Raw genomic sequence first — 288,358 nt, forward strand, 5'->3', positions numbered from 1 at the left:
TCCTTTCAAATACGTGTTAACAAAATTAAAGGGAAAAGCAGAAGTTTTCAGTTTTGATGAGGCCAGTTTCTCTTTTTTTTAGTAGTTAGTGCTATCTATATCCTGCCTTTCTAGAAGTTTCAGAGTTTCAGCTTTTCGGTTTGAGTCTATGATCCATTTGAAGTTAATTTTTCAGGGCACCTGAGTTAGGGGTTGAGGCTTACTTCCCTCCCTTTATAAATACTCACTTCCAAACCATTTGTTGAAAAGACTTTCTTTTCCCTGCTCAACTACCTTACCCCTCTAGGGAATGTATGTGACCCATCCTCCACCCCCAGCTCTTTCAGGTTTCTGGGCCTGGGTTTGAGGCCCCCTGGCACTCCTGATGTGGTCCTGTCCCCAGCGTAATATCCCAGCCTCCCACCCTGCCACCCTCCTGCCACAGCCACCCATCTCTTCCTGCTGTCAGTCCAGCCCGGTGGTTACCAGGTGGGTTCTGGGCACTGGTTCCTGGTCTAGGCACCTGCTTTATAGGTGACGGTGGACAAATGTATTCCTCCTTAAGCCTCTGTCCCCTCATCTTTATAATTTAAAGCATAATCATATATACCCCTTCCAGCACAAATGTTTCATGCCTCTGTGAGTCCACAAAGAGCATCTGAGAAAGTTCCACAGACTAATGGTGGTGAGATGGGGTCAGTGCTGTCTTTCCTGAGCTTAGTCAGGGACAGCCACCTCCCTCTGTCTCAGGCTGCTGCAGGACCTCAGGTGAGCTCTCTGGGACTTGACCTGCTTGTGCACGTCTGAACGTGCATCTCCGAGTGTGTGGTACACCGGCCAGGTATCCTGCAGGCACATGTAGGGACATGCATGTGCTTGGGGGGAGGAGTGCATGGGCAGGCAGGAGGGGATTATGGCTCACACTTATTTAGTGCCTACTCTTTACCAGGCGTTCTCCTGAGCACCTTCCATGTATTAACTCAACTTGACTTGAGATAAGTCCTCATGTTTGAAGACTCTAAGGCTCAGAATGGTTAATCCAAGGGCCCAAAGCACATGGTTCAGAAGTGGTGGAGCTGAGACTTGGACCCAGGCCGTCTTGGCTTAAAATCAGTGATCTGGCCCCGATGCGTGAGGGTGCACATGTACAGGGGGGCATCTATTCAGGAGGTGCAGCTGTGAGTGAGACGGTGGGGAAATGCTCTATGTGTGTGCGTGTGTGTGTGCACATACATGGTGGAGGGTAGTATGTGCAGGCACACGTGTGTGCTGTAGACCATGGCTTTGCACTTACATGGGTATGTGCTCACGTGTGCATCTACCAGTGTCCGCGTGGGTGTGTGCTTGGGCACGCATACAGGCACTTTTAGGGAGGAGTGTGAATTTGCACTCGGGCATGGCGGAGGGGAATCTCAGGGTGCTCCTGGCAGCCTCCCTCTCCCATCCTGCACCCACCCCCATGTCGCAGCAGAAAGGAGGAGCAGCCTGATCAATGATTACATTGGTCACTGCACGTCTATTTTCCAACCCACGGGATGGGGCAGTAACGGAGGTGTCAGTGACCCTGGGACAATGTGGGGTGTGAATAGAAAGGCATCTTGGTGGTTGCTCTTTATTGCACAGCTGGCTTCTTGGGGATACATATGAGGCTTGCCCTGTTGTAACAACAGGTACAAAGGACTCCACCCCTTAGGGTGTTGGGTGGGTGGAAAGTGGAGAACCCCCTGCCCTGGGAGCTGTATGTGAAGCCCTGAGCTGTAAACCCTTCCTTGGTAAGTTCACCCTCCATGACCTTGGCTGAGGAGCCTCCCACCTCTCAGACTCCAGTTTCCTGCTCTTGGGAAAAAGAGCCACAGTAGACTGCCATGATTTCTGTCTGTGTGTGTCCATCCCCATCCACCTTTGATTTTCCCTGGGGGGCTTAGTCCTCTTTCAAACTGGCCACTGTGTGTGGACTGGGCGGGGCTGGTCCCAGCTCCTAACCCTGGGGTGGGAGGGATGTGACCCAGGTGTGACTCAGCACAACAGTCCATGCCCTTGGACATTCTGATTGGCTGTGGAATGGACATGTGGCCCAAATAGGCCAATGAGAGCCTGCCTTGGGGCTTTTGCTGGGTCTGTTGGGAAGGAGACTCCCTCTGTGCACTGGGGCTGCCGAGCTTGGGGGTAGAAGCCAGGAGCTGCTAGCAGTCATCATGATAACCCCCTGGGCACAACCTACAGAGAGTGAAACCCATACAGATCTCAGAGATGGAGACAGACTACATCATGATTAGATTGTTGGCATCTCCGGATCCAGCTGGCTCAGAAGCCTTGATACAGCTGACTTTTAGCTACTTGGGCTAGCAAAATTTTTTTCATTTAAGTCTGTTTGAATTGAGTTGCTGTCATTTAACAACCTGAAGAATGCTGACTAAGAGAGCCCAGAATTTTCCCTCGGGTCATCAAGGGACCAGGCAGACCCACGAAAGGGAAGACTGCTCTACAAAGGCTGTGTCCTCTGTATCTGGGGAACAGGGGCAGCCGAGCAGCTTTGCAAGGGGAGGGGCAGGACCATGCTGAGTACCTCTTCAAATCTAAGTCAAACCCTGTCCCTCCTCAGCTCAAGCCCTACAGTGGCTCCCCACCCCCCAGAAGAAAAGCCACAGTCCTCACAGTGGCTCACTAGGTCCCAGTCCCCTTGTCCTGCCACACTGCCCAGGACATCTTTCACCCCTGTGCCTCTGCACCTCCTTTTTCTTCTTCTGGGAATTTTCTACCCAGAGACAGTCATGCAACTCACTTCCTTCCATTTTTACTCAAATTTCACTGTGTCAGTGAGGCCTTCCCCAGCCAGCCGATTCCCACCACACACCCCTGTCCTCCCATCCTGCTTCCTGTTTCTCCAAAGCACTGTCATCACAGTTATCATATAAGTAATAAATACATTGATTTTATTTCTATATCCCCAAACTAGGTTCTAAGTTCCACGAGGACAGGGATCTCGGTCCACTTTTTCCTCTGCACAGAATAAGCATTTTTAACAGGGGACGAATGAATGAATTCCATCTTCTGAGCACAGCAGCCTGATCATCCTGGGAGGAGCCTTCATCCTCCATTCTCAGTTTTGTGCTGTGGGAGGGGAGGACCCCACACCCAGCTAGCTCCCTGGGAGGTGCATGATCCAGGCCTGGCAGTGAGCATATCCAGAGCCACCATGTACACCTGGGCAGCTGTGTCCCACACAAGGGGATGAAACCCCTATCCATCATGCCTTGTGTCCTGGCACAAGGAAGCTTCTCCTGAAAGAAGGGAGAACCCTTTCCTAACCTACACCAATGCACCTCAGGAAGGAGCCATGACCATGAGAAAATTCCACCACCTGGACCCCAGTATTTGGGTCAGGCATGGGCACATAGCCAGGTTGGTCCAATCAGATGAATCCTGAGAGGGCCTCAGGTAACACCAAAAAGAGGAGTTCTTCCCTCTGGCATATTGCACAGGCAAGTGCCTTCTTACCAGTAGTGAGAGAAGAAGAGGGAGCTGCAAGGCTGGGAGAAACTGACTTGGGTCCCTGGATCCAGCCCTACCTGAGGCTGGAACCCCCATAGGACTTCTCAGTTCTATGAACCCACACATTTGCTTTTTAAGTCTGTTGGGGTTGGGTTTCCTGTCATTGATAACAATGGGACACTTGTCTGATCCATGAGGTGAGGTAATGACACCCTGCAGGACAGCCGTGTGGCTAAATCAGACCCCATCCCTGAAAAACACTGTCATTTTTCAAGCACCCTATATACATGAAGGGCTACTGGAGGTGCTGGGCGTGTGGCCTCACCACCATCCTTCCTGGGCCCAGGGCTGCTGTCCCCAGCAGTCCTGCCTCCTCCCCAAAGGCAGTTTCAGCATTCACTCCTGTCTTTCAGCTGAGTGATTTTCTCCTTTCCCATTTTGTCATGTTGAAAGATGGCAAATTGAAGCACTTCATTTTCCTCCTCCAGCCCCATTAATGGGAAAGTATGCAGCACTGATGTGCAGGAGTGAAAAGCAAGTCATTTATATCAATTAGCAAAAATGAGCTTTGTGCAAATTCCCAATGAAGGATGATCTCAGAGACATGAAGCCCAGCCAGGGAGCCTGGGGATTAAGACCCCCTGGCATTTCCTGGAGGAAGAAAGGGATTGGGAGTCTATAATAATAGCAGCTTGTCCCCACTCTCTTCCATGATGTCCAGGGGTCAAGAGACTTACCAGGCAAAGCCACACCTCACTATCCCCCAATTTCCCTACAACAAGCTCCAATGCCAAGTCTATGTCCAAAACGTGTCCTGAGTCCACCCATGTTTCTCCACAGCCACTGCTTCGTGTAGGCTGAGCACCACCATCCTTCACAGCATCCCTGGATAATTATACCAGCTCCTCTCTGAGCTCCAGGCTTCCACTCTGGCCCCCTTCAGTCCACACCACATTCATTCAATGCACGTTGCAATCAGATTGAGTTTTAAAATACAAATCAAATCATGTCACCTTCCTGTTCTGAAACCTCCAATGGCTTCCCATTGCTCTTAGAATAATATCCAAACTCCCTATCATGACCGCCAATATCTTGCATAGTCTGGCCCCTGCTGACCTCTCAGACTTTCCCCCTGGCTCACTCCACTGCAGCCACACTGACCTCCTCACTATCCCTTCAACTTCCCTTGTTCATCCCGGCCACAGGCCCTTTGCACTTGCTGTTTTCCACATGTTTTGCTGTTGGCTGTTTTTTATCTTTCATGTCTCAATTCAGGCTAATGTCACTCACCTTGACTGCCATTTATCACCTTCACATCTGTTCAACAACTTTTGGGTCCCAGCCACATTCTAGAACCTGGGCATACACAATGAACAAGACAGACAAAAACTCTGCCATATGGAGCTGTGTTCTAGTCCAGGAACTTGAGGGAAGTGTACAGAAACAGCAAACAGGGTAAAGAAGACAGAAAAGATGCCAAATGATGACGAGTGCTGTGAGGAAAATTAAGTTGGGGAGGCAGGTAGGGCTATAATCAGAAGCCAGGTAGTCGGGGTGGGCTTCACAGAGAAGGTGACACATGAGCAAAGATCCATGGGTGGAAATATAGTGCAGGTGGACATTCCAGAGGACTCCACAGAATGCCCCAGCCTCAGCTTCCTACTGCTCAACACACCTACAGTAGCAAGGGGAGTGAGAATATTCACCAGAATAGACAGAAAACTAATTTGGGGATATCTGATAAAATTCAGCAGGTTAGCAAAGATAGGACATCAGCGGAGTTAGAAGGGGATTGAAAATTACCCTCGAGCCAAGACAATCTAGCCTGAAGGCTATAACCAGAACAGTTCCTCTCCCATCCCCTAACTTTGTTACCTGCTTACCTCTGCCCTTGAGAATTGTTCTGTCATTTAGTGCCTCCATCCTGATGACCTTTTCATAATCAAAAGACCACTCACATGATTGAGTCATAAAACTATTAACTCTTCTTCATTCTGTAAACACACACCCTAAAATCTTTAATAAAAACCTCCTGAGATTTCGAATCAGGGCAGCACCTATCTGCTTCACCACAGGCTGCTCATCTCTCCAGGTCTCAGCAGACTTTTTTGCAGAACCTCTGTGTGTTGATTTCTCTGTGCCATTTCTCCCTCCATCTCTGACCCTGGGTGGTCAAGAAAGTCCCCTCGTGGGGAATTCTCAGTCCTGCAACAGAATGGCCCATGCAGTTATCTGGGAGAGAGTGCTCCAGGTCAGAGGGGTGCACAGCAGGTGCAAAGGCCCTGGCACTGGCCATGCCTGCTGTGTTTGAAGATTGCAAGGATACTACTGTGACTGAGGGAAAGTAAGTAAGGGACAATGAGGAGAGCAGCCAGGGGACCATACGACACTGCTTTGCTCTGAGTGAAGTGGGAGCTAAGGGAGGGTTTGGAGCAGAAGAGGTTCAAACAGAATCCCTCTGTGACAACATTTCCCATCATAGCCCAGGCAAGCACTGGATCGGGGCAGTGACTGTCTGTGGAGTGGAGTCTCTGAAGAAGAGTCATGTTTCTTACCTTTGATTCTGAATAACTCCTGAGAAGTCTAGAAGGAGAGGAGAGAGCCTTTGACTCTCCCTGAGGCTAAAAGGTCTCTCTTTGAGTCCCCATTTGCATTCACTTATTCATTCACTTCGGACCTAGAAAAAGTTTTGGATGTAGACAGACCTGGGTTCAATTCCTGGCTTCACTTGCAGCCTGGTGACTTTGGCCAAAGACCTTAACTTCTCTGGGCCTAGATTTTCTCACCTGAACAATGAGATCAAACAGAAGAAAGTAATACTTCCTTCTGGATCCTTCCTTCCTCCATCCATCTTCTTCCTTTCTTCCTACCTCTCCCCCCAAATCTTTCTTTCTTTCTTCCTTCCTCCTCATTAGGCTGCAGGCTCTATGAGGACAGTGACTTTCATCCCTTCTGCTCACTGTTCTGTCCCCAATGACCAGGACCTCGCTTGGCACAGAGTGGGGGCTCCATAAACATTTATCAAATGGAGGAATCCCCTTGAGTTCTCAGCAGATGGAAAACACCTTGTCATGGTCAGGGTTGGTTGGAGACTGGGGTAAATGCCAAATTCTAGAAACACAGATCAAAGTGGGGACAACAGACATGTCTGCAGGGAACGAAATCACCCAAGCAGAAAGTGACAGAGCTGGTTCTAAATTCCAAGAGGACAAACCAACGAGCATTAAAGAAATGTTTAATGTGTGCTCTAGCTCAAGTGCAAGTTGTAGGTCAAATTTATGGGCCAGAGAGAGTTGTATTTTAAAGTGCTGTGTGTACATGTTTTATCACATCTGGGGCTTGTTGTGTAATCAATATGTTTTATTAAGTCTCAGTGCGTATGTTTATCGTCTTAACTATCGAGGACAGAGTTTTTAGCTCAGGAATTCATCAGACCCTGGGGCCTTGGGGGCACTCCCAGCGGGGAAGGTGGCAGCTGTGCAGCAGAGCGACAACAAAGGCTTCTGGTTTAATGAACAATCCCCTGGTACTATATCAGCCGTTCCTGAGTATAATTTCATGGAATCCTCAGACAACCTTTGAGGGAAGATCCTATGTTCTTTCCATTTTGCAGATGTGAGAACTGAAAATCAGAGGAATCTACTGTTTTTCCCAGGGTCACCCAGCTCTTGAACAGCAGACTCAGGACTTAAGCTCTGACTGATCTAAAGCAAAGAAGACCCACTTGTCCCAGTTTGCTCAAGACTCACCCAGTTTGAAAGTCCCATGACCCAGAAACTCCTGGAGTCCCAAGCAAATCAGAGCCATTGGTTGCCCCGTGCAAGGTGCATGCTTTGAACCACACCATTAACACATCCTCCTTGGGAAAGCGTGGAAGGAGGTGGTGAGGGTTTCCTTGGCAGTGTAAACTCACGAGGAGGGACAAGAGTCTAGGAAAAGGAAGGGTGTGCCTGAAGAAGGGGAAGTGGCCATATTTCTTTTTTTTTTTTTTTTTTTTTTTTTTTGTGGTTTTTGGCCGGGGCTGGGTTTGAACCCGCCACCTCTGGCATATGGGACCAGCGCCCTACTCCTTGAGCCACAGGCTCTGCCCAAGGAAGTGGCCATATTTCAATGGAATTTTTTAACTTTTAATTTTAAAATAATTATAGACTCACAGGAAGCTACAAAAACTATGACATAGAATTCCGTGTGGAATCCTCTTCTCTCAGCTTTCTCCAGTGGTGACATCTGTATAATAATATCAAATCAGAAAATTGTCATTTGTACAATATTGTTAACTAGACTCCAGAAATCACTCGGTTTCATAATTATTTCTATGTACTCATTTGTATGTGTATGTGTGTACATGTGAATTTGTGCATGCGCACACATGCATATAGTCGTAGGCAACGTACAGGTTCAAGTCACCACCACAGCCGTCAAGATATGGGGCTGTCCCATCTCCACAAAGGACCTCCCTCAGGCTGACACTCCACTCCCTACCCCGGCTCTGACCTATGGCCTGCAAATCACCAATCTATTCTTCATCGTTATAATTTTGTCATTTTGAGAATGATATATAATGGAATCTCATAGTATACAACTTTTTGAGATTGACTTTTGTCACCTGGCATAATAACCTTGAGATCCATGTAGGTATGTATCAATAATTTCCTCTTTTTATTGCTGAGGAATATTCCATGGTATGGAGGTAATTTCTTTGAAAATCTGAAGAAAAAAATGAATATTCTTTAGCCTAGATAATATTCATCCTTATACCAACACAATTAAAAAGCACAACTTTTATTTTTTCTTTATTTTATTATTTTCTCTTTTTTTTTTAGGAAAAAGGGGTCCATAAAGACAGACATAATATGATTAGGTATTTGCTTAGATGTGGTGGACAAAGGGAAGCAATTAGGATGTTTCCTAAATTTTAATCCTGACATCTAAAAGAATGATTTAGTCACCTTAAGGAGGATGGATGAAGAATTAAGTCTCAGCCAATTTAGTTGGAGGTGCTAATGCAGGACAAGAATTATAGGCTTCAGGGTTTGAATCCTAGATCTGTGACCACCAGGCGGAATGACCTTAGGCAAGGCCCTTTACCTCTCCAAACCTTGCATTCCCATCTGTAAAATGGGCACAATTGGCTTCTGTTCTGAATTGTCATATGGAGTAGATGAGACATTACATGTGCTTAGCAAAGGGTTCAGCACACAGTAGGTGCCTAAAAAATGGGATCTGGGCCTTAGACTTGGGAAATCTCAGAATAGAATTTGAGAGAGAATTTGGGGCCAGAAATTAAATAACACTGGAAGCTACGAACAAAGGCGAACTTCCCAAGAAAGCAGGTGAGAAGAGTGGGAGGCAGAATCCTGGGACATGAGACAAACAGGGTGCAGCAGAGGGAGACAGCAAAGGAGGTAAGAAAAGGAGGAGAATCCGGGCATCTTGGAAGCCAAGAGAGTGATGATGGACATCAAGAAGTTAGAAGCCATTACCAGGGTCAGAGCAGTGGAGAAAGGATTTGGGGGAGATATGATAAATATCTATGCTTTTGTCTAGACCAGGCGTCCTCAAACTTTTTAAACAGGGGGCCAATTCACTGTCCCTCAGACCGTTGGAGGGCCAGACTATAGTTTAAAAAAAAAAAAACTATGAACAAATTCTTATGCACACTGCACATATCTTATTTTGAAGTTAAAAACAAAATGGGAACAAATACAATTCACACGGCTTCATGTGGCCCACAGGCCGCAGTTTGAGGACGCCTGCTCTAGACAGTTTCTGAACCCCCTCCTTCTCACTCATTCATTTTTCATTCATTCAAACAACAAATATATATGGGCTCATTTCACTGTGTGTTGGTCTCAAGGTCAACCACTTACATCTCTGCTGCAAGGTCATGTGATGCTGTCCTGGTTCTCACCTTCCCCAAGTCAGTTTCTCAGCCTCTGATGATCATTTTGAGCATCCTTTTGTATCCAGTAAATCCCAATTTTGCCTCAGTTAGCCGGACTTAGTGTCTGTTGCTAGAAACCAAAGAAACAAATGGATAGCTCATCCCTCACACTCAGCCCATATGGTCTGTGTAGGAATGACTCACACACCCTAGTCCAGGGCGGATGTGCAACCTGAGCCAGGCCAATCAGAGCAGCCAACAGAGCGGTTCTCACTTGAGTCCTGGGAGAGTCATCTGGGACATTGCTGCAATTTTCACAAAAGGGAACATATCTTTCCACTGGGTTTTCTGAGCTGGTGGAATAGCAGGCTATCACAGTGAGGGAAAAGCTCCCCAGGGAATGAAACCAACATCAAGAATCAGAGATGAAGGGGAGGGAAGGGTATTTGTGGGAGACCTCACCTAATGTGCATGATGTAATGGTACATTTCAAAACTATTAAGAAAACAGTATAATTGTGATGGATGTGTTACTTAGTTCAATGTAAGCGTTTTACATTGTGTATCAAAGCAGTACCATGAATCCCATAAATGCACCAATGCAAAGTTATGATTTAGTAAAAAATAATAATAATAATAATAAAAGAATCAGAGATGAAATACAGAGACAGATACTTCATGGTAATATTGGAGCTCCTGGATCTAGCCTTCCCTGAAACTCCTCAGACCTTCCCACTGCCTTATCAATAACTTCTCATTTTGACTTCATTCATTTGAATTGGGCTTACATCAGTGGCAATAAAAAAAGAAAGAAAACTTCTGTTTAATATAAACACTAAACTTAATTTAATATAAAGCACTTGGAAATAAATGGCCATCTCCATGTTTCTTCATGGACAAAAGTTATAAGTAAGTGTGAGAACACAGCACAGGGCAGGTGCTCCACATTTGCTTCTCATCTCCCGGCCCGAGGTGGACAGAAAGAAGGAAAGGAAAGGAGCTGCAGGCTATTTTCCAAGTTAACACTCCAAGGTCATCAATAGGAGCTCTACATCCCCTGCTTGTTACTCACAGGCCTTTGCACATCAGCTTTTTATCAGTCTTGGGTCACCCAAATTACTCCAAAATAGACATGCTAAATTCCAAGAAGACAAGCAAAGCTGGTGTTAATGAAATGTTTAATGGCTGTTACAGCTCATGTGTTAGTTTTACATCAAGTTTATGGGCCTGCAGCTGTACATTGATAATGTATGATGTGCACATTTTTATTACATTGGAGGACCTACATATAATCAACGTGGACTATAGATTTATGGTCTTATAAGACTTGGAGTATAATTTCATTACTTTTAAATATTTACAGAGGTTTAAAGTTGGTGCCTTTGCTTTTATGGAGTATTGTGAAATAATACGGTCGGATCTGTGATATGTTGGGTATGCAGTCCTCTGTTAGGAAATTCGCTAGGCCTCTGGGACACAGGAGCAGCGTCCTGAGGACCCAGGAGGAGGCCCTGGGCAGGGGGATGGACTCTGAGAGAGGAAACAATCCCCAGTGGGTGGGCAAGCAAGGCTACCTCTGAGGTCAGAGAAGACCTTCCCTGTGACCCAAGAGCCCAAAGGAACGCCCTGGAAGAGACTGGAATGGGCTCCGAACGGGTTGAACCCAGGAGGGGCAGGGCTGGGGGCGGGGGTGGGGGCGGGGCTTTCCCAGGGAACCACGTGACCTTATCCACTTAGGCAGGTGCCATCATGGAGAAGTTTCCTTCTCTCCAAAGATGCTATGATTGATGTCCCTAAACTTGGAGTAACTCAGGTTTCATCCTGTTGTTTCTCTCATAAATCTTTCCCAGTCTTGGAGTACAGAAATGAGGACACAGCACAAATCCACAGAGGTCTGCCGATCTTCTGTGCCCAGCGCAGGGGGAGTCTAGATATCTGGCTTCTTCTGCTTGCGTGCTTGTCAGCAGGGATTGTGGGTGGCCACTGACGACGTGGTGCTATCAATATGCAGCTCCCTCCAAGGGATCTGAGTGATGCCATTGAGATCCTCCCTCCTCTCAATTGTTTCCACAGTGAGGGAGGAGCTTAAAGTGTGTGTGTGTCAGTTAGCGGTAGATTCAGCTGCAAGTGACAGTAAAATCATTTTAAAAGTGTCTTAAGCTCTGGTGTAGTGGCTCACGCCTATAATCCTGGCACTCTGGGAGGCTAAGGCGTGTGGATCACCTGAGCTCAGGAGTTCAAGACCAGCCTGAGCAGGAGTGAGACCCTGACTCTACTAAAAATAGACAAATTAGCCAGGCATTGCAGAGCACCTGTAGTTCCAGCTACTCTGGAGGCTGAGCCCAGGGTTTTGAGGTTGTTGTGAGCTATGATTACTACAGCTTTCTACCCAGGATGACAGAGTAAGACTCTGTCTCCAAAAAGAAAAGTACCTTAAGCAATACACAAAATTATTTCCCTCTTTGGTAAACAAAGCTCAGAAGTAAGCAGCCAGGGCTGATGGGACAACTTCACTGTAATCAAGGACTTAAGTTCTTTCTAATTTACTATTCTATCAACTACAACATATGGCATCTGCCTCAAAAACCAAAATGGCTGCCTGAGCTCCAGGCATCAAACTCACATTCCAGTTAGCAGTGAAGGGGAAAGTGCAAAAATATGTGTTCCTCCTCCTTGAAGACACTGGAAATTATATGGGGCACTTTGTTCTTATTGCATTGATAATAACTTAATTACAGGCCGGGCACAGTGGCTCACGCCTGTAATCCCAGCACTCTGGGAGGCCCAGGCAGGGTGGACTGCCTGAGCTCAGGAGTTTGAGACCAGCCTGAGCAAGTCCAAGACTCTGTCTCTAAAAACAGCAAAGCGTTCTATGTTTAACTGTAATTATTTTGGGCAACCGTGTGCCAGCTGAATTCTTTCTTTCCAAAGGAGGAAAGGAAGAACAACATTAGGTCTGCTTGAGGAGGTGACATTAGAGAAATCACCTTCGTCCATACACTATTAGATGTCTGCGTCTAGCTCAGACTCCTCAAAGCCATAGGTGCTAGGCTCCAGATGCCACTGAGGTCCATTCTGCACCAGGTCCACATGAACCAAAGAGAGACTGACATTTCTCGTACACAAACCTACCCATCCCTGTATCTCTCTCCCTCCAGCTTCCCCAGCTCAGTCCCTGGTGCCCTGTTCACTGAACGATGCAGGGAGTCAGGGTAGGAGCAGCCCAGGCAGAGGCAGCAGCCAGTGCAAAGGCCCTGGGGCAGGATACATCTTTCTGTAGTAGAGGCCAGAAAGGAGGCCAGGGCACAATCAGCCAAAGTGACCCAAAAAGGAAGGAGCCCAGTTCCTGCAGATGAGCCTTCACCCCAACCCTACTCCCTCTAGCTGACCACCTGCTAGGACTCCCCCTTGGGTGGACAAGCTCAAAGCCAGAGACAAAGGAGGCCTGGGTATGGGTCAATTGGAGTTCCAGGTGACAGAGTGGAGTGGGGGTGAGGAGAGTGGACATGGAGGACATAGGGAAGACGTGTGGCACAGGTCTGTGGCCAAGGCGAGGGCTTTGACACTTAGCCTGAGTTAGGTGGGTGCCATGGGGGACAATGAGCAGACAGGTGTCCAGATTCAACTGACATTAAAAGTGTCCTCTTGGGTCAGGCTGCAGCGCCAGAGCACAGGCTTGCGTATAACTGGGGCCGCCTGCCCTCACCACGGGCTGCCCTTTTAACCGCGAGCGACACAGCAAAAAAAAAAAAAGAAAGAAAGAAAAGAAAAGTGTCCTCTCACTGCACTGGGACAGGGAACTGAAGCCGCCCCATGGTGAAGGTGTCTGCCGTGATTCAGGGAGAGGGGCCAGTGGCTCTGCCTGGGTGTGGGCAGGGCAGGTGTGTGGAGGTGGCCGTGCCTTGGGGTCAGACCAGAAAAGCCACACTGAGGGATTCCAGTGGCTCTCAGGTTTGCCTTGAACAACAGCAGGTGACAGCTCTGTCCCTGTGAGGAAATGCCTGGACACCTGAGCAAATGGGATTTCAGACATTGCCAGAGAAGAGAGTGAGAGCTGGACCATGACCAAGAGCCTCTCTCACCCTGGGACACCCCACAAAACTCCATTTCAGGCCTCAGATGATATAGACACCAGGGGTGAGGGCGGTGCCCAAGGGTGGCCCCGCCCCAGGCAGCACCATTCTGGGTCCATTAGGAGGAAATTCGTGGGGGGTGGGCAAGAGCAGCTTCCTGCTGAGAAATCAATGGCTCATTAGAGTTCACTTTTGCATCCCAACCCTGCTCTGAATCTATTAAAATTGGCCGAAGCACAGCAAGACTCCACCCACCTATGGAGGGACCTCAGGTGGGACCCTGGCTTGTCCCTGTAGGGCCACCTCAGTCAGGGGCACCAGACCAGTCCCAGAGCCCTGGCCCTGCCAAGGCATGGACAGGCAGGTGCTGCCTTCCTGAACTCCTTTCTCCATCACTCACCCGCTATGTGACCCTGGGAGTGGTCTCCCTTGCTGGTGCTCAAGCCTCTTCATGTGTACCATGAGGCTGTGCCATAAAGCGTCAGAGCTCTCCTCACAGACCCGAGACTGCACTCCAGCTGGCAGCAGAGACAGGAAAGGATGAAAGGTAATTAGGGGATCAGGAACCTCTGGGAGGAGCAGGGAGGCAGGTGTGGAGGCTGCACAGGCAATAGTGACAAAGCATCCCTGGGGACCCTGGGGACCCAACGCTGCTGTCATGGGCACAGACACTGCAGCTTGCACCCTGATACCAGCCCTGGGGTCCCAGTGGCAACCCCTCCACACTCTCAGTGCATGTAGTATACGACCCCCTCCTCTGCACAGGGCTGTCAGGGACCTGGGCCTGCCAGTAACAGCCATGTGTCCCAATCACAGCTGATGAGCATTACCTCTGTGGCTTTGCCAGACCCACAGGGGGAAGAGCCCAGTTCCTGCTGAGACTGCTGAGTTGGTGGATGTCAGACTGGCTGCTGGAGACCCACCTTGCCACACCCAAAGAGCCTATTGAAGAGCACTGACATGAGGGGAGCAGGGCTGAGAGGTGGAGAGACAGCACCACAATGAGCCCCTGGATAGAGCTGTGCCTGAAGCCACTCGTCAATGTGTAAAAACAAACAAGGTGACTTTTGTTTTTTGGTTCTTGGGAGTTTTTTTAAGTTTTGATGTGGGTTTTGACACTGACAAATGAAAGGCCAAGGAATCGTGCCTATCCCGATGTCCTTTCCCATCTCTGCTACTTCAGGGCAGGCACTCTCTGCCATCTCCAACTCTGACAGCCAGGGCAGCAGTTACAAATGCAGATGACTGAAGAGGTTGGCAGTGACCCAATTGGGTGAACGGGCTGGTCAAACAGCGGGAGAGTATGTACCCCAGGTGTGTGGCGGCCACTCCTCAGCTCTGCCAAGTTGTTTCGTGAGGGAGACCCTGTGTAGCTTTTCTAATTTTAAAGCCAGTTTTGTTTTATGTAAAATAACCTGTTGGGTTTTTCAAAAATACCAGCAAAAACTATAATTTTAGAAAATACCATGTAAAGGCAAACAGATTGGAAAAGAAGAAATAAAACTGTCCTTATGTGCATACAACATGATTGTCTATATTGATAATCCCAAGGAATCTAATGAAAACAAAAACAAAACCTTCTAGAACTAACAGTGAGATTAACAAGGCCAACACACAAAAATCAATCATATGTCTGTATAATAGTAATGTACAATTAGAAAATAAAATTTAATACCACTTACAAAACTCCCCCAATGAAATACTTAAATATATATTAATATATAACAAACACGTGCAGGATTTGAATGCTTTAAACTATAAAATATTGATGAAATAGATAAAAAAGCCAGGTGCACTGGCTTAAATCTATAATCCTAGCATTTTGGGAGACTTAGAGGTGTGAATCATGATCATGCCACTGCCTGGGCAACATCAACTTCTTGCCTCAACTCCAAGATTGGAGTCCTGTCCCCCACCCTCGGCGGGGAGGGGCAGGGCTGGAACTGGAATGTGGCTGCAGACACACCTGGGGGTGGGAGGCAGGTGCAGGGGGCAGATGGTGGGCAGTGAATCTGCCCTGAGTGGCCAGGGCCTCGCAGTGGGAGGTCCAGGACATGGGATGACCTGTGTCTGAGCATCCTTAAAACCACGACGGTCCCTCAGGGAAGTGTTGGGAAGGTGAAGTGGGCACTGAAAACAGAGAGCTCAGTGCAGGTGGGACACAGCTTGGCCATCAGCAGGGAGGCCACTGGGGGGCCAGAACAGGAGGGGGCTGGAGGAGCTGAGGCCAGAGCTAGGACAGGGCCAGCTCCTGTGGGGCCTCCAGGCCTTTGGAAGTAACAGGGAGTAAACTATAGTCATCACCCATAACAAAGGTGGAAAAGTGCGGTGCCAGCTGGTGGGGGCATCCTCTCTCAGGAAAAAAGAAAAAAGAAAGAAATCAATGAAAACCTAAATAAACGGAAATACATACTATGTTCATGGATTGGAAGACTAAACTAGTAAACAGATCAATTTCTCCCTAAGATCTACACAGATTTAACACAATATTAACAAGAATGCGGTTGGGATTTTACATACATATGGATAAGCTAATCCTAGAAAGAACAGGCAAAGACAAAGGAATTAGAACAGCTGAAATGGTTTTGAAAAAGAACAATAAGATCAGAAGAATTACTACCTCATTTTAAGACTAACGGTAAAGCTATAGTAATAAAGGCAGTGTGGTATTCATGAAGGAATTCACACATTGATCAATTAAATACATCAAAGAAGCCAGAAACAGACCTACACAAATATAGCCAATTGGTTAACAAAGATATAAAAAAAGTAAACCAATGGAATGAATAGACACTCAACGCATAGTGTTGGAACAATCGGTCATCTAGGCACCAAAAAAAAAAAAAATGGACCTCAACCTAAATCACCTTATGCAAAATTTAACTCAAAATGTATCATTTTGCGATCTAAGTGTAAAACCCAAAACTATAAAACTCCCTCACCTCCAGCGGAATGGTGGCTTGAAATAAGAAATTCAAATTGGGGAGGGCATGGTATATTTCCTGCTCACCATAGGGTGAGGACCATGAGCCCAGTCTGACTTATGCTCATAGTTGTAAAACTGGGATGTTCCTTCACTAACAGAACCTGTTTCCTCCAATGTCTTCAGCAGCCAGCACAGCCCCTGCCCAGAGGTGAACTGATACTTTGGGGCCTAGGGAAGGTGAGAGTTCTGAAGACTCCATCCTCCCCCACCCCTGAGGCTGAGAGCTGGAGCAACCTCATACCACAACCAACTCCCACACCCTTCACCCTCCACCAGCCTAGGGCCCAGCAGCTGCTGGGTAATTCCTCAGCCCCTGGCATGTGTCTGCCCAGACACCATAATCCCCAGACCTCCAGGGACTCCACTATCAGTTGTGTCTGATCAGAGAAAGAGGGAGGAGGAGGGGCAGGATGAGAAAGGAGAAGACAGGGAATGGAAAATACCTGGAGGCCCCGGGAAATCCACCCCTCCAGCAGCTGTCAGGGCCCTGATGCACCGTGACAGGCCTCCCAGGCTCAGCGTCTGCTATCGACTCCACAGAAATTGATGGAGGGCCCACTGCAGGGACCACAGCTGGGCGTCCCAGACTCAGATCCAGCCCACAAGGGCCAGGGCATGTTCTGCACTTCCAATAACTCTAAGTCAGGACAGACACGGTCCTGCCTCATGGGCGCCCACTGTGTCCTGCCCTCTGGCCTGCCCTCATTTGCCTGCAGAGCCTGGCACCCACCTGCTGTGACTGAAGAGGCTCTTGCCAGAACCAGTTGAGGCCCTGTCCACCCACCAGCCAGGACATCCAGGAAGTCAGTTCCCCAGTAGCCCTGCCAATCAAATCCCTAGTCCTAAAAGCCCCTTTCTGGGAACCAGTCCCCTGCCGGGAAGCTTCAGCTGACAAGGTATTGATTAGCCCATTGGTCGATCAGGGCTGTGAACTGCCCGGACTTCCTGCAAGACCTAGGTGACCCCGGCTCCCGGAGCCTGTCCTCCCCAGGCCAGATACAGGAAGAAGACAACCAAGGCAAACAGGATCCAGGCTCTGCTCTGACACCATCTTGGCCCCACCAGCTAGCACCCTCGCTTTTCCACTTTTATTATAGGTGACAACTATAGTTTACTCCCTGTGACTTTCAAAGGCCTGGAGGCCCCACAGAAGCTGGCCCCATTCTGGCCCTGGCCTCGGCTCCTCCAGCCCACTGCCTCTCGGGACCCCCAGAGGCCTCCCTGCTGATGGCCAACCTGTGTGCCACCTGCACTAGCTCTCTGCTCTCAGCACTCACTTCATCTTCCCAATGACTCCCAGGGGGCACCACTGCAGTTTTAAGGATGCTCAGGTGCAGGCCATCCAGTGTCCTGGACCTCCCACTGTTGAGGCCCTGGCCACTCAGGGCAAACTCACTGTCCACCACCTGCCCCTCCACCTGCTCCCTTTACCTGCCTCCCACTCCGAGGTGTATCTGTAGCCACAGTTCAGTGCCAGGCTCACCCCTGGGGATGCTCCTAGGACTCCAACCCTGGCCCGTGATTGGCAGGTGGTGGTCCACATTTGACCAGTGGGTATAAGGTTGTATTCTGGGAGACATTAGGGGATCAGGTTGGGGCTTCATAGGAGAAAACAAACCAAACAGGAGGCCTGCATACACGCACTTTCTGCCCTACTCCAGCCCCTTCCTTCCTGCTCGGGTCCTGTGTCCCAGCTCTGTGGCTTCTGCCCAAGTCGGGCCCATCATCCCTGATCGTGAGGGGTCTCTTCTGGGCTTGCTGCCCCCTCAACCCCACAGTTTGTCTCCACAGGTGGCCCCAGGGAGACTTAGCACATCCTCAGGTCCCATCCTTCCTCCACAGGACAGCTAGGCTCCCATCTTGCTCATGGTGAAAGCCAGACCCTCACCTGGACCTTCCTCTACCCACCTGCTATCCAACATGAGTCTCCCACGGTTCCCCCACCCACGCTGTGCCCCTGCTGCAGCCCCTGTCCCCAGCCCACCCTGCCCCAGCCTCATACCTGCCCTGCCCCCTTCTCCAGGTCTCTGCACAGGCCCCTTCCCCAGAGGTCCCCTGGGACTTTTCTGTTATTCTCAGTCCCCTCCCTGCCACATGTTTGATCTTCCTAAGATTTATCACAATATGATTTTATATTTTGTGTTTAACCACTCATTTCTTCAATGTCTGTCTTGGCTCTTGACATATAAACTCCAGGAGGGGGGGAATTCATGCCATGTTTTTTTCACCGCTGTGTTCACACAGGGCCCAGGCAGCCACTGGCACTCAGTGGGAGCTCGGTGGACAGTGCCAAGTACAGGATGGAGGGAAAAGGCCCAGAGAGGGAGGGAGGCAGGAGCCTGAGGGGCAGCCTTGGGGGGGTGGAACCCTTTTGTGAGCTTCACATCCTGTGTGTTCATTCACTCACCATCCATTCCTTCATTAGTTTACCCAAACACAGCTTTCCTGAACACCTGTCATGTGCCAGCAACGATTGTAAGTCCTAGGAGTAAAGCAATGGGCAAAACAGACAAAAATGGCAGCATTGGCTGGGCATGGTGGCTCACACCTGTAATCTCAGCATTTTGGGAAACTGAGGCAGGGATCTCACTAGAGCCCAGGAGATCAGGGCTGCAGTGAACTATGATCATGCCACTGCACTCAACCTGAGAGACAGAGCAAACACCTGTCTCTAAAAGCAAATACAGAAATAAAGAAAATAAATCCCAGGATTCAGGGACTTTACATTTCGTGTAAGTTGCCAGAGTACGATCAAGAAGGAAAATGCCTTATTTGTTTGATGGTGACAGGAGCCAGGAATAGAATAGAGTGAGGGTGGGAGGAGGTGGCGTGGCCAGGTTGAGACTTGAGTTGAGGAAGGCCTCTCTCAGGATTAACATGAATCAGGGCCCAAAGGGGGCTGTTGAATCCTCCCAGCAACCATATGAGGGGGCACCATTATCATCCTTATTTTCCACACCAAGCTCAGAGAGGTTCAGTAACTTGCCTGAGGACACACAGCTCCTATGAGGATAACCAGGGTTCCCATCCCTGCAGTTGGGCCCTTGACGCTTTGTAACTCTACTCCCCATCTCACCAGGGCTCTGGGTCACTCTGGTCTGGGGGTGTCCTGGACTGTGTTTTCCACCACAGCTGTGAGGGCCTGTGACAGCAGCACAGGAGGAATCCCCAGCCGCCTCTTGGGTTTTCTCTCCTCCACCCTCCTGACTTTCTAACGAGCAGGGAGAAAAGACATTGTCTAACACAGCTAGAATTCATTTCAATATTAATTCTGAAACCCCATTTTCAGTGGATAATTAAATTACTTTTTAATTACAAACAGAATATCTGCGCATTCCCTCTGAGTGAGCACAGACGGGCGGATGTGGGGGAGAGAAATCGACACGGCTCCTGAGGAAGGGAACATCTGGGTCTGCGTTCCCCCTCGGTCCCCAGGAGGTCAGACTCCATACGCCCCCCCAGTTCCGAGACTCAGTGAGGAGAGGCCAGAAAGCAGAAGCCTGGATCCCTGTCCCTCAGGAGCTTCAGTTTTCTCATCTGCTAAATAGGATCAAGGGCAAGGCACCTGCCGACTCGCTTCAGCTACACCCCTTCCTCAAACACCCAGGCTTGCTGGTGGGCAGGACCTTCCCTCCATATTCAGAGACTGCTCACGTCCTCCTCACCTCCAGGTCACCATCTCGGGCCTGCCCTGACCACTCTGCCTAAAACTCCTGGCCTTCCCCACCTCCTGACCTTTCCTTCCTTTGCACGACCTTGCACCTTTGGCTTCCTTTTCTCCACAGCACCCAGCATCGCCTGACACGCTCAGAACTTCTGCATGGTCTTTCTTACCTTCCACTCCCCACTGGAACATCAGCTCCAAGAGGGCAGGGATTTTTCATCCGTTGTACTGACTGTTCCATCCCTTACTCCAAGAACACTGAGTGCCTGGCACAAAGTAGAAGGTAAATATTTACTGAAGCAAAGAGTTTGTTAGAGACCAGACAGGGGAGCTGGGGGAGGTGGGCAGGGGTAAGCAGAGAGAAAGTGGGAGCGAGTTCATACTAAGGGGATACAAGAGGACCCTGGTGGGAGAATAACGGATTCAAAACCCAGGGTCTAGAGAAGGGATACCACAGGTATGGCCTTGACTTCCCCCACCTCCATGCTTAACTGTCTGAGTTAGCTCAGGAGCCTCGTCCTCTTCCTCTGAGATTCTTTCTTCTCCACGGTTTATTCCAGTTTGGGGACTTTCTACCACATCTTTATGTTCCCGGAATGACTCCTTCAATTCCTTAAGCTCCGATATATCCTTTCTAATTTCATCACGTCTTTCATTCATTTCTTGGGTCAATTTTTGGATTTCATTTTGGTTGTTATCCATTTTCCCTTCAAGTCCCTTCATTGGTTTTGCCATCCATCCTCTAAATTCCCTTTCTGTCACTTCCATACTTTCTTTACAGGTGGGATCCTCTGTGCTAGCTGCCCATGACCCCTTGGGGTGGGGGCCGCGTGCTCTGTTCTGGTTTTTCACGTGTGTTTTCTCCTTGTTCACTTTTTCCCCTTCTTTCTCCTCTCTCTTCCTCCTTTTCCGTAATTTTCCTTGTCTCTGTGCTTGGGTGTTGAGAGGGGCCTCCTAGGCTCCAGGAGTCCCTCACTGTCTCACTGTGCCCTTGTGACAATGTTTCTTGGGCAGGACAATCCAGTAATCCCCCCCCCCCCAATCTTCCTGAGCTTGGCTGGTGAGACGGTGTCTCTAGTCCGCCGTCTGGGAGCTGATCATGGACTTCCCTCCCCATGCCTGGATCTTATGCCACTTGACAGCAGGTCTTTAGAAATTAATTCAATGTTTTATTCATCTTTAAATTCTTTAAAGCTGCAAATCAAACCGTCACTGGGGCTTTGTCAACCACGTTCCAGCTCTTGTGTCACCAATAACGGTGCTCTTTTGCATACCAAGTTGACCTTTCTCTGTCCCAGGAAAGTGAATTTCTCCTGGTGTTCATTGCTCTAATTGCATCCACAGTGAGGCAGAGCAAACATCTTCTGATTTGCATTATGCAAAACCTTAATCTCCCCAAGTGTCCTAAAGCACTGGGAATGATTCACAGCCTCTTGATGCCAGGAAATGCTCTGCTCTATCTGCCAGTCCATAGAAATTAGATTTATTGGGGGGAGGGGAGGGAGGGAAGGAAAAGATAAAGCAGCTTGATACTACTATGTATAAAATATTGGGTAACAATGACCCTCCCAAATGTAGACATCCCATCCATTTGCTTCTTTTTTTTTTTTTTTTTTTTGTAGAGACAGAGTCTCACTTTATGGCCCTCGGTAGAGTGCCGTGGCCTCACACAGCTTACAGCAACCTCCAACTCCTGGGCTTAGGCGATTCTTTTGCCTCAGCCTCCCGAGTAGCTGGGACCACAGGCGCCCGCCACAAGGCCCGGCTATTTTTTTGTTGCAGTTCAGCCGGGGCCGGGTTTGAACCCGCCACCCTCGGTATATGGGGCCGGTGCCTTACCAACTGAGCCACAGGTACCACCCCCACATTTGCTTCTTCTTTTTTTTTTTTTTTTGTAGAGACAGAGTCTCACTTTACCACTCTCGGTAGAGTACCATGACATCACAAGACTCACAGCAACCTCCAGCTCTTGGGCTTCCGTGATTCTCCTGCCTCAGCCTCCCGAGCAGCTGGGACTACAGGCACCCGCCACAACGCCTGGCTATTTTCTTTTGTTGTTGCAGTTCGGCCGGGGCTGGGTTTGAACCCACCACCCTCAATATATGGAGCCGGTGCCCCACTCACTGAGCCACAGGCTCACCCCCATCCATTTGCTTCTTAAAGAAAAATAAAAGAGGCTGATGATCACATTTATATCACTGGATTTATACCCTTTGTGCAATTACCAAAATGAAGAGGATAGTGGACTTCTGTCTTGAGCAAACTCTTGTGCTGGTGAGACTGATCCTTCTTTGGTTTTTTTTTTTTGTTTGTTTGTTTGTTTGTTTGGGGTTTTTTTTTTTTTTGAGACACAGCCTCAAGCTGGAGCCCTGGGTAGAGTGCCATGGCATCACAGTTCACAGCAACCTCCAACTCCTGGGCTCAAGTGATTCTCCTGCCTCCGCCTCCCAAGTAGCTGGGACTACAGGCGCCCGCCACAATGCCTGGCTATTTTTTGGTTGTAGCCGTCATTGTTGTTTCGCAGGCCCAGGCTGGATTTGAACCTGCCAGCTCAGGTGTATGTGGTGGCCACTTGAGCCACCGGTGCTGAGCTGAGCCTGATCCTTCTTGAACTGGGAGTAAACTGGCCTAAAGCAAGAGCCCTAGAAGGCAAGGTCAGTGAGCAGAGTGCTGTCAAATACATTAATAGTAGAGTATAAATGTTTAAACACAACAATTAAATAAGTGAGGTGAATGCTATGTTAACCAGTTTGATGTAAATATTCCAAATTGTATATAAAATCAGCACATGGTACCCCATAAATTCAGTAATATACACAGTTATGATCTAATAAAAAAAAAAGAAAGAAAGAAAGAAAGCAGAGTGCTTAGGGTTGTAGCAAGAACACAGGAAGAAACAGCCTTGAAGCCTGGCTGTGCACATTTATTGCTTTATGATATTGGGCAGATGACTTAACCCTTCTGGGTGTCAGTTTCCTCACTTGTCATTAGGGATATTTTTTTAAATCCAACCTACCAAACCAGGTGGTTGAGGGTTAAATATAGTCCTGGGTGGAATTTTGTTGGGCACTTACTGTATGTGCCAGGCCCTTCTCTGTGCTCTGGGAAAATGATGGAGACTGTGATGGCCTGTGACCTCAGGTACCTTGAGAGAACAGGCCAGGGAAGGAAGCCATCGTCCAGTAAGCTCAGACTGGCCATGGGCATGCTGGGATTTGAAATTGGATACTGAGGCTGAATACAGCCAAATATGTTCATTAACAAATGTATTATTATTGTTGTTGTTATTATTACCATTTTACAGATGTGGAAACTGAGTCCTACCATGAAAACCGCAATCAGGAAGACAATCCTATTCGATATGCATCTTGTCTTCCATCTCTAAACGCCTTTGCTTGGAGATGACTAGGAAGGAAATGCCTTTCTCCTCTTGCCAGGTCTTAGGCTTTTGTCTCTTGCCTGAAAACCAACCCTCCTCCCAGCTACTTAGTGGTAATGGGGCAGAAAGTCTGCAAACCACATTTTGGCTTTCCAAGCAGCTCCCTGTTCGGCTTTGCCAATAGGGGGCGCTAGACAAAGACACTAGGCTAGAAGAAGAGGAAGGGGCTTGCTCTTTCCTGTCTGTTTCCTACCCTGTTCCTTCTTCCTGTTTGATTTTTGTTTCCCTGTCAATGTCACTGTAGTGTCTACCCTCAGACATACCAGCACCATGTCCCAGCCAGTGCTAGGTCATTTTCAGCCCTACCATTTCATTCTGCACCAGTTCCCACCTCTGTGATATCGTAGTGCAGGGGTCTGCAAATTTCTTGCTAAAGAGACACATAGTAAATAGTTTAGTCTTGCAAGCTATGAGTGATAGAGTCAAATTGAGGGACCCACCCAAATAGAGCAGACCTGCCCAAATAGAGTGTCCCACCCAGGAAAAAGGGAATGTGTCAACCCCTGCCCTCTAACCCTTTAAATTTCCACCTTAACCCTGTGCTGACTTCTTTCTCCAGCTCAGCTCACCCACACCTGGGTGGAATAAAGGCTGATGTTGCCCACACAGAACCTGGACTCCATTTCCTTTTGTTCATGTTTCAGAATACTCTTTTATTTTCTGTCTTTGACCTCTCAATGAGATCTCTGTTGCAACTACTCACCTCCACCCTATAGTATGATTGTGGTCATAAACAATGTATAGACAAATGGGCATTGCTATATACCAATAAAACTTTATTTACAAAACCATCACCCACCTGTGGACAATGGTTTTTCAACCCCTGCCTTAGTGTTCTGTCTTGGAATTTCAATTCTTCAATAGTTAGCATTTATGCACACACAGATACATATTTTTGTTGTTAAAATAACTGGTACAGTTTCTGTCTCCTGACTGAATCTTTACTTGTACAAAAATTGGAACCGTGCTTATGGTTCACTATGGTCTTGCTAAATAAGGCATTTAATGTCCTTGCTACATTTTGCTGCTCTGGTCCAAAAAGCAAAGTATCATCCATGTAGTGGACCCGTGCGATGTTTGGTACAATGAAGACTTAATCAAGAATCTTCGAAAACTATACTATGGACAAAAGCAGAGGAGCTAGCATATCCCTGAGGCAAGAGTCTGAATGTGTAATATTGGCCTTGACAGGTAAAAGCAAACTGCTTCTTATACTCCTTAAAAATTCATCTAGAAAAAAATAAAACACTCACAGGTCAATAGCTACATCTGAGGTATCAAAGGGATTGTTGGTTTGCTTAAACAAAGGTATCGTGTCTAGAATAGGTGCTGCAATTGACCCCACCACCCGATTAAGTTTATAGGAATCCAGAGGCATTCTCCAAGAACCAAAATGTTGGGCAAGTTAACAATGGGGGTGTAATTGGATTAATCACATCTACATCTCTCTGTCTTTGAAGATGGCACTAATCACTGCCATTCACACATAAATACTTTCTTGATTAGGAGGAAAATGCAGGGGTTCCATTTGGGTCTGACTACTGTAATTGATTCTACTGTGCGTGTCCTTCTCATTGACAAAAAAGTGGGGAATCCATGGAGTGTATACGCAGGCCTTCCAGGTCTACTGTGGTATGAACTTGGGTCAAAATTTATTACCTCAATTCTGTAAAGAAATCAGGAAAGAGGTTACGACTGTCCATTAAAGTGGTTTCTGGCCATCAGATCTGGAGTTTTTCTATCATATATATCAAATCATATTTTGGTGCCCTGCCCATCTACTTCATGTCTAAAGATACCACGATGAATAGGACCTTGCAAAAGATTCCCTGAGGGTCAGAACATTCCAATTACCACTTCTTCTGGAAAGTATGGTGAATATGCCCATCTTGTATTTAGAGGATGAATGCTATCACGTGTCATCATCCTCAGTGACATCTTGGCATCTCCACCATCCTATCTGGCCTAGTCAGAACTGCCATCACATTCAGTGATGAAGGTGCTCCCTCACTAATGTACTTCTCAATGCCACAGGGGACCCCGCCCTTTGGGGGAAAGTACTGAGTGAGAGGAATTGCGCATGTCATTCCTGATAACGTCACTCCAACTTTCTCCCAAAGCCTCTTGGGTTTCTCCCTTTACACTGATGCAAGGAACTTGCTATTACCCTGGCCTCATTAAATGAGGGCCACCATAGAGACCAAGTAAACAGAGCCACCTCCAGCTTCATGAGCTAACCATTAAATTCAGAAGCCCTGGTATGTGCACCCATATCAAAAAGTCACCTTGATACAATGTTAAATGTCATCCTCTAACACTGTTATGCTCTATCCCTACACGTAATGTCCAGGTTTCTACCAATGTAAATGAGCCAAATCTTGTGATTGTTTGGGCGTGTATGCTACTTCTTTCTAGGCTTGATTTTGTGCTTGTAACCCTGGAAATGCTGGCATCCGACCCTAGTTTAGTAGTGATGAGAGTGGAGACCAGGTAGCTTCGCGCAAGGAAACTTTGTAATAGTCTTGTAAGGAGCCATGGGAGGGAGCCCACTTCTACTTGGTGCCTGCTCCTTTGCTTAGTTTATGGCAGTGGTTCTCAACTTTCCTAATGCTGCGACCCTTTAATACAGTTCCTCAAGTTGTGGTGACCCCCAACCATAAAGTTTTTTTGTTTTTTTTTTTTTTGTAGAAACAGAGTCTCACTTTACCGCCTTCAGTAGAGTGCCATGATGTCACAGGACTCGCAGCAACCTCCAGCTCCTGGGCTTTCGCGATTCTCCTGCTTCAGCCTCCCAAGTAGCTGGGACTACAGGCGCCCGCCACAACGCCCGGCTATTTTTTGGTTGCAGTTCAGCCGGGGCTGGGTTTGAACCTGCCACCCTTGGTATATGGGGCCAGCGCCCTACTCACTGAGCCACAGGCGTCACCCCTAAAGTTATTTTCATTGCTACTTCATAACTGTAATTTTGCTGTTGTTATGAATCGTAATGTGACTATCTGATATGCAGGATGTATTTTCATTGTTACGAAGGGGTTTCGACCCACAGGTTGAGAACCGCTGGTATATGTGATCCCCAATGCTCACTACCAGGGCAGGCACTAAGCAGGGTCATAACGAATATTTTTTGGATGAATACATAAAAACATGTGAAGGATAAAAGCCAAGCATGTGAAATTCTATTTTAGTTCTTAATTTACAATAAAGTAACTGTCAGAATTTAGCCTTTTACCCAGTTAAACCTCGTTAAAACAGAATCCCCAATTGTCCAGCTCCTCAAAAGCTGTACCTCTGGATCAAGAGGAAACACCTGGAGGGCAAGGAGGGGTCTGATGCTTCTCAATCCTCCATGTCTGGGAACACGGTCCCTTGTACCTAATAGATGCTCAGAATGTTGGGTGAATGAATGCAAGTGGGGGATTGCCTCTAGAGGGCTCTTCCAGAACCATCCATCTCAGCTGGACATTGGTCATACCTCACCCTCTTTCTCTGAGCTGGACTCAAAGAAATAAACTGATCTTTCCTTCCCACCAGCAAATTCTCTCGCATGTGGAAACTGACGTAGTTCTACTACTCAGGCAGGCCATGAGTGTGATGCGTCCTCTCTGTCAGATCCCTCAGGCCTCTCCGTGGAGGTAGCGCCTTCCAGAAATCCCTGTGCCTCGGGGGACGTGTAGATAACTGGCTGAGGGCTAAGCATGGGTGATATGATGGACATCATTGGTGTAACCCAACAGCCACTCCCAGCCTTCGTTCCCAACTCAACCCCATTGTGCTCCAGGGACCAGGGAGCCACGACTTTCAGACTACAGGCTCTTCTTCAGCCCCAGGACATGAATCTTGGTGACGTCAAGCCAGCAGTTCTCAACCTCATCACACCCATGACCTCTCCAGAGAAGAAATGTGCTTAACGCCCTCTCGACTGCCCTGAAATGAAAGTCATAAATAATTAACCTGTAACATCACACACCTACTTGAAAACTCATTACGATGCCCTAAGTGGATTCTAAAAGGAAATAAAAGGACAATAATTTGTAATGAAATAATTTATAATAAAATAAATCATATTTCAATATGCAAATGAACAGGCACAAATACCGGAGGATAATGAATGGTTAGAGGGGAGGATGAGCTGGACGTGAGAGGAGGAGATTCAGACTTGCCCCTCAACCAAAGGGCAGAAAAATGTTAAGAGATGCTTGAATATGAGTATTATATTCGTTATACAGAAATATTTTGTTTCGATATAAAGTTGATGTAGGTTCTAGGCTGAGATGATTAAATAGCTCTTCACGTGAGAAATACCAGAGGGGCATTGAAATTTGACTGGGAAACTGGACAGACTGTGGGTGGACTATCATGTAGCTTGGAAGACATCCAGAAGTCCTGACCCCACCCAGGTAAACACCAGCAGTGTCCCTGGTCACTGAGACAAGCCAGCCACCCCCCTTCCAACTTGACCTCGGGGTGGCACCTCTCCAGTGGAAAACCGCTGGCCGATCATGTGATTCCGTGTCCTCTGCCAGCCACAGGTGTAGGAAGGAGCTGGGGATGCAATTTTGGTTGAGGCGATGAGACACAAAATCTGCTGGTGGTGGCGGTGGGGTTCTGGGAGAGGTTTCAGGCTCTTATAAAGAGGCAATGGGAAGGGCAGCACCTCTGGCTCCAAGGAGTAGGGCGCCGGCCCCATATGCCAGAGGTGGCGGGTTCAAACCCAGCCCCAGCCAAAAACTGCAAAAAAAAAAGGAAGAGGCAATGGGAAGAGACACATCAGTTCTTCTCTTCCTGCAGGAGGCGGGGATGCCTAGCATGTGGACTAGTCCTTTGAGCTTCGGGGTGAAAACCAGACTGATGGGGAAGGTAGCAAGGCAGGAAGTTTGAAAGAAGCTGGGTCCCTGCTGAGTCCTGGCCACTGAGCTAGAACTAGAACCAGCGGGAACATCACTGGATTCTCTGGCTTACTAAGTCACAGATTGTCTATAAAATGCTACTTATTTGTAGTTTTCTGTTTCTTGGAGCCAAAAATAGCCCACCTGTGATAGATAGAGCCGTTTTGCTCCCTACCATAATGCTTTCCATTCGGTGAACAAAGACTTTGTAATTTACGAAGCACCAGAATGACCATCATCTCATCTGGACCCTGCGCCCTCTAAGGGGTAGACTATGATCCCCATTTACAGATGGGAGCATTGGGGTCAAGGACGAGGGGTAGCAGAGCAGGGACTTGGCCCTGGTCCCCCTGACTCCCAGGGCAGTGCTTTTCCTCCCCCCACTGCCCCCAGGAGGCAATTCTCAAACCTGCTGCCTCTTCAGGACCTCCAGCTCCCTAAATATCCACACCCTCTGCATCACCATCATTTTACACTCTTGTTATTAGGGTGACGTCCCTGGATTAAAAACTGTGTCTCTAGCTATGTCTGAATAAAATACGCACATCTCCTCTTGAAAGAACTAATACATATTCATTAGCACAAATGAATTCTTCATTAGTTCTCACATGTGGCAGGGATAGAAAAGAATGGGACATGGAACAGGTGAGTTTGAGCTGAATCGCTAATGGGTGCCAGGGTGAGGATCATCCATTCATTCACTCCCTGAGTATTTACGAGGAGCATCGTATGTGCTGGACACTGGGCTATGTCCTTAGAGCCACAGCGTTCAACTAGCTACAGCTCCTGCCCTCAAGCGGCTGACCTTCCAGGGAGAGGACTTAGCCAAAATCACAAGTGAAACCATCAGAGCTTTGATAAACTCAAAGAGCAATTAGTACAGAATAGAAAGAGACTTCACAGGAGAGGGGCTACCTGAGTCAGTGAAGACTCCCAGGGGGAGGAGCCATGCAAGCCAAGACTCAGGATGAGAAGCAGCCTGGGAGGAGAAGGTCTGGAGAGGCCTGACAAGTGCAAAGGCCTTGAGGCGGGACAGTGCTCGGTGCAGAGTGTGCAGTGAGGGCAGGGCCTGGATCATACAGGGTCAAGTGAACCACATGGGGTTTGGATTTTATCCCAAGAGTGATGGGGAGTCATGGGAGGTTTCAGAAAGAGATGTGATCTCAGCTGCATTTATCATGCCCTGGAGGTTGGAAGGAGGCTGGATCCTGGGAGCAGGGCGGGAAGGTCTGTCCCAATCTCAGGGCCAGAGCCGATGGTGGCTTGGACAAGGGAGAAATTGGGTCAGGTACTGAGCAGTAAATGGTGCTTGGAGAGCATGCTGCCCCTGGGTCAAGGGCCAGGGTACAAGGGACAAGCACACTGGACCAGATCATCTCGTGGATGTGGCCATCAGAGCCTGGAAGCCCTGCTAAGGGGACAGGCCTCCCACTGCAGTGTGAGCCTCTGAGAGCAGCCTCTGTGCCCTGGGGATCTGGCATAGGGGAATGGGGATGGCATACGGAGGACAGCAAGATCCAAGGCAGGGGGCAGAGGCCAGAGACAAAGCCTGAACTGCACTCCTCTGGGGGCAACAGCAGGGAGCCCTGCCAGACCAGGAAGAGCACCACTGAAGAGTATAATTCAGAGCCAGGCCAGGCTGCCTGTGCTGGAATTCTCTGTGCCTGAGCTGCCGTTTCCCAGTACGGAAGGGACACTCAAGAGTTCCCTGTCAAAAAGCAACAAGAATAAGGAGTAAGGAGCATTTCCACCCCCGGCTCCGCCAGCACTTCTGTTCTGGGGCAGATCCTGGGCCTGGATTCTGTGTTCAGGTTTTGGGAGCTTTGAAGGCTTGTGGGAGTCACACACACATGCACTGCACACATGTATGCACATGCACACACACAAACACACACGCACACATACATATACGTGCACAGATATAAACGCACACCCACACAGACACACACAGGCACACACACACCCATCCTTGAGTGGGACTGTCGTGTATGCGTGGCTGTAATTAAGCCCAGGGCCCTTCCTGCCCCAAACATTTCTCTCTGGGCCTTGGAATGTAGATGAAGCACGATTCCTGCAGAATCAGATGCCCCAGTCCCTCCCATCCCCACAAAGGTTAGCGCTGGGGTATTAAGGCTTCATCCAGGAAAGGAGAGCTGAGAGGGAGGTATTTCTGGTGTAACCTGGTTCATGAGTGAGAATGGAGTGGAGCCTACACAGCCTCCTTTTCGCCCTGCGTGTTGGTGGACAGGAGCACGTCGCCTGCAGAGGGGGAGGGGTTCTGCCGACCACACAGAGCCTCTGCCCAGGGACATCTCCTCCTCTCCACCCTCAGGAACTGCAGCATTTGTCTGTACCAGGTCCTGAAGTGGCACCCCCTGGGCAAGGTCCTCGGGGTGGATGGGGCAGAGGGCACAGAACATACAGCCACTGAGCATCTTGCACCCCACGCACCCGCCCCAGCCCTCGGTGTCACCACCAGTGCCCCATGGTGACTTCAGCATGAACCCAGGATGACGGGTCAGAAGGGCCTTGGTTCAAATTCCTTCTCCTTCCAGCAGACCGTATTGTCCTTCCATCTCCATGCCCATGGTCCCCTCTTCTCAGTAAAGCCCATGGATTCCGCCTAATTTGCTCCTCAAGTGAAATTCCTGGTTGCTCTGGGAGCAGCCTCCTCACCAGCGTTTCCCTGGAGGGTGAGGGCGGAAGACGCAGCTGAGCACACCTCTCTGTCAAATAAATGGATGCAATTGGTCCCCAGGACCTGAGCCTAATCCGGCAGGGCTTGGCTTCCGCAAAGGGCCTGGACTCTAGACTTTTGGAGTCACCTCCAAGTGAGGTTGTAGCTAGGGCTGCAGAGAAACCTTGGGCTGTGCACCGCCTGTGACCCTCCCTGGACAGTCAGTGGACCCAGCGCTGATCAGAGGTTTCCCCTACCTTCAGCCTCCACCCCCCTCACCAGCTTGATGAGGAATACACTGCTACCAGTCCATGCTACGTATGGGGAAACTGAGGAACAGAAAAGTTAAGTGACTTGTGCAGGAATCAAAACCCAGGAATTCTGGCCACAAAGCTCATTTGCTTAATCATGAGGTCCAATTCTAAACATAAGCACGTCCCTCCATCCCCATCCTCAAGCATGAGTGCACCTGGATTAACACATTAAAAAAAAATCAATGTATCTTCTGAACAGCACCCCAATGAAGTGTTCGTTTGTTCCTTGAAACACTTCAGCCAGCCCATGGCTTTCACAGCCCTGCGGGGGCCTCTCTTCCTTGTTATACCAGGAGCCCCGGGGGGGGAAGCTGCCTGGGCCTTTCCTCAGTGGCTCCAATTCTGCAGTGGCCAGGAGGCTCAAGGTTTGGGAGTGAGGACCTGGGACAGGACGTCTGGGCTCAGTCCTGCTCTGATGCCCTTGACGTCATGATGCTGGGGAGCCCCTTCAGCCCCACAGTGACCCCCTACAGAGCTGCTGGGGGTTTTAATGAGGTGATGAGAAGGATGTTAATTCCACACACGACATAGTCTCTTCCGTCCCTGCTGGACACTGGGATCCATCCATGCTACTGGGGAGGAGGGGCCAGATTCCCCGTGATTTCCTTTCTGGCTCAGACATTCTCACCTCCACCACCAGGCAGGGTCAGACATTCTCACCTCCACCACCAGGCAGAGTCAGACATTCTCACGTCCACCACCAGGCAGGGTCAGACGTTCTCACCTCCACCACCAGGCAGGGTCAGACGTTCTCACCTCCACCACCAGGCAGGGTCAGACGTTCTCACCTCCACCACCAGGCAGGGTCAGACGTTCTCACCTCCACCACCAGTCAGGGTCAGACGTTCTCACCTCCACCACCAGGCAGGGTCAGACGTTCTCACCTCCACCACCAGGCACAGTCAGTCTGAGCCTCCATCACTGCACAGGATGAGACATCCTGAGTCTCCACCATCACTACAGATGGAACAGAGGAGCTTGCGTGGGTGACAGCATCAGGGTGTTCCCTGTCTGAGTCTCTGCATATAGGGCACAGGCCTGGCTCAGCCCCTGTCAGGACCCAGACATGGCAGCCCCTCACAGCCGTTCCAGGCCTCAGCACCCCAGGACACCCTGCCAGCTTCCTGCCAGCAGGTGGTTGAGGGACAGAGGGCAGCCCTGCCCCCACACCCAAGCCTCCTTCCCTGATAGGCTGTTCCCAGCAGCCTGGACCTCCAAGGTCCTCCAATGTCAGCCACGCACCATAGAAACAGGTCCCACCTGCCAGGACCATTCCCGTGATCTTTCGCAAAGAGGTGTTTGAGCCAAAAGCCAGGAAAGAGAGCAGCAAGTCTGTGTGGCCCCCAGACTGAGGCTGGCCCTCCTCCAGCCGATTACCCCTGCTATGTTCCTGTCCCTGGAACAGCTCATCCTGGCCCCACCGTGGTGTCTGAAAAGCCCTCACTTGTCACCCTACAGCTCCAGGAAGGCTCTGCAGAAGCACAGATAGGTTCCTGGCGGCATCTCCCTGTTACCCCTGGCCTCCATGGCAGTGATGAAGCATGACCCTCAGGGATGTGCACATCTCTCAGCAGGAACCAAGGCCACCGGGAGGGGACGTAGCATGGGCTGGCTCTGATTAGAGAGTGTGGACACAGCAGGAAGGATCTGGAATCTAAACCCAGGGTAGCAGGGCCAGGCCACACACAGTGGGGACATGCACACATCCCTGTACTGGGAATATGGGCCCAGAAAGTGTTTAGAAGAGAAACATCACAGGAATGATGGCAGCACCCTCTCCACATACTGGGCAGAGGCTGGCTGGGGACCCATTCTGGGAGTGGACAGTCTTGGGGACTGGGCCCCGCTGCTGAGATCCCTCCAGACTGTTGGGCAGGAAGGCAGAATGGCCCAGTGCTGCCACAGTGCCTGGGAAGAGGAGCCAGGGGACAGACCACCCCACCTCATATACCCAAGGAACTGACCCTGGATCACACCCCAGACAGAACCCTGGGCACAAGGTCCAGAGCCAGATGTCCTGGGCCCGAATCCCAGCCCCTGTCCCCGTGAAAGAATTTCAGTTGCAACAACAGGAGATGCAGCCGATGAAGACACTGACCACCGAGGCATCTCTATCCCCACTTCAGGGCGTTCTGCAGGTGGGAGGGCCAGGGCTGGGCTGCACGGACTCATCAAGGCCACTGCCCCAGCTGCTGCAGCTCTGCTGGCCTATGTGGCCCCCAATGCCTCCCTCATGGTCACACCTTGTCACAGCCCACACATCCATTCATTCACTTATTCGGCCACTATTTATTTGGAGACCGTCATGTGCACAGCACTGCCCCAGACCCTGGAGGGGAGCCATGACGGAGACAAATCTTCCTGACTTAATGCTCTGGTTGGGCAAGAGAAACAGTAAAACTAAGAAGTCCGTATGTCAGGTGGTGTATCACAGAAGCTAAACTGGGAAGAGTGGCGCACAGGGCATGTGAGGCTGCATCTTAGATGAGGCCGGCAGGGAAGGCCTCCCTGAGATGGCCACATGTGACCAGAGGGGGGAAGGGGAGCTGTGGGGATTCCAGGGGAAGAACATTCCCCATGCAGAGAACAGCTCATGCAGAGGTCTTGAGACAGAGCCATCTGGTGAATTCAAGCACCAGTGAGGAGGCTGGAGGGGCTGGGAGAGCAAGTGAAGGGGAGAGACAGAGGGAGCAGGGTTATGCAGTGTCTTGTGGGTGGTGGTGGGGTCTTGAGCTCTGACTCAGCTGAGATGAGAAGTTTCTGGAGGGTTCCGAGAAGAGGAGAGACACAGCCTGATTTGGATGCTAACAGTATCTGTCTGGCTGCATGCCATGGGTAAGTGTGGGAATAGGGAGACCAGAACGTTCTAGGCAAATGGCAGTGGTCTAGATTGGAAGAGTGCAGTAGAGGAGAGAAGGAGTGGTCAGAAGAGAAGGTCCAGAGCAGGCAGGATGGGGCAAGTGGAGAACATAATGTTCTCATGAGCCCACTACACCCACCAATCACAGCAAGGGGGCAGGACCCTGTGACTGGCTTCCATCATGGTGGGAAATCATCTCCCTAATCTGTGCCCCCCCTGCATTCGCATACACAGAATTTAAATGTTGGGCCTCTTGTTCAAAAATGGTTAAGAATTTCAAGACAGCAATAGCAGAACTTTAAACCACACACTGTGAATCCTATGAGTACAGGTCCCTGTGTGCACGTTCAAGGTCAAGCCTGTGGCCACTGGGACAGAACAGTGGGGAGGGTGTTGGGCAGTAGGAGGCCACATGGGTAAAGGGGCAGACTAGACTTAAAATTATATTTGGGTTTCTGAAAACCTCTTGCTGCTCAGAATTCTGAGTGAGAACACATTCTGGACGGGGTGGTTCTCCTTAGCCTATGTTGGCTTTGTGACATCAGGTAACCCCACCTGCGTGGGCCTCAGCAGCAGGAGATCCGAGGACTGGCTCTGCCCATCCCTTCCATGGTGATGGTGCCCTGGGGCATTGTTGGGAAGGTGCCAACATCAAGTGTTCTCACACAGCCACCTGTTACTGCTCTCCTTGCCCTAGGGGTGAGGTCCATCTCCTTCCCAGCCTACTGGTGTCACACAGTTATAATTATAGGGCTCCAGTAGAATTTCTCTTCCCCTCCCACCACCACCCTCCACCCACCAGTCTGAGTGCCTAAAACTCCCCCATTTAGCCACTTGCCTTGTCTCCAGAAACTCCCTGAAGCCCCTGCTTTGGAGTTCATCTGGGGAGAACAGACAGAAATATAATTATATGTCATCATAATGCTACACATTGCATAAAATTCAATAGGAAAAGCACAACACATTATAGAAATAAAATGCTATAATACCACTTTTCCTCTGGAGAGTGCTTCCTGCTTATTTTTAAAAAGCACTCAGACAGTAAGCCTGGCAGGCAAGGAGTGACAGTTGTTCTGTTTTACAGATGAGAAAACTGATTATCCTTTGCTCAGAACCACTGATGGCTTCCGGACATAAACCCAAAGTGCCCCAGTCACCTGTGTTCCCCCAATGTCATACCCTCCTTGACCCTTCACTCTTTCTTTTTTTTTTTGGCCGGGGCTAGGTTTGAACCCGCCACCTCCGGCATATGGGACCAGCGCCCTACTCCTTGAGCCACAGGTGCCGCCCGACCCTTCACTCTTTCTCCAACTCACCAGGCAAGTTCCCGCCTCGGGGCCTTTGCACCTGCTGCTTTATCTGATTGGAACCAGATTCTCCATGATCTCCCCTCCTTACATCTCCATTCAAAGGTCTGTCCCAGAAAGGCCTCTGTGACCATTTATTAAAATCGCTTGTACACCTCCCCTGTCCTCTCCCCTGCTGAATTACTTGATTGGTGTTTACACTATCTGACATACTGTTTATTGGCTTTTTTCTCTCTCTCTCTCTTTCCAGCCAAATGTAAGCTCTACAAGGACTTCACATGTGACTTTGAGCCTAGAACAGGGCCTGGCACATAGTAGACCCTCAATAAATATGTATTAAATAATGTCAGCGGGCCCAAATGGGCTGCCAGACTAGACTTAAAATTATATGTGGGTTTCTGCAAACCTCTTGCTGCTCAGAATTCTGAGTGAGAACACATTCTGGACAGGGTGGGTCTCCTTAGCCTATGGTGGCTTTGTAACATCAGATACACCCTCCCCCCAAGTCAGACCCAGTTCCAGGTGACTCAGACCCAGCCTATTGTAAGAACATTCTGGAGGAGACATTCAGCTCCATCTTGGCTTTCTGGAAGGGATCCGAGGCCCTGGCGAGGGTGGCAGCTCCATGTAGAGTTGCTGGTGAAGGAAATGAGTAGAACGGAAAGTCTCCCTGGGAAGCTGTGTCTAGGGTAGACCTGCCACACTCAGGGAAGGCAGAGAGACGTGGTCGTGGACGTTCCAAACCCTGAAGGTTAAATTAACATAAACACCTCACATGAAGGGGAACTGTGTTCAGTGATTAGAATCCTTCTGCCATGCCGCTCATTTGCTGATTCATTCCATTAAAATCACCAAAGTCAGCAGAGATTGAATGAGCACCTACCCTGCTCAGCCGCTATGCTAGGAGCGAGGATATAGCTGTGAACAAGGCAGGCCCGCATGGAAACTGCATTCTGGCTGGAGTACACCTACATACAATACATGAGTTAAGAAAGACAAAAGCAAACTAGACACAGATTGGGATCTGTGCCAGGGCAGAGTGTGCTGTGTCAGACTGTCAATAAGGGATGCTGTCTGTACTCAATCCGGAAGGCCTCCTGGAAGAGGTGGCACTCCAACTGGGTGAACAGAATGACAAGAAGGGGCCAACTACGGGAACAGCCAGGTGGGAAGAGGGTTCCAGATAGAGAAAATAGCAAGTGCGGAGATGGCGCGGTAGGATAAGGAAGCAGCTCAGAGAGGTGAGAAACAGAAGGAAGGCCCAGGAGTCTAAAGCAGCAAGTGAACAAGGCGGGGCACGGAGGCAACATTGACAGGGTTGGGGTGCTGTCCCACCTGGACCCCTAGACTCACCCAGCAGACTATGGTGGTGCTGAAACAACTGGGGTCCTGGGGACAGATGTGCTCTGTTCAAACCCCAAGTCTATGTGATTTTGAGTAGGTCACATAACTCTCTCAGCCTCTTTTCTTGTCTGTAAAGTGGAAGTCCTCAGAGCCACGGTAAGGACTGGTGAAGATGAGGTACCAGAATCGTCATCGGCAAGGATAAGCTGCCCTGCCTGCCATGACTGCTCACTCACTCAGGGATTCATCCCGTCCAAGTCAACAAGCATTGATTAAACACCTACAACAAATGTTAAGAATTCCAAGACAACGGCAAGGTTCTAACTCTGCAAGTGAGCACCCACGACAAATACTGTTTGAAACCCACACTACCACACCTGTTCCCCTGGGCTCTTCCCCCTCCACACGGTCACCTTCCTTCCTACGCATCTGGGGCCAACAGGCCTCAAGTGGGTTTCCTCTCCCACCACCTTGGCAACAAGCATGGCGTTCTGGACCCATGATGCTCAGAACCAGGGTGGTTCTTGCACTGAGGTCACCAGTCCCCCAGCCTCTGGCCTTTTAGCATCCATGTCCAGAGGAGACCAGGAGCCTAGGAGGCTGCTCTATCATTACAAGGCCCTTCCCACCAAGTTCTGATGATCAGGAGGTCACGAAAATGAGATGTACAAAATGCTCTGCCCCGTGGAGCTTAACTAGCAGTGAAGGAGAACAAGGCTGAATAAATAAGTCAACGCTAGGCCCTGCCAGGCCGTGGGAGATGCTATGTGTATGTAAAGAAAAGCAAAAAAGGAGCCAACAATCCCTTATATCGATGGGCAAGAGATATGAAGAGAACTTTCTCTAAAGATGACAGACGAATGGCTAACAAACATATGAAAAAATGTTCATCATCTCTATATATTAGAGAAATGCAAATCAAAACAACCCTGAGATATCATCTAACCCCGGTGAGAATGGCCCACATCACAAAATCTCAAAACTGCAGATGCTGGCGTGGATGTGGAGAGAAGGGAACACTTTTACACTGCTGGTGGGACTGCAAACTAGTACAACCTTTCTGGAAGGAAGTATGGAGAAACCTCAAAGCACTCAACCTAGACCTCCCATTCGATCCTGCAATCCCATTACTGGGCATCTACCCAGAAGGAAAAAAATCCTTTTATCATAAGGACACTTGTACTAGACTGTTTATGGCAGCTCAATTTACCATTGCCAAAATGTGGAAACAGCCTAACTGCCCACCAACCCAGGAATGGATTAACAAGCTGTGGTATATGTATACCATGGAATACTATTCAGCTATTAAAAAAAATGGAGACTTTACATCCTTCATATTAACCTGGATGGAAGTGGAAGACATTATTCTTAGTAAAGCATCACAAAAATGGAGAAGCATGAATCCTATGTACTCAATCTTGATATGAGGCCAATTAATGACAATTAAGTTTATGGGGGGGGGAAGCAGAAAGAGGGATGGAGGGAGGAGGGTGGGGCCTTGGTGTGTGTCACACTTTATGGGGGCAAGACATGATTGCAAGAGGGACTTTACCTAACAATTGCAATCAGTGTAACTGGTTTATTGTACCCTCAATGAATCCCCAACAATAAAAAAAAAAAAAAAAAAAAGAAAAGCAAAAAAGGATGAGAGGAGAGAGGGCAACAGGAATGGACGGTGACAGGATGACAGCAAGCAGACCTGACTAAAATGAGGGAGCAAAACAAGAAGCCCTCCGGGGAAGAGTGTTCCAGGCCTCGGGAACGTGCAAGGGCCTTGGGGAAGCACCCACCGCAAGAAGGCTGCAAAGCACCATTGGTGGTCTCTGCTCCTTTCTTCCACCCTCCCCTCTCCCATCCCCTTTCTTCCTGGGTTCTAGCACCAGAGCCAGATTCTCCCATGATGCACCTGGACAGAGGGGCCACATTACCCTGTGGCCACTGTGTGTCCCACTTGCCAAATGTCACATTATCACAGACCTGGAACCGCATCAGGAGTTGGTATTTCTGAGCTGCTTGACTTGCCAGCTGTGTGACCTTGGTAAGTCACGTAAACTATCGAGCCCATTTCCTCCTCTGAAAAGAGGGGCCTTTGTCCCCTACCTTGAAAGGTTAGTAAGAGGAGGATGTAAGATGGCACCTCAGAGCCACCCAGCAAAGTGCTCAATAGATACAAGGTGCTCAGAGCATAGGAGGACCAGGCTGGCCAGAGGAAGGGAACTCTGGAGGATTGGGTTGTACCCTCTCATTAAGGGTGCAGAGAGTGGCAAGGAACATACTCAAGGTGCTGCCACCTGTCGGGAGACTCTAACTTAGGCTCTGTGTCCCTCTCCTGATCCCCTACCGCTACCCTAGCCCGACCCTCCAGGGTTTGTTAGTAGGTGTTCTGACCTTCCCCTGCCCGCAGCGCCCCAGCCCCTCACTGATAGCCCGAGAGCGGGGCTTGCGGCCTGGGGCTCGGCACGGACAGCTTGGTCCACAGCGCCACCTGGTGGTCATGGCTTCTGCGTGGGTACTGGGTCCTAGGCAAGGTGGGGGGCGCCCCAGTAATTGCGAGTTCTGATTACTTTACAGTTTGTAAGACTTCCTTCTTTTCAGGAAGACACAGAAGAAGGAAAGGAGAGGAGAAGAAAACGCCCAAAAGAAAAAAGGAAAGAACTGAAAAACAGAATCGAGTTTACAGAGATATGTTGTGGAACAAAGAATAAGATAGAAAAGCTAAGAAAGAAAGAGGCGAGAAAGAGACAAAAATAAGACATAGAGAAAGAAAAAAAAAAAACAGAGATAAAGAGAAAATATTCACACTGAGCCCAGCCCAGTCCAGAACTGGAGTAGGGGGCGGTGTCCACTGTCTAAACAGTCCCAGCCCCCGCCTCCAGGCTGGCTCTGTTCCAAACGTGGACACCCGGGACCCAGCCTTGAAGTAGGCAGGACCTGGCCGGATTAGAGCCCAAGGAACCTCCAACTCCGCGCACTGCACGGTCCCTGGCGCCGCCTGCTGGACAGACAGGACCCCACACTTATCCCTTGGAAGTTAAACTTTGTGTCGGGGAGAAAACCCCCCATGCCCAGGCAATGCAGCCAGGAGAGGGTGAAGTCTCTATTTCTCAAAGAAGGAAACTAAAGGCCTGAGAAAGATGGTGACCTCCTGAGAGACGATCTCTCAGCAAAACAGAAGGCTGCCAGATCCCGGGGACAGGCGAGGGTGTCTGACTTTAAAAGATCTTGGTCCAGCCAGCCTCAAATAAACACAGGCAGCAGACACAGCAGTTAGAGGCGCCAGCTTTGGCCACGATAGATGTGGCCTGTGTTCCTGGCTCTGATAGTTCTGATCCTTCTTTTATTTAGCTGTGATTCACTAATGCCTGGCACTAGGCTGGATGCTGGGCACACAGCACAAGGATGGACGTGGTCCCTGCTCTCTGGGTGCTCTTCCTGGTAGGGAAGGAGGATAGTAAATACATGAAACAGTTAGATGTAGATAAAATCATAAAGTGACCAACACACTCCATCCCACCGCTGGCTTCCTGAGTAGCCCCTGATAATCCACACCACGGGACCACATCTGTGTCCACTTGACAGCTGGAGAAACTGAGGCTCAGAGGAATTCAGGAGCCTGGGTTCTGCTCTCATCCCACAGGAGCAGAGGCTCTGAGAGACTCACAAGCTGCAGGACCACACCTGTCCCTTGATTCTCCACTGGCCAGCACGGCAACTCCTGGTCACCACATCCTCCCTTAGCTGACATCGCCATGGCAACTCCAGAGCTGAGGACATGCATGGTCAAGAGTGAGCAGATCGGAGCCATGTGGACTGTGGGGGACTGGAGAACAGGTGTTCTGCCTAAAGGTGGCAGCTGTTCCTCAGCTCCAGCTGATGCATGACCAGGTAGGAATACGGACAAGTGTGACCAGAGCTTCTGATTTTCAAAACAAACTAAAAATCAGAATTCAGAGGTGAAATGTGCTGGTTTCTAAATTCAAAAAATTTTTTTAAAAAGCCACTATATTAGGAGGGGAGAGGGAAGCCACATTTATGAGGTCTGACAAGTTTATAAACTCATCCTAGAAAAAGTGCTTCTTCCCTCATTGCTGAACATCACTGTGGTCGGCCTTCTAAGTACCCCCCCTTTGGAAGCTGTGCACTGATGCAGCACCTAGGCCACCCTTCAAGCAATTTTGGAACTCTTTCTGAAATGGCCATCAGAGCTGTCATCATATTACTTCCTGAATGTCACCAAAAGGTCCTCCTTTCAATATTTCCTTTATTTGGGGGGTAAAGAAAAAAGTCTTTGGGGTCAGAACAGATGAGTAAGGAGGGCGTTCTATTTTTTTTTTTTAGACAGAGTCTCACTATGTTGCCCTTGGTAGAGTGCTGTGGCGTCACAGTTCACAGCAACCTCAAACTCTTGGGCTCAAGCCATTCTGTTGCCCCATCCTCCCAAGTAGCTGGGTCTATAAGTGCCCGCCACAATGCCTGGCTATTTATTTGTTGCAGTTGTCATTGTTGTTTAGCTGGCCCAGGCCAGATTCGAACCTGCCACCCTCGGTGCATGTGGCCGGTGCCTTAACCACTGTGCTATGGGTGTCAAGCCAAGGAGAGCATTCTAATAGTTATTTTTTTACTTGATAAAAATTCCCTCATAGACAGAGCTGCATGAACTGGAGCAGGTAGTGATGCAAGAGCCATGAGTTGTTGGCAGGAAGTTTAGGTCATTTTTGTCTAACATGTTTATCCAGCCTTTTCAGCACTTCCAAATAGTAAACTTAGTTGTTCACCTAGTTAGTACGAATTCATAATGGATAATCCCTCTGATATCAAAAAAGGTTAGCAACATCATTTTGACTCTTTAATTTGGATTAACAGAACTTTTGACATAGAGAATGAGCTGGCTTCCTTTTGCACTTTGATGCTTGCTTTCAGGGTTGTACTGGTACACCCCCATTTCATCACCATAACATAGCCCGAAACATCGTCTTGCCTCTCTTCAAGGTCTTGCCAAACTTCAACCCTCCTTTGCTGTTGGTCCATCGGTGAGCTCCCTCGGGATCATTTTTATACACCCCTTTCTCCTGCCCAGATTTCCAGTTAAGATTTTCCTGTTTCTTTCTCCACATTTACTTGGTCTGCTCTGCTTCTCACAGTCACCCAACAATTTTGATGCACAAGTTGATGAATTTTTGCAATTTTTTCACCAGTTCTGTTCGTTACTGGCCGCCCTGACCTCTCTTCATGAATGATGCTTTCTCTCCCCTCAGAAAGACGCTTCATACATTTAATATGCTGTTTTCTTCATGGCATTATCCCCATAAACTTGGACTAACATGTCCTTGATTTCACTTCCACTATTGCCAAGTTTAACAAGAAATTTAATGTTTGCTCATTGCTCTAATTCAAGCTCCAACATTCTTGCAGCAGCACACAAAAAACAATAATGAACATTACTCAGCAAGACACTGGCACACGTTGATATGAACACAGCTGTCTGTGAGACACAGCTACAGCAAGGCTGTAAAACCTTACTGTGCTGTATGTACATACAAGTTCACGAACTTAATTGTCAGAACTCACTGATATATTTCGCAGTATCACTCAGGGCCATCAAGTTGAGATGTCTTGTCTCCTGTAAAAGTGTCCCCCTTCCTCTGAGGAGTCCTTTATGCTTGGTCTTGTACTGTAAGAGACATATCACCCAAAGAAGTGGCCTGGTGATCCACTTGGCAGGTCCCACTGAGTCTGAGTAGGATGTGACTTGCTCTGAGAGCCGGCAGCTCAGCTGTAAACCACCAGCTGCCCCTGACTGCCCAACAGAACTCACTTTCTCTTTGCTGGCTTCCTACATGAAGAACAGGCTGAAACTGATGCTTCTAGAAAACTGTCTGCCTGAAGGAAGATATCAAATCCTCTCTGTTGACCCCAAATCTAGATGGAGGTAACAGCTCTTAGAGTAATTTTCCCTAGATCCAAACACCGGCCTCAATCCATCACTGTGCCTGAAATCCCAGCAGGATTCACTCTTGTCTGTTACAGTATTGAGTCTTTTGAAACCTGTAATTGAAACACACAAAAATACCTCCCTGGGAGGGATCTAATCAGAGCCTTCAGAGACTGGGATCTGGGGCAGGTCACACCGGAAAGACAGAAAGTAAAGGAGAAGGGGTTTGGGGTGGAAGGGCAAGGCTAGGTGGGGTGTCATGGCTTAGGGAGGCCCTGAGAGTGGCCATGACCAAGAGGAGGCAGCCACCCCAAAGGAAACTTGCGAAGATTTCAATGTTTTCCATGTATGAGAAATGAAGGTAAAGGTGAAGAGAGGAAAAGAAAAGAGGGAGGCACAGGGCAGGTTCATCAACACAGGTCTGCAGCCAGGGAATCAGATTTCTCAGGTTGGGCAAACAGACCCAGGCAGCCTCATTCATAAAGATCACCCCAGCCCTGGCAGCTGGACAGCCCAGGACCCAGACAACAGGTGTGAACAAAGACTTGTCTGTTCTGATAGGTCTGTTTAGCATTTGTTCTGATTGGTCCACTTACAGCCAGCGTGAATTCTGATTGGCCAGTTACCAAGACCTGCCTGAAGGAAGCTTGGGTTGGATATTTTGAACTTCACTCCTGCACTGATCCCATTGGCCTGTTGCTGGTGGGAGCCAAGGATGATTAGGTGGGAGCGGAAGAGGACTGGATAGCATCTCTTGGATTTACACAGACCTTTTGGCACAGGTTAAGACACCAAGGAGGGGGCAGGGAATTCCTGAAAAAATAGCAATCACATTTCCCCAACATCGTGATGAAATGGGAGATCACCATCCAAAATAAAGTTGAACTGCAACACAAAGCCCCATATCTTCCTGGTAGACCTGAGTTGCAAACCTACTGTGCAGCCTTGGTAGTTCTTGCCCATCCCTGCACGAGGAGCTATGTTGTCCCCACTATCAAGAAGAAACACGAGGCAGAGCGGTAACGTCAGTGGCTTTAGGTGTCGCTGGTTGAAGGACAGCAGAGACCAGAACTGTGGCTCCCGGAGGCTCCCAAACCACGAGCTCATTCCACCAGGCACCCCTGGCAGTAACCTACCCACGCCACGCCCCCTCCACACACACACAGATCAAGCAGACTGCAGCCTCACTCTTTGTATTATAAACTGACTTTTAATAATAATAAAAAAATCTATCATGAATTTAACAAGAAGAATCTGTACATTTTAAAGTAAACCAGTGCACAATGCCCTGGCCCTAGGGGCCCTCCTCCGTTTCCCACAACAGGGCTAAAGTAGGTCATTTGTATCTGCCACAAGATACAGTGTCAAGGCACCGCTGTCCTGTGTGCAAGAGAGAGAAGGTGGCGTCTGGGGGCTGAGCGAGCTAAGATGCTAGTGGGCTTCAGGCCCCTTTGCCTCAGGGGCAGCAGGAACCCCCCACACCCAATCTCACCCACCAGACAAAACATCTGTCCCCTCCCTTCTTCCTCTGCAATGACATTTCCCTGCAGGCCTACAGAACCTGAGGGGGTCTCTATGTCCATCCTTCCACCCACAGGGTGGGGGCACTGTGGCTTCCTGTACTCTGGCTGACCAAGAAGTCCCAAATGCCCTGCTCTGAGAAGTTAACATCAAGAAAATTCATTACAGAAGCCACACTGGTGTTTCCCAGTGGTCCTTCTACCTGTGTGAGATGGCACCTCTGGTGTGGCTCAATCCCCCCAGCCCCTACCCCAGCCAGTCACCTCTCAGACCTCTGCAGCCAGTCATCCCAAGAACAAAGTTCTGACACTGGCCATCTGCTAGACTAGAACTCAGGGTGGGTGGGAAAAGGAACTATAGTTGATGCCTGTGACACCTACAACCCTAATATTAAACAAGAAGAAACAGTGACATTTAAAAATTTTTCAATAATTTAGTTTTTCTGTTTTTCTTTTTTTTTTTTTTTTTAGTAGACTGGGAAAATTGTCAATGCTACCTTATATTGGTCCCCTGTTAGACAATATGCCTTTCTTTGAAATTTAAAATGTCAAATATAGAATCACGCAACTTCAGGAAAGAAAAAATCTCAGCAATACCAACAACAAAAACTCCCAAAATAAACCAATGATTTCACGTCATATAAATAAAGTTGGAGCAAATCTCGCAGCCAGGGCTGACAGCCCAAGTTCCAGTGGCCATGATGTCAGAAACTGGTGTGGCTTTCCAGGGACCTCTTGGTAACAGGTACGATGTCCTGGCTCTGTCTGTCCTGGCAGGTCCACCAAGCAGGTTAGTATAGGGTTAGGGGTGAATCTGGAAGCTAAGGGCAGGTGGAGATGGAGACACATGTGGTCTCCTGGAATGTGGATTAGAAGGAAACCAGGGGTTTCAAAAGTGCAAGTTGAGCCATCTCGAGGGAGCCGGTCTGCAAGCTTCCAGCTCAGCACCCCATGACTTTCCTATGTCTTGGGGACTTGGAGGCAGGAGCCCAGGCCCTGGCTTTCCCCTCAGCTCTGTGGGTCTCCAGCACCCCTCTGGCTTCTGGCAGAAGGTAGTGAATGTGCCGGCCCAGGGCACACCAGCCAGTTTGTCGAAGAGTGGAGGCCCAGACTTGTCCTTGAAGGATGCCGTGGAGGAATCTGGGCAGATCTCGGAGCAGGTGGCAGCAGACGCCTCGGGCCGTCTCTGGGAAGGCCAACACTGCCCCCGGTGTCCTACCAAATCCCAACTCCAGAGGACACAACCCAGCATAGGTCATCTGGGTGTTCAGAGGTCTCCATCCACTGGCGGCTGGCAGAGGCGGTAGAGGCTGGAGGACAGAGACAGAGAGAGGGAGCCAGTGGCACAAGTGTTACTATTTCCATCTTCATTTGAGGATGTAATCTATGCCCAGTGCAAAACTCAATAGGTATAAAAAGATGCAGAGTGAAAACTATGTATGCTGCCCAAGCCCCTCTCCATAGGCAGAGACCACGGAGGCATTTACAAATGGAGACATGTTTGCACATGTGTGTGTCCTAATATTGGTGGGGGGGGGGCATTTTTCTGCACTAGCAGTGGCCAATAGACCCAGCACTCTGCCCCCTACATTTTTCCACTTAATCTATTGTGGGGACCTCTGCATGTAGCACATGGAAGGTTTCAAGCAGGAGAGGCAGATTGGCTGCAGGGAGATGGATAGTTCGGAGGCAGGGGGACCAGACGGGAAGCTGCCATGGTGACAGGGGCAAGCAGTGGTGCCATGTGGTACTGTAGCTGGAGCTCAGCCTCCAGGCCCAGACTGGCTGGGTTCCGAATCCCAGCTCTGCCACTTACTAGCTGTGTGAGCTTGGACAAGAATCCCCTGAGCCCCAGGGTCCACACCTGATCACAGGGTGGTTATTTAGATTGAATGAGTCCACAGAGGGGAAGAGACTGGAACATTGCGGGGAGCAGCCTAAGTACCCTGAGGGTATGTCAGAGAGCTGCGTGTCACACTGGTGAACCCCACTCGAGGTCTGCACAAGGGCAATGCCCTGATCTTGATGACGTGCTGTGGTCACGCATGGCATTATCACTGGGGTACATGGGGTCTCCCTGTAGCCTTTTCACAATTTGTTAGTCAAATTATTTTAAAATAAAAGTTATTTTAACCTTATCGCTTCTCGGCCTTTTGGCTAAGATCAAGTGTAAAGTTATTTTAACCTTGTGGGCAGATGTTGATGGCAAACTCAGGCAGTGGGGATGGAGACAGGAGACAGACTAAAACGAGTTACCATTCCTGGAGGGCCCTGCACGTAGCATTCAGAGATCCACGAATGGATTAATAAACTGTGGTATATGTACACCATGGAATATTACGCAGCCTTAAAGAAAGATGGAGACTTTACCTCTTTCATGTTTACATGGATGGAGCTGGAACATATTCTTCTTAGTAAAGTATCTCAAGAATGGAAGAAAAAGTACCCAATGTACTCAGCCCTACTATGAAACTAATTTAGGGTTTTCACATGAAAGCTATAACCCAGTTACAACCTAAGAATAGGAGGAAGGGGGAAAGGGAGGAGAGGGAGGGGGGAGGTGGGTACAGGGAAGGGGATTGGTGGGATTACACCAGCGGTGCATCTTACAAGGGTATATGTGAAACTTGGTAAATGTGGAATGTAAGTGTCTTGGCACAGTAACTGAGAGAATGCCAGGAAGGCTATGTTAACCAGTGTGATGAAAGTGTGTCAAACGGTCTGTGAAACTAGTGAATGATGCCCCATGATCATATCAATGTACACAGCTATGATTTAATAAAAAAAATAAAAATAAAAAATAAAGGGAGCTGGTGGGGCAGCAGGACTGGGGGAGCCAGCTCCTCATACCAGACTGTGAGAATAAAGAGTGTTACGGCAAAGCCCTCACTGCAGCCGGGGCCAGCTTTTTCTTTGGCATTTTTAAAGTTGGGTAAAGTTAAAATCAGAGCATTCTTCATTTTGCCTAAGGTTAAAGGTCACTGCTGAGGAGGCTCAGGGCTGGGGCAACACAGGGTGGAGGAGCCAACTGAGCCACCCCCCATGGTGCACTTGGGGACTTCGCCTCATCTTTCTGGCTCCCCTGGGAGGTGACAGATGGAGGTATTATTTCTCCCCATCCATGAGGGGAAGCCCCACCTGAGCACCAGGGGGTCTCCAGGGAGTTTGATACCAAACCCTCCCCGGTCCGGCCTCCTGGGAGGGGAGGGGATGATGGTAGGACGGAAGGGACAGGGCAGCCACTCACCGCGATGCACCTTGGGGCATCTGATCCTTAACTCGCAGGTTTTTGGCCAGAATCTCCACCCTGGGTCCCTAGAAAGATGGAACCATCAGCCCTGGGACCCCTGGAGGGGTCCAGGGCACAGGAGGAAGCATACGGTGGGGGCGGGGCACATAAATGGGAAGGCCCAGAAGCTGAACTCCACGGTCCCCACCAGGCAGGCAGAAGGTCAGATCTGGAGCTGAAAGCGACCGTCCCCTCAGCCACCTCACCTGCTTGCGCATGATATCCGTGGCCTGCATGATGCACTTGGGCAGCAGCCCGTGGCTCCGTGCCAAGATGGCCGCCTGCTCCAGGGAGACGCTCAGGGTGCTCCTGCAGTGAGCCCAGAGGACGGTGGATGAGACAGACTTGTGGGGGGTCTTCCTGCCCCTCCATAGCCTCCCAGACCCCACCATCATCCAAAATGCCTCGTTTCCTCCTGCTGTCCCCCAGGGCCATGGACGAAAGGCCCCTGCTCTCCCCAGATGGCCACTGCACCAGCTCCCTCAGCCCCTACCCCTCCTCTTTCCCCATTCCTCCTCCCTTGCCCCGTGCCCTGGTGCCCTGACTCGGCAGGCAGCCAGCTTACCTCTGCATGCCGGTGCCGCACATGGTGATCTGGCACGCCCCCAGGCGGTAGCAGAGCTCTGAGGAGATGGGGATGAGGCCAGTGCTCAAGCTCCCCACAGTGCCAGGTTTGGGGTGGACAAAGGACTTCATGAGGCGGCAGAGCTCGTCCAGGGCATTGATGGGACGTATCAGCTGCAAGGTTACGACACACACCAAAGGTCACGGCCCTTCCTCCCCCATTGCCTCCTTCTAATCCTGCTTTTACTGCAGCTGAATCCCAGCTCATCTCCCTGGGGTTTGTAATCCAAGCCAGCCTTCTCCAAACCCTGCTCAAGAACCATCTGTGGCTCCTCACTGCCCAGCAAAGCTGGCTTTCAGTATTGACCATGTTGTATTCCAGGACTAACCTTCCAATCCAATTCTCTTCACCTGCCTACATGTGTTCCCAGCTAAGCCTGAACGAAGTACCCTCCCCTGTCCTCTCAAATCCACTGTGTCCAGATCAAGTGGCCCCTCCCCAAGAAGAGCCTCCCCTTTACCCGTAGTTTTCCTCACCCACCATGTGGAGGTACAGATGGTGGTTCATTAACTTTCTGTGCCATGGTGATATCCTGCCAGCCACTCTGAAAATTCCCAACGGCTGTGCCCACTGTTATCTCCCAGAGGCCCCAGCCTCATAGTCCCCAGGCCAGCACCCCAAAACCATCAGCAGATCCAAGGTGAGCAAGGGAAATCAGAAGCCAAGAAAGACAATCTGGGTGAGAAGCAGGGAGCTCCAGCAGATAGGCAAGCCGGGGGTTGGGGGGAGGGTCTGGGGGCAGATCAAAGGCCCCGACAGCCAGAGCTCTCCATTCCTCAAGAATAATTAGAAGCCTCCGTTTTTATGAGAAATCTTTTGATTCTCACTGTCTGCAAAAGAACACTGCATGGGCCCCATCTAGCGCCTGGTCTGCTCACTACTTTGACCTGTCTGGACTCCAGCCTCAAAGAAATGCTCCAATCAGTAAGGGGCATGCAAGCAGTGCAGGTAAGGGGGTGCCAGTGAAAAGAAATCATTCTGGATTCCGAGAAGTGGAGGAACCTATCCTGAGAGACTTCCTGGAGGAGGAACTGCAGAGGCCTCGCGGCCTCTGGGCCAGGATTCTGGCTGGGCCTGTCGGCTGAGTCCTGACCCCTAAGAGTCCCCCCTTCCCCCCATCCAAGCTTCCTGGGGTGCAGAGAGGGCAGGGTGGGCACACCTGGTCTATCTTCACCACCGTGGTGCTGGCATTCGTGGGCAGGTTGGACCGTTCCAGGTAAAATGCCCTGTGAGAGAAAGATGGGGCTAAGGGTGGTCCCTGCACCCCCTGCCGTCCCTGCCCCTGCCTGGGTAACCCCTCCTGTACCACGGCCAGTCTGCCTACTCTGCCCTCAGACTCAGAGAAATCTCTGAGAGCACCCTGCAGGCTGCCCATGCTCAGGTGTTCCTTGAAGGCCTCCCAGGCACGCAAGATGCCACTTATCCCTAACTGCCGTCCAGAACAGCCCCACGCTCTCCCTCCCCAGCCCCCTGTCCTGCCTCAGTTCTCTTCTGAGCACTTCTCAGCCCTGGACCCTTTACACGCTCTATGTGTACCGGTTGGTTGCCTGCCTCGCCCTCTAGAGCAGGGATCAGCAAGCTTTTTCTGTAAATATTTTAGGCTTTGTGAACTAGAGTGTCCCTACAGCAACACTATTCAACTCTGCTGTTATAACACAAAAGCAGCCATAGACGGCACATGAACATGGCTGTGTGCTAATAAAATTTTATTCACAAAGTAGGAGTGGGCCTGATTTTCACAAGCTGCAGAATCCACGCCCCATGAGGAACGGGACCTTGCTCTGCTCTCTGCTGCTTCCCAAGCAAGCATTAAGAATGGGGGCCTGGTCCACAGGTCTCGGTTAACATGTGCTAGATGAATGAGGGTGAAGGAGTGATCACAGAGGGGATATTCAAAACACTCCACATATGGCCCAGAAGACATCCATAGCATTGATCACTCCAAACAGATGGCAATTTTTAAGTAACTGGGCTGGATGTTTTCTCTGACCTAATAAATGAAAGCATCATTCTCCCATTTCCAAATGGCAGAATCAGGCCCCAGGAGGATGAAGGCCTCGCCCACAGCTTGACTCCCGGGGTTCCTAATTCTTAGCCTGCCTTTGTCACGGCGGGAGGTGGTGAGGCAGACAGCAGGAAGGCCATGGCAAGGGTGGCCACGGCTGGAGCTGCAGAGCCACAGCTCTCTCCCTACCCCTGTGATGTCTCCTGGTGAGACCTGGCCCTGCACTCTCTGCTTCTCCCGGTGGGAGGGGGCCGAGAACTGTTCCCCAGAGCAGAGCCAAGGCCCACACCCCTCACTCACAGGCCAGCTCCCACCCCTATGCAGAGTAAAACAGGCAGATCCTCTCTGCAGGGAGGACTCCAGTTCCAAGCTCAGCCACTTCCAAGTGCAGCCTTGGACAAGCTGTGTATGCTCTCTGAGCCCCAGTGTCCTCACCTGTAAAGTGAGTAGAATGGCCTACCATGTGGATTCCTATGAGAATCTAACAAAGGCAAAAGGCCTGCCACACAGCAGGTCCCCCCATGCCAACACCCATCTGGAACCCTACATGCTGATGGCCACGCCCTGTGGAAGTTTCCTGACTCCCAGCCCCAAGGCGGACCCCAGCAAGATACCTGAGTTTGCGGTAATACTGCTGCACTTTCTCCAGGGACTGCGCGTTGACCTCCTGCTGCAAATCTTCTGCAGCCTGGCTGCCTGGAGAAGGGGGTCCCTCTGCGTTCTCCAGGGCTGTGAGGGAGACACGGAGGGGCAGGTGGTTGGGCCTCGGGGTGTTTGGTAGCCTTGGCCCATCCCCCAGGCCTCACCCTGATGCCTAAAGCTCACCTTTTGTGAAGAGCACCGTATGCAGCCTCAGGCTGGCCCCCCCCTCCAGGCGGGTGGGCAACTTGGAGAAGTGGTAGCTGTCGAGGTAGAAGATGACCTTCAGCGCCTGCCGGCTGCCCTCAATGTGGTAGAAGATGTTGGTGTCTGTGGGAAGGCGAGAGGGAGTCCCGGCACACCTCACTGCAACAGCCTGAACCCCTTGGCCCCCCGCTCCAGAGTGACATCCTAGGACCTCCCTGCTCTCCCCATCCCTGAGAGTTAGCCTCAGACCTCCCTGCTACCCACCCTCTGGGGGTAGCCTCTGACAAGCCCATCCTCCCACACTCTGACGCCTCCTCTTCCTCCTGCTATTAGCTCCTCGTTCCGCTTACTCCCTGGACCTGACACCACCCTGCTCAGCTGGGGAGTCCACAGCGTTCGTTTCCAGAGCCTCCCCCGACCCGGTAGCCCAGGGCCCCTCCCTGGCAAAAGCTGCCTTCCAACAAAGCCTGCATCTTATACCCACAAGGAAGAGCTTAGGGCAGGGGTGACCAGAATGGCACTTAAACCCTGTCCCAACTCAGCCTAGAGACAGGCAGCCCTGCCAATCGATTCAAATTGGTACCCCAAAAACGCTGTCATCCTTCTACAGCTGTGTTTTTCAACCTTTTTTATCTCACAGCACACTTGAACCCACAGTTCAACCTCCACAACACACTTAAATTATGTTGATTAAAAAAAAACATAAAAAAGAATATATTTACTGTGCTTAAAGTTCTTTCAAAAATAATTTAATTAAAGGTCTTTAAAATTTTTCATGGGACACATTGAAAATCACTGCTCTAGACTCTAGACCATGCATTTTTGGCAGAGGTGATACTGACCCCAAGGAGATGAAGACTGGCTCTTAGGAGGGAAGGCAAAAAATACCTTATTCTTTTAACGGATAAACACGGACACACAGATGAACAGACATATAGTACATCACTGGTACCAGAATTTCACAGGGCTGCGGCAATTAAGAAAAATTTGACTACAAGGGCATTTTATAACATGAAAAACATTAAGAAGCACTAATCCAGCCCAGAGGTTTTAAACCACTGTGCTTCAGAGTCACAGAGGCACATCAGCAGCCAGATCTCAGGGCTCTGATGCCACAGGCCTGGGGCAGGGCCTGAGCATTCTCCTTTCCAGTAAGTCCCCAGGTGCTGCTGGCACAGGGGCCACCTGGGCAGAACCAGTGCTCTGGAACAAAACCCACTGGCTCTCAGCCCCGGCTGCACATCCATATCACCTGGAAAGCTCTCCACAGACCCTAGTGCCCAGCCTGCCCCACAAACTGGCCAGAATCACTAGGAATGGGGACACCAGTAGCTCTGAAAAGCTCCCTAAATGATTCCAATGTTCAACCCAGCAGCTGAGACCCACCGGGCCAGACTGTGAGCTCCGGGAGGGCAGGAGTCAAGGCCGCATTTCTCTCCACTGAGGCCCCAGAATCTAAAACTCTGCCAGACAGAGACGACACACTCATAATTACGGGTGTGCAGACAGAAGGAAGAGTGGGTGGGTGGGTGGATGAAAGGGTGGGCAGGTTGAAGGATGGGCAGAAGGAAGAAAGAATCTTAGTTAATTATGGCAGAAGCCCTTAAAAAATCTTAAGAAGTCTTCACACCAAAGAAGAATGTCTCTGAAATGGAATTTTAGTAAGATTAGGGTACTGGCTATCCTCAGTGAAGAGCTATTAGAGACAGCTGGGCTCTTTTTCCAGGCGTGCCCAAAGTTCAGCCTTGAGACTCACCACACTGGGTACTGGGCCAAACTTGGGCAGCTGGCCTAGAGGCCAGCAATGGACAAGCTGACCCCAGAGCAGTCCCTGCTACCCCCAAGACCCAACTGCCACGGTGGGAGTAGGAAGAATCACTCACTGGCCACGTAGTTTTCATCCAGCTGCCTAAAAGAGAAAGTGACATTGTCTAGCTCCGACAGGGTCACCCAGATGTCCTCCAGCATGGTCCGTTCCTCCTTCTGTAGGAAGAAGATGGGGTGCAGGAGTCTCAAGGGCTGCCTTTACCCTAAGATTTCATTTTGAGATGCTGGGCTTCAAGTCTAGTTGACACACCAGACAGGAACCTGCTGGGTGTTAGGCCCTCAAGGGACCCCCCAGTGCTGGCCATGAAATCCTGGTTTGCTCTACGGCTTGTCCTGTGCCTCCCTAAGGGTCATAACCCATCTCTGCCTGGACCTGCTGAGTGGCCCTAGGGAAGTAACTTCCTCTCTTACCTGTTCTACGCTACATTAAGCTTCTAACTTAACCATTTCAAACCTAACCACTCAAATTAAAGTTACCATTTCCTTCCTCAACCTTGTCTTGTGGGTCCCACTTCAGCCAACTGCACCAGCACTCACCCAGTTGTCCAGGCCCCAAGCCCCTGACAGCCAGTCAATTCTTCTCCCCCTTTCCCCATCCACAGTCCAATACCCAGTCCTGATGGGCCGACCACCAATGCCTAGTCCAGACTCAGTCACCTCCCTCCAACTTCCCAGTCACCTCCCAAGTTCAAGGAGCCACCTTCCCTGACCAGGAGAACCACACTATATTTCCTAGCTGCCACCCTTTCTCTCCAGATAGTCTACCTTCCCCTACGACTATACATTATCTTTGGAAACATTACCCAAATTAAATTACTCACCTGCCTCAAAGCCTCTGAACCCTGCTCTGCTCCCAGAATAATGACCCTGGCCCTACAGATCTCCCCCCTGCCAAGCTCATGTCCTCCTCTGCCCCCAGGCCACTCTGGCCGCACTGGCCTCTGCTTGCAGCCTTTGTACATGCTGTTACCTCTGTCCAGTACGCTATTCCTAAGACCATTTATCTGGCTCGCTGTAGTCTCAGCTCAAATGCCACTTTCTCAGAAAGGCTGTCTCTGGCCTCCTAATCCAAAGGAGGCCATGCTTTCTACATGGCTCTGTCCTTCCATCCTCCCTCCACTCCCCTTTCTTCTTAATCTGCTCCCCAACAAGAAAATCAGCTTCACCCTCAGCACCTAGCTCAGAGCCTGACACATCACTCTGTTTGGAGAATGAACAAGTGAGGCCCGGCAACCCATCTAGGAAGAGGAAAGTCAGTCCTGCCTTCCAGGAACCAGCAGATCTCCCGCCAGGCAGGCACCATGTGCAGCTTGCACCAGCAGAGGGTGCTCCAGGTCCACACTTCCCCTCAGGTGGGGATTCCAGAGACGCCCAGCAGGGGATACCATGGGCACAGCAGGATGCTGGGCAGCACCCCTGGCCTCTACCCCCAACACCTGAGTTATCAAAGCCAAAAATATTTGCATTGCCAAGTGTCCAAGGGTAAAATTAACCTTGGTTAAAAACCACTAGTCTACACCACTTATGTTAACTGGTTTGTTGGTGCTGTCTTCCTCCAACTAGGATCCCGACCGCTGAGCGGGCACTCTGGTTTGCTCATTGCTGCATCCCAGCCGCACACAGTAGGTGCTCAACAAACAGCTGCTGCATGACCAACAGGCCAGCAGGAGCTTCCCTAGCCCCGGCCTGGGATGTGCAGCGGCAGGAGCCTCCAGCCCTCCCACCCCCCCTCACTCACCACAGTGGCCGGCGAGAGCAGGGACTGCCAGTGCAGCAGGACGCCCGTGGCGGCCACCTGCTCCAGCCACTTGCGGCTGGCATCACGGCTGCTCTCCTCATACTCGCCGTTGTTGTTGTAGCGGTAGCTGAGGGCGGCCAGCAGCTGCTCAGAGAAGGTGCACACAGCGGCCACCAGAGCCTGGCAGAAGATGGCATCCCTGCGTAGCTGCAGCTCTGTGTCTGGGGTAGAGGGGGTCCTCATTGGCAGGGAAGCTCATGGGCCATCAGCTGGCCCATGCCCCAAACTCTGGGCCAAACCCCAGGCCCAAGGTGCCCTATAGCCCCCCCACCCCAAGGGGCTAACTTCAGGCCAAAAATTAATCCTAGCCACCAAAAGCCAATTCCACAAAAATCAAGTCTCCTACAGCAAGGCCATTTGCCAAAAAAAACTCACTTCTCTCAATGACCCATCTGTCTGCTTAAAAACAACTTGTGATTTTCCCCAAGGCTTTCCCCAAACCCTGTATCCTCAGCTGTCTCTCCACGTGTTACAGGATTTCTTGGCCTCGGCCAGCTGAATGCCAGTGATGATGCCAAGCCCTTCTGCCAAGCTCCACGTTTTAAGAAATGCAGTTTGCCATTCTCTCTGTTTTTGGGAACTATGTTTTCTTCCTGCCCCTGCCTCTTCCCTTGCCCCTGGTCCTTGACCTTGACAAGGTTTAAAGAAATAGCCAATTTCAGGCAATGGGTTTTTAGTGACAAATTTTGACCTAATTCCTATTATAGATCCCCCTTGGTTGAGAATTTCTGGAAAGAAACAGGAAGACAGAGAAGATCTCTGAGATGCCCCCAGCCCACCATCAGCCCTTTCCTCTTCCCCATTTGCCTGGAAGGGGGAAGTCTGCAGGCCAGGGCTGGGAGCTCTAATGGCAAAGAGCCTCTCTATTCATTGGTCCTCTATCCCATGTGCTTGTCAGCATCCTCCCAAGCCTAGACAGTGGCACAAGACAGAGCTCCGGGCTCCAGGGCCCTGAGACCTGCCCCTGGGCACAGAGAAGAAGCAAGTTTCTTGGAGGGGCTCCAGGACAAAGTGCTGACCCCCAGCCCAGACACCCACGGACCAGAGAAAGCCAACCTTGCCCAGCACAAGAGGCCTCCCTGGGGCTGTGGCCGGGGCACCCACTGCCGGGATAGCCTCCTGGAGACACAGCTATGAGTGCCACCCAGGCCTTCAAAGCCCTCACCTGTGCACTTCAGCAAGGCCAGGAGTAGCTGGTTCTTCCCGTCTGAAGGAGAAGGGACAGAGAGAGGTAAATGGGCTGAGAAGAATCAGCAGGTGAGAGTGCAGTTGCCCCCTTCCAGGTCCTCTGACACTTCACAGCAGAGGCTCTGGGCAGGGAAGGTTGTGCTCAAGAAGCTTCTACTAAATGCTGATGAACTCCGGAGCCCCTGTACATTCAGAGGATGGGACCTCAGCTGTTAGCCTTATCTGCTCACACACAGACACTAAGCCAGCCCTTTGAAGGCCTGGGCCACAGTCCCCGCCCAGTACCTTGTACATGCATGTGGGCAGACACTCACACGCATATACACAGGTACACACACATGCACACAGATACACACACACACAACAGACATGCACAAATGCAGGTGTATCACAGACACACAGACACTCACACACAGCCTCACATACATATAAACTTCTACACCGTCACAGCCCACACATGCAGAAAAAGCTCATTTCTTCCAGATAAAGGGCTGACATCCTGTTCGCTTTCCTTCAAAAAGATGCTCTTAGGTCCAGAAAGGGCTTAAAAGCAAAATCCGAAACGCCCTTGAATTTAGCCTCATGTAAGACTCAACGCTGGGTACGGTGCTAATGATGAAATCGGGTGCTGAGCCTGCATCACGGAGGACCAACTGTGTGCCAGGCTGACGACTCTGAGCTGGGTTGAGGACCAACTATGCACCAGGCTGAGGACCTACTGTGCACCACTAGGCTGAAGACTGTGCACTGGGCTTAGGTCCTACTATGCAACAGGCTGAGGACCCACTGTGCCCAGTCAGCAAGTGCTTGATTTGTACTGGTTCATTTAATCTTCACAACAACACGTAAGGCAGGTAACTCTATAAGCCCATTTTATACTGAAGCATTTAAGGCCCAAGGAAGTTAAGAAACTTGCCGAGGTCACACAGCCAATAAGTGAGTGGGCTGGGAGTCAAGCGCTGGTGGTCTGGCTCCAGGGTCTACACTCTCAACCAATTACAGGAAAACAGGCCAGCTCGGGGTCAGCACGGACTTGTAACTCAGAGGCTGCTATTATCTTGGGAAATGGCCCTGAGTACCTTCACTTGCCATCCCGGTCAAAGATCTCCCTAACTTGGATCCTCACAACCCAGAAGTTTCAGACTCAAATGCCAACAAGAGCCAGGCAGGTGAAGTCAGATACATGGAGCAGACACCAGACCATGAGGCCTCTGCAGGGAGCAGCTGCCATTCACCCCCAGCAGAGTGGGGATATGGGACTGTGGGCCTGACGTCACTACATCTTCTGGTTGCCCCAGAGGAGCCAGAAATCCAGATTTTTATGTGAGATCTCTCACTGCAAACGCTTGCGGCAGATTCACACGTTTTATGCTTCAGCATCAAAACCTGAGGGCCCAAACCTGGTCAGCAGACTGGCCAGCTTATGACTCTGACATAAAGAAACTGATCTAAACCTGCAGTTTGGGAAGCTGAGAACAGGTTCCACGGTGTCAGCCTTCTGACTGCAAGGAAGCCTTAGCAAGGATGGTACCCACGGCCAGCGACTCCTTGATCACCTGTGTGCAGCCCTAGACCCCTGCACGGGACAGGTGCTCCACTGAGAAGACCTCTCGTCCCTTCCCTGGGCATAGAGAGACACAGGGCACAGAGCGAGACCCATTCCTGATCCCTCACACTGCACATTCAGAACCCAACACCACAAAACCCCCACACACATGTCCTCCCCCACTGACCTTCCACATATCGCTGGATGTTGTCTACCAAGGTCTTGATGGAGTTGGGGAGGTTCCAAGGGTCCTCCTGGATACTGATCTGGATCAGGCTCCGGCCACGGACTGTACACTCTTCTTTCTGTTTGAACTCTGTGGCAGGAGAGTGGCATGAGGGCCAGGGAAGGGACAGAGCAGCTTTGGAGAAACATGGCACCAAGGCCTGTGTCCCATCACAAATTCCAAAGCTCATAATCCCAGGTCAAGGGAGCTGGTAGGACTCCTGGGCGTTATCTGGTCTGTAGAGGACAAACACTTGGCAAGTGTGTGGCTACTTCCTGGCACCACACCCACAGCAGACACTACTCATCTGTCTCAGGCCCCTTCCTGCCACTCTGTGGCCAGCGCTCTCCACAGCTGCAAGCCGGCACAGACCCCACAGTCCCGGCACTCTTTTCTCCTGTGCCTGGGTCTTACAGCCACGGAAGGATGCTCAGGCACTGCCTCCTTTTAGCCACAACCAAACATGCCGGCACAAGAGTTGTAACCCGGTTGTAACCCTTTCCCCACACGGAGGAGGAAGCCCAGAGTGGGCAGTGACTTGCCCTAAATTACACGGCTGGATAGTGACAGAGCTCAGATGTGACTTTCCCTGCTACGATGTCCCAGTTTCTGAGATTTTTATTCCTCTGGGTTTGCTACTTCCGCTTTCTGAGGTCCATCTCTAGGAGAGATGACCCTATGACAGCAGGACAGGCAGCTGTGCCAGGCGTATCCCAATTCTTTACTACTTCCTACCCTTACTAAGGGGGGACTACCCATCTGTATTCCTCTTTCCTACACCTGAGAGCTCCTTGAGGTCAGGGCAGTGTCAGAGTCATCTCAGGGTCCCCAGTGCCCAGCACAAGGCCTGCCAAAAGCTGATTCTGGAGAATTATTTACTAGATGTTTAGATGCATGGATGAGAAGATGGGTGGATGGATGGATGGGTGGGTGAGTGGGTGGGTGGGTGGATGGATGAATGGATAAATGGATGGGTGAGTGGGTGGGTGGAAGGGTGGATGGATGGATGAATGGGTGGGTGGGTGGATGGGTGGATGGGTGAGTGGGTGGATGGATGGATGGATGGATGGATGGATGGATGGATGGATGGATGGATGGATGGATGGATGGATGGGTGGGTGGGTGGGTGGGTGGATGGGTGGGTGGGTGGATGGGTGGGTGGGTGGGTGGGTGGGTGGGTGGATGGATGGATGGATGGGTGGGTGGGTGGGTGGGTGGGTGGATGGGTGAGTGGGTAGATGGATGGATGGACAAATGATAGGTGGGTAGATAGGCACATGGGTAAATGAGAGAAAAGGCAGGTAAGAAGGCATAAGAAATTCCAATTCTTTTTCTCTCAATTATTTTACGAAGACAGTCTCAATTTGGTGCCAGAAAGCCCTTAACGCTTCTTTAACTCACTAATCTCTCTCTTAAAAAAGAACAAACAGCCTTCGGCAGGCAACAGTATCTAACTGTAGTTTAATGGCATTCTTTTGTAGTTGTTTCCATTGAATTTATTGTTCTGGTTTACCATCAATTTACAGTATGTTATTCTGGCTTTCCATATATAGGGAGTTTAATTAGGTCCTTTCAAAAAAGATTTTAAAGGAAGAAGTTTTTCTAAAAAGAAAAAAGGGTATGTCAATAATAAAATAGCAAGTGAATATGATTAAAAATCTGTGGAGTAAGAAGATTCTGTAAACATGGCTAAAATAATAAAGGGTTCAATGCCTGAGGTCTGGAGCTCAGGCCTTCCCCACATGTCACAGATGTGTGGCAGGCCCAGAGGGGCCAGAGACTAGCCCAGAGAGCCACCAACTTTTTCTGTCAAGAGCCAGACAGTAACTAATCTCAGTCTGTGCAGGGCCTATGATCTCTGTCGTCTAGTCTTCATTTTGTTTTCTGCTTGTTCTGTTTGGACAGTTCTTTATAAACAACAACAAAACCATCCTTAGCTCAGCATCTGTATAGCTCTGCTGCATCTGGCCCATGGGGATGAGCCCATAGCCATTCAGCAAGGGTGAGACAGAGCTGCATGGGTCCTGGGTGTCCTACCCTGGTCCAGCACTGGTTCCCTGCCACAAGCTGTCTCCTGTCCCCATGTCGGGCCTGGGGGTCACCTCACCTTGTAAGCTGTGGTCCATGGGGAAGTGCTTGGTCTCTTCAAAAGCTCTGCCCATGACTGGCCCCTTGAGGAGTGCGTTGATGGAGTCCACCTGGGTAGCAAGAGGCGCTGGCTCAGTCTGGGCCTCACGGCCCTCCAGACTGCAGGGCCCTGTAACGCATGGCCCTGCTCCAGCCCCTGGGTCATAGGATCTCACTAGGGGTGACAGAAGGAACCAAAGGCCATACCAGGGATGGGGCGAAGATTCCCACCTGGTTAAAGAGATGTTCCAGGCAGCCGTGAAGCTTGTCCTGCTTGTCTGATGGGATCCGCATGTCACATGGCAGTTCATCTCCTAGTGGGACGGAGAAGCACGGCCGTCAACCATTCCTGTACCCCGTCATACCTCCTGACCTTTTCAGGAAGGCAGTGCAGCTCCACAGCTCTAAACCCACAGAGGATCTGGAGTCTGAAGACCTAGGTCCTGGCTGGGAGCCATGAGGCAAATCACCTGACCTCTCTGGGCCTCTTTGGGCTTGTGCAAAATGGGCAACAAGCACTCAGGCCTTACAAGACTATAAGGCACCATTACTATTGAAGATGAGACTCAGATTTACTTTTAAGTACTGCATTTGAACTGTTTATATTCTTTAGGTTTCTGGCTTGAGGATGTGTCTTTTTTTTTTTTTTTTTTTTTTTTTTTGAGATAGTCTCACTATGTCACTCCCGGCAGTGTGCCATGGCATCAGAGGCTTACAGCAACCTCAAACTCTTGGGTTTAAGCGATTCTCTTGCCTCAGCCTCCCGAGTAGCTGGAACTACAGGTGCCTGCCACAACACCCGGCTATTTTTTGGTTGCACTTGTCATTGTTGTTTGGCAGCCCTGGGCCGGGTTCGAACCCTCCAGCTTCAGTGTATGTGGCTGGCGCCCTATTCACTGAGCTACAGGTGCCAAGCCAAGGATGTGTCCTTTTTTACAGAAACGATCAGGTCGCCGTATTCTCAGTGATGTCAAGGCACACCACATGTGATCATACACAATCATACAGAATGGAATGATGTCTGGTTCTCTTTGTTCCATCCCCCTGACATTCAGAGAGACCGTCAGCTCCCTGAGGGGTGGGGACCTTTGTTTCATCCTCTGCTGTGTGCCCAGCACATATAGGTGCTCAATAAATATTTGCTGAATGAGTGGATGGAGGGAAATAAAGTATAATACTATGCAATATAGTACAAGACAATGTAATGTAGAGTCAAACATAATAAAATAAAACAGAATTGTCACCCGGGAACCACTCTCCCAGAGCACAAGCCACTCTACTCACCAGACCCCATCTCGTCACTGCCCAGGTAGGAGCTGTTACTTCTCACGCTGGTGTAGGACAAGACCGAGTCCCGATTGCTGTTACACTCACTGCAAAGGGGCCCAAAGAGAGAGATCAAGTCACCTCAGCTCATGCCCTCAGGACACTGCACAGGGAACCCACATTCTGGAGCACAGACAAAACTGCTGGGTCCTCAGGCGGACATGACATTCAGCCCCCCGAGAGGGTACTGAGGGCTGGTCACAATGCCAAAGCCAAGGTCTGATGGGTGGGAACACATTCCCAGGATCTAGCACAGAAGCCCAGGCACAGAGAGGACAGTGAATCATTTTCATTCAGGTGTCACCCTGTGCTTCATGTGGGACACACCTGCGCCTACCACATTTGACCACTCAGCTCCATTTTCTGTGTCCCCAGCCTGGAAACCTCATGAAGACAGAGGCTACACACCTGATTTGCTCTGTCTCAAAAGGTCCAGGGAATCAAAAGGTCCAGGACTCAAAAGGTCCAGGGAATCAAAAACCACAATCCTAAAATCCCTGCCTTCACCTTTTTCACAATTAAAGGAAAATCTAAAAATGTAAGACTGAAAACCCAGATAGAGGGAGAAATCACAGACACAGACACAGCCCTCGTGCCAGAATGTCTTGTTATAAAGACACAAAGAAACCTGGGAATGATGGACCAGTTAAATAGGGGTCCTCAAACTACGGCCCACGGGCCACATGCGGCCCACCAAGGACATTTATCCGGCCTGCTGGGTGTTTTTGCCACAGCTGCCTGTCCTGCTTAGTAGCTGACTTGTCCTGCCCAGGCTGCAGTGCACATGTGTGGAATGTGTGCCAACTCTCCGACTCCATTCCTTCCCTCTGTCTCTTCCGGCCGGGTGTTATTTCTGTCCTGCTTAGCAACCCACTGTCCCGGCTGCAGTGCGCATGTGTGGAATGTGCCCCACACTCTCCAATTCACCTCCTACTCTCCGACTCCGCCCCTTCTCTCTGTCTCTCGACTCCTCATCTCAGTCTCTGGAGTAATTGGAGGAGTCACCAGGTTGCCTGTGCAGAGCCTGCTGCTGCCTGAGGACCAAGGTAAGAAAAGTTAGGATTTTTTTTTTTTTTTGAAGTTAGGAGGTCTTTTTTTGTTTTTTGTTTTGCAGTTAGTAGGGCCTTTTTTTTTTTTTGCAGTTAATGGGGGCCTTTTTTTCTGAAGTTAGGAGGTCTTTTTTTTTGCAGATGGGGGCACCTTTTTTGAAGTTAGAACCGCCTTTTTTTGAAGTTAGGAAAGCCTTTTATTTTAAGTTGGTTAATTGGTTGGGGGTAGTTTCTAGGGGAGTTGCATCACAGTGATAACGCAAATAGTCAGTGCTCAGTGCTAATACAAATTGTCAGAGCTCAGAGGTAATGCAAATAGTCAGTGCTCAGTGGTTATGATAATTGTAAGTGCTCAGTGTTAATGCAAATTGTTAGTGCTCAGTATTAATGCAAATTGTCAGCAGTCAGTGTTATCGCAAATGGTCAGTGGTCAGTGTTAATGCAAATGGTCAGTGCTCAGTGTTATCGCCTGGGGGCCCCAAACTGGTAATCTGCCTAGGCCCCATGGGAACTTAATCCAGCTCTGCAGACAGCCAACGAGTAGGAAACCCAATTTAATTGCCAGTAAGTGCATTTATATTCTGATAGCTATTCAGTTGCGTATGATGTTGTATGTTGTGTGCTGTGTAAGCCCCAGTTCACACTGTTGCGATCTCTGAGCAGTGCGAGTTCAGCCATATGCCTGTACGGCTGAACTTGCATTAGATTTGGAAGAAAAAAGGCATACATGCCTTCTTTTTTCCTGCAGTGGACTCTGATCTCATGGGTCTTCTCACCCATGAGATCAGATTCCTGTGTGAGTTCACAGATCGCAGTGTGGTTCGCACAGGGTAGTGTGAGCTGGAAAGGTGGTGGAGGAACCGGCTCTGTCATTGTGCCTGTTCCCGCACCACACCAGTGTGAGCCTGAGGTAAAAGCAGAGTTCCACCATATGGACACGGGCGAGGCTGAAATGATGTGGACTGGCAAGGCTGCATTGATGGACACTGATCGGACTACATTGATGGGCACTGATCAGACTGCATTGATGGGCACTGATCAGACTGCATTGATGGGCAGTGCAGTCTATATGTCTCTGTGTGGGCAAAGTTATTGCTGGTATTGTTTTTGGAGCGCTGTATATATATATTGGTATTTTACTAATAGCAATTTGGAATCCCTAGGAAACAATATCAAGAAAGAGAAAAATTGACTCGGAGTGTAGGATATTCAAAGAACAGTGGACTTATGATTACTTTTTCATGCAATAAGGAAAGAGTCGTGTGTTTGATATGCCAGAATATAGCATCTGTGTTCAAAGAATACAATTTGTGTCGACGTTATCAAACTCAACATAAAGATAAATATGATAGTTTGGTCGGAGAAGTGAGAAAAGATAAAATATTAAAACTGAAATATACATTGACAACTCAGCAAAATATTTTTGTGAAGCAGAAACAGCTAAATACTTCATCACTGTGAGCAAGTTTTCAAGTTGCCAAGATAATAGTGTGCACTGGCAGACCATTCATGGAGGGAGAATTTGTAAAAGAATGCCTTCTTTCTGTTGCCAAAGAGAAGTGTCCAGTGAAGGCCTATTTATTTAGTACAGTGAGTCTTTCAGGACCCTCAATTACATGAAGGATTGAAGAAATGGGAGACAATTTGCATCAGCATTTGCAAAACTCCGCAAAAAACCTTTCCTATTTTTCCTTGGCACTTGACGAAAGTAATGATGTTCATGATTCTGCACAACTTCTAATTTTTATTCGTGGTACAAATGACTATTTCAAAGTCACAGAAGAGCTTGCTGCACTGCAAAGCAACAAAGGAACAACTACAGGAGAGGATATTTATGAAATGGTTTGCCAAACTGTGAATAGTTTGGAGCTGGACTGGGCAAAACTAGCCAGTGTGACAAATGATGGTGCTCCTAGCATGGTGGGGTCTAAGAAAGGAGTAATTGCTCACATTAACCAAGAGATGGACAAACATAACCATTCTCATCCAATAGCCATACACTGCTTCATCCACCAACAAGCGCTGTGTAGTAAATCACTGAAGTGGGACTCTGTTATGAAAACTGTGGTATCTTGTGTTAACTTCATTAGAGGTAATACACTAAACCACAGACAATTTCAGGAATTTCTGTCTGAGCTAAATGTTGCCTGTGAAGATGTTCCGTACCACACAGAAGTCCATTGGCTGAGTCGAGGGAGAATTTTGAAACATTTCTATGACCAACTTCCACAGATTACAGCTTTTCTGCTTTCAAAAAACAAGTACCAGAGCTCAATGATGCAGAATGGAAATGGCACCTTGCCTTTCTGACAGATGTAACAGAGCTACTCAACAGTTTCAACGTGCAACATCAAGGAAAGGAGAAGCTCATCTGTGATATGCAATCACATGTGAAAGCATTTGAAGTAAAATTAGGCCTCCTCATCAAACAAGTGAAAGAGGAAAATTTCTGCCATCTCCCCACAACTCAAAATCTGTTAGCAGAAAATCCATTGGTTGCATTCCCAAACATGTGTAGATTCACTGGAAAAGTTGCAAAAGGTGTTCCAATTTAGATTTAAAGAGCTTCATCTCCATGAACAGGACATACAGCTTTTCCGTAACCATTTTCTATTGACATTGAAAATATGGATACGATTCACCAAATGGAACTGGCTAAACTGCAGAATTGTGACTCTCTGAAAGACGCATTCAAGTCAAGCAGCCTTCCTAATTTCTATGCATCTCTCCCCTCTGAGACATACTCTGATCCCAGGAAACATGCACTCAAAATGGCAACCATCTTTGGTAGCACTTATGTCTGTGAATAGACTTTTTCCAGAATGAAACATCTGAAATCTCCAACCAGATCTAGACTAACGGACGCACACTTGCATCACTTGTTACGACTAGCAGTGACAAATATGGAACTGGACATTGACCATCTCATTAGCCAAAAGCAGGCCCATAGTTCCCATTGAAATACTGATAAGTTTGTTGATTTAACTTTACTTGTTCTTCATTTTAAATATTGTATTTGTTCCCATTTTGTTTTTTTTACTTCAAAATAAGATATGTGCAGTGTGCATAGGAATCTGTTCATAGTATTTTTTTTAACTATAGTCTAGCCCTCCAACGGTCTGAGAGACAGTGAACTGGCCCCCTGTTTAAAAAGTTTGAGAACCCCTGAGTTATATCCTTCAAAAAATGAAAGAGTACCAGCTCTGGGAGGACCGGGGTAAGGGTCTGTCTTGTGAAATTGCACCAGTTCTGTTTTTCGCTCACAAACGAGTGAAGCGCCCCACTAAGATTCTACTGGAACTACAATAGTCACATTTATATGTAACATATATTGACTTACTACATGGTTTACTACAGGAAATTGAGTTTTAGTCTACTTATCTCACTAATTAGGATCTCAGTGATCTTGCTATAATTAACCGGTAAAAATACAATTCAGATCCTATCAGAGTTAGGAGGGGAAAATAATGCTCTTCCTCCTTAGATCAAATATAAACAAGTGTTTGCTGCAGAAAACACATCTTATGTTGAGTTTTAAATACACCACGGAATCTTGGCCTCTTCTTCAACAGCATCCCATCAGTATGTGCAGAGTGATACCAACGCTTAATGAGGATGTCCACGTGGGGTAGCCCCGAAACATCAGCTTTGGGGCAAGGGAGCCCACGGGGTTCTGGGATGTGCTTGGGGCCTCACATAACCACCTAGAACCACATGGTTAGCAACAGCACTGCAATCCCACTGCATCCTGGGAAATGTCCCAATGACTCTGACTTTCCCACAGTCAGTGGCCTCAACCATCCTGCTGGCCATGGGCACCAACTCCAGGCTACCCACGGCTCTGCCCACCTGTAGGAGTCGCGGTAGCTCATGGTGTCATGGCCCGAGTCCTCCTGATCCTCCTCGGACACCTTGAAGCACACTTTCTTGCTGCCCCCATGGTCAGTCCTGTCCATCTCATTCTCTTCACTGACCAGTGGGGAGGAAGAGGCCTCTTCAGCCAAAGGTGGGTCGCAGGACCCCCCTGAGGTTGGCTCCGTGATGGTGGACAGCAGCCTGCAGGGAGCAAACACCTTGAAGTCAAAGATACGGGCTGGCCCCACCATGTCCCTTCCTTGAAAATCTTGCCAGCAGCTCTCAATCAGGGATTTTGTCCCTGGGGGGCAGATGGCAATATCTGAAGACATTTTTGGTTACTACAATTGGAGGTTGAGGTGCAAATGGTACCTAGTGGGGAGAGGATATGATATTGCTAAGTACCCTACTATGCACTGGACAGTGCCCACTACAAAGAAGTATGCCACCTAAATGTCAACAGAGCAGAGAAAGCCTGCCCCCGCCTCTGGGGCCAGGGCTCACCTATTGATCTGGGTGACATATTGCTTCATCTCCTTCAGGGCCACATCCAACTTGGTGAAGAGCTGCAGGTAGGCATCCTGGATCTCACGGTCCTCCTGCTTGAGCAGGAAGCTCAAGCCCCGGTCCTCCTGGCCCAGGGCCCCATTGGCTTGTCCAAAGACACTGTCATTGAGACCCTGGCCTTGGGGGTCTCCATCTGCAGCAGGCAAACCCTTCCAGGATGGTGCCGCCATGGTGGTGATGCAGTGCTGGGTGTAGGACATGGGGTTCAGGTGGCCTATGGTGGAGGAAGGGACAGTTCACTCAGAAACCACCCCAGAAACCCACCTGCCCTTTGGGCAGAGAAATGCAAACCCATTTCAAGGATCCCAATGAATGAGGATCTTTTGCATTTTAAATCTTCTTAACCCATTAGGCTACTTGGAGAAGGATGTTTCAGTCTGGTGCTAATACGCTTTAAAGTACTGGGGTCATTTTCCTTCCTGGAGTGCAGATGTGATGCTGGAACTCCAGCAGATACATTGTACCGTGGCCTCCCGAAGGCTCAGAGCAACCTCTAAAGATGATGGCACAGAAAGACAAAAGGAACCCGGATCCCTGATGACTGCAGAGCTGTCACTGCAGCCTGGACTGCTGACCTTCCGACATCTTCTGTTTTAGTATCTGGGGTACAAGATCGGAACATGATTTCTAACAGATGCAGGCAGGTACCTTGGTCTGGGTCAAGGCCGATGAGGGAGGGTTTGCGGCCGAAGCGGATGCTGAAGGACCTGCCAACTGAGAGGGTGGTTTTGGGGTAGGACACTTCCATGAGGTTGATGTGGCAATTGGTAGGGCAGAAGTCCAGGCCACACAGTGGATGGGGCTCCAGGGGGGCTTGTTTAAAGGGTGGGCTGACCCTGCTCTTCAGCTGGGCTGCAAACTGGGAAAGGCAGAAGACAGAGTCAGAGGTCAAGGACTGGACATTTGGGCCCACCCTCAGAACCCACTTTACCCTGGCCTAGGCCAGACACTCCCACAATTGGACAAAAGGCCAATAGCTGCACGTGGACAAGTGCCTTGCCTTGCACTGTCTTTCACTGGGTCCAAATTTCAGAGGTCAACTAGAGGAAGCTGAGGCCTCTGACATGCAGCCCTCATTCATTTCTCTATTTTGGCTGCAACGGAGCTACCCTTAGAAACTGTCTCTCCTACCCCTTCAATCATGAAGTTCAGGTGGGGCTGCCTCCCCACCCCCACAGTGACTGGGACAAGGTAAGCCAGTAAGAAACCCCTTCAATGATTGCAAGAGGGACTTTACCTAACAATTGCAATCAGTGTAACTGGCTTATTGTACCCTCAATGAATCCCCAACAATAAAAAAAAAGAAACCCCTTCAAATTAATTTTTTACTGGGGTTGCTAAGGCTAGAGCTAATGATGGCTGTCCTGTCACCATATGAGAAGGGCTTGCCTGAGAGTGAAGCCAACACAAAGGGAAACCAAAGTCAGGAGACGAAGAGAGGCCACATTCTTATGATATGTGACACCTCTTTAAGCACCTGGATACAACCACGCCTGAAGTTCACCTCTCACTTTTCAGTAATATAAACCAATAAATTGTTTAAGCTACATGGGGGACTTGAGGTTTGACGATAACAAACAAAACATCCCAGACTGAGACCCTATGTCTGGGAGCCCACGGCAGAGACCCTGCAGGGAACAGGTACCTCCTGGTAGCAGGCAATCCTCTGGCCAATGCTCTCCAGCTTGGTGTCACAGATGTTGCGGAACTCGTAGTGGGGCATGGTGACAATGGCACTGCTCAGGGCCATGAGCCGCCCACAGTTCTGCACGAAGACACTGTCGTCGGCAGCAAAGGCCTCAAGGATCTATAGAAACATTATCAGCTCCTGAGCTCTCCCGGTGTGCCAGGGAGGGTTTTGGTAGTTTTCCTGTAGTGACTCCTATATGCCTGGCAATACTCCTGTGAGGTCAGGTCTATTACTGGCCCATTTTTCAGATAAATGAGCTGAAGCTAAAGGAATAAGTTACTCTCCTCAGTCCCATGGCTGCCATGGTGAAAAAAGAACTAGAATTTAGGGTTCTAAGCTATCCTGAGGAAACTGGAATCAGGCTTCCCCAACTCTAGTTCTCTTCCCAACCTCTGGTCAGAAACTGCTCCCCACACCCCAAGGCTGGGCAGGACAGAGCGGTCCCCAGCAAGACCTTGGCAGTGAGGCTGAAACAGCCACGGGGTTCCACGATCTTCTCCAGCGCGTGGCACTTGACACCCGCCGTGCTCACGTACTCATACACCACACCATGCTCCAGGTGCACGTTGTCCACCGTCAGGCTGACCACGGGGCCGTCCTCACGCAGGCTCAGCTGGGGACCCAGGGACAGCAGAGGGAAGGCTGGAAGCCAAAGCAGCAGATGACACTGAGAGGCGGAGCACCACTCTACAGCCAGCCAGGCCCTGCCACCAGCACAGCTGACCACTCATGCTTGACAGATGGGAAACCGAAGCACATCCTGTATTCTGTTTCTGCCAGCTCAGTCACTCACCCTTACCCTGGAAGATTTTCCTTCTAGGAATCAACTCCTGTGCCCCATTCTCAGCCTCCCCTCTGCCCTGATGCTTGGTTTCAGGTAGGAGACCCAGATGGACAGGAGACCCAGGCCTGTCTAATCAGCATATTCTAGTCCCCTTTTTCACAGTGACTAGTTCAGGATCAAGTATGTGACCTGAACTGGGCCAGTGAGAGTGAGGTCTAGGGTTTCTGTTGGATCTAGAAAGAGGAGACATCCTCTTTTTCAACTGGATTCCAAGCTGCCAGAGTAGGACTTGAAGGAGGGGCAGGGGAGAGAGAGACTTCTACCAACACGAGGCATTGGATCAAGCTGGACCTGAAGTTCACTTAACCCCAGTCTGACTTTTCAGTTTGCTGAACCAATAATTTTTATGTAACCCCAGTTAACATGGGCCCAGGGACACTAAGTGACTCCTCAAAGGCCACACAGCCAGGCAGTGACATGCCTAGGAAATAAAACAGACACTTTATCAGAGTGAACTACTTCCTGCCCCACCTGCTCCAAAGAGCCCCTGCCCGCACACCCTCCCTCTCCCCTCACCCTCATGTTACGCCACCATCTATCAGTATTCTGGTTCCTTTGTTCATTGTCTGTCTCCACACCCGTCGGCTCCATGAGGGCAAGCACCTGTCTGCCTGGTTCACTTTGTATCCCCAGCTCCCAGCATAGGGCCTGGCGCACAGTAGGTACATCCACTGGTTGAACAGAGAAGCAGGGACTGCCAGCTCCTCCCCGTGTGGCTTACTGTCATTATTATGAGTTGCCTGTGTGCCCAGGGAAAGAGCCCACAGCTCTTTCCTCTCAGAAGGGCATAAACTGGACTCAGAGTTGCCAGCTGGCTTCTCCCTCCCACCACCAACTGTCCCCTTGCGGATCCTGCTGCTGGGCCACATGTGTTTCAGTGGTGTGAGGATAGCTCCCCAGACAACTTCAACTTCCCCTTGAAGTTACCAGCAAGGAGCCCAGAGCTGCTGGGCACAGAGGCATCCAGAGCCTCTACAACTCAGGAAGTAAACTTCTGTTCTTTAGCAATTAGCTGGTCTGGTGTTCTGTTACAGTAGTACAAGTGGGTTATGACACATGAAAATTCAGGCTGCAGATGACATGAAGTGTGAGAATCAGCTGATTTTAAAAGGAGGCTAACCTGGATTTCTTATCTCAGAGACAGCAGTGCAAGGAGGTCTCAGGCAGGTAGCTCTGAGGCCCCTGGTCAGCAAAGGAGCCACAAGCCAAGGGATGCAGGGAAATGAATTCTCCCCAAGAGCCCTGGAAAGCAATGCAGCCCTGCAGACACCCTGATTCTGACACTCACTCCAGACTTGGGACTTCCAGAAATGTAAAGTAATAACTATGTGTTGTTTTAAGCCTCTAGGTTGGTGGTACTTTGTTACAGCAGCCACAGAACTGGTGTCAAGATGTCCTGGCCACAGGGGAGCAAGTGGGCAAAGGAGAGGACGCAGCCCGCTGACCGCTCCTTCATCTATTACCTGCATCAGGCTGGTCTTCCACCCCGGCACCCTCACCCTCCTCGCCAGGGGCCTCCTGGCTGGCTCGAGCCTCCTGGGCGTCCTCGTGGGTACAGTAGATCCATTGACACAGGCCCTGTGGGGGGCAGAGTATGAGGAGCGGCCACAACATGGCCACATCGCCCACAGCCAGGAGGGAGGGGATAAGCGCAAACTGCTCCTGGAAACTGTGGGCTCTAGTCACACTGAGCCCTCGCCACGCACAGTCCCTGCTCTACAAGGTTGGGGAGGGGGGGTCTCTGAACATGTCAGAGCCATGGGAGCAGTTACCTTGTCTACCCTATGACCCGAGGGCCCACAAACATGCCTGGCACATAGCAAGTGCCCACTGAACACTTACTGAGTGAACCAGTGAATGAATCAATGAGTGAATACCACCCTCCACCAGGCCCCTGGCCCCTGACTATTTGTCCAACACACCTATGTGGCAAAAAGAGGGGGACTTATCATACCCATTTCACAACTGTGAAAACCAAGGCCATAAGGTACCACAGCCCAGCTCCTCCAGCCCAGGCCCAGGTAGGCAGCCCTGCCCTACCATAGTCCATGGGTACCTGCAAACTTTTCCCTATAGAACAGAGGGCTGCCCTAGGTACCCAGCCCCTCCCAACAGGGCTTCCCTGATCCCCAAGGCTCACCAAGGCCTCTTCTCCTCGACTCCGGAATGCCTGGAAGTGCTCCAGAACCTCAGGGGCACCATCATTCAGCACGTTGTTGCCGTTGACCTTCAGGATACACTGACCAGCACAGAGCCCTGCAGCCACAGCCTCTGAGCCTAGGAGGGACAAGAGTGATGAAGGCTAGAGGCCAGGCCAAGAGGGTGTGGAGCAGCAGTGGGCAAGGGCAGGCAGGCAGCTGAACATTGTCCCCACCTGCACTACCCCAACCCCCACAGACACACACCCTAAGACCCCACCTCCAACCCTTCCACCCTGCAGCTGGCCTCTGACCCACTCCAGTAGGCAGAACAGAGATTGATATTTTGCAGAAGAAGAAACTGAGGCTCAGGGAAGCAGCAGCTAGCCCAAGGTCATGCAGCAAGGCCAGGTCCACTTCACTCCAGAGTTCTGTCTCCTTTAAAGTCCTGCAAGAACCTTGTGATACCGGACCAGGATCCACCCCATTTGGCAGAGGGGCAACAGGGACACAGAGACAAAGCAATTCTCTCAGGGTCACAGAGCTGGGAGAAACCAGCCTTCAGACCAGGTCAACCAGATTCTAAGTGCTCGTTTTCTCAGCAGTTCCACAGTTCCCAAACTATAGGTCTTAGACCCCCGGGGGGTTGGGGGGTGGTTAATGCAAAACGTCTGGGAATGCAAACAAATGCCAAGCTTTGCCTGCATATAGGAGACAATCAGGCCTGTATGGTGTGATGGTGACAAGTACAGGCCCTGGACCCCGGGGACTTGGCTTCAAAGCTGAGCTGTGCCACAGACCAACCCTGCAACCTTCAGCAAGTTCGTTAACCCCTTCAGGCCTCAGTTTTTCATCTGTAAAATGGAGACACTAGTAATACCGATTCAAAGGGTCCTGAGAGATCCAGTCAGTTAACACATATAAAGCACTTAGCACCATGGCTGGCACTTAGTACATACTCAAGAAATATCAGCTGTTTTATTATTTTTGCCTGGTTCACCTACGAATACCTGTGACTCCCTATAAACATCTCCTTGGGTGCTCCAAGGCAGGATTTCTCACCAAGGCACTCCTCACATCTTGGGCCAAATGAGTCTTTGTTATTTTGGGGGGCTGCACATTGTAGGACATTTAGCAGCCTCTCTGTTCTACCCAAAATGTTTCCAGACAGTGATAGATGTCCTTTGTGTGTGTGGCAGGGGGTAGAGGGGTGCGGGGGGTATACAAAATGGTCCCCAGTTGAGAGCTACTACTTTAAGAATAAATAAAATTAAAATCCACTTTGATGCCGGGCATGGTGGCTCACACTCTGGGAGAACAAGGTGGGTGGTGGGTGGACTGCTTGAGCTAATAGGTTTGAGACCAGCCTGAGCAAGAGCGAGACCCCCGTCTCTAAAAAATAGGCAGGTGTGTGGCGGGCGCCTGTATTCCCAGCTGAGGCAAGAGAATTGCTTGAGCCCAAGAGTTTGAGGTTCCTGTGAGTTATGACACCATGGCACTCTCTCAAGGGCAACGGTGAGACTCTGTCTCAAATAAATAAATAAAATCCACTTTGAAAAATTATCAACTTCTTAGTACATTTCTGTCATAATACACATTTTCATAGTCAACAGATATTAAATATACAACTATGACTGTAAAAGTAGATGATCAATGTCTAAACTTTAGCAGCAGAAATGTTTGGTGGGCCCAGCATCGCAGACCTACTTGGCTATATCTTTTTTTTTTTTTTTTTTTTGTAGAGACAGAGTCTCACTTTATGGCCCTCGGTAGAGTGCTGTGGCCTCACACAGCTCACAGCAACCTCCAACTCCTGGGCTTAAGCGATTCTCCTGCCTCAGCCTCCCGAGTAGCTGGGACTACAGGTGCCCGCCACAACACCCGGCTATTTTTTGGTTGCAGTTTGGCCGGGGCCGGGTTTGAACCCGCCACCCTCGGTATATGGGGCCAGCGCCTTACCGACTGAGCCACAGGCGCTGCCCTACTTGGCTATATCTTTAAGACAGAGGGACACATAAATGTCGTGCAAGGAAAAGGCAATGCAGAAAACAGAGGTCTCAAACTGGTGGGCTGTGGGCTAGATCAGGACACAAAAGTGTTTTTACAGGGGCCCCAAATTCACGTTACTGTCTTCTCTTAGAAAATCAAGTCCGGCAAGAGTGTATCGACATTACTATGCGTCAATAATGAACCTGAGATGAAGAGCAAATGTACCTTGCAGAGTAAACGCATATTTTTTTCTCCTTGGCATAGTCCTCACCACTCCCTACTGTCTTCCACTCAGATCACTACACCCATTTGTAACCTGCCTGACTCTGACAGCCATTCGTATTTGGAAGTCTTGGCATCAGGCAAAGAAAATAAGTGTTAATAGTGCACCATCAGGCAGAGGCCAATAGTGATAATGGCTCGTAACTCCTACCGCACAGACAGACCTGCCTCCCAAAGCTCCCCTCTCTTGTGTGCTAGGCTCCCACTCACCTCTCCCCACGGCATAGACATATGGCGGGGCAGCTCCACGGATCTGGAAGCACAGTGCCTCTGGATGGTCGGGGACTCTGACAATCCTGTACCAAGCAGAAGTAGCAGGGAAAGGCCATAAGGAAAAGCAGCATTGCTCCTATTCACCCAGGGGGCCAACTCAGGGAGCCCCCTTCCCCAAGATTTTGGCGAAATCCGGTCTATATTAGTAACAGCACCAGGCATTCCAGCTCCCAAATATATAGAGACATGTCAGGTAAGCACAGCCCACCGCACCAGGATCTCTGATTAATCACAACCAGCCAGTCACCTTTAGAGCTTCAGTCCATGCACAGAAATTCCAGACCACCCTCCTCCACCTTCTCCATGGTTCTCCCGTCCTAAGGGCTTTTTGGTGGCCAGACCAGCACTGCCGCCAGTCAATAATTCATTCAACAATCACAGAGGAGAGGTGAGAATGGTGCTGACCCTATAGACACACCCACGCAGAAGCCCTGGAGCACACACGGTGACAGCCCAGGTGCCCGCCATCTGTGGGTAGCCCCAGGCAGGGAGGCAGCACCTGTTGGGGTGGTGCAGCTGGAGTCATGTCCAGGCCTGTCCCCATGCTGTGTAGCCAGTCCGCTGTCTCTCCCATTCCCACCTGCCAGATAAAGCCACCCTGGGAGCCTATTCTCAAACCCCAGGTGTTTCTGGGACTTTAAGCACATACGTTCCACCTTGGTGACTTCTGACATTTCCATATACCAATCAAACTATCAATCCTGTTTTCCCTCAATCAGCTTGCCGTTTTACTGAAATAATCTTATTTAAAATCTTCCATCACTCCCACCAATAGAACATTTGCCTTAAGTAAAAGGGAGTATTGCAAAACCGAATGCATAATTTTTAAAATAGAAAATGCCTCCCCTGGACCCATCAATCCACTTCTCTCCACGCTGGGCCTCACCACCAGCCTCCTCACCTCTCCCTACCTCCACCACGGCCCCGGAAAATCGGTCTCCACTGGCCCCCACCAGGGGCATGAGGTCCCACAGGGCCTGCCCCACTGCCCAATTACCCTCAGTGCCACCCTACCCTCGTGAGTGTGGCTCCAGCCCCTTCAGCCCCTGGCTGTTCCTCTAACACACTAAACACTACCAACCTCAGGGCCCTTTGCATTGGCTGTTTCTGCCTAGAAACTTCTTCCTTTAAAAGTCCCCTTGACTTCCTCTCACCTCCTGCAGGTTTTGACCTCAATTTGCAGTGATGACTCCCTGACCACCCCTCCGCACACCCTGGCCCCCTCCCCGGCTTTGTGCATATTTACCTGCACCAGATCACACCACTGTCCAATGTGTGTCTTGCTTCTCTGTCTGAGCACTATCTGCTTCTTGCCCCCTCCTCTAACCAGACCTGAGATCTACAAAGGGTGGGAACTGCACACACCCCTCACCCCGAGCTGAATCCCCAAAGCCTCAAACACTCCCCCAGCACAGGGTGGGCACCCAAAAAGCACCTGCCAAATGACTGGAAGTGCCAGCTTTGTCATGTACCTACAGCAACAGGCCCCACCCACAGGGCCCCGGACAATTCATCCCAACCCTAGCAATTATTTGGCACAAGAGGGACACCTGCAAGACCTGGGAACACTCACTCTTTGGCCTTGGTGGCCACCAGGAGGCGCAGCGGGCGGCGGGCACAGAAGGACTGGTTGAGGATGGACTCCACCTCCGAGAAGGGCCGCAGGAACACCAGGTCCTCATTGATGGAGTAGATCTTCCTCCCCACCTGCAGGCCGGCCGTCTGGGCAGGGGAGGGATGTGCACACCCATTACGGACTGCCTTCCCTTCTCAGGTGTGTCCCAGAGGCACAGTGTGGCCTCAGGGACCAAGCAGGACCAGGGTCAGCCCACTGTGGCAACCAGTTCCCTCCATGCTGAGTGCCTAGGGCCACAGACACCTGGTTCTGGTTCTGGTTCTGGTTCTGGCCAGGGCACCACTGGGGGAACCTACTGGAGGGTGGACAAGAGAAATGTTTCTCCCTGAGGAGAAACTCTGCTGTAGCTTAATGCTGTCCCATGAGGACATGAGGCGGCACACCGGGGCCATCACCTTGTCACTCTGAAGACTTGCCTGAAAATTAGACACACTGTCTGAACCAAGACTCACAACCGCCTCCTTCTGACCACCCAGGTCACCTGGGAAACTAAGCCCACGGCTCCCTCCATGTGAGGTAAATACGTGGCTACTTGCAGCCCAAAGCATTCCTAACCACCACAGGAGGCAAGCTGGGCATCTGGCCAACATGGGGCTGTATCTTCTCAGTTCCCCAGGAGAAACTAAAAAGCCTGGGACTGAATCCTGGGCCTACCACAGACTCCCTCCCCTCACCTGCCCTCCTCCAGACTGTGTGTCCATGAGATAGCAAAAAACCTCTCTGGCTCAAACCACTCTGGGTTTTTTCCATTCTTACAGCTGATCCCCAAAACCAAAGGATGGAGAAACTTTCTGCTTTCTTCTTTATTTATTTATTTATTTATTTTTGAGACACAGTCTCACTCTGTTCCCTGGGTAGAGTGCCATGGAGTCATAGCTCACAGCAACCTCAAACTCTTGGGCTTGAGCAATCCTCTTGCCTCAGCTGTCTGAGTAGCTGGGACTATAGGCACTCACCATAATGCCCCACTAATTTTTTTCTATTTTTAGTAGAGAGTGGGTCTTGCTCTTGCTCAGGCTGGTCTCAAACTCCTAAGCTTAAGCAATCCACCTGCCTCAGCTTCCCAGAGTGCTGGGATTACAGGCATGAGCCACTGTGACCAGCCCTCTGCTTTCTTCTTGTACCTCCCCACAAGGTCCAGGAGAGGGCACCAGTGTAAAACATTGGGAGGACAGCCCTGCGCACCTGCACCCACTCCCAGCTCCCCAGTCACTGCAGATGGGGGGTCCTGATTCAGTTTCTCCACACAGGCAATAGGGCAATGAGAGAGAGGAACCAGCTGTCACTCCAGGATCTGCCAGGCTAGCCCTGCCTCAAGGAATGTAGAGACACCCCACCCTCCTGCCCATACACAACCCAGGCCAGGGAGTCTTCCCCTGAGGCCTCACCTCGGCCAGCGAGCCCCTCTGGACCGACTTCACCACCACAGCCTTATTCTTCTCCTCGATGTCAAAGCCATAGTCTTCCTCCTGGGGCAGGATCTAAGGGCCCAGGGCAGAAGAGATCCAGTAAGGAGGCACGGTGGGCCTCGAGCCAGCCCCACCTTGGCCCCCATGAGAACAGCATCCTGCTGACTCCTCATGTCTCAGTCTAGCAGGAGAAGGAGTGTGGACAGAGGACTGCTGGGAGATATGAACCCGGGCTGGCAAGATTCAAATAAAACACCAATAGCACCTGGCATTTAGTAGGTGTTCAATTCATGTTTGTCAATGACTTAGTGGATAAAATGGATGCAAAGGTGTCCAGCCACCAAGGAATTAGAAATAGGAAGAGAGTTCAGGGGAATAGCTCCTTCCCAGAGTGGGATGGCAGGCCTGTTGGAAGGTTTGGGAGTCAGTAAGAGGGGATTCAGGGAAATAAATGTATTCAGTCAACAATTTTTTCAATTTTTTTTTTAAATACAGAATCTCACTCTGTCACACTGGGATTGAGTGCCATGGCATCATCATAGCTTACAGCAACCTCAAATTCTGGGGTTCAAGTGATCCTCTTGCCTCAGCCTCCCAAGTGGCTAGGACTACAGGTGCCAGGCTAATTTTTCTAATTTTATTAGAGATGGGGTCTCACTCTTGTTCAGGCTGGTCTCGAACTGCTGAGCTCAGGCAATTCACCTGCCTAGGCCTCCCGGAGTCCTAGGATTACAGGTATGAGCCACCATGCCTGGCCAGTCAACAAATATTTGACAACAAGGTGGTAGTATATGAGCCTCTTATACTGAATGAAGTGAGAAACAGAACTTCACAAAGAGCAAAAGAAAATGCTCCAGGCAGCAGGCACACCATGTGCAAAGGCCCTGAGGTCATTCCCAAGGCACTGGAGGACCAAGAAAGAGATCCCCAGAGTGGCTGGGGTGGAGTGAGGGAGGGAGAGCACAGGAGATGAAGGAAGAGTCCTGACGAGAGGCTAAGAGTTTGAACTTTATCCAGCACATGATAGGGAGCACTGGAGGGCCTTAAAGTGACAGAAATGGCACTGGATGGAAGAGCAGTCCAAGTTCTCTTGGAGAGAGGGAGAGAAGGCAATGGAGCCATCTTTAGATCAGTCAGACTTCAGCTCCAATCCTGGTGGTGGCAAGAGATGTACATTCTGAGCCTGTGCCTCAGTTGTCTACTGTGGACCACGTGCTCAGAGAAGCAAGGATGTGGGAGGCCAGGCTATAAGTATCTGAACGGACTAGTAAATGCCCCCCCAAGTATCTACGGGGGCTAGACACAGACAGGATGGCTACCTGTAAGACCTGAGGCTATGGGGCAGACAGAATGCACAGCGCCAGGCTGGTCAGAGAAGATGGAACGGGAAAGGAAGGGCGTCTACACATCCAGTCTCTTTCGTGAAGAAGGCAGTCTTCAACCACCACCTAGAATCCCCTATACTGCTTGGTACTCAAAGTTAAGCACCTTTCTCTAGCCTAATTGGAAGGTTGCCCAGCTCCCTGGCCCACAGGTGTGTCTGGGAACGACAGTGCAGCAGCTCAGCTTTGCTCCTACCAGCAGGCGCTTAGCCAGAATGTTCTCCACCAGCTTGAAGTCATTGCGAAGCTGTTTGTTCTTGCTGCTAGTCCCCTCCATCTCCTCGTCAGCATGGAAGCGGAAGTATTGGGACTCGTCCTTGAATTCACTCTTCTCCAGCACTGCAAACCCAAAGAGGTACAAGCACGTGGTCAGACTCATGTGGGAGAGTATTGGCAGCATCTGCCAACTGGCGGTCACAGGCTGGAACCAGCCTCTAGACAAGTTTGGTTTGGCCACCACAGTATTTTATTAAAATGGGATCACATGCCAACACTAACATATTAGGATATTTCACATAAAGATATGACTTTCTGACTGCTCTTGAAAACTCTAAACTTGGGTGGCGCCTATGGTTTAGTGAGTAGGGCGCCGGCCCCATATCAAGGGTGGAGGGTTCAAACCCAGCCCCGGCCAAACTGCAACAAAAAAAATAGCCAGGCGTTGTGGTGGGTGCCTGTAGTCCCAGCTACTTGGGAGACTGAGGCAAGAGAATCGCCTAAGCCCAAGAGCTGGAGGTTGCTGTGAGCTGGTGACGCCACGGCACTCTACCAAGGGCAACAGAGTGAGACACTGTCTCAAAAAAAAGAAAAATCTCCAATGAGACTAGCCTATATCACAAAATCTCTAGACCAGAGATGTTGGCGTGGATGCGGAGAAAAGGGAACACTTCTGCACTGCTGGTGGGAATGCAAATTAATACATTCCTTTTGGAAAGATATATGGAGAACACTCAGAGATCTAAAAATAGATCTGCCATTCAATCCTGTAATTCCTCTGCTGGGCATATACCCAGAAGACCAAAAATCACGTTGTAACAAAGATATTTGTACCAGAATGTTTATTGCAGCCCAATTCATAATAGCTAAGTCATGGAAAAAGCCGAAGTGCCCATCGATCCACGAATGGATTAATAAATTGTGGTATATGTATACCATGGAATACTATGCAGCCTTAAAGAAAGATGGAGACTTTACCTCTTTCATGTTTACATGGATGGAGCTGGAACATATTCTTCTTAGTAAAGTATCCCAAGAATGGAAGAAAAAATACCCAATGTACACAGCCCTACTATGAAACTAATTTGGGACTCTCACATGAAAGCTATAACCCAGCTACAACTTAACAACAGGGGGAAGTGGGAAAGGGGGGGGTGGGTAGAGGGAGGGGAATCGGTGGGATCACACCTGTGGTGCATATTACAGGGGTATTTGCGAAACTTGGTAAATGTAGAATATAAATGTTTTGGCACAGTAACTGAGATAACGCCGGAAAGGCTATGTTAACCACTGTGATGAAAGTGTGTCAAATGGTTTATGAAGTGAGTGTATGATGCCCCATAATCATATCATTGTATACAGTTATGATTTAATAAAAAAATTAAAAAAAAAAAAAAAAAGAAAAATCTAAACTTGTCCCACCTGCTATAAAGCTATGATACAAAGCCATAGTAATAAAAACAGTGTGGAACTGGAGCAGAAACAGATAAACAACCAGTGGAAGAGAAGAGAAATCACACAACAGGACCAGGCACTTATGGGAACTTAGTATACAATGGATGATGAATGATCACAAAGAGCAGTCCACAGATGGTCCAGGGAAACTTGACTCACTTAGAGGGAAGGGAAAAAAAAAAAAATCAGATCCCTACCTCACACCATATACAACAATAAATCCCTGATGGATTAAAGACCTAAATATGACACTAAAACTAAAGCTATCCAAACAAAATGTAGAAGAATATCTTCACCCTAGGATAGAAAAGGAGTCCATGCTCCCTCGTACTATACTAAAATTAAGAATTTCCATTCAATAGCAACTCCATAGGCAGATGGAAGATTCACAGACAACTTGTCGTGTCTAAAACAAACAAGGAGTAAATATCTAGAATATGAAAACTCTCTAATGAAATCAACCAGAAAAAGCTGGGAAACTTACAGATAAATGGGCAAAGGATGTGCATGGGCAGTGTATAGGCAGGCAAACCCCAGTGGGCAGCAGTATGTGAACAGGAACTCAACCTCGCTGGTCATCAGAAACAGACCACAGTGAGATACTTTAGACCAAGCAAACAAAGGCCCCATGGGCCTTATCTGGCCCACTACCTGCTCTTATAAAGAAAGTTTTATTGTCGGGGCGGCACCTGTGGCTCAGTCGGTAAGGCGCCGGCCCCATATACCAAGGGTGACGGGTTCAAACCCGGCCCCGGCCAAACTGCAACCAAAAAATAGCCGGGCGTTGTGGTGGGCGCCTGTAGTCCCAGCTACTCAGGAGGCTGAGGCAGGAGAATCGCTTAAGCCCAGGAGTTGGAGGTTGCTGTGAGTTGTGTGAGGCCACAGCACTCTACCAAGGGCCATAAAGTGAGACTCTGTCTCTACAAAAAAAAAAAAAAAAGTTTTATTGTCACCGCCATCTTTTATGCATTGTCTGTGTCTGCTCTCACGCAACGACAAAGCTGAATAATTGTGACAGGGGCTGTATGGCTCACAAAGCCTACGTTTTTACTATCTGGCACTTTATAGAAAAAGTGTGCTGACCCCTTTCTAAGATAAGCCAGGAAAATGAACTAAAGTAGCCAGTAACAACCAATATGTGACCTGACCCCTGTGGCTTACAATTTAACTAAGCACCTACTAGGTCTGACTACTAGTGCCAAGCACACTGGGGATGAGGATGCATGCTTAAGTTCTTATCTACTCCTTGGCTAGGAAGGATTTGCTGTACCCTTTTCACAGATGGGGAAACTGAGGCCCAAAGAAGTAAACTGCCCAAGATCATAGAGCCAGCAGGCAGCAGGGTCCTCCTTTCCCCACGGTGCCCCGCCAGGCCTGGCAGATGAGGTAGGATGAATACAGACAGTGCACAAGGGGGAAACTGAGGCTTGGAGGGGTAAAGGCAGTGAACTGTCAGGTCAGTGAAACCCTGAAACAAAGAAAACCCACTGCCTTAGCTGCAAGACATTTCTGTCAGCGCAGAAACAGGGACTTTCTCTCAACTTGGTGACTCAAGGGACAGCAGCAAGAAGAGTCTCTTCCTTTGTCCTTGGTCTCCTAGGACAGTTCACAGGGACTCTACCTGTGAGTAAGCATCATCCTCAGGCTGCCCTCGCTACCACTTCGGAGAAACACACACACAAAATGCTGCCCTGCCCAGAGCTGGGGAGCCAGCCCACGGGGGCCGGCCAGCTTCACCTCCACTATAAACATTAAGTTAGAAGATTCCAGGAGTGGGAGGAAGAATCACTATGTTGTGTCTTGCCTGAAATGTTTGGGGAAAACAGGATGGACTTCCCCAAGTCCACATGCTCAGCCAAGTAAAGTACCAACTTCGACATCTTTCAGTAAAGGCTGCTGGGGTCCCTCCCTGTAGACACCGCAAGGCCCTGTAGGCTCAGATGCCAAAGGAGGTGCCAAGGGAGGTGCCAGGAAAGGTGCCACGGAGGCCTTGCCCCACCCTCCACTCTGCTTCCTACCCTGTACTTTGCTGCAGCCACAACCCTACGATTAGGCCCATTCCTATTTTAGCCTATTTTTGAGTTCGTGGCAGGGAACAGGGAAGCAGGGCCACGTCCTGCAATTTCTCTCCCTGAGGGGCCCTGACAGCTCAGGGATTGCTGGGAGTCACCCCTCACCCCACCCCGCACAATGTCCTCAGCCAGCAGCCTTCCGGGAATAGCAGCCAGGGAGGACCCCTAATTATCCTCACCCACAATGAGAGGTTCTGCCCAGTGACTGGCAGGAGGGCTGGAGCTGTCAGGGTCCCCTGAGGGGACAGAGTGGCCTCTGGGAATGAGGGACTTCAGTGAGATGGGGTGGATGGGTGAAGATGCCTGAGGCCACCCACACTGGCCTGACCAACCCATGTCAGCAGGATAAATGGGAACCCAGGGAGTGAGTCCTAGTCCCATAGAACCTCATGCATGCTGAGCTCAGAGAAGAAGGGGACAGCAAGGGCTCCAGTGGAAAATGGGGGAAACTGAGGCCCAAAGAAGAACATGGGCCTACTGGGAGTCAGCCAAGATGGGCCTAGAACTAGGCCCGCTGGCCACAAGGCAGGGGGTGGGCCTAATGGCCTCCCAGCTCACCAGCATACAGCTCAGCCTGCAAGAGGATGGCAAACCCAAGACTCAAAAAACTACAGCCTTCCACCTGCTTTTCTAAATAAAGTTTTATCGGCCCACAGCCACAACCACTATAGCTGCTTTCATGTCACAACAGCAGACTTAAGCAGCTGTGACAGGGACTGGGCAGCCTATAAAGCCTACAATATTTGCCATCTGGCTCTTTACAGTAAAGAAAGTTTGCCAACCTCTTGAATTAGAAAAAAGCAGAGGCCAGGAAGGAGAAATGGCCAAAAGACCTTCCTATGGCTCAGGGTCTCCTGAATCCCACCGCTTCTCTCTCCACAGCCACCTGGGTCCCAGCCACATCGTCCTTCCCCTGGACCATCATGCCCACCTCCCCGCTGGCTTCTCTGCCTCCTCCAACCCGCAGCCCCAGACTGTCCTCCAGAGGCAGCCAGAGGGAACCTGTAAACTCCTCTGCTCAGAACCTTGCCAGGACTCCCACCTGACTCAATGTAAAAGCCAAAGTCCTCACATGCCCACGCCCCCTGAAAGGCCAGAAAATGTACAATTTGGTTTTTGTTTGGTACAGACACACACCCAAAAACACATGCACGAGGCTGTAAGCTCCCCAGAGCAAGAGAGTTCTCTGTCTTGGCCACCACTCTGTCCCCGGAACCTAGCACAGTGCCTGGCACACAAAAGACACCCTCTGGATAATACCAGAATGAACAAAGGCAAAAAGGAGAAGTGGGACTGGTCTGCCAGAGACAGAACAGCGCCTCTAAAACAAGTGAACCTGAGCTAGAAACACTTAGCTGTGGCTACAAGGAGGGGTCGGGAGGTATGGAATGAGCAGAATCTGAGTCACACACAGGAGTGAGGTAGGAGAGCACCCCAGGAAAGAATGAATGCAAGTGCAAAGGCCCTGAGGAATGTTCTAGAAACAGGAAAAAGGATCCTTGGCAGAAGTCAAAAGTTTATTTTATTTTTTTAGGGAGGCGGTCTTCCTCTGATGCCCAGGCTAGAGTATAGTGATCACAGCTTTGAGGAGTTTGCAAACTCAAACTCCTGGGTTCAAGCAATCCTCCGGCCTCAGCTTCCTGAGCAGCTGGGACTACAGGTGCATGGCTACCACACTCAGCTAATTTTATACAATTTTTTTGGCAGAAACAGGGTCTCCCTATATTGTTCATGCTGGTCTTGAACTCCTAGGCTCAAGCAATCCTCCCACCTCAGCCTCACAAAGTGCTGGGATTAGGAGCATGAGCCACTATGCCTGGCCAGCAGAGGTTACAAGTTTACCTGTCCCATTTAAAGGACAGGAGACTCAGGGATCCCCAGTGGTGGCCAGCAAAGGGATAGGTCAAAGAGCACAGCAGTTGCTTGTGGGGCCAGTGAAGCCAGGCTGCCTGCATCCTAATCCTGGCTCCAGGCTGCCTGCGTTCTAATCCTACTCCAGGCTATCTAGGTTCTAATCCTGCTCCAGGCTATCTAGGTTCTAATCCTGCTCCAGGCTATCTGGGTTCTAATTCCAGCTCCTACTTGCCATGTGACCTGGAAAACATTTCCTGACTGAGTTTATAATCACTCATTTATAAAATAGGGGTGATATCAATACTAACGTCAAAGGGTCGCTATAAGGCTTCAACTAATAAACACATGAGAAATACTCAGAAAGAGACCAGGCACGCTGAGTGTTAATTTTTGTTTTAATTTAAGCAAGTGTTAATGGAACAATTTTCTCCTCCTTCTCCCAGCTTCCTGCCTGGGGAATATCTCAGGAACCTTTCCCTCTAATCCCCTCAAACTTGCCTCTCTCTCCGTGGGACAAAAAGCAATTTATTTGAGGGGTGAGGCTGGGAAAAGAGGCGCAAACACTCCCAGAAGGGTTTCCTGCCTCACACTCACAGCTAGCCTGTCTATAGTTCCCTCAGGCCAGGATGGCATCACCCGACCTTGCAGTTCACCGTGGGAGGCCACCTCCCCTGCAGAAAGAAGGACACAGGAAGCCACTGGACTGGACTTCAAATCCAGGCCATGTTTTCCCAGTCAAGCTATCCCAGCCATTTTGGTTCCCACTGGATACAGAAGTGATGTCTCAACTAGTACAGATCAGGAGAAAGAGGCAGATGGGTTTCAGGAGCCACCCCCAGCCCCCAAGGTCACAGAGCCACAGATCTGGCTTCAGTCCCTCCCCCCTCCCTGCTTTGTAAACCACCAGCTCTTCTGCGCCTGGACTGACAGCATAGAGAGTGAAGCCCTGGGGGGCCAGGCTGAGGGTGAGAGGGGATTACCGTGGTGCATAAAGCCGTTGTTGCACAGGCCCACGCCGAGCGCCACAGCCTCCTCCCGCGTCTGGCAGTCTCCCTGAAATGGAACAGGAGGAGAAGACATTAGGCAGGTCAGTGTCAGAGAAGCTGAGCGTGGCTGGCGAGAACAAATCCCCGAGAACAGGGGCTCCACAAGGGCTGTAATCCTCTGTCTTATTTACTGTAGTACCCCCAAAACATATTTGTGATAATTACTAATAAACGCCAAACAAGATGAGTATTTTATTGCACCTGTGATCAATACCACAAAGGAGGCCAGGTGTGGCGGCTCACGCCTATAGTCCTAGTACTCTGGTAGGCCGAGGCCGGTGGATTACTTGAGCTCACCAGTTTGAGACCAGCCTGAGCAAGAGTGAGACCCTGTCTCTTAATTAAAAAAAAAAAAAAAATAGAAAAACTAGCCAGGCATTGTGAGGGGGGCGCCTGTAGTCCCAGCTACTCAAGAGGCTGAGGCAAGAGGATCACTTGAGTCCAGGAGTTTGAAGTTGCTGTGAACTATGACGCCACAGCATTCTCAAAAAAAAAAAGCAAAGGATAAATGGAGACTTTAAGTGGCATACAATGTTCATTACCTAGAAACAACCCTTTCCCAATCTCTCCCTAATAACGGAACCCTCATCCATTTCCAGCCTCCCTTATAGCTAGAAGTAGCCAAAAGGATACAAGCAGAAATCACTGGCAGGACACTCTGACAGACCCCCCGTTTGTCCCTGGCCTTTTCCTTCTCTTCCTCCTGTCTGGAACAAAGATGTGATGGCTGGAACTCCTGCAATCGTCCTAGACCACAATGTGCCCCTGAGGTTGGAAACATGCTAAGGTAGACAGAACAGAAAGATACAGGCAGTGTGGTCTCCAAAGATATGATAAGACTACCCTAGCAGCTCTGGATCACCAACCTCTGGGCTCCTTCCATGTAAGAAAACATAAGCCCTAATTTGTTTCAGCCTCTCTAGTTGAGTCTTTAATACTAGAGATCAAGTCCAATTGCTAACTGACCACGCTCTGAGCAATGCAACAGCTGGGAAAGACCACGGGGGGCTTCTGAAAAACACCTTACAGCACCACCCCTCCCAACCTGGGATAAAGTCATGTGAGGAAATGATGCTGGGGGCTATGGTGGCCACGCTGTCATTGACATGGCAGACACTACTGAGGTGCTAAGGATGGCAGAGTGAAGAACGGGAGGTTCGGGGTTCTTGCTGACACTACTCAGTCCCTAAACCAGACTGGAACCACCTAGCTCCCCACTTCTTGGTAGGTGTCATCTGTGAAAGCCACTGTTCAGGTGATGTTTTAATCTTCACAACCAAAAACATTCCAAACTGCTACAATTTGAACCAAGAGGATCTGGCTCATCTCAGGGCTTCCCTGAGGAAGCGACATCCAACCCCAAACCTGAAGAATCAACAGGTGTGGCCTGTGTGCTGGGCATCTGCTGGTCCCAAGGTCCCACTTTTGAGGCCGACTCTTCCCAGGTGGGGCTGTCCATCAAAGTTTGTGGCCCTCCTGGATGAGGATGAGGACACAATTTCCCTGCTAAGGTAAGGGATGCTGCTGTCCCCAGACACAACACTTGAGGGAAAGAACCCAAGGTCATGCTGATTCTCCCCAATGGTGAATAGCAGTCTTCTGAAGATGGTGCACCTGGGCCCCAGCTGCTTGGAGTTTCCTGCCACCAGTTCTCTCCTAGGCCTTCTTCCCAGGTGTCCCCAACTCTGGAGCACCCCACTTCCTTCCAATCTGTTGTCCTCTTTTCCCCCTAAAATTAGCCAGGCTGCTTCTATTGCTTACAACCCAACTGATCTAAACTCGTCCAGGCCCAGTGTGTGAGCTATGGTATTCACACGGTGACAGGGGTGTCAAGCAGAGGGAACAGCATGGATAAAGCTTCTTTTGGAGATGGGAAGAAGCTCGGAGGTCAGGAGGAAGCAGAAGGCAGCAGGCTGGCACGAGAGGACAGGTTGGGTCATGGCTGGGTGCTGCTGCGATCGTGCTCATCCTAAATGCTAGGAAAAAGTTCTGGCCTGAAGCCTCGGCTTGGTAAGTATATGCCAATTAAACAAAGGAGCTGTCAGCAGGGGCAAGATAGCATAGGAGCTTGAAGCTGGGTCAGTGAACTTCAACTCCCTTGACACCCGGCACAACCCCCTCTCACTGACTCCCCAAGTGAGAAATTCTGAGAGGCCCTGCCTGTCCCCTCTGTATCATCAGCCACAGAGGCTGCAGCCAAAGGGGACACGAGCACTATTCAGGGCTGCAGGACTGAGCCCTGGGCAGAGGATTGGGGGAGAGCCTCCGGCCTCAGTTATTTCACCACACTGCCTGTCCCAGGCTGACTCGAAAAAGATAAATTTCTCCCCCAGGAGCCCAAGCCAGTGGCTGGAGGGCCAGCATGCTGGGAGCTCTGCCAGCTCAGGCGGCTATGAGAGGCCACATCCGGAGCAGCCGCCTCCCAGCTGTGAGGAGCCAGCAGGGGAGAGACGCTGGGGCCCAGGTGGTGGGCAGGCCCAGCCCTGTAGCCGGCGGGGCCGAGCTGGCATCTGGAGCCCACCTGGCTTTGTGAGGTACAAAGGGGTACATGTCCCCCTTCTACCCAAAAGGCCCTGGAGGGACCATCCCAGAGGCTCCTTTTAGACCAGGGGGGCATATTTTGGGTTAACAGTGAAGCGGGAAGATCCTGGATGCATCACTGAAGAGGGAGCCCTGCCACCTCCCTCCAGCCCGGAAGGTGGCATTTTCTCCCACCAGGAGGAAAATGTGGACAGGCAAACTGAAGCTCAGAGGAGAAGTTAGCTACCCAGGGGTGTAGCCAAGGTTCCTGTCCCTCTTTTCCTGTGTCTTTTCCTAGTACCTCCAGCTACCAGTAGACTCTCTGCCTCTCCCACCCTGACCCCCACCCCACCCTGTAGACAGCCCTGCTGCCCTCGCTGCCTGCCGTCTACCTGCACACAGAGGACATCGTGGAGGGCACCCGGGCAAGATTCTGCACAGCCAGCATAAGAGTGGGCAGTGCTGTGCCCTCCCACACCAGGCTCCCTGGCCTGTCCTCTGCCCTCTCCTGATCTAGGCCACTGACCCCTGCCTGAAATTTGACAGCTGCAGTCTGGGCAGTCCAGGCAGCAAAGACCCAAAAGCCACCAAGAACAGCTGGGTCCCCAGGTTCAAACCCCTGCCCTGCCCTTGACCTTGAACAATCCTTTAACTTCTCTGTGCTTCACTTCCTCATCTGTATTTTCATTTCATTCTCAGATCTTCCCTTGACTCTGCAAGGCCTCTGACACCCTGAGTGGTGCTCCCGGCTCAGATTCTACACGATCAGCTATCATTAGGAGATTATTGACTGGCAAGGCAATTGACTGGCAAGACCCCTCCCCCCAGACAGAGTATCTCAGAGCATCCTGAAGTCTGTGTGCTCTGAGGCAAGTTACACAGCCTCAGTTTCCTCATCAGTAAAGTGGGGATAATAACTGTACTTTCATCAAGTTGTTCTGAGGATTAAATGAGATAATGCACCGAGCAGATCAAAGCCAATATAGAACATAAGTTGTCTAGCTAAGGCAGTGATTTCCAACCCGTGTGCCATGCCACACTGGTGTGCTGTGACAGGATCTTACGTGTGCTGTGAAAAGATCATTAAAGATCATTAATTATTTTCGAGAAAAGTTCAAAGCATAGTGTTTTTTATACTCTTATTTTCATCAACATAATTTAAGTGTGCCATGGAAGTTTAACTATGGGTTCAAGTGTACCGTGAGATAAAAAGATTGAAGAACACTGATCTAAAGTCTAATGCTCACCTTATCTTCAAAGTTAAAAGAACTCTGTGGAAGGGTGCAGGGGAGACTAAGGGACACTTCCTTCCCTAGTATCAGAATGAAAAGTGCTCTCCAGCTATCCCTGCTGCCTCTTTGATTCCGGTCCTGCACAGATGTGATGCCTGGAGCTACGGCAGCCATTATGTGCCTGTGAGGCAGCTGTAAGAAGACTCAAGGATGGCAGGAGAGAGAGGTAGAGATGCCTTGGTGCAGACAGCATTGTTGAGCTCTAGGACCATGAACTCCCAGCATTTAATTATGTTAGAGAAAAACATCTTTACCACGTAAGTCAGGGTTCCTATTGTGCATAGCACATCTGACTGATCCAGTAGGTATGCTTTAAGGGGTAGAAGGACACAGAAGTTAGAAAAGAAGATGTGTCTAAAGCAAAAAACAAATCAAACAAAAAACCCTTCTAAACTATACACAATTAGGTGTTTTTCTCACTTTCCTGCTAAGGTAAAAAGTAGGGATGCCTTTTGAGACTCACTATAACCAGTCTTCAAGGACGCATCCTGGTCACTGATCCCTCCCCCAGACAGAGACCCACACAGGCACGTTCACTCTCCTCCGCTCCTCCCTGACCCAGCACCAAATGCTAGCTGCCGTCACAGCAACCTCAGGGAAGCCATCCTCCTGCCTCAGCTCCAATCTGCTACCCTGTGTCCTCATTCCAGGCCTGACCTCCCCAAACCTGCCTCTGCCACAACCTCCCGGCTTAGTAAATAGCAGCTCGAGCCAAAGGCTTAGGAGTTGTCTCAACTCCTCTTTGTCCCTCACCTCCCACCATCCATCAGCAACCCCTGCCAGGTCCGTCTTCAAAACATTCAGAATCCAACCCCTTCTTTCTCCCACTTTCCCCACCACCCTGTTCTCAGTCACCACCCTCCCCTTCCTGGAATGCTGATGCTGGCTCTTCCCTGCTGCCAGCCCTGTCCCTGCAGCCCATCCTCCATACTCAGCCAGAAGGGTCCCATCGGAGCACATCACCCACCCTCAGAGCCCTGCAGGGGCCCACATGGCCCTGTGTCATCCTTGCACACGGCTTCCCCGTCACCCTCTCCTCACAGCCCCCCTAGCCACATGGGCCCCTCCCTGTACCCCATATATAGCAGACTCACCACCTCAGAGCCTCTGAGCTGCTCCCCAGAGTCCCCCGGACTCACTCCTGCCTCCCTAACCACCCCACACCCCTCCTGCCCCCACACACCATACCCTCCACCTCACTGCCACCTAGAACTAGCTGATACATTATGCATTTTACTTATTTTTCTATTTATTATGTGTTTCTCCTACCCCTCCCCAGAATTTGCAACCTGTAACAATAGGAACATTTGGTGTCCCTAAAACCTAAAACAGTGCCCACTACCTAGTAGGTACATAAAAAAAAAATTTTTTTTTAAAGAAGTATGAGTTAATGAGCCCTCTTGTCTAATGTCTCTGCAATCTCTTTTCACCTCCTGTTTTAAATGCACCCAAGGCTGACAAGGAACAGACCACCTGCAGTAGAGAGTCACCTCAGGACCAGGTGCGGAAAGCCTGCCCTCTCCCCCACCCACCTGCTGAGAAGTCCAGTGGCACCTCCTGTGTCCAAAGAGAAGACTCCATTGTCCCTGAACCCCCTCATCCATCTTCCCATCACCCTTAAATCCCAGGACTCCGTCTTGATTTCCAGCCCATTCCCAAGCAGTGCGTACCATCACTCCAGTGCCAAATGCTTCTAAGCCCCACTGACTTCCTGCCATGTCTGCGACCAGCCCCACCCCCAGCTCAAGCATGGAGTTCACCCAGGAGCAATGTCCACACTGCACTTTGAAACAGCAGGCAGTCTTGGGCATCAAATAAGATCAGCAGGAAACATGAGGCCACAGAAGTCCACGGCAGTGGAAAGTGGCCGTCTCAGAGAGCCCTGGGACCCTGGCTTGTCTGGGCCCTGAGTTTAGCAGTTGGGCCCAAACTGCTAAACACATATCCCTGGGACACTCTGTCACCTGTTCAGCACATTTGGAAGGCAACAAGACTGTGCAGACTGCCAGTCTCTGTCTTTTAGTCTTACTATTCCTTGTGTCCCCAGATCTCCCCACAGTTTCTTTAGTCTTCAACACTACAGTAACCCGGAGCTTCCTTGTAGCCCTTGTGAAGGAAATGAGAAGTAACAGTAATAGTTCCTGAGCAATTACTCTGCCAGGCACCACTCTAAGCACTTTGTATGGCTTCAGTGAATCCAGCCAGCAAATTGTTTTCAAATGAAACAAAGTTTTTATAAATGCTAAATTTAACGATTAATGGGGCTGATTCGACATTTATCCATTTTGATTCCACAGGTATCTCCTGTTCCTTTTTCAGACCACAGACCTGCTGTGGGCTCCCTGAAAAATTCAGAGAATTGAAACACAAGTGGATCAGAAAGGCGTATCCAAGTCTCTTTGCCCCTGTGAGGCTATGCACCCTTGGGCCAGCTAATTGGCCTCTCTGGGTCCTGGTTCTCCCACATGTAAATGGGATAATCAGATAATGCACAAAGCCTGCCAGGATCCAGCCCAGAGTAAATGTCCCACAATCAGGAGCCATAAAGGAGAAGAGATGGACAGACAGGTGTAAAACCCACACACAGATTTTCCAGGCCTCTGGCCAGCCCCTACCCACTAGGAACTTCTCTGAAAGGAATAACTTGGCAAGCTCCAAACATAAGCCCTAATTTGGTAGGCCAAGCAAGGTGGCTCACACCTGTAACCCTAGCACCCTGGGAGGCCAAGGCATTGGCCTGGGCATTGGATTGCTTGTGCTCAGGAGCTCAAGACCAGCCTGAGTAAGAGTCAGACCCCATCTCTAAAAAAAAGTAGCCAGGTGTTATGGTGGGTGCCTGTAGGGCCAACTACTCAGGAGGCTAAGGCAAGAAGTTGATCACTTGAGCCCTAGAGTTTGAGGTTGCTGTGAGCTAGGACACCAGGGTACTCTACCCAAGGTAACAAGTGAGACGCTGTCTCAAAAAAAAAAAAAAAAAAAAGGCAGCTCCAATTTAGTGCCAGGATGAGATCAGCCTGTCCCAGTTTGCCTAGGACCACACACAAAAAAAAATTTTTTTTTTTTTGGTAGAGACAGAGTCTTACTTTATTGCCCTCAGTAGAGTGTCGTGGCGTCACACAGCTCACAGCAACCTCCAACTCCTGGGTTTAGGCGATTCTCTTGACTCAGCCTCCCGAGTAGCTGGGACTACAGGTGCCCGCCACAACGTCCGGCTATTGTTTTGTTGCAGTTTGGCCAGGGCTGGGTTTGAACCTGCCACCCTTGGTATACGGGGCTGGCGTCCTACCCACTGAGCCACAGGCGCCACCCAGGGACCACGCAAATTTTAAAACTGATGGATGGATGAACAAAACGCAATTTACCTACTGCTACAGTTTCAATGCTTTTGTCCCCTCCAAAGTTCATGATGAAACTTGATCTCCACTGTGACAACATTCAGAGGTGTGTCCTTTAGCAGGTGACTGAGTCACTGGGCAGAGCATTAGGCAGCCTTATACCTGGGCTTGATGAAGGGAGCCCGTCCCTTCCATCCCTTCTGCCATGAGGACACAGCACTCCTCCCCATCAGAGAACGCAGCAGCAAGATGCCATCTTGGAAGCAGAGATCAGGTCCCCACCAGACACCAAACCTGTCAGCACATGCATCTTGGACTCACAGCCTCCAAAACGGGGAGAAATGTCTGTTCTTTATAGATTACCCAGTGGCTATTTTTTGTTACAGCAGCACAAGTGCACTAAGACACAGACAATGGAAAATCATTCAACTTCAAAAAGGAAGGAAATTCTTGACACGTGCTATAAAATGGATAAACCTTACCGACACTACACTAAGTGGAATAAACCAGTCTGAAAGGACAAATACTGTGTGATTCCACCCGCATTAGTCAAGCTCACACAGACAGAAAGGAGAATGGTGGCTGCCAGGGGCTGGGGCTGGGGGGAGAGGGAATGGGGAGTTGTTTAACAAACGGGGCCAGAGATTTGGTTTGGGAAAATAAAAAGAGGTCTCGGGGCAGACAGTGGTGATGGTTGTACAACACTGTAAATGTATTTAATGCCACTAAACTGTCCATTTAAAAATGACCAAGATGGTGTTTATATCACGTATATTTTGTCACAGTGGAAATTTTTTAAGTGAAAAGCCCCACATCCAAGGACAAAGTAAGATGCTGGCCACACACCTGAAGTGAGTTCTCACCTGAGCCAGCAGCCAGTCCACCAGCTTGCTCCCTGGAAGCACCGACTTGTAGGTCTTCAGGTGGTAATCGCGGTCTCTGTGGGGACAGGCAAGTGTGGGGTGAGCCGAGGGGAGGAGGGATATGGGTGCAGCCCTGACTGCCCTGCTGGGTGTATCCAGGTGTCAAAGATTTCCAGGCCATCAGCTATCTAGGCACTGGGCCAGGGTCCAAGTCTCAGCCCACAGTCCACACCTAACTTGTAGCCCCTGCAGGGACCAGGCCTATCCTAGACCTCCAACCACTAAGGAGTAGGGGGGCAGGAGGAGACCGCCTGGAAACTCTCTCTCTAGCCTAGGGGATCTCAGCTGGGGGAGATTTGGCCTTGCAAGTCTGAGACATTTCTGGCTGTCATGATGAGGGAGGAGGTGTTATAAAGTGCTAAGGGCACCTGGTGGGCAAGGCCAGGGAGCTGCTAAACACCCTGCATGCCCAGGACAGCCCCACGACCAAGGCTTATCCAGGCAAAAATGTCACTCGTGCCAAGGCTGAAGAGCCATGGTTTACCCTAACACAGCAGTAGGGAAAACTCTCAGTTCTCTCCTTTATCTCTTTGTTTGGTTGTTGACATTCGTGAGTTTAAAGGGCTGGTGTGGTTTCTGGCACTGAGCAGGGAGCAGAGCCCCTGAGTTCACAGTTCTTGCAGTCCCATCCCGAGGTAAGCAAGCGCTCTGACCTCGTACGGCAGCTACGTTTCTGCCAAGCCTTGCTACAATTACTGACCTTGCAGCAAAATTGCAACAATTCCTCAGCCTTTGAAGTCAACAAAAATGAGCTTATGTGGCCAGCCTGTGCCACGGCTGATAAAGAAAGTCTGGCTGGAGAGCCTGTCTCAGGCTTTAGGAACCGAGGGGACCAGCAGGCCACATGCACGGAAAGCAGAGGCCTACAGCTGCCCCCACCACTCCCTTCTCCGAGGCTGATGGGGCTTGCACAAGAGTAGGGGCACAGGGCCCAAGAGGGAGGAGGGAGGTCTGCAGATGAAAGTGGTTCCCAGGGCCTGACCTCTCCCAGGGCCAGCAGATGCCGGGAAGAGGTCCCTCATCTCCACTCCTCTGAGAGGTGATAAAAGCTATCAGGACAGGGGGGCAGAGGAATGTGCAGCTGGGGTAAAATAGGTCACCCTCTCTGTCCCTGAAGAGTTATGCATCCATAACTCCTAAGTTTCACAGTAACGAAAACAACTAATAGTAGGCATTTATAGTGCCAGGAGCCATTCAGAGCATCTTCTGTCGGCCGGGCACAGTGGCTCATGCTTGTAATCCTGGCACTCTGGGAGGCTGAGATGGGCAGATTCCTTGAACTCAGGAGTTCAAGACCAGCCTGAGCAAGAGTGAGACTCCATCTCTACTAAAAAGCGAGCCAGGCATTGTGGCAGACACCTGTAGTCTCAGCTAGTTAGGAGGCTGAGGCAAGAGGATCACTTAAACCCAAGAGTGTGAAGCTGCTGTAAGCTATGACACACATCACTCTACCCAGGGTGACAGAGGAGAGTCTGTCTTAAAAAAAAAAAAAAAAAAAAAGCACCTCTGTAAATGTATTATAATCCTCATGAAAACCCAAGAGATGTGATATTTTTATGCCCATTTCACAGATGCAGAAACAGAAACAAAAGAAGTAAATGACCTTTCAACTTTCACTCAACAATCACCAATCATGCTACTTTGTCCTAGGCCTGAGGCTCTCCAATAGGCAGCTATTTTAATTTAAATTTCAATCAATTTATATTAAGTCAAATTAAAAATCACATTCCTCCATCTCAAGGGTTCGAAAGGTACATGGGACTGGTGGCTGCTGTACCTGATGACGCAGCCACAGAGCATTTCTCTGAGAGCAGAAAGTCCGGCTGGGCAGCCCTACTGTAGGCTCTAGGGATGGGGCAGTGAAGATTTTCCTCACCCTCAGTGAGCTTATAGATCGGGAGGGGAGGAAGATAGTACACAGATTAACAAATATATGTCAAGCAGCGGTAAGTTTTAAGAAGAAAACCAAAGTGAAGTAAGGGAGACAGAGAGTACAGGTGATGCTATTCTCTAAAGGTCAGGGTCAGGGAAGACCCCTCCCTACAGGAAGTGAGGGGAAGACATGAAGGTATGCAGGGGTGAAGCCTGAGGCGGCTGCTATGATTAGCCCCAGTCCCCAGAGGAAATAGCTGAGGCAGGGGAGGGTAAGTGACTCCACCCAGGGTCCCAGCACTGGTCTCCAGCAGGCAGATCAAAGCTCGGCCGGTCTGGCTCCAGAACTGACACCCTTCCCACACCACTGCAGCACTTCCCACAAACCCACTCACTTAATCCTAATGACAACCTTCTGGGGAAAGTGATTACCAGCCCCTTCTGATGGAGACGGGCACAGGGGATCAGAGAGGTTAAGTTCTGGGCCCAAGGCCGCACAGCTGAGAAGAAACTGTAGAAAGAGTAACTTACTTGATCACGGGGGTATAAAGGCTGTGAAGACGGCAGTAAAGCCTCACACCCTAAAAAAAAAAAAAAAAAGAAAGAGAGGATTCTGCAATAAGGCAAGATCCTTCAGAAGCTCCTAAATCCAGTCTGCTGGGAGAAATAGCTCCTGGGACAGACCAAGGTGATGGGGAAGGCAGGGAAGGTGGGGGAGGCAGAGAACAGGCCACCGCAGCACAGGTGACCACAGGAGGTGACCTCAGGGGAGTCCAGGTGGGTGTCCCTACCTTGGACATGATATCCTCCAGCTCACTCCGGGCCTTGAAGGTGCCATCGTCATAGCGGAAGCGATACATCACCTGCTCATTCTTGAACTGGTGCTTGTCAGAAACTGGGGAAACAGGGAGGGCCCATGAGGCTGGGCACACCCCCTCAGCCCCTGCCAGCCACAACCCCCATCAACCCACTAGGCCGGCCTCCAGGCCAGGCATGACTTCACTGAACCCCCTGCCCACGCCCCACGAGGTTGGTGCTATAGCTCCTTGTTCGATACTTGAGGAATCTCCTGCTGCGTGAGGAGCCCTGCTAAGACCTACAACCCGAAATGCATCTGGGTCAGCCTGCACTAGAACCCTTCTGCCCCAACATGTCCTCAGACCTAGATCCCCCAGGGTCGTGTGGGGACCCAGTGTGCTAGGCTATGAGACCACACAGCTGAGATTTACAGGACGATCTCTGGACAACAGCCTTGAAGTCGTCCTTGATGCTTTGAATCCATTAGCGAAGCTGGAAGGCCTGACCTTAAAAATATCAATAATCTGACTTCTATGTCCCTACCCTAGTCCGAACCACCTTTAGCTCCTGCCTGGACTAGCACCCCTGCAGCCTCCTCCTCGCTGGGCTCCCTGCTGCCACCCTTGGTCCTAAAAGGCCACTCTCCACAGGAGGGCCAGAGGGATGCTGTTAACATGCAAGTGTGAGTAAGTCTTCCCTCCACTCAGAGTAAAAGCCCAAGACACTCTAATCCCCCATAGGGTCCTGGGCCTCCCCTGCCCCGCTCTCCCTGTCAGCCCTGTGCCTTAGACCTCATCTGCTAACAGACTCCTGCTGGTTCTTGCTGTTCCCTGAACTAATCACCCTTCACTGGCTGTTCCCTCTGCTGGAATCAGGAAGCCCAGCTGGCTCCATCCTCACTGCTCAGGTGCCGGTCCCAACATCACCTTCTCAGAGAGGCCCTCCCTGACTCTGCCCACACTCTTTATCCTCCCTCCCTGCCCTCCCTCTCTCCCCAGCACCCGTCCCCTCCTGACATGCATCGTGTGCCGCTGTCATCGTTCCTGTCCCACTCGCTGTTGTGTGAGCAGGGCCTGCCACAGACTAGGCACTCAGTAACCGTTTTGTTGAATGATTAAAACTTAAATAATTCTTACTCATTTTTGAAGAGACAGAGAAAATTCTACTCCCCTGCTCCCAACTTTTTGAGGTGTCCCTGCTTTGTCCCTATGTGAACACTGGGTTTTCCAACCATGGAACAATTTTATGAGGACTCCTGGCCACACTGTGCCCAGGGATGAGCAGGCTGCACAGAAGTAAGAAATAGCCTCTGGGGTAGCAGCAGCATGGCACTGCCGGGGTCTAACCTGTCCTAGCCCCTTGGCCCAGCAGGGCCCAGCCCCCGCTTACCATGGTGGATGATACCGTTCTCCAGCAGGGCTTGCCCCAAGTTGACTCCTTCTTCTGTCTTGCTGATTTCACCAATTTCCAGGAGCCAGGCAACGAACTCACTGCCAGGAATGTAAAATGCCAGTTAGAGGACTTCCCCAGTCTTGGCACCAAGGGACCAGCACTAAGCTGGCCTGGCCACACCCACCCCAAGAAAAACAGCTAGAACTTCTGCAGGGTAGCAACGCTCAGGACCCCACAGCTTGGGCTTGAACTGAGCCGTGTGTTTTTCCTAGTTATCAGTGGCAGAGAGGTGGGTGTGACCAGAGCCCAAGCCGGCCTCAGTCTCGATGGATGAATGGATGTATGGATGGAGAGATAGATGTGTGGATAGATGGATGGACAGGTGGATGTATGAATGAATAGTGGATATGTGAGCGAGTGGATGAATAGATGGATGGAAAGGTGAATGGATGGATGGAGAGGTAAATGGATGAAGAGGTGGATGGACAGACAGACGGATGGATGGATGGAAGGAAAAGTGAATGGATGAATGGGCAGATGGAGAGGTAAATGGGTGAACGGATGGATGGAGAGGTGAATATGTGGATGGACAGATGGAGAGGAGAATGGGGGAATGGATGGATGGAGAGGTGGGTGAGTGAGGGGACTGCTGGATGGGTGACATGGGTAGGTAGACAGATGGCTGGGTAGATGAGTGAGTGGTGTACAGAGGAGGAACGCACGGATGGGTAAGTGGATGGATGACTGCATGGAAGCTTGGTGGATGATACTAGATCGATGAATGAACGGATGTGCAGACAGGTAAATGGGTGAGTAAGCGAAGGGACAGATGGACGACTTGAATGATAAATGAGTAGAAGGAAAGATGGTAGATGTGGATGGTAAGTAGATAGATGACTGGGTAGACAGATAGGCAGCAAATAGTATGGGGTGGACAGAGGAACAGAAGGAATGAAAAAATAAGCAGGAAGAAATAATAGGAAACCTTCCTATAGGCTTCCCCATTACTCAAAACAAACAAACTCTGCCCACATGTCCACAAACCAAGGCCCTGTCTGATGCAGCCCAGCCTCACTCCCCTCTCCCTTATGCATCAGCCACACCCACCATCCTTCCTTCCTACACAGCACCCGACTGCCTCCTACTTCAAGGCCTTTACACTCGCTGTTCCCTCTGCCTGGAAATAGCCTTCCTCAACCATTCATCTGACTGTTCCTTTCCATCCTTCAGATCTCAGAGCAAATGTCACCTCCTCGGAGAAGCCTTCTCTGACTGTATCATCAAAAATAGACCCCCACACAGACGCAATCCATCACATCTCTGCTTTACTTCCTTTTTTGCACTTGTCACCGTCTGAAGCTATCTTGCTTACAGATTTATTTATGTTGTTTATCAGCCATTGCCCAAAACAAGGACACAGTCCCCATGCAAGCAGGGTTTCTGTCTCATTCATGCACACTGTTCCCAGCACCTAGAAGAGGGTCTGACGCTCAGCAAGTATCAATAATCATTTACTGAACAAATGAACCATCCCACAAGAAGGGATGTTCTGGGGTCAGGAGGAAGACAGAAGTGCTCACAAGCCAGAGGGAGACAGGCAGCTTTTCCCATTCCAGCACGAATGCCTAGGGCACAGAGGCTCAGTCAGGCCCCCAGGGCCTGGATTTGGGGGGCGCTTCTCAGGCTCAGCACAGGACTCAACCCACTCAAAGCCAGCAGGAAAAGGGAGAGCCCAGGGTGGGGCTGTTTCCGCCAAGGCAATCTGTGTTCAATGAAAGCAGGTGGCAGGTGGCCAGAGCACAAGCTCCCCTGCTTATCAAAACCAGCTGTCCCGCCTCCAAATACAGGGCCAGAGCGGGGCAGAGCTATGTTTAGCTCCCTAGTGTTGGCTGAGCAAAGACCTGCCTTGTGTGTAGGTAGGGGTGTATGCCGAGGCATTCAGAAAGCCCCGGTTGGAGGCAGAGGGAAGCAGAGAAGAAATGGATCTATTTTGTGGCGTGCGAGCCCCAGGTGGGGAAGAGATTGTTTTGGGTCCTATCCACCCCCAGTTCCGTTCTCAAAGTCCCAAAATTCAGAGTCAGGGAGAAAGTTGCCAGCAGCTGAAGGAGGTGAGCAGATGTTTGTGTGCTCATTCTCGGAAGCTGGAGACCCAGTATCCGGTGGCCCACCAGCTGTCCAAATGCGAGAGGCCTCTGACACTGACCAGCAATGCTATGGCCAGGGTGAGGGGACATGAAGTGTCCCCCAGCAGCTGCCAGAGGAAAAGAACACAGCCACTTTAACCCATGTCTCTGCCCAATCTGGGATCAAGGAGGGTTTCACAGCCTGCTGGGCAAACGTGGGCCAGTCACCGTCCCTCTCTGGGCCTCAAGAGAGTCCATCTGGCAAGCCGTCCACTTGGGAGGTCTCTCGATTTAACAGGTAAACTTTTTAATCATGTGAAACCTTAAAATGAGATTCAGTATGCAAAACTAGGTAAAATTCATATCCACGGCAGTGACCCCAAACTCTCGTAAATAGGCGAAACAGACCAGGTAGAGACTGGGCTGAGCCAGCTGGCGCCAGCTGCATCTGAGGGCAGCAGCCACTCAGTGGAGCAGACTCTTGGCCACATGGGAAGACGGACACCTCTCACAACCTTTCAAGAGAAGGCGGAAATCCAGCATTTCCTGTGAAATCTCCCAATTGTTAAATGTTGATATCTAATCCAACATTTGCTGAAAACACCATGTGGGCCAAGGAAAACACATCTGCAAACTGTACTGGGTCAGTGGGGCGCCGTCTGCCACCACAGGGGTACAGGGAAGAGTGTGCCGGGCCGTGAGGTTAGTATACACCACGAGCCAAGGCCCTGAGAAGTGAGGCTGGGAGACCAGGCTCTGCCAGGGGACGTGGGTGCTGGGTGCAACGCACAGAAAGGTCCAGGTTTCCAGAAAGATTTCATTCAGAACTTCATGCAGTGAGGTGAAGACATAGAGGGGAGGACACCCAGCTTAATGGGGAGCTTGAGATGCAGGGATGGGGATGACCAGAGCGCTAACACTTATTAGCTTTCACCCCTCCTTCCCTCCTGGCCCCTAGAATTACTCCCCCAGTAAATATTTAATTAGCCTATCCCAGGTCAAGGGAACAGCCAGATACAGGAAATACATGGGTGTGTCCTTATGATTTTGCTGAGCACCTGAGCTGAGGCCCCACATACCACTTAATACCCAGCACAAGACCCCCGCCAACCCATTTCCTTGCCCGACTCCCTCAGTGGGCCATGGGATGAGAGGCTAAGGACAGAAGGTTTGACATTCATCCCTGGAATTCTGCTGCCCAACGATGCTTCCTGAAGATGGCCATCGCTGATCTGGTCCACACTAATACCCTGCACCTGTGCACACAGGTGGCCCCTGACAGCAAAGCCTCTTCAACTTCAGGGCTTTCATTCTGGCAGACATCAGAAACTGAATGATGTCTAATCTCTGTCAAGGCTGAAACCAAAGGCCTTCTCCTTCCAGGAAGCTTCCTCTGACTGCCCCTGCCAGGTGCCCCTTGTCACACTGGTCCCCTGAGGTCTGACAGCTCCAATGGTATCCTCATTCTGACCCTTATCTCACTCCCCTTACTGAGACTCTTCCAGCAGCTTCCCAGGGTGCCTATAATAAAATCTGCTCCCCTTCCCCAGGCCCTGGCAGATATGGCCCCTGCTGACTTCCATGGCCTCAGCTCCCTCCCTCCAGCCACCAGGGCCTCCTGGCTGCTCCTCCATTACTCACAGCTCATTCCAGCCTCAGGGCTTGTGTACCTGCTGTTCCCTCCCCAGGAATGCCATTCCACACCCCTCACGGCTACCTCTCACTTGTCATTCAGCTCTTGGTTAAAATGTCACCTCCCCTGAGAAGCCCTCCCTGCCCAGCCTGGAAGAACCAGCCCACCAGCTCCTCTCCTCCTGATGCCACCCTACTTATTCCCTGACAGCATTCAACAACTCACTGAAATTTCTTTATTTATATTTGTCTGCTTTTCTGTTGTCTGATTCCCTCACTGGACAGTTATCTCCAGGAGGGCAGGAATTTTGTGTGCCCTATTCCCTGCTGGCACATAGTAGGGGCTCAGTAAAGACTGGGTGAACGAATAAATGCATTTGTCTCAACTAATCTGAGGATTTTAGAGGACAAAGGCCATTTTCTTCCCATGATATCCTCCATAATAATAAACATATGTTTTCCTTGTTTTTTTCTTAATGTGGCATCTATTTGTTTTTTTCTCTAAGTAGGGTAGAAACAGGCCCCTCCTTAATGTACATTTCTCCATAAGACATCACACATGGCCCCATACACATTCCATCACTCTTGTCGGTACTGAGCTTGTCACAACCTCACTGTACCCTCCAACAGTCCTGTGAGGTACATTTTATCTCTCTTTAATTGATCATTTACAAAGACCCAGAGAGGTTAAGAAACTTCCCTAAAATCACACAGGTAGAAAGGACCAAGGCTTAAGACCAATTCTGACCCAAAGCCCAACCCTTGAAGGTTATAGACACCTTTTGTATTCACAGAATTCCTCGCCTGGTGGCAGAGACAGATGTGGACAAAGTAACTACCAAGGAAAAATAAAATGCACTTTATAGAGCTAAGAATGAATAAATGTAGCAGACTACAGGAGGACAGAGCACAGGTCTGGAGTCAGCCAGTCTGGGGGTCAAACTGCAGACCCCCATGTGGTTTTGTGACCTTTCCTCTCTCTATAGTTCAGTCTCCTTACCCTTAATATGGGAATATGGTGGTGACCTGCCTCACAGAGTTGTGTGAGGATGGAAAGACGCAGCCAAATACCAGCGTGCAGACCACGGGGCTTGATTAACATGGCTCTGCAGCTACAAATCCTTCTGCTCAAGGGGACTAGGGTCACATCTTGAAGAAGACTCAGCAGCTGGGCCCTGGTAAGAGGAAGGATCACCAGCCTCATGGCTGGGTGCAGAGCAAGTGGACCAGAGAGAAGAGTTTTACTAGAACAGTCTCCTGTGGAAAGTCTGGTCCTTACTGACCCGCTGTTGTAAGACAAGCTCTATCTTGGCCCTGTTTCAAATGGGCAGTAAAAGAAATCTCCCCTAATCCTTCCTGAGGGGGCAGAAAACTCCTCTGAAGCTCTAATCACAGACAGGTTATCCCATCCGGCTGGACAAGGCAGGAGGCAGGAAGGTTCTCAACTCCAGGGGGCCCGGAAGCCAGCCCCTCCCTACCGGAAAGCCTCCTTTCCGCCTAGGATTAGGGATAAGCTGGCAGAGACTAGCTAGGCCACCCCCAGCCTACAGGATTCGTAGGGCCCAAACTCTTCCCTCCAGACCCTCCCAGGGAGCTCAACTGGAGTTCCTGACCCTGAGGGCAACAGGATCCCCAAGTCCAAGGCACCCTACCACCCCTGACACTTCCCACCTGTTCCCTCTTGACTGGGAGCCTTAAGCCGCAACCAGCAGATCTCCCCCAACTCTACCCTCAGCCTTCAACAGCTGATCAACAGCGATATTAGACACTGCATGTCCTACAGCATTTAAACCTGAACATGACCAAAACTAGGCCCCTGCCCCTTTCCTGGAGACCTGCTCGCTCCCCATGGCCCCTTCTTGCCCTGGCTCCCGGCACCTTATCTGGTTCTTCCTCACTCAATGTTATTGTTGGGCCCAGAACCCAGGCCTGCCTGTTCCTCTCTTCACATTCATTTGCCCCTTTAGTCCAGCCTCTAGCTTTGAAGACCATTCAAAGGTTATCTCCCACACCTAGGGCTCCAATCCAGACTTATCTCCCCAAGTCAAGCCTTTATAGCTAACCAACAAACCAGCACCTCCATTTGGGCACCCAATAGTCTGGAACATGATCTGTCCACAGCAGTGCTCCTGAAACCTCCTGATACCTTCCTCCCCTTCTCAAAGTACAAGACCACCTTCCAGAGGCTCACAGTCCACATCTTTTCACCCATCAGCAAATGCTGCCTTCAAAATTATCCATGACATAGCCACGTCTCCTCAACGCCACTGTGACTGTCCTCAGTGAAGCCCAGTCTGAGCAACCTCTCACCTGGTCTACAGCACCATGACAATATGGCAGCGTTCACCTGAGGCCTCTGCAGAAGTCTCTTGGAAGTGGGTGGGGTGTTAAGCCAATAAATTCTAAATAAAATCCCTACCTGGCAAGCAAACTCTTTACCCAGCTGCACCACAGGCTTTGTGAGTTCAGGAGCCCGTGGGCTTCTTCCTCTCCAGAGTATCTAGCACACAGTAGGGCCTCAAAATAGCCTGGCCATCTTATGAGGACTGGATTTCTTCTACCCCTCCCATTCACCAGCCCCCTCCCCCAGGGATGGAGCCTAGATTTGAGTTGAAGACTGTCACACCTGCCTTTGGACCCCTTTGGTCCTGGGTTTATAAAATGGGGGCTGTTTTTCCTAAACAGAGAAAGCAGAGGCTGAAGAGCTTACAAGAGCTTCCCTCCTCAAGTGTAACTCAGGCAGACAGGCCTCCTTAGAGGCCCATGTGGCCAACATCTTCATCTCGGATTTTCAGCCTTCAGAACCGTAAGACAGATTTCTGCTGTTTAAGCCACTGGGCCTGAGCACACAGGACTCTACCTTTGTTTTTCCAGCCCTTCCAACACCTTTGTAATCAATTCCTTGTGTTAAATACCTCTCTGCTTGACACATCTATACAGGCATCTCTCTTCACAAGTACAACAGCGTTTTTCAAACCATTCTGGGCAACCCATTAGCGTTTTGTGAAAATAATGCCATAGGTCTAGCCAGTGTTCTTTTTTAAAACGACTGAAGAAGCAAACGGAATAGAACAGAATGATGAATAGAATAAAATAGAAACAGTTATTTTCAGAGGGTATCAAACAGTAAGTTTTGTGAAATCTTAGCTTCAATTACATATTACCTGAATGTGTGTTACAGGTCATACTATAATGCTTGGCAGTGGGGTGAAGGACCTGATTTGGGAACCCCACTAGCCTTCTTGACCTCTGAGGGTTACTGGGCAAAAATTTGAGTTCTTTTGTGGCCCTGCCCAGGAAGCTTCTCGGGGGCTAGGCCAGGCTGCATGGGAGCGGATGGTCTGCCCCACCTCCAGCCCACAGCCCAGGGAGGCCAGTGTGGGGGCCACTTACTTGCCAAGGAAGCACTTGGGGACAGTGCTCAGCTTTCTCCGGCGGTCCTTGATCAGGTTCACTTTCTTGTTCATCATCATGTGGTAGAGCTTCTCTCCCTTCTCCGCAATCATGACATAGGCGTCACGCTCCATGCCCAGCTTCAGACCTATACAGGGGCACAGTCACCTTGTTCTCAAGGGAAACACAGGGAGACCTACCACCTGCCACCTGCCCCCCACCCACCTGACCCCCCATCTGCTCCTCCACTTGCCCCCCACCTGCCCTCTACCTGTCCCCCACCTATCCCTTCATCTGCCCCTCTACCTGCCCCCCACCTGTCCCCTACTGGCTGCCCCTCCACCTACCCAACTAGAAATGGTGAAAGGATTTAGACCCAGGGAGTTTGGTTCTATATCTGTGCACCATCCCTGTGAACCCAGCTCTGAGATCAGGATTTAGACAACACCCAATTTTGACACCAAGACTCACTCAGGTCAAGCCCTACCTGTAATGCCACAAGCCCAGAGGGACGACCACCCTCCATTTTGACCACAAAGACACAGATCAGCCCCACCTAGGCCAGGCCACACCCAGAGACCTGCCCTAGTCCTGACCACACACTCAGTCCTGATCAGTTTCAGAGGTCACAACTTTACCCAACCATGACCCAGTTGAGTAGTTTACTTGGTCTAATGACATTTAATAAACATTGATGCAATATTGAACAGCAGGAAATACCACCTAGAAAATCCAGATGTCTAGCTTCTCTAGGAAAATGATCAAGGATCTGGGCTTGCTGGACCCTTGAGAGACGATGGTAATTTGTACTTGGGCAGGACAGACAGAGGTGAGAAGTAGGTGGACTCAGCATGTATGTGAAAGGTGGAATTCAAGGTCTTATTCTACTGAATCTGGGGGGCAGGAGCTGAGGGAAGCAGAAATGACCCCAAACATCTGCCTCTGACCTCTGGAGCAGAGGGAAGAGCCATTTACAGGTACATATAAGTCAGAGCAGAAGACAGGGTCAGACACGGCAAGTCTGAGGTGTCTGGGACACATCCTGGGGGCAAGTTCAAGTAGGCAGGACAGACATTTGGGGGAAACTCAGTTTCCTCCTCTGTAAAACTGGGAGATGAGGAGGGATTTTAGGATCATGCATCAAATGTTCAAATATGGTCAAACGCAAGGCCGCGTTTAGCAGCATTACAACCTTCTGCTGCAGGGACTCTGCTGCCCATTTATCAGACGAGATCACTGAAGTCAGGGAAGCTGAGGTATTTGCCCCAAACACTCCTAAGCCTCCCTGTTCCCACTCAGCCCCCACCCCAAGCCCCCCCACCCACCTACCACCCCCAGCTCCCTGCAGCTTGCTTGCTTGCTTTTTTCTTTTTCTTTTTTTTTTGAAACAGAGGCTCACTATGTCACCCTCAGTAGAGGGCTGTGGTGTCATGGCTCACAGCAACCTCAAACTCTTGGGCTTAAGCGATTGTCTTGCCTCAGCCTCCCAAGTAGCTGGGACCCACCACAACACCCACCACAACACCTGGCTATTTTTTTGTTGCTATTTAGCTGGCCTTGGCTGGGTTCGAACCCACCAGACTCGGTATATATGGCCAGCACCCTACCCACTGAGCTACGGGCGCCGCTGCTCCCGGCAGCTTTCTTGGGGGAACCGCCTGGAGGTACCTGTGCCCAGAAGGACTCCTGCCTGAGGTTAGTGGCCAGCCCCAAAGGGTCCTCCTCCCAGACCCAGTGAATGTCAAACAAAAGAAAACCTCCAGCAGAGGGTGGCGGGCCATGTGGGGACAGAGGGCATCTTGGGTCCCAGTCCTCAAGGGTAAAGACCTCTGGCAAGTCCCTTCCATCAGGCCTCAGTTTCGCTGTCTCTGGGCGACCTCTGAGATGCCACCCAAGTTAGAACAGTGCCCGTGCGTGCTGCCCTTTCCACAGGTGCATCCCCCTCTGCCGAATCCACCCACACTCGCCCGGGGAGCCAGGGAAAACCCCGAAGCCCCCACTCACTCTCACGCTGCTCCCGCTCGCGGATGATGGCGTCCAGCCACTTCTGCTTCTCCTCCGCCGTCTTTGCCATGCAGACGAACCACTTGTTCTTGGCTGTGTTGTGGATCTTCCAGCCGTTGGTGACGGTGTAACCGTTGCTGTGGTAATCCGCTGGCGGGCAGAGACACAGTGTGGATTCAGCGCCACAACCCTCAGCATTCCCCACCACATGCCACTCGGGGAATAAGGTCACAGGCCAGCCCCCTCCCACTCCAGCCGCCGTCACCAGGCAGAGGATTTAGGATTAGGAGGACCTTAATACTCACTCCCCCTCATGACCACTGTCCAGTGGGCAAGGCAGACCTTCTGCAAAGAAAGCCCCCTCCTAAGCCCTCAGTTATAGGGGCTTCAAGGCCCCATGTCTGGGCACAAACACAGGAGTGACTCTCAAGAAGACACTTGAGCAGACACCTGGGAACACTTCTTAGCCTCCTCCCCATTCACTTGGGCACTGGGGTTACTCAACACCTGAGTGCCAGCCAGACAACCCAAGGCAAGTGCAGGGCCCCACTCCACTGCTGGTGAGGATGGGAGCTGGCAGACCTCTTTGGAAAACGGGTTGGTACTGTCTAGGGAATTAGAACCCACTGTACCCTGAATCTGAGGGGTCCACAGGCTTCAGGAGATTGTCAAAGGGGTCTGCAGCTCCAAACCAAGTAAGAACCCCTGCTGTCCCGGACAGGCTCAAAGGTTCACACACTCGGAGACGCACAAGACTGCCCACAGCCTCACTGTTCATGACAGTGAATGATGGAAACAACCCAGACGTCCATCACCCACAGAATGGGTAAAGGGAGGCCTACTCATGCAATGGAATACTCCATAGCAATGGAAACCAGCAAACTGCAAAGAGCTACATGCAAAAACGTGGATGGAACACGGTGTTGAGTGGAAGAAGCAAGATGGAAAAGAATATAGACACATATTATATGTAACCATATTTATACCTGAAGTTATTTATACATATAGAATCATATAGCCACTGATGTAAGGTTCAAAAACAGAGACGCTTTAATTAAAATATTTGATAATAAATACTTGGGAAACAAAAATATATATTTTTTATAGCACAGTCTCACTCTGTTGGCTAGAGTGCCATGGCCTCGTACCTTACAGCAACGTCAGACTCCTGGGCTCAACGATTCTCCCACCTCAGCCTTCCCAGTATCTGGTACTATAGGTGCCCACCACCCCACCCAGCTAATTTTTTTTTTTTTTTTTTCAGTAGAGACAGGGTCTCGCTCTTATTCAGGTTGGTCTTGGACTCCTGAGAATCAATCCACCCGCCTTGACCTCCCAGAGTGCTAGGATTATAAGTGCGAGCTACCGCACCTGGCCCCAAAACACTTTTAAAGCATGAAAATGATCATCACAAAATTTAGACAGTGGTTACATCTGGGAAGTGAAGAAGGCATTGTGAAGGGGAATATTTGGGGTTCAGGGTTCCATTTCTTGAGTGCCAACTACCTAGGGCTTCACTTCATGTAACCATATTGTAGGTACTTTTCTGTAGGGAGGTTACATTTCCCCTTAAGAGAAAAAATATCTGGAAATGAAACAGAGCACACGCAGGGAGCAGAGCAGACCGGGAGCAGGGGGGTCAGGGGGCCGGGCCTACCTGTCCCATCTTCTACGTTCTCCACCTCCATGACTTCAGTGTTGATCCGGCCCCGGAAGATGTAGAGGGAGCCATTGATGGATTTGGTCCTCTTGGTGGACTTCTTGCTCCCAGTGACCCTGAAAGACAGTGGGAACTCAGCATCCCCTGCATTTCACCTCCCTGGACGCAAATGTTTTCAACAGCGCAAAGGAGAGCACAGCACAGAGGGGTACCCGGGACAGAGAGAACGCTGGACTGAGGCCAGGAGCCTGGGAGCAACTCGAGCAAGTCTCTGCTCCTCTCCCGGCCAGTTTCCTCATCAGGAAAATGGGCTAATCACTTTGCCGACCTCACAAAGCTACTTTCAGCTAACAAGAGACATGGATGAAAGAAAGACCAAGAAGCAACAGGAACCCATTTTTCTTGGCTGGAATATGGGAAGAGGCCCGCTGAGTTTTGACGAAACAAATACGTCCTGAAATGAGACCAGGATGGGAGGAGAACCTGGAGTAGGCAGCCTATCCAGCCATCCAAGACAGACCCCTCCGACCATCATAGGGAGAGAGGATGGGAGTCCGTGTGTGCACACACATACACACAGATACATGCACACACATATTTGTGCAAATGTTACATTAAAGTACAAAATCCATATAGGAAAAAAAATGCCTAAAGAAGTACCTGGCTCAATTAACTTACATAAAGTGAGCACACCTATATCAACATTTTTAGCACCCCAATCCTCCTGCCTTGTGTCCCCCGGCAGTCGCTAACCATCCCCACTTATACACACAGAAATGTAATCTCTCTCCTTATGTCTGACCCTATAGATTTGCTTTGCCTGTTTTTGAACTTCACATAAATGGAATGTCCATGTGATTTTCATAGCTGGCTTCCTTCACTCAACCCCATGACTCGCAGAGTCATCCACATTGTTGGGTGTGGTGACAGTGACACGCGTTTGGCTTATTTCCAGCTTGGCTGGTGTGAGTATAAAGAACAGATTTCTTTGGGTTAGATACCTGAAAGTTGAATTACTGAGCAATAATGAATGCACGAGTAGACACTACCAAGCTGTCTTCCAAAATAGTTGTTTCAATCTCCCCACGGCCAGCAGCATGGAAACCCTGCAGTTGCCCCACATCCTCTGCAATTAGTATTTTATTTTCCTTTCTCACTTGGGCCGTTCTGGTGGGAACATAGCAGTATCTCATTAAACGTGTAATTTTCATTTCCCTGATGAGTAAATAAGGTCAAACACCTTTATATGTTTATTGGCCATCTGTCTTCTTTTGTGAAATGCCTGTCCCTTGTCCATTTTTTGTTGCATTGAACATCGTGGTTTGTTTTTTGTTTTTGTTGTTTTTGTTTCTTTCTAGAAAGAGTCTCACTCTGTCACCCAGACTAGAGTACAGTGGTATCATCTTAGCTCACTGAAACTTCAAAATCCTGAGCTCAAGCAATCTTCCTGCCTCAACCTCCCAAGTAGCTGGAACTACAGGTACGTGCCACCAAGCCTGGCTAATTTCTCTATTTTTTATAGAGATGGCCCTTGCTTTTATTCAGGCTTGTCCCAAACTCCTGGCCTCAATCGACCCTTCTCAGTTTCCCAAAGTGCTAGGACTGCAGGCATAAGGCTACATGTCTCCTTTTTCCGTAGGCATAAGGCTCCTTCTTCTTAATTATTTATAGCAGAAGTTGGTAAATTATTTCTGAAAAGGTCCAAATAGACATTTTTGGTTTTGCTGGCCAGATGGTCTCTGTCTCAAGTACTCAACTCTGCTCTTACGGCACCAAAGCAGCTACAGACTACATAAACAGATAGGCACGGATGGCTGCGTTCCAATAAAACTTTATTTACAAAAATAGGCAGAAGGAGGGTGGCACCTGTGGCTCAAAGGAGTAGGGCGCCAGCCCCATATGCTGGAGGTGGTGGGTTCAAACTCAGCCCCAGCCAAAAATTGCAAAAAAAAAAAACAAAACTCAAAAATAGGCAGAAGGCTGAATTTGGTTATAGGGCTTCTTTATATATTCTGGCTATGAGCACTCTGGCAGTTATATGGACTGTGAACGTCTTCCCCCAGTCTGTGGTATGCCTTTTCACTCTCTTCACAGTATCTTCCGATGAAGTTCTTACTTTGGTGTAGTCTAATGAGTCTATGCTTCCTTTATAATTCTATTCTTTGTCCTATTTAAGAAATTTTTGTTTACCCCTAAATCATGAAGATCCCTCTATGCTTTCTTCTAGAAGCTTTACCGTTGTACCTTTAATATTTACAAGTATGATTCATCTAACGTTGATTTTTACAAAATGGTGTGAGGTAGGGGTCAAGAATTTCCCCCCTCCATTGCAAATCAAACTGACCAGGTACCATTTATTGAACTTCATTGGCGTTTTTGTTGAAATTCAAACAGGCCTACTTCTGAACTCACTAATCCATTAATCTATTTATCTGTTGTTACACCAATACCACACTATCTTAATCACTATAGCCTTATTGCCAAGCCTGAGAATCTGATAACAAAGGTTCTCCAGCTTTAACCTCCTTCATAACTGTCTTTATTATTTCTGTCTCTGCATTTCCACATAATCAGCTGATCACTTACACACACACATACATTCATACACAAACACCACTGTTGAATTTTTATTGGTATTGCATGAAGTTTCTGGACGAAGCTTGAAGACAGAATGAAAAAGGATTTGCTGATGAAAAGGGGTAGGGGGATGAGGATAGCACAGAACTGGGAACAATTAAGATCTGACTTGAGCTCCCAGTAAATTTTTTTCTCCTGCCTCCAGACTCAAACTGAAGTATCAGTTCTTCCCAGAACCCGAGCCTATCAATTTTATGAATGAGACTACACCGCTGGCCCTCCCAGGTCCCCAGCCTGCTGATGGCACATCTTGGAACTTGTAAGCCTCCATAACCACACGAGTCTGCTGTGTTATAATAAATCTCTTTACCACACACACATACACACATATCCCTATTGGGTCTATTTCTCTAGAGCAAGGATTTTCAACCTGTGTACAATGGCATCTCTGCACAGAGGATCTTAAGGGTACCTCAACATTTTTTAAAGATCATTAATTAAATTATTTTCAAAAGAAGTTCAAAGCATATTCTTCTTTTTGACCAACATACTTTAAGTGTGCTGCTTAAATTTAACTATAGCTTCCAGTGTACCATGAGACAAAAAAGGTTGAAAATCGCTGCTCTAGACTATCTTGACTAATACAGATTTTAATACCATTTACTAGGAATAAGGAAGCACCAAGGAGATAAAGGTATGGTACAAAAGTTAACAGGAAATAGAAGAATCCTACTTTAAACACAATTTAAGTGTGAGCTACTGCTGAGATACCCAAATGAAGATATATATTTGTATTTCTTTTACTTCACTACGTACCAAGTTATGATTCTTTTTTTTTTTTTTTTTTTTTGTAGAGACAGAGTTTCACTTTATCGCCCTCGGTAGAGTGCCGTGGCCTCACACAGCTCACAGCAACCTCCAACTCCTGGGCTTAAGCGATTCTCCTGCCTCAGCCTCCCGAGTAGCTGGGACTACAGGTGCCCGCCACAACGCCCGGCTATTTTTTGATTGCAGTTTAGCCGGGGCCGGGTTTGAACCCGCCACCCTCGGTATATGGGGCCGGCGCCCTACTCACTGAGCCACAGGCGCCACCCCTTTTTTTTTTTTTTGAGACAGAGTCTCACTCTGTCACCTGGGGTAGAGTGCCGTGGCATCACAGCTCACAGCAACCTCAAACTGTTGGGCTTGAGCAATCCTCTTGCCTCAGCCTCTCAAGTAGCTCCAACAATCTACCCGCCTCGGCCTCCCAGAGTGCAGGATTATAGGCAGAGCCACCACACCTGGCTCTTACCAGGCCATTATTCTAACCACTTTAACTTGTGTACCCTTCACATGTATTACTTGACATGCATTACTTTAAAAAAAAGACAACTCCATGAAACGAAGGCTACTTTTATCCCCATTTAACAGACAGGAAAACAAAGGCACAAACAGCTGACATAACTTGCCCAAGGTCACAAGCTCGGAAGCAAGGCGGCCTCTGAGTTCCTAACTGCTACATGCTACCACTGCTGCCACTAAGATGCCAAAGAAGCAGCTGAGATACAAGAGACAGCTCTTCTGGGCCTCGGTTTCCCCTTCTGTAGAATGGAGCCAGACTTCTAAAACACTCCCTTCCACTTTTCACTCTGACATGGAAGGTCTGTATTAGCCCCGAGGCTCTCTGAGTCAGAGACCTCCCCTGACCCATGTCTCAGACGGGTGGTGCCCCGTGTGGCCCACGCAAAGACAAAAACAGTCAGCAGACACCTAGCTGCTTCATAGTCAGACTGGGAGTTCTACCCACCATTGCCCAATCCCTGGACCTCTCAGAGCTCAGCCCTCTGGCTCTCCATCCAGAGGCAAGAATGCTGGCTGCCTGCCAGGTTCTCTCAGGAGACAGATGTGCCCTTTCCCTCCAGCCAGCCCAGCTCGCTTGCAGAACTGAGTCAGAGAATGGCCTTAAAAGAGTTCACGATAGCCACAGGGAAGATCCTAGAAGGCATATTTGGAATCCAATACTATCAGTATCGGCTGCTGTCCCCCCACAGGTGACATCGCTCCGGAAGAGAAGGCCCCTGCAGCAGGGAAATCAAGGGCGGGGAGCAGGTCACAGAGGCCTGAACCGACACTCTGTTTCCTAAACCCCAGTATTCGGGAAAAAGTGCCTGATTCAGACAGCCCAGGGCGGGGTGGCAGGGAAGGCTAGTGGTGGACGTTGGTAGTAGCCTTGGAATTGCCAAAGGAGGATGCTCAGGATGGCCCCGGTGAGGACAGAGAGGGAGCAGGGAGAGAGGAGGAAGGCAGGTATGGAAGGAGAAGAGGACAGCACACAGCAGCAGACAGGCCTCCAGGAGTGGGCGGGAAGGAGAGAGCAAGGGAGGGCGGGACGGGCTGAGCCAGCACCCAGAGACGACAAGAGAGGGAGACCCAGGCCTCCAACAAGAGGGGCCAGAGGGAAGGCGCTTGGGACCCCATTGAGTAAGAACCCCAAAACGTGTGGAGGTAAGTTAACCCCTGGTTTGCGCATTCACTGTGTGCCAGGCACGCTTAACATAGTTAAGGTGCACAATGGCTCCGATGGGGGTTGATCATCCCCATTTTGCAGAAGAGAAAACTGAGGCTCGGAGAGGCCCAGAGAGGAGGAAGACATTGAGAAGCCCACACATGCACAGGGAACACCTACTTTTCTTCCTACAGTAAGTTCCTCACCACAATCTCGGAGGAGAGGACAGCAGAAACAGATAAGGAAAACTGGGGCTCAGAGACAGTAAGTGATGTGGCCGGGACCACAGAGCGTTATAGGCAGTGCTGAGAGTAGAGCCTGGGGTGTGGACCTCAACCCTCAGCAATAGCTTTTGCTAGATAAAGGAGTAAAGAAGCCTCCAGAAAGTCACTGTTTCATCACTGAGACAAAGCAACAGGAGAGAGAATTGGAAAACTGCTGCACTGGCCAACTGAGACCAACCTCTACCCGCCAGGAAGGAAAAGACTAAAAGGCAAGAATCCCTCTGTCCACCAGTCCACCCACCTGCTACCTTCCCCTTTCTCTGAATCCGCCAGCCAGCCACCTCCTCAGTCATCCAATTATGTCACCTTCCAGACCAGCGTCTAACCATCTCACCAACTATCAATGAACACCTACCCGCCCATCAACGTGCCCATCCAACTGGCCCTCTATCCACTAATCTCCAAACTGCCACCCACCCTTCCCAATTACGTAAACCCCCAACCGTCCCTCCATCTACCCATTCACTCAACAAACCACCATGTTAAGGCCCCAACCCACCGTTCATCTAAACACACACCTGCCTGTCTTCACCTCCATTTCTCCAGCTGCCCCAACAGCCATATGTCCCCTACCTTTCCATCTATCCCTCCATCCAGCCATCTCCGACACCTCCAACCCTTCAGCCACTCACCCATCCATCTGCACATCAGTTCATACATCCACCCGCGTTCTTTCCCTCCCTGCCTCCTTTCACCTACCATTCAGTCATCTCCCAACTGCTGGCCATCTGTCTGTCCTTCCTCCCTTACGCCCACACCCCATCATTCACACTGGCCATCACATGCACACAACCCTCCTCCTGCTGGACCTTAGAACTAGAGGATGCTGGTGTCACAAAGAACCTCTCAACTCCACTCCCATCTAGACCGACGGTACCTGATCCAGTAGTCACAGGAAGCTACTGGGCACACAAAATGAGGCTGGGGAAAAATAAGATCTGCTGTAAGTGTAACATACATATCAGATTTTTAAGACTTAGTATAAAAAAAGAACATAAACTGTCTCTTTCATAATTCTAAGAGCTAATTATAATTAGGCATGTAATTATAAGTTAGTAGTATAATAAACATCTGGGAATATATTAGGTTAAATAAAATATACTGTTTAAATTCATTTTACCTGTTTCTTTTTGCCTTTTTTTTAAACTAGAACATTTAAATAACGTATGTGGCTTACATTGTACTTCTACTAGAGAGCACTGATTAGAACTAACCCTTCAACTCACAAAAATGAAAAGGGAGGCCCAGAGAGGGCAGTGACAAGCCCAAGGTGTCACCTCAAGAAGGTGGCTGGTGAGACCCCATCCCAGCCTTTCCGGCCACCTGTGCAGCCCCGTCCACAGCTTCCTGGCAACTCACCTGGATTTCCGCTTGCAGTAGACCAGGAGGTTGTCGAAGAGGAAGAAGGCCCTCTCCTGGATGTTGCCTGCGGAGATTTTTAACAAAGTCCCTTGCAGGAGGAGCTGCGTGCAGATGTCGGTGAGGTTGGAGCCCTGGAAGGGTGATGAGGACACAGGGATGAGCCGACCTGGAGGGCACCGGCAATAGCTGCGTCCTTTCTCAGAGGCAAAACCTACCACCACCTCCCTCCACACCCCGAAAACTCCAAATGCACCTCTACAGACAAATCTGTCAGCAGACAGAACGTCAACGCCACTTGCTGAGCGTGCCAGAAGGATCCTAGGAGAGCACATCCATGTGACCATACGTCCCTTTTACAGGCGAGGGACTTGGGATCAGGCACACACAGCTGACAGCGGGTCCTGCTCAGCGTCTGGTTGACTTTTTGTTTCGGCTTTTGTTTGGGGGCTTTATTTTCTACCTGCCCCTCCCCCTTATCTATGTCTTGACCTGTTACTGTATCTCCCCTGCAAGAAGACCGCTTCCATTAAGGACAGAGCTGATAGCAGACATACACCCTGAGTATTCTGAGCACCTACAACACTCTTTGGCAAACCAAGTGGGTTTGCCTGCACAGACCCTGGGAGCCTGCACAGACCCTGGGAGCACTCCATCTAGCTGAGGATGTGCATGTCGATGAGGACAGCTCCCAACTCCACTACGTCTATGCTGATGGGCAGCAGGTGGCCGAGCTACTTTTTTTTTTTTTTTTTTTGTGGTTTTTGGCTGGGGCTGGGTTTGAACCTGCCACCTCCGGCATATAGGACTGGCGCCTTACTCCTTGAGCCACAGGCACCACCCGGTGGCCGAGCTACTAAGTGGGCATGACACTCACTGAACTTCAGTGGGGAAAGGCATCAGGAGGTGCCAGCCTGGCCATGGTAGACAGTGAAGATAAAAAGGCTGAGAGTGGGGTTGGGGACAGCCTGGCTGAGAAGAGTCCACAGAGCGGGGGACCACAGAGGTCTTTCCAGGGCTGAGAGGACCCAGGCAAGGGCAGTGAGATACTAAAGTCCAAAAAGAAGAAGCTGGAAAGAGATGCAGGCAGACACAGATGCCAACTGAGGCGGCCCCTCCACTGTCCCCTGAATCCATGCCATGTTCTGATATTTTGGGGTGCTGTTGCTGACACCTGGCTACCCAGTCACAGACTGCACACTCCAACCTGCCTTATACCGGGTGTGGTCATGTGACTGGATTATCCCCAATGGGCCCCAGTGCCATTGCACTTCCTTGAAATAAAATTACTTCCCTCCACTTCCTCTCTCTTCCTCTTTCTACAGGCTGGTGGAAAACGCTGTAGCAGAGGGGGGAGCCAGGAGTTGGAAGGAAGCTGGGTCACCACCGGAGCAGAGCCGTCCCACCCCATCTGAGTGCCCACCCCTCACCACTCATGAGAAGCACATGTCCCCTCCTCCTCTGCCTCCTCCCCCCCTCACAGCAGGCAGCCACAGACTTCACCTAACACCGTGAAGGGAGGACAACAGGCTGCCTCTGACATTCCAGCCAGAGGAACGAACATTAAGCAAAAGCAGTGTTCTAAGGGGCATTCACGGGACAGACCTGCAGACACAGTGAAGGGAGAAACAAAGAGAAGTGACACTGTCCCCACCTGGAAATGAATGTGGCGAGAAGGGAGGGAGAATTCTCAGAATCGCCTTCCCCAAAAGCTTCAGACCCAGAACCACCATGGAGTTCCTACCCCAGGTCACTTGCTGACTCAGTTGTTTCTGAGATACAGTGAGGGGAACTGAGAGATCAGGCTGTCGGCCACCTGCCCTGCCCTCTCTCTCTGCTGTCAGAGCTGGTCTGCTCTGTGCCCGTGGTCCAGATGGATGCAACAAACTTATTCACTCAAAAGGGCCAGAAATTCCTCTGGGGCCCACGATGATGCCCAGGCAACTGCCCTCCTTATGGGTCAAGAGCTGTGAAGCTAGGACAGGGACTTGGACCCTCTGACACTGCACTATGGGCCCACGTGGTCATGGATGCTGGCACAGTGTTGACTCCCCTAGGACAGACCCATGGATGCCATGATGAAGAGCCCACAGGGGCCGCCAGTGTCCTTGCAAACAGGCCTGGGGGAGGGGCTTCACCAGCTCTGGCAGGGCACCAGTTCAGCAGCTCCTCCGCCCACATGCCACCCCCTCCCCTAGCCTTGCCTTACTCATGCCCTCCCACCAGCCCTCCCAGGCTCCACATGAAGATTTTAGCTGGTACCCAACCCAGCTACAGAATCTGGGGGTGACACAGCCCTACACCTGAACCCTGCCACCAAGGCTGTGATGGGGACCTGTGAGAAGTACACTCAGCACAGAAGCTGCCTTGCAAACTTGCCCAAGACCACCCAGCAAACTGCCTCTGAGATGCCAGGCACACTACAGTGGGATGCCCAACTCTCCCTGAAACTCAAGACCCCTGGGCAAAGGTGGTGCTAGGGACAAGACACACAGGGAAGAGGCTGAGCACCAAGGTCCTTCCAGACCTTGCAAACTCAACCAAACCAAAAGCAGTAACATTCAGGATGACAAGGGCTTGCACATTAAAGCTTGCACATTACTCTCCCAGTGCTGGGTACTAGATTATACAAACTCAGCTAATCCTTACAATAGGTCTCATTCTACAGAGGAGGAAACTGAGGCACAGAGTAGTGGAGGGACTTGTTTGAGGTCACACAGGTGGTAAGGGATACAGCTGGGATTTGAAGCCAGGCTGTCCACACTGTCCTACTCACTCACCTCTGCCTTCAGCTGCCCCTTCCAAGGTAACCTGAAGATCTTTCCATACAATCATTAGTCTAGAGCAGAGGCCTCCAAGGGGGAGAGACATATCCCATGGGGAGCCCAGAGCATCCCAGGAAAGTTGGAAAGAAAATTTGAAAACTCGTATTTAGATTTTTTTCTTTTTTAGCTGATTTTATGTTTCCTCTCTCCTGTTTCCTTCTCTGCCATGAGTTAGCAGTTGGTCAGCTCTTAAACCCAGGCTTCCAGAGCCTGCAAGAGGCTTATTAAGAACATGCTTTTCCTTTTTATTACTATGAGCTTCACACGAGAGCCTATGGAGTCGGCTTGTATCTAGAGTGTCCCTCTGCAGGAGGGTCAGCCCACACTGGGCACAAGTTCTAGTCAAGGCTACAGGACACATTTTCCATCTAAAAAAGATAAAAGATCATGCTTTGCTGCCACAGCTGCTGCTGATATTATTAAGCATTTCCCCTGAGCCATGCCCTATTCTGAGTGTTGTGCAGCCATCAACCACCACCCCCCAGTCCTCAAGTGACCCATGAGAAGGGTACTACCATTACCCAGACTTTCCAGATAAGGAAACTGAGGCAAAGGATCCCTCCACACAGAGGGAATGGCTCCCTCGCTGACTGCCAAGGTATTGCGACATGCTGGCATTTCTTTGTGGATTAATTTATCTGGTTTTAACTAAGCCAGTCTCATGCCAAAAAGAAAGGGGTGAGTGACTTACAAGTGTCATGATACACACACACACACACACACACACAGATGGGAGATGAAACTAATGAGTGATGCAAGTCCAAATAAACAGCAAGAAAGTAGCCAAGAGAAGACTCCCCTGACCTGAGAACAAGCCCCTCAACAGCCATATTCCAAAAAGAAATGACAACCTTTTAATCGGATCAGCAAGAGGTCACAGAAAAAGATATAAATTATCAAGACGAGTATCTGAAATAAGGATCTGCAACCACTATCGCTCACTGTGAACTAGCCCCTAAGCCATACTGTCTCCAGAGGTTGTAGCTGTTGATAGCATAAAGCCGTTGCAACCAGCTTTACTCTAAAACATTGTTTTTCTAGAAAGAGCACATGATTTTCACAATAAGGATCAAACTGTATTTAAAAACCTTTCCACTTGGCTCGGCACCTGTAGCTCAGAGGCTAGGGTGCCAGCCACATACACAGGAGCTGGCAGGTTCAAATCCAGCCCGGGCCTGCCAAACAACAATGACAACTACAACCAAAACATAGCCGGACATTGTGGCGGGTGCCTGTAGTCCCAGCTACTTGGAAGGCTGAGGCAAGAGAATCACTTAAGCCCAAGAGTTTGAGGTTGCTGTGAGCTGTGATGCCACAGCACTTTACCGAGGGCAACAAAGTGAGACTCTATCTCAAAAATGATTTCCACTTCATGGAAAATCATTTATGTTTTCCAGAGGACGATAACTTCAGAGATATTATTACTACAATTAAACAAAGGGAGGGAAATGAGGCCCACAGAGAAGGACAAACTTACACCACAGCAGGGAAGTCTGTAACTTATAGGGCTGGGCCTCAAAAACCAGTCACTGAGCCTCAGTTTCCTCATCTGTAAAGTGGGGATATTAATAGCATCTCTCTGATAGCACTGGAAGCACATAACAGGTGCTCAATGGTTGCCGACAATTCTGATTCTAGGTCACTTTATTTCCTACCGACCCTAGAAATGGTGATCAAAATAAGGGCCATTGACTTCTCAAACTGCAGATTTTCAGGGTCAGAAAGGGTTCTCAAGACCCTTAGTTCCTATTTCCCTGGGCCCTTACCATAAGAATGCATCTGGAAATCACTTCTGTTCTGGCTGCCAAAAAGCTTGCTCAATATCCTCTCCACAGGGGCCCATGTGAGAAATTTCTTTTCCAACTGACAGCCAGGAAACTCTCTGTCTCCCAGAACTGTTCCACTGTTTCCTTTTTTGGCACTGAGCATTAGGCAACTTATGTGTGCTGCTCTTTTCACGTTGGCTGCCAGGAAGCTCAAAGCCCAGACAGATGTTTAAATGAATCAATGTTATTTGTTCTTGAGGGTGAAAATGGCCATGTGACCTGCTTCTGGCCAATGAGATGAAAGGGAAGTCTCCCTAAGGCTTCTGGAAAAGGTCTTCGTCCACTGGGGAAAAAGAGCTCATTTACTGCCCTGGCCATGCCCACCTCTGGTTTTGAACACATAATGCTGGGCACTGCTGCCTTTATAGAAGCACAAGGGAAAGAAGAGGATCAAAAGAGACCAAATCAGAGCCCTGACATCATGAGCCTGTGGCGGGAGTTCCTAGAGGGTGTGCCCTAATGCACACACTTGAGCATCAGGCAACTTTCAGTTGGAGGAAACAGAAACCAAGCTATGTATTTTAATCAGAAAGGAATAAGGGTCTTACTCAATTGCTGAAGAAGGCTAAAGAAGCCATGAATCCAGGCTGAGCCTTCCAGAAAACTGACAACTCTGTAGAACTGGCCCACTGGGGGAGCCAAGAGTCTTTCATCTTTGCTCTTAATCTTCCATTACAGCTGTATTTACTCTGATACTGATTTCTTCATTTATTCGCATGTTCCCATTTCCTTCCACAGATTTGTAGGGAACCTCTAATAATCTAAGTAAGGCGTAGGGGCTTAAACAAATAAATCACATACAATCCAAGGATTTCAAGAATCCCATCCCCTAATAATCATGATAGTAATATCAACTAATCTATCATTTATTGAGTACTACATGCCAGGTATGATGAGGATACTGAAGTTCAGAGAAGTTAAGGCATTTGCCTAAAGTCTCCCAGCAAGGGAGTGCCAAAACCAGAATTCTGTCCTTGGAGCATGCACTTAAACGCTACCCTTAACCTTGAAGCCTACAGGCCAAAGGACTATAATACCAGGCAGGTAAGGAAATTCATGGAAGAGAATGAGTAGAGGGCAACAGGGAAGGATGGGGTCTGAGAACTAGAGGCTCCAGTGGTTGTGGCCATGGGACACAGGTACCCAGAGTTACCAATGTTTCAAGGGAAATCTGATTTTTATGTGGATTTAATTGAAAAACAATTGAGCACTGTTTTACAAACACTGTTTAAGCCAAACAAAATATACTGCAGACCAACCCTGGTGCCCAGGCTGCCATCTGTGCCTGCAGCTGGGGGCCCCCCGGCCCCTCTCCAGCACAGGAGGCCCCTCCTGCCCTGTACGCACCTCCCAGCCTTCAATGTGGGACTGCAGCTGCTCCAGAGCCTCCAGCTTCTCCATCTGCCTCTTGGTCTCATTGATGTTGGAGCAAACGGTCTTCATAGCCTGCAGGGCATTCTGGACTGCAGGATGGTCCGGGTGCTTGCCGGGGGTCCTCTTGGCCAGCTCCTAGGGTACAGGTGGGAGCAGAGAGGAGAGATATCAATCCAGAGGGGACTCGGCCTGGAGCTGAAGCCCAGATTTGCTCCATACAAGCTGTGTGACCTGGGCTGGTGAACATCACTCATCCATTCACTGTGTGACCCAGGGCTGGTGACCATCACTCTTCCATTCATTCACTCATTCTATAACTGCCACCTGAGCACCTCCCCCTAGGTGGGCAGTGTTCTAGGGTCTGGGGATAAATTTATTAACAAAACTGACAAAAATGCCTCATCTGGTGGATGTTTCATTCTAGTAAAGAGGATGGGCCAAAATTTACAGAAAATCAAATATATAATAAAATGTCAAGAAGTGAAAATACTAAGGCTTGGGAGGCTGAGGCAAGAGAATCGCGTAGGCCCAGGAGTTAGAGGTTGCTGTGAGCCGTGTGAAGTCATGGCACTCTACCCAAGGGCGGTACAGTGAGACTCTGTCTCTACAAAAATAAATAAATAAATAAATAAAACACTAAGGCAAATCATAATGAGGGGACAGGGAAATGTTTCAGATAGGGAGATCAAGGGAGGCTCCTCTGAGGAGGTGACAAGACAGTGGCCTGAGGATAAAGCAGGCCAGATAGAGGGAACAGCAAGGGCAAAGGGTCTGGGGTAGGCGTGTACATGGTACGTAACTAGAACAGCAGAGAGGCGATATGTGTGCAGTGGCACCCACGACAGAAACCGAGACATCAGTGGGTCACGGAGGTGGCCTCAGACACTGTTCCTCCGCAGCCCATTTTCTTATCTGTGTAATACCTCACCCTCACAGGGAGGTGGGACAGGGCGTGTAAAGTGGCCAGTGTAAAGCCTGCTCCTAATCCACAAGCCTCCACCACCATCATTTCTCACTCTCTGCTCACCCCTCACCTCAGCCACATGTGGGGACATTCTAGAGGCCAGGCCAGTATTAATCAGAAGACTTCAACCACGTACTGCACGTGACGAGAGAGGAAGCAAGGAGGAACAGATTAGCTACAACTCGAGATACCAGGGAAGATTCTCAGGCCGAATCACCCAACCACCAGCCCACCAGCATTTCACCCCAGACCGTGCAACGGAGACAAATTTCTTGCACCATCTGACACATAGAGCATGCCCAATGGTTCCTATCTTTCCCCACAGCGCCATCTCTCAGCTCCCTCAAAAGTCACAGATAACGTCCCCACAGACATGATGCTTTCATGTGGTGGTGACGCACACTGGCTCTGCTCCGCTAAGTGGGTGGCCTTGGGCCAGTCTCCCCTCCACCCTGAGCCTCAGTTTCATCACCTGTAAACCAGTGATGATGAGGATGGCGATGATGACAATGACGACAGCAGTTAACACCTTCTGAGCCTTCGCTCTGCGCTTGTGAGGTAGGCTCTGTTATTACCCATCAATAGATGAGGAGACTGAGGCACAGCAAGATAGCGCAAGGCCTGAAAGAAGTTCAGGAGGAACAGATATTGAAGCCAGGCCATCTGGTTGTGCTCATGGTTGTGGTGAGGGAAAAATCAGATACTGCAGGAAAAGTACTAGCGCCTTCATGGTAGCTGTCAGCATCCCCGCCACGGTATAACAATACACGCTGGCTGTTATCGGGAGCAGTGGTGTACCACGATGCATGTGATCTGAGCACTCCCTGCAGAAAACCAACTCTAAAAACATCCTTTCTCTGTTCATTTCACATTTTCCCTGCCTGAAAATGTGCATCCCCCTTTCCAAAGACTAGGTCTTAACAGTCCTGAGGCTGGAATGTTCTGCACCATCAGCCCTGCTGTGTGCTAGGCACATGCCAGAGGGCTTCGTGGGAGGGGAAGACAAAGCCCTGCTCTTTCTTTGGAGGCAGCAGCAATGCCAGGAAGGAGCTTCCACAGGAGTGGGGGGCTTCGGGGTGTTGTGGGGAGGACAGATAACAGTTCATATCAAGCCCATGTGATCCTCATTATCTACTCTATAGGCAGGCACTACCCTCGTTTGACAGACATAAGAACTAAGGCACAGAGAGGTCAGGTCAGCTGACAAGGTCCCATAGGAGATCTGAGCCCAACCAACTGGGCTCCACCGTTTGTGCTCTAAATCTCTGTACTAAGCCGGGCACAGTGGCTCACATCTGTAATCCTAACACTCTGGGAGGCTGAGGCAGGTGGGTTGCTTGAGCTCAGGAGTTTGACACCAGCCTAAGCAAGAGCAAGACCCTGTCTCATAAAAATAGAAAAACTAGGACGGCACCTGTGGCTCAAGGGGTGGGGTGCTGGCCCCATATGCCAGTGGTGGTGGGTTCAAACCCAGCCCCGGCCAAAAACTGAAAAAGAAAAAAAAAACAAAACTAAAAATAGAAAAACTAGCTGGGTGTTGTAGTGGGTGCCTGTAGTCTCAGTTATTCAGGAGGCTGAGGCACGAGGATCACTTGAGCCCAGAAGTTCAAAGTTGCTGTGAGCTATGACGCCACGGCACGCTACCCAGGGCAACAGAGTGAAACTCTGTCTCAAAAAATACATAAATGAATAAATAACTGTACTATTTATAAACTTTCAGACTGTGAAATAGGAATGCTTTCCTCTTATATAAATACATAATTTACATTAATTCAAGGGACATAGAGTGAGAGAGACATGGTGGTCTGAGAAAGTCCCACTGAGGAAAAGGGCTTCCAAGTGGAGCCTGAGAGAAGTGAGGGCATGGGCCATTCAAACACGTGTGGGAAAAGCCCTCGAGGATGGACAGGAGCACAGGGAAGGCCCCAAGGCAGCGAGAAACAGCAAGGAGGCTGGTGAGGCTGCAGCAGAGTGAACGAGAGTGGGAGGGACAGGGAATTCGGATCAGCGTGCTGAAGCCAGATCACGTAAGGCCATGGTGGGGTCTCCGGGTTTCCTCCCCAAAGTATGGGGAGGTGATGGACCTATGCACTGAGCGACTTGCCCTTTAAAGGATCCCTGTGGCTGATGAGAAGAGGATGCACAGAAGGGAACGTAACGTGAACGCAGAAGCAAGAAGGCCAGTTATGGCTACTGCGAGGTTCCAGGCAAGAAAGGATGGTGGCAGTGGTGTGGACCAGGAAGCAATGCGCCTCATTCATTCATTCGTGCATGCATTCATTCACATAGCAAGGCCTCCTGTAAACCTGGCCCCACGCTAAGCCCTCTGTCAGGGACAGATGATGACGACATTGCCCCAAGACCTCCCAGAGCTGACAGCCTGCTTGTAGGCCATGTCTACAGACCAAATTACAATAGAAAACCTTGAACTTATGATTATAATCAGTAATTAAGTTCAGTTCACCAAAGCTACCCCAGTCTCATGTTCTCTGAACAAGTGGTTTTGAGCATCTGGACCTATGTCAGACCTGTCAAGGGCAGAGTGGTGAGTGTGGCCCACCAGCTCCCAGTGGATGGGGACAGAGGCTGCTAGTTAATAAGATGCCCCACCAACCCACACTCATCAACCCCTTCTTCTAAAACAAGGAACAAACAACAATCTAATGGAGTGGCGCCTGTGGCTCAGTGAGTAGGGCACCGGCCCCAAATACCGAGGGTGGCAGGTTCAAACCCGGCCCCGGCCAAACTGCAACAAAAAATAGCTGGGTGTTGTGGCGGGTGCCTGTAGTCCCAGCTACTTGGGAGGCTGAGGCAAAAGAATCGCCTAAGTCCAAGAGCTGGAGTTTGCTGTGAGCTGTGATGTCACCGCACTCTACCGAGGGTGACAAAGTGAGACTCTGTCTCTAAAAAAAGAAGAAGAAGAAAAAAAAAATAACAATCTAATGACCTAAGTCCAGCCCACACCCTGATTTTGTAAATATGGATGTATGGAACCATACCATACTCATTAATTTACATCCTGTCAGTGGCTGCTTTGCACAAAAACAGCAAAATGGAATAGCTATGGTATTCCAACCTATGACCCCCAAGGCTTAAGGGATTTACCATCTGGTCCTTTAAAGGAAAAGTCTGCTGACCCCTGGTCAGGAACAGAACTGACTCTCAGCTGACCCTGAAGCCATCCAGAACAAAGACCATATTCTCAGCCTACCTTGGTCATAGGTTCTAGGCCACAAGCTGTGACCAGAAGTGGTATGTGTGGCTTCCCTTTCCCTCTGTCTCTTCCCCAACTAAAACATGGATATGGTGGGAACATTTGAGGCCCTGGTGCTAAGGGCCCACCCCAGGCCGGCAGAACCTGACAGCAAGGAGCTACCATGTCACACTGGACTGCCCTGAACAGAAATAAGCTTAGGCATTGTTTAAACTGCTATTCAGACTGTGCACAGTGGCGCACACCTGTAATCCTAGCACTTTGGAAGGCCGAAGCCGGTGGATTGCTTGAGCTCAGGAGTTCGAGACCAGCCCAAATAAGAGCGAGTCCCCATCTCTACTAAAAATAGAAAAATTAGGCTCAGCGCTTCTAGCTCAGCAGCTAGGGCACCGGCCACATATACCAAGGCTGGCAAGTTTAAAGCCAGCCTGGGCCTGCCAAACAACAATGATGACAACTCCAACAAAAAAATAGCCGGGCGTTGTGGTGGGCACCTATAGTCCCAGCCACTTGGGAGGCTGAGGCAAGAGAATCGATTAACCCAAGAGTTTGAGGTTGTTGTGAGCTGTGATGCCACAGCATTCTACAGTGGGTGACACAGTGAGACTCTGTCTCCAAAAAAAAAGAAAAGAAAAGAAAAATTAGCCACGAATCATGGCAGGAGCCTGTAGTCCCTTGAGAGGCTGAGGCAGCAGGATCCCTCAAGCCCAGGAGTTTGAGTTTGCTGTGAGCTAGGCTGACACCATGACACTCTAATCTGGGCAACAGGGTGAGACTCTATCTCAAAACAACAACAAAAATACCCTGTTGTTTAGGGGCGCTGTCACTAATCACTATCCTATGCTAGGATAAATACATCCTAGTATAAAAAGATCCTACCTTGGAGTGTCACTTGGGATAAATTCCCCATAAAATTGTCTTTCCTCCTGTCGGCTCTATTTAGCTCGGCATCTTGAAGTGCAGGGAGGAATTAACTCGCCTCCCATGATCCCAGCAGGCAGGTGCTTTATCATCCCCACCCAAGGGAGGAGGAAGCAGAGGCTCACACAGAAGTGAGGCCACTGCCCCAGGCTGCAGATGACCCAGTGGCCACACAGCCTAGCTCTGGTGCTCACATTTTGTAATCAAAACGCCATGATTCTCTAGTCGGGCGGGCTGGGCCTCTCCCCACCTTCCCCCACAAGTAGGAAGCCTCCCACCACTTTTATTCCTGAAACTAAACCTGTCACACCCCTCTGATGGGCACGGCCACCACATCTGCTCCTTCCAAACCCCTGGAAGTTGGAATTTCAGCAACCCTCCTTCAGAGAGTTCCTTGTGGGGCTGTCAACATCCAGAGTAAAGAGGAAAAAAAGATGATTTCCCTTTTCAGTGTGGCTGCCTCCACCTCTATGCTTGCCCTAGACCAGCTCTGGAGCCGGGGAATTGAAATCAAACAAGACCTGGCCAGACCCTTGGTTCTGGACCCAAACTGCAGGGACATGTTGGCTTTGGAGTCTTGGTTTTCAGGGGCTATGGCTTCGCTCTGCTGAGCTCCAAAGGCTGAGGGCCCATGCCTGCCTCCAGGCTGGACACTTGCTGTCTCCTCTCCTGGAATATTCTTCCTCAAGATCTTAAGAAGGCAACACAATAGGACTCCGTAAGGATACCCACTGAGATCAGTGGGAAAGAACTGAGCATCAAGAAATCAGTCCTTACAATTATGGCCAATTAATTTTCAACAAGGATGCCAAAGCAATTAAATGGGAGAAAGTAGAGTCTTTTGAACAAATGATGCTGGAACAGCTGAATATTCGTGTGTAACAGAATGATGCTGGACCCCTTCCTCACGCTGCACACAAAATTATCTCAAAATGGATTGTAGACTGAAATTTAAGAGTTCAAACTATAAAACTGTTAAAAGGAAATATAGGAATAAATCTCTGTGCCCTTAGCTTAGGCAAAGTGTTCTTAGATATGAGAACAAATGTATAAGCAAGTGAAAAAAAACAAACTGGACGTCATCAAAATTAAAACCTTTTCTGCTTTAAAGGACAGTCTCAGGAAAGTAAAAAGACAAGCCGTAGAATATAAGAAAATGGTGTAAATTATATACCTGATGAGGGACGTATACCTAGAATATACAAAGAACTCTTAAAACTTAACACGATGAGGGCGGCGCCTGTGGCTCAGTGAGTAGGGCGCCGGCCCCATATACCGAAGGTGGCAGGTTCAAACCCAGCCCTGGCCAAAAAGTGCAAAAAACAAACAAAACAAAACTTAACACGATGAATAATCCAATTTAAAAAATAGGCATAGGATTTAAACAGGCATTTCTCCAAAGAGGATATACAAATGGCCAATAAGCTGTCAATAAGCAGATGAAAAGATGTTAAACATCATTTGTGGAAATACAAAACTAAACCAAAATGAGATGCCATGTCACATCTACTAGCATAGCTAGAATCAAAAAGATGAACAATGAGAAACGTTGGGAAGGATCTGGAGAAACCAGAACCATCGGAAACTCCTGGTAAGAATAAAAAATGGTACGGCAGCTTAGGAAAATAGTTTAGCAAGTCCCTTGTGACATCTTGATCCATTCATATCTGAGGCCATCTACCCATATACTTTTTAGTTATGTGAGCCTATGAGGTCTGACGAGTAAGGTCACGACCTCATCCTGGGAAAAAGTGCTACATACCTACCTCATTACGGAATATCACTCCGCTCACCTTCGAGGTAGTCCCCTTGGGAAGCTATGCACTTAGCTCACCCTTCAAAGAAATTTTGAAACTCTTTTTCTGGAATGGCCATCAGAGTTGTTATCATACTAGGTCTGACAATAGAGTTCACAAACTCATCCCAGGAATAGTGTGCTACATACCTCATTGCTGACTATCTCTCTGGCCACCTTTTAAGTACTCCTTTGGGCCACCTTGTGACCATTCAAATAATGAGGTATCTAGCACTTTTTCTAGGATGAGTTCACGAACTTAACTGTCCAGCCTCATACATATACATTTTGCATATACATATGTTGCTTCACCCTAGCTACTTGAGCTGGTTTTTCCACACCTTTTCTTTGAAAGAGTTCTCGCTGCTTTACAATCTCAGAAAGAACTCAAGGATTTGGAATCCAAGAGGTGGCTCAGTCCCCCTCACACAAGCATAAAATACGGGTATCTTTTAAAGCTAAGGGGAGTTTGAACTACACTCACAAAAGTCTAACACACAAAGCAAGGGCAGGAAGGAGACTCCTGCTCAATTCGGAACTGATCAGACTATCTTAGTAAATAGAACAGAGTCAGGTTCAAAGGAGACAAACTATGGTATAGAGAACTCTAGAATCATATCCAAAGAGGAACAGCTTCATGAACTTACATGGCCTTGCCCAAAGAAGATTTTTGGAAGGAACCCAAGAGCTGCTTGCTAAACATATTAGGAGGATTACACAACTAAGAAGCCCACTGGATCCCTGAGACCTCAGAGTCCAGTGGGACTGATGCAGCAGACTGCCATCCGATTGAGTTAATCCACTTCTACACCAACTGGAGCCCTGACAAGAGAGGGGAATGCCTTATAAGGTAGTGAGCGCCCCATCACTAGAGATACCAATAATCCACTCAGGTCCACTTATGCCTTATTCTAGCTCAAACAGCACATCAGATCAAGAAATCGGACAGCCTTTGGTTAAAACAAAGGTTTCTGGGCAAAGGGGGCTGTGGTTCAAAGCCACCCTGCACCACTTCTGAGCTATTCAACCTTGTACAAATGACCTCACCTCCCTGAATGGAATAACAGTCGCTTCCTAAGGTTACTATAAGGATCAAATGGAATGATGAGGGTAAAAGTCTCAGTGCACAGGAAGGACATGATATTTATTAGCATCATCATCACCCTAATTTTTGTAGTATTAACAGCTTATATTTATTATTTCTACAGAGTAGGAACAGTGAAAGCAGTCACAGCAGTAATCATAACAGCTCGCATCTACTGAGAACTGCCTGCGTGCCAAGCGCTGTTCTAAACATTTTTTGTTCTAAATTTAAATGTATTAAGTTATTTCATCCTCCAATCACCCCCAGTGAGGTGGGTGCTAATATTGTATCCACTCTATGTATGAAGAAACTGAGCCACAGAAAGGTAAAGCCTCTTGCCCAAGGCCAAGTAGGAGCTGGTGGAAACTAACCAAAAGCTGGAAATGAATAATACCTCCAAATTAGAGTCTCAGAACACGGAATGTCTGAGCAGGGTAGACCCTGGAAAGCCTTTGAAAAACTGAGAGCAAGGAAGGAAAGGGGTGTGCCCAGGGCCCCCCGTGAGTCAGCAGCAGAAGCTCCTCCAAGAGCCACTAGCAGACCTTCCCCGGCATCCAGCCCTCAAGCCCCATGTGGTTTCACCTGAGGTGAGGGCTTCCTAGAAGAAAGGATGTCAGAGCAGAGGGGCCGGGTGCTTCTGCGAGATGACACAGCTCCTGGCACCCTTCCAGCCACATTTACCAAAAGGGTACCTACAGGTGCCCGCTCTGAGAAGCCCACTCATGTCCCCTGAGTGTGGTCCCTGCCCACAGCAAGGCCATGAGAGACAGCTGGGGACACAAGGCCTCACACTCCAGACGATACCTGGCAGCAAACCAGCGTGGCTGGTCCAAGGTCTACTTTGGTCAGCCTTGCTCAAGGCACAGGAAAGGACTGGAGGAAGAACAAAGGGCCCAGAGAAAGAGACACAGAAGTGGGATAGAGGGAGGATGTGTCGCAGAGGCCTACAGCTTCCACCTCTGTCCTCTCAGGCCATGGAGTCCCAGAGAGGCCTCTTCAGCTGCTCCCCACGTGGACTCATGATCATGACCTGAGCCTCCCACTCTCCCAGCCACTAGGAGAGCACAGGACCCACACAGAGCCAGCGGGCTTCAGGCTGGGACTTTGGTGAGCATGGTGGGAAAGGCGGCTCTCCTTTCCCGAGGTGGCCACACTGGGCACACACAGGCCTGAGGAACAGTGTCACCCCCATGAGAAAGCAGCCTCTGAGCATAATGCTGGCACAGAAGGAAAGGAGCCAGGGCAAGGAGAGGCTGGGTCTAAGGGCATCACCTGAGCCCAGATGCGGCAAGGCTTGAAGTCATACCTACCCTGAGTCTTGTCTGTTTTCTCTTCTTTTTTTAATAAACAAATTTAAATTAGGCTTTCAAAGCTAAAAAATACAGTTATAAAGTCAGTGATGGGCCGAAATATAAGATGGACCCATAAAACACCATGCAGACAAAGCTGGCTTTGTCACTGGCAGACATGACAATACCTGTCACTCCCTGTGATTGGGGTTAGAAGAGGGCTCAATGGAAACATGGAGGTTAGAAAGGAATAATGTCCCCTCCACAGGGAGAAAAGGGCTGACCATGGGTGGGGAGTACAAGAAATAATGTCACAAGTGGAGTCTGGAACCTAACAGAATAACACCCACTTTCTAGGGACACCTGAGCCCACTCCAGGAAGAAGCTGACCCTGCCATTGGCCACCTACCTCGACTCACACTATCCAAGGGTCTACCACCTCAGCTCGGCGAGGCTGGCATGCTCCTGCCCTCACAGTCCCGGGGTCCCCTCCTGCCATATCTAGGGTGACAGCAGGATACAAACGAACATGTATTCGAGAAACCCACCACCAGCTTTTAAAAAAGGAAAAAAAAAAACAGAAGTGAAAAACATCTGAAGTCCAAGAAAATCCAGAACTGAAATGTTGCCCAGCATAGCAAAGAAACCCCCCATGCATGCAAATCTTATGCAGATTTCATGCAAATATGTCTCCAATTTTAACAACTTCAGGCCCTGGTGCCTGCCTAGGAAAACTATAGCCTCATCTATTAAGAATTAACAGGAGAAAGTAAACAATACTCATGGGTCTTAAAAACTTCCTTCTACTTGAGAGGTAAGAGAAAGGCAGTGGGAAGAGGGCTCAGAGCAGGGAATTCATGTTCCGGCTTTGATGAGGCTATGCTGTGTGACCTTGGACAAGTTGCTATTCCTTTCTGAGCGGGGGCCTCCTGGCTATGCGGGGTAGTGAATGTACCAGGCCAAATGCTCCGACCAACTCTCTCAGCAAAGCAGAAGTTCTGGCTACCTGGGCTTGTATTTCCTCCTGACAATAACTGGTCGGGCTGAATGGTAGCTGCCCCCTCACATGGGACAAGCACTCTCTAGTCTCCCATAGTCCCCACCCACCTTGCTAAGTTACAACCAACCTACTCACTCACTTCCTGCACTGCCCTGCAGGTACCAGTGTTTGTGACCTGGGCTGGCAGGTCTCCAATGACCCTTCCAGCTCCAACATTCAGGGGCTCCCTATCCAACCTTCCAAAACAGGCTCCAGCATGGCTCACAGTACAGTTCTACGCCCCTCACTCCCAAGCCCAAGCTCTACTGAGACACTGACTTAGAGAAGAGGGTAAAATTGTAACCAATGATGATGATGGTGGTGGTGGTGGTGGTGGTGACAGCCACAAATTCCAATTTAGTGGAAGAACAACAAAAAAGGAATAACAAAAAAAAAAAAAAGTAAACCCCCCCCCCAAAAAAACACTATCCAAAATAAAGCAAAATAGGGGAAAAAAGAACATCCAAAAAAGAGGATAAATCAAAAAGAAAGATGGCAAAACCAAGTTCAAATGAGTCAACAGGCACAATAAATATCAGTAGGCTAAAACTCACCTATTAGAAGATATTGTCAGGTAAGATTTTAAAATTAAACTTTATGGGGTTTACAAAAGACATGCCTCAAGTCTAAGGAAAGAGAGAGGTCAATAGTAAAAGAATGAAGCAAGATATCTCAGGAAAATACTCATCAAAAGAAACCTGATGCTATTATTTTAATATGGGGGGATCGAATTGAGACAATTGAAATAGCTAACACAAAACACTTCTAAGCATTTTACAGGTACGTTTACCTTAATCTTCATAATAACCAATGACTAAAGCACTATTTAATAGAGAATGAAACTGGGACACAGAGGGTTCAAGTCACATCTCAAAGAGTCAATGCCAGTAAATTCAGGAGCTAGAATTGATAAAAACAAAAATCATTATAATATTGGAGTTACCAACATTTACCAGCATGACCATCTACCAAGTCAGATGCAAAGTGTTTTCATAAATTTTCTCATTCACTGTCTCATCCAATCTTCACAGCAAGCCTGAGCACCAACTACCATGATCATTTTACAGATGGAGAAATGAAGGCACAGAGAGGTTCAGCAACTTGCCGTTGGTCACACAGCTAAGAAGTAGTAGAGCTAAATTTTAGAATTCAGACTCTCAACCACACGCAGCGTGGCAGAAAACAGTATGCAGGCAGGACCGTGGGGAAAGGTGACCTGGGAAGGCTCCTTGGAAGATGGGGGCATCTGAGCATAGCTGTGTTAGGAAGAGGTGAGAACACACACACACACACACACACCGTGTGTCCCGAGGCTCATACTTTCAGCACACAGGAAAGAGCATGAACTGATGCTAGGGCAGGCTGGGGTTCTGGAGCAGCTGTGGGCGAGGTGTTGGTGCTCAGCCCGAGAGACAGGATGTAGAGTGGGCACTGTGGTCAGGGGAGGACCAGAGCCAGGGCAGAGGAGGCCACAGTGAAGAGACCTCTGACTTCCTGTGCCTTCCCAGCAAGACAGTGACAAGGCCAGATCCCCAGCAAATGGGGAGCTCATTTCATAACCTCAGAGTCAGACAAAAACTCCAAGAGATGGCCCAAAGCACCCAGGGTTAGCAAGAATGCTAGCAAATCAAAATGAAAGACTATACGTCAGAAAATGGGCAAAGGATAGGAAGAGGCGACTCTCATAAAATGTGTCTACCTCTACCACCACCACCTGGTCCAGATGTTTCCTCCCAGGACCACGTAAGTCAAGCCCTCCCTGGTCTCCCTGTCTCCATCCTTACCAAGCCATGGTCTACACACACAGCCAGAGGGATCCTGTTAGAAGTAAGGCAGATGCTGCCCCCACCCGCACCCCCGCTGCTTAAAGCTTCCCACTTGACGCATAGGGAAGATAAAGACCCCACAGTGGCTCACAAGGCCTTACAAGATATGGCCCCAACACCTCTCCCGTCCAGCCCCATCATCTCTCCTATCCAGCCACACCAGCCTCCTTATTGTTCAGCAGACACGTTGGCACATTCCTGTCCCAGGGCCTTTGCATAGGTTTTCCCTCTGTTTGGAAGACTCGTCTCCCAGGTAACCACTGGGCCCCTTCCCTCCCCTTCTTCAGGTCTCTGTTCAAATATTGCCTATTCAATCCAGCCTTCCCCAACCATATTACCTAATACTGTAAACCCCTGAGTCACTCCTGGCCCTTCCTGACCTTTTTAGTCTGATACATCATTTTTCTACAGCACCCAAATAGTCCATCTAAACAAGCACATACATTTCCTCTACGTTCATTTATTATCCAGGCCCCCTCCCAGTAGAATGTCAGTCCCAGGGGAGCAAGGGTTCAGGTTGTTTGGTCCACTCTGCCACCTAGAATGATGCCTGACATGTAACAGTTGCTCAATAAATAGTTGGTGAATAAAGGCATGGGCTTCAAAATCCCTAGAAACTAGCTGACTGTGGTCCTCACTTGGAGATAACCAGAAAGACAAAACTGACTTGCTACGGAAGCAGCGTTCTTACCATGTGTGAGTCGCCGCTTTTTAACACTGTCGTCTCCTCTCCCTTCTGCACCCATGCCACACAAAGTTCTCCTATGTGCCACCTAAAATCCTTTGAAGAGCTGTGAGTAGTAGTATACATCCACATTCCCAGAAACACGTCACTCCCAGATGTCTCCCTCCACCAAGAACGGAGGCCATCACCTCCCCAACAATGGACCTCACTCAGTCCATCCCAGGGGCACTGACCCCAGTATCAGACACATTCCTGCCAGCCAAGTGGACAGATCTAACAGCCAAATGGCAAGGTCCTCATGCTGAGCTTGGGTGACAGGGGTGACAGCTGCATCACCCACAGACAGACATGAGAGGTACAGGAGAACCAGAGACTGTGCACGGACCTAAGGCTCCATCCCAAGTAGCCATTCTGCAAAAAACGCCCCTGACAAAAACCTGCCAGAGCAGCTGGAACAAACAGACAGCTCCAGGACGTGCCCTACTGGACCCCATGACATCTGACGTATTTTGATTATCAAACCTAATTTGGCCATGAGGAACTGGGAACTGGAGTGGCATTTCCATGCTCTTTCAGTTAGTAACTGTGCCACCATGTGCCAGGCACCACTGCAGGCACTGAGGAAGGGAAAGAGGCCCAGACCCCTGCCTGTGGGGAGCCGACATCCTAAGGGGGAGAGAGATTAGTCAGAGCACCAAGATTACACGACAGAATGTGAGCCCGTGAGGTGCTATAAGGACAGATAAAAGCAAGTGGCAGAGACAGAGAGTGGAAGTGGCGGCTCTTCTATAGCAGAGTGGTCAGAGAAGCCTTCTCAGAAAAGTGACATCTGAGCAGAGGAAGCCTGACAAAGATGAGGGGTAAGCGTCAGGGTATCTGGAGTAACAATGTCACAGGCAGGGGAACGGCTAGTGCAAAGGCCCTGTGGCAAGGACCTGCTTGGCCATGCTCAAGGAATTTGGAGGAGGGGAGCGTGGCTGAGCAGACAAGGGAGGGCAAGAGAGCAGATGAGGCCAGAGAGGCACAAGGATGAGGTCACACAGGACCTTACAGAAGGCAACAGAAAGAATTTGGACTTTAGTCTGAGTGCGCAGAGAGCCGCTGAAGGGTGTCCAGTGGCGGAGTGACATGAACTGACTTCGGTTTAGCTGAGGAGGTGAGAACCGACTGCAGAGGACAAAGGCATGGGCAGGGAGACCCTCTGGGGCAGCCGTTCTCCATCTCCCTAATGCTGCAGCCCTTTAATATAGTTCCTGGGGGTCACAACCCACAGGTTGAGAACTGCTGCTCTAGGGGCTATGGCAGCTGCCCAGGAGAGGGGAGGAGTGGAGACGTCACAGAGAGCTGGACTCTGGACAAATCCTAAAGGCAAAGACCACAGACTTCCTCATGAATGGGACACAGAGGCACCAAAGGTACCCCAAGGTTTGGTCTGAGCAACCAGAAGGATGGAGGGCTGTTTACTGAGATGGGGACAAAGGGAGGACAGGGAGGGGAGATGAGGACAAAGCATAGGTGGGGAGGGGAGATGGTCTGGGCTGAGCCAAGCATTTGATTTTGGACATGCTAAGGTCAGAGATGCTGTTCAGATATTCAAATGCAGAAACTGAATGGGTGGGAGGACCAGTCTGGAGTTCAGGGGTGAATTCCAGGCTGAAGTCATTCACACAGGGATGGAGTTTAAAGCCATGGGAACGTCCACACAAAACCCTGTACGTGGGCCTTCACGGCAGCATTATTCACAGTGGCCAGAAAGTGGAAACAACCCAGATGCTCAACAACTAGGGAATGAATAAACAAAACGTGGCCCAGCCACACAGTGAAACTATGATTCAGCCACTAAAAGAAGAGCTGGCACGCGCTAGGACTCGGATGGGCCTTGAGGACATTATCCTAAGAGAAATAAGCCAGTCACAAAGGGACAAATGCTGTATGATCCCACGTGTACGAAATACCCAGAACAGGTCAATTTACAGAGACAGAAAGGAGAAGGGTGGTCCTCAGGGGCTGGAGAAGGCGGGAATGGGAAGTGGCTGCTAATGGGTCAGGGGCTTCTTTGGAGAGTGATGAAAATTCTGTAAATTTATTGTGGTGACAGTTGTACAACCCTTGAATATACTTTAAAGAAAGGAAAGGCCACGGAGAGGAGGCGGCCAGCAGAGCAAGTCCTGACTGAGGGCCACGGTTGCTCGGACTCTGGGAGACAAGGAAGCAGCAAAAGAGAAGACAAGTGGCCAGAGAGGGAGAGGGCGAAGGTGGCAGCGCCCCGTCCCAAAGGCCTCGCCCACTCCCACCACAGACCAGGCCCCTGCAGAGCCCAGCACAAGACTAGACACTCTGAGGGGCAGGGCCTGGGTCTGTGAGACCCCAGCAGCGCCTGCGACTGACACCACCACAAGGTCTGTGCGTCACTGGGAAACAACTACAAGGGTCAGTGGCGGTCAGGCCCCCCCTTGGGCACTTGCCAGCTGTGCACCAGAGGCATCACCCCAAACCCGCATCATTCCCCTGGAATCGTCGATGGAAAACTCAACAAAGCCTGAAATGCCAACTGTCGATCTGCGCCTGGGCTGAAGAGCTGAAATAGAATGTTCCAGCTATTCTTAGGCAATGTTCAAGTTCAGCTTTTTGGGGCTGTTCCCAAAGAGGCTTTCATACTGGCTCTTCCCTATTCCTCCCTGAGCCCCTTGACCCTGTGCGCCTACACGAGTCAGAGTTCAGCTCCCACCAAGGGCTCCGGGGGCCACAGTGTCACCTGTATGGGCATCAGAATCTGGACGGGCCAAGGGTCAGGCTGGGGTTTGAGCTCAGCTGTACCAAGCTCATGGGACCATCTTTGAAAATCCACTGGAAAATGTGACAGAAAGGAGTAACTGGAGGGGGTTGCAGCGTATGAAGAGTCGCCCTCAGTCTTGGCTGTTTGCTACTGCAAACATTCCGGCTATGGGTGCCAAAGGCCAGGACACTCAGCAGTTCTGTTGGGCAGGGAGCATGGCATGTCCCACAAGAATCTTAGGCCCTGCTGGCTGGTCCCCCAGCAAGCTGCCTCCCCCCAATAAACACAGCTGGACACCGAGGAAACAAAGCATGCCTCCCTGCCTCCACCGAGGGCAGATGCACAGTTAAACAGCCAACTGGTCAGAACAGACACGCAGCCACCACATCACCATTTCCTATGGGCCATTTCCTCCATCAGTTGCCAGACAGTTCTGCCCCTGCCCTCTCTGTTCTCCTGGGAATTCAGAGCCCAAGAATCCCACTAGACCAAACTCTGGCCCCTGGGGAGATGTGAGCAGGCCTCAGAAATGTCCGGGCCTACCAATGAGCTTAGAATTCACCCAGACACAGAAGTCCAGCCCCACTTGTAGTTAAAATTTTACAGAAGCTTCAGCCAGGTGCAGGGGCCCATGCCAGTAATCCTAGCACTCTGAGAGGCTGAGGCGGGTGGATTGCTTGAGCGCAGGAGTTCCAGATGAACCTGAACAAGAGTGAGACCCCCATCTCTACTGAAAACAGAAAAACTAGCCAGGCATTGTGGTAGATGCCTGTAGTCCCAGCTACTTGGGAGGCTGAGGCAAGGAGATCGCTTGAGCCCAAGAGTCTGAGGTTACTATGAGCTATGATGCCATGGTACTCCACCCAGGGCAAACAAGTGAGACTCTGTCTCGAAAAAAATAATTTTACAGAAGCTGCAAGTGCTACTGGAACCCTGGACTTTCCCCAGATCCAAAAACCAAACCTCAGCCTAGCTCTGGGGCTGGTGGTTCTTCTCCTGGGTCAGATGCTTAAGGTTTGGAAACTCAGGAAAGATGGAACAGACCAGCCACTGGGCCACAAACCAGGGCCACTAAACTTCCTAAACTCCATTTAAGAAACTAAGAAGGGCGATATCCCTGATACCCAAGCACTTTGACAGTTTAACCCCCCCAAAATGCTTCTCAACCATAGCCACATGGTTAGGGGAAGTACTCTAGAATGAGACTGCCCAGTTCAAATCATAGTTCCGCCACTGCTTACCTGCTGTGTGGCCCTGGACAGGCCACTTTCTTTCCTCAGTGCCTCAGCTGCCTCACTTCCAAAATGGAGCTAATCATAGTACCTACCTCGTTGAGTTGCTGTTAGTATTAAGTACATGTTTATTCATCATAACAACCCCTTAAGTACTTTTCACACAAACCCTGTGTTACAAAAAAGAAACTGAGGCCTAGAGAAGTGAAATGACTTGCCAAAGGTCACAAAGCTAGTAAATGGCACAGCTAGAATTGAAATCCAGACGGCTTATGGCTGCAAAGCCTGGCTCTAATCCAGAGGTCAGCAAACTATTTTGTGTGAAGGGCCAGAGAGTAAATATTTTAAGCTTTGCTGGCCACATCCGGTCTCTGATGCTTATTCTTCTGGTTGTTTAATTTTTTAAATAACTCTTTTAAAAATGTTAATACTATCCTTAGCTCATAGATGGTACGAAAACAGGGCTTGGGCTAGATTTGGCCCACAGGCCACACTTCTGCCCAGCCCAGCTCTAAACCACTACAGTATACTGCCTCTTAAATCCTGACAACTAATCCAAGTTTGAAAGACATGCCAAACAGATCAAATAAAGCACATTTGTGGGCCCAATTTGGTCCACAGGCTACCAATTTACAAGTTCTACCCAGAGTTGCTTCCACACCAAGGTGAAGTGCTGAACCCATAGCACTTCCAACACCTGACTGGGGAATCAAAGGCATAACAAGAACTACAGAAGTTTCTCTGGAGATTCTTGGGGCTCAGCTGGTCCCACTCCATGCTGCACATGTTAAAGACCTGTGTTCATGGTCTCAAGGTCTGGTCTAGCTTGGAGACTGGAGTGTCACTCACCTTCTCTAACAGAAAGCCAAGTTTAAGAATCCCCCCGTACTCTTCCCCTCCTCTTTCCCTTCCAGTTCACAGAGCAAGGATACAGGTGGCCCCTCTGAGCAGGTGCATGAACGAGACCCCAACAGCCTAATTAATCCACCAGCAGGGAACCCAGGAAACAGCTGTCAGATATAAGGCCTTGGGACAGAGCTGGGACAGAGCCAAGACAGAGCCAGGACAAACTCCAGCCAACAGGCATTTTTCCCAGCTATTTCCAAGAGCTGAAAACCCTGGAATAAGCACCAGCAAAGATGACAGAGTCATCCAGCCAGTTGACTTGGGATCTGCCCAGAAGCCAACTTGAAGCTGAGAATCAAGACTTCTTAATCCCCACAGAAGCAGTAAATCTTTCCCTGCTCTGCCCAACCAAGACTAAGCCAGGGGGTGCTGGGCAGAGAAGGAAACAGCAGGTGTGTGGATGGTTGTCCTTTGCCCACCAGTCACCTATGCCTTCCCACTCCCAGCCTTCCACAAATAGCTTAGAATTTGGTGCTAGTGTCCAGTAGTCCCCACCAGGGGCTTGTGACCTACGGATCCCAGTGATTGGTTCAAGATGGGAACACATGACCCAAGTCTGAGCCAATCAGCGCTCCCCTGCTCAGAGTGATTGGTTCAGGAGTAGAACGCCTAACTCAAGATCTCAGCCAATCAGAACAAAATACTACCCTGCTCACTGTCATTGGATCAGAGTAGAGCACAGAACCCTGTGTCAACCAATCAGAGCATACCAGTACCCAGCTCATAACTGACTGGTTCAGAAATAAAGCACAGGTCTAAGTAGACATGATAAATGGTTCAAGCAAAGGTTTCAAGTGATTGGTCCACGTCAAAGCACATGACTCAGGCCCAAACCATTTGGAACATTCTCCTGGCCAAGGAGGACCAAAGCCTGACTGAATGGACTTCCCTCAGCTATGAAAAGAGAGGTTCACTCTTTCTCACTGACTTTAACAGGTCAGGATGTGAGGCCAGAGTAACTGCTACCACACTGGAAACAAAAGCCCCAGCAGTGGAAAGCAGAGTGACTAAAAGAGAAAGAGACAGAGTACCAGTGTGGATCCAGCCCAGCCCAAAGCTGACACTGCTGCTAAACTTCTCAGCTATTTGAACTAACAAATTTTATGTCACTTCAGATACAGGAAAAGGAGTCATATGAGAGTCTCACCTTGAGGAGGAGTGGGTACTTGCAGATCCTCTGAATCGGAGACAACAGGTAGCCTTCTAAAGGGATGTCCGTGGTCTTCCGGCCTCCCAGAAGCATGCAGCTCTGCAAAGGGACAGGAGAGTTTGATTAAAACTCACCAAGGATGGCACAGAGACATGGCCACCCTCAAAGAACCATGAGAAACACTCTCAAAGCACAGCTGCAGATAATCACTTGGGAAGCAATTTAGCAGCCCACAGGAGAGGAGAAACTGTGCACCCAGCACAAAGCCTCAATCAGGAGTTGGTCAAGTATGACCCATGAGCCAAACCTCGCCCATTCCCTGTTTTGGTAAAGTTTTACTGGAATACAGCCACTACACTACTTATTGCCTATGGTTGCTACAATGACACAGCTGTGTCACTGCAATAGAGGTCATAGAGCTACAAAACGTAAAATATATTTTATCTGGCCTTTTACAGAAAAGTTTACCAACTCTTGTATGAAAAACTTTCATACACAAACACCAGGAGACAGGGACAAGTACCTTCAAAACTGCCTTGTTTGGGCCAGGGGCAGTGGCTCACAGTGGGAGGATCGCTTGAGCTCAGGAGTTTTGAGATCAGCCTAGGCAAGAGCGAGACCAGGTCTCTACTAAAAAATACAAAACATCAGCCTGGCATGGTGGCGGTGCCTGTAGTCCCAGCTAGTCAGAGGCTGAGGCAAGAGGATCCCTTGAGCCCAAGAGTTTGAGACCAGCCTGAGTGAAGAGTCTCAGAGACCCTGTCTCCACTAAAAAGAGAAAAATTAGGCTCAGCACAGTGGCTCACACCTATAATCCTAGCACTCTTGGAGGCTGAGGCGGGTGGACTGCCTAAGTTCACGGGTTCAAAACCAGCCTGAGCAAGAGTGAGACCCTGTCTCTAAAAATAGCCGGATGTTGTGGCAGGCACCTGTAGTCCCAGCTACTAGGGAAGCCAAGGAAAGAGGATCACTTGATCCCAAGAGTTTGAGGTTACTGTGAGCTATGACACCACAGCACTCTACGAAAGGCAATAAAGTGAGACTCTGTCTCAAAAAAAATAAAAATAAAAGGGTGGCACCCGTAGCTCAGTGGGTAGGGTGCCGGCCACATGCACCAAGGCCAGTTGGTGGGTTCAAACCCAGCCCAGGCCTGCTAAAACAAACAAAAAAATAGCCAGGTGTGTGGGCACCTGCAGTCCCAGCTACTTGGGAAGCTAAGGCAAGAGAATCACTTGAACCTAAGAGTTTGAGGTTGCTGTGAGCTGTGACGCCATAGCACTCTACTCAGGGCAACAAAGTGAGACTCTGTCTCAATAAAAAAAAAGACTACATAAATAAATAAACAAAAATTAAATTAAATTAAAATTAAAAAATTAGCTGGGTTTCATGGCTGATGCTTGTAGCCCCAGCTACTTGGGAGGCTGAGGCAGGCAGATTGCTTGAGCCCAGAAGTTTGAGGTTGTTGTGAGCTGGGCTGAGGCCACAACACTCTAGCCTGTGCAGCACAGTATAATTCTGTCTCAAAAAAAAAGAAGAAAATGCCTTGTTTAGAATAGCAAAAAATGGGAAACAACCCAAACATCAACTGGAGAATGAAAAAATACGTTTGTATTTTTGTTTCCATCTGTTTGCAGCAGATTTATATAATGGCAGACGACACAGCAGCAAAGACAGAGAACCAGGGTCATGCATAGCAACATGGACAGACCCCCAGAATGTACTCAAGTTGAGCAAAAATGAAAAAAAAAAAAAAAAAAAGATAGGCATGGCATAAAACCATTTAAATAAATCCTTTAAAGGTGCAGAAAACAAAACTGGGCATTGTTTATAGAAAGCACCTAAGTAGCCAAATATAAAGACATGCGTGGGAAAGAAATGGCTTATGTTCCAACAGGGGTTACCTCTGTGGAGAGAGGGTAACAGGTTGGGAAGCAAATTGGGAATTTTTTTTTTTTTTAAAGAAACTGGGTCTCACTCTGTTGCCCTGGATAGAGTGCAATGGTATGATCATAGCTCACTACAGCCTCAAACTTACGGGCTCAAGTTTTCCTCCTGCCTCAGCCTCCCCAGGAGCTGGGACTACAGGTACACATTATTGCACTTGGATAATTTTTTTTGTAGTGATGGAGTCTCAATATGTTGCCCAAGCTGGTCTTGAACTCCTGGCCCCAATCCTCTTGCCATGGCTTCTTAAAGTGCCAGGATTACAGGCATGAGCCATCACAACCAGCTAAACTGGGAATCCTTAGCTGTTACTGAAAATGTTCTATCTGTGTCCCCAGGAGGGAGTACATGAGTGCTCTGACACGAACACCTACACTGTGGCTTGCAGAGTCAAAAAGTGCAGCTCTTTATCAGGAATGGAATATAGTGATAACTTCCACGCTCACTCCCAAACGCTGTCCATGCCGATCAACGCAAATGTCCTCCTCATCAATATTTCCTCCCTGCAGCCCCTGTGGCTCTGCTCATCCTGCACCCCTTGCCTAAAACACTTCCTCTTCCCTAATAATAAAAATAGTAATGTTATGGGCATCATCCATTACTAACACCGACCGGGAGCTAACGATGCGCCCAGCAGGCCACAAGGGCTCCACTGCTGACCACCAAGTGCCCTGTCCACAGAAAACTACGGGGTGTCCCAAAAGTCCCTCTGAAGTCACCACACAGAGGAAAAATGGGAACGTGTAGTTAAATGTACCTTGATTTACAAAAGTTTTACAAAGAGGTGGCCAACACATAGAGAATATTTTGTAAACAAAGGTTCATTTAGCTACAAGTTTCCATTTTCCCTATGTATGGTGAGTTTAGGGACATTCTGTATTATTATTCCCATGTCACAGCTCAGACCACTGTTTTTTTCTTTTCAACAGCCCCCCAAAATAAAATGTTATTATCATTCGGATCATACTTTTTTTTTTTCCCCCCCAAAATGAGCACATGTTCTCGTGATGCTTTCTGAAGGAGTTCAGCAGCGGACGTTGCGGGAGAGGCTGTGGGGGGCACCGGTGCGATGCAGCAGAACTGCTTTCTCTTAAGTTTTCTTTGAGCTCCTACCATATCTCAGCCACAAAATTCTCCATGCTGTCGTCTGAAGTCCATAACCTTGAGGGAGGAGTCATTAAGAAATGTCTTGCACTAAATCTTGTTTTGCAACCTAAACTGTCGTTAAGATTTCCAACGACGCAAGGTAACTCTGGTCTGAGCTTTCTCACCAAGTTGGGTCCTGACCTCTGCGAGCCTCTCATTAATTCTATGAGAAAATAGATTGACTTGCTTCATTTTCCTACTGTAGACTGTGTTGCTCTTTCTTCAATCTCCTTTCATACTGTTCCACTTGACCATGTTCTACCATATTCATTTTCATTCGGCTGCTGAGGTTCTTGTTTCAACTTCATCTTATTTCTGTGCAGTCTTTCACAACCCTTTTGAACGGTAATGACTCTGGTCGAAGAACTTGATTCTCTGCATCCAGATGTAGACATTTTGAAGGTGCAGTTTCTAATTCTGCTGTAAGACCATCAATTTGGCTTCTGTTGTTTTTTTGTTGCAGTTTGGCCGGGGCTGGGTTTGAACCCACCACCCTCAGTATATGGGGCCAGCGCCCTACTCACTGAGCCACAGGCACCGCCCTCAATTTGGCTTCTGATTTGACCTGTTTTCTTTGAATCCAGTGTCTCATCTTCTAAACTAACTCGACGTGGCGTCACCTCAAATGAAGCCTCGGTGATAGACTGTTTTCTTAGGACCCCAGCAAGGTTGTGCTGCAGTTGTCCCCCAGCTATGTCTCTTTCCATTTTCTCATTTTCACAGTGCTGCAGTGATGCCTTTTTCTTAAATGATTACATTCCTTGATGAACGTTGTATTTTTTTTCTTCTAGCAGAGCCTTTGCTTTTCCCCTCAGCTTAAAGTTCTTTCACATAGTGAAATTAGACCACCAGTGTTTGAGAGGTTTAGTTTTTCACTCCCAGGCCATCCCAGACAAAAATGAGCTGCAGAGGTGGGATCTAGAGCCAGACAGGCTGACAGAGCCTGGGTGTGGAAATACAGTGCCAGGATGCCCTTACCCCAAGCCCACCTGTGTGCCAAGGTGAGCCCAGCCACCCCACCTACTCTCAGCTCCCGAGACTGCTTCCCCCTGGAGCCTCCTCTGGAGGTTATGTGTGCTACATCCCCAGTGTTGTTGTCAGTCACTTTATAGACACCGTCTTCTCCTTAGGACAGGCTCCAACTCAAGAATCCATTTTTGTTTGGCAGAAACCATGAGTTACATGTCCTGGGTCCCTAGGGCTCACTATGTACCCATTATGCATAAATGAATGAACTAACAAACTTAACAGACAAGTGAACAAACCACCAGCACATCCAGCAGTGAAGGGGTCTCAGCTCCCTCCTCAACCCCAGCCGAGCAGATTGGAAATGATCAGGACTCTTGGGAAAAGAGACCCCCATCCTACCATTCATACATTCATACAACAAATACAGATTGTATGCTTACGATGCACTGTGCACAGTTCCAAGCACTGGGGATCTGCCTAACTAAATAAATGTCCTGCTTATATTCAAGTGAAAATAAGACCAGCCAATACTGACCATGTACCCACTACCCACCACGGGCACCAAAAGCTCGCCCAAGTCTCAAGCTACCATCACTGCCTTTCCAGGATCCTAATAGGCTCTCTTCTCAGACAAGCAGAATCCAGGGACCCTAGGACTCCGCCATGAGCTGCCCAGCCCCCAGCCCTATATCTATCCCCGGCACACATGGGGGACCAAGGCTGTGGCAGCTGGGAGATGCCAGGCCCCCCACTGCTCATACTCAGGCCTTTGTCCTCTGAGCCAGCGCTTGCCACAAGCTGCCCTGGTGATGTCAGCTCTGGACAGAGAACAGTGAGCCTGTGGGTAGGGGTGTGCTTTCTAGAAGCCCCCGGGGCTTGGCGGGAGAAGAGGTCATCTCTTTGTCCAAGATCAATGAGTTTTCACAAGACTGTCACAGCCACCATCTATATTTCTTTCTAAACACTCTAGATTATTGCCGCCTTCATTTTATTTTATTTAGAAAAAAAAAAAGCAGTCTAGGCACAGTGGTTCACGCCTATAATCCCTGCACTGGGGGAGGCCAAGGTAGGACTGCTTGACCTCAGGAGTTTGAGACAAGCCTGAGATAAGATCAGCCTGTCTCTATTAAAAAAAAGAAAAAGAAAAATTAGCCTGGCACAGTGGCACACACCTGTAGTCTCAGCTACTCAGGAGGCTGAGGCAAAAGGACTGATTGAGCCCGGGGTCTGAGGTCGCTTAAGTGAGCTATGATGATGCTACTGCACACTACTTGAGGTGACAGAGTAAAACTCTGTCTCCAAAAGAAAGAGCAAGCACACACAGAGCTCAAATTCACCATTCTCTTATTACACTTCAAGTACTAAGAAGAACTTTTGAAAACTATCTCCTTAAATTCTCCTAATTCACAGACATGACTCAGATGTCACCCTCATGGCCTTCCCACCCTCCGGTGGCAGCAACCCCCTGGAGGCAGCAACCCCCTGGAGCGGTCCTAGGTCCTCCTGTCTGTCCACACTCACCCCCTAGCTGATCCCATCATGGCCCAGGGCTTGAAATACCATCTTTATGCTAACAATGTTCAGATTTCTATCTCCAGCTTGGCCCCTTCCCTAAAATTCCAGATTGGAATCTGACTGCCTTCCCAGCATCCCCACCTGGAGGTGTCACATGCATCTTCAATCTCACAGGGCCCAAAGGTGATGTTTTACTTGCCTGTGTACCTGCTCCTACCTCACCCAGTCTTCACCATCTCGGGAAATTGTGACTGTATTTTTCCAGTTGTTAGGGCCCAAAATGCTGAACTTACCTTTGACTCCCCTGGTTTATTAACGCCCCAAAGCTAACCATATAGGGCAGATTGTGACAGCTGGGCCTTCAAACTCCATGTGAGTCCAACCACACCTCCCACCATTCTGCCCAGACTATTCCAACAGTCCCTCAGTGGGTCAAATGGTGATCCCCAACCCCGCTGCCCACTCAAAACCTCAGGATGTGACCTTCTTTGCAAACAGCCTTTTGAGAGATAGCAGCCCTGCCCACACCTTGATTTCAGACTTCTGGCCTCCAAGACTGAGAAAATACATTTCGCTGTTTTAAGCAACCCAGTTTGGGACAATTGCTATGGCAGCCCTAAGAAATGCAGGTGTGCCTTCCCCTTGTCCCCCACATAGCCGAGGGGGCCTTTCAGAATGCACAGTAGTTCAAGTCATCCCTCTAGTCAACACCCCCCTCCCCCATGGCTTCCCATCCCACTCAGAGTGAAATTGAGTGTTCTTTAAAGCACTGCTACAAGCTCCATCAGCGGTGAATCCCACAGACGTTGTGGTAAGCAAAAGAAGCCAGACACTAAAGCATCCTATGGGATTCCATTCATGTAATATTCTAGAATAGGCAAAACTAACCTTTGGTAAGAGAAATCAGGTTACCTCTGGGGGCAAAGCAGGGCACAACTTAGAAAGGACACGAGAGAACCTTCTGGAATGATGGCAACGTTCCAACTCTTGACCATGGTGGTGGTTCCATAGGAGTGGACATATATAAACATTCAGGATCCTACACATTTAACCTCTACTTCAGTAAAAGCTAGTTGGACAGCTCAGACTCCTTCCATTGACTAAATGTTCCTTTATTATCTGGCTTCTTTCAATTTCTCTAACCTCATCTCCTCCCACTTTTCCTCTCATGCTCTTTGCTCCACCCCCCACCACACCCCCCCCATTCCCCCACCGCCTTCTTGCCATTCTTCAAACACATACCTGCCTCAGGGCCTTTGCACTTGCAGTCCTCTACCTAGAATGCTTTCCAGACACCCCTTGCCTCTCGCTTTATCCACATCTCTGCTTAAATGTTACCCAAGGCACGGTTTTCCCAAACAGCAACCTAAAATAGCAGTCGCCACCCTAACTTTCTCAAATATATCCTGTCATCCTTAACTTACTTTGTCTTCCAGGAAACTTAACATCACAAAGATACCATTTAAGTTTTCCCAACTAGAATGGTCACTCCATGAGAAAAAAAGACCTCTCTTGCCTGTTCACTGTCGTATTCCCAGGACTTAGAATGATCCCTACTACATGATCGGTGCTCAATAAGAAACTGTCGAATGAACAAATAAACTAAACCCATTGTATAGACGAGAAAATGGAGGCAGAGAAAGACAGTCATTGCCCCATCACTCAACTAGCGCACGGCACATCACAACAGCTAGATCCTGTCTGTTCTCCAAATCTTAACATCCCACAACAGACTTACAGCAGCTCTTCTGCAGGTGGCCAAAAGCTGGGAGACGCCAGCAAGGAGGGAGACAGATGGCGCATATGCTGGCACCCCACATGTCCTCCCCTGCCCAGCCCAGCCCACCCAGCTGCTGCCAGGGAAACGGCAGCTTGGCCCACCAGGAAGACTACAGGAAAGGGAGGAAGGAAAGAAAAGAAAATCAGCCCTTCCCTTCTCATGTCCCTGCACACACCTTCCTGGCATCTTCCTTCTTCCCTGGACCTACCTGAGCCCAAGGGGACACTCTCAACCAGGGGCCACAGCAGGGTGGTGTTGCCTGCCAGTCCCGGGGAAGGCAGAAACCTGGCTGACTCTATCCGTGTGTGGTCTCGCACTAGCCTGTCTTCATCTTTGCATCCCACCCAAACTATTTTATGAACATAAGTGCAAAAATGGAAATGTGAAGATCTATGAAAAGCATCAGTCCTAAAAGCTTAATTCACTTGAGACAAAAATGGAAATCAGTCAGCCAATTTGCCCTTCCTCAGATGCTCACTGGAATCAGGCCAAGCAACATGAAATCACTTGTGAAGGAAACATACAACATTTGGAATCAAAATTCTGGAAATGCTTTGCCAGAGAGACTATGCATTAATGCGAAGTCCAACAAGGGCTTTTATTACGTAGTTCCTCTCTCTGGGCACATGGCTGACAACCCTTATGCTCTGCCAGTTAATTGTTCTCCTTTTGTGTGCTGAAGTCTGTATGTGTTGCTGGAAAAACAAACTGTGGCTGGAGGGATGTGTGTAACCAAATGACAGGGGATCGAGAGGTGAAAGAAAGGGATTGGAGACATGATAAGCTCAATCACTTTTCGAGTGTAGACCCTTAGAATGTCACTTCATCACAATCACCTGTGGCAAAGGCTATGCAGTCTTCCCTGACATATTCCTCTTCCACGACAACAGAATTTTTAGAAGGGTCCCCAGAACAAAGCTGGTATTTCCCAGCCTCCCTTGCAGCTAGTTGTGGCCACAGGACTAAGTTCTGGCCAGTAAGATGTGAGTGGAAAAGATGTGTGTAGTTTCCTGTTATGCCCTTGAAAGGAGAAGGGCATGCCCTCTATCTGATACCTGGAATCACTATGTGCTGGGAAGTCATCTTCTCAGACCATGTTAATGAGGCTCAAACCCTGAGAACTTGGCCCTGACACTGGATCCCCTTTACCAGCGCAGACTGTCTAAATCCACATTGTTAACATGAGGGAGAAATAAATGTCTACCTTGTTTAATCCGCTGTAAAAAGCAGAAAAATCCATATCCTAACTCATATATAACATGTAACGGTGAGGAGGGCTCAAAGGAAGTCACATGTGAGAACCTGTTTTATACACACTGAAGCTCTCCATGACAGTGTAGGGAAGACCATCCTGGATGTCTACTTTTTTTCCTGACCAACATCTATTTATTCTCATCTCACGGGCCTACATTCCCACACATGCAAACCAGCTGTCTTCAGGGATCCACTCCATCGGTAAGCCCTGCAGTATGGGTGGACCTGACCCCACCCTCCATCTCCAGAAGTGGCCAATCAGACCACCACCCAATCCCTCTGTCTACAGCAACTGGTTCAAGGATAAGGTTTTAAGCCAAGGTGAGCCAATGAGCATCTGACTCAGGATTTTTGCTGCTACTACGGGAACAAAGCAGCTCTCTTCAGCCTGGAGTTGCTCAGCTAGGAGAGATATAAGGATGGAGCTGCTGGAGGCCACAGTGCCACCACTTGTGGATAAGCCTGCCCAGAAATGGAGCCAAGGCAGGGAAAGGCAGAGCCAAGAGGCACATTCCTGATGGTGTCATTTGAACACCTACACTCTGCATGTCTGAAGCCCTCTTAGGTCTTAAACTTCCGGGAAAAGTAAATCAGTAATTCATTTTTAGGGTTTTCTTTTTTGTGGTTGTTGCTGTTTTGTTTGTTTCGGGGGTTATTTGGGTCATATAATTGCACAAATTCATCCATTTCCTAAGGAATGGAGACCCAAGGAGGATCAGAATCCCCCAGACCTATCTGTTGAATATCAAAAGGCTGAGAATCCGGCTCGGCACCCGTAGCACAGTGGTTACGGTGCCAGTCACATACACCAAAACTGGCGGGTTCAAACCCGTTCTGGGCCAGCTAAACAACAATGACAACTGCAACAAAAAATAGCCAGGTGTTGTGGCAGGCACCTGTAGTCCCAGATACTTGGGTGGCCAAGGCAAGAGAATCACGTAAGCCCAGGAGTTGGAGGTTGCTGTGAGCTGTGACGCCACAGCCCTCTACAGAGTGGACGACATAGTGAGACTCTGTCTCAAAAAAAAAAGAAAGGCTGAGAATCTGATGATGAATTCCACACAGAAGGACCAGTCCTCCAGGTCTCTTGGTACCAGAACGCTCATGCAACTCATGGTAAGATGCATCCGAAATTCCGGGACTCGTTGGATGAGTGTTTGCAGCACTCATGGGTAAGGGGGTCTCCTCCTCCTTCACTGAAATAATCTGGTTTGATGTTCCTGGTGACAAACTTGGCGGAGTTTATTGCTGCTTCTGCTTCTTCCATTTAATACACTAGTTCTTGAACCAAATTTTTAGCACTGATTCATCAAGGTGGAGCCTTGATGCCAGTTCCTGTATGGCAGTGGTCTCAACCTTCCTAATGCCGTGAACCTTTAATACAGTTAAAAGGGGTCACGACCCACAGGTTGAAAACCGCTGCTCTATGGTAACCCAGACTGGGCGGATGGTCTTTGTGATCTCTTCTCTCAGTTCTCTGAGTTGTTCCAGACTGCACTGCATGCACAAGGCGACAAGTATACTCTGATTATGCCACTTGATAGTGGACATGATGTCCCCAGAAGTGCAGAATCCCTGAGCTTCCTCTATGTCTGTTGCTGCTGTTTTGTTTCAGTCAGTTTTAACAGGATTTTCTTTCACTTAAAATTAAATAATCCTAATAATAATAATCCCAATAATAGCAGTAATGATAATTACTATCATTGCTACCACTTTTATTAGAACCAGTACTTGACATCAAGAATGGGTAAAGTTGACCCTAATCCAGCCCCTCTGCCTATTTTTGTAAATAAAGTTTTATTGCAACACCTTTATGTTCATTCCCCCACATATTTATGGCTGCTTTCGTGCTACAACAGCATGAGCTGGGTTGCTGTGACAGGGACTATATGGTAGGCAAAGCCAAAAATATTCACTAGCTGGCCCTGTATAGAAAAGGCTTACACCAAAAACACAGTAAGTAAAGCAAGCAGACAGCCCTCAGAATGGGAGAAGATATTTGCAGGTTATATCGCCGACAAAGGTTTAAGAACCAGAATCCACAGAGAACTCAAACGTATTAGCAAGAAAAGAACAAGTGATGCCATCTCAGGGGTCACTTGTTCTTCTCAAGTGATCCCATCCCTCAGGGCAAGGGACTTAAAGAGAAACTTCTCTGAAAAAGACAGGTGCACAGCCTACAGACATGAAAAAATGCTCATCATCCTTAATTATCAGAGAAATGCAGATCAAAACTACTTTGAGATATCATCTAACTCCAGGAAGAGTAGCCCATATTACAAAATCCCAAGACCAGAGATGCTGGCATGAATGTGGAGAAAAGGGAAAACTTATCTGCACTGCTGGTGGAGATGAAAATTAATACATTCCTTTTGGAAAGATGTTTGGAGATCACTTAGGGATCTAAATAGACCTGCCATTCAATCCTTCAATTCCTGTACTAGGTATATATCCAGAAGACCAAAAATCTTGGTCTTCTGGATATAAATAACAAAGATATTTATTGCAGCCTAATTCATAACTGCTAAGTCATGGAAGAAGCCACGGGTGCCCATCGACCCATGGATGGATTAATAAATTGTGGTATTTATGGAATATTATGCAGCCTTAAAAAAGATGGAGACTTTACCCCTTTCATGTTTACATGGATGGAGCTGGAACATATTCTTCTTAGCGAAGTATCTCAAGAATGGAAGAAAAAGTATCCAATGTACTCAGCCCTACTATGAAACCAATTTATAGCTTTCATATGAAAGCTATAACCCAACTACAGCCCAAGAAGAAGGGGAAAGAGGAGGGAGGGGAGGAGAAGGGGGAGGATGGGTGGATGGGTGGAGGGAGGGTAATTGGTGGGACCACACCTACAGTGCATTTCACAAGGGTACATGTTAAATTTACTAAGTGTAAAATATAAATGTCTTAACACAATAACTAAGAAAATGTGGTGAAGGCTATGTTAACCAGATTGATGAAAATATTTTAAATGGTATATAAAACCAGCACATTGTACCCTATGATTGCATTAATGTACACAGCTATGATTTAATATAAAAAAGATTAAAAATAGGGCGGCACCTGTGGTTCATTGAGTAGGGCGCTGACCCCATATATCGAGGGTGGTGGGTTCAAACCCAGCCCCGGCCAAACTGCAACAAAAAATAGCCAGGCATTGTGGCGGGCGCCTGTGGTCCCAGCTACTGGGGAAGCTGAGGCAAGAGACTCGCCTAAGCCCAGGAGCTGGAGGTTGCTGTGAGCTGGTGATGGCACAGCACTCTACCAAGGGCAATAAAGTGAGACTCTGTCTCTACAAAAAAAAATAAATTAAATAAATTAAAAATAAAAATAAATAAATACCGGGTGGCGCCTGTGGCTCAAGGAGTAGGGCGCCGGTCCCATATGCCGAAGGTGGCAGGTTCAAACCCAGCCCCGGCCAAAAAAAAAAAACAAACAAAAAACAAACAAAAAAATAAATAAATAAATAAATACCCTATTTACACACATATATGTAATTTAAGGCTGTGTATATGAATGTCCAATCTCAGAGGAATTTATTAGCTGCATTAACAAATATCTACATCTTATTAATGAAAGACATTTTATAGGAATAAAATTCTACCTTCTTAAAAATTCTACCTAACTTAAAAAAAAAAAAAGAAAAGGGTGGCGCCTGTGGCTCAGTGAGTAGGGCACCGGCCCCATATACCGAGGGTGGCAAGTTCAAACCCGGCCCCAGCCAAACTGCAACAAAAAATAGCCGGGCACTGTGGCGGGCGCCTGTAGTCCAAGCTACTCAGGAGGCTGAGACAAGAGAATCGCCTAAGCCCAAGAGCTGGAGGTTGCTGTAAGCCGTGTGACATCATGGCACTCTACCAAGGGCGGTAAAGTGAGACTCTGTCTCTACAAAAAAAAAAAAAAAGAAAAAGAAAAGGCTTACGGATCCCTGTGTCAGACAGGAGATGGCCCCAGTTGAGGAAAGGACCGTGAAGCTCCCTTGTGCCCCGAGATTCCCAAGGAGTGGCAGGGCAAGCCAGGGCTAACAGGCAAACTTACCAGAAGGAAAGCACGCACAGTGGGGATCTTGTTCAGCTCCACCAGCAGCCGCAGGGCCTTCTCATGATTGCTGCAGTATTCCTCATACACACAGAACTTGTCCTTCTGCAAGACAAGGACAGAGCCTATGGGAAATGGCTCACAGCAGGAAGGGAGACACCCTAATACGAGCCAAGAGCAGGACCAGCAGGCCTGGGAGGAATGGGCCACCCCATACCCTGGGGACATGTAGCACAAGGGATCTCGGTGAAAGTGTCTCGGCTCACTACTGGCCTCCCCGCTTCCACTCTAGTCCCAGTGGAACAGCCCAGGGGTCCTGAGCATAGACTCAAGTCAAGCAGCCTGGACTTGAACCCTGGCTCTGTATTTCCCAACTGTGAACTTGAGCCAGTTACCTGACCTCCCTGTGCCACCGTTTCCTCATCTGTAAGGTGGAGTTAATAAAAGTCCCCAACTTATGAAGTTGTTATGGCAGAGAGATAGCTCTTTTGACCTCCAGATGCCTCTGAGCCCAAAATTAGACAGAGGTAACCTGTGGGTCACCAGGTCTGTAACCATCAGTCAGGGCTTCCGGAACTAGAAGAGACAGGGGCCATCTTAGCAGGAAACTCTTCACTGAGCTTTCTTGGTTCCAAACAACTCACAAAACCTGCCAAACCCCAAACAAGGATGTCCTGGGTGAGGCCACTAGAAGAGGAAGTGCTGCAAGGTCTCACTCTTGGACGTTGGGTGGGGGACGAGACCCAAAGAAGCTAAGGAAGGAAGAGGTGGGTCTGGAGAGCAAGCAGTTCGTCTTGTTTCTAAACAAGCCCCTAGTCAGCCTCCCAATGGAGGCTGCAGGAAACAGAAAAAGTAAGAGAAGGGAGCATGGGCTTGATACTCAGTAAGCAGGCCCAGGGCACGCAGCTCCCTCTGGGCTCCATGTGCACAACCTGAGCAGAAACCCTGAGTAGCAAAGTGCCCGTGGCCAATGCAGGCTGTGCCCTGAGCATTTAGTAGGGCTGCACCTACTGTCTTGGAATGAGGGGAAATTCCTTCCCTCGTCACTCTTCATAATAATCTTACACGGTAATGAACGCAGTAGACCCATGTACGTGTGGGAAAACCAAGGAAAAGTCATTTGCCCAAGCCCTCATGACTAATGAAATGGCAGGACCAGCATTCAAACTCTCTTAACCCTCACACCAGGGTCCAGCTAAAGGGACACAAATACACCAGGTACAAATATCAAGCCAAAAATCCACAGACTGAGCTCCGAGGGGCACGACCACATGCATCATAACAACGTGCACCCAGTGACTCTGCAAACCTAGACCCACACTCCCTAAGCAACCCTGGGCACGTTGCTTCACCACCCAGGCCTTGATGCCCTCATCTATAAAATGGGCATACGAACTGATCCCCCTGCTGGAGGATTAAATAACTTCATATATGTAAAATGAGTAGAACAGTGCCCGGGACACAAGAAGCAACATTTAACACTTTACAGTACAATTATTAGCTACATACATAAGCACAATTAACAAACGTGAATCCATAGGGGAAAATAACAAAACAAACAACGTAACAATCACCCAAAGTATACACACACACACACACACACACACGTGCACATACCATAGGACAGACAATCCCGATGTACACTCCAAGGAACCACCAAACGATCTCTAGCATTACAGCACACAAGCTATGTGCTCCAAACACAGAACAGGCCCTGAGTCTCAAACCACAGTGTCTCCACCAAGTATCTGAAGCCCAGTGAGATGCCAAAACACACACACACACACAGAGGGAAGGGAAGAAGAAGGGACCCCCAGGCTCCCTGGAACTGCCCGAGCAGACCTTTTCCTATCTCCACTTGTCTCAAATGAGCATAACGGACCACTAAGGCCAAAGGAAATGGGTAAGGACAAGTCTGAACTGTAGGGGCTCACCCAGCCACAGATAAAACCAGGTGAGGGGGGCTGCCAGACCTATCTGGAACCAGGGCTTCTGCTGCAGACTGTGGTGAGGCAGGCTGCAGGAAGAGGGCAAGGAAGAAAGAGAACTTCTTTGTTGTGGCAAGAACTGGCTCGCTCCTGCAGAGAAGGCCTGCAGGGCTGTAGAGAGAGGACAAGGCCCTAAATGCAGGTGCCTGAAGGGCAGTAGGAGGTCTCAACCACATATAAGGAGTTTAAAAAAAAAAAAGGCCGGGCGTGGTGGCTCACACCTATAGTCCCAGCGCTGTGGGAGGCCGAGGTGGGTGGATTGCCTGAGCTCAGAGGTTCGAGATCTGTATGAACAGCAGTGAGCCAGAGTAAGACCCCCGTCTCTACTAACATCAAAAACAGTGGGACAGAGCATCGCCAGAGGAAGAAGAAAATGAACAAAAAAAAAAAAGTACTTCAAACGAAGAAGAATGAACAAGCAAGCTGAAATTTAAAAAAAAAGAAAGAAAGAAAGAAAAGAAAAAGTCCCTCTGCAGCCAAGAGCTGGGCTTTCTGAGGGCCTATGGACCCCGCTAATAGTGCTGCTCTGAGAAAAGACACTGAAAGCCCCCAAGACCATTCTCACCAACCGGTATCAGGACCCTCCTAGTAAGTACAAATACAGGCTCTGCAGCCAGGCCACCCAGATTCATAACCCAAATCCCCTAGTCGCCAGCTCTGTGACTTTGGGCAGGACAAGTACCATTTCTGCACATCCGCATTCTCATCTGTGAACTATAGACCATAATGGCATCCTCGTGATAGCGTTGTTATGAGGATTAATAGGTGAATTTACATTAAGTGCTTAAAACTGTGTATAGCAAGTGCTCCTAAATATTAGCAGGTATTACCACTGCTCACTAATGTTGTGGCTATTACTGCCATTATTACTATTTTAGAACATTCGCTGTCCCATTGATGAATTGCTCTGTGTCAGGGCAGGGTGGTCGGTGGCAAGAGAAGAGACCAGCAGAGTGAGCAGGAGGCAGCTGGGTGGACCTGCGAGTCTGGGGAAAGCCACTGGGGAAGGCCCCAGGCAGCTTCTGAGAAATGTGGTAGCCTTGACCCCCAGCAGGTTTCACTTCTCATTCGTGTACTGTCCTTCTACCCCAAACTCCAGGACTGAGCTCCACGGGAGCAGGATTTGCATCTGTCCAGGTCACTGCTGCATTGCTAATGGTGACAAGCAGTCCCTACCAGACAGCAGTTTTGGGGACAATGTGAGGAATGAAAACAGAAAAACAGAGGAAGTAAGAGGGGCCTGATGGCTCCTCACACCAGCATCATACTCCTCCCCAGGGTGACCCCCCCCAACCCTGCCACAGGTGAGTGTGTGACCCAGGAGAACCAATCAGAGAGTTCTCTGTCCTAGTAACAGTGGCCATGTTACCAAGCTGAGCCAATGAGAGCCCTCAAGGTCCCACGCTGGAACCACGGGGAAGAGAAGCCCTCTCTGAACTGCCATTGAACCTCTACCCCCACACACACACTGCCCCCCACCCTCCAAGAATAAAACCAAACCACAGAAAAGCAGAATTTACATTAAGTGCTTAAAACAGCATACAGTAAGTCCTCACTAAATATCAGCAACTATTAATATAGTTGCTTATTAATGTTATTGCTATTATTGCCCGGGACAAAGAAAGACCAACTCCTGAAAACTCCATGTGGGGCCATGGATCCAGCTATGCCTGAAGGCAACCCACTCTCTTGAACATTTTTAATTTATATTCACCATTTAAGGCCGGCACCTGTGGCTCAGTGAGTAGGGCACCGGCCCCATGTACTGAGGGTGGCAGGTTCAAACCTGGCCCCAGCCAAACTGCAACAAAAAATAGCCAGGCATTGTGGCAGACTCCTGTGATCCCAGGTACTTGGGAGGCTGAGGCAAGAGAATCGCCTAATCCAGGAGTTGGAGGTTGCTGTGAGGTGTGTGACGCCACGGCACTCTACCAAGGGCAATAAAGTGATACTCTATCTCTACAAAAAAAAAAGACTTTAAAAATTCCTTTTTCTCTTAAAGCACATGCCTGAGTTGGTGGTTTAGTCATGTGCATTGAAGACCATCGTGATACACACAACTCTGAAAGTGGTAAGAAAATGAAAGATGTGAGCTCAAGATTAGCTAGGGGACATGGGCTCCCTATCCATCTCCATCTGTATCATCAATGGGCTGGGTCAGAAAACAGAGGCAAAGCTGTTTCTACTCACATGCCAACCCAAATCAAGTAGTGCTGGCTGGAACACTGGTGAGAAGGGTTCTGGAGCCCCAAGGGAGACCCAAGACAGAATGCTATGATTGATTAGCAATGTCTGCACAGACACAGGAGAGGAGAGTAAGTGCTAAGAGTGCCAGGCTTGTCATTCCTTATCCCCTGAGTCCCTTCTCTGACACAGCCTACAATGTCGTCCTCTCCTTCAGCCTGTGGAAAGGGCAGGGGCCCATGGCCTGAGGCTTGGAGAAGTTAAATTTAGCGAATGACAACATCTTCTCTTCAAATCCATGCCCAGGTCAATCACTCCATGTCCTTTCATTGAGCCTGACCCCAGCTGTGTGTCAGGCTCAAGATCCTGCAAATATGGAAATGCTATGTTTGACAGCTCAGAGTCCAAGTGTTCAATTACCTCCTAGAAGCCCCACATGGGGCTTTGATTGCTTTGCCAGAAAGAAACTGACACACAGTTGTACACACACAGATACGGTGGGTGGGGAACTTGTGGCTGTGCGTTTGGGGTGTGAAGGTGCAGAGGGGACAGTTGTTAGCTGAGGACAATCAGGGGAGGAGATTTAGCCCCAGGAAGGAGAGGGAAGCTCACAGATTGTCATAGGTGGCATCTGCTGTCTGCAGTACTGAAGGTGACACCGGCTCCACAAAGAACATCTGTGTCACAGCCAGACCATTCATGTCACAGCCAGAAAGACTCAGATCTGGACAAGGGAAGGAGCTGATCATGCAGACTCCTCCTGCAGTCTGGAGGGGAGTGGAAAAGTCAAGTCTCAACTTTTCAAGGTCTCCCCACACTATCATCACCCCAACCACACAGCTGCAGGCTTCCTATAACCCTTAGAATAAAATCTACAGTCCTGGCCTTGACCCACAAAGCCCTATCAGATCTTACCCCCATAATGCCCCAAAACTCCCTCCTCGCCTCTCTCTGCTCTGCCCACACTGGTCTCCCTTCTTCCCTCAAATGTGCCACACTTGCTCCCCGCTCAAGGCTTCTGCCCTTTCTTCCCTCAGTCTGGAACACTCTCCCCTAAGATCATCCCATTTCACCACCTCAAAGAGGCCATCTTTGCCCGCTGCCAGGGTGGCCTCTAGGGTAGCCAGATAAAACACAGGATGCCCAAAAGAATTCTAATTTCAGATACAAAACAAAGAACTTTTCGGCATGTCTCAAATACTGCAAGAGGCAAACATTAAAAAATTATCTGATGTTACCTGAAATTCAAATTTACTTGGCTATCCCTTGTTTTTATTTGCTAAATCTAGCATCGCTGTCCCTGACTTCCCAATTTAAAGCCACCTTGGGCAGAGTCACTCTTCACCACGTCTGCATTTTATGCTATTCACAATCTGCATGGCCATCTGAAGTGACCTCGCCTATTAACTTAGCCTGTTTCTCCGGCCTAGGAGTCTCAAGGCAGCACCCTGAGGGCCTAGCACAGAGCCCCACACACAGCAGATGCTTAATATGTGCTCCAGGAGACACTGTCACAGGAGATGGTGAAAAGGACAGACTCTGAAGTCGGAATGTGTCAGCTCAAATCCAAATCCGGGCTCTAACACTTTATCAGCTGTGTAAACTCGCACTATAACAACTTCTCTAAGCCTCAGTTTCCTCATCCATAAAATGGACACAATGATAGCACCCACCTTTAAAGACTGTTATGAAGTTTTAATGGATTAATACAGGCATCCTCAAACTTTTTCAACAGGGGGCCAATTCACTGTCCCTCAGACCGTTGGAGGGCCGGACTATAGTTTAAAAAAAAAAACTATGAACAAATTCCTATGCACACTGCACATATCTTATTTTGAAGTAAAAAGCAAAACGGGAACAAATACAATTCACACCGCTTCATGTGGCCCGCGGGCCGCAGTTTGAGGACGCCTGGATTAATATATGTAAAGCACATAGAACAGAACCTGATACAAACGAAATGTCCCCTCTGTGCTAGTTTGTCATAAACCTAAGTCACTAGTGGCTGAGTTTAGGGTAAGGGGGTGAGGGATTCTCCCCCGTCCCTTGACGGAGGCAGCAGCCGTGGGTCAGCAGCCTGACTCTGAGCCAGGGCCCCTTCCTCTCCTGGAGAGCCTGTCTACAGAGCTCTGTTCCCAATTACCACCTCGCCAACCCAGATGCTGCCTTGGCTGGGGGAAAATGTTTTGCAGGTGGAGAGTAAACAAGCCAGAGAATGAGGCTGGCCTGGGGCCACTGTCCTATAGGGTCCAAGGTATGCTGTGATACAACATTCAAATTCTCGCCAGCAAGGGCAGAGGCACCCACTCCCCCCCATGCTGAGAGTGGTGATGGACAATGGCCCTCAGCTGAGGCCCTCTCCAGGGACAGCCCTTGACCTCAGAGAGCTGCCAGCCTGAAGTTTGACACCCATCCCTGGGGAGAACCCACATCCAGTGACCAGGCAACTTCATGAAGGGCCATCCTCACTCCAAAGATCCTTCCAAACAGGATCACCTGCGGCAGGGACAGAGCTTGTGCAACCTCTCCCTTCAGCTGCTTCTGAGCAGTCACCTGCACACAAATCTCCAGCTCCTGGAAAAACACCCTCCGGCCAGGGGCTGCATCTGAGACTCCTGAGAAATGTGATGTGGCACAATCCTCCATGAGCCAGGGGCAAGGGGGGGGAGGATTCTAATTTAAAAGATGACTTTAAACCAAAAAACACTGAATCCCATACAGAGAAAGCTGGCTCCTTTTTCCATTGTCCCGTTTAGCTCCAGGAGGGTCTCAGTGAGGTATGATGGGATGGCCACACCAGTCTGCCACCCAAATCTTCCTTTCACTCTAACTGAAGACAGACCTCAGGCTTAGAGACACAGGTGGGCAGGAGTTTCTAGACAGAATGTGGTAACAGAGCTTCGTTTCTATCACACTTATTTTTTTTTTTTTTTTTTTTGTAGAGACAGAGTCTCACTTTATGGCCCTCGGTAGAGTGCCGTGGCTTCACACAGCTCACAGCAACCTCCAACTCCTGGGCTTAAGCGATTCTCTTGCCTCAGCCTCCCGAGTAGCTGGGACTACAGGCGCCCGCCACAACGCCCGGCTATTTTTTGGTTGCAGTTTGGCCGGGGCCGGGTTTGAACCCGCCACCCTCGGAATATGGGGCCGGCGCCCTACCGACTGAGCCACAGGCGCCGCCCTCTATCACACTTATTTTTACTATTACCTTCTATTTATAGCAGACACATTCATTTTCCATTTCCAACGATGATGCTAAGCTCTCTGTTTAAATAGGCTTATTTAAGGTTTTACTAAGTGAATCCATTTTTAAAGGATTAAACAAGTAATACAAGGGGTACTGGGTATGGCAAAAATCAAACTTAGTATGTGATCAGTGAACTGAAGAACATTGGCTTTAGCCATCAGGAAAGTCTACCCTGCCACTTACAGAGCTGTGACCTTGGGCTTGACCTTTCTCCCAGTTTGTACATATATCAAATGGGCAAGCTTGGGGATAGACAATTTTTTATGCAGGGACAGGGAGGTGAATGTGACAAAGTCCCTGCCCTTGTGTTACTAATCTTCTAGGGATAGACAGACACTAAAAGAAAAAAAAAAAGGAACAGCCAAGTATGTGGTGGCTCACACACCTGCAATCTCAGCACTTTGGGAGGCTGGGCTGGGAGAATTGCTTGAGGCCAGGAGTTTATGACCAGCCTGGGCAATATAACCAGACTCCACCTCTACAAGAAATTGTTTAAAAATTAGCCAGGCGTGGTGGGGTGTGTCTATAGTCCCAGCTACGCAGGAACTGAAGCAATAGGATTACTTGAGCCCAGAGCGTGCATAGGCTGTGATTGTACTACTGCACCCATCCAGACAACAGAGCAAGGCCCTGTCTCAAAAACAAAACAATGGTAACGAAAAGGTACAAAACATTTGACAGGTCAACAGGTGATACAAATCACTGAGAATAAAGAAGTGGGAAGGGGTACGGAGGCAGGAACATTACATCTTTAAACAGGGTTAGCACGGGAAAGTGGCATCTCCAAAAAGATTTCAGGGCTGGGCGGGAGAGAGCCACAGGGATGTCTGAGGAAAACAGGCCCATGGAAGAAACAGTGAGCTCAGAGGCCTGAGGCAGAAATGGGCTCAGCATGTTCCAGAACAGCCAGGAGACCAGTGTGAAAAGGCTGTGAGATCGAGGGATGGACAGGGCCTCCTGGGGCGTGGGGATTTAACTCCAGTGAGGTGGGAAGCTCTGAAGGGTTCTGGGAAGAAGAGGGAAGAGACAAGATTTATGTTTCCAGCAGGTGTCTACAGCTGAGGGACAATCAATCTCCAAAACACTTCATCTTTGTCAAAGCCTTGGACGTCCATCCTTGGGTCTAGGTCTCATAGCAGTTTTGCAAGGCTGAAAGGACAGGAACTGCCGAAGTTAGTGAGGCTCACAATAACTCTCCAAGAGCCTGGAACGAGGCCCAGCACACCCAGTCCTGGGGACCCTGAACAAAGTCATGCCCCAGAGAGACAGGGTTGGACCACACATGCAAATATGCCCGTTACACAGCTGAGTCAGATTTACTGAGCACTTATGTGTCAGGCACTATAGATTTTATTAATTCTCTCAACCACCCTGGAAAGTGGGTTTTGCTATCCCCATTTTACAGATGAGAAAATTAAGGCAGACGGAGGTAGGCTATTCTTCCAGTTCACAAAGCTGTAACACAGCACAGCCAGGATGCAAAGTCAGGCTCTGGGGTCCGGGGGTGGATGCCAGGAAGGCCCCCCAGCCCAGAATGGCTTCCTGCGAAGGCCTGAACTTCACGATCAGTGTGCTGTGATTCTGATGGCCAGCACTGCCTTCATCAGCTCCGACCTGACAGGTGACAGCAGGCGAGGCAGGAGAGGCATGGAAGAAGAGGGTGCCTCGTGTGTGTGAACTTCCCCCACTAGACCCCTAGTCTCCCCTGTGGAGAGAGAGGAGGAAAGAGCCCCAGTGCAGAACACAGGGTCCAGAGCCCCTCAGTGACCCATGAGTTACACCCATTTACTCACAGCCTCTGGGGTGTAGGCAGAGAAGCCAGAGGACCCAGGATGCTTGTGGGTTGTGGCAAGCTGGATAATGCACCTTGAAGACCCCTTCCACCATTCTGGCTAAAGAACAGATTATCCCACTCCAATCTCTGGTCATCAGTTCACTGCCAGCTCCAAAGCCACTGCCCCAGAAAAAGCGTTGCCTAGTGTCCTGGCTGGAGTAACGCCCACAGCCGACACTCACACAGCCATCGGCTCGGTGCTGAGCCAGCACATTTTATCCTCCTGACAGCCCCGTGCAACAGGTACTATCATTATTCCCATTTTATAGAGTTGGAGACTAAGGCCACGAGAGGTGAAGCGACTTGCCCAGGGTCCCGTGGCTGCTCAGCAGAACAGGGGTTTGATTGTCGACTGTTGTCTCCAGAGAAACAAGCACTCACTCTTTCCTCAGAACCTGAAGGGGAGACTCTCCCTCCTGCTCTTTTCATTTTCCTATTTGAACACACTTCTAGAACCACTTCTCACCACCTCCACAGCCACATCACTGGGCGGAGGCTCCAGCTGGGACCTGGTTGGGGTCACTTCTTTGGGGTCTGCCTCCTTCCCCTCCACATCAATGCTCTCTCCCAGCAGCCAAAGAGCCTTTTCAATCCAAAGAGGATCACAAGCCAAGGCCCTCAGTCACACCCATCCCACCTGTGCCCCATCCTGTGCTCTTATTTGTCCTTCTCAAACAGAGGGGTATCTATTACATGAGCAGGAAGAGAATGCCTGACAGGCATTGCTTGCTTAGTGTGTGTCAGAAAGTATGCTGAGCACTCTCCTGGCATCTCACTTAATCCTTGCTATGACATCGTGGGTTTGTACCCATTTCACAGGTGAGGACACTGAGGCACAGACAAGTCAGAACAATTCATGAAGCATAACACAATTACTGAGTAGCTCAGCAGCTTGGCCAGAAGCACCCTTCTTCTGACCACGACATGAGACTGTCCACTAGGCTGTAATTCTCTGAAGACAGAGACTCTGACCACTAAGAGGTGACTCCTTGGAGAAGTGAGTCAGTGTTGATGATAAAAGCTGATACCGAGTGCTCACGAGATGCCAAAGTTTCTCTACCTCGGCACTGCTAACATTTGAGGTCAGATATTCTCTGCCGTGAGGACTTTCCCATGCCTTGTAGGATGTTTAAGGGCATCCTTGGCCTCTAACTAGAAGCCAGTAGCCACACCTGCCCCTAGGCTTATGACAACCAAAAATCTCTCCCAACATTTCCCAATGTCTCCTGCAGGGGAGGGCAGTCGCCACCAGCTGAGAAGCCCTTCTCCAAGCTCAGTACTTTCCTGCTTCAACCTAGGGAGGAGGCATGACCATCCCCACTTCTTAATCACTGGAGGAAACTGAGGCTTGGAGAGGCGAAGGTGGCGGGGCCCAGGCAGCACAGAAAAGAGGGCATGGACAAGCAGTTGCCTTCCTTCCTCCAGCCCACCACCCAGTTCTTACACGAGTCAGGAATCCTGCAGGGGGAGAGGCAGTAATAACCAGCGGCCCAACTGGGCACCCAAGGACCACTCACCCTCACTAGCCAGTGGGTGGCTGGACTCAAACCCAGGTCTGTCTGAAGCCAAGTCCACCTTCTTGGCCACTAGCTACTCTGTGGGTTATTAGTGGCAGAGGGGCCCCCCAAGTCATGAGATCACAGGACCCCAGGACATAGCCCTTCAGCAGGGGGCACACTGTGTGAAAGTGAAGGAGAGGAGAAGTACCCAGTCTGCGTGGCCCACCTGCCCACAACGGCTGTTCCTCCTCCCAGACAGGCCTCTGGAGGGTGCTGGTCAGGGACAGGCAGAGCAGGAACCTAGGTGGGGAGGTCCACATCTCAAAAGCTACAGAGTCCACCCAGGGCTGCAGCCCCCGTACTCACGAATCTTAAGAAAACATTCCCAAGTTCATGCTGAGACTGGGGCTCCGGGTGTAAACAATACTCCAAGGCGGCCAAGAAATCCTTATGAACTTCCAAGATGTCTTCGATATTTGAGAACAGTATCTGTAAGAAAAAGTGAGTCCCAAGGAGTGTGTTAATCCAAACAGGGAGAGAGCAAAGCTGAGCATAAAAAATACATATAACCCCTGGTGCAGGTGAAGCTCAGTAAAACAGGCACCCTCAACACTAGACACAGCTTACCACTAATAAGATAATCATTATAATAAAAGTATTGCCAACATATACTAATCAGGATTAGTGATTAATCCTGTGCTAAGAACTTTATGTGCGTTTAAGGCATCTAATCCTCCCTCTAAGTCCATGAGATGGAAATTACTATTATTCCCAATTTATAGATGAAGATCTAAGGCTCAGAAAACATTCCCAAGGTCCCACCGTCCAGCAAGTGGCATAACTAAGCTTCATACGTAGTACATAGAAACTTATCACACAACTGGTGTGCCCAATATCATAACAGGACTAATTTTTGAAGCGCTGAACGTACTTTCATGTACCTATTAAAATACGTGGTAGAAGAAAATACAAGATGTTTGAAATATGTTGTTTAACTCCCACAAACTATGCATGAGACTATTTCCCTACTTCAATATAAAGTTTAAAGTACACATAGAATTTGATCCAGCAATTCTACATTTCAGAACTTAAACTCTAGATCATTTGTTTCCAATTTTTCCCTTCAAGGGGACAGCTCTGATATATTGGGGAGGAGAGGGGAAAGTGCTAATGGCCTCATAGACAGAGGCCAGAGATGCTGCTAAGCATTCAGCAATGCACAGGACGACCCCAAGACAAAGGCCTTCAGGCCCAAGTGTCAACAGTGCCAAGGTCAAGAACTTAGGGGCTGGCCAAGCACATACACTGCAGCCTTATTCGCAGCAGCAAAAGATGGACACAAGCCAGATGTCCATCAGCAGGGACTGGTTCATGAAGTTAAAGGTAAATGAACTCCACATACTGGAACTCTATGTGCCCTGTAAAAAGATCTGTAGGTGTGCATATAGGGATATGGAATCCTGCCATGATCCTGAATGCACATTGTTAAGTTCAGGGGGTGGGGGAATCAGGTGTCAAACAGGGTTCCAGTTTGGGCCTATTTGCATAAAATAACAAGCTAAAAAAGGCCACTCCAATCTATGCCGGTAGAACCAGAGACTCTGATGATGATACAAGCTGATAACTAGTCTAGGGACTGGAGGAGAAAACTAGGGAAAGCTTTCTTTTTACTTTAGGACCTTTTGCGGGGTGGGGATTGTTCTTTTATTTTGCTTTGAGACAGAGTCTTGCTCTTGCTTAAGCTGGTCTCAAACTGCTGAGCTCAAGCAATCCACCCACCTGGGACTCCCAGAGTGGCAGGATTACAGGCGTGAGCTGTCGTGCCTGGCCATACCTTAGGTCCTTTTGAACTGCATAAATTCCTTTTTCTTTTTCTATTAACAAGTGCATGCTTTAATTTTTGAAGAAGATACAAACTTCAAAAATCAAACATAGTAAAATGAGTAAAAAATAAAGTGAGGAGTCTCTCTCCTGTTCAGCAAGCATTTACTGAGCACCTACTGTGTACCAGGCACTGGTAGAGCCCCTGATGATACAGGAGGGAACAGACGTATCCCTGCTCCCATGTAAGTGACATTCCCATGCAAGAAGACAGACAGCAAGTAAGTAAAATAGAACTTTTGAGATGGAAAGAAGCTCTAAAAACAAAAATATTACTGTAACAGAGAGTCCCAGGTTGGGCCAGAAGTTTGCAAAGTTCCATACTAGGGAAAGTCACTCTGAGAAGGTGACAAGTGAGTCGAGACGTGAAGGAATGAAGACCAACTCCATGGGCCCTTCGAATGCACAGAAAATCTGCAGAAGGAGATGGCTTCATAGGGGCAGGGAGGGCAAGGGGGCTGGAGCCCACTGCTCAGTCATGGCAGGGTCCTCCTCCACCCCACCCCAGGATGCTCACCACATGAAGCGGCTGCAAGAGTCACTCACATGCTCGGGGCTTTTTCCCTCTTTCATTTTTTCCAGCTCACATGTTGGAATTGACTTATGTTAAAAGTGCATGTGATAGACTCTATTGTTACACTTACTTCAAGGAAAGGCTGCAAAATTTCAAAATAACTGTCTCCTGAGTGTGTATCTAAAAATGAGAGCCTGCGCCCACCCAAAGGACATACATGACAATGGCTGTAACAGCCCAAACTGGAAATAACTCACGTTTGCACCCACAGGAGATTGGACAGGTGGACTGTGGTGCCTTCAGCAATGAAACCAGAATGAGTGAGCCACAGCTACACGCAACAACATGGCAAAACTCATGCGGGGAGCAGAAGACACCGGACCCAAAAGAGCGTGCCTGGATATTATTTCAAGAAGAAGCAAAACTAATCAGTGGTACTGGAAGCTAGCGATTACCTTTAGGGAGGGAGGACTGACTGCGAGGGGACACAGAGGTCCCGCCTTGGGGCGGGGAACGTTCTCTGCCTTTGTTTGGGTCCTGGTCACACCAGTGTATTCACATGGGAAAACATACCATGCTCAATGTTTAGGGAAAAACTGTAATAAGCTGAAGTTTAAAATCACCATGATTTTTAAACTATAATCGAACGCAATATGTAAATGTAATGAATAAACAGTTAAGTGCTCAGTAAATACTTGTTAAGGGAATGAGTGAATGACTGACTGACTGAATGAATGAATATATAAAGAGCTTAGATCTCAGTGAACACACATACACACACCCAACCCCCAGGACCAGCCACTACAGAGCCCCTCAGCAAGACCCCTTACGTGTTCAACCCTCAGCTTTCTTATGCAAAAAATTGGGCTTACAATTGTCGATGTGCAAGGTCACTGCCCTCCAGAGTAACCAGGAATATGGGGGGAACTGTCCTCCTTGACCAGGTTGTTTGTGTGCATGCTGGGCACCTTGGACACTTAAGTGCCATACCCTGTCTCCCCATCTACCCTTGGACCAGGACCTCAGAGCCTGGCGGCTCAGAGAGTGAGGTCACCTAGAAAGCCAGGCCGGGCTCAGCCAGGCACACAGAGGCCTATTGATATTCTCCTCAAGCTCCCAGAGCCACGGCCAAGGCAAAGCCGGACCCAATTACTCATCAGCCCTGCCTTGACACTGGATGCCCAGTGCGGGGGCGGAGAAAGGGCTGCTGGGGGACAACAGGGGGGTACCAGGCTCCTCGGGGCACTTGGGAAGGGATTTTCCATTGGCTCCATGCCAGGACCTGGCACCAGGGCACTGGAAGACAGGGTGGTCACCCTGAGCGAGGAGAGGAGCTGGGGCTGGGGAGCAGGCCGGGGGTGGATTCCTCCTGATTCCCCCACACACAGGCCGCTCACAGAGGCTACAGAAAGTGACCTGGGGTGGGGCAGAGCCAGCAAGAGTCACGCCTCCCCACTGTGCACACTCAGAGCAGGGGCCCGGTGTGAGCAAGGTACAAAGCAGCAGGGATGATCCAGAAAGGGGAGAGCCCAAGCGTCCACACCTTGACATTCTCCTCCGTGAGGCCCTTCTCCACCGAGTCTGCCACATTCTGCCGGATGCGATGCAGGAATGCCTGCGGGATAGAAGCAGAGAGGTGAGTGTGCACACCTCCCATTCTCCCCAGGACAGCCTACACAGAAGGGTCACAAGTTCAAATGTCAGCTAGGACCTGGAAAGTGCCACAGCCCAAGGACACGTGGGGAACAAGGGAAAACTTGCTCTGGGAAGCATTGGAAAATCCCTCCCTCCCACCCAAGCCCCAAATGTTTACTGAGCACCCGCCAGGCCTGGCCTTGTGGCAGACCCTGAAGGTTCAGAAGAGAACCAAGCCTGCCCCAGAGCTCAAACCTGCTTCATCACAGCTGCATCACCTCTCAAGACTACAATTCATTTCCACTTAAAAAAAAAATATGTATATATACATGTATACATTTTTTTTTAACAATTTAACTTCTAAATCCTAACACACTAAAAGGCTCAAAAGTCAAACATAAAATGTCAAAAACACAAAAAGTCTCCCTCCTTTCCCCAACCCCAGCCCCCAGCCCCGGAAGCATAGCTAGCCGAATCTCTCGGGTATCCTTCTAGACAAACTACGCAAATGCAGACATGCACAAATCCACATCAACATACATCTATTTCTATTTTCTCCTCTTTTTACACACCGAAAAAATAGCAACAGACACAGGATGCCCTGCACTTGCTTCTCCCACTTAACATAGCTCAGAGCTCTGTCCAGATCACTACACGGGGAGCATCCTCATTCCCCCGACAGACACCCAAGATGCTGCTGGATGAATGGGTCACAGTCCTTCCTGCCACTCCTTCCGGGGCCCAGGAACACACAAATCATTTCTCTCCTCTGTGAGACACAACAGAGAATGACCAAAAAGAAGGCGTACCTGCCGAGGACAGGGGGCCTCGAGTGCACACCCATCTGAGGAGGACCCAGTATTGCCAGAGGTTATGTTTTTTTGCTTTTTTTTGATTGAAGCCAGAAATTAGAATTCTTTTTTCTTTTTTTTTTTTTTGTTTTTGTAGAGACAGAGTCTCACTTTATGGCCCTAGGTAGAGTGCCGTGGCCTCACACTGCTCACAGCAACCTCCAACTCCAGGGCTTAAGCGATTCTCTTGCCTCAGCCTCCTGAGTAGCTGGGACTACAGGCGCCCGCCACAACACCCGGCTATTTTTTGGTTGCAGTTTGGCCGAGGCGGGGTTTGAACCCGTCACCCTCGGTATGTGGGGCCGGCGCCTTACCGACTGAGCCACAGGCGCCGCCCAGAAATTAGAATTCTTAAAGCAGTCTCACAATTTTTAAGCATTAGTGAAAGAGCCCTCTGTGATTATGAAGAACTGGATTTTAGGGGTTGAACGTGAAGTGGGGGAGACCAGCACAGGGGGGCCAACAGAGATGGGCACCACCCTGGAGTAGCAGAAGGAGGAGCAGTTGGGGGGGTCCCATAACAGGCTGAAGGGACAGGATGTATGTGGGGGAGCAGAGAGAGAGCAGAGTCAACACTCGAGGCACATGGAGGCCTGTCACTCACAGCATCCTCTGCCTGATTTGCCCCAATTCCAGGACATGGGGCATGATCCCAGGTTAACCTGGCAACAGCCATGTGGAGATGCCTGGAAAAAGGAATCCACGGTGTCACAGTCGCAGGGTGACAGTGAACAGAAAGTGGGGAGCTGTCATTTGTCTGCCCTGCCAAGACCAATTATAGCATGCAGAGTCCAGAGGGAGGCCTGGGTGCAGGCTAATTAAGAGCGTGTCTCATCTGACCACGCTTGTCTGGGGAGATCTGTGAGCAAGCACCTGGAGATAGCGGGGAGAACCCGAGATAGCACTGGGTCAGGAAAGCAGGGGCAGGTGGGCAGAGAGGAGGCTGGCCCTCCATGGATGGCTGTCAGATCCTTTCCCGTCGCTGGCGAGGTGTCCATGACTCCAAAAAGGCATTCCACCTAACGGATCACGGAGAGGGAAGCTGGGGACATAGAAGGTGGCAGCTTTGTCTCTGTCTACACTGAGTGCAGGGCAATCTCAGCCAGTCTCAGAGCTCTGAATCCTATCTTTATGGTGACAACCCTCAAGTTGATACCCTGCAGCTAGCACTTCTCCTGAAATCCCGTCTTCTCTCCAGCTGCAAATACAACATGTCCCCTCACCTCAAACTTAACTCATCCAACATCTAATCCTGATCTTCCCTCCAAACCCACACCACCAGAGCACATCCCCACCTGAGTAATAGCGCCTCTGCCTTCCAGGGGCTCCAGATAAAACCCCCCGTCGTCCACGACCTCCCTCCTCCCATGCTCCACTTCCGACCTGCTGGCTTTACCTGAAAAACATGACCACTTCTCCCCACCTCCATGGCCACCTGCCAGGCCAAACTACCATCCTTTCCTGCCTAGACTAACACTATCACCTCCTCCTGGTCAACTCCACTCTACCCTCCCAAAACCCTTTTCTCCACACATAGAGCCAGATGGATCCTTTTAAATAAGTACATCAGAGCCTGTCAGTCCATGGCTTTAAACTCTCCATGGCTTCCCAGTGCACTGAAAATCCAAATCCTGCCACAGCCCATAAGAACCCCACGGCCTCGTCCTTGTTAACTTCTCTGATCTCACCTCTCAGCATGCCATGCCCTCAACACTTCAATGATCCTCATTCTAGCTCCAGCCACCTGCCAAACACACTCCTGTCTCAGGACTTTTGCACGTGCCGTTCCTGCAGGATGTTCTCCCCCATCCTGCCCTGAGCAGGCTCTTTCTCATCTATTGGGTCTTAACTTAAATGTCACCTCCTCCAAGAGGGCCTTCTTGTTCTCATGCCCTTTCTACCTTCCCATGTTGTATAAGCCCATGCGAGGTGAGAAAACTGAGCTTAAGCAATCTATACCAGCCCCTAAAGGAAAGGCCAAGATAAGGGAGCATGGCTAGGATGAAACCTGAACACCTCAATCCACCAACAGAGGTCAGGTTAAAAGTCATACATCTTCCTTCCTGCTGTGTGACCCCCAGAAAATGCACTGGCCTCTCTGTGTCTTATTCTTCCCAAATAGGGAGATCATAGTAATACTGTGCCTACCTTTCAGAATATAATATGATAAAATGAATGGAAACTCCATGAAGGAGGGACCTTGCCTGTCTTAACAGCTGTGTATTCTCAGGGCCAATGTAGTGCCTGGCACACAGTAGGTACTCAAAAATCAAAGGAAGGTATGGAATGTGGCTGTTACAGTGCCTGACACCTGGCAGGAGCCTCAATTTGGGCCCTTAGGAAGTGTGCTGATCTTGCTTTTAAAAGGATGGATTCGGGGGCCAGGAACAGGCGTTCCTAGAGAATGTTTTAACAGGACCTGGGTTACAGAGGGGAAGTCGGTCCCCGGCCTCTCCAGACTGGAGGGAGATGAAGGCAGCCTTGCCCAGCACAGCCAGGGAGGGCAGGAAGCAGGGAGTACTCAACTGGCCTAGATCAGGGCTTCCTGTCCCGGTTTCTTCACAGGAGCTGGGCCACCACTATTGTGATGCAACAATGGGAGGCTGGGGCCACCCACAGAGGAACTGCAAACAAGCCAGCATGACAGGCACCATGGGCAGCTTGTGACCCGGAAAGAATGGGCAGGCAGGGGCTCTGGGCCCAGCCTCCTGCTGCCCAAGCCACGACTGACCAACCGGCTTTTCCAGGCAGCACCGATGTCCTCTGTGCTGGCAGGGGTGGTTAAAGGGACCCTCCAAGGCGTCTCTTTGTCCAAGGCTTGACAGCTTTGAAATGCTGAGGTCAAAAGCAGCTCTCATCCTGGAAACCTCCTTTAGACCATTCTCAGGATTTCCAGGGCTGCCTGAGAAACTCCTTCCAGACTAAGAATCTTTGTCCATGCTTAGACCACTGGTCCCCTCACCTCCCCACATTCAACTCTTCTTGTTATGAGGATGATGATGAACTCTATCAAGGATACAGAAAAGTGTAACAAAAAATTTAACACACACCCACTAACTCATCCCTGCCCAGCTTTGGCAAATCTTAACATTATGTCAAATTCACTTGAAACCACTTACAAGAAAAATTCATCAAATGTAGGGGAGGTACAGGCAGGAAAGGGGCAGGAGGGGCCCTTTGGAGGGTGCTGGAAACATTCCATATTCTCATCCCAGCCATGGTTACTCAGGTCACATATGCAAAGCCCCATCAGTGCCCACTTGAGATTATTTCCCATTATCATGCAGATATCCAACCTCCATGTGGGAAAAGGCAGAGAGGAATCATTACACAAAGAGGTAAATCACCTGGGCACCTTTCCTCCCTGCAAAGGACCCACCACTCTGGACTCGGGCTCCTTATTTCCACGCTTGCCTCTACCCACCTGCTACGCTCATGTGTCTATAAGCAATAGAGAACACTGTTCTGCATGTTGACACTTACATGAGCAGCATGCTTTCAGCAACTTGATTTTCTCACGTTACATCACGTCTTCTACATTTACCCATTTACCATTTACCTGATACTGTACGCTGGGCAGGACCTGCCATCAGCCCCTACCCTTACCCAGACCCACGCCCAGCACCTGCACCTGCACCTTTTGCCCTGAGGGCTCACTCTCGCGTGTAGGGAAGGCGGATGTGCCAAACAAGTTAAGGCTGCCTGGGAGCAGCCCTTCAGGAAGACAGCAGAGGCCGCCATGCAAATACAGATGAGGAAACTGAGGCACAAGCTGGATGCCATTTCCCCAAGTGTCCCAGCAGGAGTAAGGTCCTGGGCCCCATGCGGTCACCTGCTTGATGACACATCTTTCTTGGTGGCTGATTTCTCTTCCCTGCCTCATCCCCCCACTCTCCTACTGATGCTTCCTGAGGTGACCTCCCAAGTAAACTACTTGCCTTTGAACCAGTCTCTAGATGTGTCTCTTGGGGAATCCACACTATGACAGACCTCAAATAGTTCATTTTCTTGCTCAGTAGTTAAAATTACAACGCGGTAGCCATCATCGTGCGGCACACATTTATTTCAGCGTCCTCACTGTAAACAAAGCTACGGTGAACAGGTCCATGCCTGAGGTGTTAGTTCTTCCAGGTGTACACCTAGATCTATGGGGTTCAAGTGTGCAAGCTCCCCTAAGTGATATGCAGGCTTCCTGGAGCTCAAGTGTTCAAGTTCCTTTAAGTGTATACTCGAGTCTTCTGGGGCATCAGAAAAGGAATTCCCCCCTATACCTACATCTTCTGGGGCTCTGCTGTGCCCATTCCTCTAGGCATGCAATGACTGGCTATTGATTAAGGACATGTTCAACTTGGCTAGTGAAAGCCAAATGCCTCTCCAACGAGAGTGTCCCAACCTACACTCCGATCAGCAATGGGATGAGAGTACCCGCTGCTCCACACCCCAGAACAAAACACATTCTCTCACTCGTTCATGCAACAAACATTCGCTTATACTTGCAAAGTCCCATCATAAGTTCATTTCAAACCCCACCATCAGTTTTCAGGGGAGTTCTCTTGGACTCATTCTATAGATGAGAAAAACTGAGTTTTAGGTGCTGAGCAACCTAACAGAGGTCAGCCACCTAGCCAGAAACCAACAGAGCAGAACTTGAACCCAGGACTGTCTGGCTCCTGCTTGCTGCTGGGAGGAGGGGACCTCAGAGTGGCTGCTCACTGGGTGACTGGCCCAAGTGTCTCCATGGTGCGTGATTGATTAGTGATGTCTGCCACAGATGTGGGAGGGACAGAGGTAGTAGGATGGTGAGTCTGAGAGCCTCTACTAGACCAAAGAACCCAGAAGGTGAGAGAGTGGTCTTAGGTCAAATAGCACGTTGGTGACAAAACACAGCTTAGAACCAGGTCTCCTGATGTCAGGCTAATCTTGTCCCTGCCTCACCTTGCCTGTGCCCAGTGGTTCTCAACCTAGGGGTGATTTTGCCCCCGAAAGACTTCTGGCAATATCTGGAGACATTTTTCATGGTCACTGCTAGAAAGGTGGTATTCCTGGCTTATTGTGGGTCAACGTCAAGGACACTGCTAAACATCTGCTGATGCACAGAGAAGCCCCCACAAAGATGTATCTGGCCCCAAACATCAACAGTGCCAAGGTCAAGAAACCCTCGCCTTAGAAGAGGCTCTTGTTAAAACCTAAAAAAAAAATCTAACCTCTTCCACAGCCACAAGACCCTGTCTGATGGGCTCTTCCCACAACACTCGCTCAGCTCCAGCTGCGCTGGTCCCCTCTAGTTCTTAAACACAGCAAGCCTGTCCCCTCCCCCCCCCAGACCTTGGCACCCACTTTTCTCTGCCTACTAAATTTTCCCCCAAGACACTCAATTGGCAGGGGAGACCTCCACCCCTTCACACGGCCTCCCCTCGGACGCATACAAAGGAGGATCTCTCTACCCACAGCAGTCCGAACCCACGTACCCTTCACAGAAGTAAGCACTAGTCGCTACGCTCTGATCAATTCAGAGTACGTATAGAAGTGACTGTTCAACATCATCCCTCCCACTAAAGTATCAGCTCCCTTGGGGCAAAAGCTGGTTTCACTCATGGCCATCTCCTCAGCACTTGGGAAACGTGCCTGGCACATAGTAGGTGCTCAAGAGCATCTGTGGAGGAAGGGGAGAGAAAGAGAGAAAGGGAGCCTAGAAAAGGCTCCAGGAACAAGCTGGTATGGAATTGGGAGAAGCTACTAGAATAAGATCTTTTTTTGTTTTTAGAGACAGAGTCTTATTTTGTCGCCCTCGTTAGAGTGCTATGGCACCGTGGCTTCACAGCTCACAGCAACCTCCAACTCCTGGGCTTAAGCTATTCTCTTGCCTCAGCCTCCCGAGTAGCTGGGACTACAGGCGCCCGCCACAACGCCCAGCTATATTTTTTGTTGCAGTTTTGGCTGGGGCTGGGTTTGAACCCACCACCCCCAGTATATAGGGCCAGCACCCTACTCACTGAGCCACAGGCGCTGCCCATAAGATCATATTATTATTATTATTATTATTATTATTATTATTATTATACCTGCCGCCTTCGGGGCTTATGTGGAAGTGCTGCTCTCAGTGTTTTATTCCCTAAACTGTTACTACTGTGCTCATTCTACAGAGGAGGGAACTGAGACCCAGCACAGTGAAGAGCTTATCTAAAGCCACAGGTGGTAAGTGGTGGAGCTGAGCCTTGAACCCAGGCATCTGTCCTGGAAACAAGTCCCCAACCCATATACATCATCATCGGTGTAAGTGACTGTGAACAACAAACTGCAGGAGCCTTCAAAACAGGTAGCAGCTGACCTTAGGGGTGTCCCCCAGGGAGCAGCCATCTGTCTGGGACCTGTGGCCACAGCCTTAGGAGGATAAATCACTCCCTAGAGATAAAAAGAACAGAAAGAGGCCTTGAAGTCACTCCTTGAGACTGACAACAGCAACCTGATCTGACTATGGGGTTGAGAGGCAGCCCTAAGCTGTCCCAAGGACACCCCCACCCCCACCCCTGCGCCTTGGCTAGGCTGACCTCACCAGACATATGGCGAAACCTGAGAGGATCAGGGGACCAACTGGGAGCAAAGGGGGCTGGGGGTGGAGCATCCCCAGACCACAGGAAGGACAAAGGCCCCATCCCCAATGTGGTCTGGGTAGCCAGGGGTTCAAAGTAAAGTGTCATGGAATGGTAAGGGCCTTGGAATCCAAGTAATAATAATAGAACAGCCACAATAACAACAGAAGAGGGCTTGCCCTAAGCAGTTCCACATAGTCCAGAATTTAGGGAAACCCCAATTACACGTACATGACCCCTTCAGATGCTGAAACCCTATGCTCCATCAATTGAAGTTCTAGGCATTTTTTATCCTATAGAAAAAAATAAATATCTTATGTGGCGTGAAGATTTAAATTCAGTGCCTGATTTATAATTCAATCACTAGGGGTTTACTTCAATAAATTACCATTTTGACAAAGGACTATCACATTAAAAATGGTTTACACAAGTCCATTTGACAGCATAGAAAAGGGCTGTCAACGTACTAAGAAAAAAATCCAGTTAAAGAAGAATATATAACATATAATTTTTTTTTTTGGAGACAGAGTCTCACTTTGTCCCCCTCAGTAGAGTGCCGTGGCATCTTAGCTCACGCCAACCTTAAACTCTTGGGTTTAAGTGATTCTCTTATCTTAGTCTCCCAAGTAGCTGAGACTATAGGCACCCACCACAACGCCTGGCTATTTTTAGAGACGGGGTCTCACTCTAGTTCAGGATAGTCTTGAACTCGTGAGCTCAGGCAATCCACCTGCCTCAGCCTCCCAGAGTGCTAGCATTACAGGCATGAGCCACCTCACCCCGCACAATCTCATTTTTGGTTAAATGAATTAAGGAAATACCCTCAACTGTGTAGGAATGTGGCCAAGATTACTAGCTCTCTCCCAATATCTATTTTCTCCCTTTTCTGTAGTCATAGAACTCCAGATTTGAGAATAAAGACTGTGTTTTCCAGCTTTCTTCTAGCCAGATGAGTCACTGGCCACGTGACTTAAGTTCAGGCCAGTAGGGTATAAGCAGATATATTACGTATAAGATCTTGGAAGTATCCTTGGGATGGGCAGAGAAATAGAGATTCTCTTTCTGCTATTCCTCCTTCCTACTAATTAATTCATAAATGCAATGCTTAGAGGTCAAGCAGCCATCTTTCACCATGAGGTGGAAGCCATGTGTTGAAGAAGACAGAGCCAGCTTATGTCCCTAATGGTGGGAGACCCAGTGTTATCTGCCCTGGGTTGGCTATAATTACATAAGAAGGAAATAAACTTCTATCTCATTTAAGGTGCTCTTATTTGGGTTTTATCACAAGCTACTGAACCTGACCCTCACTGACAGAGTAGAGTCATAACTAATTTCAATTTCCTTGTTTCTTCATTTCTTTTTTTTTCACCCCCTTTCATTTCTACAATGAACATGCCACTTTTTTTTTTTTTTTTTTTTTTGTAGAGACAGAGTCTCACTTTATGGCCCTCGGTAGAGTGCCATGGCATCACACAGCTCACAGCAACCTCCAACTCCTGGGCTTTAAGCGATTCTCTTGCCTCAGCCTCCTGAGTAGCTGGGACTACAGGCGCCCACCACAACGCCCAGCTATTTTTTGGATGCAGTTCAGCCGGGGCCAGGTCTGAACCCGCCACCCTCGGTATATGGGGCCGGCACCTTACCGACTGAGCCACAGGCGCCGCCCGAACATGCCACTTTTTAATCAAAAGTCATTTTTTAAACATAAATGTATGGTGTGGCCTGAGTGGCTGGACTGTGAAAGTGGAGCCTCCAAAAGAAAGAGGGTGTAGACACCACCACCATCACCACCCTCACCCCACGGGTGTGTCTGCCCCCAGGGGAAGGGCAAGGCTTTGCAGGGCCAAGGCCACACAGGCTGGGCTTTCTCTTGCCTCTGCCACCTATTGCTCTGTGTCCTAGACAACGACCTCTCTGTGTCTCAGCTACAACACAGGTAGGTATCATAAAAGGACTGACCTTGGAGGCCATGGAGAGGATAAAATGAAACATTGTGGCAACGCATTTAAGTGGGCTCAGACCCCAGCTCTACCCCTTACAAGTTATCTGACCTGGAGCAGCTTTATTTACTGATCCTCCCTCGCCTGTCCTCTTCCATCAAATGGGGATAAAATGCACACACAGGATTACAGTAAGAATCACAGCAGCTAACACATAGAACAAAAAGCACTTTGAATGATGCTGGTACCCAGTAAGTGCTCAAGGAACTTTAGCAATTCCCATCTCAAGTGTATAGACCAGCAATCCCCAACCCTTTTGGTACCAGGAATCAGTTTCATGAAAGGCAAGTTTACCACAGACCAGGGTTGGGAAGAGGGAATAGTTTCAGAATAATTCAAGTCTGTTACATCTCCACCTCAGATCATCAGACGTTATATTCTCATCAGGAGTGCACTACCGAGATCCCTCACACGCACGAGTTTATGGTAGGATTTGTGCTCATATGAGAAGCTAATGCCTCGGATGGTCTGACAGGAGGAGGAGCTCAGGCGGTGATCAGAGCGATGGGGACCCGCTGTAAATACAGATGAAGCTTTGCCCGCTCTGTCCTCTGCTTACGACTTACTAGGTGGCCCAGTTCCCAACAGGCCACAGACCACTACATGTCAACAGGCCCCAGGCTTGGGGATCGATCGCAGCTATCGAGGGTCTTTAGGGTGGACAGCAACAGAACCCACCATGCTGCCTAAGGAAATCTCTCAGATTGCATCAACCACATTTTAGGGCTGCTACTATGCACCAAACATACTCACATACATCTCACATTATTTTTACTTAATTGTTATTTTTTTCAATCCTAAAAACAGCTCTATTCTAGACTGCCTGCGTCCAAGTATCCTCAGAAGAGATGAGAGGGAAAGGCTATGAACTGTAGAGAGCCCTGCCTCCTCCCCGGCCAGCCATTCACTGCACCACGGGTACAGCCCTCCACCCTGCCCCCTCTTCCTTGCTGCCAGCCACGTGACCTCAGCGAGGCACCACAGATCTCTGAGTCAATTTCCTCTTCCAAAACAAAGGGAGTAGTCGCTGAGGTTTAAGTGAGAAGATGCAGGTGAACTCTTTAGCTACAAAACTTCCTGGAAGAACTGGTACAGAGGCTGGGCCAGAGAGGCGGGCTGGATGCCAAAAGGAGACAGGAAGTTGCCCGTGATCACAGTCTATGGAAGAAAACGCTCTCCCTCCAAGCACCGTCCATTCCTACAAGTGCTACCCAAGGCCCAGTGTGGCCAGACACCAGCCTAGGAGCTAGAGAAGCACCCACAGCCGGGACCCCACCATGGAAGGCTTTATTCATTCCAGTATCCATCCATTCATTTAACAAATGCTTATCACACACCTACTATGTGCCAAGAGCTATGCTAGGAGCCAACTACACAACAGTGAATGGACAATCACACCAACTTCCTACCTTCACAACGCAGTGGCAGAGACATGCTATAAATGGAATTAAAATAAAATGTCAAGTAGGAATGAGTTCTGTGAAGAAAAACAAAAAATGAGAAAACAGAGAGGGGCAGGGTTGAGGAGCTATCTCACAGAGATGCTCAGGGAAAGCCTCTCGAACAAGATGGCTTTTGAGCAGACATAGGACCAAAGTGATAGAACATCTTTGCAGGTGTCTGAAGAAATGGCCTCCTAAGCAGAGGGAACAGCAGTGCAAAGTCCCTGAGGCCTGTTCAGTCCTCCTACAACCCTATCTAAAAGGTCTGTCCCTGCTCCTGCTCTGTTTTCTTCACAGCACCTGTCACCATGGACATTATCTGTGTTTATTTATCAGTCTATTGTCCATCTAGCTCACCCAAATGTCACCAACAAGAGAGCAGGGATCAGACCCAGCACATAGCAGACTCTCAGTAAGTGTGAGTTTAGTTGATTAATCAATCGCTCTTCTGGAGTAGACAACCCCACCTCCCACCCAGCTTCTAGGCCCTGATAAAAGGTGCTCAGTTCTCACCCAGTCCTACCCCAGCCCCCACCATGGAGGAAGTTGAAGCAGAAAACAAGTTGCAACAACTTATGAAGAGGCCTGATGCAACGGTGGGGGAAGGTACAGGGGCCACAGAGGGAAAGCCAGCACTCTCCCCTACAGCCTTCTCCAAAGGGGCTAGAGCCCTGCCTACAATCCTGAACTCACCAACAGGCTATTCCTTCACCAAAAATTCCCCCAGCACCTCCTCCCCACTACATAGCTATCTCATAGATCTCAAACTCATGGCACACAGACATGTTTAGTTTGGCCTCCAAAAGGCTTTGAGAAAATTCAGCCCTAAGTTTAAATATCAGATTGCCCATTAAAATCCCAATTCCCAGCTCCTTTTGTAAAAACTGACAATGATCTCTAATGCCTACAGAACTGCAGGTGGCTATAGCAGAATGGCAGCTACCACCTTTACCCAGGGTGAACACTCATCTGTTTTCCACCCCCCAACTCACCGTTGCACTCTTCTTCCTGCCTGGCCCTGAGTGTGAGATCCCTGTCCTAGATAAAGGCATGGCAAACACAGCACCTGCCATTTCATCCTTACCCTCATCCAGGGCAGACATCACTAATGGAGCACAGATCTTTTTCCTGCTGAGACTCCACCACGTTGTTCAGAATGTACCCCCCTTCCTTATTGACACATATACCCATAACATGGTTTGAAATCCTTCCTATTCAAACCCCAGCCTCTCCCTGCTCCTTTGGACCCCTCAGCTTTTTTTTTCCACTGAAAAATGGGCTCATCAGAGTAGGGATTCTCAACCTTGGAACTCTGACATTTAAGTAGATAATTCCTTGCTATGAGGGCCACCCTGTGTAAATGTTCAGCAGCTCCCCTACCTTCTACCCAGCAGATACCAAGTACAACCTTCCCTCCTCAATAGCTGTCACAATCAAAAATGTCTCCAGACATTGCCCAATGCCCCCTAGGGGAAAAATCACCCCTGGTTGACAACCACTGCATTATAGCAAAGTAAAGAAAATGGACTCTGAACCAAGGACTTTGGGTTCAAATCTTGGCTCAGTCATTTGCTGGCTGTATGACCCTAGGCAGCCTCTCTGTGTCTATGAAATGGGGATATATAAAAATGGCACCTAAGTGTTCATGGGTATGGAGTTTCTTCCTGGGGTCATGGCAATGTCCTTAGATGGTAGTGGTGGTGACAAACCACTGTGATAATACTAAAGACCATCAAATTGTACACTTGAAATGGGTAAATGATACAGTCAGATGTGACTTATATCTCAATAAGCTGTTATACCAAGAAAGAAAAGGTGACTGTGTGGCACGGGTATTGTGAGAATTTGGTGAGTTGGGATAAGGTGCATTAGTGAGCCCCTGGGCCCTTACCACCAGTACCAGCCCTTGCCCATCTGGGGCCTGCATGAGCAGGCAGCTGGGGGGAAAGCCCTAAAGTGATGGCGACAGAGGTGGCTGGGAACAGGCCTGGCTTCGGGTGGTATTTCCCACCAGAATATCATGGACAAAGAAAACCAAGTCACTCAGGGGCCCCAGGATGCAGGGTGGGGTGGCTGGACGTCCTGGGGTCCCTGTGCCTGTCTGCAGCAGGACAATGGGTGGAATGTGGGCTCCTCTCCACGGGGCTGACACTTGACATCTGAAGACAATGACTTTCAAGAGGTTTTGTTTTTTCTTCAATCCAACTTTTTTTTTCCATCTCCCCAAACAATTGTTCCTGGGGCTGGCGGGTTAGCAGCCCCCCCACCCCACCCCTTTAGCTTATGAAGGATTGTATTTGGTGAGTCAGGAAACAATGCACAAAAGTGAGAGAATGTAAAAATAGTGGCATTCAGGGAACGGGCAGGGAGGGAGGTGCAGACGCAGAGGTTTCCTACGGTTTATTTTTCCCAGCGCCTGCTCAGGCCCCAGGGAGGGAATTCAGGCATTTGAGAGGCTGCCAACAGCAGGGCCAGTCTCAGGAGCACAGACTTTTTGCTGCTCAGCTGCAGCTTGGGGTCTTAAACTTAGGAAGTGTCAGTTATGTACCCAAGGCTTCCCATACGTTGCCTCTTCCCAGATAGCCTCATCTCCGTTTTATAGAAGAGGAGACCACGGTTCTCAGTGGCCAGACCAACAGCCTCAGAGCACACATCTAAGTGAACAGTGCTGGAATCTGACCTCTGGGCCAAGAGAGTCCAGGTGCTAACCTCTCCCACATCAAATGTGCCTGACTTGTGCCCTTGCTTCCCTGACCACCTACCCACTCCTCACTCATGATGGGGCTACACCACTAATGTGGTCTCCCCTAAGCTTCATGAGGGAAAGTACCTGTGTCCCCAGGGTCCAGCATTGTGCCAGGCCTTCTGAGCCAAAGAGAAGGGAAGATCTTGCAGGGAGAATGGCAAGACAGAAGGGACCTGGAGCCTGCAGACATCTGGGGCCTTCAGAGAAGACTCCATAGCTCCTGACCACTCTGGTGGGTTGAATAATGACCCTCCAAAGACATTCACATTCTAATCCCTGGAACCTGTGAATACATCACCTCGCAAGGCAAAAAGGACTGTGCAGATGGGATTAAGGTAATGATCCTGAAATAGGGGAGATTATCCTGGATTATCCAGGTGAGCCCAGTGTAAGCACAGGATCCTTCAAAGTAAAAAAGGGAAGTAGGAGAATAAGGGTCTGAATCAGAGAAAGACTGGAAGATGCCTCACTGCTGGCTGGAAGGGGGAAGGGACCACAAGTCAAAGAATGCAGGGCCCAAAAGCTGGAGAAGAAAGGAAATAAATCTCCCCAAGAGCCTCCAGCAAGAACACAACCAGGCCAACACCTTGATTTCAGCCCCTTAAGACCTGCTGCAAACTTCCAACTCCAGAATTGTTAAGATAATAAATGTGCACTGCTTTAAGCCAACAAGCGTGGGACAATCTACTACAGCAGCCATAGGAAACTGATACACCTGCTAGATCTATGTAGAAAACTAAATCTCCATACATCTCCATTAACTGCAGCCAAACAAAACCCTGATACTCTATCGTTGTTATGATTAACACAAAATAGATATTATTGTGAAGTATAGCTATACATTTCGTACCCTATTTGGCATGTATTTAGGAAGCCTTCTTTCCCCACCCCCAACAATCTTTATTAACAAAAACCCATTAAGGACGGATGGTCTAATAACAATTCATATAATAATTATAATAATTAACTATGCTTTACTATCCAGACCTATTCAGTTCCTGAGTTTAGAAGGCAAGAAGCTTTCCAATAAGATCAGGATGCTAAGCTGTCATAACCATATGATACCTGGGTTTCCAACGGAGTATGGACATAAGTACCGGCTACAGTACATATTAAGTGCTTTCCTCATGCCAATGCCGGGGTATAGTTGGAGGTGACTGCTATGCCCCCATTTCACAGACAAGAAAACTGCTATTTCTCATGAAAGAAAACAAGTTATTTGTTTGAGGTCAGGCAGAGAGAAACAGCAGAGCCAGGACGACGTACAGGCCTGTAGGGCTCCAGATCAAGTTCTCTCCCAGGGGACCATACTGCCTCTAGGGTTCAAAAGTCGGGAGAAATTAGGAGTTGGGGAGTAGTGTGGCCTAGTGGAGGATCAGCTCAAGTGATCCTCCTGCCTTGGCTTCCGAGTGCTATGATTATAGGCATAAGACACTATACCCAGCCAGATGAATTTAAATGGATAAAAACATCATAGAAAAGGAAAAATATGATGGGGACTTGAATGAGAGTGGTCTTGGGGAGACCTGGAGAGAACCAGGAGTCCAGGAGGTCTTGATCATGGAGGCATCCCTGACTGGAATGATGCCAGGGATCATCACAAAATGCAAACATGGTCATCTGCCACCCTGCCCTGCCCATCAGCCACTCCCTGCTGCTCCAAAACTACCATCAAAACTAACCTCAGGGCTCGGTACGGGTGGCTCAAGCGGCTAAGGCGCCAGCCACATACACCTGAGCTGGCAGGTTCGAATCCAGCCCAGGCCCACCAAACGACAATAATGGCTGCAACCAAAAAATAGCCAGGCATGTGGCAGACGCCTGTAGTCTCAGCTACTTGGGAGGTGGAGGCAGGAGAATCGCTTGAGCCTGGGAGTTGGAGGTTGCTGTGAGCTGTGATGCCATAGCACTCTACCCAGGGCAACAGCTTGAGGCACTGTCTCAAAAAAAAAAAAAAAACCCAACCTCAGCACCTACCAGACTGTTGTGGCCAGCACTGCCAGCAGACTCCTGAGCTGTTCCTCAAACAAGTAGAGCTTGCTCCTGCCCTCTCCAAGATCTGCCCAAGGTCTGTCAGGGCTCTGTACTTAGCACTACCGCAGCTGTATCTTAACCTTGATTCAAGTAATTACTCAATCAACAGCGGTCTTCCCCACTTGACTGAAATCTGTCAGAGGTCCCAATTCGTCCCAGTTTTAAGCCTCTTTCATTCACACTCTTTTATTCAGTTATAGTCCTACACTTAGTACCCAGGTGCCTGACATTCAATGCATTTTGGATGGGTGGGTGGAAGGAAGGGAGGGAGGGAGGGAGGGAGAGTGGGTGGATGGAAGGAAGAGTGGGTAGGTGGGTGGGTGAATGGATGGATGGAAGGAAGGATGAAAGGGTAGTTGGATGGAAGAACGGAGAGAAGAAACTGCTCGTTTCTCTGGGGCACAGCTTCCTCTCCTGTGAGACAGGTGCTATAAAACAGTGTAACCTTCAAGGAATGCCATGAGGATTCTAAGAAATGTTACATGTTAGCTGGATGATTCAAGGCAAGTGATTCCTCCTCTCTGAGCCTCAGTTTCCCTGCCACCAAATGTAGTCCCCCACAGACTCACTGTGTGACCCTGGGGAAGCCGTTCCCACAAGCTGTCCTCTGTTCCCTCTTCCATGCAACAGGGAAGAGGGGTCAGGTGAGAGGCTCCCCCAGGGTTCCCCAGTTCTGGGGCTAGGGGTGTGGCCCACACATTCTAACCACCCTCATCCCCCATCTTCCAGTCAGATCTCTAATAACCAGCCCTACCACAAACTGTGACAGGTCACCAGGTATTCCACAAGGGAGCCTTTCAACAGCATCTTCCCTGAGGTACTAGACCATGGGCCAGGGACCCCCAGAAGGGAAGGGAGAGGAGGCCGCCAAAGGGTCACTGAGACGCCCCCCCCAAATAAGGGCCCTAAAGAGGTGACAACTGAGAGCTGGGGAGGGGGGATTTCTGGTGACAGACAAGCCAGTTCTAGGACCCACCCACCAACAGGGAAGAGAGTACACAGTTTCCACCTCCCTCTGAAGATGAAACTGATAATGAACCTCAGCTTCAGCGTCATACTGGAGTGAAATGCCAGCACTCACATTCGCATCACTGATAGTATTTGTATCTGTCAGTGCATCATGATAAAAGAACCTCCCTCCAACACACAAACCACACTGTACTTTCCTGACATTTCTCTGAAACTACATGCCTCACTCCACTCCAATCACAGTGGCTGGCCTGCCTTCCCGAGGACATCCCAGGCTTGTTCCCACCCCAGGGCCTTTGCACATGCGATCCCCCCATCATCACAGCCCTGGGAGCCCACCTTGACCACCCTGGCTGAAGTGGCCTCCCACCAGCCTCGCCCTGTCATTCTCTGCCCTGACACCCCATTTCAATTCCCTGTACAGCAGGTGTCACAACTCAAATGTTATTTTGTACTTCTTACTAGTTTAGTGTTTTCTCCCCGGGCTGCCAGATCCATAAGGGTAGGGCTTCCTGTCCAGTTTACCACTGTACCCACAGCCTTTAGAGTGGGGCAGGGTGGATGAAAGATGCTTAGCAAATACTTGTTAAGAGAAGAAAGGAGGGGACGTTCCATTGCTACATCAGTGATACAGGATAAAAAAAGAGCCTCTGCCTCTCAGGGTCCTTCTGAGGATGAAAGGAAACATCACGTGGAGCAGGAAGTGCTTAACACAAGGAAGGGAACAGCACAAACACTCAAGATTCTAAAAGGCACCAGTGGCCATCAGAAGGAGAACGGACGGACAAAGTACGGTGCGTTCTCACAATGGGACACGACTCGGCCATCAAAAGAAAAAAAACGCTAATACACGTGGCAAACTGGACACATCTCAAAAACACCACCCGAGAGAAAGAGGCCAGACGCAAAAGGCTGCGACCCGTGGGATCCCACAGCTACTAAGCTCAAACACCAGAGAGACTCCTCTTTGATGACAGAGGTTAGAAAACTCCTCCCTCAGGGCTGGGTACTGGCCCCTTGGGCAGAGAATGTTCTAGATCTTCACGTGATGGTGATGCACAGGTAAATACTAATAGAACTGTGCACGTCTTAAACTTGTGGGCTTCACAATACGTAACGATCCTATAGATCCTATCTATAATCTTTATAGGTATCTATAAAATTTTTTTTCCAGCAAAGTGATTAAAAGGGGATTGTCACTGTCCACCCTGTCTGTCCACCACACATGCACAGGCTGTTCCAGCTCAATCCCTGAGGGCCAATAGGAGGACCCAGGCCCTATACCCATGAGACCCTGGCTTCCGTGGGGCCCGCTGCCTAAGGGCTAAGCCCACCCCACCAAACACACATACCCTCATTGCCTCCCCAGCCCACCTTCTGAGTAGATTCAGGAACAGGAAACCCCTGTCTGCTCTTGGGTTCTGAAACAACAAGCTCAGGGGTGGTAGTGCAACCGAGGGGGAGGCAGGGGGTTCCCTGCTGAAGGAGACATGCTTTGAACACTGTCTGCAGGTGTCCCCTCCCACCACGGGCCCAGGGACATCCATAAACATCCACTTTACAGCTATCGATGGAGCATCTCCAGGATCCCAGCACTGGACCAGGCATGGGCAAGCCCCATGCGCCAAAGGCAAAGCCATTGCAAGTCACTTCCCTCTTTAAACTCTCCTTTAAACATAAGTTGCCTCTGACAAAGTAAAACTATACTCCTTTCCACAGCCTTTAAGGGCTCCCAATGCCTCGCCTCCTCCTTCCCAGACTCCTGTCTCCCTCATCTCCTCCCAGGATGTTCCAGGAACACACCAGACGGACTCCTGCCACAGGGCGTTTACGCTGGCTGTCCTTGATACCTGGAGCACCCATCACCACGTACCCACATGATTCATTTCCTCCTCTCCTTCAGGTCTTTGTTCAAAGGTCACCCCCTCAGTAAAGCCCCCTCTACTGAAAAAGCCACATCCACCCAGCAGCACCCACCCCCCACCTTCCTTCATTCATTTCCGCAGCACCATATCACCTGATAACACTATATGTGTTTCTTATTTACTATCTTCACTGTCCATCTTCATTGTAAACGTTTGTCCATACTGTGCACTGCTGTATCATGAAGGTCTGGAACACAGCAGGTGCTCAATAAATTACTTGTAGGCCCAAACAGGTCAACCTGAGGTTTACCACAGGATTGACTTCCTTATAAATTTCTGTATCATTTCAATTTTCTGCTAAGAATGTCACCTTGACAATTTAAAAAGCACACAATTATAGATCTGGTTTTAAAAGACAGGTCGAGCCATCTCTAGGACAGTGGGTCTGATGCCCAAGAGGTGGGCATGAGAATTACCTTGAGCTTTTCTGAAAACATACCTGCCCAGGAGGAGCACCAGGAAATTCTAGTCTGACTCAAGAGGTCTAGGAAAGCCAAGGAATCTGCTTTTATAAAAGCTCCCAGGTAACTCTGAAGGGTTCAAGTGGCACAAGGAACTGGGAGTAGCCAAGTGGGTGCAGGTGGGCAGATGGGCAGGTAAGCAGGGAGGGCTGCTCAGAGGAGGAGGTCAGGGACGACCTTGAGCATGACCTTGACAAACAGGCAAGATCTGGCTAAGCAGAAATGAGAAATAAAGGGTGTCTGGATTTGCAAACCTTAAGAAGGGGCTGCAGCAGACGTTGGCATCACCTGGGGCACTAGGTAAAAATGCCGATTCCTGACCCTGGTACACATGGAGCCTTTAGTGCAGTGGGACCAGGAGAAAGCTGAGCATCTGCACTTTCAATATGTGCCTGAGATGGGCAGCAGGTTTAGGAAGTGCGGGTTGAGCCTGATCTCCTGGTGAGAGTGTGTATAGTTGCCTTTCAACGTGAAAATTAATAAAAACACAGTAAGAACACTGGAACTCACGCATTCCAAGAGCACCCACTGTTAATATTTCAGTGTGTCACCTTCACTGGCTTGTCCTGCGCAGTTTCAGGCACAGCTGTCACCACAGGAGGTATGTAATTTGGCATGTCACCTTCCCACTCGTCTGCAGTGGCTGAGGAAATGGGTGTGGTTCACGCACCTCATCGTTTCCCCATTTCGGGACCTTTAGGTTGTTTCCAATTCTGAGTGCTCAGTAACAGTGCTTCCGTGAATAGCCTGGTAATAAAAGCATCAGGGTTTTTTTTTCCCCCAGGCTTAGGATTTTTTCAGAAGTGGATCCCGTGCAGTTCCAGGAGAATCTCTGCTTTGCAGGCTCTTGCTGTCTCTGCTAACTGCCCTGCCAAAGGGTTCATCCCCATTTACTGGCCAAAACGATGCCACAGGCAACAAGCTGAGCCTCACAGGCAGCCCCACTGCCAGACAGAGAGGAGCCTAAGGCCCAAGGAGCAAAAGCACCCGCGGCCGATGCTTACTGTAAATCACTGCGTGCTGGGCACTGTACAAAGCACTTGGTCCACATAAACTCACATAATCCTCTCCCTGACCCTGTGAGCTGGGTGTGATGCCCATGCTCCAGTATACAGCAAGCACTCAGCAAGTACATTTTGTCAGCATTATCACCTCACTGATTTTCCTATAAAAATAATTTGTGCAGGGCAGCGCCTGTGGCTCAAAGGAGTAGGGCACCGGCCCCACATGCCAGAGGTGGTGGGTTCAAACCCAGCCCCAGCCAGAAACTGGAAAAAAAAAAAAAAAAAAGATTTGTCCAAACATATCACTGAGCAAAACTCAGATTCTAGAAAGCTGGGCCACATCTCTCAAATGGCATAGTTATGGCCACACAGGGTGCTGACACCCGCAAGAAGGGACAAGAGAGGTCACCAATCCACAGCCTGTGGGAGAGCTGCTTCCAACGATGAGGCCAGCCCTTGTCCTTGTGACACTGGGCAACACGTATTCCTGGCCACAGCTGGACCCTGCCTGCACAAGAGATACCCTGGAGGCCAAGGCCTCAGAAATACGTCAGGGAACAGATGATTGAATGAAGACATGAGTCTGCAGATACATCAGTGGGAGAGGCAGGCCCACAGAAGGATGGCACCCCAGAACCCCAAATATCGCCCAGTCACCAACCATGGGACACAGACCCCAAACAAATATCCCAGTTCCCTTTTTCTCTTTGAGGAACTTCCTACCACATCAAGCTGAAAAGGAAGCCAGCAACCCAACGGGAGGAAAGGTGGCAGCAAAACAAATCATTTTATGTCTGCTCAGGAAAGAGGAAGAGGCAGCCGGGGCTGGTTCTGTCCACTGTCGTCCAGCCAGGATGGGCACATGGCCAAGTACCAAGGGCAACAGAGACGTTGTCTGGAGAAATGAAGCAAGTTTACTCTGGGACTGTGTATTCATGGGCAAGTCGCTAGCTTCACTGGCCTCAGTTTTCCTCATCTGTTCAATAGGCAATCTGTTCAACAGCACCTAACTCGAGAGCTACAATGAAGATTTACATAAGATCTGTAAAATACTAGTACAGGGCACAGCACACAGTAGGTGCTTACAAAATGCCCATAACAATTATGAACTTCGAGATTCTCATCCTGGCATCTGTCAACCACATCCTACCAAAGCCTCCTCCAGCAGGGCTGGGACCCTGCTCAGTGGCCTCCAAGTGCCTAATACTAACCTGTGTCCTGACCACCACTAACCACATGATGCGGCAGCAACAAATCGGACACAGAAAGGCAAGTAACGCTCTTGGGATAGAACCTTTCCACACTTATTTGTTCATTTATTCATTCATTTATTTATTTAGAGACCCCGTCTCACTTTGTTACCCAGGCTAGAGTGCTGTGGCATCAGCCTAGCTCACAGCAACCTTAAACTCTTGGGTTCAAGTGATCCTCCTGCCTCAGCCTCCCAAGTAGCTGGGATTACAGGCACTCACCCCAACACCCAGTTAATCTTTCTATTTTTAGTAGAGATGGGATCTCACTCTTGCTCAAGCTGTTCTTGAATTCCTGAGCTCAAGAGATCCTCTCACTTCGGCCTCCCAAAGTGCTAGAATTACAGGAGTGAGCCACTGAGCCCGGCCTATTTGTTCATTCAACAAGTATCTATTGAGAAGGTGACATACGAGCTGAGACCTAAAAGAAGTGGGAAGTAAGCCGCATACACCTGAGAAAGGCTGTTCCAGACAGCACGAGGAGCACGTGCAAAAGAACCGGGGCAGGAGGGAGCCTGGTGTGTTCAAAGAACAATGAGGAAACCAGCGAGACTGAATCAGAGGGAGCAAAGGGGAGAAATAGGAGGAAGTGAGGTGACAGACTCAACAAGGAGCCAGAATGTTCAGCACCCTATGGGCCACTGCAGGGTCTTCCACTGTTTTCTGGGTAAGGTGGGAGCCATGGAAGGTTCTGAGCAGAGGAAGGACAGAATGTGACCTGGGTTCTAAAAGGGCCATGTGGCTCTCTGTGAATAACGGACCCCAGTGAGAGAGTCCACCAGGAGGATCCTGCCACTGTCTAGCAGGAGATGATGGTGGATTCAACCAGGATAGCAGGGGTCAGATTCTAGAAGTATTTGGATGGCACAGCCCACGGAATTTGCTGAGGGACAGGATGTGGGGGAGGAAAGAGGGAAGTCAAGGCTGATTCCCTGGTTTCTGGCCTCCACTACTGGTAGGACGGAGGGCACTTTTACTGAGTCAGGAAAGGCTGTGGTTTGAGGGGTGGGGGTAGAATAAGAGTTCAATCTGGGGCATTTTAAGTCTTTGCTCTCACGCAAGCCAGTTTGGTGAGGGAGACAGACCGTCAGTCAGAAAATCCTTGCAGATTCAACTGCACTCATGCTGAGAGCTGGGTGAGGGGTCCCAGGAAGAACATTCAGGGAAGGCTGCTGGGAAGAGGCACATCAGAGCCAAGTTCAAAGCACTGAGGAGCCAGGACAAGTGGCAGAAGTGAAAAAGTTGCCACCTCTGTGTGTCCCCCACTTCCCTCATCACTTCACCCTCCCACCTCATACCCAGTGGGGCCAAGAAGAAAGGCAGTGTGGCTTCCAAGGTTAGGAGATCTGCAGTCAGAAAGACACAAGTTCAAATCCCAGACCCATCCCCTTCTTGCTGTGTGGTCTAGAGCTGGTGACTTCACCTCTCTCTGCCTCCACTTCCTTATGCCTAAAACAGGGTGATTCTAGCAACTTTGTGAGGTCACGTGAAGCTCTAAAACCCAGAGAGATGCCCCACGACCACCACCACCCAACTGAGTGAGAAGCTACTTTGTCAGGGAAGCTGGAAGGAGACAGGCAGGGCGTGGCTGGACCCACAGGGCTAAAACCACAGCCCGGGCCACAGGGTCCAGGCAAGCCTCTGTCCTCTGCAGGCCCTGGCCAAGTGCACAACAGCCTGTGGGGATTTTCCACCGCTTCAAAATAGGAACTCCATGAACACACGTGGCCTCCAGTTTGGCATGGGGGGGGTATTTTTCCAGATTAAGGCTCAATTCAGCATTCAACAGCTGTGCAGGATGGCAGGGGCCACTGCCCTCTGGAACCTACTCTTCTCCCCAGCTTTGGTGAGCCGGCTACGAGCTGTCTAGCTGCTCTCACACCAGCTTCTACCCCTAGAACACAACTGCTTCCGCTGCGATCCGCGCATTCTCGTACTCAACAGATGAGTATTCAGCACCTACTGAGGGCCAGCACTGTTGTGGGCCCTGAGAATAAAATACAAACAAAAGAGACGAAGCTGCCGACGTTCTAGAGTGGTGGGGATAGCTGAGATACAGGCAATTAACAGAAACGTAGTGGATAAGCGTTAAGGAGAAACTCAAGGAAGAAGGGGGGGATATGAAGTAGGGAGATGGGCGCTATTTTAAACACAGTGGGCACTGGAGGCACCCACTGCTCAATGGATAGGGCGCTGGCCACATACACCCAGGCTGGCGAGTTCAAACACAGCCAGGCCAGCTGAACAATGACAACTGCAACAACAACAACAACAACAAATAGCTGGGCGTTATGGCGGGTGCCTGTAGTCCCAGCTACTTGGGAGGCGGAGGCAAGAGAATCACTTAAGCCCAGGAGTTTGAGGTTGCCATGAGCCTTCACAGCACTCTACCGGGGGCAACATAGTGAAACTCTGTCTCAAAAAAAAAAAACACAGTGGCCAGGAAAGACCCCTCTGATCAGTGGACATCCAGTTGAGATCTGGATGAAGTGAGCAAGCCACGGGATACCGGAACAGCATAGCCCACACTGTGGACAGCAAGTCCAAAGGCCCTGTGGTACAGACCTATGTGGTGCATCTGAGGACAGAAGGAGATCACCACGGCTGGAGCAGAGCCAATGGGCAGCACTAGAAAAAGTAAGCCAGGCTCAGGGGGGCGGGGAAGGTTTCAATGATACAGGCAGAAAGGTACCCGGGACCAGGTGGTGCAGGCAAAGGAGACAGGATTCTGTTCTCTCTGCACACAGGGGGCAGGGCCTGAGGGAGGAGGATGGGGAAGCTAAGCCAGGGAGGGAGAGTGCAGCCTCCTACCCCAGGACAGTACAGAGGACTCCAAGGTCCAACTAGCCCCTCCCCTTGTCTCCTGAGCCTCAGTTGTCCCCATCTGTAAAGTGGAGACACAAGTTCTTCCCAGCTTCCTGTGGGGGTTTAATAAGGAGCGTGGCTGACACAGTGAAGCTGGAGTCTGGGTCATCCTGGACCCCAACCTCACAGCTACTCTGACTCCTTCATCCCAGGAGCCTCCCATGTCCCAGTGTCTACTCTAACAGAAGCACTTGGTCCCCAGGGATCCAACCCCCTCAGATAGCCCGAGGCAGGCTCTCTGAGAGCCAAGATGTCCAAGGAGGAGGCACCTGGCAACCAGACGCCTGCCTAGCAACAGGGCAATGGGATGGCAACTGGACTCCATGGCAACCAGCAGCTGGGGCCAGGAGGCCATGCAGTGCCTAGGGGAGTGGGGTCCACGGGAAGGTGAAAAGGGTTCCCAGGCTCCTCTCCAAAGCAGCATGATTCACGGGCCCTCAGAAAACCCAGCAGGTCCTAAATTCCAGGGCACTGCTCCTAGGACTAGGGACCTTCCCTACCTACCTAGAAACTGCCCAGTGCTGGGCCCCTGAGGGGTTCATTTTGCTTCCCTAGTCACTCATTCTCCTCTCCAGGAAGGAAGATGAATGTCTACCATGCAGGGACACGTTAGAATTCAGTGTTAATATGAAAAAATAAGAAGAGTATTTAGGAAGCACTTATTCTGCGCTGGGCTGTGCTACATATTCTATGTGCCATTGTCTCATTTAATCCTCCCAACAACCTCCTGAGGAAGGTGATATTATTATTAATCCCATTTTACAGGTGAGAAAACTGAGGCACTGAAAGGTAAAAGTGTCACATACACAGAAGAGTGGCAAAGTAAGAGAGAGTGACCACCATGCTGGGCCCCCTAACCATGCTGTCCTCCTGCCTGTGACATGTGAAGAGTCTGAGGTGCTCTCCTCACCTCTTGGTCTAAAAAGTATTTCAAGTCCACTAATAATAATAATAAGCCAGCTCGGTGGCTCACACCTGCAATCCCAGAACTCTGGGAGGGTAAGTTCAAAACCAGCCTGAGCAAGAGCGAGACCTTGTCTCTAAAACTAGCTGGGTATGGTGGGCGCCGGTAGTCCCAGCTACTGGGGAGCCTGAGGCAAGAAGATCGCTTGAGCCTAAGAGTTTGAGGTTGCTGTGTGCTAGGTCACTATGGCACTCTACCCAGGGTGACAAAGTGAGACTCTGTCTCAAAAAAAAAGCAGCTCAAATTTGGTACCAAGATGAGACCAGCCTGTCCCAGTTTACCAGGCAAAAGTACAACCGGATCTCTTACTTCCAAGAGAAACTGGAAATCTAGATTTTTGTGACCATTTCCCAGCTTTTAAAGTCTTATGCTATCTAATCCTAAAACATAGATGGAAAGGCAGAGAAACTACAACAGCTAAAACAATTTTGAAAAAGAATAATAATGTCAGAGGATTCACATTACCCAATTCTAAGAATTCCTATAAAGTTACAATTATCATGACCACAGGGAAAAGGGCGACACCTAGATCACTGGAACACAAAGGAGAACCCAAAAACAGACCAACACAAACATGGTCATTTCAGGGTTTTGTTTTGTTTTGTTTTGTTTTTGTTTTTGAGACAGTCTCGTTATGTCACCCAGGCTGTCATGCAGCAGCACAGGCATAGCTAATTGTAACCTCAAACTCTTGGGCTCAAGTGATCTTCATCCCTCAGCCTCCCAAATAGCTGAGACTACAGACACACACCACCATGCTCAGCTAATTTTTAAAAAAAAATGTTTTTAGAGATGGGGTCTTGCTATGTGGCCCCAGGCTGCCATTTGATTTTTAATAAAGGTGCAAAGGCAATCCAATAAAGAAAGATGAGTCTCTTTAATAGACAAAGTGTGGAGTGTCCAAACAACAGAATACTACTCAGCAATGAAAAGGAACAAGCAACAGATATGCACGTCACAGATAACTTTCAAAAGGCCTTATGCTGAGTCAAAGAAGCCAGTCGCGAAAGGTTGCACACTGGAAGAAGGCGTTTATACCAGTGTGTATGTTCTAGAAAAGACAAAACTAGAGGGACAGAAAAGAGATGAGAGGCTGTCAGGGCTGACAGTGTGACTACAAAGTAGCAGCACACAGGGTTTGGGGGATGATGAAAGTCCTTTTATAGCCAGAGTTAGTGGTAGGTACATAACTCTACGCATGTGTTAAAACTCTTACAAAACTCTAAGCCACCCAAAAACGTCATTTGTTTACTCTATGTAAACTCTAAAAATCAGATGAAATCTTTCAAAAATCTCACGCTGAAGATCAGTCTGGACACTGAGATTTTTTTTTTTTTTTACTACATACACAGAAAGATACAGAAATAAATGCAGATGTGTGTGCATGCATGAATTAGCCTGTGTGTGTGTTTCTAGCTGCAGTGGCATCGGTAGCAATGACCATATCCAGCACCCAGATCTAGGTTTCTAAACACTGTCGTCTAATAAAAAGAACAAGGGCTTCTTAGAGAGCTGGTCGATCCCAGGGCAGGGGCAGGGAAACTACAAAATGAGCCTGGACTATCTTGTGGTGCCAGGAAATAAAGAACTGCTCAAAAGAAAGAGATAGATGGAAAAAACAAACCAACAGAAAAGCTCACGACAAAAGGACACAGGGATCAACCAGAAGGGATTCCTAATCATCAGAGTCGGGACGACGTGAACAACAAAATAATGACCGGACTGGTTTATGACAATAGATATGTACACCATGGAATACTACGCAGCCTTAAAGAAAGATGGAGACTTTCTCTCTTTCATGTTTACATGGATGGAGCTGAACATATTCTTCTTAGCAAAGTATCTCAAGAATGGAAGAAAAAGTATCCAATGTACTCAGCCCTACTATGAAACCAATTTATAGCTTTCATATGAATTATAATTGATATAGCTTTCATACCAATTATAGCCCAAGAATATGGGGAAAGGGGAGAAGGAGGGGAGGGGAGGAGGGAGGATGGGTGGAGGGAGGGTAATTGGTGGGACCACACCTAAGGTGCATCTTACAAGGGTACACGTGAAATTTACTAAATGTAGAATATAAATGTCTTAACACAGTAACTAAGAAAATCCTGTGAAGGCTATGTTAATCAGTTTCATGAAAATATTTCAAATGGTATATAAAACCAGCACATTGTACCCCATGATTGCATTAATGTACACAGCTGTGATTGAATTTTAAAAAATAATAATAACGAAATGAATAAAAGGGGGAGAGTTCTTTCCTACAGAAGAGGTTCAATTAATAAAAGAAGGAGGAATGAAAGAACTAAGGAGGCACCATTAGAACCCCACAGTAAGAGCTGGCACAGGCAAGCCCCACCAATGGATGCTAAAATGAGTGGGCAAAGGTTTAAACAGAAGCAGGACATCGCCACAGGCTCAAAGAATCTCTCCCAAAATATCTAGTAATTACAAAGAGAAAACAAAGACAGTAAATTTACTACACAGAATTGTGGCTTTCACCATCCTAGTTGAGCGTCAACATTTCCCCTTGTACGTATCGACATCACGTGCCCCCCACCCCCACCCCCAGATAAGATGCTCAGGGGGGAAATACAGTCATTCCTGGAATACCCTAACCCAGCGTCACCTCAAACCTGAAGTGGGGGCAGCCTACAAAAACCTGACCCGGACTCTTGAAAAGCATCAATGTCACGAAAGACAAGGAAAGACTGAGGAATTCTCACGGGTTAGAGGAAACCCAAAACCACGTTATCTATGACACTTGGGGCTGGGCAGCCACAACTTGTCCCAACTGGTTGACCTCTTTGGGCTTTCTGACCTCCAACCTCCAAAACCTTCACAATTTTGCCAGGGACCCCTCCTTGTTCCCTCATTAAGCCTGTGCTCCTCAGAGGGTTCTGATTCCGTTATGCACGTAGACCCTCAAATTCATTCACAGATGTTGCTCTCACGTGCACACACAGGCCAGGTAGCGGAGATCCAGGGAGCAGGGACCAGGCAGCGCTTACTTCTGGAGAAGGGGAACTGACCTCACACCAGCAGACAAATCTGCACTGACAGGAGGTGAGGGCACGGTAGTGTGGAGGGCTGGGGACAGGTGGTCAGGGAGGCCCCATGAAGGGGCCTGAGGAGGCAGCTCATGAGAAGGGAAGGGAACGGGGCTGCTGGGGGTTTCTTAGGGCTATAAGGGGCCCCCCGCTGGCTTGAGCCAGGGGAAGAGGCAGATGGGAGAGATAAGGCCTGACCCTGGAATCTAGGCCTGTGCCATGCTGAAGGAAAGAAGGGAAGTGGCTGAACCCTTTGAGAGGACAAATAAGCAACAATTACCAAAGTCCAAAATCTATGGGCCCTAAAAGGAAGGACCCGTCCTGCAGAGACCCCAGGGTCTCTGGGACCCAAGACTGGGTAGAGGAGAGAAGAGAGACAGGGAGGGAAGGGGAGGAGAGAGGAAGTAGGATGGAGAGTGGGGGAGGGGAAGAAAGAGGAAAGGGAACAGAGGAGGGGAGGGGAGGGAAAGAGGTCGCAGGGTCATGACCCCTAACCCTCCTAGCCCTCCTCTCCCCATGACACACTCCGAGGACCTCTCAAAAGCCCCCTTGAGCACAGGACACCTGATGGCCCTCTGTTGATACCTTCTCTGGGCCTCACTGGTGGCAGAGACACCCAGCTCAGGCTGCCAAGAAGCAGGCTGGATGGCCACTCCCCAGACTGTCCTTTCTTACTATGGTGATGGGTGCCCACTGCCCTCCAGCCTGGGACCTCCTGAAAAGGGCTAGGGAGAATTCTTTCTTTAAGCCCTGAAAACAGACCCTGACACTTGCGTCTGCTCCCCCAGGTCCCAGAACTGCATGTCATTTACCAATGTATCAATCTCAGAATCATGTAAAATCTACTTCTATTTGTCCAGCAATTTCTGTTCAAAGCCATCATAAAGATAAGAAAGAAGGTAAGAAGGAAGGGAGGGAGGGAGAGAGAGGGAAGGAGAGAAAGAAAGTGAAAGAGAGAGAGAGAAAAAAAGGAAAGAAAGAAAAAGGAAAGGAAGAGAAGGGAAGAGAGAAAGGAAGACTCCAAAACATCATAGTTGTGTTTGAAGGAGCCTCACTAACAGCAAGCAGCCCCCAGCCAAATAGGATACGCAAGAGAATTTTTGAAAGACTTTAGCACTTTCTAGCTCATTTCCTCTTTCTGCTGCTCATCACATTATGGATTTATGCAAGGGGTGAAAACAAAAACCCTCTTGCAAAAAAAATAAAAAAAAAAACCCACTTTGCAAGGAATTTTATAAGCGGATCTGAAGGATAAGAGGACAAGTAAGAAAACCCCTAAAGAAGTCTGGTTCCAAAATGTTTTTAAAAGGAAAAATAAAAGCTTTTAACATAAGAACGCCCAATGATACATTTTTAAAGTCTAATTTTGAAAAATGGATCAAAACAGTTTTTTTCCCCTAAACATCACAAATTACAAGTGGCCACCAGATGCTGGGTAAGGAAATAATGACTGTGGTTTGTTTTATTGTCTTTGTTTTTAAGAAACCTAAAAATTAGGGAAGTTGCAGATACCCAAGAAAAGAATAAAATAGGAACACTGCCGATGTGGTGACTAAATTGAACTTGCAGACTGCCAGAGGCGCAGAGATAAACGTACCCAGAAACCAAACATCTAACCCTGGAGTGGGGGACCCGGAGAGAATGTGTGCAAACTAAAACCCAACTTGCAATTCACTTGATGGATTTAAAAGGCCTGTGGAAAGTTTCCTGTAAGAAGAGACATTTTACTGTTAAGAAGGCCTCCAGCCTCTAGCACCCAGGGAACAGGAGGGCAGTGTTCTAGAGCCTTTTGCAGAACGGAGGCAGATGTTTGGAAATATGATGTAACCTGGGTGAAGTGAATTCATCCAAGGATGAGTCATGAAAACAGCCCTCAAATGTCCTTCAGAAATCTCAGTTGCAGAACACAGAGCTTGAACCCAAAGGCCCACGCACCAGCCTCACACAGGAAGCCCCCTCTGGCCCTGGCTATGATGTCAGGCATCTCCCCCTTTGCCCACCAGCTTCTATCCCCCCTTTTGGTGTTAAAGAACCCTAATGCTGCCTGAGACGTGTTGTTCATCCCCCACCTGAGCCAAACAGTCTCCATGGAGCCGATCAAGCTCCCAGATCAAACTGTACATGAAGCTATAGTTCTAGCTCCACAAGTTGGCTATTACATTTCTTCTCTTGTTTAAGTCAGTTTCGTCTGGGTTTTCAGTCACTGCTATGGCTTGAATGTGGCCCCCAAACGTCACAAAACTTAATCCCCAACGTGATGGAATTGACACATGCAGCCTTTACGGGGTGACTGGATCATGAGGGCTGTGCCCTGATAGATGGGTTAATCCACTCATGGATTAATGGGCTAGTGGACTCATGGGTTACTACGGGTGGGGAAACAGTGGCTTTATAAGAAGAGGAAGAGAGACCCTAGTTAGCATTAGCATGTTCACTCCCCTTGTCACGTGACGCCCTATGCCACCTCAGGACCCTTTAGTGTCCCAACCAGCAAGAAGGCTCTCATTGAATGCGGTCCCCTGACCTGGGTTTTAGCCTCTGTAAGAAATAAATTTCTTTATAAATTTCTCAGTTTCAGGTATTCTATTAAGCAACAGAAATCAGACCAAGACAGTCACTTACAACCCTCACGTTAGGAACACAGAAGTCAAGCTGTGTCTGCCCCTTTCAAATAGCCACCAATTCAGAATGGAAGGAGTTCTTTCAATGTCATGGGTGAGAGTAAATTACAGGAGGCCAGCTTCACCTAACCTTGCTATGTGATATAGCATCTGCTTCCTCAACATTTCCACCCAACTTCATCACTGGGACAACGTGCCGAGCCCTGATGATGATATCAATAGAGAGAGCTCCCTGAGAGCTCAGGAGGGGCCAGCAGGCTTGCTCTAAGCACTGTCATGTAATATCTCATTCAGCACTCACAATACCCTTACCGTGGGTACTGTTATTACCCCCATGCTACAGATGAGGAAACCAAGCTGCAGGGAGTGAGCTGAAAGCCCAGGGTCACACGGCAACCTGAAATGAGCAACTTTACATTGACATGAATAACTATGGCTATCACAGCACATCCATGACTTCATAAACGTTACTGCCTAAGATGATACTAAAGCTTTAAAAAAAGGGAGGGCTCAGAGCCTGTGGCTCAAACAGCTAAGGCACCAGCCACATACACCTGAGCTGGCGGGTTTGAATCCAGCCCGGGCCACCAAACAACAATGATGGCTGCAACCAAAAAATAGCCGGGCGTTGTGGCGGGTGCCTGTAGTCTCAGCTGCTTGGGAGGCGGAGGCAGGAGACTTGCTTGAGCCCAGGAGTTGGAGGTTGCTGTGAGCTGTGATGCCACAGCACTCTACCCAGGATGACAGCTTGAGGCTCTGTCTCAAAAAAAAGGGGGGGGTGAGGGAGGTTCAGATTCAGTAAAAATATTATATAAATAATACTGCAGTTGGGATTCCAACATGACAAAAATCATAAGACTGATATTGGAATGAGTGTATTTCAAGAAACACTAACTGGACGGATGGATGGACAGACGGACAGATGGATGGATAGATGGATGGATAAGAGGGAAGGGAGGAGGGGAAGAAGGAAGCAAGGAGGGGGAGGAAAAGAGAAGAACAATGAACCTAGCACATAGTAGGTGCTCAGCAAATCTGCTGAATGAGCCTTTCGCAAAAGAAGCAATATAGTGCTGTGGTTAGGAGTGTGGGAGTATGGGCCCTGGAGCCAGACCGCTGGTTCATACCCCGGCTCACCTTCTCCTCACTGAGGGCCCCTGGGCATGTGACAAAAAAAAAAAAAAAACCTCTCTGTACCTCAGTTTCCCTTACTGTAAAATGGGACAATAAGAATACTCCACTAAGGCTGTTGGAAGAAATAAACAAGTTAAGGTAGGCAGAATGCTCAGAACCCAACCTGAAGCATCCTAAGGGCTGGATAAATGTCAACTAACAAGTGTGATGAAGAAATCATTAAATCCATCCTGGGGCTAACCACCTCCTTCTTTCAGAGGCAACCTCAAGTCCTTCTGGTTTCTTCAAAAAAAGTGATGCAGAAACAAAGAGAGAAAAGAAAGGAACAGAAGATGCCACTGCCCCCAGACTCAAAGGAAAAAGGAGGGTGGTGGGCTGCAAGATAATTTAAGAAGTTTAACAGGGAAGAAAAGAACTTCGATATGAATGATGGGGGGCAGAAAGAAGATAAATTCAGTAGCCCGGGCGGCTTCTCCAGATAGCTAAATTCCGTTGTGCTAATTTTGCATACTTCAGCTTTTCTTAGACTCCAAGGAGCTTCTGCCTAAATTAGTGCCCACAATATGCTGAAGAGAAGAAAGGGAAGGTGCAGGAGGCAGAGACAGGCTCAGGGGCCTACTGGGGGTTCTGTCCAACCCCACGCAGAACACCAAGACCCAGCACCTTTCCCCACGGCCACAGCCACAGCTTGGGATACACACAAACCCCACAGCCCAGCCCTCAGTGCACCTGACATTTTCCCTGCCACATCCTGCCCTCCCCAGCAGCAGATACCCAGCTTCTCCACGTACCCACTACCTCTGCCCACCCCATCCCCAACCCCGTCAGCTCCCACCTTCCCCCAACAACTGAGAAATTGCTGGCTGCTCAGGTGGCTGCAGTCACTACCCGAAAACCCCAACATGTACTTATTTCTGAGAATGTTTGACAGTAAGAGAGAGAGAGTGTGTGTGTGAGGATACGGGAGCGTGTGCGCATGTGCACAAATAATATATACGTTCTATTTATGCAGGGACATCTGCATGCAGGAAACAGCACCCCTGCTAGCTGGCTTGGAACTGTGCGGACTCATGCACATGCACGCACACAGACTAATATCACTCCCTTCAGTGAGCAGAGAGATAAAGCGCACCTTCGCAATTTCTGCCAGATGGCAGAGCCTTGTGCCTGCACATCTGAGCGTCTGCATGTAATAATAATGATAACTGACATTACTGTGTTCTTACTAGGTGCCAGACACTGTCCAAATGCTGCGTCAACCCCAGAGGGAGGCATTATTATCACCCATTTCACAGGTGAGGAAACTGAGGTACAGAGGTCAAGTCCCTAGCCTCAAGGTCACACTGTCAGTGAGGGCTAAAGGCAAAGGATAGAGAGAAAGCAACAATATGGAAAAGCCGTGATTTTATGACTTGGGGGATAATAGGGAAGGAGCCCAAAATGAGGAAATGCACGGGGGCCCTTGACAAGCCCACCATTCCAGTCATAGGTCAGATCTGAACACAACTGAAACAGACATGAGCCAGAAACGCGCCAGGGAAAATGAGCACCCAGGTTCAGAGATGTCTGACATCAAAGTCAGTGCCCAGCAAAGCCCCACCACCACCACCAAGTCATCACAGGGGCAGAGTGTGCAAACTGGCAACCACGGGTTTGGCCCACAGACATGTTTGGTTTGGCCTGAGAAGTGTTTGTTAAAAATGTGATTGAGTTGCCAGCTTTTAAAAATCTAGTGATTTCATACCAAAAACTCCACATTTCCGGCTGTTGGAGAAAATGTCTTTTAAAAGTCAGAAGATCTGGCAATAATGGGCTCGTGTTCTTGCATGGGATCCACTGCTCAGGGCTGAGAAGAAGCTCCCCCCACCCCTGCCTGACGCCATGGGACACCAGCTCCGTGGTTCTCCAGAAGGCCCAGGTAGGAGTCAGGGACACAGGCTTTGCAGCCAGACTGCCAGGGCTCATTTGGACCTGAGCTCTGCCATCTCTTTGCTCTGTGATCTTGGGCAAATTACTATTTCTGCACTGTCTCCATTTCCTCATCTATAAAAGAGCCCCCAACAGGACTGATGCCTGGCTCCCAGTAAGCACTCAATAAATGTTAAATAACACTGCATCTCCACAATATCCAAGGCCAAAGGCTTCAGGCATGATTTTGTAAAACTAAGAGCACACATGTCTAGCACCTGCTATGTGCCAGGCTCTGTTCTGAGAGTTGCACGTTATGAACTTATTTAATCTATAAGCCCATCCTGGGTATATGCCCAGGAGAAATGAAAACACATGTCCATACAGAAACTTGTACATGGGAGGCCGGGCACAATGGTTCACAGCCTGTAGTCCCAGCACTTTGGGAGGCCAAGGTAGGAGGATCGCTTGAGGTCAGGAGTTCAATACAAGCCTGAGCAACAAAGCGAGACCCTTCCTGTAAAAAAAATAAAAACTCAGGTGAGTATGGTGGCACACACCTGTAGTCCCAACTACTCAGGAGGCTCAAGTGGGAAGATTGCTTGAGGTTGCAGTACGCTGTAATCGTGCCACTGTACTCCAGCCTCAGTGACAGAACCAGAGTCTGTCTCAAAAATACGTATATATGTATGTATGTACATTAAAATATTTTTTCAATTTTTTAGAAATTTGTGCACACTGTTCATAGCATCACTCATACTACCCAAAAAGTAGAAATCTAAATATCTGTCCATGGATGACTAAAGTGTGGTCTATTCATATAACAGAATAAATGGTTCAGCCATTATAAAAAGAATTAAATTCTGACACATGCTACCATAGGGATGAATCTTGAAAACATCAGGACAAGTGAAAGAAACCAGTCACAAAAGGTCAAGTATTGTCATGATTCCATTTAGTCTATCCTGTGCATAGACTAAAACCCAATGGACAATCTGTAATGTATGCGAATTAGACCTCAGTTAAAAAATTAAGAAGAAGGACAGAACCACCCATGAGACAGGTGTCATTATCCTCATTTTACAGGTGAGAAGACCAAGACACAGAGAGATTAAGGGTAAAGAATATTCCTCTCTCTTCACGTCAATGTTGAAAGTAGAGAGGTAAAGGACAGGTGGTGAAGGCTACGTGATTTTTCTACACCTGCTGCTTTACCTGTCAGAGCCACAGGCACGTGGGTTTATAACTCTTGCCCAGGCAAATCATTTCCTCTCTCTGAGCCCCAGTCAAAGGCCAGATTGGGATGACTCTTCATCTAGACCCCTCAAAGGTCCCCCAAAGACCCTACAAGTCTAGAGCATTATATGGAAGCATTACTTATTCATATCTATGAATAAGGACAGCTGTGACCATTAATAAATGATGATTTTAATGACCCGCAGTGGGAACGGGCCCACTTCCAGGGGATCGAAAGAAAACACTCTGGGTTTACTCAGTCCAAGCCCTTCATGTGGATGGCTCAGATGTCAGCAGCTTCCCTCCTCCCAGCGGGGTCTGGCCAGGAGGGCCCCGGACTCACCAGGTAGAAGATTACCTCCCTGGCGTGGGAACAGCAGAATCACAATGAGCTGCTGGGGGCTGTGAACGAGCCCCTCCCACATGTGGCCTGGCTCAGAGCACAAAAGGGACCTCAAGGGCACCCTACAGTCAGAGGCTCCAAACCAGTCCACTGTCAGATGCAGGGACTGATCTCTGAGTGAAATATCAGAAGCTAGACAGTGAGAGGGAGAGACAGAGGAAGAGGGAGGCACAGAGAGAGACAGAAAGACAGAGAGCAGGATGGACACAGAACCTCAGAAAGCTGGAGGCAAAGCCGGGGAGAGCAAGCCAACGCCGAGAATGAAAATAAAAGTGCTCCAAGACAGAAGGAAAAAGGCCAAGAGGCAGAAGTGACCCAGCAGGGGCCTCTGCTTAGGGTCCTTCCCATACCACAGGGTAGCACTGCCCGGGAGCCCCCATCAGTGGGCGGTGGGCACAGCTTCCCCAGCCAAACTGAAGCCTGCCAGGACAGCCTCAGTGGAGGAGGAAGCTGCTGGTCAGGCTGGGGGCTGGGCCAGGAAGTGCCAAGCGTCCAGCCAGGTTGCCATGGCCACGGAAACAAAGAGAGGGGCTGATGAGAGGCCCAGGGACAGGGTCCCAAGAGGGGCCTCAGTTGCTGACAGCCCGGGGAAAGCCTAGCCTCTCCAAGGACCTGCTTAACCAGGGCTCCAGGCTGGGACCAACCAGCACCTCCACAGGGAAGCCTGCAGGTCAGGACCTATCCAGCTGCCCAGGCAGAAGGTAGACAGCAAAGAGAATGGCCCACGGTCATCTGCACCCTGCCAGCCAAGCTATGTTAGCTAACCCTCCTGGGCCTTCATCCCTGAGTATTCCTCAGCTTGTCCTAGTGCCCAGGGGCAAGGGGCTTGTACAACAAGAACCCAATGTGAGAATAACAGATTAAGTCTAAGAGCTCATATAGGCCAGGGTCCGCTCTACACACATTCCCCACCTTAACACAGTGTTCCTCCAACTGTCTGCAGAGAAGAACATTTTTTTCTTTAATTTCCAATCCATTTGAGACTAACACTGTCGGGAAAATGCAATAAAAATAAATTACTAAAAAAATAAACAAAATGAAAAGACTACAGGTCTAATTTTTCAAGTATTAGATTCAACTGGCATAAAATTGCTCTGCCAAAATGCTATAAAAGTTTCAGTGTTTACTCTCCGTTGTTTCTGTCTGTACCTCATTGCAAACTACACTCTTTGAGTCACACTGCCTGGGCCCAGGTGACCCTTAGGGCCATCCAGGAAGTAGGTCCCACAGTAGGCCTGAAGGTAGACTGCCAAAGGGTTGTGAGTTCTAGCAGTCCAAGCGCTAGCTAGTACCACCATTTCCATTCCTGGTAAAGCCCTGGGAGGGGCTCGTAACAGACCCAGGCTTCATTTTCGAGTAGCTGGGACTACAGATACCGAGAGTATCTCACAGGAGTTTGCTTCAGAGATTCTATGAGTTAATTGTGTAAAACTCTTTAGTACAGTACCTGATGTGCTGAAATCTCTACTGTCAGCTATTGCTATAAAATATCATCAAACGTCAGGTGGCACTGTGACTGTGATTCTCTTATGTCCTTACCCTCACTAACTACGGCCTGATGTGTCACTGGGTATTTGATCACTGCCTTACTGTCTGCCCCTCATTAGAATGTTAGATCTATGACAACAGCGGCTCAAATCTGCTCTGTCACCCACTACACACGCACCTCAGCGTAGAGCTGTGCCTGGCACTTGATGGGTACCCAAAAAATGGGAAGAAGTGCCATCCAGCATCCTGGTTCTGCTATGTATTTACTGTGTGACCTCAAGCGAGTAACTCGACCTCTCTGAGCCCCCTTATCTGTGGAATGGGAATACAATAATGATGACCTTGCTTTGCTCACGTGCAGGGAGGCTCAGAGAAGGATGCTCCCTACAGCACTGCACAGCATAGACCAATGATCTTCAAGGGCAATTTTGCCACCCCAGAGAACATTTGACATGGCCTGGAGACATTTTTGATTGTCATGACTAAGGAGGGAGGTGCTACTAGCTAGCGGGTAGAGCTGGGGATGCTGCTAAACTTTCTACAATGCACAGAACAGCCCCTACAATGAAGAATTATCCAGCCCCCAATGTCACTAGTGCTGAGGTTGAGAAATCCTGATAGACAAAAAGAGAAAGACAGGAACCAAGGTGCCCATGAAGAAGGGAATGAATGTATAAACTCCAATATAAACATCTATGTAACAGCAGGCAGAAGTTAGAAAGAACGGGCTGAAACTACGCGAAACAACATTGATCACCCAGATATACACAGCCCGTGAACAAAGCCAGCTGCAGAATGTTAGGTGATCACAGTAGCTTACCCTGAGAAATCTAGAATTTAAACCCAGGCCCTTGGCTCCAGAGCCTGTGGCTTTAATCACCGCTCTGCAGCCTCAGCTCCTTGTCTTTCACTAACTCAAATGCACACACTCAAAGCATGTCATGTCCTTGCCTTAGGTTCATATTTATGTATGCTAATGACATGAACCCAGACGAAGACCCGGAAGGCCGCAGACCAGACTACAAACAAGAGCAGGGAGGGCTGAGGGCACCAGGAATATGAAGGTCAGGGCTACATCTGCAGTGCCTTAACTATCCACAAGAAGAATGCAGTCATGTCTGTTGTGTAATTAAAACAATGGAAAATTGGGTGGCACCTGTGGGCTCAGTGGGTAGGGCTCCGGCCACATATACCAAGGGTGGCAGGTTCAAACCCAGCCCGGGCCAAACTACAACAAAAAATAGCCGGGTGTTGTGGCAGGCGCCTGTAGTCCCAGCTACTCAGGAGGCTGAGGCAAGAGAATCACCTAAGCCCAGGAGTTGGAGGTTGCTGTGAGCTATGACGCCACGGCACTCCACCGAGGGCAATAAAGTGAGACTCTGTCTCAAAAAAAAAAAAAAAAAATTAATGAAAAATTACAAATGCATATACTCTTTAACCCAGAAACTCCATTCCTAGAAAGAAAGAAACCTTCAGGTACCAAGTGGCCTGTGTCTGCCCCATTATCACTTACGATGGCAAAAGATGGGCACAATCTCAGTATCCATCATTAGGGGACTGAATTCCATCCAATGGAATTTCTATGCAGCTGTTAGTTTTATTTTTTTATTTTTAAATTTTGAGACAGAGTCTAACTCTGTTGCTAGGTGAAGTGCTATGGTGTCATCATAGCTCACAGCAACCTCAGACTCTTAGGCTTGAGCAATCTTCTTACCTCAGCTTCCCAAGTAGCTGGGACTACCGGTGTATATCACTGCACCCAGCTGGTTTTTCCATTTTTAGTAGAGACAGGGTCTCGCTCTTGCTCACAATGGTCTTGAACTCCTAAACTCAAGCAATCCACAGGCCTGGGCCTCCCAGAGTGCTAGGATTACAGGTGTGAGCCACCAAACCCAGCCACTATTAGTTTTTTGTTTTTTGGTTTTTTTTTGGCCGGGGCTGGGTTTGAACCCGCCACCTCCGGCATATGGGACCCGCGCCCTACTCCTTGAGCCACAGGCGCCGCCCACTATTAGTTTTTAAATGAGGCAATTCTATGAACTATTATGGAACAACTTCCACAATATAGAAGCAAGGGATAGAAATGTGTGTGTATATACATATAGTTACATATATATATAATACATGGTGTGTGGTATATGTAACAAATAGATGTTATATATAAGATATAATATATATAGTTTTATACATATCCACATATAGTTTATATAGTTATATATACATGTGACATATATGCACGTTATAATATTTTTAAGTTAATTTAAAAGACACAAAGGGTCATAAACATAGCACATAATTCCATTTTACATAAAGTTCAAAAACAGGCACAACTAATCATTGACGAAAGAAATCAGAACAGTGGTTACTTTTGGGGATATAACTGGGAGGGGACACCCTCTAAGGTACTGGCAATATTTACCATCTGATCTGATAGCTATTCAGATACATCATACTAAAAAGTCACCAAGCCATTCACTTAACATTGTACATTTCACACACAAGACATACCGAACAGAATTAAAATTGTAAGGGAAAAAAAAAATGATTGCTCATGGTGAGGAGCATTTCTAGAGATTCCCTAAATTCTATTGTCCCCCCATTCCCAGAGGGAGCTCTTTGCTTGGGACCCTGGGAGCAAGCCAAGCCGGTCAAGCCCCCCCCACACCCCACACCCCCCCACCACTTCTCCCCCATAAAGAGAACGAATGGGAATCAAGCTAGCCTTTGTGGTTGGGTCCAGCAGAGCAGGACAAAGGGCCAAATGACGGCCCCCTGCTCCCCCCAGCCCCCCCCAGGATACTGAAGCCCATTCATGTTGGAGGCTGGCCATTTCCCCAGGGCTTCAGCCTCCCTCCTCTCCAAGCTGGGAACAATATCCCCTTTTATCATCCCTCTTGTCTCCCACTTCCGCATTTAATTGCAAGTTCATGGGTATTAAGTGGCCCATACAGCTGACCTAGCTCACTCTCCCCACCCCAACCCCCAAAAAAGAGGTCCACAGCACTGTCTCTGTTCACTGCCCCTCTGTGCACCCCACTCTTTCTCAATGATCTTCCCCAGAGAGAAAGAGGACGACCCCACCCCCACCTTACCACCTTCCTCAAACAACTCTGTTCTCACCCAGAAAGCACAGTCTTGCAAACCAAGCTGCTTCTGGCCCTGGCACGGGGGCACCAGGCCTGCAATGGCAGCCTCTGTTGTTCCAACCTTCCCAGCCACCGGCACATTCACTGTGCACCTCACTGCAACCCACTTGACACCTGAGGAAACTGAGGCCCAGGAGGAGTATCAGCAGGTCTTCTGTCCAGCCAGAGCCAGTGCTAAGATGCTCCAGATTCCTCAGCCGAGATTCCATGACTTGCCCTAAGCTGCCTGCTTGCAACCCATTCAAGGAGGGGGCCAAAACCTTTGACCCTTAACCTCTTCTCTAGCTTTGCAATCCCAGGGACAACTCTGAGCTTATCTGGTGCCCTTTAAGGATAAGGAAAGGGTCATAAGCCAATCTCTTGTCCTTCATGTAAACTCTCTTTTGACCTAGCTCATGGGGTTCCTACCTCCGGAATGTCCCCCAAGTACCCTAAAAGTCACCACCTCCTCCAGGAAGCCTTCCAGGTACACCAGTCAAGGTCTAACTTCCCCACTGAAAAGCCCCCCACCCTGGCTCTGCGCCTGTGGTTCAAGCTGCTAAGGCACCAGCCACATACACCTGAACTGGCAGGTTCGAATTCAGCCCAGGCCCGCCAAACAACAACAGCAACCAAAAAACAGCCGGGCATTGTGACGGGCGCTTGTGGTCCCAGCCACTTGGGAGGCAGAGACAGAAGAATCGCTTGAGCCCAGAAGTTGGAGGTTGCTGTGAGCTGTGATGCCACAGCACTCTACCCAGGGCGACAGCTTGAGGCTCTGTCTCCAAAAGAAAAGTCCCCACCCACATTCCTCTATCACCAATGCAAGTCTGACCCAGCTCTCCCTCCATCCTAAGTTTGTCTTCTCCCCATGCTGCCTCATGGTGTAGGCCACCCCCACCCCTCTCTGGACACTGAAGTAGCCACCAGTCTGAGAGAGCATTCCATTCTATTTGGCGGGTCCCGCACTCGGCCCTATCACAGTGTCACTGCTTTTACAGCCCAACCCCATTAACCTCCTCTCAACCTTCTCTCCCTCCACGCCAGCCCCAGGCCTCACCACTGTACCTAAACTCCACTCTGCCAAGTTCCTGCCCACCTCCCAGCCTTCACGCTTGCAAGCTCAAGTGTACCTGTAAATCACATGGGGGTCTTGCCAAAAGCAGATGCTGATGCAGGAATGTGGGGTGGGCCCACGCTCCCCTGAGATGCCTCCAGTCCCTGGAGCACACCTGGAGACAGCAGGGACCTAAAGGGCTTCAGCACATAGTAGGTGCTCAAGGAAATTTCTCTCCTGTAGTTATTACCATCTGCCTAAATTAGATTATAGGGAACTATGTGTTCGATCCTCCCACTGGGATTAAACTGGAAATCTCTTCAGATTCATGCAAGACCCTGACTTTAATACATAAACATTAATAAGTAAAATTTTAATTGGCTACCATTTCTTGCATGCCCACATATTTTCTTCCACTCGATTCTCCAATGCCCCCATACATTGGGATGGGGTGCCAGGAGCTTACTACACAGAGGCCTCTCACAACTACTAAGTGAAATGCCTCCGCCCATGAGGCCACACAGACAGGTCTGAGAAAGGAAGACATCCAAAGCGTCCCTCTGCAGTGTCCCCCTGAGCACCGTAGCCTCCTAAGAATGAAGATCCATATCCCTACCCTGAACAGCCACCATACTGCCCTGGAGTCTGCATGTGCTCAAAGCATTAGCTGATTCAAAGTCAAATACTTCAAAAGTCACCACCTGGGGATCCAGTTTTGTCCTGCATGTATTTCGTTAATAGTACAGCCCAATACTGGAGGGGTCTTGGATGAAGCTTTTCCAGCCCCGCTTTAGATAGGAGAAAAATTGATTGTAGAGGGGTTGTCCCACCAGCAAGTCGGCTTCTGTTCACCCTCAAGAAGGCCAGTGACAGGCCAGCTAGGCTGAACATCAGCCATGCCCTGGTGCATGGGCTGGTGTGGGAGGGGCTTATCAGTAGCCACCAGGGCCTCTCCCCAGCTAGGCACCTCCACCCACCCAGATAGGATCTCACTCTAATCTGCCTCTGCGCCAGGGGGCCGGCAGACCCCTGCCATAAAGGGGGCCTGGGCAAGCTTTGATGTGGTGGAGGACAAAGCCAGCCTGACTCCCAGGCTGGGCCAACAGTGGGGGAGGGGTGGACCCGAGGGGCCCCAGGCCCAGACTTCAAGTAGTCTCAGCTTCTCTTTGGTCCCCTCAGGCCCCTGGGTAATTTGAATAAAACTAGTTCACCGAATTTTTACACCTATTATCTCATTTAAAATTCACAACCACCTTTGAGGTAGATACTATCATCACTCCCCATTTTACAGGTGGGGAAAAGGAGGCACAGAGAGTCTTAGTAACCTACTCAAGGTCACACAGCTAGGAGATGGCACAGCCAGATCCAAATGCAGGCTTTGCTGACACCAGGACCCAAATTTATTTGTAAGCCCCTTATCAGGAGAGCAACCAACCGTCCCAGTTTATCTAGGTCTGAGGGGTTTCCTGGAATGCGGGACTTTTAGTTTTAAAACCAGGACAGTCCTATGCAAACTGGGGCAACTGGTCACTTGATTTACAACCTTGCTCGCCAATAAGAATTAAAAACAATACAATTAGTTTGATGTAACCATTCCAAATTATATAAAAAAATCAACACATTGTACCCCACAAAACATAAATGTATTCATGATCTATGTGTATATGACTTAATAAAAGGAAAAGATAGAAAAATTTAATAAAAATAAAAGTTTAAAAAAGAAAAAAAAAATACAAACAGTAATAGTAATAGCAGCTAACAACAGCTGAGTGCTTGTGTGTGCCGGGCTCTGTGCAAGCCCCCAGAGCACGTTCTCACTGAGAGGTGCAAAACTCGTCCACGGAGTTGTCAGAGCCCAGTAAAGGGAGCTTGGCCTTCAGACGGCAAAAGCAGACCAGCCTCTCTCAGGTAGGGACAAAAGAGGGCCCCGAGAACCATGAACGCCTATGAGATCAATGTCTTTAAGTACATAACATCCGCGACCAAACCCCTGTGTTTTTGTTTTTTATATATTATTTTATTTTATTTTATTTTATTTTTTGTTCAGCAGGCCCAGGCTGGGTTCGCCAAACCATTGTGGATGCAAATAATTACAGGATTTCTAAAACTATGTTAGCTTACATCTCACTACGTTACTATCTGGTCAAGCTTTGGCAACTTCTGTATGCTGCTGGGCCTCAATTCCCTCATCTGTAAAGTGGGGATAATAAGAGTACGCCCCTCCCGGGAGTATAGTGAGCATCCCATAAGATCACACACATCGGGGCTTAGGACAAGGACTGGCTTGAATGAAGGAAACATTCAGCAAGAATTAGCTATCAGCAGTGGGATTAGTACTGGCACTAGTATTTATTGATGGTGCAGGCATGTGGTCTTTTTATGGAAACCATGCAAGCTGGTAAGGAACAAAGAACATCCCCTCTTTCAACAACTTGCATGTCTTTATGGATAAATGACGTCGGAGGTCTAAGCCCGAGAGGCAGGTCAGCCAGGCTCTCCCTCTTGCCTCTGAGCTCTGAGAAGACAAGATCACACCAGGCCTGTCTGACCTTGCACCTGCTGGCCTGCCATTGGTCATCTCCAAGGAGGCCCAACCCCACACCCACAGCAGCACCTAGAGAACCTTCAAGCTACCCTTTAACAGAATCTACTCTGGCCCAAGTGTCATCCTTTAGCAGGTAAGAGCCAAGGCCACAGTTTCAGCTCCATGGTAACTGGCTTTTTGCTCAGAAACCAGCCGTATGCTGGATCTGACTACTCTTTCTTCCCATCACCACCAGGCCCTGTCATCTCCACCTCCACAGTTGCAGTCACCTCCTCATGGTCTGCCCACCCAACTCTGTCCCCTGCTACAGTTTGGAGATGGTCTGCTTGTCTCCGCCAAAAGTCATGTTGTAACCTGGTCTTCAGTGTGGCAACCTTCTCTGCCATGTTATGATGCAACATGGAAGTCCTCACCAAAGGCCAGGGCCACACCCTTGAACTTCCCAGCCCAGCAAAACTGCAAGCTAAATAAACCTCTTTTCTTCATAAATTACCCAGTGTCAGGTATTATATTACAAGCAGAAGAAAATGGATTACGATACCGCCCAACACCCACAGTCTACTTTCTTCACATTAACCAGAGGGATTCTTTTAAAAGATAAGTCATTCGCTGTCACCCCTTGGCCTAAAACTCCCCTGCGGCTTCCCTTGCTCCTAAATATAAGTCCAGCCCCTCACTGTGGCCTCCAAGGCCCTACACCATGCAGCACTCACCTACTGTTCAGACCTCTCCCAGCACTCTCCCCTCATTCGCTCCAACCCAGCCACACTGGTCTCCTTACTGATCCTGAAACTGGACAAGCTCATCCCTGCCTCAGGGCCTTTGCACAGGCCATCTCACTACCTGGATCATAGTTCCTCCTGCCTTTATTCCCACGGCTGGCTTCTCAGCATCCAGGGCCCACCTCATCAGACAGGTCTTCCCTGATCATCAAATCTCTCTCAAATTCACATGCCTGTGCTACTGTCTTTGTAGTACTTGTCACTTACAGAATTTTTCTTGTTTGTTATTGGCTCATCACACATCTCCTCCCGCCCAAATGTCAGATCTATGGGAGCAGGGATTTTTGTCTGTTTTGTTGACTACTGTTTCCTCAGTGTCTGGCACATAGTAGGACCTTAATCAGTATCTGCTGGCGGTATGAAGACCACAGAAAACAAGATTCCTGGAGCTTCAAACATGCCTGGCAAGGTGTGTGAACCACCTGCTCCCTCCGTGACAAGGGCTCTAAGAGAAGACAAGCAGTTCTGAGAGCTTGTAACAGGGGCTCTGACCCAGATTAGGGGGTGAGGAGTGGGAAAACCAAGAAGGACCTCCCGGGAAAGTGACCCTCAGCATTCAGAGTGTGGTCCCCAGACCAGCAGCCCCAGTATCTCATTTCCTCACAGCTTATTAGAAATGCAGCATCTCCTGCCCCACCTGGACCTGCTGCTCCAGAATCTGCATTTTAACTAGATCCCAGGTAACTCATATGTGTTGTAAAACCTGGGGTATCCTGGTTTAAACCCTGGAAGAGGTGATAACAGGCATGGCTGGTTCAGGGTACCCTGGGAACTAAGAGGCTTAGGGGAGGCCTACCAGGCCAGTCTCACACAAACAGGCCAGAAAGAGGAGCAAGGCCCACCAGGGACCCCAAGCATCCTTCCTCCCTTAGGCCCGAAATAGAATCCAAGAAGCTCAGAGCCAGCATGTGCAGTGGGGGAGGGAAAACGGGGATATGAGCCCGACAGATTTACGTGGCAGACTCCCCGAGAGCCGCACCATCTGGAGCCCCTTTGTGATGAAGAGAAGAACACAGTGAGAGCCCAGAGTATTTCTAAGGTGCGGGTGAGTGGGCAAAGGAGGTGTGTGTAGGGAGAGGGAGGGCCACCTGTCATCAAGACCAATTCCTCCTCCCAGTCCCCTGTAACACATAGGGCCACATACCCCCCAAATGGCTGAGAATCCACATGATGGATTCGTTCATCATGATGGTACGTTCTGGGCCTTCCAGAGGCCTGATCTTCTGGAAGTCCAGCCCTGAGTCCCACTCCTGGTACACGAGGCTGTGAAGATGCTGACATCTCACCCTGTCTGCAATGATGAATGTGTGACCCAGACCTGGCCAACTATACCTCTTGACCCCCTGGATGGGCAATACTTGGTTCATGTGTGGATACATGACCTAAGGGTCAGGCCAGGGAGCACCTGGATCCAGCTATGCCTAAAGACATTAGTCCTGAGTCAAGTGATACCATAAAGTCCTTTTTTTTTTTTTTTTTTTTTTTTTTTTGCTTAAGACCCCTTGAATTGGAGCTTCTGTCATTTACAATCCAAACAGCCAAACAGTCTTGAGCTGAGTGATGGATCTGTTAAAGCACTTACTACCATGTAAACTTGTGCATCCATTACCCTCCCCCACTGTGGTCCCTTGAGGACACACACCATTGTGTCCCTGATGCCCAGAAGAAGGGCTTGGATAAAATATAACCTTAGGAAATAGGTGACAATGATGGGATGGCTCTTCCTTCCTTCACCCTACAAACATCTACTGAGCACCTACTGTGTGCCAGGCACTGTTCTAGGTATGGAGACATAGCAGGGAAGAGGAGAAACAAAACCCTCCTGTTCTCCTTAGCAGGATGGGAGAACAGTAAAATGTAAGAGCAATGGAGTTGGGGAGCATGGGAGGAGGTGGAGTTTCAGATAGGAGGGAGAAATCTCAGCAGAGACCTGAGGAGGCAATGCATACCTGCATATCTGTGGAGTATTCCAAACCAACAGCTCAGCAAGTGCAAAGACCCTGAGGCAGCAGTGTGCTGGGCATGGCTGGCCTTGAAGTCAGAGAGGTGAACACGGGACCGCAGGCTTCGGCATTTACTCTGAGGGAAGCAGGAGCCCCGGGGAGTCCGGGGCAATGAGCAACATGATCCAACATACCTGGGGTACGACTGTGGGGAGCCAACCATTAGGGAACAGGGGTAGAAGCAGGGGACTAAGGAGGCTACTTGTCAAAGCTGAAGCAGACAGGATTTCCTGATGAGCTGGACAAAGGATGTGAGAAGAAGAGCAGAGAGGAGGGGGCCCGAGGAGGAGCCTGAGTGACTGAAAGGCTGGCTGAGGGGTTGTGCGAAGGGCGAGCTGGAGAACAGTGAGTTTGCAACGCCGCAGGACACCCAGGTAGAGATGCACATTTGTCATCAGATGCCCAGAGGTCAGAGCAGAAGTCAGGGTCCAATGTAACTTGGGCAACATCAGCAACAGGAAGGCCTCTAAAACCACTGCATGGGACAAATCAGACTACAGATGATAATAAAACAGCAGAGGGAAAGGAGGAGGGAATCAGCCCCCTTCCCTGCAGCTGGGCACTCAATGCCCACCAGCCTCCCGACCATGGGGGGGAGGGGGAAGGTGACCAACAGTGACAGTGACATCAGCTCTTCCTAGAACATCTTGCTGTCATTGACATCAGCTCTTCCTGGAACACCTTGCTGTCGTCACAAGAGTTTCACTTCCATGCTCTCGCCTGCTCCAGAGAGGCAGCTGGGGCAGGAATAAGCACTCCCCACCCCACACCATCACCCAGAGGGGAAACTGAGGCTCTTTCAGAGAACAAGCTGATCCACGGTGACCGGAAGGCTAACTCAGTGGCCAGGATGCCCCGGGAAGGCCCGGGCTGCAGACACATACTCAGCCAAGTGCAGCTCTGCACAAGCTGAGCTAGAGAGACTCCCTCCACCCAACCTTCTGTGGCTGCCAAAGAGCTGACACTCAGGGAGGGGGATGAGAATGCATCTTGGCCGAGGCATCACAGTGACTGGCAGACACAGGGTGCCAGCATCGAGCCAGCAAGCCAAGAGGGGCAGCCAGCACCACACACAGGCTGGGCCTTCAAAGCCTCCTCCACCGGGGCATTCCTCCTCCTGGGCAGCCCCAAGCCCGGAAATCCACCTCTTCCCTCTGTGCCCACTGCAGCCACCTACTCTCCGGAGAAATGCTATAGATGGAGCTTCCTGTTCCCAGCTGTGCCACAGGGCACAGCTTTCAGGGACCAAGAGCTGGGTTCAAATCCTAGCTCCATTAGGATGAGCTGCAATACCTCCCCACGCCTCGATTTCCTCATCTGTAAGATGGGTGGCAAACACACAAACACTTACATCATCATTGGCATCAGAGCCCCTAACATTTGCTGAGCTCCCTAGGCTAGGGTTTCCCACCCTCAGACATTTGGAGCCAGACAAATCTACGCTGTGGGGACCTGTCCTAGGCACTATAGGACATTGAACAGCATCTCTTCCTACCCGGTTGTGACAACCAAAGATGCCTCCAGACAGTGCTGTCTGTTCCCAGTGAGGACTCAAACTGCCCTCATTTAAGAACCACTGTTTTAGGCACGAGGCCAGAAGGTCAGTTCCAAGAGGGCAAAGATCTTCATCCATCAAATCTAGGGCCCAAAGTTGAACTGAAGGGGCCTGGTTTCAAGAATGTGCTCAATCGCCCTGCCATCCTGAGTCTCCAAGGGCCATAGGAGGATTTATGTGACCCAATATTGCCTACTCTGACACTGAGTGGACGTTCTCTAAATGGCCATCTTTTCTGTCTGTTCTGAACTCCAGACTTGGTTCCTCACCAATAACGAACACTAACATTACCTAAGCATTTATTAGGTGCCAGGCACCACACTATATCCTTTGCAAGTCATGGTTCATTTCAGATGTACAACAACCCTAAGAACAAGGTTATTGTTACTGCCCCTTTATTGAGGACAAAACTAAGACTCAAAATGTTAAATGACTTGCCCTCATACAGCTGGTCAGAAGAGGGGCCAAGATTAAAAGATAATATTCCAGGCCCTCTCAAACTTTGAGCATTCAGACAGGAAAGCCCCCTAACAAGGGAATAGCAAGCATTTATTGAGCACCCACTGTGTGCCAGGCACTGGACTCAGCATCCGAGATCCCCCCGTCAAGGTGGACCCCAAACAGTTGCAACATCAGGCAGAATGTGGTGACAGTTTAGGAGTGATGTGGATGGCCAGGGAGGGAGAAGAGGAACCATCACAGACACTTAAGGGTAGCAGGAATGGCTTCTCAGAGGAGGCATTCTGAGGAAAGGGACAGCTCAAAGGAATCCAATATCCATTCATTCATGAACGGTCAGGGAAGGCTGCTCCAAGGGAGGTAACAATGGAGCACAGAGTGGCTGAAGGCAGGGGTGAGCCACACTCATACCTGGGGAAAGACGGCTTACAGAGGGAACCATCTTTTAATTATTGTTAGTCTATGCTAATTTGAAAAAATAATGTGTTAATTATAACTAGTGTACCAATACAAAAAAAAAAAACCATATAAAGAGTAATCTACACACCTCCCTATTCTCAGCCTGAGGCCATCAAAGCGAGTATCCTGGTGCACACCCTGAAGTTTCTTTCTCCACATTCATAAATGCCCACCAAGAGAGTCTTCTTTATAAGGTTTTTTTTCCCTATAAAATTGGGATCATAATCTACATTTGACTCAGTAATTTGGCCTTTCTTACATAACAGTACAATGTGTACAGCCCTTCACATCCATGGAGAGAGAGACCAAGCGAATTCTTTTACCTCAACATGTGGATGAACAACAATCTTAGACTATTCTCTGTTGACAACCACTCATGTGGTTTCTAATTTCTTTTCCGATGATAAATAAAACTGGAATAAAAATCTCTGTCACTACATCTTTACATAGTTTTCTTGTTTCTACAGGAGTGATTCCTAAAGGGAACTGAATCAACTATCATGGGTTTTTATTTTTAAAGACACTGACAAACTATTTTACATTAACACTCCCACCAGCCTTGTATGGGACTGCCTGCTTCCCTGCAGTCACACCAGCACCGGGTACTCTAACTCCCATGTTCATGTGATGGTGGTGAGTGCCTGGAAGGTGATGTTGGCTGATGTGGTTTCTCAGCAGAAATGTGTTCTCATCCCACGAAATAAAAGCAATTCAAGAGCATTCTGTTTAGCAGGCCCAGGCCAGGGTCGAACCTGCCACCCCCAGTACACGGGGCCAGCGCTCTAACCATTGAGCAATAGGCGCCCAGCCACCACAATTCAAGAGCATTCTGGACCAAAATGAGGCTAGAAAGTTGTGGGGAAGCCAACTGTCCATGGGGGCCCTGGGCAGGATGGGACACTTCCCATCCTCACAAGCTAACTTCTGAGCCTGTGTCATCCTCATTTCCAAAATGGATTTCACACCCGGGCATAACAAAGATGTCTTTGTCGCTGGGAAAGGGGGAGCAACTGTTGCCAGAACATTCTGGGTTCTGTTCATTCAAATCTCTGTGTGGGGGAAGGGGGAGGACAGAGTGGGAGAAGAAGCTCAGTGCTTCCCACTCTGGGGCTGACCTCAGGGGTGGGCACCTTGGGTAGGGCTACAGCAGCCCCAAATTCCCTACTGTTCACTCACTGGGTCATTCCATGAACGTCTGTTGAGAGCTTACACTGTGCCAGGCATGGGACGCACCTGACATTTGTCACCTCATGCAATTCATCCCCACAGCCCGACAAGAGAGATAACATCATTAAGACCACTTTGCAGATGAGAAAACAGAGGCTCAATAACATGAGGCCAAGACTCAGGGCTGCACCACTTCTGAGTAATACAGAAGCACAAAGGAGGTGCAATTAACTATCTCCTGACCCCTTGTAGGACACCTGAGCTCCAGCTGCTATCCTCCCTTACCCAGGCTGCTATGGCAGCCTCCCCTTCCTCTGCCTCCACCCCAGCCATCTACTCTCCCTCGGCAGCCAGAGGGATCCTCGGAAAACTGAGTCAGGTCTGTCCCTCCTTTGCTGAAATGCTCTAAGAGCTACCCCACACACACTTGGCATAAAATACAAAGTCCTTGCAGTGGCCCACAAGGTCCTGCACAGTAAGTCCACCAGCCTCCTATTCCTGCTGTCACCTCCCTGACTTCACCTCCTGTCACTTTCCCCCTGGCCACTCTGGTCTCCTTGCTGATCCTATAACATGCTCCTGCCTCAGGGCCTTTGCATTTGCTTCTTCCTGGACCTGGAATGCTCTCCCCCAGATACAGAGGCCAAGTCCTTTTCGGGAGGTGACACACCTAGAAGGGGATTCAAACCCAGGCTGTGTGGCCTCAGAGAAGACAAAACACACAAGCTGAGTCTCTAATAAAAGAGAAGGATACTGTGTGACCCTGGGAAAGTTACTAAGCCTCTCTGAGCCTCTATTTCTTCATCTATACCAGGGGTCCTCAAACTACGGCCTGCGGGCCACATGCGGCAGTGTGATTGTATTTGTTCCCATTTTGTTTTTTTACTTCAAAATAAGATATGTGCAGTGTGCATAGGAATTTGTTCATAGTTTTTTTTTTTTAAACTATAGTCCAGCCCTCCAACAGTCTGAGGGACAGTGAACTGGCCCCTGTTTAAAAAGTTTGAGGATGCCTGATCTATACAATAAGCAACATAGGAACATCTTCCCCATCAGGTTCCTGGGAGGCTACAATGGTCAGAAAGTGCCCACTGAGCAGAACATCTCACATGTATGAGCACAGGCATTATTACTAGACCTACAGAAAAAGCTGAAATAGTAAGGGAAGGCATCTAGAGGGAGGACATGAGCAAGGCTCTGAAGGAAAGATGTGAAAAACACAAGCGCAGCCAGGCACGGTAGCTCATGCCTGTAATCCTAGCACTCTGGGAGGCCAAGGCAGGTGGACTATTTGAGCTCAGGAGTTCAAGATCAGCCTGAGGAAAAGTGAGACCCCATCTCTACTAAAAAAAAAAAAAAGAGAGAGAGAGAGAAAAGGAAGGAGGAGGGTCGGGGAACGGAAGAACAGAGAAAGGGAAGGAGGGAGGGGGATGGGAGAAAGAAGAGCAGAGAAGAAAAATAAAAATAAAAAATAAATTAGCTGGTAGGACCACAAACTAATACAATCTTTTTGGAAGGAAGTATGGAGAAACCTCAAAGCACTCAAGCTAGACCTCCCATTTGATCCTGCAATCCCATTACTGGGCATCTACCCAGAAGGAAAAAAATCCTTTTATCATAAGGACACTTGCACTAGATAGTTTATTGCAGCTCAATTTACAATCGCCAAAATGTGGAAATAGCCTAAATGCCCACCAACCCAGGAATGGATTAACAAGCTGTGATATATGTACACCATGGAATACTATTCAGCTATTAAAAAAATGGAGACTTTATAGCCTTTGTATTAACCTAGATGGAAGTGGAACACATAATTCTTAGTAAAGCATCACAAGAAGGGAGAGGCATGAATCCTATGTACTCAATTTTGATATGAGGACAATTAATAACAATTAAGGATGCAGTGGGGGAAGGGGAAAGCAGAGAGAGAAAGAAAAAGGGAGGGGTGGGGAAAGGAAGAGCAGAGAGAGGGAAGGAGGGAGGGGGTGGGGCCTTGGTGTGTGACACACTTCTGGGGAGCAAGACATGATTGTAAAAGGGTCTTTACTTAACAAATGCAATCAGTGTAACCTGGTTTCTTGTACCCTCCATGAATCCTCAACAATAAAAATAAATAAATAGGGCGGCGCCTGTGGCTCAAGGAGTAGGGCGCCGGTCCCATATGCCAGAGGTGGTGGGTTCAAACCCAGCCCTGGCCAAAGAAAAAAAATAAATAAATAAATAAATAAATGAGTTGGTTGGGTGTGCCTGTGGCTCAGTGGGTAGGGCGCGGGCCCCATATACCGAGGGTGGTGGGTTCAAAGCCAGCCCTGGCCAAACTGCAACAAAAAATAGCCAGGCATTGTGGCGGGCGCCTGTAGTCCCAGCTACTCCAGAGGCTGAGGCAAGAGAATCGCCTAAGCCCAGGAGTTGGAGGTTGCTGTGAGCTGAGTGATGCCACAGCACTCTACTAAGGGCGATGAAGTAAGACTTTGCCTCTACAAAAAAAAAAAAAATAATAATAATAAATAAATTAGCTGGGTATCAAGGCAGGTGCCTGTAGTCCCAGCTACTTGGGAGGCTGAGGTAAAATGATCACTTGAGCCCAGGAGTTTGAGGTTGCTATGAGCTAAGACGCCACAGCACTATAGCCTGGGCAGTACAGTGAGACTCTGTCTCAAAAGAAAGAAAGAAAGAAAAGAAAGAAGCCAAGCCAAGCGCAAGTAGACAAGAGGGTTCCCCTGGGACCCAAGACTTGAGGGCAGGCAAAGTCTTCGATCTGGGACTGTAACACCAGCACAAGGGAGAGGAGATGCTCCCACCTGGAATCCCTCTTCCTCTTCTGTCCCAACAACCGCAGTCTTCCTTCCATGAAGCACCTCCCCCACTGCCAGGCAGCACAGGCAGGGCCCCAACCCAGACCTTGCCTGAGCCCCAGTAGCTGGGCACACGACCCATTCAGAGCCCACCTGGGGACAATGGACAGCCCCTTCACTAACACAAGCCAAGCAATTCCTACTCCTGCTGATGGTACCTTAAGCTGGGTTTTCTGTTGCTTGCAACCAAAGAATCCTGACAACCAGCTAGCTTTGCTCACTCAGCAGCAGCAGCAGCAACTGTTGTTATTGTTTTTGTTTTTTTTTATTGTTGGGGATTCATTGAGGGTACAATACTGTTGTTATTGTTGTTGTTCTATCATTGCTCATAATCTCCCAGATCAGGGAGAAACAAGGCCAGAGGGGAGGTCACACTACCTGGCTGCCTCAAGAGCAGAGAGACACCAATCCTGACTGGGCTGGTACCAGCATCCTACAATCCAAGAAGAGGCCCCAACAGCACCTGCAGGACCCTGAAGAACCCAATGCTTCCTCACTGGAGTCTGCACCCCAGAGTCTCCAAAAGGGACACAAATACAGCAAGCAGGGCAGACAAAAGAGTTAGAACCTCCAGTTTAACAGCTGATGTTGCAAAAAAGAAAAGGGAATGATCGCCCACAGGCCACAGGAAGTGGAAACTGGAGGGACAGAATCAGCCCCTCTGACAGAGAACCAACTTCTCCCCCTTTCTTCTTCACCTCGGAGAAGCAAGGGGACCACCCACAAACTCAAGTTGCAGCCTTTTTTAATTTCGGATTAATAGGAAGCTACAAACAATTAGGTTACAATGTTTACAACTGTTAGGTGGGGTCTCTGTTGGAGTTGCGCCCCTCACCCAGGAGGTGTGCCACATACCCTGACGTTGTCCTGTTGTACCCATTAGCTGAGAGCACACCAAAAATTGTAGCCTTTTAACAGAAAAGTGTGTCTCTGCCTATGAAACACACAGGAACACTCTTCTCTTCCAGAGAGAAAGCCTCCACCTTCTACTTTTCTTAAAACACATGACCCTCATGGTGAGACTTTCAGTTTTCCATGTAATAAAAAAAAAAAAAGAGTTAAAAGAAATATTTCTTTGCCCCATAAACTCTATAATTTAAAAAAAAAAAAAAAACAGAGCCAGTGCAATGACAAATGGCAACCAATGTCTGGTCTCAGTGTCAGGAACACACTAGAGAGGGGTAGAGACTGCGACAAAATTGAAGAGTGCAAGCCCTGTACCCTGTATAAGGGCAGGTGCTACTCATTCCAGCCGAGCATTGCCTATAGAAATGCAAGCTTAGTATGGACAGAGCTTTTGATTATTTAAGAAGCCAGAACTATAGATTTTTATATGAAATTTCTTCATTTTTCAATGTTGCCAACTAATAAAAATTTTAAAAAATGCCATGCCGGCCTGACAGAACCTCCACTTATGAACCTGACCTGAGGACCCACAGTTTGGACTCTGTGGTTCTGACCATGAATGACAGTGAGGGGCTCTGCTTTAATCCCATGTGTCTGCAGCAGCTAGCACAGACCTGAACCAGAGCAAGGGCCCAGAAAATGACTTCACACCAGAACCAGACACACACACAGAGTCAGTAAAGTCAAAGAAGATCTCTCTGTCCTCAAAGGAGTCTTGGCCATTGGACAAAAGCATATCCATATTGTGGGATATGAGTCAGAAAACCTGGGTTCCAGTTCCACTCAGCCACAAACTCACTTGGTAATCCTGGGTCAAGTCACTGAACAGCTCTGTGCCTCAGTTTCCCCTCCCAGAAAAATGAGATGACTGGATGAGATGACGTCTCAGTGTCCTGAAGCTCTGACAACCTGATTCTAGGATTCTCGTGTCAATCATTGGCTTGAACTAATAAAGACCAAAGAGTCCCCAGCACTTGGGAGGCCGAGGCAGGTGGATTGCCTGAGCTCACAGGTTCAAGACCAGGCTGAGCCAGAGCAAGAGACCCCATCTCTAAAAATAGCTGGGAGTTGTGGCCGGCACCTGTAGTCCCAGCTACTCGGGAGGCTGAAGCAAGAGAACCCACTTGAGGCCAAGATTCTGAGGTTGCTGTGAGCTATGATGGCATGGCACTCTACCAGGGGTAACAAAGTAAGACTATGTCTCAAAAAAAAAATTATAAAAAAAAGACCAAAGAATCAAGGTTTCTTCAGCCCTCAGTTGCTAAATTGATAAAAGAACTGGTAACACAAGAACAAAGATGCACATGATTTAAAATTTTGAAAACTACCTAAATACTCTACATAAGAGGAATGGTTAAATGACAATTTTATTAGTCTAACACTACTATATTTTATGTTAGTATAATAATTCTTATAACTATAGCTAATATACAGGGAGTGCTTACCATGTGCCAGGCACTGTCCTGACAGCTTTGTAGATCCCATTCACTTCATTCCCCCATCAATCTAAGAGGTAGGTACTATTTTAGGAAATATGGAAATTGAGGCGCACATGGGTAAAGCAACCTGCCCACCAATCACACAGCTGGTAAGTGGCCAGGATCTGATGGCGGGGATCCAGAGCCTCCACGTCTCGCTGTGAAGCCATTAAAGGTTTCCCAGTGTAGAATTCTTACTAGGAACGCGAGGCAATGTGCACGGTAGCAAGAGAAGCAGGGTATGACATGGTGTGTGCAGCACGATCCTACCTAGGCCAAAACAAAATGCAAAGAACAAGGAGGAAATGTACCTAAAAGTGAAATAGCTGTTTGGCAGGGCGAGTTCTTTTCACTCATCTTGATCCCCCAAATGTTATAAAAGGAATGCAGTAGCAGCACACACGGCCAGTGCTCGGTGGGCATCCCAGGGGGCCAGCTCCAGGCCCAGCTCTCACCTACCCACAAGGGCTGGCTGTCCACCCGCCCTGCCTCCTGCTGTGTCCCAGGGCCAGGCACACAGTAGGTGCTCAATAAAATGTGTGGCAGCAGGGAACAAGCCAATGTGGTAGAAACAGAGATTTTCCCCCTTTACAGCTGAAGACACTGAGGTCCAAGGTCACAGAGCTGGTTATTGATGGCACCAGGAGAAGAGTGGGCAGAGCCACACCTTAATGGAGAGTTTCTCCCGAGGACCATCAAAATCGCCAAGGAGATGTGTGACTGAACACAATATGTGATCCTGGGCTGGGGATGGGGGAAGAGACAGGTATAAAGGACATTTTGGGGAAATCAAGTGAAACCTGAATACAGATGATGGATTATATCATTTAGTAACAATGCCAAAATGTTCCGATTTTGTTCACTGGACTGTGATTACAGAAGAGATTGTGTTTTTAGATGACACATGCTGAAGTATTTAGAGGCATCATGTCTGCAATTACTCTCAAATGGGTCAAAACAATAATAATATGCATATGTGTGTGGATGAGGAGACATGGGGGGGGAATGGGAAGGGAACAATGATAAATGAAAAAATTACCCAAAAGTTAACTTGGGAAAAATGCATTAAATTGCCCATAAGTACAACAAACTTGGTTTTATAATACACGCAACCAAACACACATGCAAAACATCATCTTACCACCCTGGGTTGCATAGGACAGCATCAGAAGCTGAAGAGACACAGGAAACATGTTTTGATACACACACCTCTGCTGCATTTACTACCTTAGTGATCAAGGGAAAATAAATCATAAAACCACCCAATTAACAGCCCGGTGGCCCATCGACTAGTGCCTGGGACCACACAGAGCTTCCTGACCTGGCAAATAAAACATTCCAATCCCTCTTCCCTCCCGGTGTGGTAAGGGCAAGAGGCCAAGGGCCCAGTGTGTGGCTACCCCCCACACCAGGTTCCCAGTCAGAAACAAAGTCACGGCCAGGAAGGCCTCCATCTGAGTAGGCCTCATTCAATTCCTTTCTCTTACACATTCATGCCTTCCGCAAATACTAACAGAGCACCCATTATGTGCTAGGTGTAAGGGACTTGTCAGAAAACACAGCAGACAAGGGCTTGACCTCATGTGACTTATATTCTAAGGGAAGAGACAGACACTAAACAAGTAAATAGACAAAGTAATTTCAAGCAGTGACAGGTACCAACAAGAAAACAGGTACAGTCATGTAGAGAAAGGCCTCAATGCTCTCTGAAGAAGTGGTACCTAAGCTGAGAACTGAAAGAGAGGGCGGGGGCCCTGACACAAATCAGGGTGCCAAGTGTTCCAGGCAACAGGAATAGCAAGTGAAAAGGCTCAGAGGCTGGAACCAGCTGAGCACAGCTCAAGAACAGAAAGAAAGCTGGTAGGGCTGGGGCAGAATGAACAAAGGAAGAAGATGTGGCTGGCATAGCGGCCAGATCACATATTCCCAAAGCCACGATAAAGAGCTGGGATTCAATTAACCTCAGGGATGATTTAACCTTCTGCTCTCTTTACCTCTAGTAGAGTGGGGATGGGGGAAGATAGGATCCTTTATGACTATTACTATCCCATCAAACAAACCAGAATGACATGACAAGGTGTTGTATCTAAACCTCATCAATAATTACATTAAATGTATATAAGCTAAACAGTCTAATTAAAAGGCAGTGACTATCCAACCATAAGATGCCTGTAAGAGATACACTTGAAATATAAAGACACAAAAAGGCTAAAACGAAAAAAAAATGGAAAACAGTAAGCATAAAAAAGCTGGCATAGCCATAGTAACATCAGACAAAACAGATTTTAAGAGGTAAAGAGAAGTATTTCACAACAATAAAAGGGTCAACTTACTAGAAAGATATAATCAGAAATGTGTATTACCAACAACAGAACTTTAAAATACACAAAGTAATAACTAGCAGAACTTCTGGGGGAAAATACACAAATCTACAAAATCATAGTTGGAGATTTTCACATGTTGTACAAATGGCATTTTTGTGAAAGTGGTAGAACAAGTGGACCAAACATCAGTAAGAATACAGTAGACGTGCACAACGCTCCCCACCCTCTGGATCTAAAAATGACATTGGACTGGGCTCACTGGCTCATTGGCTGGAGACCTCAGACTGGTCTCAAACTCCTGGTCTTAAATACCTCACCTGCCTGGGCCTCCCAAAACCTAGCATTTTGGGAGGCCCAGGCAGGTAAGGTATTTAAAGCCAGGAGTTCGAGACCAGTCTGCACGACATAGCAAGATCCCATCTCTATAAAAATAAATGAATAATAAATAAATAAAATGGCATTTGTACAACATTCCTCACAAAAGCTGAGTGTACACTCTTTACAAAGGCACATGGAATGATCACTAAGGTTGACCATATGCTGGGTCATAAGCTAAGTCTCAGTCAAATTCCAAAGAGCAAAAACCCCACAGAACATATTCTCTGAGCACAACAGAATTAAATTTAAAATCACTGAACAATAAGTTATCTAGATAAGCCCCAATACTCAGAAATCAATATAACCAGAATGACTCTCCCCACCCCACCATCAGAGTAAACAGCAGACATCTGGCATAAATATCTCCTGGGAAGAGAGCAGTCAAGCACCTGCTCCCTGGCCAGGTCTCAGCCTAACCCCTAGGTGGAGGAGGGCACCAAGGAGGACAGATACTCTGGGCTCATCCTCAACAATCCAATCGACAAATCATTTCAAGAGATGCCTGGTGGGATGTGTACCAGGTGAGAGAGACCAGGTCCTGCCAGGGAGGAAACTGCACCCCACCATATGTCCCATCTGCCCCACCTCACTCAAAATGAGCCAGAATTGAGTCCACCAGCCTGGCTACTCACCTCAGGGGTCATTCTGGGCAGGGTCGGTGAGGGAACAAACGGAACAGTGGTCAACAGCATGAGTTTTTGAATCAGACAATCCTGAGTTCAAATTCACCATCAATCAATCTTCGCAGGCAGAATCTGGAGATGATCCCCAAGATTCCTGCCCACTTGGTACATGGCCTTCAGGATTCCTTCCCATTTCACACAGATGGGACTGTGAATGTGAATTTAGGTATGCTCAGGTCAGGATCTATAACTGTGAGGGAGATAGAGCATGTAACAGAGATAAAAGGATTTTGCAGATATAATCAAGGTTCCAAATCACTTAACTCCAAATGGGCCTGATATAATCAGGTGAGGCTTTAAAAGAGGATGAAGGGGAAAAACGGGTGGGGAGTCCAAGACCCTTCCTGAAGGGAGATTCAAAACCTGTAAGTCACCTGCAGGCTGTAAAGCAGCCACGTTGGGAGACGCCACATGGCTCAGACCTCAGGGTGGCCTCTAGGAAGTAAGACAAATCACTAGCCAGCAAGAAAACGGGAACCTCAGCCCCACATCTCAGGGAGCTGAATTCTGCCGACAATGTAAATCATAGCCCGCCCCCACTCCGAGCCTCAGATGAAATCACAGCCCTGGCCAACACCTTGTTGGTATTCTCGTGAGATCCTGGTATTCTCGTGAGACCCCCGCACTGCTGGCCCAGAGAAACTCTGAGGTAATAAAAAGCCACTGAATTTGTTGTTATTTGTTAAGCAGCAACAGATAACTAATATAGCAACTCTGTGTGATCTCAGGCAAGTGACCCTCCCTCTCTGGACCTCAGTTTCCTCATCTGCAAAACTATGAGGCTGCAAATCAAATACGATACAGGCCCAGCATGTGGTGAGCAGTTTATTCTCTGCCTGTCCAGGTCCCTGGTGAGATTTCACAGAGGAGGAACGGGAGAATTTTTGAGAAATTGATTTTTTTGCCACTATCTTTGGGCGGGTTCCCTGGAGAATAAAATAAACAGCATCTTTAGTTCCAAATTACAACCATCCCAGGGATGCTCTGGCACCCAGCTGCGTCAGAGTGCAGAGACCACGTGTCTGGGGCAATGGTCCACTTGGTCCAGGTGAACTCAGCTGCTTGTTGCAAGTCCCAGGAAGGATCTGAGGCAGCATGCTCAAGATGAGATGTGTCATATAACTGTCCCAGGGCAGAAAGTAAGGAAATACTAACATGTGAAAACACAATTTTAAGAACGAATCATTACCGATTATTAGGACCTGACCATGTTCCAGGTACTGAGCCAAGTACCCTAACACATTTTACAGATGAGGAAACCAAGGCTCAGAGAGGAAAAGCTCCTAACCCAATGTCACACAGCCACTGATTCAGACCCAGACAATCTAGTCAAGACCCTGAGCACTTGAGCACAGCACCACACTGCAGATAATTCTCCTGTGTCAAATCCCCTCAAGCCAGCCAGGCGCACTGGCTCAGGCCTATAATCCTAGCCATGTGGGAGGCTGAAGAGGGGGGACTGCTTGAACTCACAAGTTCAAGACCAGCCTGAGCAAGAGTGAGACCCCATCTCTTAAAAAAAAAAAATAGCTAGGCATTGTGGCAGGCACCTGTAGTCCGAGCTACTCAGGAGGCTGAGCTCAGGAGTTTGAGGTTGCTGTGAGCTGTAATGCCACAGCACTCTACCCAGGGTGACAAAGTAAGACTCTGTCTCAGAAAAATTAAAAAAGAAAGAAAAAAAATCCCAGAATACGGGACTATCATAGTCCCAAATCTACATGGAAGTCTGCACAAAAATACTCAGAAGTTATGTAATTCAAAACAATCATATCATGCAATAAAGCCACGCATGTATAGAGGAGAACCTTGGGGTTTTTCATTCGACAGATATTTAATAAGCATCTATTATGTGCCAGGGTATCGGAGAGACAAAGTGAATAAAACAGATAAAAATCCCCATCCTGACATTCCAGTGAAGGAGACAGACGATTAACCATAAATAAGTAAAATGTCTAGTGTGTTAGCTAATGAAAAACATGATGCTGGGAAGGAAGATAAGGAGGAGCTGTGGGGAGGAGGTCAGAGGAGAGTTGGGAGAGAATTCAATGTCTGAGCAGAGGCCTGAAAGAAGGGAAGGCGTGAGCCACAGGAATACTAGGAAAAGAGCATTCCAGATAGAGCAGGTGCAAGGGCCCTGGGGGTGTGCATATTTACTGCATTTGAGAGAGGGTAAATGTGATTGGGGAGTGGGTAAGGGGTTAGAGCAACAGGAGATTCTGGAATTGGAGTGATAGGGATGGCTGCACATGTTTGTGAATATACACAAAACCATCAAATCATACACCTTGGAAGGGTAAGGTTTATGGTGTGTAAATCATATCTCAATCTTATAAAAAGAAAAGAAAGAGTAATCAGGGAGCAGATCCTGAAGGATGTTGCAGCCATTCTAAGGGCTTTGCTTTCACTGAGTGAGATGTAACTGACTAGGTTCCATCAGATCCCTCTGACCCCCCAAGGAGAACAAGAATGCAAAAGGCAAGAGTGTGATCAGAGGAGGTGATGACAACAGTCCTGGCCCTTCCCTGGCTGTGTGTCCCTGGGCAATCCACTTCACCTCTCTGTACCTGTTTTCCTCCCCCATGAAGTAGGCCTGCAAAATAAATCCCCAGAGGGCAGAGATGAGAGCTGATAGAGGGCAAAGTGTCATAAAGATGATTAGAGGGGAGCTGCCGGTGAGCACCGTTAGGGCTGCCTGGCTGGCAGCGCCCGCCCGGCGCCCCTGGCAGGGGTGACTTGTGTCCCCCTACCTCCCAGGCCTCGCCCACGGACAGGTGTCAGCGCGGCTCTCAAGCAGCTGAGAGACGTTGAGCCCGGACGAGGGCAAGGACGTTTTGCCAGAAGTCTTATAGCTGATCACCTAGGAAGAGAAGTTCTAAAGCAATAAGAAGAAAGCATTTCAATTTGGGACACTTACTGCAGCTGGAAATGGGGAATGGACTGTCAGACCAGACTTCTATCCTGTCCAGCTTGCCTTCATTTTAGTCCTTCCACATTGTTATTTTGGGTTTGGACTGTGCTGGAAAGACAACTGTTTTATACAGGCTGCAGTTCAATGAATTTGTAAATACTGTACCTACCAAAGGATTTAACACTGAGAAAATTAAGGTAACCTTAGGAAATTCTAAAACAGTCACTTTTCACTTCTGGGATGTAGGTGGTCAGGAGAAATTAAGGCCACTGTGGAAGTCATATACCAGATGCACAGATGGCATTGTGTTTGTTGTGGACTCTGTTGATGTCGAGAGGATGGAAGAAGCCAAAACTGAACTTCATAAAATAACTAGGATATCAGAAAATCAGGGAGTCCCTGTACTTATAGTTGCTAACAAACAAGACTTGAGAAACTCGTTGTCTCTTTCAGAAATTGAGAAATTGTTAGCAATGGGTGAACTGAGTTCATCAACTCCTTGGCATTTGCAGCCTACCTGTGCAATCATAGGAGATGGACTAAAGGAAGGACTTGAGAAACTACATGATATGATAATTAAAAGAAGAAAAATGTTGCGACAGCAGAAAAAGAAAAGATGAATATCAGCCTTTTATATCTGTGGAGTAAGTTTTTTCTGGTTTGATTTTGACTAATTGAAGAGTGTCTACATCTGGTTTGCCTATCTGCCCTCCTGGATGCTATTAAAGCTTTGTTTTGTTGAACAATCAGATGCTCAACTCTGTTGCCTTGGGGAAGATGAATAAACACAGTGCTTCTTAAAGTGGTCTTTTCTCCCTGATCTGCAAATCTTTTGGTACTACCATTTTGGGAAGGCAAGCAAGGATAATAAATTGACCGGAACACAGTTGTGGAAATTTGACCTGAAGTTAGTGAAATAAAACTTTGGAGAGTAAAAAAAAAATGATTAGAGCTGGAGGGTGGAGTCCAAGGTCCTGCCTAACAGTTCTTAATCATGCAAATTAGTTTCCTGAACAGAAAACAAGGGGTGCCTTCCTCTGTGTCAAGAAGCAGGACCTGTCTCACATTAAAAGCCCTCGCAGCTCAGAGGTGGCCACCTTCACATCCTGTCCACATCCTGGCCACAGACAGGAGCCCAAACTCCTCTCTGGGTGTAGTCAGTTCAGCCACCCCCCTTCAGGGAGCCTGCCCTAGTTACTTGCTCACAGAATACCCATAGGGAAACTAAGACCCAGAGAGGGGACAGAACCACCCCCGTATCACATAGCAACCTGGGAACAGGCAGAGGATCTGCCTGGGGGAGGAAAGGTGTGGTCACTCCCTCCTGGGTGGGTGTCCAGGCTGGAGGCAAGAGGAGACAGCTGAGGTTTTGGAAAGACCACTGCACAGTTCTGCTTTTTGTATCATCAGCTGAACCACTCCACACCCCTACTAAAAACCCTCCAGGGGCTCCTCAAGCAATAGGAATAAAACACAAAGTGCTCACCACAGGTATAAGGCCCGGACAGCCTGGCCTCTACCAATCATGCCAATTTCATCTCCCCTACTTTCCCTTCCAGCTACCCTGAACTCTCACTGTTCCTCAAATAATCCAACCACTGTCCTGCCTCAGGGCCTTTGCACATAATGCTCCCTCTACCTGGAACACCTGCTCCCAACTCTTTCCATAGGTGACTCCATCTCCTCCTTCAGGACTCAGCTCAAATGTCTCTTCCTCAGAGAGGCCTTCCTTGGCCACCCTATCTAAAGTGGATGCTGCCGTCCCTATCACCAACATATCCACATTTTATTTCCTTCCCTATGCATCTACTCCCCAGCTGTGTGAACTTGAGCAAGTTACTCAACCTCTCTGTGCCCTAGTTTCCCCATCTGCAAAATAGGTACAAGGATGTATCAACCTCAGAAGACTGCAAAAAAATAAAAATAAAAAAACCTCAGAAGATTGCAAGAGCTCAAAAAAAAGATAACCCACCTTTCGGCCGGAGACGCCATCTTCCAGTAATTCACCAAAATGACAAACACAAAGGGAAAGAGGAGAGGCCCCCGGTACACGTTCTCTACGCCTTTTAGAAAACATGGAGTTGTTCCTTTGACCACACATATAAGAATCTACAAGAACACTGATATTGTAGACATCAAGGGAATGGGTACTATTCAAAAAGGCATGCCACACAAATGTGGAAGAGTCTATAGTGTTACCCAGCGTGCTGTTGGCCTTGTTGTAAACAAACAAGTTAAGGGCAAGATTCTTGCCAAGAGGATTAATGTTCATATTGAGCATATTAAGCACCCTAAGAGCCAAGATAGCTTGCTAAAACCCACGAAGAAAAATGATCAGAAAAAGAAGGAAGCCAAAGAAAAAGGTACCTGGGTTCAACTGAAGTGCCGGCCTGCTCCACCCAGAGAAGCCCACTTGGTGAGAACCAACGGAAAGGAGCCTGAGTCCTGGAACCCATTCCCCGTGAATTCATGGCATTATAGGCATAAACATAGCCCACAGGAGAACTAATGGAATCGTGATATGAGGTGCTGAAACTTATTTATTCCCCATGAATTCATGGCATAATACACAGCATAGCACACAGGATAACCAACAGACCCCATGTAACAGTGATATAAAGTGCTGGAACCTATTCCCCATGAACTCATGGCATAATAGTCATGCAACGGTTTGTCACATTCAATGGCAAGGTGCCTGCCTCCCTAAGCTACTGGAATCTTTTCCCTATGAATTCATGGCATAATAGGTATTAAAAAATAATAGCCTACTTTAAAAAAAATAATCCACATAAAGCACTTAGCACAGTGCCTGGCACACAGTAGGGCTGCAGTTAATGCTATAATCATGACAACTCTTGTTCTTTTCACAAGTGTTCTCTTTTTGTGTCGTCTGAAAATTCCCTGAGGGCAGAGAGCTTATCCATCCCGTTCCTGCCAAATGCTTGCACTCAGTACAGTGCCTGGCTGAGAGTGCACACACGGAGTAAATAAGTAAACAACTGATAACATTGACTGCCCACACCCTGCCCTGGCCTCGCTTCTCCTAAGAAAAGCCCCCAGAAGCCACCCTCCTCCAGAGCAAGAGGGAAAGTCCTCGGGTCCTGGTCCTGTCAGCCTGAAACGACCTCTCCTGGCCCGGCCCAGGATGAAAGGATCATCTGTCAGTTCCACACTGGGGAAGGAACCAGGAAGGTAAACACAGATTGAGTGTCTTACCACAAGAAAAGAGGAGTAAAAATAAAAAAAAGAAAAAAGAAAAGAGGAGTAGACAGATTACTTCCTGGTCTTCTCAGAGCCAAGAAAATAAAATCTACACGGAGGCTGGGCACAGGGGCTTACACTTGCAATCCCAGCACTGTGGGAGGCTAGGGCAGGAGGATTACTTAGTAAACTAAGTAAACTAAGTAAACTTAAACTCCATACTGGAGTTTATGACCAGCCTGGGGAACATAGCAGGATTCCATCTCTGCAAAAATAAATAAAAAAAAATTTTTTGAGGGTGGCGCCTGTGGCTCAGGGAGCAGAGCGCTAGCCCCATATACCAAGGGTGGCGGGTTCAAACCCAGCCCCAGCCAAACTGCAACAAAAAAATAGCCGGGCGTTGTGGCAGGCGCCTGTAGTCCCAGCTACTCGGGAGGCTGAGGCAGGAGAATCGCCTAAGCCCAGGAGTTGGAGGTTGCTGTGAGCTGTGTGACGCCATGGCACTCTACCGAGGGCAATAAAGTGAAACTCTGTCTCTACAAAAAAAAAAGAAAGAAAGAAAAAAGAGAAAAAAAAAATAAAGAAAAAGAAAAAAAAATAAAATAAAATTTTTTTGAGACGAAGTCTCACTCTATTGCCCCAGGCTAGAGTGCCATGGCATCAATCTAGCTCACAGCAACCTCAAACTCCTGGGTTCAAGCGATCCGCCTGCCTCAGCCTCCCAACTGGCTGGGACTATAGACTCCCATCACAACATCCGGCTAATTTTTTTCTATTTTTAGTAGAGACGGGCTCCTGTTCTTGCTCAGGTTGGTCTTGAACTCCTGAACTCAAGGCATGCTCCTACCTCAGCCTCCCAGAGGGCTAAGATTACAGGCGTAAGCCACGGCGCCCAGCTATCTATGAAAAAAACTTTTTAAATTAGCTAGGCATGGTGGTTCATGCCTAGCTACTCAGGAGGCTGGGGTGGAGGGGTCATTTGAGCACAGGAACTTGAGGCTGCAGTGAGCTATAATCACATTACTGTACTTAAGCCTGGTTGACAGAATGTGACCAATCTCAAAAAAAAAAAAATCTATATTTATATATATACATATAATCTCCCCACATAGAGCTGTGAGGCTAGAAGGCTCCCCTGCTTCCTTGGTGCTTCCTCGTGGAGAAGGGTGAGCTCTGCCTTTTTCTCTGCACTCAGCCCGGCCACCCACTTTCCACAGACTGTTGCCCTCACTCCTATGGGGCCTGGGAGCATCCCCATTTTGCTGATGAAGAAACCAGGGCCCAAAAAGGCAAAGGGACATACCCAAGGTCATGCAGGGGCAGAGCAGGATCTACAAAATAAAAATCTAGAGTCTGTGGAAGAGCCCAAGACCCACACTGCTAGAAGGAAAAGCAAACGGCAGCTTGCTACTTGCATGAACACACATCGATCCTGTATATTTCAACAAAGGCATGTGAGTGCCCCCAAACAATCTGGAAACAGAGTTGGCAGCCAGAGGAGGTTTCAGCCCAGTGCTTCTCAGCCAGGGTATCCTACATGCCTATGATAGTTGGCAATGTCTGGAGAGATTTTTGATTTTCCCCAGTGGGGAAGGGGTTGCCTCTGGTATCCAGTGGGTAAAGACCAAGGGTGCTTCTAAACACTCTACAGTTTTTTTGTGTGTGTGATTTTTGGCCAGGGCTGGGTTTGAATCCGCCACCTCCAGCATATGGGACCGGCGCCCTACTCCTTGAGCCACAGGCGTCGCCCTTTTATTATTATTTTTTTTTATTTTTATTTTTTGCAGTTTTTGGCCGGGGCTGGGTTTGAACCCGCCACCTCCAGCATATGGGGCCGGCGCCCTACCCTTCTGAGCCACAGGCGCCGCCCTCTAAACACTCTACAATGCACAGGCAAGCCCCACAACAAAGAATGATCAGCCCTAATGTGTCCACAGGACTACGGATTGGGAGAGCAATGGGATGTAGCCCATATCACGTTCTGTAGGACCTTCTGTAGGACCTTTAAGAGGGACCTTTGATGCTAGTTAAAACACAAATCCCCAGAAAAGGATGTGGGCCACTGAGCCCTCTCCCCAGGTCCCTGAGGATGGAACCTAACAAGCTACACTGTGGATGCCCTAAATCAGTGTCCATCTCCCCTCCACTGGCTCATCTCACCAGCAAAACAAGTAGATTCAGACTCAATGACCTGCCTGGCTTCCTTTTAGATTCTGTGTCTCCTAACCTCTAGGGAAAGAATCAGCTCTGACCTGGCCCTGTGCCTGGAGTAGGAGGCCAGCACAACCCACCCCACCGCCCACCTCCCACCAGGATTCTGGAGAGCCCATGTCTGTTGGAAAAGAAGGCACCAAAACTGGAAAGGTGAGGTTATCTTGCAGCCAGGCATGACCTGCTTTGCTTCGAAAACTTAACTTTTTGCAAAACCTTTAAGAAAGGGGGCTGTGAGGCCTCCAGCCAAAAAGGTTTGCAGCCTACTGTGTGATAAAAGATACTCTCCAAGAAAGGGGTGCCCTGAAGTCTTGAAAGCCATGGACACCAACTCTATCCATCTCTTCTTAAAAGGGGTAGTTAAATGGTTACCATGGCAAACACCAGAGTCATAGTAGATGGACTACCAGTATCTGAAGATTATGCTCGTTCAAAAGCATTAATTCTACCATCTCCATCGGGTTGTCCTTCTTATAAGGCCAAGGACCATGTCTGCCCTATTGAAGGCTGCATACTCACTGCCTAAACCACTGCCTGGAATATACAGCACGTGCTCCATAAATACCTGAGAAAAGCAGTCTAACAATACCTTTATGGTTTCACCTGTACTTAGCTCTGCTTACCACACCCCAAAAGTGGGGCCCATCTCAGTCCTGACACAGTTTTTAATCATCGAAAGATTTTCAGTAAGGGCTCATGCTGTATTCCTTGCACTCTGGGAGGCCGAGGCAGATGGATTGCTTGAGCTTACAGGTTCGAGATCAGCCTGAACAAGAGCAAGACCCCGCCTCTAAAAATAGCCAGGTGTTGTGGCGGGTACCTGTAGTCCCAGCTACTTGGGAGGCTGAATTCCTTGAGGCCAAGTGTTTGAGATTGCTGTGAGCTACGACGCCACAGCACCCTACCAGAGGCAACAAAGTGAGACTCAAAAAAAAAAAAAAAGATTTTCACTGACTTCCAGATGACATTCAGCCCAAAACAAGATGGCCTGGCCTAGGCTACCTGAACTTTTTGGACTTTTTGGCCTGATTCTTACCCACTTGAACAGCTCAGAAGTCTCAGAAAGGCAGCAATTTTGCATATGAATCCAGCATCACACTGGAACAATTCAAGGTAGTGGTGAAGAACTTGGGCCATGCGGCCAAACGGCCCAGGTTCAAACACCAGCTCTGTCAGGCTGTGTGATCTCGGGAAACTGACTTGGCCTCTCTGTGCCTTTCACTTGTAAAATGGGAAGCCTAAGAATTAGGCTTTTGAGTTAATACATAAGGAAGTTTTGCACAGGGCTTGCAAATGTATAAATATTAGCAAGTTATTGTAACTATTATTGTTGCATTAATCCAATAACTGCTGAAAATACAATTCTTCCTGTCAGAATTTTTTTAATACTATATTTGCATATATATACATAATTTTATATGAAAAGGGTGTTACAAAAGGGACTTCTTAGTACATGTTTTTGCCTTTTTATCTTTCTGGCTGCTTTTTTCTACATCCTTTTCTCCAAGCTCCTTATACATACATACATGCATTATGGTTATTGTTTATTTTCCAAAAGCAGAATTGTGCTATTATCTACTTCTTAGCATCCCACTTTTCACAACAGGACAACGTGAAAATCCCCCCAAGTCACTGGGGAGGTCACTCTGTCTCAATGACTGCAGAATCAAAGGTGGCCCCACCTCCACTGCCACTACTACCACCCACCGACACATCTCCCTAGTGTGAGACTAGAAGTACAGAATCTTTCAAAAAAACAAAAAATAGTGACAACACAAAACCACAGTTTCTTGTTTGGCAAGCAGAGCTCCAGTGAGAAGAAAAACTTTGGTCTCCTTCCTCCAGAAAGCAGAAACATAGCAAGCATTCTAAGTGCTTTCTGTCCACAATCTCTGTTCCTCAGAAATGCCAGCAAATTCAGGGCAGACCCCCCTGGGTGCCTAGGAGTGGCAGGTCTCTGTCCTCAGCCAAGGGGAGCCTTCCAGAAAGCTGCTGACCAACCCCCAGCCAAGGGTCTCTCCGCCCAACCATCTAGACTCCCTCTCACTCCCCATCACAGCCCAGCTGGTCTACTCCCCATAGGAGCCACTGGCACCTGCCCCTAAGGTCCCTCCCTTTGCAGGCAGAGACTCTGAGCCAATCCAATCAAGAGGCAGGTGGGCTCATGGCTTACTCAGGTTTTGGGAGCCTTTGAGCCCCAAAGAGAGAATCCCATTGCTGTATATCCCCCCAAAAAGCCACCACAGCATTCCAAGCACCCAATATTCCTGGCACCGTTCTAAGACATTTAACCTCAGGTTCATCCAAGTTTCATGACATCTCTGTGACACAGGTGCTATATACTATGCCCATTGTAAAGATAGAGAAACTGAGGCACAGAGGAAGTCAGTGACCTGTTCAGGATCACCTACAGTTGGTGTGGGGGAAAGCCAGGATCTGAACACCAGCAGCCTGGCTCCAGAGCCCCACTCAACCCCCCGCACCATGAGCAGACATGAAGCATAGAGAAGGAACCTGGCAGCTGCCACTTCCATTCTTCCACAGTTCTGCCCAATCTGCAGAAAAAAGAACAGACGTCACAGAGGGGAAGTAACAGGAGGAAGTTAAGGGGCACAGGGACCTGGGTTCAAATCCCAGTTCTGCCACCTTAAAAAATCACGTACCAAGCTTTTACTTTATGAGCCAGAGGCAATCTGCAAAGTAGCTGGGGCCATGAGTTCTGGGGTCAGGGAGCCCAAAATCAAATCTTCCCGATGCTGTCTGCATGACCCAGGGCAGCTCACTTAAACCCACTTTGCCTCCCTTTCCTCAACTGTTAATGAAACGATAACAGCAGCACCTCCTTCATAGAGGAGACTTAAGGAATTAACACATGGAACATGCTTAGAATGGCAAATGATAAACAGTAATGACTGTCATCACTTTCACCATGATGAACACAGTGCAAGAGGATGGCCAGGGCTTGTAAATATTGATATACAAGGTTTCAAGTCAAAAACCTGGGCACTGTCTCCCATAACTTCTGTGGTGTCCTCCAAGATAGATCTGGCATCTCAACGAGAGGGATGTCCTTGCCTTTCCATAATTCTTCAATATCAAACACACACAAAACACCAAACTCACAGGACTCCTTGGAGACAGGGCAGGGGATGCAATCGAGTTACTGCAGGAGATGAGAAAAGATGGGGAGATCAGCGGTTCTCAATCTGTGGGTCGCGACCCACAGGAACTGTATTAAAGGGTCGTGGCATTAGGAAGGTTGAGAACCACTGTTCTAGAGGAACCACAAAGCCCCAGGCCCGGAACCAAACAAAACCACTAGTTCCGGGTGGCGCCTGTGGCTCAAAGGAGTAGAGTGCCGGCCCCATATACAGGAGGTGGCAGGTTCAAACCCAGCCCCAGCCAAAAGCTGCAAAAAAAAAAAAAAAAAAAGAAAGAAAAACCGCTAGTTCCTGCGGCCAGAGTTTAGAGGGTCAAAAGGAAACTCACTCAGACCTCTGTCTTCCTTTCACTGTTGCCTGGGACCACACTTCCTCCAGGAAGCCCTCCCTGGTCAGATCCCTAGTCTCTGAACGCTGAAATATCATAACCCTAATCACCTGTATTACTTTTTAATTATCAAATAATAATAATAACAGTATTTATATACCTTAATACCTGTCAGACACTGTTCTACATGCTTTATATCAATTTATATCTCACTTGTCCTTTTTTAAAAATCTGTACAATAGGATTATCATCTCCCATTTTACAAATGATGAAAAGTAAGCCTCAAAAAGGTTAGGCCACTCACCCAAGGTCACAAGTACAAGGACTTAACCCTGAGCAGTCTCAGTCCAGAGCCCAGCCTTGCACTTGAATTTTTTTTTTTAATGCCCATTTTTGTCACCCCTGACTAGACTCTCCTCTCCTCAAAGACAGGAGCCAGACTTGGCTTCGCAGCATCCCCCACAATGCTCAGCCTATCACAAAGGCTTCCTTTCCACTGGCTGACAGCACCTTTAAACCAGGGACACAGGAAGGCCAGCACTATCCCTTAAGGCCTACCTCTACCACAAGGAATTAAAAGCAAAGAGGGATTACCGTGCATTCTTCCAAGCCAGGAGGCAGTGGGGAAAATCCCTTAGCAAGTACAAAGGCTGGGAAGAGAGAGTGGGAAGACAGGAGAAAATCACTACCTGCAGACTGCCAGCCTCACTGCCATGGAAAGCCTTGGTAATTAGCAGTTCCAGAAGCTCTAAGCCCCGGGTTTTCAAAACTAAGAGGCCTTCCTTGGGTTGTTTAGGGACCACTGCTCATGGAGCAAGACCAGAGAGGACTCCTGTGGCTCACAAATGAGGTATGGCTGGTCAGGTTACACAATTAATCCATTTCTGTCTCCGGCTTGGGGACACACAAAAGGGCAGGCAGAAAGGAAATCTGGATTCCCCCTCCTCTTATTTTACAGGTAGGGAAACTGAGGTCAGGACAAGTGGCATAAATGGTCCAAGACACATGTCAAAGACAGAACCAACTCATCTCAAAACTAACACATCAACACCCCAAAAAAAACTTTGATGAGCTTAGCATATTAAAAGTGTCAGGAGACAATGTGGAAGTAGAAAAATCTTGTTTTTCTGTTTCTTTAATCCTAAGAATGGTTGACTCCAATCAATTTCCATTATTCCAGCTTCCTCTAACTCAACACGTGGACGATTTAAAACCACAGCTAACTCAAACACAATCCGTATCTTTTCTGAAATAAACCACACCATCTAGGCAGGGGCGTAGGAGGGAGAGGTATATTTTCTTTCCTATTAATATAAAAATTGGTTTGTGTTTCCTGTTTCTCTTCCAGACTGGGTAGCAGGGAGTGGCTAAGAAGGAGAAGTGAGGAGTTCCCTAGAATTTGACATTGCTCAAAGATACCAGGACTGTCTGCATCTTTAATTCAGAAACTGCCAGCTTCAAACTGAGCAGATGCCTTTTCTTCCCCCATTGAAACGGTGAGAGAGGAAGAGATAGGGAAAGAGAGCCAACCTTGCCTTATTCTTACAGGCCTTTCTAGAAGGGTACTTTGGCCAAATGGTTTTCAATGCCTCTGCACAACTCCTTCCCTCCACCTACCCACCCACACACACACCCCTCCTTTCACAGGGGTAAGGGTTCCTGGGTTCTCTCCTCCCTTAGTTGGAATTCAGATCTCATGCAGCCTCAACTATACCCCTATGTCACTGAGAGCCCCAGAGGATCCCAGTCACCGCCTTTATCCCAGAAACTGGGAGCAGCAGAGCCTGGCGCTAAGGGTCTCTGAAAGAGCCACCCCCGCACCAGCTCTTCCAGAACCAGGATTAAAAGACTTCCTCGAGCAGGGAAGGGGAGTAAATGAGGTCCCAGCAGGAGGCATGGAGATTAAAGCCCCAGAGTCTCCTAACTTCCATCCAAGGCTCTATCTCTGATCCACCCCCACCACCCTCTAGCCAGTTTTCTCACTTCCTAGGAGAGTAAGGAAGTGGCCCCTTTCTCTCTCACAGAAAGAAAATAAAAATACAGCATAAAATAGGTGTTTAGAGCAGCTGCTGGGACTGCTCTAGTTCAAAGCCCAGTGTCCCCACTTAACCAACTGTGTGATCCTGAGCAAGTTTCTCTGCCCCTCTGGAGCTAAACTCTCCCAATCTAAAAAATGGGGAAATTCGAGTCCCTGCCTCAAGAGTCACTTGTGAAGGTTAAGCCTCTAATCAATGACACATGTAAAGTACCTGGCACACAGCAAGAGCTCAGTTGTTATTTCACAAAGCCTGAGGCTGTGGTTTTGCAACTTGGAGACTGAGGGGGAGGGGAAGTTAGGGAGCCTGTACTGCCGAGACGTGTGTTCGAAATCCACTCTCCCCGAACTCCAGCAAAAATGTGTGCATCAGAGATTCTACCCTGGGGTTTTGTCAATTCCCATCCCTCCTCTGGGCATTTGGGTTTTATCCTGCGCAACTCAACGCGGTGAGTCCCTAGGCTCTATGATTACTAAAGTCTGTTCGAGATAAGTAGTCGCTGGTACACCAGGCGGCGAAGTTGCTCCGGGGAAAAAGACGCAGGAGCGAAAGCTCCGGGAGTCTCGGTTCCAGAGCCCCTGCCTCGCGGATGTAACTAATTTTAAAACTATTTGAAAGGAGGGGAGGAGGAAGAAAAGACAAAAGGGCAGCGCGCGCCGTGGGGAGCAATAGAGTGCGGGAGACCCCGGATTACAGCTGGACCGCGGGCCGCCCAGAGAGGCTACACCATAGCACTGGAGGAGCCAGGATTTCCTCCACTTCTCTGCGCGCCCCACGGGCCGCCCCCAAGGCTACTCTAGACCCCCCGGGAACCGCGGCCACAGGTAGTGGGGACATCAGCTGGGCTAGCGGCGGAGCGAAGGCTGCCTCCGCGCTCCCCGGGCGACACTCACCGACTGCAAGAAGCGCAAGGTGCCCACGTAGTCCCTCTCGGTGCCCAAGATCTCGTTGAGAACACAGAGGCGGAGGCGCAGCTGGCGCTCCGATTCCCGGGCGGCCGCGCACTGGCTGGAGCTGGGCGCAGAGGCTCCGGGGGTCCGGGAGTCCGGATGAGCACCGTCCCCTGCCCCGTCGCCGCTAGGGCCGCTGCAGCCGCTGCTGCTGGGCACCTCCATTCTAGTGCAGCCGCGCGGCGCTGACTCCTTCCCCCGCTTGGAGGTCGCGCCGAACGGCGACTCAGGCGTCCAGGCGCCCCATCCCGGACGGGGCGCGCCGGCGGGCCGGGCTCAGCGGCTGGCCGGGCGCTTGGCGCGGCGGGCGGGACTGGGGGGCGGGTGGCCCGGGCCGGGGGCGGAGGCAGTGTGCGGAGGCTGGACCAGGGGCAGGAGGGGGCCGGTCCTCGGGGCTCCCAGACGGCTGGCCCGGCCGCCGCCCCCGCCCCCGCCGCCCAGGGAGCGTCTGCCAAGTGCCACGCCGCTCTCGGCCGCAGAGGCGCTCCGCGCGCGCACGGGGCCTCTGGAGACGCGCCGCGGCGCCGGGCGCCTAAGTCGGAAGCTCGGCGCGGCCAGGGCGGGAACCCTCCGGAAGGGGCCCCGGGGTGCCGGGAGGTCGGCGAGCAGCGTGCGCGCCGTGTGGAGCGCACCGACTCCGCGCCCTGACGCGTGGCGCCCCCCACTCTCGCAGGCTGCGCCGCTCCCACCCCTACACACGCAACACTGCCGCGCGCAGACACACGCACGCAGGTCCGGCCGGAGGCTGCCGCTCTCGCCGGAGTAAAAAGCGGGTCGGAAAAGCGGCGGAGCCGCTCAGGAGCAAGACCGCCCCGCCACGCGCGCCCCCGCCGGCCCCGGGAAGACAGAGGGGCGGCCCCTGCCGGGCCCTGTGGGTGCCCTCGGGCACTGATACGACCTTGGGAAGAAATATGCTTGACTTGGGCTTGCTCTCACTTTTCTCTTTTTCTTTCCTTCCTTTCTTTTTCATTCTCAACTTCTTTGCCTTATGACCCTGCCCTTTCCACCTTCCCCGGAAGAAATTATTACCTGCTCTCGAGTTATTAATCAAGTGGCAGGTGCCATGCCCGTGCTCCCCCTTCCATCTACGGACACACTCGGCTCCTAGTCCAGGCTGCATGACCTTGGTAATCATTGAACCGCTTGACAAATGTCCTTACCTGCCTCACAGGAAGGTACCGAGGGAGACGTGAGGGAGTTCTGGGCCTGGAGTCAGCTGCTCAGGTTCGAGTCCCAGCTCCTCACTCACTGAATGACCTTGGACTGCTTTTCTTGCCTCTGTGTTTTTTTCATCAATACAAAGAATAAAAATGGTACCTCATTCCTAAGGTCCTGCGCAGGGTTTTGTGTTAATTCATGGGAAGTACTTGGAACAGTACCCAGCACCTAGAAAGTTCTTGGTAAAAGTCTATTATTATTGCATATGAGACTGCCATTTGGCCTAGTCCCACTGACTAACCTACCCACATAGTCACTACCCCACTCTTATTGCCAGACCAGCGACTGTGTTCTCTCTGCAGTGGATTAGTTGATTCATACAATCTCCTCCTTTAGACTGTAATCATTTGGGGAGCAGGAATGTTATTGCTTATTTAATTTCTGTTCCAAAGTCCTAGGACTGTTCTCCCATTGGCTGCTGGGTAAATACCCCAAGTGCCTAAGGACATGGAGTGAGAATGAGATGGCTTCTGCCCTCTCAGAGCTCTGTTTCTTTGGGATCGTGGACACGGTGGCATTTGATCTGTTCCTTCATGGGTAAATAAGTTCTCCTGGGCAGGAAGAAAAGGATGTGAGGTAAGTGAGCCTATCAGGTTTGGATGGTGGAGTCACATGTGCCCAAAAGGCAGCTGTCTTTTTGTTTCTGGGTTTCTGACAAAATAGTAACAGTCTCTGTAGTAGCTCTGTATGTGACTTTAAACTGGTCACAACACCTCTCTGAGCTGAGCCTTAGTTGTCTGGTCTTTATTTTAATCCTTTCCACCACAAGTACAGAGCATAGTGGGAGCAACATACATGGGGGCCATGCAATGAAACAGGCTTGTATTTGTATCCCAGCTTCAGATGTAACTATCTGGGTGACTTTGGCCAAGACAGTTCATCTCCCAGGGCCTCGGTTGTCTAATCTGTAAAATGGGAGTCTTTGTGAGAGCAAAATACATATAATGCAGTTTCTCTACCTCAGGACTATTGACATTTGGGATCAGATAATTCTTTGTTGTGGGAAGTCCTTCCGGTGCATTGCAGAAGATTTAGCAGTATCCCATACCTACTAGATGCCAGTAGCACTCCCTCCCTAATTGTGAGAACCAAAGATGTCTCGCAACATTGCCAACATCCCCTGGGTGACAGAATCAGCCCCATTTGAAAGCCACTGATACAAGGTAGCTGGCACACAGTAGGTGCGCAACAAATGTTATTTTCCCCTTCTTAGCCCTTGACCAAGAAAGATTAGCTTTAATCTTAATTTTACACTCAAATCCCATGTTTCACCAAAGAATTGGCCCTGCCTAGAAAACATTTCCACATCTGTAATGGAGCCCATCCCTGGCCCACTCCCATGTCTTAGACCTTCTGTTACTCTCTCAGAATCCTTTGGGATATTTCTCTCACTCCATCCCCATCCACAGTGATAACAATGGCACTGAAAAATGATACAGCTTTAAATGGGGTACTTAAGCTCTCTGTGCTTATCTGTGAACTGAGGACCCACAGATTGTTGCAGGATTTCTAAGAAAATACACAGAAGGTACTTACAAGAAGGTACATAGTAAGTGCTCAGTGAGTGAAAGCTTTCATTTATTCATCTCATGCACTGAATACTGCATTAAGTTGCATCTGGCTACAAGGAGGAGAAAAAATGGCCTTAAAACGTAAGGACATTATTTACTGAGCAGGAGGCCCAGAGGAGGTTGGTTTCTAAGGCTGGCTCAGGACTTGATATCATGGTGGCAACATTGACACTCTTACCTTCACCGTGGTGGCTTTTTCTCCCAAGGTTTTGGGCCTCGGAATCACAAAATGGCTGCTGAAACAGAAATATCATGACAACTTGAAAGCCGGGAAGAAAAGGACAAAAGGGATTCTTTTTCCTCCTTGCCTTTTCTTTCATGGGAAAAAAACTTAAGCCCCCAGCAGATCAGAGCTGAGTCAAATGACCACCCTTGAAGAGTGCCTGACAAGAATTGTCGCCGTCAGACTGGGTGCACTGGCTCACACCTATAATCCTAGCATTCTTGGAGGCCAAGGTGAGTGGATCCCTGGAGGTCAGAAGTTTGAGACCGGCCTGTACAAGAGTGAGACCCAGTCTCTACCAAAGACAGAAAAAGTTAGCTGAACATGGTAGCTAGCATGTGCCAGCAACTAGGTGGGCAGGAGGATGGCTTGAGCCCAAGAATTGCAGTGAGCTATGATGAGGCCACTGCATTCCACCTGGGGTGACAGAGCAAGACTCTGTCTAAAAGAAATTTAAAAAGATTGCCACCATCAACTCAAAACATCCTGCTTCATCCCCTGGCACATGGCTGCCTGGACAACTTGGGGTTCTATTGTGAAGAAAGAAGGGGAGCTAGTGTGGGCAAGCATCTCAAAGTGTCTGCCATATGCACCTACTGTGTGCAGGGCACTGAGTGAGGTGCTGGGGCTGCTGAAGTAAACAAGTCTCAGGCCCTTGTAGAGCCAGCATTTTCCAGCAAAGGGGATAGAGGATGATGGATTCAGCAAAGACAGGCAGCAAATTCCTTCCCTCATTCACTCAACAAGTGTGTCCCGAGGGCATACTGCTATGCTCCAGGCTGGAATACAGCATGGACAGATGAGGTCCCTGCCCTCCTGTCATCTCCAGTCCAAAGCAGGGGGAGAACGACAATCAGCAAATAAGCAATAAATAAACAAGATCCATTCAGCTTCTCTAAGGCCCGCAAGGGATGGGCCTGGGAAACCAGAGTTGGTTGGTGGCACCTCGGGGACTCTGTCTCAGGTCACTGCCCACCCCAGGTCTCGTGACTCAGACAGGGTGCACTCAGACTTAGTGGAATGAGTGGGGACTCCCTTACCTCAAGGCCTAGCTGCCTCCCAGCTCATCCTGGCACGGGCTGACTCACTGAACCAAACATGACTAAGCAATCATGACCTGGGGGAGATTTTCTTTTCCCATCCCTGTGTCAACCTTGACCTCTTCTCCCTTCTTCTGCATCGTACCCACCCATTCTCTATCTAGTAGGGATATCTAGTGGGGAGCCCTTAGGTCCCATGCATGTGTCTCAGAGCAGGGCCTAAAACAATACAAAAGCTGGGTAAATTTGCCAAAAGAACAGGGAGAATAAAAAAATCTTTCAGTTCGGGGGAGGGAAAAAACGATAATGATAGGGAAATTCTCTTCTGCAGGGACAATTTTAGAGTTCCCATTGCAATGTACGTTACAAATACTGGGAAATACCATTTCGTTTCTGTTGCATAAGTTTCACAGCTGCGGGGGAGAAGATTCTGCTGCTTGGAAACATCTGAGTTTCTTATTCCCTGACGAGACTCTATCAGGGTGTACAAGCTCAGGATTTGAAGTCTCCACCTCCCAAACTCTGTTTAAGGAAAAACTAAGAAAAGAAAGAAAACTAAGAAAACAAAGAAAAATAGGGTGAGGGCAGTACCTGTGGCTCAGGGGGTAGGGCGCTGGCCCCATGTGCTGAGGGTGGCAGGTTCAAGCCTGCCCTGGCCAAACTGCAACCAAAAAACCAAAACAAATAGCCGGGCGTTGTGGCAGGCACCTGTATTCCCAGCTACTTGGGAGGCTGAGGCAAGAGAATTGCTCGAGCCCAAAAGTTTGAGGTTGCTATAAGCAGTGACACCATAGCACTCTACCCAGGGCAACAGCTTGAGACTCTGTCTCAAAAAAAAAGAAGAAGAAGAAGAAGAAAGAAAAATAGGGTATTTTCTTTTTCCATTCCAAGTTGAATGAGCCTGGTGAGAAGTGAGTTCTTAGACTGCCCAGGAGTGCCATCATTTCCCAAATGCAAATGAGTTCTCAGTAAGTCAGGCCTGCAGCCCAGAGTCAGGCTGTTCCCCATTCTGACCACCAAGAACAACTTTCTGAGAATAGTAGAGAAGCTGCTCCACGCTAGGGATCAGACAGAACAGCTGGACAACCAAACCCAAAGCTAGACACATGAGCTAGGGTTCATTTCTTCGGACCAAAATAGAATTCTCTTCCTAATAGTCTTAGTTGAGCCACCCGTGACTGACTGCCCAAGTCAAATCTCCAAAAGAAGCCCTGCTGTGGGAGTAGATTCCTCCAGAGGGCCTTGGTTCAAGGTCTGATTCCCGCGTAATAGATGTCAGATCAAGCTCCAGAGCTTTGGCAAATATTTGTGCCAGAAAGCATTGGAAACACCACTTGGAAGAAGTAAAGAGGGAAATGCCTACGACCCTCAGTTCCAATCTCATGCCGCTGATATGTAGGCTTTCTTTTCCAGCCTTAGGACACTATCGTAGCTCTAGAGAGCAAATGCCCAAGTTCAAATCCCAGCCCTATCATTTCCTAATTGTGTGATTTTGTGTAAGTGACTAAACCTCTCTAGGTTTCAATGTCTCTATCTGTAAAACTGGTAAGAGCTCCTACCTCACAGGGTTGTTGAGCAGATTAAAATACTTAACAGATCCAAAGTGCTTAGAATGCTGCCTGACTCTCAGTTGAGTGTTAGCTATTATAACTGGGTGAGGCTGTGATATCTGGGGGGGTGGCAGCCATCTTGAAGCCAAGAGGGAGGACTTTGCTGACCAGTTGAAAATGTAAAATGGCGGATGGAAAAGGCCTGGATCTTTGATGTCACTGAGCTCCTGAGTTAACCAACCATGGAACCGCCCTGCCTCCAGCCTCCTTGTATTAAAATATAATAAAATTTATCCATAACATCCTGTTTTCACCATATAACCACCCTATCCTTTCAAATATGCCTTGCCATTTTCTTACTTCTTTTTTTTTTTTTTTTGTAGAGACAGAGTCTCACTTTATGGTCCTCGGTAGAGTGCCGTGGCCTCACACAGCTCACAGCAACCTCCAACTCCTGGGCTTAAGCGATTCTCTTGCCTCAGCCTCCCGAGTAGTTACTTCTCTTTTAAAATGCCCAGAGGAGTACTGTTCTCCACTATATCACTTTCCTAATGGAGCAAAGGCCTAAGTTTTATAACATGAAGACCGGATAGAGATAAAAGAAAAGGGGCCAGGTGCAGTGGCTCACACCTGTAATCCTAGCACTCTAGGAACCCGAGTCAGGTGGATTATTTGAGCTCAGGAGCTCAAGACCAGACTTGAACTCCTTGAGTTTGAGCAACAGTGAAAAGCCATCTCTACTACTAATAAAAAACTTAGCCAAGTGTCATGGCCAGCACCTGTAGTCCCAGCCACTTGGAAGGGTGGGAAGCAAATCACTCAAGCCCAAGAATTTGAGGTTGCTGTGAGCTATGATGACACTATAGCACTCTACCCAGGGTAACAGAGTGAGACTCTGTCTTAAAAAACAAAAAAGAAAGTTAAGAAAGGGTTCATGGCCAGCCACAGTGGCTCATGCCCATAATCCATGGAAGATAACCAAGGAAGATCACCTAAGGCCAGCAGTTTGAGACCAGCCTGGGCAACATAGTAAGACCTCATCTCTATAAAAAATAAAAAAAATTTCTGGGCAGGGTGGCACACTCCTGTAATCCTAGTTGCTTGAGGAGGCTGAGGTCAGAGGATTGCTTGAGCCTAGGAGTTCAAGGTTGCAGTAAGCAATGACTGTACCACTACACTCCAGCCTGGGCACCAGAGCAAGACCCTATGTCTAAAAGAAAAGAATTCAGGAAGCTAAGGCATGAGGATCGCTTAAGGCCAGAAGTTCAAAAGTTCAAGGCTGTAATGTGCAGTGATCATGCCTGTGAATAGCCACTACATTCCACCCTGGGTAACAGAGCAAGACCCCATCTCTAATAATAAATAAATAAATTACATATATATTTTTTATCAATAGAGCAATAGTTTTTTAGAAGATAGGAAAGCTACTAATGGAAGGAGTCCTGAATGGGTTGGCCAAAAAAATATTTCTTTAAAAATTTAAAAAAATAAAATAAAAGGGTTCAGAAAAAACGTTGATGCACACCAAGTAAATTCTGCAACTTAGTCAAGTCCAGAGAGTGACCTGAATGAAGCATCTTGAAATTTTAAGCCAGGAATGCCAGATGGTTTCAACAGACATACTGGACACACATTTATGTGTCTGGGATTTTTTTTTTTTTCCAGTTTGCTTCCTGGACTGAAAGCTCAAAATAGGGCTGCCCAGTCCAAATCCAGACACCTGGCAGCCCCACTGGTAACTTTTACTGAAAGCTGATAGTTTCCTCTTTAACCAACAGAAACACAAATGGCCACACCCTTCTCCAAGACTCATTTATGCTGCAACCTGCCTTCCAAATTTCCAGGGAAAATTTCATTTCTAGACACTTTGTGGAGAGGAGGGAAAGTTGTCATAACAACTGTTACCATTCTTTAAGGGCTCACTCTATTGGGACATGACATCAAATTCTCACACCTGCCCTTCGTGGTGGTGACAAAGGTCATCCCCATTTTACAGATGTGAAAACAGACTCATAAAGGAACTCAAGAAAGATCACTGTATTAGAATTTAGGTGAGCTGGTATGACAAGACCCAAATAACAGGGACAGATGTGGTGGCTAACGCCTATAATCCTAGCTGAGGCAGGTGGATTACTTGAGCTCAGGAGTTTGAGACCCACCTGAGCAAGAATGAGACCCCATCTCCACTAAAAATAAAAAAATTAGCTGGGCATGGTGGTGGGTACCTGTAGTCCCAGGTACTTGAGAGGCAGAGGCACGAGGATCGCTTGAGCCTAGGAGTTTGAGGTGGCAGAAGAAACAGCAAATACCCCCATTAAGTTGAACACAAAGTCTGTCAGATCCTCCTAAAGGCTATAGACAACAAACAAAGTAGGGGAGACAACAGGGAGTGCTTCACAGGAAGGTCTCGATGGGGAGGGGACATTTTAGCACAGAATTGAAAGAAGTGAGGGAATGGGCTCTGCCTGTTACAGGCAGCGGGGACAGCAAGTGCAAGGGCTTGGAGGCAGGAGTGTGCCCACTTACTGATGGAATAGCTGGAAGTAGAGAGCACATTATGTAGGCTTCTACCCATATAGCACTCAAAAACAGGCAATACTGAACTAAAGTGCTCAGAGGTGCCGACTTGAACAGTAAATCTATTTAAAAAAAAAAAAAAGTGGGGAGACTTTGCTGCACAAATCAAGACAGCAGGTTCCTCTTGGGCTGGGAAGAGTCGGAGTCCTGGGTGAGCCACACAGGAGCTTCAGGGGACTGGCAATGTTCTATTTCTTAGCCAATGTAATTTCACAGAGATTCACTTTATAATAATTTGTTATGTCTTACATTTATGTCTTGTGCCCTTTTCTCTATGTGGTGTCTATTTCTCGATTTTTAAATGCATCAAAAGCCTTAAAAATAAATCTATGAATATATATTTATATTCATACTCTTTGACCAAGTTATTCTCATTGTGGTAATCTAAGCTACGGAAATATTTATATACTTGGACAAACTTTGATGCCCAAAGATGTTCCCTGAAGCATTGTTTATAATAGCTCCATATTTGAAACAACTTAAATTCCCACTGATAGGCAAATAGTTAAATATATGATGATATATCCACAATTTGGAAAATGGTTTAGCCACTGAAAAATCTGCTCTCAAAGCATATTTAATGGGATTCAAAAAATGCTCATGATACCTGGATAAAATGGGGAGGGAAAGAGCAGAATAAAAATTACATATAATGAATTTTAAATTAATTATTAAACACGTACCTCCAATAAATAAATTATAGGTAGACTATAATCTCAATATTGTAAATAAATACTGCATATTCAAACAAAAAACACAGCAAGGAACTATACTAAATATAACAAGAAGAGCTGTAACTGGGGAGTGGGGTTATGGGTATTTGTTTTCTTCTTTATACTTGCTTCGGTTTCCCAAAATTTCTACCATGGATGCATATGACTTTTATCTTTTACTTTGATCTTTTCCCTGCCTCTTTTAATTTGGACCTCAGTTGCACAGAATCAGTTGATCACACTCCTTGGGCCATAGCACAAGGTCAGCAATACTTGAGTGTAGCCTCAGTTTTGTTTTATTTTCACTTCTTATTTTTGCCTTCATCAGCCATTTCCAACTACTCTGATTTCCCTCTCCCCCACAGACACCCACTCGGGTATATTTAAAGCATGTTCTTTCTATCCATCTGCCGTACATTTGTTTGGATATGTGTGCATTCTAATAGACATAGTAAAAAATAACATATAAAGAGATAAAGACCTAGTGTTAATGTGTGTTTTTAATTTTTTACATAAATGGTGCAGAGGTATGCATCCCATACCATCTTACCTTTTTCACTTAACATCACGTTCTTGAGATCATTCCTGTTTCCCTTTGCAGATCCAGGTCAACGATCAGGGCTCCGCGGTGAGTCTGCACCACCTGGTAGATGCTGCGGACTTCATTTCCCAGTCTCCCCTGCAGGTGGGTGGAGCCACGTAAGGGGTTTTTGCTCCTGGATGCGGCTGTTAAATGAGATGCGCATCCCCGGGTGTAGTCCTGGTCGGTGCAATCTCTTCCACGTCGGCTCCTATCCTTGAAAGCCGATTCGGATGACGAACCCCAGAGTGACTTTAGGAGGCGTGGCTTCAAAGTGGCATAGCCACCCTCTGACTGGGTCAGTATACACTCACCTTGAACTGTAAGACTTCCATTACGTTTGAACCTGTATATACTTAGAGTCTTTGGCTAATATTAATATTAAACAAAAACAATCCACTTACCCATTTCCGAGCGCTGAACACTGTTGTCCCAAACTCCTTGAAGCGATATACCGTGTTTCCATGTGCATCTCTGAGCAGGTATGTTCGGTTACCCAACAGAAAGGGAACGGCTGTGCCATAGGGTTTGACCAAAATGATGACAGAGACAGCAGGGACTTTGGTATCCAGTTGCTCAGCGCTGCCAGTCCGGGTGTGTGTACTCAGCTGGCCACCAAGAGGTCATCACTGATGCCACCGCTCAGATAGACCCTTGTCTGGCAGCATGGCTTCTAAGCTGGCTTTCTGAGAGTCTGTGAGCAGGTTCTGTTGTTTACAATTGAAAATCGCTTTTTTTTTTTTTTTTTGAGATACAATCTCACTGTTTCACCCCAGTAGAGTACAGCTATGACTTCACTGAAACCTCCTAGGCTCAAGCTATCCTCCTGTCTCAAGTAGCTGGGACTACAGGCATGGACCACCACACCCAGCTAATTTTTCTATTTTTACTAGAAACAGGGTCTTACTCTTGCTCAGGCTGGTCTAGAACACCTGAGCTCAAGTGATCCTCCTAGGCCTTGGCCTCCTAGAATGCTAGGATTACAAGCCCCCATGCCCAGACTGCAAATCCCTTTGTATGTGCCAGATCATGGAAGGTAAACTTCTTGTGTAAAAGGCAGGTAGTAAATTTTTTTGGTTTTGTAGGTCATACAGCCTCTGCTCGAAACTTCTCAGTTCTGCTGTTGTGATGACAAAGCAGCCAAAACCAGTATGTAAATGAATGGGTGTGGCTGTGTTCCAATAAAACTTTATTTATAAAAACAACAGCCTAAAAGGCTGGGTGGAGGGAGGGTAATTGGTGGGACCACACCTATGGTGCATCTTACAAGGGTACGTGTGAAACTTACTAAATGTAGAATATAAATGTCTTAACACAATAACTAAGAAAATACCAGGAAGGCCATGTTAAGTAGTGTGATGAAAATATGTCAAATTGTATATAAAACACGTGTATGGTGCCCCATGATTGCATACATGTACACAGCTATGATTCAATAAAAAAAAATTTAAAAGAAAAAACAGCCTAAACCATTGCTAATCCCTGAGTGTGACAAAAAAGAGACATTGCCTTCCTCTAAATCTCTGTGTAAATAAATGTTTATGCCATATTTCCTGATCTTAGCACCTTGGAGCACGGCTCTTATCCACACAGAGGGGTCCACACAGAGCCTGACATATTACCTTGCCTGTGGCAATAGACTGATTGAATTAATAAATGAATGAGTGAATGAATAAATGGTTTTAATTTAGAAATGGTCCCAATGAATAAACCAGGCAAGGACCAATCAGAACAGCACCAGATGCAGCAACCTGTGCAAGAGAGCCACATGCACCAGGGTGACCAGTCCTGGACCGAGTATCATTCCCTGCCCTGCAATTGCTCCATTGAAATCACCCTCTTGACCCCAATCCCACTCCACCCAACCAGCCTTTCTCCTACATACCAGGAGGTCACCAATTTGGGAATTCATTTTCCAATTTCAGAAGCTAATGGGCAACAGTAGGGGGCTCAGTTCTCAAAAGCAAACTGTTCCAGTGACTAATCCATCTTTCACTCTCAGATTTTTATTTGTCCCAGCAGAAATGTGTATGAGTCACAGCTCCTATTGGAGAATTTTTTTTCATGCATCATTGTGTGTGTATCTCTGGCCTGCAGACCTGCAAGGTCTAGGTGCTGTTGGCAAGAGGCTAATGACTTCAGCAGCTACAACAAAAGCTGTCAAGTCACGCTAACCACGACTTCTTTGCCCCACACCCATCAGCATCCAACAAATAAAAAGAAAGAAAGAAATAGATTTAGTGTCTGATTGAGCATGAGGCACATAAAGTGATTTAGGCAGCTACAGACTTAGACATTCACCTACCAATACTTTTCCCTGCTTTTAAAACCCTGCCGCAAACACCTCTCTTTTCAGAAAGCTTTCTTGATTAATCTGATCTCAAAGACCAGCTCTAAAACTGCTATGATTTGCAAATCAAATCTTACCCTCTCCTGATCCCATTTCTATCTTCAGTGTGCTTCTGCAGCCTTTATTTAGAAAATGTCCTATTCTACTCCTTTCAATCAATTTGTAGCTTTCTTCCTGTGGGGCTGTGAAGTCATTTCCACGTGCGTGTATTCTCTCTCTCCAGTCCAGTGCTGTGGACAGAACTGACTGGGGAATTATGAAGACATAAAGTCAGATCTCCACTTGGTCCCTCCCTGGCTGTGTGACTTCACCTCTCAGGGCCTCAGATTCCAATTCTATAAATGGGCATGCTGATGATAATCATAATAACAGACTAAAGGTAAATAATTTTTCCTGAGACACTAGCCTGTATGCTCAATATAGGCAAGGGTTTTCAATTATTTTGCTCACTGCTGTCTGTTCATAGTCTAGAACAGACAGAGCCTGGCCCTGTGTAAGTAATCAAACATTTATTGAATAAATGAATGAATGGATTGTTTCCCACATTTCCCTAATCTTTTCTTTTTAAGCTAGGCACTATTAATTAGATATACTTGTCTAATCTTAAGAAAATTCACCATTGGGCGGCGCCTGTGGCTCAGTCGGTGGGGCGCCGGCCCCATATACCGAGGGTGGCGGGTTCAAACCCGGCCCCGCCAAACTGCAACCAAAAAATAACCGGGCGTTGTGGCAAGCGCCTGTAGTCCCAGCTACTCGGGAGGCTGAGGCAAGAGAATCGCTTAAGCCCAGGAGTTGGAGGTTGCTGTGAGCTGTGTGAGGCCACCGCACTCTACCGAGGGCCATAAAGTGGCCCATAAACTCTGTCCCTACAAAAAAAAAAAAAAGAAAAGAAAAGAAACCTCACCATCCTCCCAGGAAGAAACCTCCAAAATCAACTTTGACTCTCCCGTTATCCATATTCAGAACTCTGATTCCTCAAATTGTTTAATTTCCATATTATTCAAGCATCCTTGAAAGCAACAGAAATCCAATTGAAACCAATTCAGGGAAAACAGGGAATGTACTGGCTCATCCAACTCAAAGTCTACTGGCTTCAGGTATGACTGGATCCAGGAACTCAAAGAAAGAGACTGCATCTTTCTCAAGAGTCTATTTTGGAAGGCTGTCGCTGATTGGACAGTATTAGGTCATGTGTCCAATCGTTACAACTCTGAATGGACAAGCCTGGGACGGGCAGCTTTCACTGATGAGGAGAGGAGAGGTGGTCCCCAGAGGGGTCCTAACACTAGAGAAAGAGAAATAGATGTGGACAGGCAAAATCAAAGGACTGAGGGGGGAGGCTCCACCAAACTCGCCATGCTGCATTCCAGCCTGCACACTCTGCCAGGTTAACATAAAGGGCAGCTATCAATCAAGTTATTCCCTGACTCAAACCCTCCACTGGCTCCCTACTGAAATAATTATATGATTTGCTTAGCTTGGCATGGAATGTCCTTTGCAATGTGATATTGGTCTTCTCCAGGCTGAGGGATGAGTAAGGAAGCTGTTCTAAGAATCCATACAAGCAATGGTGAGGTCTGGAGTTGGACAGCAAGAGTGGGAATATGGGTGTAGATTCCAGAGAAATCCATGATTGCACTGAAACTGGTCTCATCAAGGTCAACAATCTGGACTTCTAAGACTAAATCTAGTGGCTGTGTCTACATCCTTATCTTACTCAATTATTCAGTAGCACTCAGCACAGTGCTATCCTACTTAAAATATGCTTTCTGCAGCAACCATCGAGGGTGTGCCTCCCCCCCGACCTCACCCCCACACTGCTGATTCCCTTGTTCTGCTACTTCCCACTGGCCTTCTCTGCCAGCAGATGTGTGCTTGGACTTTTTTTTTCAATTGAGACACAGTCCTGCACTGTCACTCCAGCTAGAGTGCAGTGGCCTCATCATAACTCACTGCAACCTCAAACTCCTGGTCTCACGCAATTCTCCTGCCTCAGCCTCCCAAGTAGCTGGGACTAGAGATGGACTTGCCACCATGCCTAGATAATTTTTTCTATCTTTGGTGGGGGGAGGGATCTTGCTGTTGCTCAGGCTGGTCTCAAACTCCTAACCTCCAGCAGTCTTTCTACCTCAGCTTCCCAAAGTGCTAGGATTACAGACGTGAGCCACTGTGCTGGCCTAATCTTTATCTTATACGCCCACTAAAGACATTGATTGCAAACCTAACAATAACTTCCCCTTCTCTACCATATGCTTCTGGTAAGAATAAACCCCATCTATCCTTAATGGGCAAATCTTAATGAGTCTCAGCCAATCACAGGGAACCAGCATGTGACACATTTCTAACCTGTAAGACTTTATGGAAGTTTGCTGGAAGCATCAGAAAAAAGTTTTCTTTGCTCTTGAAATAGGATATGAGAAAGGAAAGTGACCTGCTCCACTCTTCTGACCTGTGGATTTTGCTGTAAGAGGATAATGTCTACAGCTGGGGCAGCTGCCTTGGCCTCACCAGGGAGACCATGCTTTCTTGGCAAATGGAAAGATGGAAGGAACCTGGAACCTTGATGCTGCTGTTGAGCTGCTGAATTAACTCTGGAATTGCTCCGTCTCAGGACATGTTGAGTAAAACACATGGAGTTTATTCTTCATGTATTTGTAGCAGAAATCATTTTGATGGATATATCCTGTGTATGGAGAAACTTCCAGAAACATGACTGCAACCATAACCTTCCTTTACAGGTTACTACAGACCTAAGTAAGGTGCTTAGTGGGCACCTTCCCAAGCAGTCCTGCAAGTTACCTCCAAAACATGTTCCAACTTGAACCAATTAATCTGCCACTTCCCTGACATTAATTCATTAGCTGAATGGCATCATCCTCTAGGTAGTCTCTCATGAGTAGTCCTCAAGTCCTTTTTCATTCCTTTATGTATTCGTTTAACTAACCCATATTTACTGAACACCTCTATGTACTACTATGCTTGATGTAGGAGATAAAACAGCACAGAAGACGAAGTTCCATCTCTCATGAACCTCATATTCTAGGCAGAAGATGAGAGAGATTGAATAAACAACACCTAACCAATGGCAGCTAAGAAATAAGCAAGGTGTTTTCATAGAGAAATGCAGGGAGCCACATACCCAGCTCGGGTGATCAGAGAAAGCTCCCACAAAAAGGTAATGGTTAAACTAAAAGCCAAAACCAGGCTCTGCAAAGCATGAGAAAAGCTTTCCAGGCAGAGGAACCAACAAGGGCAAAGGCTGCCTGCGTCTGGACCAAACTCAGAACATTCCAGGAGCAGAATGGAGCCCAGTGAGGTGGGAGCAAATGAGTAACGGGAGGAGCGGTGGGAGATGAAGTCAGCACGGTGATGTGGAGAGACACAGATCCAGAGAGCCCCATAAGTGATTTTATGCCAAGTGCAGTGGGCAGCCAGGGGAGGAATTTAAATAAGGATGTGACATGATCTCAGGTTTTTAAATGATTTCACAGGCTCTTGGGTGGAGGATGGCCTGTAACAATAAAAATGGGCAGAACTAACACTTTTATAGCTGCTTCTGTGTACTGGGCACTGTTCTAAGCGCATTCCATATGCTATCTATTAACTCATTAAATCCCCACAACAACCCCAGGAGGGTTGGCAACACAATCATCCCCATTTTATGAATGAAGAAATTGAGGCACAGAGAGGTGAAGTAACTTGCCTGGAGTCACACAGCCAATCAGAGCGTGGACTGTGGGAACCGGGGACTAGCTAGAGGCAGTGGTGCACATCCAGTAAGGAGTTGGAGAGGATGAGTTTTGGATGGGTCCTGCCTGGCAGCAAGGCAGAGAAATGCAAAGATCCGGAATGTAATTCCAAGATGAAAGGAAAGAATTTGAGGGTGACCAGTATCCTCTGTGCATTCAGACTTCCTTCTCCGCAGGACTCTTGACGTGGCTCCTGGCTCAGTGGTCTCCTTGCTCACCACTGGATGGGGGTGTCCCCACTGTCTCCCCCTGCCTCCCATCCTGCTGCGTGGCACCTCGTGCCTCCCCTTGGGAACAGCCCAACCCTGCTGCAGGCAGTACAACTGTCTCCGACCTTGGTCTTGCCCTGCCCCTCCACACCTCCCTGCCCGCGTGCGAAGATAAAAAGCCGCCAAAAAGCCGGGCCGCGGCGCTCGCTCTTGGAGGACAGCACTTTGTAGACGCTCCCTGAGCCTTGGCAAAACTTCTATTGTGTTGCGGAAGACAGAAAACAATGCGACTGACCCAGTTGCTGCCCAGCCAGAGGTGGCCCAGGCAAACACAACCTCCTAGCTCCACCGGAGGGGCGCCTGGGGGTGTCAGCCCAGCTCCCACGGGAACCAAAGGGCAAGGCAGGGGGCGCGAGGTGCGCTGCCAGACGCTCCTGCCCGCAGCAGGTTGCAGTCCCCACCCCGCTCCGCCCCTACGCGCCTCACTCCAGGCAAAGAAAACCCGAAAGAAGGGGAAGGCAGGCCAGAGATGGCTGCTCGGCCTTTCAAGGGGAGGCAGGAGTTTCTGCAGAGCCTCTGGGAGTCCCCTAAGTATCTGTTCTCACTCTTCCAGAGGCTGGGAGGTCACCGTCTCACTTCCTCATCAGCCTGGGATGGGTTCAGTGGTGAGTGAAAGTGTGAAAAGCCAGGGACCTACCCATGCTTGGGGGCTTTTTACAAAAGTCAGTACAGAGAACCCAGACCGAGAACGCACCGGGTGCAAGGGGCAGTGCTGGGCTTTCAGAGAAAAAGCAAGCACCCAGTCCTCCGGTGTTGGGGTAGAGGTAAGAGAGGTTTGAGGGAGAAATCCCAGAAGACTTCATGGAGGAGGGGGCCTTTTCATGAGCACTGCAAAGACTGAGAGGATTCCTTTTCTCACCTGCGCTCCCTCTTCCTTTTCTTCTTTAAAACAAACAAAAAAATTCTCCAAATAACTAAACAAATAAAAGACATGCAAAAGAGGTATATGATCTATTCCCATAAATGTATATAGGTCATTTAATTCCTTAAACTTTTTTTTTCTGCTCTCTAAAGGAATATATGTACATTGCTGAAACCTTGGAAAACCCAGAAGAGCGTACAGAAGGCAAGGAAAATCACTTACATTTCACCGTTTAGAGAGAAACACCCTTAACACATTTCTCTCCAGGATTTGGTGGTTGTTTATTCTTGTTATGAAAGTAAAATTTACTTATAATGAAATGCACAGATCTGAAGTGTATGATTCCATGGATTTTGACAAATGCCTACACCCAGTCATACACCCTTCCAATTAAGATCTAGAACATTCCATGGCCCCAGAAATTTCCCCCAGGTCCCCTGCCAGCCAACCCCCATCTTTCTGATGTCTATCACCACAAATTAGTTTTGCCTGTTGTGTAATTGAAATCATATGAATGTGTGCTTTTGTGTCTTGACTTTTTTCACTCAGCATGAATAATATTTTCAGAGTTACCCATATATTGGTGGCTCGTTCCTTTTCGCTGCTGAGTAGTGTTCCATTGTGTGGCTCTACCCCAGTGTTCACCCATTCCAGGTTGTCTTCACTCTGGGACTATGTGTTATGAATAAAGCTACTTATAAACATTAGTGGACAAGTGTGTGTAGACATAGGTTTTCACTTTGCTTCAATACTTAGGAGTGGGATTGCTGGGTCCTATGATAAATTTGTATGAGAAATTGCCAACAATTTTCCAAAGTGGTTGTACCATTTTATATTTCCACCAGCACCGTATGAGGGTTTCAGTTGTGTACTATTGTTATTTTATTTACTTTTTATTTTTTAAATGGAGTCGCACTCTGTTGCCCTGGGTAGAGGGCTACCACATCATAACTCACAGCAACCCCAAACTCTTGGGCTCAAGCAATCCTCTTGCCTCAGCCTCCTGAGTAGTGGAACGACAGCACCCACCACAACACCGGGGTAGTTTTTCTATTCTTAGTAGGGCTCTATTTTTAGTAGGGGTCTCGCTTTTGCTCAGGCTGGTCTTGAACTCCTCAACCCAAGCAATCCACCTGCCTCGGCCTCCCAGAATGCTAGGATTACAGGCGTGAGCCACTACGCCAGGCTCACCATTACTATTTTTTAATTACACAAGCAATATATGGCTATATTCTCTTAGAAGGCTGAAGTACATTTGATAGCCACCTAGCATCCATCATCCCCCAGAATAACCACCATCAGTGGTGAGGGTATCCTTGCAGACCTTTTCCTGTGCATTTGTCTACATAAATACCCACAGAAAAAATACAGTATTATTTTGTAGTAATTCTTTTTTACAAAAATCTGTTGTATGTTTCTTCATTATACTTAACCACCTCTGATAAACTATTTTATTCCCTGCCTAGGATGTTAGTTCAGCTAGGGCAGAGAGTTCGTCTGTTTTGTTCACTGTAATATTCCCAGTCCCCAGAATAGCATCCAGCATAGGGTGGATGCTCCACAGTGGACATATTGTTCAGCCACTTGCTTTTTTCACCTCTTTGAATATAACTCATAGATCTTTTCACATCAACAGTTACAGCCTATTTCCTTCTGCAACCTGCTGCATTGTATATTCTGTGATCTGAATATGCAAAATGTCTTTTTCATTCCTCTGTCCTTAAATGTTAGTAAAATCAACCAAAGGGTCTGGATTTCTACCACAAGGTATTGCAAGGAGATCAACACATTGTCTACTTGAGAAATGGGCGGGGAAATGAAGGCGATTGGGTGAGATCTTTATGATTGGACAAAATGGGGATGGTATGGAGAAGGTGGCATCAAAGTTGTAGTACAGTGGTTACACACACACACTCTGGAACCATATGCCCTGGGTTCAAACCGTGACTGCCATTGTCAAGCTGTGTGACCTTGCGCAAGTTACTCAACTTCTCTGTGCTTCATTCAATTCACTATCTGAAAAAGGGGAATGATAATAAGAGACACCTCCAAGGGTTGTTATAAGAGTTAACATATGTGCAAAATGCTTAGAGCAGCACTTGTTACATACGCTTAAGTATTATCCACAGTTATTATTCAACAACCAAAGTATTTCCGTGGCTAAAGAACACATTGAGCTCGGGTCATTTCCTCTACTTTCCTAGTCCAATAGGCATTGACTTTTCCATCAACTAATCTAGGACCCTTATTGCAGAGGGAGGACAGACCTGGGGAAGGAGAGGGGACTCAGGGAGGAGCATCTTTACAGGAACCAAGAGAGAATAAAGTTTCCAGAAGCCACTGGCTGGCAAACAGCAACAAAAGCCCCAGTGCAGGAGCGCCGTGCCGACCAAGATGAGGCAGCTACAGTTTGGCAGTAGGGAAGTCACCAGCGACCTGTGGCAGAAGCCAGCTTCAGAGGGACAGGGACAGCACCCGAGCCTGGGTGAGGGAGTGCTCCGGGAGCCACCGACTGCTTTTCTGAGAAACCTGGCCAGATTGGGCTGTGTCTTGAAGGGGAAAAAAAGATTTTTGATTTTAAAGATAAAAAGCTCTGACAGGTTTAGGGGGGAACTTATGTCCAGAGCCATGAATACAGGATGTAAGAGGAACAGAGCTGGGGCTGGAGTGGAAGCCAAGAGCCAGGCATCTTGATCCCAACATCTACGTGAAATCATTTCTTCCCTGCAACCTCCCTTTTCTGCACCTGCAGCCTCGCTGCCTGGAGCACCCTTCCTCTTTCTGCCTGGTGACCTGTCCTTCATCTTCTAAATCAGGGGTCGGCAGACCACAGCCACCAGCCAGATCCTGCCCACCACCTGCCTGCTTTCGTGCAGCTTATGAACTAATGATGGTTTTTACATTTTTAAAGGTCTGGTAGAGGAAGAATCGAAGGAAGACAATTTCTTTTTTTTTTTTTTTTGAGACAGAGTCTCACTTTGTTGCCCCTGGTAGAGTACCCTGGTGTCATAGCTCTCAGCAACTGCAAACTCTTGGACTTAAGCAACCTCTTGCCTCAGCCTCCCAAATAGCTGGGACTACAGGCACCTGCCATAACACCCGCCTATCTTTTTCAGAGACGGGATCTCTCTCTGGCTCAGGCTGGTCTCAAACTCATGAACTAAGGCAATCCACCCACCTTGGCCTCCCAAAGTGCTAGGATGACAGGCATGAGTCAACACGCCCAGCCCCAAAAGAAGACAATTTCATGACACACGAACATGATGTGAAATTCAGATGTCAGTGCCCATAAGTAAAGCTTCTTGGCACACAGCCCCGCCCCTTTGTTTACCTCCTGCCTGCAGCTGTTTTCCTGCAACACTGGCGGAGTAGAACAGTTGTGACAGAGATGCCATAGCCTGCAAGGTCTGAAATATTTGCTGTTAGGCCCTTCACAGGAAACGTTTGCTGACCCCTGGTCTAAATTTCTGTTCAAGATGAAGAAAAAGAAAAACCACCGTCTTTCTCCCCCTCTGTGACCTTTCCTTGGTCGTGTGAACCACTTTAGCCCTGAGAACTAGCCCCTGTGATGACATGATGCACACTGTGGGGCCAGCACTGGTTTCTCATGTGTTTGTCCCTTCCCTCTTGGACCTTGTCCTGAAGGCTTAAATCTCCTACCATTGAGCACATTGTCTGGCGCCAGTAAATACTAATTTAAATATTTTAAATGTAAATATTTTAAATATATATATATTTTTATAGAGACAGAGTCTCACTTTATTGCCCTCAGTAGAATGCTATAGCATCACAGCTCACAGCAACTTCCAACTCCTGGGCTTAGGCGATTCTCTTGCCTCAGCCTCCCGAGTAGCTGGGACTACAGGCGCCCGCCACAACACTTGGCTATTTTTTTGTTGCAATTTGGCTGGGGCCGGGTTCGAACCTGCCACCCTCGGTATATGGGGCTGACGCCCTACCCACTGAGCCATAGGCACCGCCCAGTATTTTAAATATTTAAATATTAAAGGCCACCTGGTCGCCATGCTGAGCCCACTTTTCTCATCTGTAAAGTGAGAACCTTAATCCCTAAGATCTCCAATACTATATGGAGGAAGGACACCAAAGGCCTCACCAGGCAGTAGGGTATTATTTGCCAAAACATAAAGAAAGGTATTTCAAGAACACTGTAAGTCACTAACTCAAGGACTACGGGCCAGATTTCAGCCCACGTGTGTTTTGTTAGGTCTGCACCTGTTCTAATTTTTTTTCACTTAGTTGTCAATATAAAGCTAACCTTTCTCATTTTAGTCATCACTAATATCCATCTGGACCTTGGGGCATTGGGTTTGCCATCCCTGCATGGAAAATTAAAGGTCATTACAGCCACACCACCCTAAAAAAAGCCTTTGGATTTAAAGGTTAAGGATGTATTTAGAACAGTTGTTCCCAAACCTGGTTGAACATCAGAATCACCCTGGGAGTGTATAAAATGCAGATTCCTAGGCTCATTCAGACCCACCAAGTCCTACTCTCCATAGGTCATGGTGCTGGAAATGGATTCTTTTATTCAAGATTGACCCCCAAAGTTTATGCATTATGGCTGGGGATATGTACTGAATCAAGCTCTGCAGATGCCAATTTGGCTATACCTGTCAAAATTATAAATGTTCCTTACTAGGCCTGGCACAGTGGCTCATGCCTAATCCTAGCAATCTGGGAGATCAAGGTGGACAGATTGCCTGGGCTCAAGAGTTTGAGACCAGCCTGAGTAAGAGTGAGACCCCGTCTCTAAAAAAACAAAATGGCTGGATGTTCTGGCAGGTGCCTGTAGTCCCGGGTACTCGGGAGGCTGAGGCAAGAGGATCACTTGAGCCCAAGAGTTTGAGGTTGCTGCGAGCTATGACACCATGGCACTCTACCCAGGGTGACAAAGTGAGACTTTGTCTCAAAAAAAAAAAAAAAAAAAAAATTACTCCTTCCCCTTGGCCCAGCAATTCCACTCCTGGGGATCTGTACAGGCTTCTGAAACTTTAACGTGCATGCAAATCTCCTGGTCATCTTTTTTCAACACAGATCCCAATCTATCAGCTCTGGGGTGGAGCCTGAATGCTTTGATTCTAACAAAGCTCCCATTCTGTGCTCAACTGCTGGTCCTGGGACATGCTGAAGACTGAGGCTCCTGTTCTAGACATGCACCCAGTGATGCATATGCAAGATGATTCATTGACCACAGTGTATAATTGCAAGTATTGGAAATAACCTAACTGTCCATCAATAGGGGACTAGTCAAAAAGAATTATGGTACATCCCTGCAACTGGAACACATTACACAGCTTCAAAAAGTATTAAGGCTCTTCCTGGACTGCTATGGACTGATCTCCAGGACATATTATTAAACAAAAAAGCAAAGAGCAGAATGGTGAATGGAGGTGGCAGCCATCTGTATAAAGAGTTGGCCGATGAGGGTGGCGCCTGTGGCTCAGTCAGTAAGGCGCCGGCCCCATATACCGAGGGTGGCGGGTTCAAACCGGCCCCTGCTGAACTGCAACCAAAAAATAGCTGGGTGTTGTGGCGGGCACCTGTAGTCCCAGCTACTCGGGAGGCTGAGGCAAGAGAATCGCTTAAGCCCAGGAGTTGGAGGTTGCTGTGAGCTGTGTGAGGCCCGGCACTCTACCGAGGGCCATAAAGTGAGACTCTGTCTCTACAAAAAAAAAAAAAAAAGAGTTGGCCAATGAAAGGGGGGACATGCATATTCATATTCATATTGACTTACAGAAGCACAGAATTGCCTGACAGAAGAAACTGGGTGCCGCCTTTAGAGAGGGAAACTGAGTGGATATTTAACCATATCTGTTCAGATTTTAAACTATGTGACTATAATACCTGTTCAAAAGAAATAAAAATTTTAAATTAGAATAATATAAAATAGAACAGTTTACCATGTACTTCTAATGCTCAGATATGAATTTAGACCACCAGAAAAGCTGAGCCGCATACTACAGGTTTGATCACGTCCTCCCCTAATACACCAGGCACACGTACATGTCCTGTGCACACACACATACACACATGCGTGCACACACACACTTGCATACAGCTTTGAGGATAGTCAGTGCAGTTTGTTGGGAGCACCCTGGGCTTAATCTCTCAGAATTTCAGCTGGATCCCAGCTCCACCAGCCAAGTGACATCCCACAAAACACTCAGCCTCAATGAGACTTATTTCATGGAGACAAGCAAAATAACCCTTCTGCCCTGCAGAACACGGGTGGTGGGAAAACACAGCATAAACTGTGAAGTGTACACATGAAAAGACTCACTGTGGCATGAGCCCAGATGGTGAGCAAGAGATGAGGCAGGCCCCGGCCTGCTCCCCACGGGGTCCCGTACACAACTCGCAGGCCGTGCGTGCAAGGTGGAAACCCAATCCCTTGACCTTTGCAGTCAGGCAGCTGCTCCCAGCAACCCCTGGCAGTGCTAATCTTCCACTCTCCTCCCACCATTGGGTCCAGCTGCCAGGCTGAGTCACACCCAGGCACATGACCTATATGTGGGGCTGGTGTGAGGGTGGTGGTTGGGGGAGAGTGGTGAAGGTGGCAAGAGGCGGTCACTCCTCCCTCAGTGGGAAATTTCCTGCCAGGAGAGGATATCTAAGCCTGACCCTAGGAAAGGACTCAGGTGGCTGCCTGGGCTGTCTGGCAGAACTCTTCCTCCAGGAAGACCACCAGGTGTATGCATGCTTATGTGTGCATGCGCGAGTGTGTTTGTGTGTTTCAGAGAGAGAGGGAGACAGAGAGAATGAACAAAGGGATGAGACTAAAAATAACTGAATATAGAGGGTGCCACAAAAATGAAAATATACACACATTTTAAGAAAGAAAAATTAAAAAAAAAGAAAAAATTGTATTAAAGTTGCAATACTAAAGCTGCGTTTGACTTCTGCAATTGTAAAAGATACAAGATACACTATACGAGATAATGGACATTATCAGTACAGCTTTTTTCCTTTCTTAAAATGTGTATAGATTTTTTGGCACCCTCTGTATTTTAAGCACTTACTGTCCTAAGCACTTCACAGATTAAATTCCGTGAATCTTCACTGATACTGGCATTATCATCATCAGCATCGTCCCCACGTTCAGATGAAGAGACTGAGCAGGTAATGAATTCGCTCAAGGTCACATAGCCCAGATTCAGAGCCAATCTGACTCCAGAACACACACTCTTAACCTCTTGGCTACACGGGACTTCATCCCTTGGAGGGGCTTTTCAGGGGTCACTTGTCCCAGAGCGGCAAGTGATGATGACGGAAATGCTGTCAACTTCTGCTCACATCTGGCCTTGTAACTTGGGCAAATTAATTACCTCCTGTCCTGTGCTTCACATTTCAGAATCTCTGTTTCCTCCCTTGTAAAATGAGGGTCACCCACCTCTCAGGGCTGTTTTGAGGGTTAGTAATGAAGTATTTAAAATCCTCCACACAGGCCCTTGTTAATATGATCATCATGCCTTTTATTATCCAACATTATCAAATGAGATGTAAAAAAAAAAAACAGCTCAAAAACCAGGTCTTGGGCAAGAAGCAATCAAAACCTCTCTTTTTAGCCATTTGTCCATATCGTTCATCTGTAACAGATAACTAAGTAGCTTGCCTCTTTTGCCTGTCTCTGTCAAACCCTCTAAGAAAGCAAGGTAGGGCAGAAAAGAAAGTGCATGGATCTTGGTCATGATTAAAACCACTCTTTTTTTTCTTTTAAGAATCTTGATTTCTGGGCGGCGCCTGTGGCTCAAGGAGTAGGGTGCCGGTCCCATATGCCGGAGGTGGTGGGTTCAAACCTAGCCCCGGCCAAAAAAAAAAAAAAAAAAGAATCTTGATTTCTGCTGAGGGACTCTCACAGAAAAGAGACCTAGCTGGCCACCAAGTCCAGACTGGTGGCAGGGGAACAGATGAAATTTATCTTTCAATTCTACTTCTGCGCCCCTGCATGTCAGCTGTTCCTGCTGAGGACTGGGGACATGGCACTGAACAAGGCAGGCAAAAATCCTCATCTCCCTGAGCTAACATTTTGGGCAAGGAGACAGGCAATAAACAAGTAAAGAAATAACTTAATTTCAAGAAATGCCATGAAGAAAACTAAAACAGAATAAAGGGATGGAGGGTGATAAAAGGAGCTGTTATTTTAAATAGGGGGGCCTCTTGGAGACATTTGAGAGGAAGGCTAATGAAGCAAGGGTAACTGGGGAAAGAGTATTTCCAGTTGAGAGCCTAAATTGCATGTGCAAAGGTCCTGAGGCAGAACCTCCAGAACTGAGTCTGGAGAGGCAGACAAGGCCTTCCTTCTCTCTCCTTTCTTCTCTGCCAAACTGGGGTAAGGACAGTGGCCTGCAGCCCACTTCCATCCCAGAGTTACTGAGAGATAAGGCATGTGATAGTGCTTTTGGAGGCTGACCAGGGGCCAGTCTGAGTGTTATTAATGGATGCACTGGATGAGGCCCAGGTCAGGGGCACTTTGGACCAGTGTGGTTTCTTCTCCCTCCTGGTGAGTCCATGTTATGCTAAATACCAGTGCTGAGAGAGCACAAGTTTCAAACATTTCCACCCCCTCCTTCAAGGGATGAAAACATAGGGCCCAGAGAGAGGATAACTGCCAAAGGTCATGTAACAAGTTCCTGCCATAACCCCAGTTTCCTAGATCTAACTCAAGACTGTAACAAATACTGAACTATCCCACACCCAGGTGATACGAGAGTAATAAAATCAATATTCTTTCCTCCTTAGGAAGTTAAGAAGACTATTTGCTGGTAGTTGGGCTGAGGGAAGTAACACTTTGGAAAGAAAATTAAATGTGTTAAATGAGCAGTTTCTCCAGTGGGCGGTTTCTTTGCTCTCAGCAAGCAACTTCTGGACTTGTCAACTTCTCGCTTGTGGTTTTCAAAACATTCCCCTAATTTTCTCAGGTCCTCAGAGCCCATGGTGAGGAAGAAGTCAGGGAAGATGCTGAGATCAGCATCCCTTCTCTAGATGAGGAAACTGAGGCCCAGGGTAGTGAAACAGCTCACCTGAGCAGGAGGCAGAGCTAACATTCTCTCTAGAAAAAATGACTATAAACCAATATAACATAATGAAAAAGATCATTTCAGAGGACACCAAGAGCTGTGGATGAAATAAAACAGAAAGATCGGCAGAACTAATTTAGTGGTGGTCAGAGAAGAGCCCCGGGGAGGTGACATATGAGCAGGGATGTGGCTTGAAAAGCAGCCAGCCATACCCAGAGCCAAGCAGACGGGGGTTCCGGGCCAACAGGTACAAATGCAAAGGCCCTGTGGCTGGTGTGAGGTTGGTGTTGCAGAAAATGAAAGAAAAGGCCAATGGGCTGAAACAGAGCAGACCAGGGGAGAGTCAGGGCAATGGCAGAGAGGCCAGGGCAGGGGCCAGGCACTGTTGCAGGCCCTGAAGGCCTGGGTAAGGAATGTGCATTAATCCTAAGGGCCACTAGTTGAGGGCTGTATGGTTGGTGGCAGAACTAGGCCTGAAAACCAAGACCTCCTTCTTCAAAGCCAAGGCCCACTCTTCTGCAACTCTCTTTGGACTTCCTCCAGTGCCCCCAGAAGTTCCTGGTGATACTCCCCTGTCATGCGACTCTGTCTTGCCCGCCTTGGGCAGTCAAGTGACTCCCACAGCCCTGATTTCCCACAAACTCACTCAGCACCAACTGCCTGTCTCACGCACACAGGCAGATCTGCGCCTGAGCTTCTCAGGTTCACACTCTCTGGAAACCTTGCACCAGCAGCATTTGCATCTCCCCTCACTCCTCGCAGCAGCAGAAATTGGGGGTGGAGGAAGAGAGAGAGAAAACAGAGAGGTCCTTCATGAGTGACTCTGCCTGGAAGCTACATAGAAAGGCATAGAGAACACGGGCCAGACCTGGCTTGGGATGCTCATCAACTCATCCTGGGGTACAGGCTCCTGAGGGCCAGGGCCTCAACCCTGGTGTCAGGAGGTGGCACGGTGAGGTTGAGATCCAAAGTGAGATCCCACAGTGAGGTTGGCCCCAAATGGCCAAGCATTGGGGCAGCCTCTAGTGGTCCCTTGGGGGTCTTAATACCCCCCCATCAAATCACCATCGGACCTCCAAAACCTGGAGGTTGCATCTATCTTTGATGTAGGTATTTGAACTCTTCTTCTTCTTCTTCTTTTTCTTCTTTTTTTTTGAGACAAAACCTCAAGCTGTCGCCCTGGTAGAGTGCATCACAGCTCACAGCAACCTCCAACTCCTGGGCTTAGGTGATTCTCTTGCCTCAGCCTCCCAAGTAGCTGGGACTACAGGCGCCCGCCGCAACGCCCGGCTATTTTTTTATTGTAGTTGTCATTGTTGTTTGGCAGACCCAGGCTGGGTTCGAACTCACCACCTCTGGCGTATGTGGCTGGTGCCTTAGCCGCTTGAGCTACAGGTGCCGAGCCTGAACTCTTCTTAATACTAATAATAATAGTTCATTTTGTTGAGCACTTATTGTGTGCTACTCACTGTAGTTTTCGATTTTAAGTTACGTTAAGGATCTATGTCAAAGGGTAATGGAAAGATTCTTAGAAAACTTAGTTAATTTTTAGGAATTTTAACAGACCAGCTAAGTTGTGACAATAACAAAAAACAAACCGCTTGAGCTTGTCTGCCAGCTCTGCTTCTGTGCAAATCTCATTACCCCCCACACACACTCTCCCCATCCCTCATGAAGGCCCCACAAGGATCCTCTCATGTGACTATTCTGGAGCTGTCCTTGGGGAAGACCTTCTGGACACAAATCAAGAAGCCCCTGCCTCACCTCCCACCAATTAGCATAGCCGCTATCAAAAAACCAAAACCAAACAAAACCCAGAAATGGCGAATGTTGGAGGACATGGAAAAGTTGGAACGTTTCTGCGTCTCTGGAGGAAATGTAAAATGGTGCAGCTGCTGTGGAAAACGGCATGGCAGTTCCTCAAAAGATTAAAAATAGAATTACCATGTGACCTAGCAATTCCACTTCTGGGTATATACCCAAAAGAATCGAAAGCAAAGTCTTAGGCAGAGAAATGCAACACCAATATTCACAGCAGCGCCATTCCCAATAGCTAAAAGATGGAAGCAACCCCAATGTTCGTCCAAACACGAATGGCTAAATAAAATGTGGTATCTACACATGCAGTGAAATTGATTTAGCCTTAACAGTGGAGGCAATTCTGACACAGGCTTCAACAGGGATAAACCTTGAAGATATTATCCTGAGTGAAATAAGCCCGTGGCAAAAAAAAAAAAAAAAAAAACTGTACAAGTCCACTCATCTGAGGTCCCTAGAGTAGTCAAAATCATAGAGTCGGAAAGTAGAATGGTGCTTGCTGGGGCCGTGGCAGAGAAGGAATGGGAGTCAGTGTTTACCCGCCTGCAGTCCTCGTTCTAGAAGGCAAAAGGAGTTCTGCACGGGAATAGTGGTGAAGGTTGCACAACAAAGTGAAGGTACTAAACTGCTGAACTATACACTTGGAAATGGTTAAGGCGTTACATTTTATGTAATGTATATTTTGCCACAATTAAAAGAATTTTTTAAAATAAAAAATTCTCAACCACAACTGGAACGCTACCTTAGAAATGAAAACAATAGGGCCGGGCACCAGGCTCACACCTGTAATCTCAGCACTCTGGGAGACTGAGGTGGGTGGATCACTTGAGTTCACAAGTTTGAGACCGGCTGGAACAAGAGCCAGACCCAAACTCTAAAAAATAGCTGGGTGTTGTGGCAGACACCTGTATTCTCAGCTACTCAGGAGGCTGAGGCAAGAAGATGGCTTGAGCCCAAGACTTTGAGGTTGCTGTGAGCTATGACACTATGGCACTCTACTAGGGGGCAAGAAAGTTAGACTCTGTCTCAAAAAAAAGAAAAGAAAGAGGGTGGCGCCTGTGGTTCAAAGGAGTAGGACGCCGGCCCCATATGCCAGAGGTGGCGGGTTCAAACCCAGCCCTGGCCAAAACTGCAAAAAAAAAAAAAAAAAAGAAAAGAAAGAAATGGGCTCAGAGCCTGTAGCTCAGCAGCAAGGGCACCAGCCACATACACTGGAGCTGGCAGGTTCAAATCCATCATCATCCTTTTCCTCCTCATCATCATAATTTGACACTAATAATGGGTAACTTTTATTGAACATTTACTATGTGCCAGGCCCTCTTCTAAGCATTTTGCATATTATTTAATTTAATACTCAAAACAATCTAAGGAGGTAGATGTTATCATAACCCCACTTTGTGACTCGGTACCTGTAGCTCAAGTGGCTAAGGTGCCAGCCACATACACCAGAGCTGGCAGGTTCGAATCCAGTCTGGGCCTGCCAAACAATGACAACTACAACCAAAAAATAGCCGGCGTTGTGGCCAGCGCCTGTAGTCATAGCTACTTGGGAGGCTGAGGCAAGAGAATTGCTTAAGCCAAGAGTTAGAGGTTGCTGTGAGCTGTGATGCCACAGCCCTCTTCGGAGTGGATGACATAGTGAGACTCTGTCTCAAAAAAAAAAAAAAAGAAAGAAAGAAAGGAAAGAAAAGAAAGAAATGAACACAATGTACCCTGAACATTTGTACCTTCATATTAATCTGAAATGTTAAAAAAAGAAACAATGTTTTAAATATTTTAGGTTTGAAAAATAATTTAAACATGGGCGGCGCCTGTGGCTCAGTCGCTAAGGTGCCGGCCCCATATACCGAGGGTGGCGGGTTCAAACCTGGCCCCAGCCAAACTGCAACCAAAAAATAGTCGGGCGTTGTGGCGGGCGCCTGTAGTCCCAGCTACTCGGGAGGCTGAGGCAGGAGAATCGCTTAAGCCCAGGAGTTGGAGGTTGCTGTGAGCTGGGTGAGGCTACGGCACTCTACCGAGGGCCATAAAGTGAGACTCTGTCTCTGCAAAAAAAAAAAAAAAGAAAAATAACTTAAACATATCTCTTTCTTTTCTTTCTTTCTTTTTTTTTTTTTTTAGATAGAGTCTTACTTTGTTGCCCTGGATAGTGAAGTGGCATCATCACAACTCACAGCAACCTTAGTCTCCTGGGCTCAACATGTCCTCTTACCTTAGCCTCCTGAGTAGCTGGGACTACAGCCACCTGCCACTACGCCTGACTAGCTTTTTTTCCGGTTTTAGTAGAGATGGGGTCTCACTCTTGCTCAGGCTGGTCTCCAACTCTTGAGCTCAAGCAGTCCACCTGCCTTGGCCTCCCAGAGTGCTAGGATTCTAGGCATGAGCCATTGTACCTCGCCTGAACTTAAACATATTTCTTAATAATGTTAACTAAGATATATTGAATGTCTACTTTATACAGATCATGTTAGGTAACAACCCCTTGAGGCATTATTATCTCTTTTAACATTGAGAAACTTTTTAAACAAATATTAAACAACTTGTCTAAGGTTATATAGCTACTAAGTATACAGCCAGGATGCAAACTCAAAAATCTGAGTAGGCAGTCTGAACTTGTAAGTTCTTGCTTTATACTACATCTCTAAAACTCTCTTGGAGTATGATAGCCAATTTTTTGTACCATGTATTTGGTTATTCCTCATTCTAGTAATCAATAAAAGTTCATTAAACTCCAAAAGAAAGAAAGAAAAAAGGAAAAGGGGCGGCGCCTGTGGCTCAATGAGTAGGGCGCCGGCACCATATACCGAGGGTGGCGGGTTCAAACCCGGCCTTGGCCAAACTGCAACCAAAAAATAGCCGGGTGTTGTGGCGGGTGCCCGTAGTGCCAGCTGCTTGCTGTGAGCCGAGTGACGTCATGGCGCTCTACCGAGGGCGGTAAAGTGAGACTCTGTCTCTACAAAAAAAAAAAAAAGAAAGAAAGAAGGAAAAGGAAGGGAGGGAGGGAGGGAGGAAGGGAGGGAGGGAGGGAGGGAGGGAGGGAGGGAGGGAGGGAGGGAGGGAGGGAGGGAGGGAGGGAGGGAGGGAGGAAGGAAGGAAGGAAGGAAGGAAGGAAGGAAGGAAGGAAGGAAGGAAGGAAGGAAGGAAGGAAGGAAGGAAGGAAGGAAGGAAGGAAGGAAGGAAGGAGAGAGACACCTTGCCACTTCACTGGGACCCAGAGAAGAAATCTCATTTTCTGACAGGAAGGAGAAGGTTTGGCCACAATCCTGCAGCCACACCCAGCTCCCTCTATGTATGTTAACAGCCCGGAGCAGGTTTGTGTGGCTCTAAGAAAAGGTATCCCAGACTTTCAGAGGTGCTGTTGGCCCCCAGAAGGGTTTCACAGTGAAAGGAGGTTGAGAACACCAGAGGGCCCTCTGACTTCAGTGACAGCATGGCTAGGGTTTTGCAGGTGAAGATTTATTCTGAAACGCAGCTCTGGGGTTTCTGATCATGAGACATACTATCTCTGGGACCTCTCCTTTCTCACCCTCCACCACTGGACTATGCAGATGAGTTCCCCTAATAGGGAGACTCCCCAAGAGGGTTTCAAAACCCCCAGTGCCACCTCACAACTTGACTTCCCACCTGAACTGGCTGGTATTTCCAGAGGGAAAGGAAGAATATCTAAAGTGGACTCCATTGTTTGAGGGGCTTTCATACAATAACCGTCCTCTCACTCCCCCCAAAGCATATAGAAAATGAAAGTGAAAATAAAAGCAAAAACAAAAAAAGTGCCTATTAAACACTTGCTTTTGAGTCTTCATGACAAAGGGAATAAGAGAAACAGACAGAATCATCATCCTTTTCCTCCTCATCATCATAATTCGACACTAATAATGGATAACTTTTATTGAGCATTTACTATGTGCCAGGCCCTCTTCTAAGTATTTTGCATATTATTTAATTTAATACAACAATCTAAGTAGGTAGATGTTATTATAACCCTACTTTGCAGCTCAGCACCTGTAGCTCAAGTGGCTAAGGCGCCAGCCATATGCACCAGAGCTGGTGGGTTCAAATCCAGCCCAGGCCCGCCAAACAACAATGATGGCTGCAACCAAAAAATAGTGGGGCATTGTGGTGGGCACCTGTAGTCCCAACTACTTGGGAGACTGAGGCAAGAGGATCACTTAAGCCCAGGAGTTGGAGGTTGCTATGAGCTGTGATGCCACATCACTCTACACAGGGTGACAGCTTGAGGCTCTGTCTAATAAATAAATAAATAAATAAATAAATAAATAAATAAATAAATAAATAACCCCACTTTGCAGAAGGCAAAATTGAGGTAGGGCCCACATGGTGGTGAGAAGACTTGGGATAGACTTCAGCTCTCTCATCTCCCATCATGTGCCTGTAAACAATCACTTCCTCTTTCCAGGTCTCAGTTGTTTGTGAAATCTGCAAGTTCTACAAGGTGATCATAACAGGCTACACATTTTGTTATTCCTTGAACAACTTGCCTAAAAGTCAAAGCATACATAAAAAGAATGAGTTAGAAACTATACTGTTTGTGTAGGGTGTGTGTGTTTTAAAAGCCAGCTAGTAAAAACTTCAAAAATTAAGCCTATTTTTTTTTAAACAAATAAACTTTTTTAAAGAGCAGGTTTAGGTTTACAGAAAAATTGAGAGAAAAGCACAGAAGGTTCCCCTAAACTCCCTCCTCCTCCCCCCAAATAACATCTTGCATTAGTGTGATACATTTGTTACAACTGATGAGCCAATACTGATAAATTATTATTAATCAAAGCCCATTGTTTATTTTAGAGTTAACTCTTTGTATTATATATTCTACAGGTTTTGACAAATGTATGACATAGATCTTCCATTACAGTATCGCACAGAATCATTTCACTGCCCTGGACTCCCCTGTGCTCCACCTGTTTAACCTTCCCCCTTCCCCCCCTCGAGCCCCTGGCAACCACAGATCTTTCTATTGCTTCTATAGTTTTATTTTTCCCAGAACATCATATAGTTGGAGCCATATGATATGTAGCCTTTTCGTAGTCTTGTTTGACCAAGCAATATATGTTTAAGATTCTTCCATGTATTCTCATGACTTGTTAGTTTTTTTTAATCGCAGAATAATATTTAATTGTCTGACTGTATCATAGTTTGTCAATTCAACTATTGAAGGACATCTTGTTTGCTTCTGAGTTTTGGCAATTGTGAATAAGGGCTTACACATTTATTTTTTTTAATCAGAGTCTCACTGTATTGCTCTGGGTAGAGTGCCATGGCATCATCATAGCTCTCAGCAACCTCAGTCTCTTGGGCTCAAGAGATCCTCTTGCCTCAGCCTCCTGAGTAGCTGGGACTACAAGTACCCACCTCAATGCCAAGCTAGTTTTTTCTATTTTTAGTAGAGATGGGGGCTTCCTCTTACTCAGGCTGATTTCAAACTCTTGACCTCATGCAATCAACCTGCCTTGGCCTCCCAGAGAGCTAGGATTACAGGTGTGAACTACCATGCCCAGCCTGGCTTATACATTTTTTATAATGTTTTTCTTCCCATTGCAAAAAGCAATGACATAGGATCCCTGCAGATTGGGAAAACACAGAAGAACACAGAGAATGAAATTAAAATCTCCTATTCGCAAATAAAGAAACTGAGGCTGAGGGAGGGGAAATGACATATTCCCCTCGTTCATTCATTCATTCACTCATTCCTCCAGCAAATGTTGACAAACATTTGTGATCAGACACTGTGCTGCGGCAGGGACATCCCAGCACAGTGCCTGAACATGGCAACAAGAGATGACATCTCTCCCTTCCTGGAGTTGGTGTTCTAGACAGACAATATCCAAGTAAACAAATGAATCATGTGAATCATGAAATAACAGCTAATATTTACTGTGTACTCTCTGTGCCAAGTGTGGTTCCAAAAACTTTATGTACAGTAAGATGGTTGATCTTCACAAGCACACCAGCAAGGAGGTCTATCATTACATCAACCTTGCAGATGGGAAAACCGGGGTTCAGAGAGGTGAGATCACTAACCTAAGGTCACATAGCTCCCGAGTGGAGGAAGCAGAATTCAAACCCAGGTCATGGTACTCCTGAGTCTGTGCACTTCATAGCTGTTGTAAAATATGGGGGGATAATTTCAGACCAAAGATTGGGGGCAGAGCCCAGCTGAACCCTGATCTTCACCTTCTTATCTCCTTTATGTTGGGCCCTTTGCCTTTCAGGATTCTGAGAAGCCAAACATCACTGTTCTTTGTGGCTTCTTCCAGTCTTTTTGCTGTGGTCCCTGGGGCCTGGGGGAAGGGCCTGGAGCTCCTGGCAGGCCAGGGCTCTGGTGTGCAATTGGATCCCCTTTATTTTTAAGCCATTAAATCCCTGATGGCAAAAACTGCTCTTCAGAGGAGCAGGTTGACCTGACCAAGGGAACAGAGTGGCCGGCCACAGACAAGCCGCACACCTCAGGCGATTTTTCTGACAATCAGGCGGGGAGAGCCGGTCTTGCCTAACTCTGCTTCCTGCAAGAAGGTTCAAATCTGCAGCAGAAAAAGCCAAAAATATATAAAACAGTGTTGGTGAGGCTCTGAGGAAACAGGTGCCCTCGTAGATCGTTCCCAGAGCCCCTTTGGAAAACAATGGACATCAACTACCAAACTTTAAAGGAAAACAGCCTTTGACTGGTAATTCCAGGTTTAGTGGTTCATCCTGCAGACATCCTGGCACCCATGTGAAATGGGGTGTATGCAAAGCTACACATTACAGCCATGTGGAGTGAAAGAACTAGGGTGACCCCTTGCGTCCTCTACACACCCCCATACAGGTCCCTGATTAAAGAAATAAAGCCATGCTTGCAAAGAAATCCTATGCAGCTGTTCAAAAGAAGGCAGCTCTCCATGTTCTGTAATTGAGCCTTCTTCAAGATAAATTATTGAAGGGGGGAAAAGCCAAGTTCAGAAAATTATACGCTGTCCTAGCTGGAACCAGAACAGAAAGATTGGGCCGGGACTGCGTCTATGGCAGTGTTGAAAGACGAGAGAGGACAAGGACCCTGGAGCTTCGTATCCCAGTTATGGCTCTCCCTTGCTGTGCCGTGAAGATCCAAGTACTCAACCTCTCTGTGCTTCAGTTTCCTCTACTTTAAAATTGAACTTTTTGGGAAAATTAAATAATGTTATCTACACAAGGGGCATTGCTTGGTGTCTAGGACATATGAAATGATCAATACGGGCTCAGCGCCCATAGTGCAGTGGTTATGTGGCTGGCCACATGCACCAAGGCTGACAGCTTCGAGCCCAGCCTGGGCCAGTTAAACAGCAATGACAACTGCAAGAAAAAAATAACCGGGTGTTGTGGCGGGCGCCTGTAGTCCCAGCTACTTGGGAGGCTGAGGCAAGAGAATTGCTTAAGCCCAAGAGTTTGAGGTTGCTGTGAGCTGTGCACTCTACTGAGGGCGACATAGTGAGATTCCATCTCAAAAAAAAAAGAAAAAAAGAAATGATCAATATGGAATAGCAAAATGATCATTAAGGAAAGGCTAGATAATAATTATTACTATTATCATTCTGTACAAACACTCCGGAGGAAGGCACAGAAAAAGTGATAACTTTCTGGCCACTGAGAAGCCTGGGAGCTAGGACAAGGAGTGACCAGCTTCTCAGTGTAGCTGAGTGTGTTTTGAGTGTTAACCTTTTTTCCCCAACTTTCTTTAAAACATGTATCCAATGTCATTATTGTTGAGGTAAGGTCTCACTCTGTGCCCTGAGCAGAGTGCAGTGGCATCATCACAGCTTACAGCAACTTCAGACTCCTGGGCTGCAGAGATTTTGCTGCCTCAGCCTACCGAGTAGCTGGGACTACAGGTGTGCCCCATGACACCCAGGTGGGATTTTTATTTTTTGTGGAGACAGGGTCTCACTCTTGCTCTGGCAAACCTCGAACAAACTCCTGTGCTCAAGCCTCAAAGTGTTAGGATTACAGGCATGAGCCACCACGCCCAGCAGTATCCTATGTTTTTTGTTTGTTTGGTTGGTTTTTGGCTGGGGCTAGGTTTGAACCCGCCACCTCCGGCATATGGGACTGGTGCCCTACTCCTTGAGCCACAGGCACCACCCGTATCCTATGTTTTAAAGAAAATGTTATTTAAAATAGGGAAGCAGGGAAAAATCAAAATCAGAAGGAGCAGGAGAGTGATTTCCAGGCGATTTTCCATGAATTTTCAGCTGCTGGGCCTTGCTGGTCAGAGGCCAGGCCCAGGGAAACAATTAGAAATGCCCAGGACCGCAGCCCCAGGCAGACCTGCTGAGCCAGAATCTGTATTAACAAGACGTCCCACAGGCAGGTGCAAGTGTGAGAGGGGCCAGCTTAGGGACTGCAGCCCCAGAGGCCTCCAAAGGCCAGAAGACAAGTTTTCCCATGTTTGGAGACTCAGAACTCAGCCTCGGAAAGGGTGAATGGAATGAGTTGCCCCTCACTGCAGTGGGGAGGAGAAGAAACAGCAAAAATCAAGATATGCTCTCTTTCTCTGAAAGAGGTTGTACGTGCACGTGAGATCTGCAGCGTGTGCCTTTTAGCAGCTCCCCACTTAGGGTTTAAAATAACTTTCTAGTTGAAATTTTTAAAAAGGAAAGTAAGGAAGAAAGAAAAGAGGACCTCCCACTACAGCCCACACAGCCCCCACGAGGAAGGAAGATGTCTTGCTCCCCAGCCCAACTTGGAGCCTGCTTCATCTGTCCTTGGAGACAGTGAACAGAGGAATTGCTCAAGGAGAAAGTGAGCAGGGGGCTCTGAGAGCTCAACGGCCTCCGGGACAATCCGTGTACCAGGTGGGGAAATCAAGGCCCAGAGAGAGGAGGTGGTTTGTCCACAGCCACCTAGCACGTTAGCAGCAGCTCAGGGATCATAAAGGCAGGAGAGACCTTGAAAGCACCAGCTCCAGAGTTACAAACTTGAGAAGCCACACAGGAAGAGAAGCGGATCAGCTATTTCATCTCCACTGGCCATGGAATAGGCACGTGAGCCACACTGAGCTGATGAGAATCCATTCTAGAACTTTTGTTGATACCGGAAGGTTGCCATCTTTCCATCTACCCACATGTGTAGAGCCTGCCACTTTTGAAAAATCAGTGTGGTTGGGCGGCACCTGTGGCTCAAGGAGTAGGGCGCCGGTCCCATATGCCGGAGGTGGTGGGTTCAAACCCAGCCCCGGCCAAAAAAAAAAAAAAAAGAAAGAAAAATCAGTGTGGTAAAATACCCGTAAGCTTAAAGGTACCATCTTAACCACTTTTAAATGTATCATTCAGTAGTGTTATGTACATTCATACTGTTGTGCAGTGAGCTCGGCACTCTTGATAGAGACATGAATATAAGGAGTGTTTCTGTTTTCTCTTAGCTCTAGTCTAAAAATATCACCAGGGAACAAAATGATAAATGGCAGCAGACACTGCGACTCAGGGCCAGAGAGGCAAGAGGGAGTAGTGGAGACTACGGCAAACTACAGAGCCCCAACCCCTTCTAGGAGACTACCTACTATTAGCTCCAGCCCACTCCTGCCTGCAGGAATGCTAGACCACCCAAACATGAAAACCTTGACTTTTTTTAAACTTTTCTTTTCAAAATTTAAAGTTCAGGCTGGGCATGATGGCACCTAGCACTATGGGAGGCCAAGGCAGGTGGATCCCTTGAATTCAGGAGTTCGAGACCAACCTGAGCAAGAGTGAGACCCCATCTCTACTAAAAATAGAAAAAGTAGCCAGGCATCATGGTGGGCACTTGTAATCCCAGTCGCTTAGGAGATTGAGGCAGAAAGATCACTTGAACCCAGGATCACTTCTGTGAAGTCAGCTGGAGCCTTTTTTAGTTCCAGGAGTTCAAAGAGTCCCAAGCCTATCTATAGTCGTTGACCACAGATGGGGCTACCCTTATACCCTCCTCTCAGATGTAGCAGTCAGCTTTTGCTGCGTAACAACCAACCACAAAAAAATCATATTTACTGCTATTCTTTCATCCAAAAACCCTTCACCAAGAGTTCAAGGAAGCTCCTTATTGCAGAAGCAAGTCTGCCACGAAAACTCAGCTTTGGATCCACACAGACCTAACCCTCAATCCTGGCTCATCCTCCTACACGCTGTATGATTGTGGATAATTTACTTGTCCCTTCTAGATTTCCATTTTCTCCACTATAATATATGGGTAATAACAGTCTCCATTTAGCATTGTACTTGGTAACCACAGTGGACACAAAATAGATACCTTCCAACATTAGAGTCGGGTCCATGTCACCAAAATACTCAGGCTGTGAAGGGCTGAAGGAACAGGGCGTGAGAGAGCAGATTCAGGGCCCCTCTCAATTGTACTTCTCCTGGTCTTAACTTCATTGAATCAACACCAGTGGGCAGAATCATCCATACTCATCAAATCATGGTTTGGGTTTTTTGTTAAGCACATAGACTTATCCATGTGTCAGCGGAATATGAGTGTAAAGCAATTCCCATATATCGGCTGTGTCTATACAGCTGGATTGTAAGCTCCTTGAAAGTAAGGACTGTCATCATTGAGTTGGCAAGACAGGCTTAGGAGCAACGAAATAGTTTATAAGGTAGAACAAGATAAGCAGTGGGTGCATAGTGCCATGAGGAAAGACAGCCTGGGGATGTTTCTTGAGGCTCCTGAGCCTGGTCCCAGGAGGGTGAGGGAATGGAAGAGGAACCAGCTTCTATTGAATAGTGATTTGCTTACCCTCTGTCTCCTGATTTTTTTTTTCCGGTTCATTTTTTTCCCTTTTAAAACTAACAACATGTATCTGTCAGCTTTGGCTATGTAACAAACACTCATTTACTTTCAGCTCGTACGTCTGTGAGTTTTCTGGGAGATGCTGCTGGTCTCATAATCTCTGCTGGGCCGCTGGGTTCAGTTCAGATCTGCCCCATGGATCACTCATTCTCCAGGACTTATGGGCTACCCAGGGCATGTTCTCAGCATGGTGAAAATCTGGGGGTACAAAGGGAACAAGCCCAGGTCCACCAGTATATCTCAAGCCTTGGTCTTTAGCACATTTGCTGAGAACTCACTGCCCAAAGCAAGTCCATGGCCAAGGCCAGAGACCAGAGGTAGGGAGGTACATTCATTCCAGGAAAAGGGAAGAGGAAAGTGTAATTGCTGTATGGCTAATCTAATATACTATAATTAGTAAAAATATGAATATAGTATCATTAAAAAATTTTTAAAGAAAGTATAAAAGCATGACACGAGAGGAAAATATTTTACCAACCTTCCCATCTTACCCTCTTCCTTCCACCCCAGAGGTAACCCTTTATCAGTTTGGAACAAGTCCTGTCACACTTTTCCCAGGTTTTCTCAGACACGCAGGCATGTGCACACAAAAACACCGAGTTTTATTTTATGCCATGAGATCATTCTACATGTATCTTCACCTGATAAATGTTAAGTATCTAGTCACTTTATTATTATATGGACTCCATGACTAGGCTTTTGGGGTCTCTGTGTTATAAATGAGGGATCTGGAGTTAAGATGTTTACTCAACACTCTGGGAGGCTGAGGTGGGTAGATTGCTTGAGCTCATGAGTTCGAAACCAGCCTGAGCAAAAGCAACACCTCGTCTCTACTAAAAATAGAAAAAACTGAGGTAAAAGGATCAGTTGAGCCCAAGAGTTGGAGGTTGCTGTGAGCTATGATGCTACGGTACTCTACCCAGGGCTTAAGACTCTGTCTCAAAAAAAAAAAGATGTTTACCCAAGATCACCCACATCTTTTTTTTTTTTTATTGTTGAGGATTCATTGAGGGTACAATAAGCCAGGTTACACTGATTGCATTTGTTAGGTAAAGTCCCTCTTGCAATCATGTCTTGCCCCCAGAAGGTGTGGCACACACCAAGGCCCCGCCCTCTCCCTCCTTCCCTCTCTCTGCTTTTCCTTCCGCCCCCCATGACCTTAATTGTCATTAATTGTCCTCATATCAAAATTGAGTACATAGGATTCATGTTTCTCCAGATCACCCACATCTTAAATAGCTGAATTGGTATTTGAACTCAAGACTTTACAAAATTTCTTTCAATTACAGAGAAGCTATACCACAGCTGTTTTTATCAACCCCCTAACCTTATCCCACCAGACCACAGAGAAGGAGAGAGGGGTGTGTGTGTGTGTCATGGGGGAGGTGATGTACTTGTGTTATGACCAGAGTTGTGTTAGGGGCTTTGGGAGACACAGATATAAAAGAGGAAGGACCCTCACCCCATGTCACTTATAATTAACCCAAAGAAACCAGGAGCCTCTCTTGAGGCAGCTTCCTAACAGGACAGGCTGTGTGACTTGGGCACGATCTAAAAGCTGACCACTGATGGGAGCTCAACCAGGGCTAGTATCCCTGCTTCAGCTTTGGGGAGGACACAGGCCTGAGCCACGTTCCCAGAAAATGGGAGAGATCTAAAGAAAGGTGAAAGAACATATTCTCGTTAGGAAGTGGAGACAGTGACGAATGCTACACTCACCAGCAGCATGTGCTCAGGGGACTTAATTTAGACAGGGGTCAGGGAAGACAGCTTCCTGAGAAAGGGACATTCCAGCTGCAACCCGAAAGCTGAGTGGGCAGTGGCTGAAGAACAGGGGAAGAGAGACCCTACCAGAGGGAACAGTGTGTGAGAAAGTCTTGGAGCTGAGAGGGCTGGGCATTGCAGACAGAGAAAGGAGGCTGGTGGTGCAGAGGAGGGCAGGGAGGGTGGGAGAAGGCTGGGTGGCTGGCACGCAGGGGCTGAGCTGTTGGGGCAGTCCGTAAGAGGGAAAAGCGTGGCATGACCACAAGCTGGTGCCACGGTCTCCTTTCCACAACCAAGAGCATGGAAGAATGGCATCCTGAGCTTCTAAGAGGCCAAGGTCAGGGCAGTAAGTGGCTTGGAAGCAGGGTTGGGGTAGGTAGGCTCTGGGTAGGTCTGCAGCTAAAAATGTAAGGTTTCAAAAGGGTGTTTCAAATAGCAAAATTGGAGAAGTCTTTTATATGGAGTTTGAACAAAGCACAAGAAAGTAGTCTGATGTGTTCGCAGAGGAAGAAGGTGGGGAGGGTTTGGAAGGCAGGTATCACGAGGTGACAGGTGAGCTGAATGAATAGACTGTTACTCAGCAAGGCTGGGAGGATGGGCAGGAAGGGCAGAGGACAGAGCAAAGGCAAAGGTGGGGTGTTCGGAATGTGCCCGGCTGGTGCAGAGAGCAGACTCAGAAGGGTCCGAGTTCAGGCTCCTGGAAGAGGGGGCACAGGGAGACACCTGGGGGTTAGCTGTGCAGACATAGGAACCAGGAGCAGCAGGATTAGGTGGTTGGTACTAATATGGCAGAATCACCTCCTATGCTCTTTCAGCCCAAGGGACTAGAGCCAGTCACTTAGGGCCCTTCCCCCTCTCCCACCACACAAAGACACACATTTTGGGGAGGTCTAGTGGCAGATGCGGGTGACAGATCCTGTAATCTTATCCTGGTCAGGAAGCCCTTTCCCCAGCAGGCTCCAGCCCAAGACTGCTGTTAAGACTGAGGCTGGAAAACTGTTTTTCTCATCCACCGAGCCTCAGGTGGGCAGGATAAAAGCCAACCAGAGTTCTCTGGAGACGGTTCTGGCTCTGGGATCAGCCCTTTAGATGACACAAATGAAACCCAATGCAACATAAAAGATGGCAGGAGGTGGCCAAGTGCTTATCTTATCAAGCAAACTGCTCCTTGGAACCAGAGAGGGATTAGAGCTTTTCTTGTTTTCCCTCCTTTTACTTCCTGGTTAATTGCCAGCCAGGGGTCTGCGGGGTGGGGGACTGTTGAGAGTGACTCGTGGACTTGTAATCTTGCCTGGGAGGCAGGCTGTTCCCAGTCGTCCTGGATTTTTAACATTTTCTTGTTGGAAATCACATCCTCAAGCAAGCTGCTGAGCATGGTTAGGGAGCACACCCAAATAGCCCCACAATGGGCTAAATGCTCTTAGGGGGACAGAAAAGGTAACAGAATGTCTTTGCTCAAAAGGTGTCTGTAATCTAGACTCTTACTAAGTGGTGGCTCCTGGTGGCAAGATAGCTTAGCAACACCAGTAGAAAGAGTTTCTTTTCTCCCAATAGTTTCAGCAGAAGTGCTTGGACTGGCTGTAGCTGGGACAGGGTGGATCACATCCCCATCCCTGGCCAGGGAGATGGAATAGGCTGATTGGCCGTGTCCGGGCCCTGTGTCCATTTCATATTTGAATAAATATGAATATGAATAAATATGAAAGATCATTTTACATTTGAACAATAAAGCAGCCCGAGCAGTCCTTGTTTTATTTATTTATTTTTGAGACAGAGTATCACTCTCTCACCCTGGGTAGTGTGCCATGGTGTCATCATAGCTCACAACAACCTCAGACTCCTGGGCTCAAGCAATCCTCTTGTCTCAGCCTCCCAAGTAGCTGAGACTACAGGTGCCTGCTACAAAGCCCAGCTAGTTTTTCTATTTTTAGTAGAGTTGGGGTCTCACCTTGCTCAGGCTGATCTCAAACTCCTGTGCTCAGGCAATTCACCACCTCCGCCTGCCAGAGTGCTCAGATTATAGATGTGAACCACCACACCTGGCCTTGAGTGGTCTTTTTTTTTTTTTTGAGACACAGCCTCAAGCTGTCGCCCTGGGTAGAGTGTTGTGGCATCACAGCTCACAGCAACCTCTAACTCCTGGGCTCAAGCAAGTCTCCTGCCTCTACCTCCAAAGTAGTAGGACTACAGGCGCCCGCCACACGCCTGGCTATTTTTTTTTTTGGTTGCAGCCATCATTGTTGTTTGGTGGGCCTGGGCTGGATTTGAACCCGCCAGCTCAGGTGTATGTGGCTGGCGCCTTAGCTGCTTGAGCCACAAGCACCGCCCTTGAGCAGTCCTTTTTTAAATCTACATCAAATCATTCCATGTCTCTGCCTGAACCCTCCCTCCCACTCAGAGCAAAAGCCCAAGTCCTTACTGTGGCCCACGAGGCTCTGTGCGATCAGGACCCCACGCCAACCCCAGTTACTGATTTCACCTTCCGCTCATCACCCACTTGCTCACAGTGATTGGCCAGGCCGTTCTCCTTGAAGATGCACAAACAACTACACATGCAGGAACCTCAGTTTTTTTGCTGATGAAATGGGGGCTCGTAGCAGACATCTGATATCTTCCTGCCCAGCCGTCCTCTGTTTCTTTTTTTTTTGAGACAGAGTCTCACTTTGTTGCCCTGGGTAGAGTGCTGTAGCATCACAGCTCACAGCAACCTCCAACTCCTGGGCTCAGGCGACTCTCTTGCCTCAGCCTCCTGAGTAGCTGGGACTACAGGCGCCCGCCACAGAGCCCAGCTATTTTTTTGTTGCAGTTTGGCCGGGGGCCAGGTTTGAACCTGCCACCCTTGGTATATGGGGCCGGCACCCTGCCCACTGAGCTACAGGTGCCTCCAGCAGTCCTCTTTTTCTAGCAACTCAGTGGCACCCTCCCTGCCACTTCCCCAGCCCCCCTCTGTGCTCAGGAAGTGTTGCCCCATCCCAGGTCCAGACATGGACAAGCAGCCCAGACCTGGCCAATCAGAGCACCCGGTAGCACCCCAGACCCACTCACAGCAGGTAGTTCAGGGATGATCATGGAACCCAAGTCAGATTTCATCCTGACCTCTCACTGAAATGATTAGAAATAAAAAGCTGTCTTTCTGCTGATGCCGTTAGAAGGATAATGTAAGCCTTAAACCTCCAGAGCCGCCCTGTGGAAAGAGAATCTACCTGTGAGCGAAACCAATGCCTGGGAAAACAGCAGTGAGAGAGGAAGAGGAAAACTGGGCTCTGATGACCTCCTGGAGCTCCTGGATTCAGCCATCCCAGAAGCCCACCAGAGTTTGCAGTTACATACACAGTAGTGCCTCCATAGCTGAGCATGTCCCTACACTGACCACCTCGGACCTCATTTTCATACACCAGACATGCACCACATGTATGTGTCAGTACAGTAGGCCCAGCTCCTCGTGCTGACCACCTTGTATGTTGACCGGTTTGTTACAGTCCCTTGGGTGGTCAACTTACAGAGGCTCTCCTGTGTTAGTAAGTTCCCTTCTTTGCTCAAGCCAATTTGAATTGGGTTTCAGTCACTTGTAACCAGAAGACCACTTTGAAAGGCTGCTGTTGAAAGAGTTAACTGAGATGGTAAATTATAAAGTGCTTAGCATAATATCAGTGCTCCAAAAAAAGGAAGTCATTATTATTAATATTTTATGATTCATCTTCCACCTGCTCATTTAAATCTGTTTTTACTTTTAAAATTTTTACTTAAGAAATAGCCGGGCGTTGTGGCGGGCGCCTGTAGTCCCAGCTACTCGGGAGGCTGAGGCAAGAGAATCGCTTAAGCCCAGGAGTTGGAGGTTGCTGTGAGCTGTGTGAGGCCACGGCACTCTACCGAAGGCCATAAAGTGAGACTCTGTCTCTACAAAAAAAAAAAAATTTGTACTTAAGAAAAAAATGTTTAAACTTACATATAATCAGGGCTGATAGTCACTTGGTATCGGTGTAGCCACACATGGTGTTTTGATACTGAAGCACTTCCGTAATCATTGATAAATACACGTAGCACCATTCTGAATGTCTCACGTGCTCCCTGGCTCTCCAGATGCACCCGACCCTTCTCCTGGATATCTCCAGCTTATCCTACAATTAAGCACCTAAAGGGTTAACTCCAGGCCCACCAGGGCCTCCTGTAGCCTGTCTATGACTAAAGCCTCCTCCATGCTACATGTTTTTAATATCACCTCTGGGAATGTCTGTCACCTCTTCAGTACGCCCACATTAAATGGAAACACTAAATTACTAACAGCCCTATGAAATAAGAATCTCACTCCCCCCACCCCCCCATCAACAGTCATTGATAACTATGTGACCTCTTCTGATCTAAGGAGACCAGAGACATAATTTTGTACAGTGGTAACGAAGCAGACATGGTTACCAGGCCAAGTCCTGTCTCTTTCCCTGCCTGTTATCTGCAAAGCCCCCACCCTTATTTCTACATTGTGGTCTTATTTGTCACTCATAGTGGCAATCCGATATTCCTTTGTTTTAACACACTACGGCTGGCCTACCCCTTTCTCCATGGTGTGACATATGGTCTATTTTTGTTCAGCTTTTCAAATGTTAAAAACTGGCTCTGTTGGAAATTGAATTTCCATGTGGTGCCCATCTTTCTGGTAATAAGCAATGGATTTCCTTCCTGATTCGAACTACACTTTTGCAAATCACAAGACACAGTTTAACTTTTTGTCTGCAAATGTTTTTTTCTGTTGTTGCTCTTTGAAATGAGAATCCATGCACTCGATTGTATAATGCTGCTTCAATAAATTATTTGACTCTAATTCTAGAAAGGATTTTAAATGGTTTATAAATATAGATATACACATTGAAATCAATACACAAGGGAAATCAAGGAGAAGGAAAAATAGGAGTGTATCTGATGGGTATTGTGTTCAACTGCTGGTAAGAGAGACCAGAAATAACAGCAGCTTAAACATCATGATGTTTATTTTTCTCTGGGATTAATGCAATCTGGAAAGAGGAAGTACAGGGCTGGTATGGTAGCTCCACAAAATTGAGGATAGAAGCTCCTTCTAGCATTCTGCTTTACTGTCCTTAGAATGTGGCTTCCATCCTCAAGACTACCTCATGCTACAAGATGACTGCAGGAGCTCCAGCTATTGCAGCCACATTTCAGGGTAGAAAACTCTGTAATCCCATCTTTCTTTACAGAGCATTTTGGAAGTTCAAATTGAAAATTTCAACTTACATATCATTGACCAGAATTTAGTTTTAGCTACAAAGAAGGCTAAGAAGTGCAATCTTTTAGCTGTGCACAGTGCCACACTAAATAAAATCAGGGCTTGGTAAATAGGAAAGAAGGGAGAATGGGGAATGGGTAGGCCAGTATTAATCTCTGTTACAAGTAAGAAAGTAAAATAAGGCCAGGAGTTCAGCTGGTTCACAAACTGCCTACTCTAAGGACCTTTGAGGTGTCTGGCTGCCAACTCGTCCCTGAGCATCATAGTGACAATAGCAGAAAGGGAATCATGAATAAAATGCCAACTGTATTCAAGCAAAGAAATCAAACCCATTGCTCAGGGGATGAAAACCTATCTTTTCCCAATATGAAGATTAAAAAGAAAGTCTACCGGAAGGTCTTCATGAGGAAGACGTGGGACATGGTGGACATTATCCTCATGATATTTCCGCAATAATGAAACATGATTCTGGAATTTGCTTCAAAAATTCGGCATCAGGGAGTGGGTGGGAGTGTAGCTAAAACCAGATGGGCCGTGAATTGATAATTGTTGAACAGGGTGCGGAGACATGGGAGTTTGCTACACATTTCCCTTCACTTTGGTGTATATTTAACATTTTTCCATAATAAAATAAAAAAAAAGAATTTAAACTCAGCAATAAATCCTTCCCCACAATTACTTTTTTAAAATGTTCTTTTTAATAAACTTGCTTTTAAGTTCAATTGACAGGTGGTTTCTATCATAACTACTCCCTCGTATTTTTGGCCTTTTTATCTACTTACCTCATTTCATAATTTATTTTTAACATCTAATTTGCATACCATATAATTCATCCGTTTTTTGTTTTTTTTTTTTTTGAGGCAATGTCTCATTCTGTCACTCGAGTAAGAATGCAGCGGCACCATCATAGTTCACTGCAGCCTCAAACTCCTGGGCTCAGGGGGGTCCTCCTTCCTCAGCTTCCCAAATAGTTGGCACTACAGGCATGTGCCACCACGCCTGCCTAATTTTTTTTCTTTGTAAAGTCTCTCGATTGCTGAGGATAGTCTCAAACTCCTGGGCTCAAGCAACCCTCCTACCTTGGGCTCCCAAAGCATTAGGATTACAGGTGTGAGCCACCGTAACCAATCAATTTATACTTTTTAAATGTGCAATTCAATGGTGTCTCACAGAGTTGTGTGGCCATCACCACAACCTAATTTTGGAATACTTTCATCATCCCCAAAAGAATCCCCATATCTATCATTCCCCATTCCTCTTTTGCCACCATCATCCCCCACCCTGGGTAACCACAAATCTACTTTCTGTATCTATGCATTCACCTATCCTGTGTATTTCTTTCTTTCTTTCTTGTGTTTTTTTTAGAGACAGAGTCTCACTTTATCCCCCTCAACAGAGTGCCATGATGTCACACAGCTCACAGCAACCTCCAACTCCTAGGCCTAAGCCATTCTCTTGCCTCAGCCTCCTGAGTAGCTGGGACTACAGGCGCCTACCACAATGCCCGGCTATTTTTTGTTGTAGTTTGGCCAGGGCTGAGTTTGAACCCACCACCCTCGGTATATGGGGCCAGAGCCCTACCCACTGAGCCACAGGTGCCGCCCCCTGTGTATTTTTTTTTTTTAATTAAATCATAGCTGTGTACATTAATGCAATCATGGGGTACAATGTGCTGGTTTTATATACAATCTGAAATATTTTCATCAGACTGGTTAACATAGCCTTCACGGAACCCTCTTAGTTATTGTGTTAAGACATTTATATTCTACATTTAGTAAATTTCGCAGGTATCCTTGTAAGATGCACCATGTATTTCTTATACATAGAATCACACAATATGTTTTTTGTAGCTAGCTTCTTTCAGTTAACATGATGTCTTCAAGCTTTATCCCTGTTAAATATACATCAATACTTTATACAATTTTACATCCAAAGAATATTCCATTATACTGATAAACATTTTATTTAGCCAAGTGTCAATTGATAGACATTTGTGTTGTTTCCAATTTTTGGCTATTATGAATAATGTTGCTAAGACCCTCCTTGAACAAGTTTCTATGTAGAAGTTTCATGTCTCGTGGGTCTGTCCCTAGGAGTCCTAGGTTAAATGACGATTTGTTTGATATTTTGAGGAATTGCCAAACTGTTTTCCAAAGTGGCTATACCTTCTTACATTCCCACCAGCACTTGTTATCTGCCACACCAGTGAGTGTGAAGCAATATCTAATTGTGGTTTTAATTTGCATTTCCCCAATGACTAATGATTTTAACCATTTTTTAATGTGTTCATTGGCCATTGGTATATCTTCTTTAAAGAAATGTCTATTCTTTGTCCACTTCAATTGATTTATTTATCTTTTTGTTGTTGAATTGTAAGTGTTCTATATATATTCTGGATATAAGTGCCCTATCGTGTATATGATTTGCAAATATTTTCTCTCATTCTATAGCTTGTCTTTGCACTTTCTTTTTTTTTCTAAACATTTTATTATGTATATTTAATCACATGTCTATCCTCTATCCATTCATCAATCCATCCTGTTTTTTTTTTTTTTTTTTTTTGTAGAGACAGAGTCTCACTGTACCGCC

General features: G+C 48.5%; 1 protein-coding gene, 1 non-coding gene and 1 pseudogene across 3 annotated transcripts; 2 read left to right on the plus strand and 1 right to left on the minus strand.

Moving 5' to 3' along the window:
* Nucleotides 1–12,965: 12,965 nt before the first annotated feature.
* Nucleotides 12,966–13,093, plus strand: LOC128574393 (small nucleolar RNA SNORA76). The gene has a single exon (XR_008376761.1). It is a non-coding gene; the product is annotated as a small nucleolar RNA SNORA76 (small nucleolar RNA).
* A 31,696-nt stretch (nucleotides 13,094–44,789) lies between these two features.
* Nucleotides 44,790–240,730, minus strand: PREX1 (phosphatidylinositol-3,4,5-trisphosphate dependent Rac exchange factor 1). The gene is made up of 40 exons (XM_053574009.1): nucleotides 240,370–240,730; nucleotides 166,820–166,891; nucleotides 163,248–163,370; nucleotides 152,130–152,234; nucleotides 139,469–139,570; nucleotides 120,564–120,725; nucleotides 114,566–114,699; nucleotides 107,858–107,976; nucleotides 106,201–106,350; nucleotides 104,197–104,344; nucleotides 97,046–97,146; nucleotides 95,650–95,753; nucleotides 95,390–95,439; nucleotides 92,927–93,002; nucleotides 84,851–84,923; nucleotides 78,470–78,612; nucleotides 76,871–76,963; nucleotides 75,420–75,568; nucleotides 73,784–73,869; nucleotides 71,305–71,441; nucleotides 70,628–70,742; nucleotides 68,775–68,962; nucleotides 68,276–68,437; nucleotides 67,279–67,489; nucleotides 66,568–66,844; nucleotides 66,058–66,264; nucleotides 61,118–61,206; nucleotides 60,065–60,147; nucleotides 59,814–59,904; nucleotides 57,668–57,796; nucleotides 55,912–55,953; nucleotides 54,687–54,907; nucleotides 53,005–53,104; nucleotides 51,101–51,244; nucleotides 50,890–51,004; nucleotides 49,430–49,496; nucleotides 48,211–48,383; nucleotides 47,852–47,954; nucleotides 47,604–47,671; nucleotides 44,790–45,666 (listed from the first exon to the last, which is right to left on the minus strand). Exons 1-40 carry the CDS (start codon nucleotides 240,589–240,591, stop codon nucleotides 45,624–45,626), a joined length of 4,977 nt encoding a protein of 1,658 aa, XP_053429984.1. The 5' UTR covers nucleotides 240,592–240,730; the 3' UTR covers nucleotides 44,790–45,623.
* Nucleotides 228,484–229,179, plus strand: LOC128573662 (ADP-ribosylation factor-like protein 4A; annotated as a pseudogene). The gene has a single exon (XR_008376505.1). The product of XR_008376505.1 is annotated as an ADP-ribosylation factor-like protein 4A (transcript).
* Nucleotides 240,731–288,358: the final 47,628 nt, after the last annotated feature.

The sequence above is a fragment of the Nycticebus coucang genome, chromosome 21 (assembly GCF_027406575.1).
Source record: "Nycticebus coucang isolate mNycCou1 chromosome 21, mNycCou1.pri, whole genome shotgun sequence".
NCBI lineage: Eukaryota > Metazoa > Chordata > Mammalia > Primates > Lorisidae > Nycticebus > Nycticebus coucang.

Coding starts and splice junctions, on each gene's coding strand:
- PREX1 (XM_053574009.1), bottom strand. CDS start 240,591: ATGGAGGTGCCCAGCAGCAGCGGCTGCAGCGGCCCTAGCGGCGACGGG. Junction 66,845..67,278: donor CGGCCTTGACCCAGACCAAG/GTACCTGCCTGC, acceptor CCTCCACCATAG/GCCACCTGAACCCCATGTCC. Junction 59,905..60,064: donor TGGAACATCTCTTTAACCAG/GTGGGAATCTTC, acceptor CTTGCTACCCAG/GTGGACTCCATCAACGCACT.